The 288,358-nt window shown below is 38.3% G+C and overlaps 5 protein-coding genes across 9 annotated transcripts; 3 read left to right on the top strand and 2 right to left on the bottom strand.

Annotated features, from left to right (window-relative positions):
* The first annotated feature begins 27,792 nt into the window (after positions 1-27,792).
* Positions 27,793-47,097, top strand: PTCHD3 (patched domain containing 3). Its single transcript, XM_030322207.1, is given in 5 exon segments — positions 27,793-28,560; positions 29,451-29,478; positions 29,481-29,571; positions 43,119-43,264; positions 45,880-47,097. Coding segments are annotated over 5 exon segments (1,602 nt in total). The 3' UTR covers positions 46,449-47,097.
* A 42,277-nt stretch (positions 47,098-89,374) lies between these two features.
* Positions 89,375-94,162, top strand: LOC115518618. The gene is given in 5 exon segments (XM_032593716.1): positions 89,375-90,612; positions 90,614-90,997; positions 90,999-92,058; positions 92,061-92,953; positions 93,052-94,162. Coding segments are annotated over 5 exon segments (4,626 nt in total). The 5' UTR covers positions 89,375-89,376; the 3' UTR covers positions 94,105-94,162.
* Positions 94,163-103,399: 9,237 nt separating this feature from the next.
* Positions 103,400-216,965, bottom strand: ANKRD26 (ankyrin repeat domain 26). 4 transcript variants are annotated; one of them, XM_030321159.1, is made up of 34 exons: positions 216,577-216,963; positions 211,598-211,712; positions 211,263-211,436; positions 205,898-206,004; positions 201,676-201,746; positions 192,645-192,681; positions 180,783-180,855; positions 177,599-177,659; positions 177,288-177,490; positions 170,765-170,891; positions 170,395-170,456; positions 166,710-166,800; positions 164,523-164,621; positions 163,864-163,892; positions 163,698-163,770; positions 161,804-162,061; positions 158,855-158,928; positions 153,045-153,211; positions 142,919-143,089; positions 140,692-140,725; positions 139,987-140,122; positions 136,334-136,547; positions 134,359-134,542; positions 131,313-132,269; positions 129,621-129,773; positions 127,702-127,772; positions 127,278-127,371; positions 123,057-123,109; positions 122,615-122,708; positions 111,755-112,045; positions 111,013-111,230; positions 109,567-109,795; positions 105,492-105,537; positions 103,400-104,026 (listed from the first exon to the last, which is right to left on the bottom strand). In XM_030321159.1, the coding sequence occupies exons 1-34, from the start codon at positions 216,801-216,803 to the stop codon at positions 103,893-103,895; spliced, it is 5,127 nt and encodes a 1,708-aa protein (XP_030177019.1). In that variant the 5' UTR covers positions 216,804-216,963; the 3' UTR covers positions 103,400-103,892. The 4 variants fall into 4 exon arrangements, with proteins under 4 accessions (XP_030177019.1, XP_030177020.1, XP_030177021.1 ...); XM_030321160.1 differs by lacking the exon at positions 164,523-164,621 and having other exon boundaries at positions 216,577-216,962; XM_030321161.1 differs by lacking the exons at positions 123,057-123,109; positions 127,278-127,371.
* Positions 216,966-234,645: 17,680 nt separating this feature from the next.
* YME1L1 (YME1 like 1 ATPase) lies at positions 234,646-287,809 on the bottom strand. 2 transcript variants are annotated; one of them, XM_030321151.2, is made up of 19 exons: positions 287,581-287,809; positions 278,187-278,318; positions 271,261-271,423; positions 268,740-268,838; positions 263,570-263,679; positions 261,659-261,809; positions 261,178-261,261; positions 258,787-258,869; positions 251,937-252,027; positions 248,281-248,433; positions 247,581-247,713; positions 246,775-246,837; positions 244,817-244,929; positions 243,773-243,928; positions 242,854-243,005; positions 242,146-242,272; positions 241,979-242,052; positions 241,038-241,124; positions 234,646-238,784 (listed from the first exon to the last, which is right to left on the bottom strand). In XM_030321151.2, exons 1-19 carry the CDS (start codon positions 287,611-287,613, stop codon positions 238,641-238,643), a joined length of 2,148 nt encoding a protein of 715 aa, XP_030177011.1. In that variant the 5' UTR covers positions 287,614-287,809; the 3' UTR covers positions 234,646-238,640. The 2 variants fall into 2 exon arrangements, with proteins under 2 accessions (XP_030177011.1, XP_030177012.1); XM_030321152.2 differs by lacking the exon at positions 246,775-246,837 and having other exon boundaries at positions 287,581-287,787.
* On the top strand, positions 264,096-265,411 carry LOC115518017 (peptidyl-prolyl cis-trans isomerase D-like). Its single transcript, XM_032593711.1, has 2 exons — positions 264,096-264,167; positions 264,348-265,411. The coding sequence occupies exons 1-2, from the start codon at positions 264,096-264,098 to the stop codon at positions 265,209-265,211; spliced, it is 936 nt and encodes a 311-aa protein (XP_032449602.1). The 3' UTR covers positions 265,212-265,411.
* Positions 287,810-288,358: the final 549 nt, after the last annotated feature.

Genomic DNA, 288,358 nt, shown 5'->3' with positions numbered 1-288,358 from the left:
TGTCCTCAACTCCTGATTAAATTGGGCATATCCCAATTAGAGGAGCAGGGCATTTTTTGGTCCTTGGATAATCTGTCTTCCATCTAGGCTGTATCCTGGGGAAATGAATTTTTAAATAATTTATCTCTTCTCAGTATCTAAGATAATCACAGGAGACAAGCTAATTTACCTCACCAAAGGAAAAAACAGTTCAGAGGGTTCTTTCAACCATATTCTATAGGGTTTGTTCGTTTGTTTTTTAATAGCAATACACAGACTACACTCCACTTATAAATTTCAAACTACATAGAATTAAAATGTAGAAATTTGCCAATTCTACATTATCCATTCATTCTTCAAGGGCAACTACTATCTGCAGTTTGGGGTGAATCCTGGACATTTTCTATGTATATTACACAGACACACACACACACAGACACGCACACACACACACATAATTACTTCCTTCATTCTATGATGCCATCAAATGTAAAACCCAGGACTAAACTGGAACCATTCCCTGAGGCTACAGTCCTTTCCTACTGACCCTCTGCCCCAAGGGTAGGCACAGGCAATCCTTCAATTCTCTATAGTAAGAGTGATTTTAGGTCCTTTATCTCTGCAGCAAGGGTTTCTCTAGGGTCTTTTATGCTTTTCTCAAGCCCAGCCAGTAGTCTTATGACTGTTGTTCTAAATTCTTGTTCCAATATATTGCTTATATCTGTTTTGAGCAAGTCCCCGGCTGTGATTTCTTCTTGACCTTTCTTTTGGGGAGAATTCAACAAAAACAGGTCAACACCAGTTTCATAGTGAAACTTGCAAAATACAAAGAAAAAGAGAGAATTCTGAGAGGAGCTAGGAGCAAAAGGTCCTTAATCTACAGTAAGACTGAGAGACCCAGGAGGCAACTGTTTACAGAGCACTACCAATGTTCCAAGGGAAACTGGCAGGAATTACATAACAGTCAAGAAATGAAACTAAACTAGATATTGCACATTATTGCTCTGGGATTACACAGCTCAGCTTCATATCCTAGTTTTTCTACTCGTTAATGGTACGACACTAGGCAAATTACCTAAGTGTCTCAATTTCCCATTGGTAAAAGGGGGATAATAACAGTACCTACCTTTAGTGTTATTCACAGGATTATATTAAATACATGTGAAGAGCTTTGAGCTACACTGGGCAAAAGTGCTGAGCATGTATTAAATTTTAGCATCTCTTCCTAAAACCCACAGCTTATACCATAAGGCAGGAATCAGCAAACTTTTTCAGTAAAAGGCTACATAGTAAATATTTTTGGCTTTGGGATCCATATGGTCTCTGTCACAACTACCCAGCTCTGCCATGAGGGAAAGGAGTCATAGGCACTATGCAAATGAATGGGCATGACACGTTCCAATAGAATGTGATCTGTGGACACTGAAATTGAAATTTCATGTAATCTTCACGTCAGGAAATATTATTTCTAAAAATGTATTTCTCAGCCATTTTTAGGTAAAAAAAAAAAAAAACATTCTTAGCTCCTGGGCTATACAAAACTAGGTGGTGGGCTGGGTTTGGACTATGGGCTGCAGTTTACTAACATTTTGCATCCCCCCCCCCCCACTACCACAGGATCTCCTTATTGGCTGCTTCACTCACACCTTGACTCTGCCAGGCCAATGACCATGCATATCAAGGCTCCCTGAGTCTTCTCTTTTCATGTCCCCAGTTTCCTGTTTGCCCATTTTTCTTCCATAGGAAAAACGCAAAATTCAGTAATACGCATGGACCCTCTGTCTCAGTCTCCAAGCTCTGAGTTTTGAGCCCTAGCCCCGCCATTGCAAATTAGAGGGGCCAGGGAAATAGCCACATAAGTTGTAGAAGAAACCCTGCCTTCTGTTAGGGAAATATCTACACCTATAGCTATAGTATACCTATATGATAATTATTGCACTATACTTAATTGTTTGAGTCTACCAATTTGTTTTTCTTTTGTTAATGAATATTTGTATTATATTGTTTCCAGTTCCAGGTTTTCATTATTACAAAAAATGCTGCATTTCTCATATAATCCTCAAATTCTGGGAGATGGGAACTTTTCTCTTTTTTTAACAGATGAAGAATGGAGAGAGGCACAAGGAAATGAAGTAACTTGCTAAGCTTATTTATGCAGGTAGGAAGTGGAAAAGGCAGAATTCTAATCCAGAGCCTATATTGTTTACTACCTTCTGTTGTCTTTCTGCCAAAAAAGGGGAAATATATATTAACCTTTATTTAATAGATTAAGTAAGATATTGGAGGGGTTCTACAGAGAGTGCATACCAGGGGTTTTGGTACCATACTATTTCCTCAGCTTAAGTCATGGATTCATAGGTGTTTATTTTTGTGCTTCTTAATTTACATTGGTGTTGCATATGCTTTTTCATATGTATCATCCATTGCACAATGAAAACTATAAAAAAAAAATCCTGGTACCAGGGCACTTGGGTGGCTCAGGCAGTTGAGCATCCAACTCTTGATTTTGGCTCAAGTTATGATCCCAGGGTTGTAGGATTAGCCCTGCAGGGAGCTCAACGCTGAGCATGGAGCCTGCTTGGGATTCTTTCTCCTTCTCCCTCTACCCGTTCCTGGCCTGTGTGTGCAAGCAGGCACATGTGTGCTTATTCTCTCTCTAAAAAAAAATAATAATAAATAAAATAAAAAATAAAAAATACTGGCACCAGTATAAAGATGTGTGGGTAAAATCTAAAGACAAGTTCTTTAGATTGGTTCAAGGTTTTTAATCTATTCCAACATGGCTGGGGAAAGGAGAGATTGGAATGGTGATTTAGGAACCCATGAAGAGCAAATCTCGTTTGGTCACATAGTGGCCTCCATGAGAATTGTTTATCTGGCAGCCTTTCCAAGAACTGCCCTTTTCCCAAAATACATGGTTATAGTGAGAGGCACTGTGACCCCAATTTTGAGACATAGTTGGTTGGACCAAGAGTGGTTACTTGAGCCAAGACGTTGTTTCTGTGAACACTCATTTCCTGACCTCAGACAATTAGCCTGTAAGTAGGCACATGACTCAGGCTAAGCGAATTAGTGTCCTTTCCCAGAATCTTAGAACTGGAATTGGGAATCTATGGAGATTTAAACGTAGACCTGCTAGTAGATTTTTCAAGAAAAATTCATTTGCATTAGAAGAAGGAAGCCAAGGCAGACAGAAAAACAGGTAAACCACAGGAGTTTTGATGGCATTCAAGGCTTGGTCCCAGATGTTCCCAAGGCGAAGCTAAACCCCAGACCTTACAAGCTAAGTTGTTTTGTAAGAGTCCACAGTATATATTTAACAAATTCTTTTTTAAGTACTTAAAAAAAAAAAGTTTCTTTCACTTATACCTAACAAAGACGTAATTTCTTTGTCAATGAATCGACAGTGCTGTAAAAGTTACAAAACAGCAATCAAGGTAATGAGTACTGTTTCTTTGATGACCACTGAAAATGTAATAGGTTATAGACCCAGGACAAGTATTTCTACTCAACAGTCAAAGGAAAGTACAGTTAGCAAACCAAGAAGTATAATCTATTTAGTTATGACGTAAAAACAAAGGTCAAGTCACCAGAGTTGCAGAACTTCCTTTGCTTAAAAAAAAAGGAAAAGAAAAGAAAGAAAAAATTGAGAAGGAAAGTAGGACTAATGGATCCCAATTAGTAGGAATAAACCACTTAAACTCTCCTTTGTATAACTTCTCATTTTATGTAAAATAAAAGAGGTAGACCAGATAACTCCCTAGCTCTTCACTAGCTCTAAAATCTTTTAGCTCTGTTAAAAACATCAGTGGTAACTGATAAATGTTTGAAAGTCCTGAAAATATTATTTCCATATTGAACATAACTGTCAAAAATGGAGGTCTTAGCTGACTTAGTTTCAGTGGCAAAATCAGACCAAGTGCTTCAAAATATTCTTTACAGGTTAGCTAACAAATTTGTGTTAATGACAAATTGATACTAGCTCTCAGATGTGATTTGTGAAGTATAAGTTGTAGTTTATGCTTTTTAGGTACTAAAAATTCATAGAAATACTGCACAAAGATCCAAGAAAGAAAGCAAAATCAAATCCCTATCATCTCATTTCTGTATGGCTTTTAATTTAAAAGTGCTACACAGCTCAAGATCTAATTCATATTTATTTTCATTTTAAAGTTTGTCTATTTTTCATTTCACACCAGTGGTTCACTTTATCATGAATACTTTCTTCATTAGTACAATATGTGTATATATATAATTAGAATAAAGATCACCAAACATTTTGACAAGTGTGGAAAATAGTAGTTAATGTTTTCCATCTGCTACAGGGTATGTCACCAAAAGAACCATTGATCCTACAGAATAAGGAAACACCTACACAAGTACATGACAGAAATATAAATGTCTAATGAATTAATTTTGATCATTTGCTTATACATTTTTGTAAATGTTACCATATGTTGTTTAAATTACCTGTTATGAAAATCAGCGCCTGAATTTTGTCACTTCCAGAGCTTCAGTCTGGAAAATATTTTAAAACTGAAATTATTTTAATTTACTTCTGTAAGGTGTATTGTCATTTATTTCTAAATATCTCATTTCTAAAATTAAAGGTAAGAGTTCCGAAATCTCTTCCTTATAACAGCTTTAGTAGTGTTTCTGCAAAATTTTTTGTTTGGTAGACTTAAGTTCTCTCAAGAGTCAAAACCAAGAACTATACCTAATGACCTCAAATTCAGACTACAAACTGCAGAAAGGGAATGCAGAATGCTTCCTACCCTTAGTCTGCAGACCTGAAAAGCACCGCAGATTACCCAAGTTCTAGGAGCTTGCCAGCATGGCTGCATGTGGGGACCCATCTGTCCTTACTGTACCCCATCTTTCCCAGGGATTGTGCTGGAGGCGGATGGCTCAGTCAGGACACCACAGGAAAGTCTAAGAAACTCTTTCTAGATGAGTCCCTTTCACTGAACTAGCACGAAAGTAGAGATCAGAAAGGCATAACCAAAACAATTGCTTTCTATATATTATAAATACTGGCATAGTTATCTTGTGGTGTACTGGGCATTTATTGAGTTTGTACAAGGTGCTAGCACTATTTTACACTCCTTAGAAGCAAGGACTCTGGTTAGTCCCCACGTAACTTGCCCAAAGTTACACACTCAAGATGTCACCCAGATGGGAGGTGAACACAGGTGCCTGACTACGGAGCCCATGCCACTAACTGGTGCACGATGCTACCCCCAGGTAACTGAATGTAAGGGCTGGATGTATTGCTACCAATGACACAAACATAACTTCCTGTCTTCTTGTCCTAGGTTATATTATCAGGGATTGAACTAAGCAGCCTCATTTTCTTTTAGTCTTACATTACTGCTTACAGACTCTGGTTTATCACAATTAGTATTACATGTGCAAATTCCACACAGTAAATTTTTTTTAATAGGGGTTTGGGGCACCAGGGTGGCTTAGTTGGTGGAGTGTCTGACTTTGTTTCAGGCATGATCTCACGGTTCGTGGTTTCAAGCCCCACGTCGGGCTGTGTGCTGACAGCTCAGAGCCTGGAGCCTGCTTTGGATTCTGTGTCTCCCTCTCTCTCCCTCTGTTTCTCGCCCATTCATGCTGTCTCTCTCTCAAAAATAAATAAACATTAAAAAAATTTAAAAATAGGGATTTAATCACAACACTGTCCCATTTGCAGTACTGGCAAAGTGACTATCAAAGAATCTATTCTGCTCTGAAACTACTAAGTCAAAAATGAAACCCAGGGAGTCATGAGCTCCTAAAAACAGGCAAAACCATGAACATATGTGCACATGCACGTTTTCCCTGTGAAGAGGTCACAAGGCTTTCATCAGATAATTCACATCCCAAAACATGAAGAACCACTGCACTGAAATCTCTTAAAATGTAAAACTGTGACTTCCCACATAACTTTATTACATAGGAAGAAGGTTAGTCCACAAAAGAAAACTGTGTCTGCTTTATATAACTCCCAGGGTAAAGTAATAAATTGGTATTGCAATTTATTCAAAAGCAAAGTTAGAGAAAAATTGAAAATTTTTGCAGTAAGGTTTACCATGAACAACTATGTTAAAATACAACTGTGTTAAAAGAAGCAACGCTGGGGCGCCTGGGTAGCTCAGTCGGTTAAGCGTCTGACTTCAGCTCAGATCATGATCTCACGGTTCATGAGTTTGAGCCCATGTCAGGCTCCGCACTGACAGCTCAGAGCCTGGAACTGCTTCTAATCCCTCTCTCTCTGCACCCCCCCTCCCGCTCGTGTGTGTGTGTGTGTGTGTGTGTGTGTGTGCGCGCGCGCTCTCTCTCACAAAAATAAATAAAACATTTAAAAAATTAAAAAAAAAAAGAAGCAGCGCTAAGTTGATACAGTGTTAACTGTTTCATCAATAATATGTGGGCTAGAGTCTCTGAGAAACCTTTCCTTCCCTCATTCCCGAAGGGAAAAGAAATCTTAGAGATTATTCTTCTTTAGCATCTACGTTTGAGCTCAAACGCATTGTTACAACAGGAATTAAAAATGTCAACTGTACATTGATAATATGATGCAATCACTTGAAGTCTTTGATAAAAAGCACTTAATGTGCATTTATTGCTGAAAAATATCGTATTTTGGAAATTCAACTACAAATGTCCTGACTCCTCGATACCATGTTGCAGAATGGAGCAGGGAATGTGAGAAAGAAGTAAACTGATGTAAGATGTGATCAATTAGAGAAAACTAAAGCTCACATGTCACATATTTCTCCTTGGTATAAAAACACGTTACAGCAAAGAAAGATAATAATCTTACCCAATCCTGATATCTCTTCTCTTTTATGCAGCAAATGAGTACACATCACCTAAAGTGTAATAAGGAAATTGGTTTTGAACCATACAGAATGTGCTTTTGTTAAATTTTGTGTTACAGAGAGTTAAGAATTTAATCTGTCCTAACAGTTAACAAATATAAGGACTTCACCCTTCAAGTTGCAAGAAACAAAATAGAATTCATATTCTTGTTATATATTATCACTATGCAGTTGAAGTGTCTGAATCTGTCAATATACTCTAGTAAGTTGAAAGATGTCCATTGTGGTAGCCAGTAATTGTTGGGCTTGCTTTTGTAAAGTGTGCTCTAATCTTAATGATGGATGGAAGACAAAAAGAAAGAAACTTTATGTCAGCCTATACAAGGAAAGGTTTTTTTCCAAGCTGGACTACAATATTTGGTCCCGAATATACATTTAATATTTGTTAAACATCAGCATAAAAAGAGAATTATACATAGAAATACTTATGATGTATCCCTGAGACATCATTGATGAGCTTGTTTTGGACACTTATTCCACATGTCCAGAAACATTCTTAGGGTACCAAAATGACATTGATGAACAATCCAAGACTTCTTTTTCTTTACTATGCTGTTAGCACAACAACACAAAGCTCACAATTTAAAGATTCAGGTGCAAAGCCAAATGCCTAGCAAATCAAACAAGCCACTATTATAGTGATCACGTACAGTAGAAATATCAGCCTTAATCCAAAACCAAAAGCAAAGACAAAGAGAGGGAGGAAAGAAGAAATCTAATCCACAAACAAAAGTGGTTGATCGGAAAAACATGCAGAGCATCAATATGAACCCAGAGCCAATTAAATCTTGGGCCAAGAGTCAACTGAGGCTCATGATAAAGCAGCCAAAGAATTACCTTTTCTTTTTTGTAGAAACTCGTTTGAATTAGGGCTCTCCTGACCAAGAAAACACAATCACGCATCTTCTTTTAAGAATTTAAGCTCAGTGGGTACATGCAGTTTTTAAATATAGCTCCTATTATCAATGGAAATCACAGCAGAAATATACCTGCTGTTTTCATACTCCCAAACTAGATTTCCTCATTGATTAATGCTTTGAAATTTTATACTCCATTTTCTGTGATGGTGGTTTTGCATTCCAAATCACCTCTCCAGAAACTCTTTCTCTTAATGAGGCATCCTAATAAAAGTGTGTGAACACATATACATGAACACACATCTTATTCTTCCTTGGCTTTTCCCTTAGCCTCTGATCTTACAATATTTAACCATTTCCTTAGAGCTTTCTTTTATTACATTGTCCATAACAAGACACCTGATAGTCTTTCCTTTGTAACTTTCAGCAAATTTAATGGTGCTATGTGCGAACTTGGTTGACAAAAGGGAATAGGGTATTGTAAAAAAAAATTAATTTCTAGATTATTAATCATTTATTTTTAATTCTCAAATAATTACTATTATTTTTTTAAAAGGTATGGTTTTTTCCAAAGTAATTGGCAAATTAACTTAAATCCTCCCAAATATTTAATGGCAATACGGTGAAGAGATAAAATCAAGATTACAAAGCAGAGGAGGGGCAAAGGGAGAGGGAGAGAATCTCCCATTCAGAGTGGAGCCCAACACAGGGCTCGATCCCACAACTGTAAGATCATGATCCGACCTGAAATCAAGAGTCAAAAGCTTAACCTACTGAGCCACCCAGGCACCCCTACAAACACTCTTCCATCTTCCCTCTTACCCCAAATCCCTAGAAATGACAAGGAAAAAACCCAAAATCTATAACAATGCTGGAGAGCAAGAGAGAACAAAAATTTCTGAGGCATTTCTAAGAGACAGAAAGGAGATGACTGACTGAGGGATAAGCCATGGCAAAAATACACACAGGAAAGAACTGCTGTGACACTGGATGCTCTGTAAGTTTCTAAACTCAGAGAAGATGGATGCAAGATAGATGCTAGACGCATGGACCCATTTCCTCCTACTGCAAAGACCTTCTTACTCATTGTCAAGGAGCAAGCAGCTGAGGCATCTGCTCCAGGTTGGAGAAGTGAGTGTGGACAGGTAAGCTGGGGGGTGGAGGGTGGGGGAATGCAGGGAAGTGCCCCTTGTGAATGGTGTCACTCAAGCAGAACAAAGCATTCCTCTCTAAGGTTATGGAATGAATGCCTAGCGTTCCTCATCCAGTAACATATCCTGTTCCTTCTCCCCATCATTGGAGACAGAGCTTGACAAATAAAGTACCCAAACCAAAAATTGCCAGATATATGAGGAAAATCAGTATCATAATAGAGATGTACCAAACTTCATTAATGGAACTAATACTGGAGGGGGAAAATGCTTAATAGAGCAAACAAATTGAGGCTTTAATAAAAATGAAATCAATATACATGGAAGAACATCATAACTATGAAAAGATAACAGGTATTATAAAACTGCAATTTTAGATCTTAAAAATAAAAAATATATTATTATTAAAATAAAAAGTATGTCAGCTGAATGATAGAATGGACACAACTAAAGAACCTGTTAGTGAGCAGGAAGATCAAACTGATTACCTGGCCCTAAATGCAGTCCAACAGAATGAGTGGGTAGAAAATATGAAATAAAAGTTAAGGCTTGGAAGAACGTCCCAGAAAGTCTTGCATCCATCGAATTGGAGTTCCAAGGAGAGAAGATGGAGAAAGAGGGCTGCACACAAATAATAAAAGTAATGACAGGAGACCATCAAAAGAAGTCAGTCTCCAGATTTAAAGGGACTATTAAAAATGAAGCAAGATGAAAAATGACCATAGATATTAAAAGGGTTCAAAACAAGTCTCCCCAAAGTATGTCACTTTGTCACATGGACAATTTTAAGCTGAAAACAACCAAGACCCAGAAAACTCAGGAAAAGCTTTTAGTGCTCCCTTAACTACCTAAAAGAATTTAGATGGGAATCTGTCCCAGAAAAACAGCTGTTATCAGAGATATTTTTTTTTTATCTGAATGCTATATCTGTATGGTAGGGCAAACACCTAATTACCAAACATCTGCTCTCCTTATTGTGCTGCGAATCACCTCCTCCCCTCTGAAACCCCAGGCTCCTATCCCATTCCTTAGCTCAGGATGGTCTATAGGCAGCAATTCCTCAGCTTGCCCCCGAGTATCCTATTTTCATGGTGCTCCTCATACATATGTAATTAAATTTGTTTTTTCCTGCTGATCTGTCATATGGTAATTTAATTATTAGACCAGCCAAGTAATGTTGAAGGGAAGAAGGAAATTTTTTTCCTCCCCAATAACATGTTCTTATGAAATATTACAGGAAAAGAATAATATCTTAAAGGCCTTCCAAGGAGAAAAATAATTATCAGCAAAGGAGCAGAACCTGATTTGTATTAGATTTTATTATAGCTATACGGGATACAAGAAGTCAATAAAATAAATTTCCAAAGTAGCAAATGAAAATAATTTTGAATCTGATTTAAATTTGAATCTAAACAACTAAAATACCCACCAATAACAGGATGATCAGATGAGACACATTATAGTCATATTACATGCTATTATTCAGCAGTTAAATATAATGCCATCTCTAAGACATTTTATTAGTGAAAAAGCAAGTTACAGAAATATATATGTCAATCATGGCTCAACTGGAGAAACAGAATCAGTAAGAAATGTATAATAAGAGATTTATTGCAAGGACTTGGCTTATGCAATTATCAGGGCTGGCTAGGCAAGCCGGAAAATCATAGGGCAGGCCATCAGGAAGGGAACAGTCTGCAACTGTCAGGCACAAACTGAAACTGCTTCCTCTAGACAGAATTTCTTCTTCAGGGAAGATGCAGGTCTTCTGTTCTCATGACCTTTCAAATAAGTGAATCAGGTCCACCCAGATTATCTAGGATAATCTTCCTTCCTTAAAATCAACTGGTTATGGACTTTAATCACATCTACAAAACACCCTCAAAGCAACACCTAGGTAAGTGTTGATGGAATAACTTGGAACTATATAGCCTAGCCAAATTAATCCATAGAACTGACTATCACAATCACATATATATGAATGTGTATTTACATTTGTATTATTATATAGATGCACTGTTACACTGTGTGTGTGTGTGTGTGTGTGTGTGTGTGTGTGTAGATAGAGAGTTCAGGAAGGATGCACACCAAACTGATAACAATAAAACAGAGTAAAAACTGGCAAGTTGAAAAGGGGAATGGTGTAGGGAAAAGAGGAGATTCACTTTTTACTCTTTATAGTTCTAGTGGGGAGGGTATTGATAATGAGGGAGACACATGTGTATAGGGGCAGGAGGCATATGAGAAATTGCTGTACATTCTGTTTAATTTTTCTGTGGACCCAAAATTACTCTAAAAAATAAATTCTATTCTTTCTTTTTAAGATTTTGTTTTTAAGCAATCTCTATACCCACATTGGGCTCAAACTTACAGCCCTGAGATCAAAAGTCACATGCTCCACCAACTGAGCCAGCCAGATGCCCCTCTACTTTTTTTTTTTAAATGGCAGATTACCTACAAAAAACAAAAAAACAAAAAAAAACAACCAGCAATCAGCTTAGTAGCAGAGATCTCATCAGCAAAAATAAATGCCAAAAGGTAGTGGGAAAATATCTCTTATGTACCTAAAGAACTCATAACCTAGAATTCTATACATAATAAAGTATCATTCAAGAAGAAAGAAAATTCAACATGTATTCAATTATGAAAAAATAAGAGTTTACTCCTCACTGACATTTGTGAAGAAATGTCACTACTGAAGAATATACATCAGCCATAAAACTGATTCAAAGAAGGAAGGAAGGAAATTCACATTTGAAAACCACAGTTAAACTAAATGAAGTACTGAGTGTGAAAAAAATAACCACAATAATTTCCATGGATGTATTTAGAAAAATCAGAATTAAAATTCTAGATAATAATACGAGGAAAGCTGATGGCAAGGTGTTTCAACTTGAAATAAAAAATTATTTGGGGCAACTGGTTGACTCAGTCTGTTAAGCATCTGACTCTGGGTTTTGGCTCAGGTCATGATCTTGCAATTTGTGAGATCAACCCACGTTGGGCTCTGTGTTGACAGAGAGGAGCCTGCTTGGGATTCTCTCTCTCCCTCCCTCTCTGCCCCTCCCTAACTCATGCTCACTCGTGTGCACTCTCTCTCTCCCTCTCTCTCTCTCTCTCTCTCTCTCTCTCAAAATAAATACACTTTAAAAATTATAAATATTTTTGTTGCTTTTGGAAAAGAACAGAATTAATAATTAACCTTAGAACTTGATGGAGAAATGTAAAACTAAGTTACATGTTAAAAATTCAAGAGCACATTTTAAAGGAAACCATGAGAATTAAGAAAAACAAAAGGAGCAAAGAATAAAAGTAGAAAAAGCAAGTGGGGATAAAAGCCTGGTAAACAGATAACGTAATGGGCACCTGGGTGGCTCAGTCAGTTAAGCCTCCGACTTCGGTTCAGGTCATGATCTCACGGTTTGTGGGTTGGAGCCCTGCATTGGGCTCTGAGCTGACAGCGCAGAGCCTGGAGCCTGCTTCCGATTCTGTGTCTCCTTCTCTCTCTGCCCCTCCTCCACTTGTGCTCTGTCTCTCTCTATCAAAAATAAATGTATATAAAATTTTTTTTAAAAAACTGATGACATAAAATAGGATAAGTTCTAAGGAAATTAATAAACTTTTGAAAATTTATCTTTAGAACACTATCTATCAAAACCTATAGAGTCATTAATCAAGTACTTAAGTGAAAACTCATAGTTTCAAATGCATTTATTATAAAACAAAAAGCAGTCAACTTAAGAAGTCAGAAAAAGAATTTAAAAAGTTGGAAGAAGGAAATAAAGGCAATGGAGGAATTAAATAAACAATGATCAAAGAATTTTAAAATAGAGTTAAACTGAAAAATCAAAACCTGCTTCTCTTAAAAGAGTGGCAAATAGAAAAAAGCTTCAAAAGCCTTCCTAAGGAAAAAAGAGAGTAGGCACAAATTAATATTAGGAATGGAAAAGGGCCATAAGTACAGATAAAGAACAGATTTTTTTAATTTAAAAAAAACACATGAAAATGTTATGACATTTTAAAAATTAATAATATAAACATATTTTTAGAAAAATTTTCAAGTTGGCTGAAGAAGAAATTTAAAACCTGATTCACCTGATAGTATCAATAAAATTGAACTGGTTGTTAAACATGTCAATCTCTTAAAGGCACTAGGACCCAGATAAGTCACAGGAGAGATTCAGCAATCTTTCATGAAACAGGTTATTTCTGGTTGGTTGTGAAGAGGGAGTAGGAGGACCCTAAGCTTGCCTCCCCCCATGGATACAACTAGACAATACTCACAGCAGGACAACTAACCCAGATAATGACCTGAAGACTGGCAGAAAAACTCCACAACTACAGGTAGAGAAGAGGCCACACTGAAGAAGGTTGGAAGAGTGAAGACATGGTCTAGGAGCAAAACAGACCAAAGCCATCCTTGGTGGAGAGGAAGCTGGTGGTGCAGAGAAGGGTGTAAAACAGACTCTCACACTGGGGAGCCAACCGACGAGGAGGAAAAATCCCCATAACATTGCCTTTGAAAGAGAGAGGGGCCGAATTTCATGAGTTCTTACAACCAGGAGGGTCTTAAAACCTGGAATTTTAAAAATTAGCAGGCTCCTGGCTTGGGCTCAGGGAGAGACAACACAATAAACAGCCCATGCAGATACAGCATAGAACCAGCAGTTTGAAAAACGTAGGGTGCAGACAGGAGGAAGAGTGATTTGCTCATATCAGAGTGTGGCCCAGAGAGACAAGGATCATGGAAAGACCCCTCCAAGAACAAAGGAGCAGGCAGGTGCCATTTCCCTCCCCTGCCCCAGCATAAACAACGGCCATCTGTGGGGAACAGTGCTATGCATATACTACATAACTTGTCTGCACCAAGCCCCCAACCCCTCAGTTCTCCAGATCTTCCCTTCCCAGTCATGCAGGACCCCTCCCCTAGAAGACCGGCCCAAACCCTGTCTACCCCATCTCTGGACCCACAGGTCTTGCAGGGCCTCAGTTCCTGCAGCAGCAGGGGCAGGTCTCATTTTGCAAGGAGACAACTGCACACCTTGTTAAAATGCATCCCACTCCTGCTGGGGACCAAATACTGCCCACAATAGGCAAAGACAGACTTTGCAGACGACTGGACTGAAGAAAAAAAGAGGCCAAGACCCAACAGAAGAGCACATAGGCAACACACATAGGAGGCATTCCCTGAAGCCCCAGGCCCTAGGGAAGAAGGGACACTGCACTGCAGGGCACTTCAGTACCTCTTCTTCATAAGGCTATTATTGTTAAGAGTAAGAGAAGTCGCTGATTTTCCTAACACAGAAGAACAGACACAATGAGGAGAAAAAATGAGAAGGCAAAGAAATATCTCCCAAATGAAAGGACAGAACAAAACCACAGTAAGATATCTAAGCAAACTGGATATAAATAATATGTCTGATAGAGAATTTAATGATTGTAAAGATACTCCCTGGACTTGAGAAAAGAGCATAGGACATCAGTAAGACCCCTTAACACAGAGATAAACAGCCAATCAGAAGGCAAGAACACAATAAATGAAAATAAAAATACACTTGGTAGAATAAATAGCAGGGTAGGTGAAGCAGAGGAATTAATTAATGACCTAGAAGGCAGAAGTAATGGAAAGTAATGAACGAAGGAGAGGAAAGAAAATTATGCAAATTGAGGACAGTCTTAGGGAAGTCAGCGATTCCATTAAGCATAAAAACATTTGCATTATAGTGTTCTCAGAAGAAGAAAAGGGGGCAGAATTTTGTTTGAAGAATAGCTGAAAACTTCCCTAATCTGGGTAAGGAAATAGATATCCAGATTCAGAAGGCATAAAGATCCTCCTCACAAATTCAACCCAAGGATGTCCACACCAAGACACATAGTAATTAAAATGTCAACAATCTGGGTCACCTGGGTGGTTCAGTCAGTTAAGCATCTAACTTCAGCTCAGGTCATAATCTCATGGTTTGTGAGTTCAAGCCCCATATTTGGCTCTTTGTTGACAGCTCAGAGCCTAGAGCCTGCTTCAGATTCTGTATCTCCCTCTCTCTGCCCCTCCCCCACCCATGCTCGCTCTCTCTCTCTCTCTCTCTCTCTCTCTGTGAAAAATAAGTAAACTTAAAAAAAAATTAAACAAATAATCAGTAAAAAATTTTTAATAAAAAATTCTAAAACAGAATGAAATTTCGCCATATGCAACAATGCGGATACATGGATGAAGCTAGAGTGTATTATGCTAAGCAAATCAAATCAGAGAAAAACAAATATTGTATGATTTCACTCGTATGTGGAAGTTAAGAAACAAAAACGCTGAACATAGGGGAAGGGGGTGGGGAAAGAGGCAAACCATAAGAGACTCTCAACTATAGAGAAAAAATTGAAGGTTGATGGAGGGAGGTGGGTGGCAGATAGGCTAAATGGGTGATGGGTATTAAGGAGGGCACCTGTGATGAATACTGGATATTGTATGTAAGTGATGAATCACTAAATTCTACCCCTGGGGGAAAAAAAAGAATGGGTTTAAACTTTAGTGACCATCAACTTAATATAGACTGCTATATACAGAAGATGTTATATACAAACCAAGAATCAAAACCCAGTAATAGATATGCAAATAAAGAGAAAGGAATCCAAATATATCACTAAAGAAAGCCAACAAACCATGAAAGAGAGGAAGAGAAGAAAAGATCGGAGAAAATCTATGGAAACAACCACAAAACACTTAACAAAATGGCAATCAATACATATCTATCAATAATTACTTTGAATGTAAATGGACTAAATGGTCCAATCAAACGACATAGGGTGACAGAGATCCATCTATACGCTGCCTACAAGAGACTCATTTCAGACCAAAAGGCATCTGCAGATCCAAAGTGAGGGGATGGAGAAACATTTGTCATGCAAACGGAGGTCAAAAGAAAGCTGGAGTAGTAATACTTACATCAGACAAAATTCACTTTAAAATAAAAACTGTAACAAGAGACAAAAACACTGTATAATAAAGGGGACAATCCAACAAGAGGATATAACAATTGTAAGTATTTATGCATTCAAATACATACATCAGCTAATAAAAAACATAAAGGAAATAATTGATAGTAATACAGTAATTGTAAGGAAATTTAACACCCCCCACTTACATCGATGGACGGATAATCCAAACAGAAAATCAACAAGGAAACAGTGGCTTTGAATGACACACTGGACCAGATGGATTTAACAGACATATTCAGAACATTCCATCCTAAAACAGCAGAATACACGTACTTTTCAAGTGCACACAGAACATCCTCCAGTATAGAACACATATTAGGCCACAAAACAAGCCTCAACAAATTCAAAAATATCAGGCATCTTTTCTGACTACAAAGCTATAAAACTAGAAATCAACCACAAGAAAAAATCCGGAAAGAGCACAAATACATGGAGGTTAAATAACATGCTACTAAATAAGAAATGGGTCTACCAAGAAATCAAAGAAGAAATAAAACATGACAGGGGCGCCTGGGTGGCGCAGTCGGTTAAGCGTCCGACTTCAGCCAGGTCACGATCTCGCGGTCCGTGAGTTCGAGCCCCGCGTCGGGCTCTGGGCTGATGGCTCAGAGCCTGGAGCCTGTTTCCGATTCTGTGTCTCCCTCTCTCTCTGCCCCTCCCCCGTTCATGCTCTGTCTCTCTCTGTCCCAAAAAATAAATAAACGTTGAAAAAAAAAATTAAAAAAAAAATTAAAAAAAATTTAAAAAAAAAAAGAAATAAAACATGACATAGAAACAAATGAAAATCAAAATGCAATGGTCTGATATCTTTGGAATACAGCAAAAATGGCTTTAAAAGGGAAGTTTACAACAAATATAGGTCTATATCAAGAAGCAAGAAATATCTCAAATAAACAGCCTAAACTTGCACCTAAAGGGGCTAGAAAAAGAAGAACAAACAAAACCCAAAGCCAGGTAAAGGAAGGGAATAATAAAGATTAGAGCAGAAATAAATATTAAAGTGGTGCCTCGCTGGCTGAGTCAGAAAAGTGTGTGACTCTTGATCTTAGGGTTGTGAGTTCAAGCCCCAAGATGGGTATAGAGATTACTTAAAATATAAAATCTTTAAAAAAAAATTTTAAGAAATAAATGATAAAGAAACTAAAAAAAAAACAGAAGTGATCAATGAAACCAGGAGCTGTTTTTTTTAAAGATCAACAAAATCGATATACCTCTAGCCAGACTCATAAAAAAAGAATAAAATAAAATTTAAAAAAAGTGAGGACCCAAATAAACAAAATCATTAATGAAAGAGGAGAAATAACAACCAACACCATAGGAATATAAATAATTGTAACAAAATATTATGAAAACCTATATGCCAACAAATTGGACAACCTAGAAGAAATGGATAAATTCCTAGAAACATATAAATTACTAAAACTGAAACAAGAAGAAAGAGATAATTTGAACAGACCAATTACCAGCAATGAAACTGAATCAGTAATCAAAAAAAAAAAAAAAATCCCCCAAAACAAAAGTCCAGGACCAGACAGCTTCAGAGGCGAATTCTATCAAACATGTAAAGAAGGTCAATACCTATTCTTCTCAAACTATTCCAAAAAATAGAAAAGGAAGGAAAACTTCCAAATTCATTTTGATGAGGCCAGTATCACTCTGATACAAAACAAGGTAAAGACACTACAGAAAAAGAGAACTACAGGCCAGTATCTCTCATGAATATGGATGTAAAAACCCTCAACAAAATATTAGCAAACCAAATCCAACAATACATTTAAATAAATCATACACCATGATCAAAGAGATTTTATTCCCAGGATAAAAGGAACAATCAATGTGGTATGTCAGATCAGCAAGAGAAAAGATAAAAACCATATGATCATTTCAATAGATGCAGAAAAACCATTCAAAAAAGTATAGTATCCATTCATGATAAAAATCTTTTGCAAAGCAAGTCTACAGGGAACATACCTTAACATAATAAAGCCCTGATCTGAAATCTCCACAGCCAAAATCATACTCAATGGTCAAACACTGAAAGCTTTTCTCCTAAGGTCAGGAACAAGACAAGGAAGTCCACTCTCACTACTTCTATTCAAAATAGTACTGGAAGTTCGAGCATAGCAATTAGACAACACAGAGAAATAAAAGGCATCCCAACTGGTAAGGAAGAAGTAAAACTCTCACTATTTATAGATGACATGATAATATATATAGAAAACCCTAAAGACTACACGAAAAAACTTACTAAAACTGATAAATGAATTCAGTAAATTTGCAGGATTCAAAATCAATGTACAGAAATCCATTGCATTCCTATACACTAATAATGGAGCGGGAGAAAGTGAAATTAAGAAACAATCCCAGGGGCGCCTGGGTAGCTCAGTCAGTTGAGCGTCCGACTTCAGCTCAGGTCATGATCTCACACTCCGTGAGTTCGAGCCCCGCATCAGGCTCTGTGCTGACAGCTGAGAGCCTGGAGCCTGCTTCGGACTCTGTGTCTCCCTCTCTCTCTGCCCCTAACCCACTCACATCCTATCTCTGTCTCTCTAAAAAGTAAATAAACATTTAAAAAAAATTTTTAAAAATAAACAATCCCATTTACATTTGTACCAAAAATAATACCTAAGAATAAACCTAACCAAACAGGTGAAAAGCCTGTATTCTGAAAACTATAAAACACCGATGAAAGAAATTCAAGATGACACAAAGAAATGGAAAGACATTCCATGCTTATGTGTTGGAAGAAAAAAATATTGTTAAAATGTCTAAACTACCCGAAGAAATCTACAGATTTAATGCAATCCCTATCAAAATACCAATAGCATTTTTCACAGCACTACATCAAACAATCCTAAAATTTGTAAGGAACCACAAAGACCCCGAATAGTCAAAGCAATCTTGAAAAAGAAAAACAAGACTAGAGGTATCACAATTCCAGATTTCCAGTTATATTCCAAAGTGGTAGTAATTAAAAAGTATGGTTCTGTCATATAAAGAGACATGGAGATCAATGGAGTAGAATAGAAAATTCAAAAATAAATCCACAATTATATGGTCAATCAATCTTCGACAAAGGAGGAATGACTAGATAATGGGGAAAAGACAGTATCTTCAATAAATAGTGCTGGGGAAACTGGACACCTACATACAAAAAAATGAAACTGGACTATTTAATACACAAAAATAAACCCAAAATGGATTAAAGATCTAAATGTGATGAAAAAATGCTCAACATCATTCATTATCGGGAAAATATAAACCAAACCCACAATGAGATACTACCTCACACCTGTCAGAATGACTAACATTAACAACTCAGGCAACAACAGAGGCTGGCGAGGATGCAGAGAGAGAGGATTTCTTTTGCACTGCAGACAAATGCAAACTGGTGCAGCCGCTCTGGAAAACAGTATGGAGGTTCCTCAAAAAATTAAAAATAGAACTACCCTACAACCCAGCAGTTGCACTACTATGTATTTATCCAAGGGATACAGGTATGCTGTTTCAAAGGGGCACATGCACCCCAATGTTTATAGCAGCACTATCGACAATAGCCAAAGTATGGAAAGAGCCCAAATGTCCATCAACAGATGAGTGGATAAAGAAGATGTGGTATATATATGTACAACGGAGTATTACTCGTCAATCAAAAAGAGTAAAATCTTGCCATTTGCAACAATGTGGATGGAACTAGAAGGTATTATGCTAAGTGAAATTAGTCAGCTGGAGAAAGACAAAAATCATCTGACTTCACTCATATGAGGACTTTAAGAGACAAAACAGATGAACACAAGGGAAGGGAAGCAAAAGTAATATAAAAACAGGGAGGAGGACAATACAGAAGAGACTCTTAAATATGGAGAACAAATAGAGGGTTACTGGAGGGGTTGTGGGGGGGGGATGTGCTAAAAGGGTAAGGGGCATTAAGGAATCTACTCCTGAAATCATTGTTGCACTGTATGCTAACTAACTTGCATGTAAATTAAAAAAAAAAAAAAAAGCTTTCCAGAATACTTAAAATACCTCTAATGGTTCTAATAAATTAAACCTAGAAATAAAATTAAATATAAATAAATAAATAAATAAATAAATAAATAAATAAATAAGACCTACATATGAGACCCAAAATCATAAAAATCCTTGGAAAGATCTGAAAGGCAGTACTTTCTCTGACATTAGCTGTAGCAACATTTTTCTAGGTATGTCTCCTGAGGCAAGGAAACTAAAAGTAAAAATAAACTACTGGGACTACATCAACATAAAAAAGTTTCTGCACGATGAAGGAAACAATCAACAAAACTAAAAGGCAACCTATGGAATGAGAGAAGATATTTGCAAATGACATATCTGATAAAGGGTTAGTATCCAAAATGTATAAGGAACTGATACAACTCAATACCCCAAAAATGAATAATCCAACTTAAAAATGGACAGAAGACATGAACAGACATTTCTCCAAAGAAGGCATCCAGATGGCCAACAGGCACAGGAAAAGATGCTCAATATCACTCATTATCAGGAAAATGCAAATCAAACCACAATGAGATATCACCACACACCTGTCAGAATGGCTAAAATCCCAAACACAAGTAACAAGTGTTGGTGATGATGTGGAGAAAAAGGAACACTCTTGTATGGCTGGTGAGAATGCAAACTGGTGCAGCCACTGTGCAAAACAGTATGGAGCTTCCTCAACAAACTAAAAATAGAACTACCATATGATCCAGTAATTGTACTGCTGGGTATTTACCCAAAAAATATAAAACACTAATTCAAAGGGATGCATGCATCCAAATGTTTATTGTAACATTATTTACAATAGCCAAACTATGGACGCAGCCCAAGTGTCCATCAATAGATTAATGGATAAAGAAGATGTGGTGTGTGTGTATGAAATATTATTCAGTTATAAAAAAATGAAATCTTGCCATTTGCAATGACATAGATGAAGCTAGAGAATATAATGCTAAGCAAAATAAGTAAGTCAGAGAAAGATAAATACCATATGATTTAATTCATATGTGGAATTTTAGACACAAAATAAACCAGCAAAGGAAAAAAAGAGAGAGAGAAACCAAGAAACAGACTCTTAACTAGAGAGAACAAACTAATGGTTACTAAAGGGGAGGTGGCTGGATGAGGGATGGCAGGAATGGGTGATGGGAATCAAAGAGTACACTTACCATGATGGGAAAATATAATAAAATAAAGAAAAGGAGAAAAAAGAAAAGATCATTTCTATCTTACATAAACTCTTGCAGAGAAGAGAAAAAGAAAGCTACCCTTATAAGGCTGGTATAACATTGTTATCCAGATCAGACAATATAAGAAAATTATAGGCCAATCTCACCTATAAACATGAATGCAACCATGCTATATATAAACTTTAGTTAATTGAATCCACATTATATTCTTTTTTTTTTTTACAGAGCAACCATTCACTCTATTCATTACTGAAAAATCTTTTTACCATGTGGCTTAATTACACTTTACTTAATGCAACTTTAATTAATTATGAGAAACCATTTTACACATATGTGAAATATCTACACAATCCTCATCAACTAGAACACTGGGTGACATAGACAATTAGATGTTAATGTTGAAAAGAAGGTAAAATATTCGCAGGAGACAAAGCCATTTTAAGGAAGAGAGTATTTTATATTCCATAATTATTTGCAGCATCCAGGAGAGCGAGGCTTCTTTTTTTCCGTAAGTATGTATGGGCCTCTTCCTTTGCTTGGCAATATTCTCGATATTCTTCCTGAATGAGGTTTACTCTGGCTTCTTGGGCAAGCTGACCTTCTGCCACAGATCTAATTACTTCTTTCACTAACTCACTCTAGCAGGAGAGAATTCAGATGAAAAAGTTCTGTATTTGGTGTATGTATGCTTTACTGCTTCTTATTTCAAGCCTGATTGTATTAGAATGGCAACGTGATGTCTGTGCCGATAGTCTTACTATTATGAATCCACATTATATGCTGACACTCAGGGTTTTAAAGCATTTTTTGGGATTAAAGAATAATAATACTATTTGCCACATACATAAAGGAAGGAGAGACTCCACATGATCTTCCCAATAGATTAACACACATGATTTGATAAAAAAAAAAATTAACTCATTGGGGCACCTGGGTGGCTCAGTCGGTTGAGAGTCTAACTTCAGCTCAGGTCATGATCTCACAGCTCGTGGGTTCGAGCCCCACGTTGGGCTCTGTGCTGACAGCTCAGAGCCTGGAGCCTGCTTCGGATTCTGTGTCTCCCTCTCTCTCTGCCCCTAACCCACTCGCATTCTGTCTCTGTCTCTCTCAAAAATAAATAAACATTAAAAAAGTTTTAAAAAAATTTTAACTCATTCATGATAAAAATTTAAAAAACCCACTTGATAGCAAACTCTCCTTACCTTCATAAAGGTATAAAACTAAAACAAACAAATAAAAAATCCCACTCGGGGTGCCTGGGTGGCTCAGTCGGTTAAGCGTCTGACTTTAGCTCAGGTCATGATCTCATGGTTCGTGGGTTTAAGCCCCACATAGGGCTCTTTGCTGACAGCTCAGAATCTGGAGCCTGCTTCGGATTCTGTGTCCCCCCCACCCCACCTCTGCTTCTCACCCACTAACGCTTTGTCTCTCTCTCAAAAGTAAACATTAAAAAAAATTTTTTTTTAATCTAACAGAGGAAACTAGAGTAATGTTCCCAGAGGGAGCAAAAGCCCAGGAGATAACTGAGTAACTGCAGGTGCTCTTGGAGATATTCCCTTTAAGGACAGGAAAGCTAGTCAAAGTGGTTACAGAAAAACTGAATAGACTTTTAAGTCAAGAACTTGGGCAATTAGAATAGATGCCTTCACGTATTATTAAGTCAGTGTCCAGGTAACGATTTTTGTATCTTCTGAGCCCTAGGGAACCAAGAGTTTCTAGAGTTAAATCTCAGAAGAGAAGCACAGAAAAAGGAGAAACACTAAAATGAATGAGGGAGGACCAAAGTGATTGACCCTGGTCCCTAAGTCCATGTGGGGTAATGGGAGAGAATGAATTCATCCAATGGAGGTGAAGGTGGACAAGGTAAGGTGAACAGTTGGTGGTTTGATAATTCAATAACTCCTTGGCTTCATATTTCTGCCTGTGGGAGCCTTCCCAAAATAAAAATAGAGTCTGTTAGGGAAAAAAAAACAATGTCTGAGCCCTAAATCAAAGGGAAGTAATAAAGAGAGAGCAGTCAGTCCCACCAAACAGGGCTGCTTATAGGTTTTTGAGAAGGAAAGGAATCACTGTGAGGGTCAGGATAGGATTTATAAAACTAAGGGAATCTTCCTGAAAAGAGTAGAAGAAATGTAGCCTGGAAGAGTGGGTAGTTTTGCCATGATCTCCACCACAGAAATCGGTGTGACAGAGGAAAGATTTCCATCCCATTCACGTGAAGTAAGTTCTTAGAGTATAGAAAATCCAAAAGCTGAAAAGGGTTAGTTTTTTGTGAGAGAGAACATGGCAGTAGGATTGGTCCTCACTAGGCCCAAGCGGTAAAGACTTCAGTAGTCTTTACTGAGTAACAGAATAACAGATTCTGTTCAGAAATCTGTTGAGGATGATTCTACAACTGAAACGGATGTGGGGGCTTCAGGGTAAAGCGTCCCTAGGACGTAGATTCTAGGGCCTACACAGATTCTGCTCAAATAGGACTAGACAGAATCCACACTCAATCCAGGAGTACATGGTCTACACAGGCAATGGAAGTTCAGCGGTATTGGATATTTTTCAAGGCATTATGGCATGCTAGTTACAAGTATGGACTTTGAGGCCATTGTGCCTGGGTTCCTATCCCAGCTCTACCTCTTACTACCTGTGTGATTTGGGGCAAGTTACTTAGCTTCTCTCTGTCACATTTTCCACTTCTCAAAGGGAGAAGATAGTACTTCGCTCGTGGAGTTCTTAGGATTAAATTATTTAATACGTGTGAAATTATTTAAAACACGTTGAAATTCAATAAGGGCTATTATTATTAGAAATATTTTCATCATTGAATGGGACTTAAAAAATGTTTTTAATGTTTACTTATGTTTATTTAATGTTTTTTTTTTATGTTTATCATGACCTGAGCTGAAGTCAGATGCTTAACCAGCTGAGCCACCCAGGCACCCCACCTGTTAGATTGTTTTTAAGACTCTAGTCACTCTCTCCAGCCAATTAGTTACTAAATTATTTCCCACCTTTTAAAGTCCTACTCCATAAGCTGTCCAGTCTGGTTGTTGTTGCTGTTTTATCCTTTCCATATGTTGAGCGTGACCTTCAAGATCTCCTTTTTCCTCTTCTGTTTAATGCGTTCTCCCAAATTCCAACACTTCCATTAAGGAAATCTCTATTTTTCTTTTCTCAAGCATTTTCCAATTTGTCTTCTGCTGTTTCCTGAGCCATCTCTTTAGGTATTGCTATACTTCAGAAAAGGAGATTCACCTTATAATATAAAAAGGAATTTAGGGGCACCTGAATGGCTCAGTCCGGTGAGCATCTAACTCTTGATTTCTGCTCAGGTCATGATCCCAGGGTCGTGGGATTGAGCCCCACATCAGGCTCCACACTGAGCAAAGAGACTGCTTAAGATTCTCTCTCTCTCTCTCTCTCTCTCTCTCTCTCTCTCTCTATCTCTCTCTCTTCCGCTTTCTCTCTCTCTAAAATAAAATTAAAATTTTTTTAGAAACTTAATGAAAGCCAATGATAAAGTAACTACTTCAAAGAGTTTTACCATCAGCATTATGAACCCCAAATCCATAAAAACCTGAGCTCTCTTGCTTCCAAGCCACTCCCAATGTACAAGAACTTATCAACCTTCTGGTGTGCCACAGTTGCTAATGTCCCATTGGACCAAGTAAGTCACATAGCCAAACCCAGAGTCAATGTGGGAGGGAACCATGACAAATCATAAATTCTGGGAGCCATGATTCATTGGAGACCATCAATATAAGAGCCTACCATATATGTACATGCATCTTAACAATATGTTTCTTCTGCAACACTATATTCATGGTCAGTTCTTTCTGCTGCCCTTTCTTCAGTTTCTTTCTTAATTACTCGTGTTTCAGTTTTAGAGCTTCTTCTCAATGACCAATCAATTTATTAAATCTTTACATTTCAGTTTAGAAAAGGAAAACTGAGTGACTCCATAATGCTCTGTGACAGATTATTATACAAGTTAGGAGAAACAGCTATACTGTGTTAATTTTAACAAGGAAAAAAGGAAATGGGAAAAAGCTTAATATAGGGCAGGGGAAAAGATGCAAAAAGATACCTCATGTCTCAGTGAGAACGCAGGCATCTGAGCAGACCCTATGGGATCTACAGAATACATTTCAGCCATGATGTCTGCCATATTTGAATTAGATAATTTCTAGAGCTATGGAAAGATAAACAGGACCACCTAAGTTATGACTAACATTTGAGTGTCCTCTGAGTACCTCTGAGTAGGCAGTGATGAATGAGACAGAGCTTCTCTGAGGAGCTCATGGTCAAGTGTAGGAAACAGATTATCATGTAACTAAAATACACAGTTAAAACAGAAACATCTTATAAATATCAATGGGCAAATTTTTTTAATAAAAAAATAAAATTCCCTTTATTAATATCAAACTCAGTTTGGCTAATGTGAGAGAATAGGTATTAGAAAAGGAGAAGGGGTGGTTGGGCACCGGGGTGGGAGCGGGAAGCAAAAGAGAAGGGAGGAGAAGAGAAAAAAAATGGAGCGCAGGGGCTGCTTGAGAAGGACTGGGGAACAGAAGGAAATGGAATCTATATGATGATAGAAGATAAAAGGAATGCTTTGTCTGCTTCATTTTATCTAGACTGAAGGTGGATAAGAAATAGACTAGATAAAATTTTAAGTTCTAAACTATATTCTTGAATTCCCAATTCCCGTCCCCTCCTCATACAAAAGGCATTTTCTGAAGTATGGAGAATCCTATCCTGACACAGTAGACACCATTCTCAAATTGAAGGCCAGAGGGTCTTCCTGAATTGAAAGGAAGAGTCTTTAGAGACTTCCTTAATTAGAAGCCATGTCACTTCTAGGCCATGTGACAGCTTCGCCTGGAGAAGTGTAGAGTTCTGAAACCAATCTTTCAGAGCCTTTCAGGCTTTTATAACTCAAAAACAGGCGATGAGCTCATTTTGGAAATGCTACATTCCTTTTATGAAATGATACAGAAAAACTGGTGGAAAATAACAAATAGTGGTATTTTTGATTGACATTCTAGACCCGCACAAACATTAGTAATCGAGATAACGAGATTAATAAAATAATCTGGAATCAATAATCTATAATGAAGAAACTAGATAAAATCAAATCCCAGGGTACATATTTTACTATAGAATTTATTTGCACTTCACAGTGCCTGATTTAGGAGCAATTGTAGAAATTTACTTGTGTTTTGAGATGAAAAACACACATTGATGTTGTGCTAGAGAAATACTTTATAAAGATGGGCAGGAAGAGGCCCTGTGTTTGGATGTGTACATTATAGAGTACTCGTGAACACCTTCACCCTACCATTTCCTCTTAAATGTTTAGAACAGCTGAGCCATTCTCTCCATAACGTAGACATGGTTCAACAAATGGAATTCTCAGATCAGTTCCTCTATCTACAGACTTTAAATGTGATACAGAAGCCACTAGGTTTATAGCACACCAGCGATGAACTCAAGATGTAGCTATAATTAGGACTTGGAAACACAGATGAAAGAGAGAAGGAATCTTCAGTTTCCTTTACCATGACTTTTAAAATAGAAAACGGGTGCCATCTTGTGGTTATTTTAATAAGGTCGCTCAAACAATGACTTTCTGGTGACGCAACTTAACAAAATCTCCTATTTCTTTCTCCTTGAAAATACTGTTAAACATATCTTTCTTAAACTCTTGGACTTGGTACAATCTGGAGATTTCATTAAAATGCTAGACCTACCCACATAAAAACACAATCACAATAATATTAGGTGACTACCAGCCATGAAAAACATGGCAAGCAATTTTCATAATTCTTAAGAACCGCTCAAGACCTGCTTCTCGGTTGTGTGCATGTTAAAAGGTAGGTAAAGGTTTTCGTAAAAACGATGACATGAACACAGGGGTCCCTCCATCCTGGGAACTGTGGGCGGAATAGACCCAAGATAAATACCCACTTTTCAGCCCACTTATTTACTTCTAACTTTTTACAAGAAGAATATATGTTACGTTTGTAGTTAACAAAAAGAATCACTAAACCAGGTGTACAAGGTTCACCTTACCCGAGAACTGTGTTACTGGATGCTCCCCGGAAAGGTAACACCACATTTGTGTGTGTGTGTGTGTGTGTGTGTGAGTCTTGTAGAAGAGGCACGCATCTTACCGTTAAGTAGTGTTTGTGTACTAACTAACTTCCTGGGAGCATCCGGTACGCCACAGACAAATTTGGGGCTAGTTGGGCTATGAGTCAAAACACGTGCTTCCCAACGAACCTTCCGGATCCGGGCGCTAGCAGCCGGAACTCAAACAGACTACCGTAGAATTTCTCCAGGAAACCATCGTGTGGGGCGGAGATGGGCGCTCGGTCCAGTGGCTGCTTTCTAATCTGCTGTCACATTTGAGACCCTGGCGTTTCCTTCCCGGAAATGAGCCTTAGTCCCTCTGAGGTGGCGCCAGAGGCCTGGCAGGAGGCGGAGGCGCCTGCGCCGGCGGAGCCCGCAGCGGAGGAGCCGGGGGCCCAGGTCAGAGGCGAAGCGGCAACCCGAGGCAGGGCTGGGCTCAGAGCCGCTGCCGGCCTCCAAGCACGAGTCAGAGTAGTTCTTCGGTCGAAGACAGGAACCCGAGATGACCTGGGCTTCGGGGCAGTTGCCAGAGCCCTCTGGGGCGCCCCATTCACATCTGGTGTCAGTGAGGGGGGATTCCTTGCTGCCTGCATATCCGTCAGAAAACCGGATGTCTGAGAGACCCCCTTGCCACACCGACTGTCTGGAGGCGCCCCTCTCCTGCGTCTTCCGAAGGCTGGGATGCGAAGTGGGCGCGCACCCCTGGATCTTCCTGCTGGTGCCCATGGTGCTGATGGCCGCTCTGGGCACCGGTTTGATTTACCTGCCCAAGGATGTAGAAGAAAACTTCGAGGAGCAGTACACCCCAATAGGGAGCCCGGCCAAGGCTGAGAGGCGTTTTGTGCAGAAACACTTCACCGCCAACGACTCTTATGGCTTCTCCATCTCCAGGAAGAGCACCGAGGTCAATTTCGCTTGTATTCTAGCGGTCTCCAACACCACCTCCCTGCTAGAACCAGCAATCTTATCAGAAGACAGTAAAGTGGATGACGTGATCCAGGATCTGTATGCGATGGGGGAAAACGGAACCCAGATCCACTACAATCAGGTGTGTGCCAAGCACCAGGGTCTCTGCCTGCCTTCCAACCCACTCCTGTATGCCTGGCGGATGAACAGGGACCTCGACCTGAGAAATGTCACTTTCCCAATCTACAACCACACCGGTCAGCCCGCCTACCTGGCTGGCACCATTGGAGGAACCTTCTTAGGCGAGAGGATGGGAATGAACCAGTTACTCCTGGAAGCCAAAGCCGTGAGGCTGCTCTACTACCTGAAAACTGAGGATGGAGAGGACAACGAGCGTAGTAAGAAATGGTTGACCCGTTTTCTGAACCAATCTAGCAACATTGAAAAGAGTCTGGCCTCGAAGACGATCCAGGTATCTGGTGGCTGAGTTTTATAGGGAGACCAGGAGAAGGTGGGAGGGGTAAGAACACGTTTTCCAAGTAGTAGCACTCCTGGATTATTTGTTGGAGTCCTTGACTTGCAGCTGGGAGTGCTCATTCTGTTTGGCACTTAATCCAACTTCCTTAATCTCACACACCAAAGGATGCCACACAGCATAAATCCTTAATAATATTCTGGTGGAAAACACAAATCCTACATCCCTAAGGTAGGTCTGCTCAGTGCAGACATTGATCATCAGGTTTTCCAGTCAAATTACTTTAAAATCCTTCCTCTTAAAGTCTTTGCTATTTGGCGGAACCCTCTGAAATGTGTTTGGGGTTCATTGGAATAAAAGCAACAAACTTTTAAGAAGTTCCATGGTATTATTGAAAAGAGAATTAGCTCACCGTTTACCAAGTAAGTTATATAGCCTAGTGCCAGGCACATGCTAGCTATTCTGTAACTAATAGTTGTGAATAAGCCTGGTCAAAGTGAGACAACTATTGGAAAAATACCAGATCCTTCTGAAATATCGATGAAATTAAAATAGTAAAAGACAACGACCTACTAAAATTCTACAAAAAGCCACAATTTCTGTAATTATGAATGGTTTCACAATCTTAGGTAGATCTCAGATTTTGTGTATTCAGGAGGTTTAAACCTTGGGTTTCTGAAAGAAACTATGGAAAGCGTGCCACAGATTTGTGGGAAGAAGCACACCTATGTTAATCTTCTTTATTCTAAAATCACGATTCACATATTTTGATCTTTTACTAAATCTTAACATGTTTCAATCAGTAAGCTATAGTGTTTCAATAGGGTTTGTAACTCACACAAATATTGGAATGAAAAGTTATTTACTTGACTAAACTTTTGTGGCAGGTGGTCTACTTTACATCAATTTCTACACAACGGAACTTGAAGCAACTTTGATGACAGTGATCCGTTTGTTTCACTTGGCATACCTTCTAATCATATTATTTGCAATCCTATCATGCTACAGGTAAAATGGTTTCATTGTTTCTTAACTCTTTTTAACAGATATTTTTGGGTGGCAAAATACATATAATTGATATAAAATATGCCATTCTAATCATTTTTAAGTGTATATTTCAGTGGCATTAATTACATTCACACTGTTGTGCAACCATCACAACTATCTGTTTTTTTTTTTCATTTTTATGTTCCTACGTTTATTTATTTTTGATAGACAGAGAGAGACAGAGCACAAGTGGGGGAGGGGCAGAGAGAGAAGGAGACAGGATTGGAAGCAGGCTCCAGGCTCTGAGCTGTCAGCACATAGCCTGCCGCGGGGCTCGAACCCACAAACCGGGAGATCATGACCTGAGCCGGTCGGACGCTTAATGAGCCACCCAGGCGCCCCACAACTGTCTGTCTCTAAATCTTTCCATCCCCCCAAACAGAAACTGTATAACCCTTAGGCAGTAACTCTCCACGGCCTCCTCCCAGTCCCGGCTAACCTTCATCTACTTTCTATCTCTATGAATTTGCTTATTCTAGAGATTTCATATAAGTGGAATCACACAATATTTGTACTTTTGTGACTGGTTTATTTCACTTGGCATAATGTTTTCAAGGTTCCTCTATATCCAGGCATGTATCAAACCTTCATTCATTTTTATGACTGGTATTTCACCGTATACATACAGCACTGTTTGTTTATACACTTAACTGTTGATGGGCACTTGGAATGTCTCCACTTTTTGGCTTTTGTGAATAATGCTGCAACGAACATTGATGTACAAATATTTTCTTGAGCTCCTGTTTTCAATCATTTTCAGTATATACCTGGGAATGGAATTGGTGGGTGGAGTGATAATTCTATGTTCAGTTCTTTGAAGAACCGCTAAATCCTACCAGCAATGCATAAAGGTTCCAATTTCTCCACATCCTCACCAACACTTGTTTTTTGTTTTATTGATAATAGTCAACTTAATAGTGACAAAGTGTGGTTTGATTTACATTTCCCTAATTACTAATGATCTTAAGTATCTTTTCATGTGTTTATTAGCCATATGTACATCTTTGGAGAAATGTCTATGCAAGTCCTTTGCCCATTTTTTAATGTGGTTGTCTTTTTGTTTTTGAGTCCTATTGTTGGTGAGTACTTTGTATATTTGGTTTTAAGTTTATTCTTTTTTATTTCGAGAGAGAAGAAGTATGAATGGGGCAGGGTCAGAAAGAGAGGAGAGAGAGAGAATCCCAATCAGGCTCCACACTGCCAGCACAGAGCCTGATGCGGAGCGTGAACCCACAAACCATGAGATCATGACCTGAGCTGAAGTCGGATACTCAACTGACTGAACCACCCAGACACCTCAGTATTTTGTATGTTTTAAATAGTAAACCTTTGTCAGATATATGATTTATAAATATTTTCTCCCACTCTGTGTATTGTCTCTTCACTTTCTTGATAATGTCTTTAATGCACAAGAGTTTTTAATTTTGATGAAATCCACTTTATCTTATTTTGTTCTTTTGCTACTTATATCTAAGAATCCATTGACAAGTTCAATGTCATGCACATTTGCCCTGTGTTTCCTTCTAAGAGTTTTATGGTTTTAGCCCTCATATTTAGGTTGTTGATCAATTTTTAGTTCACTTTTGTATATGTAGTGTGAGTAGGGGTTTAACTTCATTCTTGTGCATGGAAATCCATGTGGAAATCCATGTTTCCATGTTGATTGCTGGAAATCCAGTTTTCCAAGTCCCATGTGATGAACAGACTATTCTTTCCCAGTTGATTGGACTTGGCATCCTTGTAAACAATCAATTGGTTGTAGATGTATGGGTTTATTTCTGGACTCTAAATTATATGCCATGAGCCTACATGTCTGTTGATGTGCCAGGACCACACTGTTTTGATTCCTGTAGCTTTGTTATGAGTTTTGAAATCTGGAAATCTCAGCCCTCCAATTTTTATCGTCTTTTTCATGATTATTTTGGATATCTAGGACCCTTGCAATTCCATATGAATTTGAGGGTTGGCTTTTCCATTTCTGGGGTGGGGGGAAGGTCATTGAAATTTTGATAAAGATTGTGTTGAATCTGTAGGTTGTTTTAAGTGAGATTAACATTTTAACAATACTGTCTTCCTCCCCGTGAACTAAGGTTGCATTTCCATTAACTTAGGTCTTCTTTAGTTTCTTTCACTAGATTTTTGTAGCTTTCTGTCTTTCACCTTTATTTCTAAACTTATTTCTAACTATTTTATTCTTTCAGACACTAAATGGAATTGCTTTTTTCATTTCATTTTTGGATTGTTCATTGCACGTATATAGAAACACAACTGGCATTTGTGTGTTGAGCTTGTATCCTGCAGCTTTGCTCAATTTGTTTATTAACTCTATTAGTTTTATTGTGGTTTCTTGGGAATTTTCATATATAGAATCATGTAATCTGTGCAAAGGGATCGTTATACTTCTTCATTTCCAATTTGGATTCCTTTTATTTCCATTTCTTATTTAATTCCTCTGGGTAGCACTTCCACTTCAATGTCAAGTGTCATTGGTGAAAGTGGGCATCTTTATCTTGTTCCTGATTTTGAAGGGAAATCTTTCAGCTTTCACTGTGGATTATATTGTTAGATATTCAGTTCTTATAATGGTCCCTATCATTTTGAGGAAGTTCCTTTCTATTCCTTGTTTTAGAGGTTTGTTTTTTTTTTTTAATCATAATTGGGTGTTGGATTTTGTCAAATGCCTTTTTTTGCATCTATTGAGATGATCATGTAGATTTTATCCTTTGTTCTATTAGTGTGATCTGTTACTTGATTGATTTTTCCCATGTTGAACCACTCTTGCATTCCTGGGATAAATCCTAGTTGGTAATGATGTATAATCTTTTTAACGTGCTATTGAATTGGGTTTGCAGAATATTATTAAGCACATTTGAATCTACATTCATAAGATATTGATCTGTAGTTTTCTTCTTGTAACCTTTGTCTGGGATTGGTATCAGTGTAATGTTGGTCTCATAGCATGAGTTAGAGAGTGTTTCTTCCTTTTCAACTTTTTGGAAGGACTTGAGAAGGATTGGTGTTACTTCTTCTTTACATGTTTAGTAAAATTTACCAGTGAAGCCATCTGGTCTTGGACTTTTCTTTTTGGGTGGTTTTTGATTACTGATTCAGTCTTTTTACTTATTCAATGTCTGTTGAGGTTTTCTATTTCATCTTGAGTCAGTTTAGGTCATTTAGGTGTTTCTAGAAATTTGTGCATTTCATATAGTTTGTTGGCATAAGTTGTTTATAGCATTATTTATTTTTTTAATGTTTATTTATTTTTGAGAGAGAGTGCACGAGAGGGAGAGAGGTGGTGGGGGGTGGGGGCAGAGGATCCAAAGTGGGCTCTGCACTGACAGCAGTGAGCCCCATGCAGGGCTCAAAACCATCAATCGTGAGATCATGACCTGAGACAAAGTCGGAGCTCAACCAACTGAGCCACCCAGACAACCCTATAGTGTTCTTTTATACTCCTTCATATTTCTCTAAGGTTAGTAGTAATGTCTTCAATTTCATATCTGATTTAGTTATTTCTGTCTTCTTTTTTCTTTGTCACTGTAGATAAGAGTTTATCAATTTGTTGATCTTTTTAAATAATCAATTTCTGGCTTTGTTGGTTCTCTCCATTGTTTTTCTACTCTCAATTGCATATATCTCTATTCTAATCTTTTCATTTCCTTCCTTGTTAGCTTTGGGTTTTGTTTTGTTTTATTTTGTTTCTATTTCTGCGATATGTCTAGTACCGTAAGGTGATTGAAGACCTTTTTTTTTTTTTTTAATGTAGTATAAATTTACCTATGAGCACTGGTGTTGCTATATCCTGTAAGTTATGTTTTGCTGTGTCTTTATTTTCATTTGTTGCTAACTATTTTCTAATTTCCTTGTGATTTATTCTTTGACCCATTGGTTATTTGATAGTGAGTTGCTTAATTTCCATACATTTTGAATTATCCAGTTTTCCCTCTATTACTCATTTGTAGCTCCATTCCATTGTTGGTTAAAAAGATACATTGGGTAATTTCAATATTTTTACATTTTCAGACTTGTTTTGTGACCTAACGTATGCTGTATTCCAGAGAATGTTTCATGTTCACTTGAGAATAATGTATATTCTTCTATCATTGGGTTGAGTGTTGTATATATCTCTGTAAGGTCTAATTTATTTAGTGTTGTCCATTTCTTCTGTTGCCTCATAGATTATTGGCCTAGATGTTTTATGCATTATTGAAAGTGGCATATTGAATTCTCCGTCTATTTCTGTCTACAAGTCTGTTAATATTTGTTTCATTTTTGGGTCTCTATTGGCAGTGCATGTATGTTTGTAGATGAATCTTCTTGATGAATTGTTCTTTTCATCACTATATAATGCCCTTCTTTGTCTCTTTTAACTGTTTTTAAAATAAAATCTATTTCATCTTATAGAAGTATATTCAATCCTGCCCTCCTTTGGTTATATTTATATGGAATATCTTTCTCCATCCTTTAGCTTTCAATCTATTTATGTCTTTGGATCTATAATGAGTCTCTTGTAGACAGCATATAGTTGAATCATGTTATGTTATCCCTTCCGTCAATTTCTACCCTTTTATTCAAGAGTTTAATCCATTTACATTTAAAATAACTGCTGACAAGAAGGACTTCTGCTATTTTGCTATTTGTATTCTGTGTATCATACAGTTTTTTTGTCCCTCAATTCATCCATTATCCCTTTTTCTATGTTTAGTTTCTATTTTTCTAATGAGTTGTTTGATTCTCTTCTCATTTCCTTTTGCCATGATTTTGTGAGATTTTCTTTATGGTTACCATGGAGATTCATATAATTCTAAGTTTAAAACAATCTACATTAAACTGATACCAACTTAACTTCAAAAACACAAATCTGCTGCTTCTATACACCTCTGTCCCCCACTCTTTATGTTGTTGTTGTCACAAATTATGTCTTTATACACTCTATGCACAATAACAGAGTTATAATTATTTTTATGTTCTAAATTCTGTAGGTAATAAAATGTAGGATTATAAACCAAAAATATAATAATACTTGCTGTTATATTTGACCAAGACCTATGTTTCCTCATATGACTTAGCATTACTTTTTATTGTTCTTTCTATCCAGCCTGAAGGATTCCTTTTACCATCTCATATAGGGCAGGTCTAATTAACAAGCCCGCTTAGCTCTTGTTTATCTGGAATGTCTTAATTTCTCCTTCATTTTTGAAGGACAGTTTTGCTGAATACAGAATTTTAGTTGATTTTTTTTTCTTTAAGCACTATAAATATCCCATTGTCTCCTTGCCTCCATGGCTTCTAATAAGCAATCAGCTTTTACACTTATTAAGGGTCCCTTATATTTGGTGAGTTGCTCCTCTCTCAGTGCTTCCAAGACTCTCTTTGCCTTTGGCTTTCAATGATTTGATTATCATGTTCTCAGTCTGGGTCTTTTTGAGTTCATCCTATTTGAACTTCATTAAGCTTCTTGGATTTGTAGCTTCATATCTTCTACCAAATTTGGGAAGTTTTCAGCCATTATTTCTTTAAATATTCTTCCTGCCTCCTTTTCTCTCTCTCCTGGAACTCCCGTAATGTGTATCTTGATCTACTGGCTGGTAGGCCCACAGATCTCTGAGGTTCTTCTCACTTTTCTTCATCCTTTTTTCTTTATGTCTCTTAGACTCCATACATTTCAATTGTCCTATTTTCAGTTCACTGATTCTTCTGCTATTAGACCTGCTGTTGAATGCGTCTAGTGTTTTTGGGTTTGTGTTCTGTCATTTCAGTTATTGTATTTTTCAGTTCCAGAATTTCTGTTTGGTTCCTTTAAAAAATTTCTACCTCTTTATGTTATTATTTTGCTCATACATTGTTTTTCTTATTTCCTTGTCAGAGCTCTTCTTTAGCTCTGTAAGCATATTTAGAAAAGTGTTTATAGTCTTTGTCTAGTAAGTCCTAGCTCTGTCTTTCCTCAAGGATGATTTCTGTCTATTTATTTTGTTTCACACATAGTTTGAACCACACTCTCCTCTATCTTTATATACCTTGTGATTTGTTATTGGTGGTGGTGGTGGTTGTGTAGAAAACTGGACATTTGGCTAACTGGAAATCAGATACCACCTTCCCCAGGGTTTTCGGTTGTTTTCCTATGTGTTTATTTAAAATTAGTGGTCATTTTCTTTGTGATTTTCTGAAACTATTATCGAAAGACTGTAATTATTGTTTTTTGTGTTCACTGAAGTTTCTGTACCTTAGCTAGTGTTTTGACATAGATTTCCTTGGATGCCAGCAGCTCTCCCAGTGTTTGCAAAATGGTTCTGTGCCTGGAACCTCCGACACTTACCAAGGCTTACACTGTACCTAGGGATCAGCCCTAGGTGAAAGCTTAGGGTCTTCTTAGGTCTTTTCTGAGCATACATCTTGCCCTGGGTAATTTTCTAAATTCCCCAGTATAACTGAGAGCTTTTTAATCTCCTAAATTCCCAGAGAAATGCTGCTCATCTTTTTCCATAGGCAGTCTTTTGTATTTTTGAGCTATAATCTTTTGCTCTATGCACATGAGGCTTGTTCATTCAACTTGTGGTGTTTCCAGCTTTCTCAACCTGAGTTTTGAGTTAGACAAAACAGAGGAGTGCCTTGCATCAGTCCTTCAGGTAGCCCCCAAATAGGTTAGAACAGACATATAAACTATTTTAGGAATAATCTCTGCTCTGCTTCCTCCAAAAACAGGGAAATGGCTCCATCATGGTAACATGAGCTGTTACCACTTGAAGATCCCTGCTGTCTGAGGGACAGTTTGGGACTGGGGCCACTTTAACACATCTGCCACATTATGATCACTGCCACTTTAAGACGACTCTCACACTGCAGAGGGAGACAGGGCATGTAAAATCACTATAAAACATTCCTACTATTTTGAAGTACTCCCCTGATTTTCTTTCATTTAGCACTTGCTTAGTTGCTGTAAGCTTTTGACTGCTTTCCAGAGTTCACAGAATTCTGAAAATATATGCCCGTTTTTCTATATTTCTTTGTCGGGATGAGACTTGGGAAATTCCTACGCCATGTTTTGCTGATATCCAGCACTAAACTCTTATTTTTTAAACTTTCTTTTCTTCCCAACCCCCATTAGCAATAGTGTGCAATCAGATGGAATCGTAAAAACAAATAAAGAAATTATGGCCAGTTTTGTTTGATTTGGCATATGGTTTTTACTTTACATATTGTGCCAATTGTGATTAATTCTTCCATTTGGAAGCAGATATGCTGATAGAATTAAACAAGTCCTTATTTCTGTATAAATTTGAACGAGTACTTTTAACTATATAAAAAATCAATCTCTAATTTAATTGACTTGGGTGTCCCCATTGTTCGGATGTGGGGTTTACCTTGTTAAGCACTTAAAAATTGTTATCTAGGCATTAGGGTTAGTTTGAGCTCTTGTAATCAGAAAGCTAAAATACTGAAAATATCAGCAAACACCAGTATTTAGTTGTAGAAGTAACCCCATAGAATATATTAATTGAGTGATTCTCACAGCAGAGTTCCAGAGAGGACTGTAAACCTACTTATTCTGAAGCCACCTATTGAATCAAGTCTCTGGGGTTTCAGTCTGAAAATCTATATTTCAAAAATGTCTTTAATTGATTCTCCTGTATAGGTAGGCTTGGGAACAAATGATATAATTCAACTCTCTAGATTTTCAGGTAGAGAAACATAAGGCCCCAGTAGGTAGAGGGAGTTAACCATGATGGGTATCTCGTTAGAGTTAATAAACTACCTCGCAACTTTGTTATTTTGGAAAGAAAGACCACATTCCCTAGAAAACAAACAAAATCAAAAAACTAAGAAGGAAGGGTGAGAGGGAGGGAGGGAGAAAATAGGGGAGGAAGGATGGGAAGGAAAAAAGACCAAATTCAGTCTTGTTAAAGTCATTAGAGTATAAAAATAATGTTAACCTAGTGTGGAATCTCCAAGGTACCAACAATTGGCTTGACAAAACTTTCCTACTAGGTAGTTGGTTCACACATTTATATCAATTCTTGCTTATCTCTACTAATAATTATGGACAGTGGTACAGAAAATCTTATACTGAAGGCAATTAGAAAATGATTTTTTTTAATATTTATTTAATTTGAAAGAGAGAGCATGGTTGAGTGAGCAGAGGAGAGGCAGAGAGACAGGGAGAGAAAGAATCCCAAGCAGGCTCTGCGCTGTCAGAGCAGAGCCCGACACAGGGCTTGAACTCACAAACCAGGAGATCATGACCTGAGCCAAAACCAAGAGTTGGATGCTTAACCGACTGAGCCAGCCACACACCCCTAGAAAATGATTTATATTTATTTGTCTTTGAAGACTTTATGTTTATGTAACCAGCATATGAAACATATAGGACTCATGAGGTATAAACATAATGCAACTTTATTTTTGTCTCCCTTTGTTCCCTTTAAGTTTTGTGGGTAAGAGCAAGATCTTCCTCTGCCCCATGAAAACTCAGACAAGCTATGTGACTTTTGTGGTCATTAGCAGGTAGGACAAAATCCTCCAGTCAGAATTAAAATGTCCATGTCCGTGTCCATGTAATAAACAATATTGGTGACTTGATTTAAAGTTAAGGTGCCCTCCAGCACCCTTTGCTAGAGCATGCTGCATGGGATAGCCCTTAATGGGGAGAAAGGAGCTTACCAGTTCTCTTCTTTTTTTTTTTTTTCCCTGAATATAATTTATTGTCAAGTTAGCTAACATACAGAGGACACAGTGTGCTCTTGGTTTCAGGGTAGATTCCCGTGATTCTTCGCTGACATATAACACCCAGTGCTCATCCCAACCAGTGCCCTCCTCAATGCCCATTACCAATTTTCCCCTCACCTCACTCCCCCAAATCAAGCCTCAGTTCTCTGTATTTAAGAGTCTCTTATGGCTTGCCTCCCTCTCTGTTTGAAATGATTTTTTACCCTTCCCTTCCCTCATGGACTTCTGTTAAGTTTCTCAGATTCGACATATGAGTGAAAACATATGATATCTGTCTTTCTCTGACTGACTTATTTCACTTAGCATAATACCCTCCAGTTCTATCCACGTTGTTTCAAATGGCAAGATTTCATTCTTTCTCATTGCCAAGTAGTATTCCATTGTATATATAAACCACATCTTCTTTTTTAAATTTTTTAAGTTTATTTTTTAAAATTTACATCCAAGTTAGTTAGCATATAGTGCAACAATGATTTCAGAAGTAGATTCTTTTTTTTTTTTTTCAACATTTTTTATTTATTTTTGGGACAGAGAGAGACAGAGCATGAACGGGGGAGGGGCAGAGAGAGAGGGAGACACAGAATCGGAAACAGGCTCCAGGCTCTGAGCCATCAGCCCAGAGCCCGACGCGGGGCTCGAACTCACGGACCGCGAGATGGTGACCTGGCTGAAGTCGGACGCTTAACCGACTGCGCCACCCAGGCGCCCCAGAAGTAGATTCTTTAATGCCCTTACCCATTTAGCCCATTCCCCCTCCCACAACTCCTCCTACAACAGTAACCCTCTGTTTGTTCTCCATATTTAAGAGTCTCTTATGTTTCGTCCCTCTCCGTTTTTGTATTATTTTTGCTTCCCTTCCCTTATGTTCATCTGTTTTGTATATTAAAGTCCTCATATGAGTGAAGTCACATGATATTTGTCTTTCTCTGACTAATTTTCTTAGCATAATACCCTCTAGTTCCATCCACGTAGTTGCAAATGGCAAGATTTCATTCTTTCTCATTTCCAAGTAGTGTTCCATTGTATATGTAAACCACATCCTCTTTTTTTTTTGTAATTTTTTAACGTTTATTTATTTATTTTTGAGACAGAGAGAGACAGAGCATGGACGGGGTAGGGTTAGAGAGAGGGAGACACAGAATCTGAAACAGACTCCAGGCTCTGACCTGTCAGCACAGAGCCTGACGCGGGGCTCGAACTCACGGACTGCGAGATCATGACCTGAGCTGAAGTCGGCCGCTTAACCGACTGAGCCACCCAGGCGCCCCATAAACCACATCTTCTTTATCCATTCATCAGTTGATGGACATTTGGGCTCTTTCTGTATTTTGGCTATTGTTGATAGCACTGCTATAAACATTGGGGTTCATGTGCCCCCATGAATCAGCACTCCTGTATCCTTTGGATACATTGTTTTCCAGAGCAGCTGCACCAATTGTGCATTCCCACCCACAGTGCAAGAGGGTTTGCCTTCCCACCACAGTGCAAGAGGGTTCCCATTTCTCCAAATCCTTGCCAACATCTGTCGTTTCCTGAGTTGTTAATTTTAGCCACTCTGGTGCGAGGTGGTATCTCACTGTGGTTTTGATTTGTATTTCCCTGATGTTGAGTGACGTTGAGTATCTTTTCATTTGTCTGTTGGCCATCTGGATGCCTTCTTTGGTCTAATCGTGTCTTCTGGCTATTTCTTCACTGGATTATTTCAGGTGTTGAGTTTGGTAATTTCTTTATAGGTTTTGGATAATAAGCCTTTATGTTATATGTCATTTGCAAATATCTTCTGCCATTCTGTTGGTTCGCCAGCCCTCTTCTATCCCTTCTCTTCCTGCTTCCCATCTTGCTAAGTTAGTTGGAGCATGTCCAAGGAGAAAAAGAAAGGGAGGAGGGAAATCCTTAAGGCACAGCTGCTGCCACGATGCTTCAATACATGCCTTCTCTAGGCTTTAAAATAAAACCAATTCTCCTTTGAGTGTGTTTGTAAATTCCTAGGACATCTCCCACTCCTACCTCTGTTATCACTGAGAATCTCTTATCTCTGGTCTGGACAACAGCCTCCTAGACAGTCCCTAAGACATTGCCCATCCTGCCTGACTCATTTACACTTACATATGAAGGTTATCCTTGCACATATGCATTTACCTCACACAGAACCCTTATTTGCACCTATTTTAGGGTTCCGTATTTATTGTCTGATTGTGAAGCCATACGAACAAACTTTTTCAAGTATATGCTCTAACCTGAACCTCATTCTACAGCAAGTAGTGGTATATTGATCTTCTTGTCTCCTTCAAAATTGTCTCACATTTTGGACATGACAACATTTACACCAAATATTAGATCCGTTTCTGAAACAAGCTGGAAAATCTTTCCCTTCTCAAATACACTGTAAACTGTTGTTTACTTATGAGAAACATCACTACCTTTGAAGGAAGATGTGGATCTCTTAGCAAACATATAGATTGTTGTCTAAGAATAATAAGTTCTAATTTAGCCCTTCCCTGTCAGGTAAATAAAACATTCAGAAGGTTGGCCATCTTGCTGCCTGCACTGGAGTCATCTGGGGAAGGTTTTAGACATAAAGATTCTGCAGCTTCTCTACCAACCTACTGAATCAGGATCTGCATAGCCAGGCTCCAGGAGATCTAAAGTTCTAAGACTTCCCTAGGTCATTCTGATAAACTGCCTGAAACAAAATCCTTCTCAGGGGTGCCTGGGTGGCTCTGTCAGCCAAGCGTCTTGACTCTAGGCTTCGGCTCAGGTCATGATCTCGTGGTTCATGGGTTTGAGCCCCACTTCGTGTTCTGCGCTGACAGTGTGGAGCCTGCTTGCCATTCTCTCTCTCTGTCTCTCTCTGTCAGCCTCTCTCTCTCGAGAAATGAACTTAAAAAAAAAAAAAAAAACTTTCTTGGAGACCGGAATATCTGCAAGTGTATTCACCAAACTCCTGCAGCGTTCCATCTTAAAATGTTTCCTTCCATTGTCTATTGCACATCAAAGTAAAGATCATTTAGACAAAGTCAACTCAGCACGTAGTCAAAATAAAGTCACTATAGGCAATAATATACTTCACTGCCTCCCTTACATCATCTGAAAATTTTATACCAAAAAATCCAGAAACTTGAAAGATGGAATGTCATCTGTAACTCATTCATCTTTCTGATTTCAAAGTTCATCTTTGTTACTTTCTTATTTCAAACTGCTATAAACCAACATTGTTGTTTTAAGAAAGTATTCATTATAATCAAATTTTATTCTAACAAGGAATTTTACTTTTGCTCTGGAGTTTTGCACATGTGGTTGGTTTGGGGCCCTGAGTTTAACTCATAGCACTGGTGTGTTGAAAAAATAAATAAATAAAACCATGGTGTAGAAATTTTTTTGCAGAATAAGAAAGTTTAGCTATTTTACTGTTGTCTTGCCTAAAGGTCATGGTCATGTTGCTGTATTGGAATCAGTGCTTCTATTTCCATAGTTGACTCTCCTAGTCTTCAATCCAAACTTAGTTTCTCTCTCCTCCTAAAAATATCTAGAGACAAGTATCAGTCATTTGTTTTGAAGCAGTTAACAAAAAAGCAAAATATAAAACCAGAGGTGGTTGTCAATATTTTCAAATGTAATATTGTGGTTATTGGGTAGGTAAAGTGCTGAATCCATACTTTAAAATGCTGCCTATATATTCCCATTTTTGTTGGTCCAGCAAAGAAAAAGGCACAGGCTGTGTTATTAAAAATGGACTAGAGGGGCGCCTGGGTGGCTCAGATGGTTAAGTGTCTGACTTTGGCTCAGGTCATGATCTCATTGTTTGTGGGTTCAAGCCCCACATCAGGCTCTGCACTGGTAGTGTGGAGCCTGCTTGGTAGTCTCTCTCTCTCTCTCTCTCTCTCTCCCCCACTTGTGCTCTCTCTCAAAAATAAATGTTTAAAAAATGTTAAGTTAACTTATTTATTTTTGAGAGAGGGAGAGAGAGAGAGAGAGAGAGAGAGAGAGAGAAAATGAACAGGGGAGGGGCAGAGAGAGGGGAGACAAGTCCAAAGCAGGCTCCCAGCTCCAAACCATCAGCACAGAGCTGAACATGGGGCTCAAACCCACAAACCATGAGATCATGACCTGAGCCAAAGTCAGTTGTTTAACTGACTGAGCCACCCAGGCGCCCCATAAATAAACTTTTCTTTTTTTAATGGACTACATTTCTAATTCTTTTGTAATAGTAGCAACTTTCCTAGAGCCCTCTTCACCAGTAGACAAGAATCCTGAAAACGTTTTAGGTGGAGACTTTCATACATTTTGTTAATCACAATACATATTGAACTGGTTTTGAAATACAAGAGCTGTTTAGAATTGCGTCTATGGCTACTTGGAGTCAAGGGTGGGTGAAAAGAGCACTGAATATGGGTACTTTCTCTGCTAGAACTTGCCCTCCCTTTGCTGTTGTATTCCCTTTACACCCTTTGAAGATCAGGGTGTAATTAACCATCTGAAGTATTTGGTATATCTTTATGGCTCTGAACTGGTGGTGAGTGAATTTGTGCTTGTCCAGCTGCAGAAGAATTGCTCAGGAAGTTTGGTAAAAGTACTGATTCACAGCTTTTCTGTTCCCCCCGCCCTTTTTCCCACTTCATCTGGGACAGTGCCTGGGAATGAAAGGTCTTCAGCAGACAGGTATGGGAATGATTGCCCAAGAGCTTTCTGAACAGATGTCCAAGTAGAGAATGTTATAAACTGATGGAATTTCAGTGTGGAAGCTACCACCACAAATTCCATGATTTTTCCCTCCAAATGTACAGGTGTGACTGTGTACGAAACAAAATGTGGGCTGCAACCTTTGGAGTGATTTCTGCTGCCTTGGCAGTGGTGAGCGGCTTTGGCCTGATGTTGTACATTGGGGTGCCGTTTGTGATCATAGTTGCAAATTCACCATTTCTTATTCTAGGTGAGTAAAACCAAATGTGAAGCTACACATTGTGTATGTGGGGGTATGGGGTAGATAAGGGAAGGAATTTATGTTAGATTAAGCAAAATAATTATATTCAGGTGTCTCCACAGATCCAAAATGAGGTGACAGGAGAGAAGAAAATCAAATTGAAGTGTGTGTGTTTAGAGGCAGAAAAATCTAGCACCCCGGATGGAAAAACACAGACAAGAGACATGAACAGGCAGTTCACACACACACACACACACACACACACACACACACACACACACACACACCTCACTGGAAGTAGAGGGAAAAACTAATTTGACTTCTCAATTAATGAATGGATGCAAATTAAACCAAAAGTGAGATACCTTATCTTCTTATTAAATTAATAAATATTAGCAAGATTGAAGATATGAGGAAGGTTGTATATAAATGAATACTCATTCTGCTGGGAGAAAATTATAAATTGTTACACGTTTTTTTTAAATCCAATTTTGCAGCAAATCAAAAGATTTAAACATCAAACAGCAAATATCTTTGGCTTAGCAATTCCATTTTTAGAAATTTGTCTTAACAATTAGACAAGTACTCAAAGAGCAGAACGAGTATGTTCACTTCAGCATTATTTAGAACAGAAAAGTTTTGAAAACCTAATTCCATATCAACATGGGATTGGTCAACTCAAACACAGCATACTAATACTTTTGAATCATATTCAGTCTTCAAAAGGAGGTAGATACATAATGTTAAATGGAAAATGCTGGCTATGAAACCAGGTGTTTGAAATAGAGAGATACAGTTATATGTGCATATTTGTATAGAGCAAATTCTGGATGGATATACATAAAAATGCAGGGTGGAATTACTATTGTTTATACTTTTTCTCTGCATTTTCATGTACTTCCAGAATTTATTTTACAATAAGCATGAAAAACAAAGGTGTTTATATTATATTTTATTTTTTTAATTTAAAGAGATACCAATTATTTATTTTTTGTTAAATTTATTGTCAAATTGGTTTCCATACAACACCCCGTGCTCATTCCAACAGGTGCTCTCCTCAATGCCCATCACCCGCTTTCCCCTCTCCCCACCCCCCATCAACCTTCAGTTTGTTCTCAGTATTTAAGAGTCTCTTATGGTTTGCCTCCCTCCCTCTCTGTAACTTTTTTCCCCTCCCCCCTCCCCCATCGTCTTCTCTGAAATTACTCAGGATCCACATAGGAGTGAAAACATATGGTATCTGTCCTTCTCTGCCTGACTTACTTCACTTAGCATAATACCCTCCAGTTCCATCCACGCTGCTGCAAACGGCCAGATTTCATTCGTTCTCATTGCCAAGTAGTATTCCACTGTATATATAAACCACATCTTCTTTATCCATTCTATATTTTAGAAAGTAAGGAACTTGGAAGGAATAGTATTTGGTTTCCATGGGGAGACCGTGGAAAAGCTGTTTGCTGGATGTCAACTTATTTACTCTAACTCTTCAGGACCCACCTACCTAGTACACACCCACGCTTAGTCACTCAGTATTCCCCACAGCCATAAATAACTATAGTTAAAGTGTACATAATTGATTTAATATAAACCAGTACTGAATAGTCCGTGTGTACATAGGAGTGTGTGTGTGTGTGTGTGTGTGTGTGTGTGTGTGTGATTTAAGCAACTCAAGAAGTGTTCAAGGACAATTTCTGAATAAGTTTCTATAAATCACAAAACTAGTTTTTCAATACCTAATACATATCAAGAGTTCATTCCTGGTCCCTAGTACTTCTGATTCTTCCCTTTTGTGCTGCTGAGCCCAAGTGAAATCCTCAAAGCTGGTAAGCCATGGGATGTCAGGATGCAGTTTATGACAGAATGTTTAGACTTGTGTCAATACAGATTCTTCTGTCTTCTTGATCATACCCGTAAAACATCAGAGGCAAAGTTGCAATTCCCAGTACCCTCCCATGTAATCCATGCACAAGATCCCCCCAAATTGAAATTAGATCAGCATTTTATTGCAGTTAATTTCCTTATTTATTTTATTGAGTTTGCATCAATATACATGGAAACAAAGGTATACATGAGTGAAAGTAGTGTCAACTCTAGTAGAAATCTTGAGAGAGGTGAAAACATTGCTGGTTAGATGCTAACTGTACAATAGATAAGTCCAGTTTATATTTTAAGCAACAGAATGTTGGCTTCGTGTGTTTGTGCATTCATTAAGATGGTTTATGAGAGAAAATGGTCTTTCAAGTCATCCAGTAGAATCAAAGATACAATGCTAATCCTGCTTCGACTAACACCTACAATAGGTTTCCTGACTCATCATTACAACACCCTAAATGAAGAGTAGGGGTAGAGTATCCTGTGCTATGTACAAATAGTAAGAGTATGAATAAAGCACAGAGTTATTACAGAGGAAGGGGTGAATTCTGTTGTGGATTCAGAAGCAACCAGAGAAAGTGACAGAGAAAGTAATAGTATCAAAGCGTAGATCAGGCAAGATAAATAAGACCTAAGAGATGGAAAAAGAAGATGCTTCGAGTTTATGTGTTTAATTTTTCATAGATATTCATATTTTAATATTAATATTAAATATTAAAGCTAATATTTAATATTCTTTGTTTTTTTAACAGGTGTTGGGGTTGATGGTATGTTTATAATGATTTCTGCCTGGTAGAAGACCAGCCTCATGGATAATATCAAACAGCGGCTGTCCAGTGTCTATTCCAAAGTGGCAGTGTCCATTACAATCACCACTATCGCCAACGTCCTGGCCTTCTATACAGGGATGATGACCTCTTTCAGGTCCGTACAATACTTTTGCATTTATACTGGAACAACCCTGTTCTTTTGTTATTTTTATAACATCACCTGTTTTGGAGCGTTTATGGCCCTGGATGGTAAAAGAGAAGTAGTCTGTCTACGCTGGTTGAAAAAGCCAGAAACTCCTGACCAAAAGTGTTCCTCATTTAAAAAGTCCTGCTGTGTCCCATGTGATTCTCTCCCAGATGAACAAGAAACTGATGTCCATCCAATGAATTTGTTCTTCAGAGACTATTTGGGCCCTTTTCTCACAAGCACTGAGTCCAAGTTTTTTGTAGTGCTTCTATACATTTTGTACATCATTAGTAGTATATATGGGTGTTTCCAAGTGCAGGAAGATGATGTTATTCCAGTTACGAAGCATAGCCAAAAAGTGTGAAATTCCCCTAATGGTGTACAACCCGGCATTCATATATTTTGATCAGTACACTGCAATATTAGAAAACACTGTTCGAAATGTCATTGTTGCATCCTCAACATGAACATAGGTTCATTGTTTCCTTATTGCTAATTCCTCACCCACTATGTTCCTTGTGGGTAACTTTTGCTATTGCTTCTGTGATTGTGGGAGTAACAGGGTTCATGGCATTCTGGAATGTCAATCTTGATTCCATATCCATGATTAATCTTGTCATTTGTATAGGGTTTTCTTTCGATTTTTCTGCACACATTTCTTAAACATTTGTTTCCAGTTCTAAGCCCTCAGTAAACCAAAAAATAATTGAGGCATTGTATCTGCTAGGCTACCCAGTGTTACAAAGTGCAGTTTCAACAGTAATAGGGGTGTGTGTTTTATCTGCAGCTAAAGCATACATCTTCAGGACATTTTTTTAAGATTATGTTTCTTGTTATGGTATTTGGGGCTGCTCATGGCCTAATTTTTATTCCAGTATTCTTAACCTTTTTTTGAAGGTTTGTTTGAATATCCACTAACAAATCAAAGACCAATTATAGAATTCCTGCTTGCCACAATCCAATCTGGTAAAAACACACTATTTGAAATAGTCAATAAACTAAAAACAAAGGCATGTTTCCTTGGCTTGGAAATCCATTTAAAAATGTTATTTAAAATATCCTAAGAAAAACTAATTAGTCTTACATTAAAATATCTTTACTAGGGGCGCCTGGGTGGCTCAGTCAGTTAAGCATCCGACTTCAGCTCAGGTCATGATCTCGCAGTCCATGAGTTCGAGCCCCGCGTCGGGCTCTGTGCTGACAGCTTTTGTTTCATTGTTAGAAGTTTATGCCTGGAGTTCAAGTATTTTATATACTATAATATAAATGGAATATTAATTTCATTATACTTCCTATATCATTATTATGTAAAAGTACAACTTATTATTAATCCTCCCAGTCTGGGGCTTTGTATGCCTTTTCTTTTTTTTTAATTTTTTTTTTAACGTTTATTTATTTTTGAGACAGAGAGAGACAGAGCATGAACGGGGGAGGGTCAAAAAAAAGAGAGGGAGACACAGAATCTGAAACAGGCTCCAAGCTCTGAGCCATCAGCGCAGAGCCTGACGCGGGGCTTGAACTCATGAACCACGAGATCATGACCTGAGCTGAAGTCAGACGCTTAACTGACTGAGCCACCCAGGCGCCCCTGTATGCCTTTTCTTAATGGTGTATTTTGACAAACTGAAGTTTTTGAAGTTTTGAAATCAAATTTACCTTTTTTTTTTTTTTTTTTTGGCTAGTGTTTTCTGTGTCCTCCCTAAGAAGTCATTGCCTATTCTAAGATCACAAAAAAATCCATCCATGTTTTCTTCTCAAGGCTAACAGTTTAATTTTACATTTGGGTCTATGATCCATAGATCTATATTTGTTGAGAAGTGTGGATAAAAGTTCATTATGTTCCCATAATAATTATCCATCCAGTTGTCCCAGCATCATTAGTAAAAAGACTACATTTTCAGCATAGGATTAATTTGGGACCTCTGTCAAAGAATCAATTGACAATTTGTGTGTGGCTCTGTTTCTGTGCATTGATCTGTTTGTCTGTTCTAAAGCCAATGCCACAGTGCCTTGATTACTGAAGCTATATATTAACTCTTGAAGTCAGGTTGTATAATTTATCCAGCATTTTTCTTCTTTTCCAAATTGCTTTGGCTATTCTAGGTTCTTCCCATTTAGATACTCATTTTAGAATCACTTGTCAATTTACCAGAAAGCCTTCTGGGTTCATGATTGGGTTATGGTGAATCTACAGATCAATTTGGGGAAAATAGGTATCTTAGCCATTTGGAGTATTCTAATCTGTGAACATGGTTTATCTCTCCATTTATTTATGTCTTCTTTAATTTCTCTCAGGAATATCTTACAGATTTAGGTAGATTTACTTCCAAATATTTTTATCTTTATGGCATTGTAAATAAATTTAAATTCCTTTTCCATTTTGCTTTTACTACTACATAAAAATACAATAGATTTTGGTATACCTACCTTATATGTGTAACCTCATTAGGTTCATTTATTAGTTTGTGTGGATCTTTGTAGTTTCTGTAGTAGTTTTTATCTGTGCAATTATGTAAAGGTCACAGAAAGGCCATTTTATTTCTTCCAATATAATCTTTATCTCTTACTTGGCTTACTGCTTAAAACATCCAGTAAAATGTGGGAAAACATTCTAAAGGCCACATCTCACTGCCTTGTTCCCAACTCTACAGGAAATGTTCAATATTTCATCATTAAATATGATGATTACCTGGAGATATTTCATAGTTATTTCTATCAGTTTGAGGAAGGTCCTTTCTAGTCCTAGTTTGCTGAGATGTTTTACCATGAATGGGTATTGAATTTTGTCAAATAATTTTTGTCCATCTATGAAGATTATCATATCATTTTTTTATTTTAATCTGTGAAGGTGGCAATTTATGTTGAATGACATTTTAATATTACACCATTTTGCATTCCTAAGATGACTTACATTTGGTCATGGCATATTATTATTTTCATATGTTGCTGTCTTTGTTTTGTTCATATTTTGTCAATGATATTTGTTCCTATGATCATGAGGGATATCGGTCTACAATTCCCTTTTCTTGTAATGTCTTCCTCAGGTTTTGATATTAGGGTTATGCTGCCTTCAGGAAATGAGATGGAAAATATTCCTCTTCTATTTTCTGAAATATATGACATATGGTTGATGCAATGTCTTACTTAAATGTTTGGTAGAATTCACCAGTGAAATCATCTGGGCACAGAGTTTTCCTAGAAATGTTTCCTATTTAAAATTTACTTTTTTGGGGGTGGCTAGCTGGCTTAGTCAGTTGAGTGTCCAACTTTGGCTCAGGTCATGATCTCTCAGTTCGTGAGCTCGAGCCCTGCATGGGCTTGCTGCTGTCAGCATGGAGTCTCCTTTGGATCTTCTGTCCCTGTCTCTCTCTGTCCCTCCCCCACTCCTACTCACTCTCTCTCTCTCAAAAATAAAACATTTTAAAAAGTTAAAAAAAAAAAAAGATTCTTAGTTTAATCATCCAGTCAGCGTCTTTTCTAGGTTTCATGATACCCCATGGAACAGTGCCTCTCAACTTTTTGCTGCCACAGAGCAGGGATTTTCTTTTCACCAGTCTCCAGTAATATTCTTCTCACTTACCTTATGGCCTCTGTGGCAACCTCCTTGAGGGCCACAGGGTTGTTAATAGCAATTCCAAGGCCTTTTGCCTTTCACTAGAAGTCTCCTTAACACGTTCTACCTTATGAGGCGCCTGGGTGGCTCAGTCAGTTAAGTGTCCAACTCTTGATTTCAGCTCAGGTCATGATCTTATGGTTTGTGGGTTAAAGCCCCACATTGGACTCTGTGGTGACAGTGCAGAACCTGCTTGGGATTCTCTCTCCCTCTCTCTCTCTCTGTCCCTCCCCTGCTCACTTTCTCTCTCAAAACAAATAAACTTAAAAAAAATTTTTTTGTAATATTAATGAAAGTTTTTTTTTAAAAAAGATGTTCTAGTTTTTCCCTACTTGCTCAGTCCCAAAGTTACCTCTACATTTTTGGGGTTCTGTTATACCAGCAGTACCAATGTCTATTCTAGTCCTCTATTATCCCCTAACAAATTACCCCCAAACTTAGTGGCATAAAATATAATCACATTTATTGTCTTTCATATTTTCTGTGGTTAAAAATTGGGGAATGGCTTTGATTAGATGTACTATCTTGCAGTTCTCATGAGATTTAGTCAGAAGTCATCTGGGGACACGTATATCTGAAGGCTTGACTGGAAATTCAAGGTGGCTAACTCATGTGGCTGGCAAGTTGGGTTGTCTATTTGGGAGAGGCCTCAGTTCCTCTACATGTGGGCCTCATCACAGGGCTGCTTGTGATGTAGCAGCTGGCTTCTCCCAGAACAAGTGATCCAATTATCCTAGCCTAGAATGTCACACAAGAGCACCTCCAATGCACCCTACTGGTCATAACAACTAATTCTTTTTTTTTTATTTTTATTTTTTTAACGTTTATTTATTTTTGAGACAGAGAGAGACAGAGCATGAACAGGGGAAGGGCAGAGAGAAAGGGAGACACAGAATCTGAAACAGGCTCCAGGCTCTGAGCTGTCAGCACAGAGCCCGACGCAGGGCTTGAACTCACGGACCGTGAGATCATGACCTGAGCCAAAGTCCGACGCTTAACCGACCAAGCCACCCAGGCGCCCCCATAACAACTAATTCTAACTCAATGTGCAAGGAGACTAAAGAGTATGAATATCAGGAGGTGATGATACTTGAGAGCCATCATTGATTCTGGCTACTATTTACTATTTGTTGATTTTTACCATAGCTATGGGTCATATTTTCCTTCTTTGCATGCCTAGTAATTTTTTATTGGATGCCGGACCTTGGGAGAGTATATATGTTGAGTACTAGATTTTTTGGCTTCCTTTAAATAGTACTGGACTTTGATCTGACAGGAAGTAATTTATATACCAGGTTGATCCTTTCAAGACTTGTTTTTAAGCCTTGTTATGGCAAGTCTAGAGTAGTCTTTAGTCCAGGGCTAATTTTGCCATAGTATTAGGCAAAACTCTCTGGAATTCCTACTGAAAGCCCCAAGGGGTCAATGGGGACTCTGCAGTCTGGCTGGCCAAAACTTAAACATCCCCCAGCTCTGAATGAGCTCTGGCAACTTTTTGGCATATATTTCTCTAATTCTGTTTTGCTCATGGAGTTTTATCCCATGCATGTGTGATTAAGTATTTAATAAAGGACTCCAGACAGGCTTTGCCTGACTGCATGGAAGTTCCTCCTCCAAATCTATGACTGAGTATTTAAAGACAAACTGAAGGGAGCCCTGTGCACATTTCTGAAGCACTTTATTTACATAGTTTCCTCCTCTCTGGCACTCAGCTTCACATCTTCCGGCCACCTCATTCCCCCTTAATTCAGCTTGGTCTCCTCAGCTTAGAGAAAATGCTGTGCTTTGCCTAGTTTCTCCTTCCTGAGCTGCAGTCTGGGAAATGTCCCCAAGAAGAAGGTCAGAATGGTTCTATGGTTCACCTCATAGTTGTTTTCTTCCAGAGATCACAGTTCTCCACTATTTGTTGTCCAGTTTCTGAAAATAGTGGCTCAACACATTTTGTCCCATCATTTAGAATAAGAAGACCATCTTTCTCTCAATTATCTCATTGGAGCTGGAAATAGAAGCCTCCTATTCTTTTTCCTATTTATGTCATTCATTTCGCTATCTAAGTTTCCAGTTTGGGCTCACTCTAGTTCGTCTCCTTGAAGTAAGCTTTGAAGTAATATGGGACTTCAACATATCTGGGAAATCCCTTTTCTCTCTCTTCATAAATTAATAGCAATGTAATGTTTAAAAAAAGATCTTATAATCCCCTTGATTGGCTCTTACACCTTCTAAAATAACAACAGAAAGACTCTGCTTTAACAAATAGGTTTCCAAGGAAATTGCAAGAGAGACTGATGTATATACTATGCCAATTGCCTGGAAAGTTCAGAAAAGTTCTTCCATACAACATTTTTGTCTTCAAATTTCAAAGAATAAGTTACCACTGTAAATAATATCCTTTTATGCTGCAAATCTGCAAAATAGTATGACTCTCACCCTCTATTCTTGCCTCCCCCACCCTACTTTTTTCCTTTTCTTTTTGGAGAAAGATCTTGGGGGTGATATAGGTATAGCTTTGTTAGTTAGTGTTCGTCAAAGTACATGGTCATACCATCTAAAGTTAAAGAATTTGTTCACCATATAAAAAACTACAGGGGCACTTGACTGGCACTTTACTTTACCATGCTTGGTAAAGCATATGATTAGTTGACTCAGGTTGTGAGTTCAAGTCCCACATTGGGTGCAGAGGTTACTTAAAAATTAAAAAAAAAAAAAAAATAGGCGCCTGAGTGGCTCAGTTGGTTGAGCGTTTGACTTTAGCTTAGGTCATGATTTCACAGCTCATGGGTTTGAGCCCCTCATTGAGCTCTGTGCTGACAGTTCAGAGCCTGGAGCCTGCTTCAGATTCTGTGTATCTCTCTCTTTGTTCCTCTGCCACTCGTGCTCTCTCTCTCTCTCTCTCAAAAGTACATAAACATTTAAAAAATTAAAAAAAAAATTTTAAGTATCAGCTGAGAGTATCTAAAAAGAGAGAGAATAAATCACAACACAACTATACTTATAATGAAGAACATATAAGCATTTATAATTATTTTGATTTGATATTCAATTCATAACTGATATCTGTTATTGTTTTATATATGTGTATATGTATGTATACACATGTATATATATATATTTATACATGTGTATATGTATGTATACACATGTATATATATATACACATACTTTGAAAATACCATGCAATAAAAGATTTATTATCTGATGCTGTGCAGAGCTGATATTCCTGGCAATTGTAGGTTTAAAATGATTTTACTGTTTTTCTAATATCAATAGAGAATCTCAGCATTCTTTTCCTCTTTTGCATAAATAATTGAAAAGAATATATGATGTTCTATGAAAATAAAAAGGCTTTAAGAATTCTAAAGTTCAAGATTTTCTCGAGGGCATCTGACCTGAATCACACACTGGAATTATTGTAGGTCTCATCATCTTCACACTTCCTGGATGATGCCTTGAGACACAATCCTTCAGCCCAGAATTTCTTCAAGAGGCAGGGCAGGGATTGGCAAAAGGAGTCAGAATCCAGGAAGAGCCATTAATACCACATTTCTTGTTAGCCATTTTGGTCCTGATAGGAAGAACAGTCTCACAGATCACCTTACGAAAAGAGGGAGGGTAGAAAAGAGGTAGATGTTAACACTTCTTTCTTTTTGACAACAGTAATAATAAGCCTCCATTCTGGTGTTAAAAGTGTGCCATCAGTTCTCTCACTTCACAAGTACTTTTTGAGCATTTGCATTGTGGCACACACTCCTCTGGGCACAGACTGTAAAGCAAGGTACGAAATAAACAGAAGTCGCTAGCCCCATGGAATTTACATACTAGTGGCTGAGGAAGAAAACATACAAGACAGTAAGTTAGGAGGTGATCATCATCATGGAGAAACCTCACAGCAATTACCATGAAGTCCAGCAAAATAACGTGAGACCTCATCACTAAATAAGAATTTGTGTGTACTTGCACCCACAAGTTAGTGTCCACGCATGTATACACATGTGTTGGTGGGCGGGGCAGGAAATTGCCACAGTGGTACATAACCAAACTAGGCTGATTCTTATAAGTGTATTAACATACATTAACCTGGAAAGTAAATTTAGGTAAAGGAAGTGCAGTACTCCTACATAGTATCAATCATGATTATTGTTTTATTCCTTTTTCTAAGATGGCTTGGGATCAGCGTCAACTTTCTGGATATCAACAAGGAAATTGATTTTGAATTACAAAGTATGTACTTTATTTTAGCAGAATTTATTAGATTTAAGAGTTCACTCTAAGGTTTTTAGTAAGTAGAAAAACAATCAAATGGAACTGACATTCCAGGGGGACTCCATAATAAAAAGCCCACACCTCATTATTTTGCCATAACAAAATTCTTCACTCACTGGACACTCCAGCCAAGCCCTCAAGATCTTCAACACACTCTGGTGTGTAGAATACTCTTGTAAATGCAGGAATTGTTACATTCGTTTTATGGACGGCTACCTTTTTGAAAGTAGAAGAGAAAAGGGAATGCCATAATGTGACACAACAAAATCCAACCAAAGGTACATTTTTCTGAAGTCCAGTGCAATATCTGTCCCCTAAACTTTTGTGGCAAATCAGCATGTCAGACACAACAAAGCATGTGGAGGTAGACTGACTTCAGAGATATACAAAATCCAGTATCTAGCAAGACAGAAATATAGCGAAAAAGCACTGACGTATGCTTTCAGGCAAAATAGATTATGTTTTGTACAGACATGTCAAATGTCCAGGGCCTTTCTTAAGGCATTCAGAATGGTACTTTTTTTTCATCCTCTGTTCTAATGTTGGTCCAACAAAATAAAACACACACTTAAAATTTCAGGTCGGCGGAGCCCATATGACGGTCAGTTCATTCAAATAATAACTGTCATCAAGAAAATGATGAGGAAAATCATTAAGGTCATGATGTTAAAAGATCTTGAAAAAAATTAATAAAATGAAATAAATAAGTTTTCTTCCTCCAAAATAAAAACTATATTCCAGGTGTTAAACTGCTATGGAAATCATAAAAGAAATGTTAATAGGAAAAACACACAACTCATCAATAAAAACCTAAAGCCAACAAAATCTCGAGCCAAGAATCAATTGCAAGCCATGATAGAGCTATTGAGGTTTTTTTTAGGTCATTTATTGAAGAAGCAGATATTTGGCATAGAGCTGGTCGAGCCTAAAACACCCTTAGTAGGTATGCGTAGTTTTTGAATAGATGTTACCAAGAGAGGTAGCAGCCATTACTTTTTCTCTCTGTCTTTCAGTCACACACACACACACACACAGACACGGGATTGCAAACCAGATTCCCAAATATATTAATCCTTTAAGGTTTTACTTTCCATTTTTCTCTTTGTATTGAGCTATTTTCCCCACGATTATTTTCTCAATAGGTAATCTCTGAGCTAGACAACTAATGAAATCATACAAATATACACCTACATAGACAAACACAGACTTTTTTCTCAGTTTTTGTCTTCTGCACATACTGCTTATATCTCTAAAGCAGTCTTTTACAATGTTATTTATATAACAGGCCACCAGTTATCGTTCCCTCTAAAAGCGCACCTGTATCTTTCATCAACTCTAATGGAAATTCTGTGAGCACACTACTGCTTCTGGGTTCAAGAGTCAAAGAGGGGACAAGGTTTTATGAATTTTTCAGACTGCTGACCAAGAAATATAGTTCATTTCCTCCATTATCAATACTATTTCAAATGAAGGTCATAATATTTCTGGAACGGAAATTTGGTACCTTTAAAAATAAACAACAACTTCCTTTTATTTCAATACTCTCTCTGGTGCTTAAAAGGAAATACGTTATTGATGCCTTTTGCCAACAATTTGTTAGTAATAAAATGAATAAAAAGCTAGTGCGTCACCCAGTTCCTTCACCAGTAATGAATAAATCTAATCTATAATTTCAATACCCTTTGTAATAACATTTACAGATTTTCCACACAACTGATGGCTTCTCTCATCCTCACACAGACAAATATGTGCAAGACAGGCCACTGTCCCCACAGCTCTCTTATTTTCTTGCTGAAACGTGGTGAAATGCAGACAGTTTCAGGTGACTTCAGGAATGTTGAGAAATACTTTGTCCGTTCCCTGAGAAAAGGCTTCATTATTTCTCATACGAATTCTGCTTCCAGTTGATTCACTCCTGTAATAGCGTTTTGAGACCAAAAACTTTTCAGCAGATTGTTTTTCTGGGGTAAATCTCTCCTTATCACATGCTGTGTTTTCCTCACTTTGTCCTCATTGCCATTCATTAGAAGGAATAGGTGATTTTGAAAGTCTCTAATCAACAATGGCTACTTGCCTCAGTTTGGCCAAGCCATCCTCATCTGACCAAAGGAAGAATCTTCAAATCACTGATGGTTGGCAGCATAAAAGCATGCGTATGTAAGATCCAAGCTCAACTTAGGATATGTTGTACTGTATATTACTTTACATTCATTCTGGAATCTGTTGTGCTGGGAAAGCAGTTGCCTTTTTACTCTTACAAATGAAGTTTAGAGATCCTAGATTTGCATGTACCTGTTCAGAAATGCAAAGATGATAGCCCTGTCTGTGCCTTTTGAAAAGAGCAGAGGTAGTCATCCTACATAAGGGTGATCGTAAGGGTTTTCCTCCCTTTATCACCCCCTCGCCTGGCCATTTCCAGCCATGGATCTCAACAGACCAATGCCACTGTAGACAGAGACAGTGCCCATCACTAAGAGAAGAAATTGTTTTATCTACTGTGACACCTCGTTTTATTTCCTAAAGATCAGAGACCAGCTCTGCTTTGGGCCTGACTCTGCAACAAATCCCCAAAGCAAAATGGCAAAACCCAAAGTGTAGGATCATGCTATGTCTATTCACAATTATAAGACACAGATCTTGACATACTTCTGTCAAGGTACGAGTCTCCCCAAGTCAGGGTTATTTATTTCAACCTATAGATGTGACATCTTGTGGTTTTTTAAATGCCAATGGACATAGCCTTTTAAATACAAATTATTATACTGAAAGTAATATCGTGAAGAAATGAGGAATCACGTGAATAACAAAGTTTCTAAGGCAGGAGCCTGACCTCTAAGGTACAATTTGAGCCTAATTTACACTTAGAAACCCACAGACCTGAGTTTGAGAAACACTGCATTTAAAATGCAAAGTTGTCCTTTAGATGACCATTTAGCACAAAGTTGGTCATGAAGACAAAAGAAAATGCTGGCACTGAAATTGGAGAGGGCAGTGCGGTAGAGGGTTGTGGCTGGTCTTTCTTTTCTCCTCTCCTCTGCTCCTCCCCCACCCCCATCCTGCTGCTGGCTCCAAGAAGGGGCAAAATCACATTAATTGTCAGCTTTCCCTTGGATCTCATTGGTGGGGTGTTTGTATCCCCCCAACGCAGATACTCTTCCAGCTGGCTGCTTTTAAAATCCCTTTTGTGGTTCACTCCACACAAACTCCTACTGAGGTCCCCTGCCCTCCAGGGAGGGACCTGTCTAGCACACTCAAGCGTAGCTCCTCTGTTCAATAGCCACTGATCCATGAAATCGCATATCCTTCCTTCCCAAATGGTATGTTTTTCTGCTGCCCTTCCTCTTTACCGTTTTAACAGATAACCGCTGGCAAAGTCCTGCCTTTAGAATTCTTTTTTCTTCTGCTATAGAAATTCTTAAGACAAAAGTCATGCGCTGGTCTCTCCACCCAGAGAAGAAGAGGCCGCTCACATACTCATATACACTCATATGTACGTATTCCCAAGGCATGTCAAAGAAGACTTGAGAAATCTTTATGCTCTTTAGACTGTTGGAAATGACAGTCACTGAACGTTGTGGATGCAGTAAAGATTCAGTCACCTACTGTTCTCAGCTGAAATTCTGTGAGAACAGGAAAAGCCCCACTCCTATTTTGTTTTACGTGTCTGTAAGTGATTGTTAAACAAAAACGAGACCTGGATTCTCCATGCATAAAGCATTCACTGATATAGAGGAAAAACCATTGGACAAGCAAGAAAATCACAGCTCACATACTGTCTCCATTTCTCTCCAGCTGTGCAGCTGGATAAAGGAGCTTTACCTCGGTACACTTCCAGTTACTTTGCTATAAAATGAAAACCATACATACACATACACCTAGAATATCTGGAACAGAACATCCAGACTTTTTAGAACAATTCCTCCCTTATCATTAAATCCAGTGCTAAGAATTATAACATTTTCTGAGAAAGCAATCACTAAATGATCACCTCCTTAAACGCAGGGACCCTGTCTCGTTTACATTTCTATAACAAGTGCTCAAATGTTAATCAAATGGATATATTTTTGAATAAACTCAAAATGGAAGAAATCTTTAAGATGACAAGGATGTGAGTGACACCCAAATAGGTCTATGTCCTAATCCCCAGAACTTGCCAATATGTTTGTTATGTTATGTACAAAAAGGGAATTAACGTGGCAGATGGAATTAAGATTGCTAATCAGATGACCTTAAAATGGGGACAGTAACCTGGATTATCCAAGTGGGCCCAATGTAACTTCCAAGTTCTCTTTTTTTCCTTCATTTTTTTCTAAAGTTTGTTTCTTTATTTTGAGAGAGAGGGAGGGAGAGAGTGCACACACAACTAGCGGGCATGCTGTGGGGGAGGGGGTTAGGGGCAGGGAGGGACAGAGAGAGAGGCAGAGAGAGAATTCCAAGCAAGCTCTGCACTGCCAGTGCAGAGCCCGATGTGGGTCTCGACCCCTCAAACCGTGAGATCCTGACCTGAGCCACAATCAAGAGTCAGATGCTTAACCGAATGAACTGCCCAGGCTCCCCACCAATGTCATCTCCAAGTTCTTAACAGTGGAGAGACCATGACAGGCTGGGACATGTTTCAGCATTTGGCATTCCACAATTTTTCTTTCATCTGTAAGTGAAATTGATGAAAATGGTTGATTTTCACTTTTATTCCTGAAGCCCGGCACTATCAGATTCTGTTCCATGATGGGGACAGTTTGTACATATATGCACGCAGCAGTAGAAGGAAACTGAAGCGCAAGCTGCTTTACCAAGTTCTTGGCTTCACATATACAAACGTGATCGTGTGTGTGTGCGTGTCCAGCAAAATGTGTGTCTACCCAGTCGACCTGTCTACCTAGTCAACCACTAGCCTGCGGCCCCGTGTTTCTATCTTTCCTGTCTGCCATACTTGACATGCCTCTCGTCCACAGACTAGTTCTCATGTCACAAGCTGGCTGCAGCCTTCTCAGGAACACATTCAGACACAACTGCATTCAGAAGGAAAGCAACTGCTTATCCGTGTGCCTCTTATAACGGGTATAGAGCCTTTTCCCCAAGAACCGAAGACTTCTCACATCTCACTGGGCACAAATGCAGTGGCATGCCCACATCTGATTCAATAACTGACCAGCAAAATTGGATCGCAACAACTGGCTTAGATCAATTAGAATTTATTCCCCGGGACGTGGATAGTATGATCTTTCTCAAGTCACATGAGTTAGGACCACACACTGCAATGCAAGGGCTCTACATCAAGAGAAAAGGTAGGAATGGCTTTTAGGTAGGCAAACAAGATTTTTTTTTTTTTTTTCTGGTAACACTCCTTGAAACTTCAACATGCTTCCCAATGTGTAGGGAAGAAAACCAACTGCTCATATCCATAGCCGATCTTAGATCATGTTAACTATCCCATAATGGTAGCCCATCCCAGGAATAGTGTGAGACTTCATCTGAAAGTGTCTAAATTTGGGGCGCCTGGGTGGCGCAGTCGGTTAAGCGTCGGACTTCAGCCAGGTCACGATCTCGCGGTCCGTGAGTTCGAGCCCCGCGTCAGGCTCTGGGCTGATGGCTCGGAGCCTGGAGCCTGTTTCCGATTCTGTGTCTCCCTCTCTCTCTGCCCCTCCCCCGTTCATGCTCTGTCTCTCTCTGTCCCAAAAATAAATAAACGTTCAAAAAAAAAAAAATTTAAAAAAAAAAAAAAAAGTGTCTAAATTAACTTATTCCATTTAGTCTGGTTTTTCTTTGGCTATACAGAAAAGAAAGTGGAAGCAACAATCGATACTTGAGAAATTGGGCTATTATATCCACGAACTCCTCTAAAAGAACATTCACAGTAGCCGGCCACACTCCCTTTCGTGTTTGCCCATCAAAATTTCTGCTGGTCACTTCACAGTGACACTCAAGACAGCCCAAACTGAACAATAATGACACGCAGCTTTCTTTTAGATAGAAAAAATATGTTGTAAAGTAATATAAGCCATCTTTCATCTAATAAATACTGAGCTCCTTTTATATTCTCTTGTTTGGGACTACAGTAATAATAATTGGCAAAAAACAGACCTAAAGCACGACCTCGTGGAGCTGGAGTCCAGTAGGGAAGACAGGCATTACTGGCTAACAACAGTAATAAAAACAAACGTCAAATTGTCAGTGATAAAGGCCAAGAAAGAGAGATGCAGTGAGGTCCAGGAAGGCAGACTCAAGGAGGTGAAGCTTAAGCCTGTACTGTGGGTAGAGAGAAGCCACCTTGGTAAGCAGTGTTGGGGTAGAAGAGTGACCCAGAAAGAAGGAACAGCATGTGAGAAGGCTCTGTGGCAAGAGAGACACTGGCTAGAGAGGTTGTGCAGGGGAATTTCTGAAATGTCTTATCTAAGGAGTGGTATCAGATTTATATTTGAAAGGGTTATTCTGCCAGGGTAAAGGTCAGATGGCATGCAAGAAGGCCACTTTTAAGGCCAAGGTAATACACCACATAAAAAAAAAATGGTACTCTCTCAGATTAGGGTAGAAACTGACAGAAGAATTCAAAACATTTTCAGGAGGTAAAAATTTCAGAATTCAGTGATACATAGGATGAGAGATAAGCTAGCACGTTCAATGATCGGTGGTACCAGTCAGTGAAAAGGGAACGTACAAATAGGACTTGGGGCAGTCAGGGGGGATATCCAAAATACATAAAGATCTCATATAACTCAATAATAAAACAAAACAAGAAATAGTCTGATTTTAAAATGAACAGAGGCACTGAATAGATATTTTTCCAAAGAAGACATACAGATGACCAACAGGTACATGAAAAGAAGTTCAACACCACTTATCACTAGGGAAATGCAAGTCAAAGCCACAGTGAGAAACCTATCATCTCACATCTGTTAGAATGGCTATGAACAAGAAGATAAGAGACAACAAATGTTAGGGAGGATGTGGAGAAAAGGGAACCCCTGGGTACCATTGGTGGGAATGTACATTGGTGCAGTCACTGTGGAAAACAGTATGCATTTGTCATTCCGCATTAAAATAACATTAAAAATTAAAAATAGAACTACCATATGACCCAGTAATTCCACTTCTGGGTATTTATCTGAAGAAAACAAGAACAGTAATTTGAAAAGATAGATGCACCCCCTTATTTATTGAAGCATTATTTATAATAGCTGAGATATGGAAACAACCTAAGTATCCATTAATGGATGAGTGGATGAAGAAAATGTGGTATAAGTATAAAATGGAAAATTATTCAGCCATAAAAAGGAACAAACCTTTCCCTCTGCCATGACAGATGAGACTTGAGGGCACTATGTTAAGTGAAATAAGTCAGAGAAAGACAAATACTGCATGATCTCACTTATATGTGAAATCTAAAAACTGGTGACTTCAGCAACAAGTGTTGAGAATACTTCTGTTGAGGCAGAGGCTAAATGGGAATGGATTGGGCAGTACGTGGAAGGTGATAAAATGGATGCTGTGACTTCAAATCATCTCTGAAGGAGTTTGAGTGTGGAGGAGAGAGATACAGAAGGATAGCTGGAACGGTGTATGAGAACCAAATATAGTTATTTTAATGAGGGAGTCTTTAACATATTTAAAATGCTACCAGGAGGATTCCGTGAGTAGAGACTGAAGTTACAAGATAGAGAAGGAGTTATTAATACCATAAAGAACTGGAGAAAAGAACAGGAAGATGGAATCCAAAATACAAGTGGAGGGATTGGCCACTGACAAGAGAGAAATCGAAGCTTGGAATGGTTAAAGGAGAGGCTGGTGCACTGGGAGGAACAGAGCATGAGGAACCTGTCAGAGCCATTGAGGTTCAAAGTGCTGGAAAGTGATGACCCATGTGATCTGGAATTATGGGTGGTTGTGGTCAGAGGGTAAAATGCTGTCACTTCTGACTCTGGAGGTGAGGTTAATGGAATACGCTCTATCTCATTTCCTTAAGACCCATAAGGGGATTTACAGGCTTAAAAAATTATGTTTAAAAGCCAGGCTTCTTCCTCTGCTTTTTGGTTCATAACCACTCAATCAGAACCTTTCTTTCCACCGTTTTGCTGTCAAAGTAAATGTTAAATATTCTGAGGATGCTGTCCAAAATAGCGTAGAAAATGTCAGTGTGAGACTTGCAATAAACCAGATTCGATTCTCTCAGAACTAAAGCGATCTAGTTTTCATAGTAGGTGGAAAAATGTATTATTAGTCTGTTTCCAAGATTTCCACAAGAAAAGCACAGTCATTATGTTAATATAGTGGGTTGAGCTTTTACAAAATAGACTTGGAAAGCCTAAAATATACGAGTATATAATTAATCTTTGCATTATGCTGTTGAGCTCTACAGAAGTTTCCAACACCTGGCACCAGGAATCTTCTACCCAGAACTCTCCTCTTCACGTATTCATTTCCAGATTTGGTGAGAGCCATCCTCCCAGGCACTCACTACAGAACACTCATTATACTTTGTGAGATGGAACTTAATGAAAGTCAACACTAGTAGCTATATCTAGAGCTTTTGTTATCAGCATAATCATGTGACCACACGTCAGTCCAAGGCAGCATCCCCAGGCCCCACTTTGAGCACAAAGATTTTAGACTGAAGATTTCTGTTGAATGCCTCCATTCCAGGCTTCTGAGAAAGTACCATATACAGTGGGTCAAAGGAAATCCAGTCACATTTGGTGACTGGGTGGAAGAGGTACGGAGGGAGAGACAGAGAAAGGGAGAAGGAGAGGGAGAGCTATCGATTTTAGGTTAGGAGGCTCTGAGTCCAGAAATTTTTCTGAATTCAACCTGCCCACCATTAGGCTCACCCATAGAGGTAAACAGCTAAAAGGAACAGGAAATACTGGAGAGTAACAACAGGTCACATATGTAATTCTCTCCATGAGACATTCCTCCTAAGATGAAGATCTCCAGACTTAGATTTAGTCCTCAACCATAATTACAAGCTGTGCATTTTCACTGCATTTAGTAATGTAGTTCCTACTGCATTGGGAACATGGGCCTGGGGCCATGCTGTAGTCTTGATACTTTCCTAGGAAGATCTAGTGGACACAGGTTACATTTAAAATCTGCCCATAAACCTTTTCTTTTGGTAATTCCACCTTATATGGTCCATATAATTCTTACGCAGCTGCCAGTCAAGTGGGCACATAACCCAGATCAATCAATGAGGGTCCTTTATAGGAATACCAGGAGAGAGACTAATGGCTTCTGGTTTGAGGGCTGTGTATATCATGAAAATCTAGTGCTGCTGGGGCAAGCTTTCCTGGAACATGGACAGATGTGGAGGAGGATGAGGACAATACAAAGAAAAACAGAGCCAACAGTGGAGCATCTATATGTAACTGTTTGAAGTCATTCAAGTCCTGAACTTTTAAGTTTCATGAGTTGATAAAATTCCCTTTTGCTTAAGATAGTTTGCACTGGGCTTCTATTACTTACAACCAAAAGGGATCAGACTGACGAAGAGGAGGAAAACTCATGGTAAAGGGAAGGAGAGGAGAGGAAGTTCTCAGAACTAGAGCTAGACAACAACTTTACAACAGCATTTAGAACGGGAAGATAGCTGATTCCCCACTGGGATCCCTTCCTTTGTCTTCCATAGGCCCAGGATGGTATGCTAAACCAGAATATGTTAACAGTCAGGTGGGAGCGGAGATCTCTTCCTTCTCCTTCCTCAAACACCTTCAGTATGCCTCTCACTTACAAATAGCATTGCTAGGAGAGCTTAACTCTAAGCACAGCTGACATTCTTACCCTCCTTCTCATCCTGCCTGTATTCTCAGCCAACTCGTACCCTTGGGTCAGAAAGGGAACTCCTGGCCAAGATCACTTTATATCTGACTTCTCCTCACATAACCCAAATTACGTTACTCAATGCCCGTTCACTTGCAAAATGCCCAGAGACACTCCTTTCCCTCCCACTGCAATTCCAACCATGTATATTCCACCCCTGTAACCAAAGAGGCTTCCATACACCATCGTAGCATTTGCCTTGACAGCATTTGTGAATTCTCATTATGCACACACTTAAGTGGATCACAGCATTTGTATACTAAGGAAAATATAATTTAAAAATGACATGGCCCTTGTATATATTTGGGCAACATTATCTCCTCTGTAAACCTTTTGAGTAAATTATAGACCATATCTGATACTATGTATTATTCTCAATTAGATACGTTTGGACACTTTCTCATTAATCTAACCTTACTTAAATAGAACCAATCACACTTCACTCCCTCTCCTCTCTTTACCAGGACTGGACCATTCAATACCCACAATTGACAGTAATCGCACGTAATCACATTTCACCTATGCAGCCCTTTCTCTTTCTCTGGCACAAGCTATTAGTTCATCCTCTGATCCAGAAAAAAAGGAAAACTCAGAGAACACATACTGTTCTGCCCCAAATTATTTTGAGAGTGTAGTAAATAGCTAATATTGTCCCCAACTACCTCTAAAGAATGAACAAAATAACTGAGAAGGTTTAACATGGCCCAGATAAGGAAATACAGTTTGACAAGCACCAAAACAATACTTCAGTAGTGACTTTTACATATGGGCTACAGTATTGGCCTTAACCACCACACGCTATAATATTTGAAGATCTATAATTAGGCAGCAAGATTAGGGATTCTTTGTCAGAAGAGGCAGATGTTTCCAAGCTCTGAAAAGCACAAACTGCTGGTCCCATCTCCCTTAAGTTTTAAATCTTTATTATTCCTTCATTCATTTTACCGACATATATTGAGAGCTAACATCAGTCCCAGAGATGGATAAAACACATTCCACATAATAAGTTCACAAAATAATAAGTCATACAGGTATGCACAGAAGTATTTAATATTATTGGTCATTTTTTGAATTAAAGCATTAAAAGTCCAGGAGGTAATATCTAGCACTTAAATTATACCAAACACAGAATGGTATTCTGGAAAGGTGAGGGTTTTTTTGGCAGGAGGTAAGCAAGTTTGGGGACACACAGGTATGCAGAAGTCTGATACCTCCACAAAATATATTCAGAAGCATATAGATCTCCTCTGCACCCAGTACTGCTTTTCCTTAGGCTCAGGGCCGTGCAAGACTGTTTGAGAGTAAGATCCTGTCACCGCACCCATTCTTATAACAGCCCCCTATTTCAGTCTGGAGATTACTCCTCCCTCAATCTAGTCCACGTACTCTGGGTGGGTTCTACCACTGCTCCACTGGTGGACCATATGTCTCAGATCCACATTCCCCTACCCATGGAGCTTGGTTCTTGGGTGGGCATATGTGTGATTCCCAGATCTCTCAGTAAAGGGTCTTGTGTTCCCGCTAGGCTTAAATCTTGAACTCATCTGAGTCTAGAACTGATGTAGTCATTTTGCCACGAAGAGGGAGACTCTAAGTCCCAGTGGCCATGACGGGGAAGCTTGCATATAAAGCCAGCCCAGTGCAAGGCAGAGAAGAGGCATGGAGGGGCTGGATGTCAAGCCCTAATGATATTGAGCCCAGAATCCAACTGTCCTGGAAGCCAGGTTATCTGTGGACTTTTCAGTTGAATGAGAAAATTTCATTTCTGCTTTATGTCCTTTGGAACAGTTCTAACACTTGTAAACTAATGTGGAAAACAATTATAACAGACTTGCTTTGTCAATGCCTTCTCACCATTTTCTGGGCCTTATCCAAAGTCGCCAGGGCTTAGAGTCTAACAAGTATGTCACAACTTCAAGTTGCTTTAAAAGCAACATCATAGAAAATGTGATTGTGGAATGTTTAGCCAAAATCTATTTTGTAGGCATTTTGAGAAATCCCAATTTTATTTATTGGATAATCTACAAAAGTTAGCAGGAAGCAATTAGATACAATATACTTTGATTATTGGTCTTGGCCATCCAAACTCTTAAATGCATTAGAATTATGGTAACAAAGACAAGACATATAGCCAGATCCTGAAGCGTGTAAATAGATTTCTAGTATTTATTGCTTTTTAGTAGCTGGTTTGTAGTCATAGATATGAGTTTGTATGAGAAAATGCTAATAAAATTGCCAATATGAAGCTTTAAGTTTGAAACTTACTCTGTAATTTAACATTTGTGAGCAAAATTACTGCAGTGTTCCACCTTATTCATTAGTCACCCCCTCCACATTGAAGCTTTGTTGCAAGCAATGAAAATTACAAATCTTATTCTACCTACAAATTCTTATTTAATGCAGGAACTCTAAGTCTTATAATCTATGAGCCCATATTTGAGGGAAAGTTATAACCAAACATCACCCAACAGCTTGTAATCTTAGAAAAAAATGTAAAAAATGAAAAACAGCAGTGTCAAACTTTAAAAAATGGGAAAATGGTGCCATCTTGTGGTTATAAAGGAGTAAAAATAAAAATTTTATCTTCCTTTTTTCAATATTTTAAACAATCATTGCCAAAATCTGGCCCACCTTAAACAATTTCCCTCAGTGTTCTGAAATACCCGGATAAAGACTCTTTATTCCTCCTTTAGAATATTGTTAATGTGTAGACTTTTCCTTGACAATCAGATTCATTCATTGCTATCTCAGCCAGGAAAATCTAATTTCCTGAAAAAATAGTTCCCATGATTATACTTTGATCTTTGAATCGGAGACAGATCTAAATCCCAAATGCTAAGGTAACGCACTCATAGAAAAAAGCTCTAAAACGTTTTTTAGGCATTAACATGGTAATCAGCAAATGTCTTTGAGAGATGCTTCCAAACACAGAAACAGCATGTGATTTGATTTTTAAGAGTCCATGAAAGTGCACATTGACTTCCAGAAAACACAGTGCCGTAAGAAGCGTTAAAATACTTCTTCCCAGAAATATTTGGATTGACCAAAGAAATAAGATGAGCATGAGCCAAAATACCCCAAATGCCCCACATCTTATATACCAGACTGAAGGAAAATGCCAAGAGCTGACTCATATGCATCCTTACTTTGAATACAAAATGGTGCCAGGAGAAACAGAAGCAGACCTTCCTCCACATTATAAATGCAATCTGGTACATCCATGGACACATCAGTCCATGAAGACTAAAGGAATCTCCTCATAAGTGATAATATTTGGGTGATATGCATTTGTGCTAGCATAAAGGACCTCCTAGTCTAAGTTGATATAGTAATTTAAATAGTTATGCTCAAACTTAATAATATACTTCAATTGGAAAGACATTTGTACTTTATAGGACTAGGAAGTAAATACACAAATTTGCACTACTTGCCTGGTACAATTATTGATGGGAACAGTGAGAATAGAAATAGCAACAGACTCAGAGCACCTGGGTGGTAAGCATCTGGCTCTTGGTGTCAGCGCAGGTCAGGATCTCAAGTTTTGTGGGTTGGGTTCAAGTCCTACAATGGGCTCTGAACTAACAACAGACAGGACAGAGCTTGCTTGGGGTTCTCTCTCCCTCTCTGCCCCTCCCCATCTGTTTCTCTCTCTCTCTCTCTCTCTCTCTCTCTCTCTCTCTCTCTCCTTCTCTCTGCCCCTCCCCATCTGTTTCTCTCTCTCTCTCTCTCTCCTTCTCTCTCTCTCTCAAAAATAAAAAAGTTTACTTACATGTTAGTTCTTAGGCTCACACACATAATTTAATTGCACTAAATTCTTGGCCTTGAGACCTGGTTGAAAGTCAACTTGTAAAAACAGTAAATAATTATCCCCAGTCCAGGTGCTCTTGTCCTTTTGAATGAATCCCTTGCTTCAGAAGCACTTGTTATTGAGACGCCAATGGCCCACTGTCTGCAGAGACCCTGTAAGGCTATTAAACACCAGTGTCATTCAGAATAAAACTGTAATAATCCAAATTCTAAAGCCAATCTCTGCTAGGTACCAGGACCAACCACTATTAGCTTAAGACCAACATCTGTAACATGGGCTATATAAATAGCCACTTCCCTGTGGTCAAAGTGGCCATAATTACAGTGACTCACCAACATCAAAATCTCACATTGCCCAAGACTTTAAGTGTTTTCCAGGGGTCATGAGAAGTTAGAAGAAAAAAAAAAATTATCACAATCACATCGCACACAATAGGCCACTGCAAACCTCTAAAGACGTGAATCCTCATGCCTGGCTCTACAAAAGCCAAGCCTGAATATTATTTTCTTCCTGATACATAAACAGAAATGGATTAAATACCTGTAACTTCCTATATAACCCAAAGCCCTCAAACCTTAACTAAATACAAAGCTGTCTATATACAATGATCTCAATGGCTTTAAAAATATGCATCAAAACCCTACACTCCAAAACAGAATATACAAAAATGGTAATACAACTGTCTTTAAGTGATTGCATGATGAATGATTTTTATTTTCTATTTTTAACCTCCAAAACTTTTCTATAAAAATTATAATTATTTACACAATCAGAAAACTGAATAACTGCCTTTATAAAGTCAAGGGAGAGACAAACTTCCTGCTCTCACCTCCAGAAGAAAAGAGATGGTTATAATTCTGACACGTTCTAGAAAGTGTCTAGAAAATGCAGCCTCCAGATATTGGAATGAGTCTGGATCTCACAGGTGTATCACTGCTAGCCTAGCAGCCTCTATTTTGTCCCATAAAATTATGGAGTTTAACATTGAATTCCTGAAATTATAAGCAAAACAAACATAAAGTGGCCAATTATTTGGTTTTTATCTCCAAGTACCAGATACGCAGGAAGTTCAGGAAAGCCTTGACTGTCTTCCAGAGAGAGTCTTAAGAGAATAGAGAACACGCCCTGGTTGCACCTTCACTAGCTGAACAAGTCCACAAGGTAGGGTTGTGATGATTTTCAACTTCAAACATTAGTGGTACAAGGAGAAGAAATCTGAAGCAGGCATTAAACAACCGCAATGGTAAAGTCTGTAAAGATACATTTTAAAGTTAAAAGAACATATGGCCAAAGTAAATCAACTGCTAGTGTGATGAAAAACATGCCTGTGTATGCAAGTACACAGTCCCCATCCCTGGAACCAAAACTTGGCAATGATTCTCAATGTATGGGTTAAAAAAAAAAGTGGGCACCTGGGTGGTTCAGTAGGTTAAGCATCCAACTCTTGGTTTCTACTCAGAATTTAATGATCTCATGATTCCTGATCTCATGATTCCTGATTTCAAACCCCACATTGGGCTCCGCCCCTGATTTTTTTTTCCTGCTTCTTTCTTACCTCAGATCTCTGCACTTTCTCCATTTACTTCAAAAACTACTTCTCAGGCTCTTTGGCCCTTTTTCAGGCTGGCTGTCAGGACTCTGACAAGAGGGGGGAAAGGCAGTCTAGCTGCAGGGTTCCTAAGCCCTATCAGTGCAGAACCCGATGAGGGGCTTGAACTCACAAAATTCTGAGATCATGACCTGAGCCAAAACCAAGAATCAGATGCTTAATAGACTGAGCCACCCAGGTGCACTTCTGAGTAATTATTTTTGACGTAAATGGATCAAGCACCCCAATCAAAAAAACAAATTGGAAAAACGGATAAAAGGAAAAAAATAGGATTCAAGTATAATCTGTTTACAAAAGATTCATTTTGGATCTAAGGACATACCTGAGATGAAAATAAAAGGATGGAAAAGATATTGCCTGCAAATAGTAACCAAAGAGAGATTAAAGGGAGCTATCATAAATCAGTGATTTGAAGAGATATTTGCACATTCACATTCATAGCAATGTTAGTCACTAATAACCCAAAAGTGGAAGCAACCCAACTTCCAATGGATGAATGGAAAGGTAAAAGATGTTATACACCTACAATGCAATATTATTTATCCTTAAAGAGAAAGGAAATGCTGATATATGCTATAACATGGATGAGTCTTAAAAACATTATGCTAAGTGATATAAGCCCATCACAAAAGGACAAATATAGGATTCCAATTGTATAAGTACTTATAAATGTTACCCAGAAATGTCAAATTCATAGGGCTAGAAATGAGAAGGATGCCTACCAGGAGATGGGGGAGGAGGAAAGGAGAAGTTATTATTTGGTGTATATGGAGTTTCAGTCTGAGAAGATGAAAAAGTTCTGGAGATTCACAGTGGGTAGAATGTTTTCCTCACCCTGAAAGGAAACACCTGTTGCCCCCAGCCTCAGGCAACCACCAGTCTACTACTTGGTCTCTCAGTGGAGTTGCCTCTTGTGAATATTTCATATAAATGGAGTCACACAATGTGTGGTCCCTTGGGACTAGCTAGCTTCACTTAATGTTTTCCGGGTTCATCTGTGTTGGTTACAGCTTATATCAGTGCTTCATTTCTTTTTATTGTCAAACAGTACTCCATTGTGGGCTAAGGCCCTTGTTCATTCATCAGTGGATGGACCTTTGGGTTGTGTCCACTATGATTTCAAATATTCACATGGGTGAATGACATTGCCATTCTCATGATTATAAAACTGAACATGCTGTTTTCAGTGACAACAAGATATTTCATGGAACAGTTTGAGAAGCAGTATCTTAGTAGGAGCCAGTATGCCTGGATCTAAATTCCCAATTCTGCTGGTGATGAGCTATATGACCTTGAGCAAACTACCTAAAACTTCCGTGTCTCAGTCTTTGCATCTGTAAAATGAAGGTAATAACAGCACCTACTGGGGCACCTGGGTGGCTCAGTCGGTTCAGCGTCTGGCTCTTGATTTCGGCTCAGGACATGATCTCAGGATCATGTGATTGAGCCCCACATCAGGCTCTGCATGGACAGCGAGGAGCCCACTTGGGATTCTCTCTCTTTCCCTCTCTCTCTCTCTCTCTCTCTCCCCCTCTCTCTCTCCCTACCTGACCTTCCCCACAATCTCTCTCTCTCTCAAAACAAAGAACCTTAAAAAAGTGATCTCCAAATAAATAATAATAGTATCTACCTGGGATGTTGGGAAGATTAAATTAGGTAGATAATAATAGTATCTACCTGGGATGTTGGGAAGATTAAATTAGGAAATAATACATGAACAACTTAGAAGGGTACACGGCACATAGTCAGCTCTAAATGTCTGCATTTAGCATGATTACTGTTGCTGTATTTTGCGTTCCAATACAACGTGATAGTTTAGGCAGGTGGCATGCCAGTAGAAGTGGTCCCCTATACAAATTACACTGAAGTTATTCTTCACTCCACCGCAAGTGGCAGCAAATGGGGAGCATGAGGCCCAGAATCTCTCCTCAGTACTTCACACAACTTTCGCCAATGCCACTAGCCAACAGTACTTTTTTTTCCACTTATAATACTTTTAACTAACTTCCTTTCTATACTACTCAGTGGACAATGCTCACAGACTACAGTACAAACAGCACCTCCTAGATTGAGTAATAAATCCTTTACATGACGATCAGAGGCAAGGGAAAGCCACTGACATGGAAATAATGGAGTCTTGCTAAACCAAAGTTCCTCAATCATTTCATGTCCATACTGTTTATGTTAGGCTGCTTTAGCAGGTACTCTGATGAAGAGATTAAGGCTTTGTGGTAAAAGCATATCAGAAAAGCTGTCCCCAGAGCTTTGCAGTTGGTAAAGTGCTATAAATCTACAAATCCCAGTTCTGGCTGCGTAAGGAAGAAAGACAAATTTAGAGTGCCAAACACTAAGATCAAGGTCTAAGGAAGCAACATAGACAGTCAGTTTTGCTATTGGGTGGGCAGGGATCACAGCAGAGAAAATGACTGCAGATTAAGATTCTAAAATTCTCAGGGCAAATTTTAGAAAGGTCCAGCTGTTGATCTGAGAATCCATTGTATCATGGAGAGAAAGGTCAACATGTTTATTAGTCTTTACCTTCTACAGCCTTGTTTTATAAACTGTGGAACTTGATCCATTCAAAGGTTATGTAATCAGGTTAGTGTTTTCCCCCTCTGCTGTAGTCAGTTTTGCTATTGTGGTGGTTGGTTTAGGTTTTATAGTCTGTAGGTTAAACATCACAGTCTAGCTTCCATTAATGTTATACCACATCGTATATAGTTTAGGAAAATTACAATAGTTTACTTCCATTTCTTCTTTCCTAGACAGATCCTTCCTGGGTCGGTGGGATTATAGTTTTCATTAAGTTTAGGAAGATTTTGGCCATTTTTTTTTCCTGTCCCTTTCCCCTGCCTCTTTGGGCAATTGTGTATTTCCCCCTTCAAGTTTTCTCCCAGGTTTCCAATATTAAACTTCAGTCTTTTGTTTTGTGATGTCTAATATGTGTTTATTCCTGTCCATCGTATTGTTCATGTCTAACATAATTTACATCTCTGTAAGTGCTATTTGGTTTTTAAAACAATAGCTTCTATGCCTCTAGTTATCTTTTCATGCTTTGTTGGGAGATATAGTTAAGTTACTTACAAACAGTTGGATCCTTTAATCTTGCTCTTATGAATTATTGGATGAATCCAGAGTGGTGATCAGCCTAAGGCAAATTATGAGTTTTTCTATCCTAGCTAATGTGAATAGATACTGTCCCTCGTGCTGTGGGAGCACCAGGCAGTGTTTCCTCTACTCTTTTCAGATTTTTTTCCCTTGATGACTTCCTTCCACGTATGCATTGGTTGTTACTCTGCTGAATAGCCAAAGGGGACCCTCTGCAGAGGTCCAGGGTTCTTCCTCTGTTCTGCTTTCTCCTCTCCTATATGCTGACCTGTCATCTCTATCTGCCTTGAATTCACCAGACTCAGTTTTGTCACCTTGACTCAAGGAGTCTGGTGGAGTCTATCTAAATAATTGATGTCTCCTGTGTCGTAGCCTGAAAACTCTCTCAAGGCAGTGAGCTTGGGCATGTGTAGGCTAATGTGTTTTGTTTTCAGGGATCATTGTCCTTCATTGTCTGAAGTTCTGTGTCTTGAAAATCATGTTAAAATTGTAATTTGTCTGTTTTGTTTTTGCTTGCTTTAGGTAGGAAGATCAATCAGTACTGCAAACTCGTTTGAAAGTTGCTGCTTCAACAGCTGGTATCTGGAAAGTGTAAGCATCCTTCAGTCTAGTTAAAATTACACACAGCAGAACGTTTATTATGCACCCCAAAAGGAGGTTTCCAATGTTGAAGTTACAGCACTTTGAAAAGTCTGGAATAGTCAGCAAAACACTTCTTGGTAGTTGGAAAATTTTCCCATAATCATATTTGTTCTCTTTCTCGTTTTACAAATCTTACAATCACAGATTTGAAGACTGTTAGAGAGATACCACCCTCAACCTGGTTCATTCATGTCACCTAATTCTTTGAACCTAGCTTGCATCTAGATTAAGTAAATAACGTGCCCATGCTTAACCTTAGCATTCTTATCTAACATTATTTAGCATTTACAGAATAAATGAAGAGTCAACTGGTCAGAGAGCCTGCCTGGGATTCTCTCTCTGCCGCTCTCTCTCCCTCACTCTCCCTTTTCACACACCCTCTCTCTTTCTCTCAAAATAAATAAAGTTCAAAAAAGCCAGAGGCCTCAGATTTTGACTGATGAACTGTATGGAAGGAGAGACCCTTCCCTAAGATGGGTGACACTGAACAAGGATCAAGTGAGGGCAGTGACCAGGCACTTGATTTTCATCTTGCTGAGTGCTTTTGAAACATGCAAATGTTGAAACCAAAGCAGATGGATATATAGATCTGGAACTTGATGGTAATTACTGGACTAGAGATGTAGATTTGTGAGTCAACTGTGGATAGTGGACAGTTGAAACTGTGGACTTGAATGAAATTACCTAGGGAAATATATTAACGGATACAGATACATGTAAATCAAATATTAACAGTAATTGTTTCTCGGTTGCCAGAAGTATTCTATGTACCTTTTTCTTTACCTGTGTCAATTTTATTTATTTATTTATTTATTTATTTATTTATTTATTTATTTATTGTGTGTGTGTGTGTGTGTGTGTGTGTGTGTGTGTGTCAAGTTTTCATTTAAATTCTGGTTAACACACAGTGCGATATTGGTTTCAGGAGTAGAATTTAGTGATTCATCAGTTACATACTACACCCAGTGCTCATCACAAGTGCCCTCCTTAATACCCATCCCTCATTTAGTCCATCCCTTGGTTTGCCTCCCCTAGTTTTTAAAAAATAATCAGCATATCAGTGTGCTTGGGTGGCTCAGTTGGTTAAGCGTCTGACTCTTGATTTCGGCTCAGGTCACATTCTCATGGTTTGTGGGATCAAGCCCCATGTTGGAGTTTGTGGTGACAGTATGGAGCCTGCTTGGGATTCTCTCTCCCCCTCTCCCTCTGCCCCTCCCCCACTTGTGCATGCTCTCTCTCAAAATAAGTTTTAAAAATAAGTAACTAAACATTTAAAAGCGAAATCATAGAGATTTTTAAAAGAACGGATTTTTATCAAAAATATCCATTGTATATATAAACCACATCTTCTTTACCCATTCATCAGTTGATGGACATTTGGGCTCTTTCCATAATATGGCAATTGTTGATAGTGCTGCTATACACGTTGGGGTACATGTGCCCCTATGAATCAGCACTCCTGTATCCCTTGGATAAATGCCTAGTAGTGCAATTCCTGGGTTGTAGGATAATTCTGTTTTTAATTTTTTGAGGAACTTCCACACTGTTTTCCAGAGCAGCTGTACCAACTGTGCATTCCCACCGACAGTGCAAGAGAGTTCCCATTTCTGCACATCCTCACCAACATCTGTTGTTTCCTGAGTTGTTAATTTTATCTACTCTGACCGGTGTGAGGTGGTATCTCAATGTGGTTTTGATTTGTATTTCCCTGATGATGAGCGACGTTGAACATCCTTTCATGTGCCTATTGGCCATCTGGATGTCTTCTTTGGAAAAGTGTCTATTCATGTCTTCTGCCCATTTCCTCCCTGGATTGTTTTTCAGGTGTTGAGTTTGGTAAATTCTTTATAGAATATGGATACTAATCCTTTATCCCTCCCCGCTACCCACCCCGCCGCCGCCCCCCCTGCTACCTACCCCCGCCCCCACCTCCCCATACCCCCTCCCCTGCCTCCCCGATACCCCCCTGATACCCTCCCCTCGGGTCATGTTTTGGTTGCATGACAAGGAGTTAGAAATGAGCCAGAGACCATTTGCAGGTAAGAAGACTTAGACATTTAGGATTAAAGGAAGAAAGGAGAAACAGAATGTTAAGAAGGTTAGATTTCTCAAAGTATTTTGATATTTTTTGTGATCTGAGGAAGTGGAGATTACTGACCTTACACAGACTGACATTTTGGGAGAAAATTTCATGATGCTTGATTCGCTCTTGGAGTAACGTGAACAGAAGTTCTCAAACCTGCATATTCTCTCAGTTGGAACCAGCTGTATATCTTAATGTTCACTTCCATCAGAACTTGTATAAGAGAAAGAATGGGAGTCTGGTTAAACAAAACTACGTCCAGGACCTGAAAAGGGTCATTCTGTTTCCTAATAGTGTAGCACTCTAAAACTACAGGAATAGGGGGGAAGGAAGCCCTATTGTGCCTATTCTGCCCTAATGTCAGAAAACATTAACACTTTGATTTTGTGAAGACTTCAGTGCAGCAGAGAGTTTTGAAGCAATAAAAGAAGTATATATAGGGGATAAAATAAAAGAGAAGAGTTGAGTTTTTGGATGGTTAGTATGGTTGTACTGAGAGCCAAGCTAAGAATCACTGTATTTAATACTAATACTCTAAGGCTGAAAATCGAAGTTCTCCTTTTCAAATAGCAATAAAGATATTTTAAAGAATCTTCCCTGTGGTCCTCAGAAAGTAGACATGTGGTAGAAGAAAATCTATCTGTATTAAAACACACCGACATCTAATCTACAGACATAATTCAATATTCTGATTCTCCCTTTGAATCTTTCTGTAAATGTTACCACTTTTTGAGACTATCATAATCTGGAGGAATATTTCTTCTCATGGTGCTTATGGCAATGAATACATTGTAGTTGTCTAAGGGAAAGGACAAGTGGAATAGTATAAGTTTAAAAAGGCCTTCAAATTTTTCTTATTCTTTACTTTTTCCAGAAGATAGGATCGCTTTGGCTTTCCCCCCTTATTTTGCAAATGAAATGACACATAAATTTTGTATGTTTTTTCGTGTATGATTCCCAGCACTTTTTTCTCTGCACTTGAACAAATATGCATTTTGATTTAGGTCAACCATGCATTTAGTGGACAAACTTGTCGTATAAGCTCAACTGTTCTCTGGAAGGTGATGAGTAGATAGGCTGCCGATATAACGTGAATAGCTAGGTTACAGATCCAGGTCCTTTCTAGTACCAACTTGTCTCTTGACGGTCACAGCACTGAATATTATCTGCAATTGGACAAAAATGTTTCAACTGATGCATCTGTCCCCTGGAGAACTAATTTACAAAAGCAGCTCCTATATGGATTATTACATGTTTGTCCTTATATCTTTGAAGGTACCCTCAAACCTATTCTGTGAATATGATTTCCAACACGGACTCTGTCCTGCCTCCAGAGCATCCAAATGACCTCATTGCCAACTCCTTAACATGTTTTCTCGGGTGGCTACACGGCACCATACCTGTTCTGTGGGCCTGGCAAGTGCACTTAATTGGTTTCAGGTGTCGGCTTGTAGAAAGTCACCGAAAAGCAAAGCCAGTGAGGACCACTTCCCATGGCAATAGAAATGATTAAGTTTGCTGAAGAAGTTAACTTGAAGGTTGGCAACTGCATTTTAGAAAGCTAGCGTCAGATAAATCAGGCTAAAAGTAATCTCAGTCAAATTAATCTTTAGCAAGTAGCTACATTTTAAAAGTTTGCTATTAATGTATATTTACCTAATGACACTGTATCTCTATCCCCCTTTGGGTTTCCATTTATACCACTTGATTAAGTGGGCAATTATTTCCTAAGCATCTGTTAAGAGAACCAGACATTAGTCAGCGGTTTGAGAAATCTGAAGTTGTCTAAGATGTCATTCTTTAAGTAGACAGTAGCTTTGACAGGGATATGATGGCTTTTTACATACGGCTTTAAGCATTATCATCAGAACCACCACCACTACCATCATCATTATCTTTATCATAGCTGCTATCATTCATTCATTTGTTTTAGAATTATCTATGGCATACCTAGTATGTGCCAAACACTTCTCACAATGCTAGGGATATAGCAAAGAACAAGATGCACTATATTAATGACACCATGATGTTTCTATTCTGGAGGGCTGAGAAGGATAGAATAAACATTTAAACACATTATATATTCTTAAATAGCTTGATATATTACTATAGATAGATGATTAAATATGACTTGTGATATACCTAAAATGATAGTGCTGTGAAGAAAAAGAAAGGGGAGGGAATGGATAGAGGCGATATGTAATGTTATTTGAGTGAGTGGTCAGGAAGGATCATTTGAGATAAGACTTGAAGGTAGACACAGAGTGACCTAGGTTAAGTGTGTTGAGGAGGAACATTCCAAGTAGTTCATTTCATGTGAATTTTATTGTCAGTAAGAGTTTTGTTGGAAGAATTGGTTTTAATTCTTACATTTAAAAATTACATTATTACTCCATTTGTTCAGAGAAAACAAAAAAAGGCTCAGAAAGATGCATCTTTGCAATCTCACAGCTATTCAGTGGTAGAGGTGGATTCAGCCTATTAGTACAATGTATTTTAGGCATTTTTTTTCCAGAGGAAGGGAAATCATATTTGGCTTGCATAATTAGGTGAAATTCCCAAAAGAAGAGACATTAGAGCTGGATGTTGAATGATGGACAGTGCCTATAAGCGGAGGCATGCGAAAGGGATTGGATGGGAAAGAATCAGGATGGAAGGTGATGTGAAGGTTGAAGCATATGAAGCGTCTGTGCCAAATGGTTATCAGAGCAGTATGGGGTTGTGTTCTTTCTCAAAAGGGATCAAGCTGGCTGAGGAAACTGGAGCTTGGCAAGAGACAAGTGTTATGCTCAATTTTGATTTGCATTTTGATTATTTGGATAGTACTAGGACACTAAAGGACTTTGTGTAATAAAGTGACAGAAGTAAAACCATGTTTTATAAATATTGCCTCGGTAAGAGAATCTAAGGTGGATGGAAAGGGGAGAATTCTATTAGGAGCTCATTAAGTCTGCAGTTCCTAAACAGACTAGTAGATGCCGTGGGCATTGATGAGTCATCTTAAAGGAGCCACACATTCTTATGTGAATCACTTTATGAACAGAAAAAAAATTTTTATTTTTACTCAAATGTGTTTTACCATTTTAAAAATGGTATATTTAAAATTTTTTTAATGTTTATTTATTTATACACCCACTTCTTAACAATAAAGTAGGCTTGCAAAAATAAAAAGTTATTAAGAAAATCATAAGGGAGAAAAAATGCATTTACAGTACTAAACTAAAAAAAATCTGTGTATAAGTGGACTTGCACAGTTCAAATATGAATGGAGATTCTAACCAAAATGCAAGAGAGATAGGGGTGTTGGATAACAAACATTAAGAAGCATAGAAAAGAGGTATAGAGTGAGTCATTAAAAAATAGAGCACCTGGTTGAGTGTCCGACTTTGGTTCAGGTCATAATCTCAGAGTTCATGGGTTAGAGCTGACAGTGGGGACCCTGCTTTGGATTCTCTGTTTCTCTCTCTCACCGCCCCTCCCTTGCTCATTCGTTCTCTTTCTCTCTCTCTCTCTCTCCCCTCAAAAATAAATAATAAATAAATAAATAAATAAATAATAGAATTGACCTCTGCTGGATTTGGTTCTGAAAGACAAAGCAGTTAAGCAGTTGCTCTGAGAAAGGGAAAAACAAGAACAAAATACCTTTCACACACGTTCTCTTCTTACATTTATTTAGGGTGTAGTTCTTTACATCCAAAGTATTTATGGCAGAATTGGAAGCCAATATCACTATATGAAAATGTGCTCAATGTTTTAATCTGTGAGTCACAGGAACCCATTTATAATTTACTAAATGTTTGCTATCCTATTTATCTTTGTTTAAAGCAGAGCTGCTCTGAAGCTTGTTGAGTGATCTGTGCACAACTAGTGAGCTGGATACCTTTACATTTTGTTTCATTTGTCTTAAAAAAAAAAACTTATTGAGTTTTGAATAAAGAAGTCTTGGTTGGGAAGGAGGAAGGGAAGCTGGGAGATGGCATAGGAAGAAAGAAATGAGAGATTCAGTGTTTTATAAACTTCATTGCAAAGAAAATCTGGCGTTCATTTCAAGCCAGTGTGGTGTTTGCTTTGCTTTGGTGAGTTATGCTCACACATTTCTAGTCAACAGGGTAGAACACACATCATCTGAAAAATGAAAAGCTTTATTGGATGTATTGTGAGAGATGCTCAAGTTTATCCTTCTGCATCCATCTTCCCTCCTTGCCAATATTAGGCCTGCTGCCTAGGGAGAGGATGCTATCAACCATTGATATCGAAGCACTCATTTAATTTAGTTACTGCATCCTGTTAACTTTTATGAGTGGTGGGGGAGCCGTTTAAAAAAGACCTGCTGTGTTGACAGATGTGCCCTGCTCTGCAGCATGGGGCATTTTGAATGATTTCCCATCTCTACTCTTTTCCCCCCACTATCCAGTGAGAAAAGTAGTCCACAGTGCTTGGGAAATATTTGTATCTAAATCTTTATTGTAGGTTCCATTGTAGTAAGAAAAAAAATGTAAGTGGGTGTGTTTATTTCCATAATTATTTTGTAGAGTACTTTGGCTATTGTCCTAGGGTTTATAGTCGATGCATTTTAATGCCATCTACATTTTGGACAGCAGGCATCAGGCTCTGTTGGTTTAGCTCTTAGAGAAATAAGATTCCCCCCCCAAAAGATAGCCATTTATAATATATAAATGAGCTACTGAGGAGGAAAAGGATCCTAATAAGCTTTCAAACTGTGTGCCATGCAGTGAATCATTCCTTTATGAATACATTTCTTTTGGAGCATGTATAATTATGAAACTTTTTTAATTTTTTCTATCTCAGTAGGAACTGGGAAGTAACAGCCCTCCACAGAGAAACTGGAAGGGAATTGCTATTGCCCTGCTGGTGATTTTAGTTGTATGCTTACTCATCGAGTATGTCAGTCATCCTCTTAACCCCAGGTAATCTGTCTTTATTCCTCTCTTATGATGGTATTGTGGATGATAATTTCACATTCAAATGCCTTAAGAGGGTAGCCGTATGTGGTATCTTAAGACACGTTAGCACTGGTTGGAATAAAAAAAATGCATAACCAGACATTTTGCAAATGGCACAGTAATTTTGTGGCTCAAATATCATGTAAGGTATTTTTGGGAAACTGAAATGTAAAACATACGTTGAGAATGCCAAGGAGATTTTTGGTCTCCATCACTACTTAGAGACTTATGTTTGTCAGTTAATAAATGCGGGGGACATTTGACTTCTATTGTGGGCCGAAGATGAGGGAGTGGAGCCTGGAGGTGCCCATATGTAGGTGATACCTCAACTATAATGATGGCGGTGAGGGAGGACTTGAGAGACAATGAGGGTTTGATGAAAAGAAAATGAGCTAAGCCTCTAAGTGCTTCTTTCTTCTGTTCCTTTCTTTCCTTGTAGTTTTATATTCCCAGTTTCCCCTTGTCTAAAGAACATTGCCAAATTGCCCTTGCAGTGATCTTTAAATTGTGTCCTTTACATTAAAGAGCTTAACACTAATATATAAATTATCAGAAGGCTTAATTCCTCTTTGGGGATTATTTCAGTACCCAGAAGTTTTACTGCTCTTTAGCAGGTGCTGATATTGGAAGACAGAGACAGGCTGCTGACTTCTAAAACTCCCCAAAATGTCTTCCAGGAGCAAATCCATTTGGTATGCTACTACAACCGGCCCGCCTAGCTTCCTCAAAGACCAAACACCCATATATTGCTCCAGATGATAAAAAAAATAGTCATTTTCTGGGGGTAGGATTGAACTAGTCCAAAAATCAACTTATAGAATGAAGTTACAGCCTGTTGTTGAATATTATGTATTTACACTTCAGTTCTTGCCCCAGTTGTGTTATTTACAAGCCCTTAAACATATTGGACTTATTTTCTCATGTACAAAATGTGATTAACAGTAACAGCTCTCGGGGCGCCTGGGTGGCTTGTCAGTTAAGCGTCAGACTTCGGCTCAGCTCATGATCTCACAGTTTGTGGGTTCGAGCCCCGCATCGGGCTATGTGCTGACAGCTCAGAGCCTGGAGCCTGCTTCGGATTCTGTGTCTCTCTCTGCGCCTGCCCCACTTGCACTTTGTATCTCTCTCTCTCTCAAAACTAAAAACATTAAAAAAAAAAAAAAACACCCTGATAGATTCCTTTAAAAAGAAAAGAAAAAGATAATTATGCACGTCAATTCTGTATGAATTATTTTTCAGCTATTGTATTTTATTAGAACCTCAAATATCCATGATAAAATATAAGTGCCCACTTTCTTTTCTAAACTACATTGTATAACAATTATTTAGATGTCACTGTATGACTTTAAATATTTTGTTATATTTTCTCTTTGAAATATAAATTTTGGAAATATGATAGCCTGGCCTCTAAAAATGGGGGGCAGCTCATCACATTCTGATCCTTCAGAAGCAAAGTTTCTTTAAAAGAGGGAGTTGCAAAAAAAAAAAAGAAAAGGGGCACCTGGGTGGCTCAGTCGGTTAAGCGTCCGACTTCAGCTCAGGTCACCATCTCGCGGTCCGTGAGTTCAAGCCCCGCGTCAGGCTCTGGGCTGATGGCTCAGAGCCTGGAGCCTGCTTCCGATTCTGTGTCTCCCTCTCTCTCTGCCCCTCCCCCATTCATGCTCTGTTTCTCTCTGTCCCAAAAATAAATAAACGTTAAAAAAAAAAATTAAAAGAGGGAGTTGCATTCAACTGCTTATCCAACTGGGGGGAAAAAAGAAGAAAGAGTTCAGCATACATTTGCCCCCTGTGTTTGTAGAAGTGAGTATTTTAATATGCAATTATTTGCCAGGGACTTTATCATCCAGTTCTTTGTGTTTGAACAGTAACTTAAGATCTCCCATTCTAGAGTTCACTCACTATGTGTAAGAGGAGACTCTGTCAAAACAAATGAACAAAACAAACAAATAAAAATCTTAACTAAATAGCCTTTTAAACTAAATAATATCCCAATTTATGCCTTTGTTCATAAAAATGAAAATTTAGTTGGAACAATTTCAGTGAATATTCATTGCTTTGGCCTGTTTTCACCAATATTTCTCTTGTTCTAAGCTTGTTCTGGTAAGTGTAAGGTCTAGTTGAATAAACGCTAGAAAAACTGGCATCCTTAAAATGAGACTTGGGAAACATCGTTATTTATACGGAAGACTTCCTTAAATCTGTGCATTACAGTTTGCACTTTGCATATGGCATAGAAGATCTGTGATCCTAGATTCACAGCTCACCTTGCTTCTGCTGGGACATCATCTGTAATTATGTAACCTTAGGGGAACAAGGCCAGTAAGAATACTTTTTTACATAGGTTATGATTCAACATTTAGGAATTCTAGTTGCTCCAATTACCTTTTCTCTCCCAATCACATTCACTATCTTTATTCTCTGACCTAAAGCCTGGTGTTAAGAACAATTTTAATTTTATTACAATGTAATTCTTGGGGCGCCTGGCTGACTCAGTCAACAGAACGTGTGATTCTTGATCTCAGGATTGTGAGTTCAAGCCCCATGTTGGGCATGAGCCTGCTGAGAAAAAAAAATGAAATTCACGTTTGAAACTATCAATTTTAAAGTGAACAATCCAGGTCACCTGGGTGGCTCAGTTGGTGTCTGACTCTTGGTTTCGGCTCAGGTCATGATCTCACAGTTCGTGGGATCAAGCCCCGCGTTGGGCCCTGCACTGACAGCATGGAGCCTTTTGGGAATCTCTCTCTCTCCTCTCTCTGCCCCATCCCCGCTCACTCTTTCTCTCTCAAAATAAACAAACATTAAAAAAAATAATAAAGTGAATGATCCATTTACTGTGAAAGGCATTTAATACATTCACAGTGTGTGCAACCACTGCTTCTATCAAAGTGCAAAATATTTGTATCAGCCCAAAAGGAAACCTTATGCCTGCTAAACAGTTACTCCCCATTTTCCTCTTCTATCTCCTGGCAGTCGCCAATTTCCTCTTGGTCTCTACAGATTTACCTATTGTGAACATTTCATGTAAGTGTGACCAAAAAATAATGTGATGTTTTGACTTAACATAATGTTTTAGAGATTCACCCACATTGTCAGATATTAGTAATTCATTCTTTTTTATGGCTGAATAGTATTTCATTGTACGTGTGAACCACAATTTGTTCATCTGTGTGTCCACTGATGGAAATTTGGGTTATTTTCGCCTTTTGGCTACTGGGAATAGTGCAGCCATCAACGCATGTGTACATGTATTTTTTGAGTCCTATTTTTCCATTTTTAGGGGTATATAACTAAGAATAGAATTACAGGATCATATGGTAATTCTCTGTTTAATTATTCGAGGGAGGAACTACCAAACTGGATTTGGATCATGATAATTCTAACTTTATAGAGTGAATCAATAAGTGTTCTCTCCTCTTCTGGAAGAAAGAGAAGAGAAACTCTTTTGGAAGAGTTTGAGAAGCATTGATGTTAATTTTTTTAATGTTTTGTAGAATTCACAAGTGAAGCCATCTGCTCCTGTATATTATTGCGAAGTTTTTCATTGCTGATTCAATTTCTTTACTTGTTTTAAATCCATACAGAGTTTCTATTTCCTTTTGAGTCAGTATGGTAGTTTGTGTGTTTCTAGTAATGTGCTCATTTTATCAGGTTATCTGTTGGCATACAATCAATTGTTCACTGTATTCTGTCACAGTCCTTTTCATTTTTGTAAAATTGGTAGTAATGCTCCCAGTTTCCTATCTGACATTATTTGCATGTTATTTTTTTCTTTGTCATACAAATGTTTGTCAGTTTTGTTCATCTTTTTTTATTTTGTTGGTTCTCTCCATTGTTTCGCGTTTTGTTTTTTGTTTTTGTGGGTTTTTTTTTTTTTTTGCCACTTCTTTATGTGTAAAGTTAGGTCACTGATTTAAATTTCTCTTTTAATGGAGATGTTTATAGCTATAAATATCCTTTTGAGAAGTGTTTTCACTGCATCCCATTAAGTATTGGTATATTGCATTCTCATTTTCATTTGTTCCAAAGTATTTCCTAATTTCCCTTGTGATTTCTTCCTTAAATATTTCTTCTCAAGAATGTGTTAATTTCCTTATATAGGTTATTTTTCCAGTTTTCTTTCTGCTATAGATTTCTAGTTTAATTCTACTGCACTCCGAGAAGACACTTTGAATGATTTCAATACTTTTAAACTTATTGAGACTTGTTTTGTGGTCTAAAATATGGCATATCTTGGAGAGTATTCCATGTACTTGAAAATAATGTATTGAAAGAATGTATGTTTATATATATATATATATATATATATATAATTTATGTAACACACACATAGATATAAAATATCTCCTAATTAATAGTGTTGTTCAAGTCCTGTATTTTCTTATTAATCTTCAGTCTAAACATTGTATACATTCTTGAAAGTGGGCTATTGAAATCTCTACCTTTGAAGACCTATTTCTTCATTCATTTCTGCTGACATTTGATTCGTATAATTTGCAATTCTGTTATTTGGTTCAGGTATCATAATTCTTGTTATAACTTTTGGGTACAACAGTTTCCAATATATAACGTCTTTATTTGCCTCAACAATTTTTGACTTAGTTTATTTTTTGTGATAATAGCAGGGTCACCTCTGTTCTCTTTCGTTTACTATTTCTATGGAATATCTTTATCCATCCATTCACCCTCAACCTATTTGTGTCTTTGGATCTAAAAGAAGTATAAAAAAATTTTTTTAATTCAATTCTGCTGTTCTCTGCCTTTTGTGTAGAGAATTTAATTCATTTACATTTAAAGCAATTGCAGTAAAGGAATTACTTCTCCCATTTTACCATTTATTTTCTCCATGTATTTTATTTTTTGTGTTTCTCAGGTCCTCCAATACTGCCTTCTTTTGTCTTTAATTGATTTTTGTGCTTTACTCTTTTGAATTTTTTTTTTTTTTTTTTAGATTTTCTAATGGTTACCTTGGGTATTACTATAAATATGTTAAATTTCTAAGAATTATTTTCAATTGATGCCAACTCAACATCAATAGCTTTCATAAACTCTACTTTTATATGGCTTTGCCCTTATATTGGTTTTGTTGCAGATTACATCTTTTATAAATTGTGCACCCTTTAACGTAAAGTTTAGTTATTTCTTCATGCATTTGTCTTTTAAATAATATAAGAAATATAGAGAGACATTCCAAACCAAACATACAATAATTTTGGCTTTTATATTTAACTATGTAGTTACCTTTACTAGAGTTATTTTTTAACCTGACTTCAAGTTACTGCTGTCCTTTTTTACTTCATCCTAAAGGAATCCCTTTAACATTTCCTGGAGGCCAAATATACTTGTCATGATCTCTCAGATTTTGTTAATCTTGGGAGATTTTAGTCTCTCTCACAATTTTGAAGGATAGTTTTGTAGGATATAGAATCTTTGGTTGACAGCTTTTTTTCTTTCAGCACTTTCATAATGCTGTTTCATTCCTTTCTGGTGACATAGTTTTTGATAGGAAATCTGCTGTTAAACCCATTGAAGATCCCCTACGTGTAATTTGATTCTCTCTTGCTGCTCCCAAGATTGTATATTTGTCCTTAATTTTGGCAATTTGACTAATATGTCTCAGCCTGGATCTCTCTGTGTTTATCCTTTTTGGAGTTTTTTAAACTTCGAGCATATCAATGCATGTATTTTGTCAAGTTTGGCAGATATTTGGCCATTATTTCTTCAAGTATTCTTTCTGTTCTTTTTTCCTCTCCCTTCTGGACTCCCTTTGCTCATAGGTTGACATGCTTAATGGAATTCCACATGTCTCTTAGGTTTTATTTTTATATTTCCTTCTTTGTGTTCCTCAGGCTAGATTATTTCAATGAACCTAAATTCCAGTTCACTGATTCTTTATTTTGTTTCCTCATATCTACTATTTGAACCCTCTAGTAAGTTTAATTTCCATTGTGGTACATTTCAGCTTTAGAATGTCTGTGGATTAAAAAGTTCTTTCTGTTGGGGCACCTGGGTGGCTCAGTCAGTTGGGCATCCGACTTTGGCTCAGATCATGATCTCATGGCTTGTGAGTTTGAGCCCCGTGTCGGGCTCTGTGCTGACAGCTCAGAGCCTGGAGCCTGCTTCAGATTCTGTGTCTCCCTCTCTCTCTGCCCTTCCCCAGCTCATGGTCTCTCTCTCAAAAATAAACATTAACAAAATTTTTTTAAATTTCTCTTTAATAATATTCATATATATATATATATATATATATATACACACATACACACACACACACACACACACATACACACATTGTTCTCTTGGTTTCATTTAGCTCTTTGTCCATAGTTTCCTTTAGTTCTGTGAGTATTTTTAAGATAATTGATTTAAAGTCTGTCTAATAAGTAACTTGTCTGTGCTTTTCGGAGGCAGTTTCTGTTAATCTCGTCTGTGAGATGACCATAATATCTTGATTCTTTTCATGATTTAAATTTTGTATCAAAAACTGTACATTTTGTTTTCAATAATGTGGAGCACTGTTTTTTTAAGTTTATTCATTTTTGAGAGAGAGAGAGAGACAGAGCATGAGTGGGGGAGGGCAAAGAGAGAGGGAGACACAAATCTGAAGCAGGCTCCAGGCTCTGAGCTGTCAGCATAGAGCCCAACATGGGGCTTGACCCACAACCTGTGAGATCAGGACCTGAACTGAAGCCTGAAGGTTAACTAACTTAGCCACCCAGCCACCCCTGGAACACTAGAGATATGATTCTTTCCACTCTTCAGAGTTATATTTTTGTTATGTTCTATAGCTATTTTTGTGGTTGTTTAATTGACTTTTCTTATGTATTTTGAAAAGTCAGTATTCTCTATCATACGTGGTCTCTGAGGTTTCTATTCCTTTAGCTTGTGTTCAGCTAGTGTTTTTACAAAGGATTCCTTGAATGCTAGGAGCCAAATACACTCTCCCATTCTTTTCAGATTACTTCTGTAATCTGGGGCAATTATTCAGTACTTATTTATAGCTCTGCATTCGCCTTCATTTCCTATTTGTATTAAGCCTAGAGTTTAGCTGGAGGCAAAAACTTAGGGTCTTCTCAGGTCTTTTTTTGAACATGCATCCTGCTCTGGGCACGCATGTGGTTTTCTGAATTTCCCAGTATATGTAGACACTTCGAATGCCTAATTTCTCAAAGGAAAGCTCTTCCCAGCTTTCCTTCTCAAGACTGAATGCTATATTTTAGGCCTTAACTGTATCTCTTTTCCCAGGCAGCTGGGTTTGTTCATTTGCCTTATAATGTTTTTGAGAATATCCACTGATTTTCTGTGCTGAGTTTTCTGGGTCAGGTAAGAAAAATAAATACCCCAGGTCAGTCAGTCCTTTAGGTAACCCCAGGCAGGTCAGAGCAGACTAAAAGAGTTTTGAGAAAAGATCTACTCGGCTTCCTCCAGAAGCCAGAGACCAGGGTCCCATACTCTATATTCAGACTGTTAAAAATCACCACTGAGCCGGGGAGGGGATTGGAGTAATGCCAAATAAAAATGCCACAACATTTTTCTACCGTTTTTAAGTTACCTTTTTCTTTTTTTTTTTTTTTTTTTTTTAATTTTTTTTTTTTCAACGTTTATTTATTTTTGGGACAGAGAGAGACAGAGCATGAACGGGGGAGGGGCAGAGAGAGAGGGAGACACAGAATCGGAAACAGGCTCCAGGCTCTGAGCCATCAGCCCAGAGCCTGACGCGGGGCTCGAACTCCCGGACCGCGAGATCGTGACCTGGCTGAAGTCGGACGCTTAACCGACTGCGCCACCCAGGCGCCCCAAGTTACCTTTTTCTTGATTCAGTATTTGCTAGATTGTTGTGAACCTTTGACTCTTTTCCCGTGTTCTGACATAGCTTATTCTGACAGTTTTGCTTGTTGTTTTTTTTTTTTTGTTTTGTTTTGTTTTAATGTTTTTGTAAGGAAACAGCCTCTTAGAGCTGCCTACTCCTCCATGTTTGCTGATATCACTTTGATGACAAATTCTGCTGGTGCAGTTTTCATGTGCATTGGCCTCTGCTGATTAACCTGAGTCCCTTAGTATAGTTGAAGCCTTCAAGCATAGGGTTTCCATCTTTACCACCTACACAATTCCCTACACTTATTATACCAGGAAATGTTGACCAGTGACAAGTTTATCTGGTTATTCCCTCTTGCATTACATATTAGAGAACATAAGAGAAGTATTTTGTGAAAGTTCAAGAAGACAAGATACGATAGAGCACAGTCATTAGGTCTAATGATATCACCAAATTAAAAAGAAAATCCACAACAGTAGAGACCTAGAATATTATTTTACTATAAACTTAGCAGTTTGAAATGTAGGTTAAAATAAATTTAATAAAATCCATAATGAAGTATACACAGTAGAGTTTAGTGTAGGACATTCTAACAGATTATTGTGGACCCAAAAAATACTTTTTGGGCTTTTGAATTCTGTCAACATTTACTGGATTAGATAATAAAATTTAATTGCTGAGATTTTTTTCTAAAATGTTGGTTAATTCACTTAAAATGGCAATGATAAAACTATACATGTAAATATACATGTTATAAAAATAGCTATGTTTTTCAGAACAAACCAAAAATACAACAGCATTATTTTATATTTTTTGCAAATTTGTTTAATGCCTGGATGAAAGACATCAGGATTTTCAGATGTGCCCTTTGTTAATTCTTTTGTAGGAGGTTGTTTTGGTTGACATATATGAAGAATCGGGTCGCTCCCGCTGGTCGGCATGAGGCTGTCGTCTTTGGAGGGACGTGGAATCCCCTCATCGGTTTTGGAGGGACGTGGAATCCCCTCAAAGGTCTAAGCTAGCTTTCAGTTTTGCTTCCATGGAGTTGGAAGACTTTCTAGGGGCCCTCTGTTTGTCTGTTTTTGTGTTTCTCTGTTTTGTTCTGTGGACTTACTGGACAGACGTTATGGGACAGACTCAGACTACTCCTCTAAGTATTATGATTGATCACTTTAAGGATGTGAGGGGAAGAGCCAACAACCTCAGTGTGGAAGTCCGAAAGGGTCGGTGGCAGTTTTTTTGTTCTAGCGAGTGGCCAACTTTCAATGTCGGATGGCCACCAGAGGGGACCTTCGACCTCCCTACCATCCACCAAGTCAGGAGTATCATCTCTCGGCCTAAGACGGGCCATCTTGATCAGCTCCCTTACATTATCACTTGGCAGGACCTTGTAGAAGACCCACCCTCTTGGCTTAAGCCCTTCCTAGCCCCGCTCCCTCCGGAGCCAAAACCCATTCTTGCTTTGCAGGGGACAAAGAAGAAGAAAAGTCTTACCCAGCCTTCAGCACCCCTCTACCCTGTCCTACAGGGGGGTACTGAAGAAGAATTAATTTTTCCTCCTCCATATAACCCCTCTAGGATGCCGGAAGAACACCATCCTCCCCCTCTGGGGGAGGCAGACGCTGTTCCGAGAGCAGCGGGAGGCGGAAACGCTCCAGTGGGAAGCCCGCCCTTTACCAGACAAAGGGCTCAGAGGGAGCAATCCGCCTCCGCCGCCGACTCCACTCTTCTGCCCCTGCGAGCCACCGGACCCCCAGACGCGGAGGGGAATCAGCCCCATCACTATTGGCCTTTCGCCACTAGTGACCTCTACAATTGGAAAGCTCAGAATCCTAAGTTTTCCGAGAAACCGGCAGGGCTTATTGATTTATTAGACTCTGTTCTTTTTACCCATCAGCCCACGTGGGACGATTGCCAGCAGCTTTTGCAGGTCCTGTTCATGACTGAAGAAAGAGAAAGAATCCTCAATGAGGCCCGAAAACTAGTTCCGGGCGCAGACAGGAATCCCACCACCAACCAGGCTCAGATAGATGCCTCCTTCCCCTTAACTCGGCCCCAGTGGGATTTCAACACGGCAGAAGGTAAGGAGAGGCTCTGGGTCTACTGCCAGACTCTAATGGGGGGTCTCCGAATGGCTGCTAGAAAGCCAACCAATTTGGCCAAGGTAGGAAATGTACAACAGGGAAAAGATGAATCTCCGGCTGCCTTTTTAGAACGGATCATGGAGGCATTCCGTACCTATACCCCCATGGATCCAGAGGCTCCGGAAAGCAAGGCAGCTGTTATCATGGCCTTTGTAAACCAATCGGCCACAGACATTAGGAGAAAATTACAGAAAATAGATAGACTAGGGGAAAAAAGTCTGCAGGACTTACTGGTGGTAGCCGAAAAGGTATATAATAACCGGGAGCCTCCTGAGGACAAGCAGGCTCGCGCCATGGCGGCTGCCAGCAGTAAGCAGATTCGAGACCTGGCCAGAATACTACTAGCTACCACTGCTGACTTCCCCGGGGAACGAGACCGCCGTCTCCGGCAGCTGGCAGACGACGCAAGAAAAGGTAAAGGAACCACCAAGGGGGGGAAGCAGAGGCTGCAGAAGGATCAGTGCGCATACTGCAAGGAGATAGGGCATTGGGCCGGAGATTGTCCAAAAGGGGCCGGCAGGAAGGGAAGCAAGACTGATCGAGTAAAAGTCCTAGAGCTAGATGAACTAAGTGATTAGGGGAGTCAGGGTTCGGACCCTCTCCCCAAACCCAGGGTAACTCTTAAAGTGGAGGGGACCCCTGTTGACTTCCTTGTCGACACCGGAGCACAAACATTCGGTCCTCTGCACGCCACAAGGAAAACTAGACAGCAAGAAGTCCTGGGTACAAGGGGCAACTGGTATGAGCCAGTATTCATGGACTACCCGAAGAATGGTAGATTTGGGAACGGGCCGGGTATCCCACTCCTTTATGGTAATACCAGAATGCCCCTACCCGCTGTTAGGATGGGACTTACTGACCAAGATTGGAGCTCAGATAACTTTCAGACAAGGGGGGCCTCAGGTTACCGATGGCAAGGGCCACCCCATCCAGGTACTGACCATGAAACTGGAGGATGAATACCGCCTCCACCAGGAGGCGCTCCTGAGAGAGGATAATACAGACAGATGGCTACAAGAATTCCCCTCGATTTGGGCAGATACCGGTGGTGGTGGAGGGGATAGGACTAGCTGCTCACAGGACCCCGGTCCTGGTAGAGCTCAAGCCAGGAGAGAGTCCGGTAAGGATCAAACAATGCCCCATGTCTCAGGAGGCCCGGAAGGGGATCCAGCCACACATCCGGAGACTACGAAGCCTAGGGGTACTAGTTCCTTGCCAGTGTCCCTGGAACACCCCCCTACTGCCGGTCAAAAAGCCTCACACAAATGACTACCGACCGGTACAAGACCTCCGGGAAGTAAATAAGAGGGTCGCGGACATACACCCAACTGTTCCCAACCCGTATACTCTCTTGAGCTCCTTGGCGCCCTCCAGGGTCTGGTATACTGTACTAGACTTAAAGGATGCCTTCTTCAGTCTGCCGCTGGCACCCCAGAGCCAACACTTGTTCGCCTTCGAGTGGCATGATCCGGAGGAGGGCTACAGTGGGCAACTCACCTGGACACGGCTACCTCAGGGATTCAAAAATTCACCCACCATCTTCGACGAGGCACTACACGAGGACCTGGGTGAGTACAGAAGGGAGCACCCTGGCCTCACCCTTCTACAGTACGTAGATGACATTCTGATTGCTGCCAAAGACTGTGAGCGAGGGACCCAGGACCTGCTGGCTACCCTGGGGGCCTTAGGGTACCGGGCATCCGTGAAGAAGGCTCAGATATGCAGGGAGAGGGTAAGTTACCTGGGATATATCCTGGAGGGCGGACAGCGGCGGTTATCAGATGCCAGAAAAGAAACTGTCCTAAAGATCCCTACTCCCACCTCCCGAAGAGAAGTGAGGGAATTCCTAGGATCAGCCGGCTACTGCCGCCTCTGGGTTCCAGGTTTTGCTGAGATTGCCAGGCCCCTATATGAAGCTACCAAAGAGGGGAAAACATTTAAATGGACTGAAAAAGAAGAAATTGCCTTTAATCAGTTAAAAAAGGCCCTCCTAAGTGCCCGAGCCCTGGGCCTACCAGACATTACGAAACCCTTCCACCTCTTTGTAGACGAACATAAGGGAAAAGCAAAAGGGGTTCTAACTCAAGCCTTAGGCCCCTGGAACTGCCCAGTGGCTTACCTAAGAAATTAAACCCAGTGGCTGCCGGCTGGCCGCCATGCCTAAGAATTACTGCGGCAACAGCACTCCTAGTCAAGGATGCAGACAAGCTGACCCTAGGACAGGAGATCTGGATCACGACCCCACACGCCATTGAAGGGGTCCTGGAACAGCCTCCGGATAGATGGATGAGCAACACACGTGTGACTCATTACCAGAGCCTCCTATTCAACCCTCCAAGAGTGCGGTTCCACCCCAGTGCAGCCCTCAATCCTGCAACCCTGCTGCCCGACCCTGACCTAGGTGTTCCATTACATGACTGTGCGGGAATCCTGGAACAAGTACATGGATTCCAGACGGACCTGACCGACCGGCCCCTCCCCGATGCCGAGGCTACTTGGTTCACTGATGGCAGCAGCTTTGTGCGAGACGGACACAGGTATGCGAGTGCAGCGGTGGTCACCGAAATGGACACCGTATGGGCGGAGGCTCTACCCTCCGGAACGTCAGCCCAGCGAGCAGAACTCATAGCCCTCACCAAGGCGCTGATGCTGGGAGCTGGAAAACGGCTTAACATCTACACAGACAGCCATTATGCATTTGCCACAGCTCATATTCATGGGGCAATTTATCAGGAGAGGGGATTCCTGACGGCAGAAGGACGGACTATAAAAAATAAGCAGGAGATACTTAACCTGCTTACGGCCTTATGGCTTCCTGCCAAGCTAGCCATTATCCACTGCCAAGGGCACCAAAAAGCTGATAACCCAGTAGCTAGAGGTAATCGAAAGGCTGACCAGGCAGCCAAGGCAGTCACCCTTACTCCAGTCCCCACCATGACCATACAACTACCGGACCCGGGAGACCCAGTTTTACCAGACCAGCCCAAATACTCCCAGGAGGAGTTACAGCGGATCAAGAAACTCCCCATGGCCCAGGAGATAAAGGGATGGTGGTATACACCTAACAAGGAGCTCGTGCTGCCAGACCGGCTCGGAGTCTCAATATGCACATGCATCGGTCTACTCACATGGGGGCCCGAAAATTAAAAGACTTAATCCGACATGCCGGAATCAAGATTCACCAACAGGACACCAAAATAGAGCAAGTTGTATCTGCCTGCAAGACCTGCCAACTCACCAACGCGAGAGCCACATCAAATAAAAAAGGAACCAGGCTCAGAGGCACCAGACCGGGAGCCCAATGGGAAGTGGACTTCACTGAAGTCAAACCAGGAAAGTATGGTTATAAATATCTTTTAGTATTTACAGACACCTTCTCTGGCTGGGTGGAGGCATACCCAACCAAGCATGAAACGGCTCAGACGGTGGCTAAGAAGCTACTAGAAGACATTTTACCCAGGTATGGTTTTCCTGCCATGGTAGGATCAGACAATGGACCAGCTTTTATCTCGCAGGTGACACAGGCAGTAGCCAAGGCGGTGGGGGCAAACTGGAAATTACATTGTGCTTATAGGCCCCAGAGCTCAGGACAGGTAGAAAGAATGAATAGAACCCTAAAAGAGACCCTTACCAAATTAACCATGGAGACTGGCGGGGACTGGGTGACTCTCCTACCGTACGCCCTTTACCGGGTTAGAAACACTCCTTACACTCTGGGTTTTACTCCCTACGAGATCATGTTTGGCAGGCCACCCCCTGTTATTCCCAGCCTTCGAGCTGAATTTATTGCTGAGTTTAAAGATCAAGAACTTTTTCTTTCCTTGAGAGGGCTCCAGAGGGTGCACGAGGACATTTGGCCACGCCTCCGTACCATCTACGAGGCTGGCCCGACCCCGACACCTCAGTACAGGCTGGGAGACTGGGTCTACGTCAAGAGACACCACCAAGAGACCCTCGAGCTGCGCTGGAAGGGACCCTACATCGTGGTGCTGACAACCCCCACCGCTCTCAAAGTAGACGGCATCGCGACCTGGGTCCATCACACCCACGTTCGGCCAGCGGACCCCTCCTCGATCCGGAAGCACTTCGTCACGCAATGGGCCATCAGTCGGGACCAACACAACCCGCTCAAGTTCAAGCTACAGCGCATTCGACCCACCTAATATTGGTAACTCTGTTAACTCTGCTTGTCATTGCTCATGCTGCCGGGAGTCCCTACACCCCCCAAAACATCACCTGGCAGATCATAGACACCAGCTCGGGGACAATACTTAATCAGACCTCCCAGACCCACCCCAGGGACACTTGCTTCCCAGAACTTGCGTAAACCTCCAAACTCTGTTCCCCTTGTCACCATAAATGCAGCCGGTCCCATGATTGGGTCTGTAAGCTACATGACAAGGGGGGAATGAAAGGGCGGGCCTACGCTGGCCAACTCCATCTTGTTCTATGTCCTTCACCTTGACCACACCTCCTCCCCTTGAGCCACCCCCTCCCCCACCTGCCTAACAGAACTGGGACCCTTCCCCAGCCAATCAGCTGAGGCCATAGCCATTACCTCACCAACTGCCCCTAGTGGAGTTGGTGCTCTCCTTGAGCAACCCCCTCCCCCACCTGCCTAACAGAACTCGGACCCTTCCCCAGCCAATCGGCTGAGGCCATAGCTATTACCTCACCAACTGCCCCTAGGCCCCAATAAAACCTTTGTGCTTTGGAAACTCTCTCCCTGGTATCTCACCGCTGCGTCGGTGCAGGTAGGGGATTGAGCTCGAGCTAGCTCGAATAAAGGCTCTTTTGCTTTTACATCAGACTCGGCTCCCTGGCGGTATTTGGGGATCACGAATTCTGGGCATAACACAGCCACTTGTGTTTGTGTGTGTGTGTGTGTGTGTGTGCATATTTTATACGAAAGGTTCATTTCATTCCTTTTGAGGGCAAACATTTCCCAGAGGTATCCTTTGCTCTCTGAAAGTTTGCATTATGTGACTTTGTTTTTGTGAAAAATGTACATTAGTACAGTGTAAAAATGAAACACCCCCCCCCTTGGATTTCTTTTGGTTAGCAAAAACAGGTAGTGATGTAGGACTTCCATAAAAACAGAAGTGGTATAATGTGATCTCTCAGAAGGCAGGGGATGCTCTTTGCTTTACACCGTTTCAGCTTACAGAAGTTTTCATAGGGATGTTCCAACATTCAGACAGTGAATGAAACCTATACTTAAATCTGAAGTCATTTTTGTTATTCATTCCTTCCGTTAAATTCAAGTTACATGAAAACAAGAAAGAATAGTTGAGTTTATAGCACAGCCAGCTGCTGCCAAGGTGTTTTTCCTGGAGACAACTATCATGTTGATGTACAGTGGAAGTCTTTTTGTTTTTATTGTTTTTATTTATTTGTAGAGAGAGAGTGTGAGAGAGAGCAGGGGAGAGGCAGACACAGAAGGGAAAGAGAGAATCCCAGCAGGCTCTGCACTGTCAGCACAGAGCCCAATGCGGGGCTCCAACCCACAAACCACCAGATCATGACCAGAGCGGAAATCAAGAGTCAGACAAGCGACTGAGTCACCCAAGTACCCCTATTTTTGTTTTGGGTACTCCAGATTTACCACACAGATACTAAAAAGATCTTAAGTATTGATATTGAATGCAGTTATTTTTATAACTGTATCAAGGAAATTCTCAAGTGAAACTGTGTTTTTAAATGAGCACATGTATAATAGTGTTGGCTAACAATAAAGTGCACATAATTGCAGCCCCTATTGGTTTTGTACCAAGGGTGAAAATTTCAATCCAGTGTAAAGGGAACACAATGCTGTAGTAGTATCATAAATATAATTTGAGTTTAGGACTCATTTTCACTAGTTGTTGACAAATTATACTCTGCAAACCTGTGATGCAGGTAAAGATAGGAAACCCAAAGGTGCTCCTGGTAATGTAACTGAAACCAACAGCGAGGCTGAGGGAGAAACTGACACGTGCAGGTGGTAACGTAACGGAAAGCAACCGCGAGCCTGAGGGAGACACTGACATGTGCTCGTGGTAATGTAACTGAAATCAACCGCGAGCCTGAGGGAGAAACTGACACGTGCGCGAGGCGATATAACTGAAACAGCGAGCCTGAGGGAGGTACTGAAACACAGCCATAGAGGAGCTCAGAGGCTCACAGGAGAACCATAGCACTTTAGGGTTTAAAAAAAAAAAAAAGACATTATTTCAGAGAGAGAGAGTGTGTGTGTGCATCATTGCATAATTTTCTCGAATGTCAAAAGCCTTTGTGCAAGTGTATTTCTCATATTTAGCTTTTCTCCTCAAATTCAGGAGATGTTAATTTGAAAAAGGTCTCAAAAAGAGATTTGAGAATGATTATTAGCATTTTGAACAATTGACTAAACCTATGAGTAAATCCTAAAGCTCTTGATTTATTTATTCAAGAGATTTAAGGTAGCATTTATTTAATAAGTCTCTCAGAACCCGGAAATACATTATTTGATGAGCACTTAGAGTCTGCTAAAACTAGAGAAAGTTGAATAAAATATCACAAACTAGGGGATCTTAGAGATGCAAGCTACTTCATAGGGCATTGTGTGTGTATGTGCATGCCAGTGTGTGTGCATAGTATTTCCAATTAAATTTTATATGAAGAAGTCAAAAATAATGCTAAAGCAGAGCTGTTCTGATGGTAGAGCTCTGACCATGTAACCTCTGTCCTTCCCCTTCCAATCTCTGTCCAGAGAGAGCTTATAGGAGTTTCTAGAATACAACTGACAATGGTGTCATTTGGTCCAACCTTTTCTCTTCACAAAGAGGAAACTGATACCTAAGTAGACTGAGTGCTAGTGCCATCGGCATACATGCTACTCTAAGGGTTAACTAGATTACAATCTCCTAGCTCTAATGACTGTTCTTACACCTTGCTGCTTACTCTTGAGAAAGAAAATGGAAGAATAGGTCCAAAAGTGTTGGGAACCTTAGAGAAGGTGAATGCATCATAGTAGGCAAACTTTTTGCAATCCATACTTCAGTATTTCATATTTAATATAAAATTCCTAAAATCCCCTACATGTATGGTAAAAAGGGGCAGAGTGGGGAAGGGGAAGAAGGAGACACATAAATAAATAAGGAATATCTTATTTGTCAGCTTTCCTCTTCATTCTATTCAGTATAGACACGTTGGTAACTTCTCACATAGCATATTTTTAATATGTATTTTTAAAATACTATGGCTTTCTGGGGCACCTAGGTGGCTCAGTCAGTTGAGCCTCTGACTTTGGCTCACGTCATGATCTCGTGGTCTGTGAGGTTGAGTCCCGTGTCGGGCTCTGTGCTGATAGCTCAGAGCCTGGAGCCTGCTTCAGATACTATGTCTCCCTCTCTCTCTACAACCATCTCCCCCACCCCGCAACCCAGCTTGCACTCTGTCTCCCTCTATCAAAAGTGATAAACATTAAAAATGATAATAATAATTAGAATTAGCTTGCCATTATGGAAAGTGCTTTGACTCAGAAGTCCTAGCTCTATAACCAATAGCTATTTGTTCTTGGATAAGCCACTTCTCTTTGGCTCAAAATCTTCCTCTATAAAACAAGTATTTTTCTGCCTTATTTTACAAGGTTGATAAGAGGATTTAATGAGATATTACACCCAAAACATGGCCTCTCAGGCCAGGTGATGCTCATGACTCTGGGAAGGGCAAGATGACACCTTCCATGACCTCAGAAAAGGTGCTCCACAGGATTTAAAGCGGGGGTCCAGGGGCACCTGGGTGGCTCAATCAGTTGGGCTTCCAACTCTTGATCTCAGCTTGGGTCTTGATCTCAGGGTCATGAGTTTGAGCCCCAACTCAAAAAAAAAAAAAAAAAAAAAAAGGCAAGGGTACAGATCTTTAAAAAAAAAAAAATGCAGGGGTACAGATCTACTAACAAAGGAGAAAGGGAAGCCCGATCTCTTCCTGCAGCATTATTTGAACATCTCTGACAGCTTAGAATGGTCCCAACTAACATCTTCTGGCAAAAAAAAAAAAAAGAGAAACAAGATCCTCAGAGGGTAACTCATAATGAAAGTCTAGGCTAAGATATGGGTTCCACATAAGGTTTTTGAGTGTGTAGGGAAAGGGGTGTATGATTAAAGCCAGGAGGCCCAGCTGCCAGAACAGGGTGCTGGTGCTTTGGGATAGCTGCTGAGCATACGTGCTGCATGTGCAGTGAACAAAAGAAACTTTGTAACTTTGAAATCTAAGTGTGGATCACCATGAAGACTGGAAACTCTGGATCAGCAAGGGAATCCTGGGAGCAAAGGTCAATCACGACCGCGACCAGACTGCAGCACCAGTTTCAACAGCAATGCCGCAGCAACAGAATCAAAGGAAACAGCAGAATGATCAGGATGTTCTTTTTTCTCCTCCCTACGACTTGTGAAAGAGGACTGTCTCTTTGGTCTTAGGGTGCTCCTTTGGTTCTTGGAAAATTCAAGGGAGAGAGTACAGGAGATAGCTCTCAAAGGAAAGTACAGGGTTTTCCACACAACTGAACATTTCAAGACCCAAGTTACTAGTTAGAAAACACAGAGATGTAACATTATTTGTACCCCATGCATAGGGGTTATACTTGAAACGAAAGGGGCAAGGTTAGGATCCTTAAGGATAAAGGTCTCAAAAGTCCTGAGGTAAAGAATCCTGCACACATTTCTACTTCCAACTAGTCTAGTCCTTTGCTTGATTTCTGGCTAATGTTGTGGACTAACCAACTGCCATTCCAAAACTGCCTGACCAAACTACGAAATCCCATTTGTTACGTACGAAGTTAACCGTTAAATTATTTTAAACCTCAGTTTAGTAATAACTAGCATTTTAATGCAAACACAGATTAAAACCCTTAATATAAGCATATTCAGCTGCAGTCCATGCATATACATCTTGAGGAAAGGGATCAATACCTTGCTGAAGAAGAAGCCTGACTACATTTGTTGATTCATAATTTACAGCAAGCATGAGGGCTGTTCTAAAATAACAGAGATAACTTCACTCTTAGGAATTTAGAGTTATTTAAACAACTAATTTCGATATACTTTATCAGGTTAATATCTTGCCTGTCTGTTCAGAATCAACCATTTACACGTTCAAGTGTTCATCTTTGTAAATTATCTCCAAGACTAAAATGAAGGGACAAAAGGGAGCTTCTTGTCCCACTTGGGTAATGTATTATAGAGTTGCTAATTTAAAGTCCTTTGATAAACAAGAAACTATGTGGAGGTCACTTATCTGAATAGGTAAAGATTTTAAAAAAGAATTCCCCATGTCTTCCTTAATCTGATACAGTGCACTTCAAAGCCATCTACAGGTCAAGTAAGTATAAAAACTATCTGCAGGCTTAAAATGATAATATTTTAATGTGAATGCTAATAAAACAGGCATAATTATAGTTAACGATGCTGATAAGCATATGGTAGGCACTAAATTAAATGCTATGTATATAAAATATAATTTACGCACAACCACCCTTGAAGGATGTATTATTATCCTCCTTTTCATATCAGGAAACATATTTAGTGATGATACGTAATGCTCCCAAGGTCACAACACCTAGCAAGTAGGAAAGCTATGAATAAAAACCTAGTCTTGTATGAATCTAAGGCACGTCTCTTTCTTCTTTATCACCCACCTGTAACTTATCCTCATTAAAGGAAAAGTCTATTCAGTTAAAGTTACCTTTCATCTTTCTACTCCTACCAATTAAAAATAAAATCAAAAATATATATACTGGACATGAAAAAGGGTAAAACCTGATGAGCCTATAGTACCTGGTAATAGTAATTAATCATTACTTAAAGATCACCTAAGGACATCAGTATTCCTCAAAAAAGAAAAAAAAAGCAATTTAAAGCAAAGTGTCATCCAAAAGACAAAACAACTCCTGTTTTTGTCTAATATGCATCTTAATTTTTTACATTTATTTGCTTTTGAGAGAGTACAAGTTTGTCCTCTATGTCACAGATTCTCTGTTCTGCCTCGTCCATCCTTGCCGCCTCTGCATCCATCCGTGATTGCAGCTCAGTTATAGCACTTTTTATTTCATTCTGGCTATTTTTTACTTCTTTTATCTCTGCAGAAGGGGATTCTAATCTATTTTCGGCTCCAGCTAATATTCTTATTATCGTGATTCCAAATTCTGGTTCAGACATCTTGCTAGTATCTGTGTTGGTTAAATCCCTGGCTGTCGTTTCTTTATGCTCTTTCTTTTGGGGTAAATTCCTGCTGGATTCTGTGGTTCAGGTTGTGCAGATTGTTGTGCTAGTAGTCCTCCAATCAGTTTTCTAGGTGTGCAGGATGGTCTAGTGTTGGTCTGGCTGTATTTCATGGATGCGAGACACACAGAAAACTTCCATGCTGTTCTGCCATCTTGGCCCCTCCCCCCATTCACAAATATTTTAAAAACTTATCTCAGGTGCTTGGGTAGCTCAGTCGGTTAAGCATCCAACTTAGGCTCAGGTCATGATCTCACAGTGTGTGAATTTGAGCCCGTGGGGCTCGCGTTGGGCTCACCACTGTTAGCGTGAGCTTGCTTCCGAGCCTGTCTCCCTCTCTCTGCCCCTCCCCTGCTGGCTTGCTTGGTCTCTCTCAAAAATAAACACTTAAAAAAATTATCTCAATAGATGTGAAGTAAACATCTATTAACGCTCAATATCCATTCATGACAAAACTTAGAAACTAGTATCATAAGGGAACTTCCTTAATATACTTGTAGCAGAAAAACCCTAAGTGACCCCATAATATCTGCCCTTTAGTGTTGTCACCTTTTCTTTATAATTCTTTTCTCTTAAGATCTGTGATTTGACTCTAGCTAATTAGAATATGGACAATGTAAAGGAATTGTGCAGACATAATTAATTCAGTTACTTCAGAGTCCATCAAAAGGGGGATCATGCTAGGCAAACCTGATCTAATCACATGAACACCCTTCAAGGAGGACTGAGCCTTCTCTGAAGTGACATTCTCCTTGCTGGCCTCCTAAACTAAGCGGCCGTATTGAGGAAGTCTACATGGCCAAGAACAAGGAACAGCCTTGCTCTAGACTGAATATTTGTGTCCCCACTCGCCCAAATTCATGTGTTAAATCTTAATGTTCAACGTGATAGTATTTAGAAGTGGGGGGTTTGGGAAATGATTAAGTCATGAAGGTGGAGCCCTCATGAATGGGATTAGTGCCCTTATAAAGGAGGGCTGTGAGAGCTCCCTTGGCCCTGCGCCAAGCAGGAAGACCAGCGTCCATGAACCAGGAAGCAGGCCGTCGCTGGACACTGAATCTGCCAGTGCCTTCATTTTGGACTTCCCAGCCTCCGGAACTGTGAAAAATAAAACTTTTTTTCATAAGCCTATGGTCTTTTGTTAGAGCAGCCCAAAAGGACTAAGACAAGCGTCTGGGAACCGTGGGCAACCACTAGGACCTAAGCCTCCAACTAGCAAAGAGCTGTGGAAATGAGTCCAGTCATACAGTCACAAGGAAATTCTCTTAAAAACAAACTCAGTGGGCTTGGAAGCAGATTCTTCCCCATCGAAGCACCCAAATGGGGAAGCGCAGTCTAGCGGACACCTTGAGTACAGCCTCGTGAGAACCTGAGCAAAGGACCCAGCTAAGTCATTGCTCAGCTTCTGACCCATAAAAATGTGAGATAAATGTGTATGGCTTTAAGACACTGTGTTGATGGTGATCTGTTATAAACGGCAAGAGCAAACTAAGAGACTAATAAAAGATCTATACTTTTCAAAACCCCACTGTCTAGTTATAGAAAAATACTTTTACATGTTGCAATTTCAAGAAGACATAAACACTCATTATCCTCACATTTATTCAACGTCATTCTTGTAGTAGGAAAGAAAAAAAAATTAAAGCTCTAGGAATTGGAAAGAAACGAAAATGCCACTATTTAGATTCTATGTCACTGCATGAACCAAATCCAAAGGAATCTGCAGATAAAATACTCGAGTAATAAACAATATATTGTGGGGAATAAGCTTAGGCAATTAAAATACTAGTTGTTTGGGAAAATCAGTATGAGAAATGTCTTTCCTTACACACTATTGCCAGATTCGATGCAATTCCAATCAGAAACTTGGCTTTGGAGAGCTTGCCAAGTTGATTATAAAAGACCTGTGGAGCCCTTCCTTCCTTTCTTCTTTCCCATCCCCAACATTTTAGTTCCCAGTCCTAGAAACAGAGGCATGGAGTTGTGGGGGTCCAGAGTGAGGTGTTGGAGCTTAGACAGAATGGGGAAGGCATTACATGTGGGACAGTCACCCTGCACAGTGTTGGAGCTCAAGTGAGAGCATCCCTGAAAAGTGCATGATATAGAATAATGAAGTAACACAGACTGAACAGGGTGGGGAAGCATCTACACAGGGGAAAAATAGCCCAGTGTGGGCTTTCAGAACCTGCAGGGGGGCACATCATCTGCAGAAGAGGTGGCCTGGCACAGGGTGTCTGAGAAAGGAGATAATACATGTCTCAAAGTACTTCCCCATAAAATACTAAATAATTATAAAGTGGAAAGTTAACATTCCAGGGGAGAAACCTGGCAGATCCTACCTCCAGTGGCCAACATTAACATCACCAGTATTGGGACAAATCCAAATTGTAGGTCATGTGTGATAGGATGCAATGAAAAGAGTAGACTGTAGTGATACTCTTGCTAAAAACGTATGATCTGAATTTTATCATAAGGAAACCTAAGAAAAATCCACATTGAAAGACATTCCACATTACTGGAATTTACTCGTCAAAAGGTTAAAAATCATGAAAGTCAAGGAAAGACAAAGGAACTGTTCTAGACTGAAAGAGACTAAGACACACAACTGAATTCAATACATGGCTCTGAACAGGACCCTCCTTGGTATAACGTATACTACAGATAAGTGACCAAACTTAAAAAGAATTACGAGGAATAAATGATAAAATATACTTAACCCTTGAACAAAAGAGTTTTAATGGGTGCACTGATTACACACACATTTTCTTCAGTACTGTAAATATATTTTATAATTTTCTTCATATTATTTTTTTTCTTTAGCTTACTTTATTGTAACAGTATAGTATGATACATATAATATACAAAAGATTATTGGTAGTAGTAGTGGTTAAGTCTTTGGGAGTCAAAAGTTGTTCATGGCTTTTTGACTATGGGGCATAGGGGTCAGAGTCCTTAACCCCATTATTCAAGCGTTGAGTGTATTAGAGTTAATGTTCTGATTGTAAAGGTTGTATGGTAGTTATGTGGAATGTACTGACTTGTAGGATTTAAATGCTACAGGAATCAGGCATCACATTAGCAATTTACTTGCAAATGACTCTGGGCGGGGGGGAGTGAGTTCTTTTTTTTTCTCTATTTTTTCTTTTCTCTAACTTTGTTTCCAAAAAGCAAATAAAAAATACACACATACATACATACATACATACATAAATAGAAAAGGTGAAAAGCCTTAGACAAATTTTATTTCTCCATGTGGAAAGAGCTATGAATCAGTGTTTACAATTATACATAGGTTTTATGGCATTATAAAAAATTGTAATACATACAAACATCGGCAATAGCCATAGCAGGAATACATCAAAATAATGTCTAAATCTTTAGGTCCACATATAGTAACAAATTGGAAAATACAAAAGCCATCCATTAACACTACTGAAGTATTAATGGCAACTTGGTTGTTTGGGTGCTGTTCAAACAGCTGGTAGTGGAGCGGTCTGAAGTAGGTAAAACCCTCTAGTGCTGGTTTCCACGTACAAAATGTGCTTAAAAGTTAATGAGATGCCAAGAAGCATAGTTTAAAATACTATACAGATTTTCATCACACACATATGATACAAAAACATTTTCCTTTAATCAAGATTTTGCCATATAGTGTGTTCAATTGGGAAACACTGAAAATGTTTTGTAAACATCCAGTAAATTTTTTCTATTTTTCAAATCATATAATTTTTGTTCAAAATCTGTACATATTCTTGTGACGCTTTCCATACCAGGTCTTGATTTAGAATTGAATCATCAGTAGATACTAAAGGAGTTCTACAGGATCCTGATTCAAATTCAGTAGCAGCTGAAAAGGAAAAGAAAGAATTATATTCCTTATACAAAATACTTTTAACTACAAGTTAGAAAGAAAGGAAAGCAGAGGGGAGGGGAGGGGAGGGGAGGGGAAGGGAGGGGAGGGGAGGGGAGGGGAGGGGAAGGGCAAGGGGAAGGGCAAGGGGAAGGGGAAGGGCAAGGGGAAGGGCAAGGGGAAGGAAAGGAAAGTTGGGGCCTTCATGAATAAGTGTTAAGAAAAATGAAAAATACCTACATACAACTGCAATATGAAACCCAAGATTACTATTAAATATATTTTGCTCAGGGTTGCACACTGAATTAATTGCTATTGTGGATAAATATCAGAGTTTCTGGTTTTTTCATTACAAGGTGAAATTACAAGATGAGGACACAGTCCACCCTGAACAATCATCAACTATAAACTGAAAAATCAAACAGGCATTTCCAAACAGAGCCAAGTATACAGGTATAAGTGACAGGTATAAAACACAGCACTACTGGTATACAGAAGGGATATCCCAGTTTTGTGTCAATATTGTCTGCTCTTTGGTGAAGGTGATATGTAAGCTGATACCTGAAGGACAAGGAAAAAGTATGCTAGGTAGAGGGAAGAAGCACATACAAAGAGCTAGAAGTGAGGAAGAACACTTGTGCAATTATGAGTAATTTAGTTTGACAAGGTGCTAGAGCAAAGCAGCAGGGTAGGGCAAATAGTGAGAGACAAGGCTGAATAATCTGGCAAGAAGCAAACTGATTTGGGTGTTTTCATTCCATGCTAAGGAACTTGAAGTTTGACTCAAGGGCAAAAGCAATGATGACAAAGTCAATGAGCGAAGATTTAAACCCATTACCTATCAAGTGAGAGCTATATGACCTATAATTACTTAACCAAGCATTACTAAAACGACTTTGGCTTTTGGGGTCTTCTATTACTAGCAGAAACAACAATTTGATAAAGCACACATTTTCTGAGACTTGTGCAGGTTGACAGTTTCATAGGGATGGCACCAGTGAAGGAAGATTATCGCCAGAAATAATAACAGACATATAGACTTAGGAGATTGAAAAAACTTTAACGTTCATTTATTTTTGAGAGAGAGAGAAAACACAAGCGGGCAGGGACACAGAGAGAGGGAGACACAGAATCTGAAGCAGGCTCCAGGCTCCGAGGTTTCAGCACAGAGCCCACCGTGGGGCCTGAACCCACCTGAGCTGAAATCAGTCGGCCAACCAACTGAGCCACCTGGGTGCACTAGACTTTTGGGAGATTTTAAAAGAGCTATGAAACATGATGACTAAATGAGGAAGAAGTATGTTCTTCATTATGCTCATACTTTTACATTTTTTATTAGATATGTACAAAAAAATGTGAATGTAGTATCTATCATCCAAACAATGGAAAGGGATGCCATTTACTATTTAGAGTTTATTTCAGAAATCAATGATATCTAAATTCATACATATTGGCAACATACCTTCTTCCAGTGCTCTGGTTATACTTTTTTCCAACTCCCACTGCATCTGAAATAAGTCAAATATTATTTAGAATGTGTAAGGTAAACAAAAGACATTGTAGGAATTATATATAGCTTATGACATGTGGTCTTGAAATAATACTTGTAGAGACTAAACCAAAGTTAGGGATTGCTTAAATAGAAGGACAATCACATAAATAAAATAAATTCCTATTTTAGTTTTAGATAATTGAGGATATATATAATATATATATGTATCCTCAATTATCTAATAATATATATATATCTAATAATATATACATACATATATATGTATGTATATATAATCCTCAATTATATAATAATATATATATACACACACACACACACGTATATATGTATATATATGTGTGTATATATATGTGTATATTATATATATATATATATATATATATATATATATATAATGCTACTTAAGTGAATCTGATAAAAAGCACAATTAACATTGGTCTATTGAATGTGTATCATCTCTGAAAGGTGATGTTTGATCTTACTGGTACAAAAAAGTTTAAACAAGAATCATATTGTATACTGAATTATTACTTGGAAATTATTAGAAAAACTGCCATTTATGAAAGTTTAAGCAGTTTTTTACCTTAATGTATTGTTCCTTAAAATGGGCTTTCCATTTTTTTACTTTTAGAAAAACAAAATTCGAAGGAATGCTTTTTGCTATTAATTTTTCAGGACTGACTCTTAAATACATATAAAATGAAGAAAGTGGGACTGTCATACTGTCATGTGGAAATTCTACTGGCAAAAAATTGAGTTAAAATATTTTGCTATCAGTATTATGACTAAAACACTTATTTCTTTTCATATGCACACAAAGATTTCAGAAAATCTATTTGAAGAAAGGAAAAATAATAGGGTTACAACAGTTTTCAAACAGCTTCTGATTTATAACTTTCTCAATTAGAGATAAGGAAAACAATATACAATTTTCAATTGTAACTTTAGCACCAAATTTTGAAACACTTGACTTATTAAAGTTATGGTTATCTACTTACTTATCAAATGTGTATGAATATTTCAAACTACAGGTGACCCTTGAATAACACAGGGGTTGGGGTGCAGTCAAAGACCTGCATATAATTTTTCATCCCCCCAAAACTTAATTACTAATAGCCTACTGTTGACCAGAAGCCTTACCGGTAACATAAACAGTTGATTAATACATGTTTTGTACAGTAGAATAAGCCAGGGCAAAAAAATGACATTGAGAAAAACAGAAGGAAGAGGAAATACACTTACAGTACTATACAGTATCCAAAAATAATCCATGTGTAAGTAAAGTAGACCTGCACAGTTTGAAACCATGTTGGTCAAGGGTCAACTGTATATTACAACTGTTCCTATCTAGAATGTTCTTATTGAGATCTTTCTTATAAAAGTAGCCTCTCCCTGAATGCCCCAAACGGGCTCCAAAATAGTGTACTGAACATAATCAACACTGTGGTGATAAGGATTCCAATGTCTTTACAAATTTAGGTGTGAGGACAAATATTTTGGCTGACATGTTTCCCAATATTTTCAGAGACTGTTTTCCCTAATACCTTTTTTTAATTGAAGTATAGCTGACATACAATGTTACACTAGTTTCAATATACAAATTCAGATTGGACAATTGTATACACTATGCTATGCTCACTACCGTATGTGTAGTTACCCTCTGTCACCATACAACATTAATACAATATTATTGATGATATTCCATATGCTGTGTTCTTCATTCCTGTGACTTATTTATAACTGAATTTGTACCTCCTACTCCTCTTCACCTATTTTGTCCATACCTCTCTACCCACCTCCCCTCTAGCAACCACCAGTGTGTCCTCTGTATTTATGATTCTGTTTGTTGACTTGTTTTTTTATATTCCACATGTAAGTGAAATCAGATGGTATTTATTTGTCTTTCTCCGATTTATTTCACCTAGCATAATACCCTCTAGGTCTATCAATGTTGTCACAAATGGCAAGATGTCATTCTTTTTGATAGCTGAGGTATATTTCATTGTATACATATTACACATCTTCTTTATCCATTCATCTATCAATGGACACTTAGGTTGCTTCCGTATTTTGGTTATTGTAAACAATGTTTCAATAAACATAGGGATGCACACAACTGTTCAAATTAGTGTTTTCATTTTCTTTGGGTAAATACGCAGTAGTGGAATTAATGAATATCTATTTTTAAGTTTTTGAGGAACCATAACACTTTTTTGACAATAGCATTATATTCAGGCCTTATAAAATGAATGGGACATTACTATACCAGACTTACAAAATTAATAACTCAATACCAGATGATGGGGGAAGGCTTTATTCAAACAATTTTATATCACCATTAATAAATACTATGTAAAATATAGACCACGTTTTTTATATGACATGACTTAAGGAACTACCAAGGTAATGTTGCATCTTTCCCCCAAAAGCTCTTTTCCTAAATACTTACCTCTGTGACCTTTATGTTTATTTCTAGGTAAAATCTGTGTTTCAATGGTGAAAATAGCTTTGAAGTCCATGAGTAAGAACACATGTGTGATTTTATTTATACCTTTCCACTTATCAAAAAAATAAGAGGGTGAGAAAAGTATACACAGAAAAACTATATATCGGCAAATTTTAATTCAAAGAAAAATTCTGAAGAATTTTTAATTAAAAGGATTTTCTCATTAACTGTTAGTATTCAAAAAAAAAAAATTCAAAAAAAAAAAAAAAGGGGGCGCCTGGGTGGCTCAGTCGGTTAAGCGTCCGACTTCAGCCAGGTCACGATCTCGCGGTCCGTGAGTTCGAGCCCCGCGTCGGGCTCTGGGCTGATGGCTCAGAGCCTGGAGCCTGTTTCCGATTCTGTGTCTCCCTCTCTCTCTGCCCCTCGCCCGTTCATGCTCTGTCTCTCTCTGTCCCAAAAATAAATTAACGTTGAAAAAAAAGAAAAAATTTAACTGTTAGTATTCAAATAATGGCTTGATTCAAATATTTGCTTGATTTAGCTATTTAGAAAATGCTTTACAATTGCTCAGCAAGACATTTTATAAAAATTGAAACAAGGTGCTATAAGTCAAAAAAAAAAAAAAGGAAAAAGAAAAAAGAGTGTCATAAGTAAGAAAGCAATTAAGGATGTATTCTCATGTAAGAAAATACCAATATTGTAACTTAAAAGAGAAATTAACCTTTTTAGTGTTGCAAGTTGATTTAATTCATAAAAAGGACTTATCATGGATTCTTTTTTTTTTTTTTTTAAGTAGCCTCCATGCCCAGCGTAGAGCCCAATGACCCTGAGATCAAATCCTGAGCTGAGATCAAGAGTTGGACGCTGAACTGACTGGGTCACCCAGGCACCCCCATGGATTCTTTTAAATAGTAAACATTCATTATGTCGTTAAGTGTTTGGAGACCGATCATTCACTTATGTACAGGGGTGCAAAAACTGGATTATAGCAAAACTTTCAAATGTTTATGAACCACTGCCAACTGAAAGTAAGTCCAAGCATCTAAGTGTACCTGTGGTTAGCAGGCAATAACATTTACTTTCTAAAATCAAATTTAAATGAAAGCTTTTCAAGAAATTTAAAATGGGTCAGTTTAGTTATATTTATTGAATACAGTTAATACTAGGTGTCTCTCGTGGCACACCTGGGTGGCTCAGTTGTTTTAAGCGCCCAAATCTTGATTTTGACTCAGGTCATGATCTCATGGTTTTTGAGACTGAGCCCCACATTGGGCTCCGTGCTGAGCATGAAACCTGCTTGGGATTCTCTTTCTCCCTCTCCTTTTGCCCCTCCCCTGAATGCACTCACTCACTCTCTCAATAAAATAAAATAAAAATAAGTATCCCTTGAAAATGAGAGATCCGGGGACTAAAAAACAAAAAATTATAAAATTTACCTCAGTTCTTTCTTAGCACATATAATTATGATTTTTACTTCGTATGTATTAGTTACTTAAACAACTCAGAATTTCACCAAATTAAAAGCAACAATTATATCAGATATCTGAAACCCAAAGTAAAATAGATAATATAACTAACCTTCCACAAGGAAGTCTCCCTGTAGTCATATGACGGCCGTGGGTTTGAGGTAGGAATCACTAAGTTTCCTCTTGGAGTAAGATTTCTATTAAGCACTAAATTATTTTCAAAATGTCCACAATAAGGTGGTTCCAGGCCTGACCTCAGAGTAAGAGTGCCGAGTAAAGTTTGGTGCTGCTGTCTCTCTACCAGAAGTTTTGTATTGATCTCTGATAGTCTCTCATTAGTCCTGTGAAGATTAGAAAACACAAATACATTTTCTCTTTCCCTAAATCATTCCTAAATGACTTACATCTTTTTAAGTTTCCATAATAGTAAATAGCATTTGCCATTGAACAGTGTTTTAACACTGAACATGTGACAGAGCACACCCACTATCTAAAACTATACTTTTAAAATTGTTCTAAAGAAATACTTATGTTTCCAGGGGGATCCCTAACAATTCAAATGAGGGAAGGGAGAGAAGTGGCTATCAGTGATGTACATGGCTTAACGAATAATACTTGCTGTCTTCTGGAATGGCTGTACTGACAAGATCCTTCAGGATGCCAGTATATATACATACTTATATTTAGTAAACCTGTTTACAGATATAAAAATAAACCATCCCTCAAAGACATTTTCAAGCATTTGCTTTCACCACTCTTGTACATTTCACTTATTATCTCAAAGAAACTGAGCATTTGACACCGAGGAATCACTGAGACCAACAATCTTTAGGGGAGATAGTAGATGGCAGAGGTGTGATCAGAAAGAACTAAAACAGCTATAGAGGCAATTAGCTTATAACAGTTACCAAGGCACTGGAGGCAGAATCTGCCCTTTCTGTCTTCAGTCTTCCACACACCTCCCTCCCACCATGGTGCTCTTTTTAGCCACTTTGGGAATTATACTCCCCTTCAGCCCTGTGTGAGTCTTTCTGTATTTCACCTGTATGCCTTTATGTAAAGTAGAAAAAGCATAAAGGATAGTTTGTCTCAAGGCCCACTCTAGTAATAATACCAAAGATCACAATCAAGAGAAAAAATGTACCAAGCTGCCAGGATGAGTAGTAGTAGTACTTGACCTTTTAGGTTAAAGGTGTAATCTTCCAAAAAGAAACTCATTGACATTTCTATTTAGGGTAATTCTGACAAGCAATTTTATAATAATATGATTCTAAATGAGAAAGCTTCAAACAATTCACTTAAAGACTAGCAGATCCGATCAATGGAAAACGTACGGGGGAGGAGAAGTCCGGTAAAACCAAAAAAAAGAGGAGGGATGCAAACCGTCCTGGACTAACATTTCAAAAGTAAGTTCACTTAGAAACATCATTTTCCAAAATTACACGATCTAGTTGGCTTTCACTTCCTACTCATCTCATGATCTTGGCTCCACAGAAATCATGCTTTAGAGGCAAATTAATAAGCTAAATTTCTTGTCTATGATTCTGTTTTGACTTACCTGTTCAGCTTATTTCTCAAGGACTTTCTAGCTTTTAATTCTTCTAGGTAGAGTTGCCTGTATGTTTCCAACTCAGTTTTAGTAGAATCTTCTTGAGAAGTTTTCATTGTAGAGACCTGAGATTCCAGATCTTTAATTCTAAGTTCCATTTGACTTCTCATTGAAGCATGAGCATTTTCTCTTAACTGGTCTAAGTTTTCTTGAGCTGCTGCTTGTGCCTAAAGCAAATTAACAGAATAGTTTTAAAATAGCTATAATCTGAATAATTATACCTGTTTCCTTTAGTTCTGAGTCAATTATTCAGAGAGCAATTTTAAATGAAAAAAAGCTCGTGTAAAATATTTATCATCAATGTCAACTGAATTAAATTATGATTTATAAAATTAAAGTTCAATCATTCTTGTATTAGTATTCATGCAATCTGATAATTCAAATAGAATCAATGACAAAATTTTAAAAGTCAAAAATAAACAAGAATAATCCAAGTACAGTATAATTTTTAAATCATAATTTTTTCTTTCCTCTTAATAGTGAGAATAGTTGTTTAAATCATAATTTTTTCTTATCCTCTCAATTTAGTGAGAATAATGATGAAAACTGAAATCTTTAAAGGGAGGAACAAATGCCTCTAGAAATCTACAAATTACCATAAAACAAGTAGAGGAAACCTATGTAATACATCTATCCAAAATGTAATTTGCAGTGCAATGAGTTAAAGCACATTACAGATCAATAAATTAACCTGTAAAAACAGATTGACTTCCTTTAATTTTTCTACTATCTCCAGTCGTGCTCTTTCTTCAATCTCCCGTTTATACTGTTCCACTTGACTGCGTTCTACCATATTCATTTCCATAAAACTTTTCAATTTTACGACTTCTTGTTGTAACTTCTTGCTATTGCTCTCTAGTTTTTCACATTTTTTTCCTAAAGCTTTCATTGACAATAACTCCTGTTGAAGAACTTGATTTTTTGCATCCAGGTGTAGACATTTTGAAGATGTAGTTTCCAGTTTTGTTGTAAGGTCATCAGCCTGCATGAATAAAATAATATAGTTTGGAAGTGGAGTGAAAGGGTCTAACTCAAAACTACTATCAAAATTTTTTTTTCAAATTTTAAGTAATCTCTACACCCAGTGTGAGGCTTGAACTCACAGCCTCAAGATCAAGAGTAACTGAGCCAGCCAGGCACTCAAATTTTTAAATAAATTCATTTGCAATAAAATGTTCCCTGTCTTAGAATGTGGAACCTTAACAACTCAGAAAATCAAGAGCAAAGTTAAAGCCATCAGGTGTTACTGAAATAGATCTTTGCTATCATTGTGTTTACTATACAACATTTGCACTTGATTCTATACTTTTTCTATGATTCTTTCCTATCTTTCATAAAATAACTCCCCTCTTAGTAGAAAGTCTCTTAGCCCTTCCCCCATCTTAACACTCCATAATTTTTAAAGAAGTTTTAGCAATATCATATTGACTTATGTATGCCCGAGTCAAAAAATACCAAGACTCTGAAAACAAGACTCTAATTCATGAATCTATAAGTAATGATTCTAATGCCACAGCCTTTTTCTGAACTGCAAATGCTTTATGCTAATTTGAACTGCATTCCCAGGAGAAATGATTCTCCAGGTTAAGAAATCATATCTCCCAGTATAAAAATTTAATTGGATGATCCACATATTTTTTTGAGGCAAAAAAAAATTTAATTCAATACTGTTATCTTGTAATCTTTTGTTACTTTCTACAAAATAGAGATCATACTAAATAACAACAACAAAACTGGCTGGAGTTTCAGTGATGCTGAGTTGGGAAGGACTTCCTTCCATTATATATGATTGGTAAGACAAAGTGAGTGGATGTAGTGGTTTTATAAATTCGTTGATACTTCTCCTGTGAAAATTCCTCCCCTTAAATATATGCTGGCTTCAGTAACTGGTTTCTAGTGAACAGAATATGCAGAACTGCTGTGATTTTTAAGGCCAGGTTAGAAAATGTGATATAGCTTCCATCTGACTTTCTTTCTCTAGGGAAGCTCACCCTTAGAACCCAGCCACCACGCTGTGAGGAATCCCAGGCTACCTAGTGAGTCTTCATGTAGATAATCCAGCTGAGACTAGCCAACATCCTAGGCAAAGGCCAGCCTCAACAGCCAAACAAACACATGCATGAACAAGCCTTTAGATGATTCTAGTCTCCAGCTTCCAGTTATCCCAGCTGATGCCAAATGAAGAAGAAATGAGTTGTCCTACTCTGCTTTGCCTAAACTAAAGATTAGTGAACAAGATAAATGCTGTTTTGAACTACTAGGCTTTGAGGTGGCTTATTATGCAGCAGTAAATTACTACCACAGATACTGATACTAAAAATGGTGTGCTGCTATTTAAAAAAACCTAAAACTAAACTTCCTTTGAACCAGGAGGTAGGTGGAACCTGAAAAGATGTAGAAAAGCGTAAGAATGAGACCCAAAAAGGGCCTCCACGAGACTCTTAGTGGAAACCTGATGGCCTGTGAAGAGGCTGACAGCAAGGGTTTCTAATCAAGTGAAGAAAATGACACTGGAGGAAAGGGAAGTCATGCTACAAAATACCTGAAAATAAAATGGATAGGAAAGAGAAACTAAAGAAAGGCTATGCAATTGAAAGGAACCAGGATGGGGCGCCTGGGTGGCTCAGTCGGTTGGGCGGCCGACTTCGGCTCAGGTCATGATCTCACGGTCAGTGAGTTCAAGCCCCGAGTCGGGCTCTGTGCTGACGGCTCGGAGCCTGGAGCCTGTTTCAGATTCTGTGTCTCCCTCTCTCTGACCCTCCCCCGTTCATGGTCTGTCTCTCTCTGTCTCAAAAATAAATAAATGTTAAAAAAAATTTTTTAAAAAAAGAAAGGAACCAGGACTTACTGGGTTCAAGTATCTGTTTCTCATTTACAGCCTCTCTACATGTTGAACTGTCAAATACTGCCAAAATGAAGAAATGGCTTTTGGGTTAAGAGAAAATCCAGGGTGCTACCAGGAAAACAGAAAGATTTAAGGTGTGCCTCAAATTTCTTTAAGGATCTTAAGAGTATAAGATTTTTTTTTTTTTAAGTAGGTTCCACACCCGACATGGGGCTTAAACTCAGGTCCCAGAGATCAAGTGTCACATGCTCTACCAACTGAGCCAGCCAGGAGCCCCAAGAGTAGACGAATTTTAAAGGCATTGTCATATAAGAGCTTCACAGGAAACCTGAAGAGAAAAGCTTATCTCAAAAGGACTTGCAAGGTTGGCTTTGTTAAAACACGGCATGAAATCCAGTAATATTTACAGAAAACCAAAAAAGGTAAGAGAATTACAGTAGCAAACATACTATTTGCTAGCTTGGACTAAAAGAGACCAAATCGTGCAAAATGAAAAGAGGCCTTTGGGTCTTAGAAGTCCCACAGGGAGGAAGCAGGATGAGAAAACAGCTGCAAATACAGGTCATTCCTTATGAAAAGGAAGGAACCAAGAGCTCAAAGAGTAAAGAAAGGGAAGACACATGGAGAAAGTATTCCGTGGTTAGGACTAAGTCCTAACTTAAGAACTGACAGCATGCATCAGGCTATATTTCAAAACTCTTATAGACTAGGGTGCTTCCCATCTTTTTCTGAACGGGAGAGTCTTCAGCAGTTGACTAGAATGTTGCATTTGTGAGTGGTAAATAACTGCCTCTTTAGTTCTCAAGTCCTCATATTGAGAGCACTTGCACTCAAGGGGCTATACTTTAGATACCATAACCCAGGCACCTTATCCCCACTGCACCTGATTAAGATGGTAACATCTTTTTTTACTTTTTTTTTTTTTAATTTTTTTTAACGTTTATTTATTTTTGAGACAGAGAGAGACAGAGTATGAACAGGGGAGGGGCAGAGAGAGAGGGAGACACAGAATCTGAAACGGGCTCCAGGCTCTGAGCTGTCAGCACACAGCCCGACGCGGGGCTCGAACTCACGGACCGTGAGATCATGACCTGAGCCGAAGTCGGATGCTTAACTGACTGAGCCACCCAGGTGCCCCAATACCTGTGCTTTTCAAATTGTTCCAGAAAAACATAAAAGGAAGGGAAACTTCCAAATTCATTCTATGATGCCAGCATTACCCTGATACCAAAACCAGATAAAGACACCACAAAGAGAATTACAGGCCAGCATGTCTGATGAACATGCAAAAATCTTCAACAAAATAAGCAAACTGAATCCAACAATACATTAAAAAATCATTCACCAGGGGCAGCCGGGTGGCTTAGTCAGTTAAGCATCCAACTTCAGCTCAGGTTACGATCTCATGGTTCGTCGGTTCAAGCCCAGTGTCAGGCTCTGTTGACAGCTCGGACCCTGGAACCTATTTCAGATTCTGTGTTTCCCTCTCTTCTGTCCCTCCCCCGCTCGTGCTCTTTCTCAAAAATAAACATTAAAAAAAAATCATTCACTGTAACAAATGGGATTTATCCCTGGTTTGCAGGGGTGGTTCAGTATTTGCAAATCAATGAATGTGATACCTCATATTTTTAAAAAAGCATAAAATCATATTGCAATAGATGCAGAAAAACAATTTGACAAACTATAACATCCATTCATGATACAAAACTCAACAAAGTAGGCTTGGAGGAACTATACCTCAACATAATAAAGGCCATATATGAAAAATGAACAGCTAATATCCTAACTGGGGAAAAAACTTCTTAGATCTTGCTTCTAGTTATCTGCTTCTTCTCATTAGCACTGTTGGTTGTTAATAAATTAATCTTAACATTTATTACATCCTACTTTAATGGAGACCAATTCTCCTATACAAGTTTATGTGTCTTATCTCTTTTTTTTCATCCACTTTTCAATTTATCATTTTTGTTTTTTCTTAACAAACTCCCCAAAGTTTAGATTTCTTTTGTTCACAAATCTGTTAGGAAAAGTGTGGCCAGGACAGCTAGTCTCTGCCCCGCTCAGCTTCAGGTGGGGCAACTGAAAGGTTTGGGGCTGGATCCATTTGAAGATTTGTTCACTAACGTCTGGTTGTTGATGCTGGCTGTTGCCTGGGACTTCAGTTCAGGAGGCAGCAGAAACACTTAAACTGACACACCTAGACCCTCTTTGTGGCCTAGACTTCCTCACTAGATGGGGAGCTAGATTCCAAGTAAGCAACCTGAGATACAGAGCAAGGCAGAAGCTGTATCGCCTTTTGTCACCTAGGCTTGGAATACACACAGCATCATATTCACATATTCTGTTCATTAGGAGCAAATCACTAAGGTTGTTCCATGGTCTTTTTTTTTTTTTTAATGGAATTAATATTTAAAACCTATGGACACATTTAAAAAGCAGTATAATTTACCCACTGGCCACAAATGTTTGTATTCCTCCCACCTGAAAAATACACTCACTACCCCCCACCTCCCCAGTACCTCCTGCAAGTCTCAGTTATCATGGCATCAGGTTCAGGGCTTGAGTTCAAGATGTTACCATCTTGGGGCACCTGGGTGGCTCAGTCGCTTAAGCATCCGACTTCGGCTCAGGTCATGATCTCACGGTCTGTGAGTTCGAGCCCCGCGTCGGGCTGTGTGCTGACAGCTCAGAGCCTGGAGCCCGTTTCAGATTCTGTGTCTCCCTCTCTCTCGGCCCCTCCCAGGCCACTCTGTCATTCAAAGCCACTGTTTCTTTGGTGATTTTCTGTTAAGATGTATTTTTTCATGATTTTTTGTTAAGATCTATTGGTGTAAATGGGGTGTTAAAGTACCGTATTACTGTATTATTATCAATTAGTTCCTTTATGTTTGTTATTGTTTTATGTACTTGAGTGCTCTCATGGTGGGTGCATAAATATTTACAATTGTTAGATCTTCCTATTGGATTGTACCCTTTATTATGATATAGTAGCATTCTTTGGCTCTTGCTACAGTCTTTGTTTTTTGTTAAGTTTACTTATTTTGAGCGAGAAAGGGTTGGGGAGGGACATAGAAAGGGGGAGAGAAAATTTCAAGCAGGCTCCAGGCTGTCAGCCTGGAGCCCAACATGGGGCTCAAACCCACCAGCCATAAGACCATGACCTGAGCCAAGACCTAGTCGGTTGCTCAAATGACTGAGGCACCCAGGTGCCCCACAGTCTTTGTTTTAAGGACTCTTCTGTCTGACAAAAGTATCGCTACTTTTTCTTTTAACATGATAAATTTTTCTCCATCCCCTCGCTTTCATTTCTTTTTTTAAATAGAATTTATTGTCAAATTTGCTAACATACAGCGTGTACAGTGTGCTCTTGGTTTTGGGGGTAGATTCCTGTGGTTCATCACTTATAGACAACACCCAGGGCTCATTCCAACAAGTGCCTTCCTCAATGCCCACCACCCACTTTCCCTTCTCACCCACCGCCCCCCCCCCCCACAACCCTCTATTTGTTCTCTGCATTCAAGAGTCTCCTATGGTTTGCCCCTCTCCTTCTCTGTAACTATTTTTCCCTTTCCCTTTCCCTTCCCCCATGGTCTTCTGTTAAGTTTCTCAAGTTCCACATATGAGCGAAAACATATGATATCTGTTTTTCTGTGACCTATTTCACGTAGCATAATACCTTCCAGTTCCATCCACATTGCAACAGATAGCATGATTTCACTCTTTCTCCTTGCCAGGTAGTATTCCAGTGTATATATAAATCACATCTCTTTATCCATTCATCAGTTGATGGGCATTAGGCTCTTTCCACAATTTGGCTATTGTTGAAAGCACTGCTATAAACATTGGAGTACATGTGCCCCTATGAATCAGCACTCCTGTATCCTTTGCATAAATTCCCAGTAGTGCTATTGAGGGGTCATAGGGTAGTTCTATTTTCAATTGTTTTGAGGAACCTACGCACTGTTTTCCAGAGCAGCTGCACCAGTTTGCATTACCACTAGCCCAGAGTTAATCTTTTCCTTCCTAGATGGTGAAAACTATGGATTAGTCCATGCATTATGAGATAATAAAATATAATGAAGTAAATGGTAGACTGAGTCAAGAGATTCTATGACCAAGATTTGATGGAAATGAAAGTGGGTGGCACTGACTGAGAAACTAAAAGTTTGAACAGGAGGGGAACCTGTGTGGCTCAGTCAGTTGAGCCTCAAACTCTCAGGTCATGATCCCAGGGTCATGGGATCAAGACCCCTGTCAGCCTCCACACAAGTGCAAAGCCTGCTAAAAATTCTCTTTCTCCAACCCCCCAGGCCCCCTCTTTCTGCTTGTGCATGCTCTAAAAAAAAATTTAAAAAATAAAATATAAATAAATAAATAAATAAATAAATAAATAAATGTCTGAACAGACTAAAGAAAGAGCATTTTATCTTTTTGAGCCTGACTTCACATCGAGTCATGGGGTCAGCAAGGCATAGGCTGGCGAAAGGGTCCTTCCAGAAGCAAAAATCTCTATAGGAGCAAAGTTAAGTTCTACTACATTGACTTTTTATTATTACATAAGTGACTGGTAATTGTCAAGATAACTAGGAAAGAGTTTTCATAAAATTTGATATGGTACTGGCATAAAGATAGACTATAGATCAATGTATTAACACTGAGAATCTAAAAATAAACTCTCACATTATAGTGAACTGATTTTCAACAAGGGTGTCAGACAATTAAATGGAACAAGAATAGTCTTTGTAACAAATGGTACTGGGACAAATGGATATCCACATGCAAAGTAATAAAATCAGACCTCTACCCCATAGCATATATACAAAATTAACTTAAAATCTAAGAGCTAAAATGATAAAACTCTTAGAAAAAAGCATACGTGTATATGTTTGTGACTGGATTTGGCAATGATTTCTTAGACATGACACCAAAAGACAAAAGCAGATTAAGTTTACTTCATCAAAATTAAAAACTTCTATGCTTCAAATATCACCATCAAGAAAGTGAAAAGGCAAGCGACTAAATATGAGAAAATATCTGAAAATCCCATATCTGCTAAGGGATTTGTATGTGGGATATTTAAATAACTCTTCCAATAATGAAAAGACAATCCAGTATAAAAATGGGGAAAAGAATGGATAAAAATCACATTAAAAGGGAGATGTTCGGGGTGCCTGGGTGGCTCAGTCAGTTGGGCGTCAGACTTTGGCGCAGGTCACGATCTCATGGTTTGTGGGTTCGAGCCCCACATCGGGCTCTGTGCTGACAGCTGGGAGCCTGGAGCCTGCTTCAGATTCTGTGTCTCCCTCTCTCTCTGCCCCTCCCCTGCTCACACTGTCTCTCTCAAAAATAAAAGAGAGATGTTCAACATCATTAGTTATAAGAAAAATGCAAACCAAAAACCGCAAGATGCCATTTCATACCCACTAGAATTGTTATAATAAAAACAACAGATAATGACAAACATTGGCAAGAGTCAGGAAAAATGGGAACTCTCAAAAACTGCTGATGAAAATGTAATGTTGCTGCCACTTTGGAAAACAGTCTGGCAGTTCCTCAAAAGGTTAAACTAGAAAAACATTTTTTCTAAACTTATTTTAGAGAGAGTGCACAAGTGGGGTAGAGGGACAGAAGGAGAGGGAGGGAGAGAATCCCACGCAGGCTCCATGCTCAGAGCAAAGCCCAATGTAGGGCTCGATTTCACAACCCTGAGATCATGACCTGAGCTGAAATCAAGAGCCGGCCACTCAACCAGCTGAGCCATCCAAGTGCCTGCCCCTCCTCAAAAGGTTGAAAAAACAAAAACAAACAAACAAACAAAAAGGTTTAACAGAGTTACCATATGAACCAGAAATTGTATTTATAGGTATATACCCAAGAGAAATGAAAACATGTTCACATAAAAAGTTGTACATTACACAAAAATAACCTCAAAATGGATGAAAGACCTCAATGTGAGACAGGAAGCCATCAAAATCCTTGAGGAGAAAGCAGGCAAAACCCTCTTTGATCTTGCCAGCAGCAACTTCTTATTCTAAACATCTCTGGAGGCAAGGGAAACAAAAGCAAAAATGAACTACTGGGACCTCATCAAAATGAAAAGCTTCTGCACAGTGAAGGAAACAATCAGCAAAACTAAAAGGCAACTGACAGAATGGGAGAAGGTATTTGCAAATGACATATCAGATAGAGTGGGAGAGAGCCAAAGCATAAGAGACTCTTATAAACTGAGGGCTGATGGGGGGTGGGAGGGAGGGGAGGGTGGGTGATGGGTATTGAAGGGGGCATCTTTTGGGATGAGCACTGGGTGTTTATGGAAACCAATTTGACAATAAATTTCATATATTTAAAAAAACAAATGGTTAGTATCCAAAATCTACAAAGAACATACCAAACACAACACCCAAAAAAACAAGTAATCCAGTGAAGTAATGGGCAAAAGACATGAGCAGACACTGCTCCAAAGAAGACATCCATATGGCCAACTGACACAGGCAAAAATGCTCCACGTCACTCATCATCGGGGAAATCAAAACCACACTGAGATACCACCTTACACCTGTCAGAATGGCTAACATTAAGAACTCAGGCAACAACATATGTTGGCGAGGATGCAGAGAAGAGGATCTCTTTTGCTGGTGCAGTCACTCTGGAAAATGGTATGGAGTTTCCTCAAAAAACTAAAAACAGAACTACACTACGACCCAGCAATTGCACTACTAGGCATTTATCCAAGGGATAAAGGTGTGCTGTTTCAAAGGGACACATGCACCCCCATGTTTATAGCAGCACTATCAACAATAGCCAAAGTATGCAAAGAGTCCAATTGTCCACCGATGGATGAATGGATAAAGAAGATGTGGTATATATATTCAATGGAGTATTACTTGGCAATCAAAAAGAATGAAATCCTGCCATTTGCAACTACGTGGATGGAATTGGGAGGGTATTAATGCTAAGTGAAATAAGTAAGTCAGAGAAAGACAAATTCATATGATTTCACTCGTATGAGGACTTCAAGAGACAAAACAGATGAACATAAGAGAAGGGAAACAAAAATAATATAAAAACAGGGACGGGACAGAGGAGACTCATAAATATGGAGAACAAACTGAGGGTTGCTGGAGGGGTTGTGGGAGGGGGGATGGTCTTAATGAGTAAGGGGCATTAAGGAATCTACTCCTGAAATCATTGCTTCAGTATATGCTAACTAATTTGGATGTAAATTTTTAAAAATGAAATATAAAGTTAATAAAAAAGAACACCCCCCCCCCCCAAAAAAAAAAAACCCTTAACCCAGGTAGTCTCTGGCTTGGGGATTCAGGAGATAAGCGCCTTCTAGAGAAGTCAGAGCTATGAGTTGGCTGAAAGCTATCTAAATTTTTGTTTCACAGGGAAGACCTTAAAGTGGCAGCTAATTTCATGCCATAACCCTAATTCCTTTCTATAGGCATCTACAGAAAATCCCTCGTTATTCTTTAATAAAAGCTTAATCAGTTTCGGATATTCTTACAAATTTTAGTTTTTGAGACCTTAAAGATTGCTTTAGGACACAGTAGCAGGACAACGCCTCGCACTCTCATTCATAGAAGACTGATCAACATAGTGTCATGTTACTCGCATGAAAAGTACCCTAAAACAATGTGACTCATTTATAAGAGGTCTAGAAAAGAAAATAATTTTCAGTGTCTCTTCAGCCACAAAAAGGGCCAGTCAACAGAATGTTCTAGTTCCCCTGACGGGTATAGCTGTCTAATGAAACCTGCATGTATATTATATAGCTTTTGTGACTGAAAGAAACTAGTGGGTCAGTGTATCTACCTCATTGCTCCCACTTAGGATGTACAGTGTAAATCCTACAAAGGAGGGTGAGAGTGGGATGACATTAAGGGTTCTGCTTGGAAAACAGTTGGGGTTTCACTACATATCAATAAATGAGAATCCTGAATGGCACATTAGTCTTTTCTGAGATTGAATTGTGAAATCTCTGAAAGGCTGATTAACTCAAGTGAATGGAGAAAAATGAGTTTCTGAACTTGCAATGGTAGGAGCACTATGTTACTAGGTAAGACCCTGACAGAGCAGCCATTTCTCCTTTTTCACTGGCGTTTCTTTTCCTTTACAAAATCCAACAAAGAGAAAAGTCCATTCCCTTGAGAAGGACGTTTGCATAACGACCTGCTAGTCATTCTTGATGAAGAGAATAAATTGCACACTTGTAATTACAAATTACAACAAATCATCGTTAAAATAACCCGTTCTCAAACTCTCACTGAAGGGTTAAGACTACAAGAGAAAGTCAGATTTCAAGATGACATGATCACTCAAAGCATGCGGAAGTTTGAAACACGCTGAAAAATATTAGCAGGGACTCTCACACATCCGTATGCCAACGTACACAGCAGCATCATCCACAATAGCCAAAAGGTGGACTAAACCAAACGCTCACTGTGGTGTATATAAAATGTTGCTTTTCTTAGACTCTCACAATGTTTTTATTAAAAATCTCACTACAAACATCATTACTTTATGAATTCAATCCACTTCATCTATATACAAGAATTACATCACTAGTAGCAAGCAGGAACAATATGAACCTAATATTTCGATCTGTGAGATTTTTCATATGATCCAAAACATTCTTATGTACTACCACTAGTGAAATAAGGATTCCTTTTCAGTAGGGCAGACATTAAGAGACTGACTTACCAAACTTGTCCTTAACAAGTTGCTCTGAAGATCTTGAATTTGGGCCGCTTGCTGTTTGATGGTTTCTTCTTGCCTGGTATTTTTAACCTCTAGCCTAAAATGCAGATCTTAAGATAATTATTCTCACACATAAATTTAAAAAAAAACCCGTATAATTTCTGAACAAATGAGGGCATTACATAAATCCTTAAAATTTTATCAAGAGGAGGATTTGGCAATTGTGCCATTTTTCTCGTTGTGTTTTGTGGGTAAGGTGCAACATTGAGAGAGAATATGCCACAATCTGCATTTCAAAATAGCTCAAAGCTGGAATTTGTATCCAGCTTAACAATGATATACTGGCATAACTAATACTTTTCTCATACTACACTGCTTATCTGCTTTATAAATAATCAAGCTATTTTCTGTGAGGTTTAAATTATACTTTCGCATATGATCTTACGTCTTCTCAGCATATCTTACGGCCTCTGCATGTCGATCCTGTGCTTCTTGCAACTAGAATAAAGAAAAAAAATAATTTTAACTACTGGCAATCTAGTAGAACACCAATACCTGTTTCTGTAACTAAATGTTTTTTTTTTTTACTTGAGAGACAGAGACACAGAGAGAGAGAGAGCGAGAGCGAGAGAGAGAGAGAGAGAGAGACAGCACAGCACACACAAGTGGGGAAGAGAGGCAGAGGGAGAGACAGAGAAAATCGTAAGCAGGCTGCAAGCTCAGGGAGAAGCCTGATGAGGGGCTCGGTCTCATGATGGGTCTCATGATGTGGGGTTTGGGATCATGACCTGAGTGGAAATTAAGAGTCAGGACGCTCAACCAACTAAGCCGCCCAAGTGCCCCTGTAACTAAAATCTTATTGGACCCAGCCACACTCTCCTCTACATGCTGACTGATGGCTACTTTTAGGTCATAACAGCAGAGCTGAGCTGCTACAACAGAGACTATGGCCTAAAATCCAAAAATGTTTCAATACTCTTACAGAAGAGTTTACCAACCATACTCTACTACAAAAACATAATGTTTTTAATGTTTTTAAATTATACATGATCAGATAAACATACAAATGTATGTACCGGTCAAATAGAGGGAATATAGGAAATTACCTTATGGTAAACATTTCTGTTTTCATACTCCAAGCACCGCATCAACTATGATTTCAAATATTCACATAGGTGAATGACATTGCCATTCTCATGATTATAAAACTGAACATGCTGTTTTCAGTGACAACAAGATATTTCATGGAACAGTTTGAGAAGCAGTATCTTAGTAGGAGCCAGTATGCCTGGATCTAAATTCCCAATTCTGCTGGTGATGAGCTATATGACCTTGAGCAAACTACCTAAAACTTCCGTGTCTCAGTCTTTGCATCTGTAAAATGAAGGTAATAACAGCACCTACTGGGGCACCTGGGTGGCTCAGTCGGTTCAGCGTCCGGCTCTTGATTTCGGCTCAGGACATGATCTCAGGGTCATGTGATTGAGCCCCACATCAGGCTCTGCGTGGACAGCGAGAAGCCCGCTTGGAATTCTCTCTCTCTCTCTCTCTCTCTCTCTCTCTCTCTCCCCCCCCCCCCCCTGACCTTCCCCACAATCTCTCTCTCTCTCAAAACAAAGAACCTTAAAAAAGTGATCTCCAAATAAATAATAATAGTATCTACCTGGGATGTTGGGAAGATTAAATTAGGTAGATAATAATAGTATCTACCTGGGATGTTGGGAAGATTAAATTAGGAAATAATACATGAACAACTTAGAAGGGTACACGGCACATAGTCAGCTCTAAATGTCTGCATTTAGCATGATTACTGTTGCTGTATTTTGCGTTCCAATACAACGTGATAGTTTAGGCAGGTGGCATGCCAGTAGAAGTGGTCCCCTATACAAATTATACTGAAGTTATTCTTCACTCCACCGCAAGTGGCAGCAAATGGGGAGCATGAGGCCCAGAATCTCTCCTCAGTACTTCACACAACTTTCGCCAATGCCACTAGCCAACAGTACTTTTTTTCCACTTATAATACTTTTAACTAACTTCCTTTCTATACTACTCAGTGGACAATGCTCACAGACTACAGTACAAACAGCACCTCCTAGATTGAGTAATAAATCCTTTACATGACCATCAGAGGCAAGGGAAAGCCACTGACATGGAAATAATGGAGTCTTGCTAAACCAAAGTTCCTCAATCATTTCATGTCCGTACTGTTTATGTTAGGCTGCTTTAGCAGGTACTCTGATGAAGAGATTAAGGCTTTGTGGTAAAAGCATATCAGAAAAGCTGTCCCCAGAGCTTTGCAGTTGGTAAAGTGCTATAAATCCGTAAATCCCAGTTCTGGCTGCATAAGGAAGAAAGATTTCAATTTCTCCTCTTCTATTAACCATTTGCTTAAGTTTTGAAGCTTTGTCCATCTATCACCCTGCTTCTCCCCTTGCAGTGGACTCGAACATTTTTTAATGTATCGTCTCATCCACAGATGCAACTTTTCTTCACTTCTTTCCTTCTTTTACACTAAAACCTACCTTTCACTCCTATCATTCCACTAAGAAAGTTTGAGGGTCATCAAGGACCTTTTTTTTTTTTGTAATTTTTTTAAAGTCTTTATCCTGTTTCACTTCTCAGCAGCAGCTGATAACAATGACCATACTCTCCCTCTGCTCTTCTAACCCCACCTTATTTCTAAAGGACGGCAACCCCAGACATTGAGTCCTTGCCCCTTGCTATCTGTCTTTTCAAACGCTCTTAAGGCTTCAAAACCAGATTCTCTAATTCACATTTTGAGCTTTGACCCCTTTACCTAGGCCATCTGTACTTTGCACTCTTCCGTCTAGGTCCTGATAGACAACGTCCTCAACCACAGACTCAAAAATCATTACTTGACACGGATTACCTTTGTAGACAGCTAATCGCGTACATTTTATTTGGATTCTTTTCCGTGTTACTCTGAGTGTGTTTTTCTTATTGACTCTTAGGGGGCACTCTTACCCTTAGGATGCTGACCAGCACACTTTGTCTCGCTTTTCTTTATAACACGACATTTATCACAAGGGCTGGATGATCACTGGTTTGCCTTTGTTTCCTTTCGAGTAATTTCTTAGTCCATAGAGATCTCACCTTATGAAACTCTTCTGAAGTTCCTTTCAGACGCATACTTGACTATATTGTCAGGAAGGTTAAGTCGGCTAGAGCTTAACCTTCTTCCCAATCCAGATTCTTCACCTCAAAATTGTGTGCATCAAATATCTAAACCCAGGTAGCCTCTGATTTGGGGATTCAAGAGATAAGCTATGCCTTCTAGAGAAGTCAGAGCTATGAGTTGGCTGAAAGCTATCTAAATTTTTGTTTCACAGGGAAGACCTTAAAGTGGCAGCTAATTTCATGCCATAACCCTAATTCCTTTCTATAGGCATCTACAGAAAATCCCTCGTTATTCTTTAATAAAAGCTTAATCAGTTTCGGATATTCTTACAAATTTTAGTTTTTGAGACCTTAAAGATTGCTTTAGGACACAGTAGCAGGACAACGCCTCGCACTCTCATTCATAGAAGACTGATCAACATAGTGTCATGTTACTCGCATGAAAAGTACCCTAAAACAATGTGACTCATTTATAAGAGGTCTAGAAAAGAAAATAATTTTCAGTGTCTCTTCAGCCACAAAAAGGGCCAGTCAACAGAATGTTCTAGTTCCCCTGACGGGTATAGCTGTCTAATGAAACCTGCATGTATATTATATAGCTTTTGTGACTGAAAGAAACTAGTGGGTCAGTGTATCTACCTCATTGCTCCCACTTAGGATGTACAGTGTAAATCCTACAAAGGAGGGTGAGAGTGGGATGACATTAAGGGTTCTGCTTGGAAAACAGTTGGGGTTTCACTACATATCAATAAATGAGAATCCTTAATGGCACATTAGTCTTTTCTGAGATTGAATTGTGAAATCTCTGAAAGGCTGATTAACTCAAGTGAATGGAGAAAAATGAGTTTCTGAACTTGCAATGGTAGGAGCACTATGTTACTAGGTAAGACCCTGACAGAGCAGCCATTTCTCCTTTTTCACTGGCGTTTCTTTTCCTTTACAAAATCCAACAAAGAGAAAAGTCCATTCCTTTGAGAAGGACGTTTGCATAACGACCTGCTAGTCATTGTTGATGAAGAGAATAAGTTGCAAACTTGTAATTACAAATTACAACAAATCATCATTAAAATAACCCGTTCTCAAACTCTCACTGAAGGGTTGAGACTACAAGAGAAAGTCAGATTTCAAGATGACATGATCACTCAAAGCATGCGGAAGTTTGAAACACGCTGAAAAATATTAGCAGGGACTCACACATCTGTATGCCAACGTACACAGCAGCATCATCCACAATAGCCAAAAGGTGGACTAAACCAAACGCTCACTGTGGTGTATATAAAATGTTGCTTTTCTTAGACTCTCACAATGTTTTTATTAAAAATCTCACTACAAACATCATTACTTTATGAATTCAATCCACTTCATCTATATACAAGAATTACATCACTAGTAGCAAGCAGGAACAATATGAACCTAATATTTCGATCTGTGAGATTTTTCATATGATCCAAAACATTCTTATGTACTACCACTAGTGAAATACGGATTCCTTTTCAGTAGGACAGACATTAAGAGACCGACTTACCAAACTTGTCTTTAACAAGTTGCTCTGAAGATCTTGAATTTGGGCCGCTTGTTGTTTGATGGTTTCTTCCTGTCTGGTATTTTTAACCTCTAGCCTAAAATGCAGATCTTAAGATAATTATTCTCACACATAAATTTAAAAAAAAACCCGTATAATTTCTGAACAAATGAGGGCATTACATAAATCCTTAAAATTTTATCAAGAGGAGGATTTGGCAATTGTGCCATTTTTCTCGTTGTGTTTTGTGGGTAAGGTGCAACACTGAGAGAGAATATGCCACAATCTGCATTTCAAAATAGCTCAAAGCTGGAATTTGTATCCAGCTTAACAATGATATACTGGCATAACTAATACTTTTCTCATACTACACTGCTTATCTGCTTTATAAATAATCAAGCTATTTTCTGTGAGGTTTAAATTATACTTTTGCATATGATCTTTCGTCTTCTCAGCATATCTTACGGCCTCTGCATGTCGATCCTGTGCTGCTTGCAACTAGAATAAAGAAAAAGTAATAATTTTAACTACTGGCAATCTAGTAGAACACCATCACCTGTTCTTGTAACTACATTTTTTTTTTTACTTGAGAGAGAGAGAGAGAGAGAGAGAGAGAGAGAGAGACAGCACAGCACACACAAGTGGGGAAGAGAGGCAGAGGGAGAGACAGAGAAAATCGTAAGCAGGCTGCAAGCTCAGGGAGAAGCCTGATGAGGGGCTCGGTCTCATGACGGGTCTCATGATGTGGGGTTTGGGATCATGACCTGAGTGGAAATTAAGAGTCAGGACGCTCAACCAACTAAGCCGCCCAAGTGCCCCTATAACTAAAATCTTATTGGACCCAGCCACACTCTCCTCTACATGCTGACTGATGGCTACTTTTAGGTCATAACAGCAGAGCTGAGCTGCTACAACAGACTATGGCCTACGAAGCCGAAAATGTTTAAATACTCTTACAGAATAGCTTACCAACCTTACTCTACTACAAAAACATAACATTTTTAATGTTTTTAAATTATATATGATCAGATAAACATACAAATTTATCTACTGGTCAAACGGAGGAAATATAGGGAATTACCTTATGGTAAACATTTCTGTTTTCATACTCCAAGCACCGCATCAACTATGATTTCAAATATTCACATAGGTGAATGACATTGCTATTCTAGTGATTATATAACTTAACATGTTGTTTTCAATGGCAACAAGATATTTCATGGAATAGTTTGAGAAGCAGTATCTTAGTAGGAGCCAAAATGCCTGGGTCTGAATTCCCAATTCTGCTGGTTATTACCTATATGACCTTGAGCAAATTACTTAAAACTTCTGTGTCTCGGGGCGCCTGGATGGCGCAGTCGGTTGAGCGTCCGACTTCAGCCAGGTCACGATCTCGCGGTCCGTGATTTTGAGCCCCGCGTCAGGCTCTGGGCTGATGGCTCAGAGCCTGGAGCCTGTTTCCGATTCTGTGTCTCCCTCTCTCTCTGCCCCTGCCCCGTTCATGCTCTGTCTCTCTTTGTCCCCAAAATAAATAAACGTTGAAACAAAAAATTTTAAAACTTCTGTGTCTCAGTTTCTGCATCTATAAAATGAAGATAATAGCATCTACTGGGGCGCCTGGGTGGCTCAGTCAGTTCAGCATCTGACTTCGACTCAGGTCATGATCTCGCAGTTTGTGAGTTTGAGCCCCGCATCAGGTTCTGTGCTCACAGCTCAGAGCCTGGATCCTGCTTCAGATTCTGTGTCTCCTCCTCTCTCTGCCCTCCCCATGCCCATGCTGTCTCTGTTTCTCAATAATGAATAAACGTTAAAAATAATAAGAAGAATAATAGCATCTACTGGGGCATCTGGGTGGCTAAGTCAGTTAAGTATCCAATTCTTGCTTCCAGCTCAGGTCATGATCTCATGGTTCATGAAACTGAGCCCTACGTTGGCTCTGCACTGACAGCATGGACCCTGCTTGGGATTCTCTCTCTCCTCTCTCTGCCCCTCCCCTGTTAACATGCATGCACACACTCTCTCTTGCTCTTTCTCTCTCAAAATAAATAAACTTTAAAAAAAAATTTTTAATTAAACAAAGAAAAAAAAGTGTCTCAATTCCTGTGAGGAAGGATACAAAAGCCTCAACTTTCCTAAGAGTAAATATTATAAGAAAAAATATATAACACAAATAGTAGAATAAAAGAGTTTAAGAAATAAATGCATTGTAAAGATACTAAAATCATAATGAATTAATTATAATGAAAATACAAAAGGAAGTGGTCTATGGAAATTAGTATCCTAAAATACTTTATATTATTTAACCAGCTATAAGTTAGCTGTTGACAGATTACATTTAATACATGCCTGACTTCTGACTTGACCTAATTTCTTCTTTAGATCCCGTGTCTCATCTTCTAAACTAAGACGATAACGTGATGTAACCTCCAGGGAAGCCTCTGACATAGACTGTTTCTTCAGAGTATCAGCCAGTTCTTGTTGAAGTTGTCTCATAACTACCTAATAAGACATTTCTGTTACTGATTTTATAAATCATCCTATTATTAAATTATGTTAATAATATACAACTCTAACATACGTACTTTGAGAAATATCAACACATACATCAATTAACCGTCTTTTCCTAACACGTACACATTCCTACTTACTGAATTCAGTTAAAGAACAAAAGGTGTTATATCTCCCTGCCTAGTCAGGATGATGTCACTTAGATAATGAATCCAGCCTATCTGTTCTCCACTGGTGAATTTGCAAAGCTTTATAACCTACAGAAGTCTCAAAAAGAAATGGGGACATAGTGGGCACAGCAGTCGTAAATTCTACATTATGAAAGGTTTTCCCTCTTTTTTTATTACAGGCTTAAGTTACCGTCAGAGTTCCTCACATATCCAATCCTCTGCTCTTATCCTTCTAACAGAGTCCTATCTCAGAACCAAAGTAAAGTCATTCCAATGGCCCCTGCTTCCACCCCCCTCCCTGACCTCAGCTCCTACAGCTCTCTCCCCTACTCACTCCATTTCTGCTAAACAAGAATCCTGCAACCCCTCCTTGGTTTGAAAATGGAGATCCAATGCCAAATTAATAAATCACAGAGAGATACAATTCTCTTTGTACTGGACAAACTTATGCCCACATGACAGCAACTGAGCTTCGAAATGAGCAAATTATTTGTAAAAATATTTAAAATAAGTTATAAATGGCAGTGGGAAGATTACTCAAAGATAGCTTTCCTGACACTCACCACAGTTGTCCCAAATTATGATTTAGTGAAAAGTAGATGCCTTTAAAGAATTAAGAGGTTGTAGGAACACATGATTTGAGACTGAAAATTGAAATTTATGTGAATAAAAATAAAATCATACCAACTTAAAATGTATAAAAAGCTACCAAAGGAAAAGTACTACCAGAAAGAGCACCTATACTTCATTTCATCTGGGAAATCTGAAGTGACTGTCCAGTTAACTCAATTAATTGGATCTAAGTTTCAAAATACTCATTTTACCTTTGAGCATTTTCATTTACCAGCTCACCACAGTAATAAAATGCGGTGGCAAAGATTACAATTATTATTGTGGGGGGGGGCCTGGGTGGCTTTCTCGGTTAAGCAAGCAACACTTGATTTCGGCTCAGGTCATGAATCTCACAGCTCCTGACTTTGAGAGTCCTGTGTCGGGCTCCACGCTGGCAGTGCAGAGCCTCCTTGGCATTCTCTCTCTCTGCCCCTCCCCAGCTCATGTTCTCTCTCCGACTCTCTCTCAAAACAAACTTAAAAAAATATTATTATAGCAGTATAAGACTATCATCTAGTAACAGTTTATAACTTAACCTCTTAAAGTTTCATAGGTGACATAGTATCTGTACTCAAATCAAAACACCTCTCAGGTCTAATTTTTATTTGCTGCATACGAGTTATGCTTTTTGTTGATTTATAGTCTTTTTTTTTAATATTCAACTAGATTCAAAATTCAGCCATAATCAAGTATTACCAGAATTTTCTTTCTGGAAATCTGAAAAATTGTTATCTTTCTGGATACTTACTTCTAATTTTCCTTTCTCATTTTCATAATGATACATTCTTTCTTTTAAATGTTTACATTCATTGATTAACTCTTTATTTCTTTCTCCCAGCATAAGACCTTGTTCTTCACTTTTAGCTTCAAGTTTTTTTTGGATATTCTGAAACTGGTCTTGGATATTAATTACTAGCTTTTCTTTACTGTCCGCTTTGTTGTGAGCATCATCTAGTTGCTGTCTAAGCAACATATTTTCACTTTGTAGTTGAGATAACCTTTCCTCTAAGGATTCCTGCTTTGCAATGTATTTATTCACTTTACTTTGTTCGTTCTGATACATGTGTTCAATTTCCGTCTTCTGGCATTGTGTTTGGCTTAGGTCCCTTTGTACACATTCTAAAACTAAAGTCTTTTCTCTGAGAGCATCTTTTGTGTGATGGAGCTCAATTTCCAGGGCATTGAGTTTACTTTCAACTTGAGAAAGTTGCTGAGAAAGAACTTCATTGTTATCTTGTAGATTAGACACATCAAAATTCATTTTGTCCTGTAAATGAAACCATTCATCTCTTGCTCTCTGGAAAGCAAGTTCTAGGTCTCTTCTTGATGTCTGACTCTGATCATGATCGTGTACAGCAGTAGCCAGTCTAGCACGGTATGATTCAACTTCTGCTTCCAGGCTCTCTTTATTTTGTTTTTCATTTTCCAGTTTAGAGTTTAGCAACGTAATCTCAGCAGTCAGAACATTAAGCTGTCCACTATATTGGAATATTGTTTTCGATAATGTTTCCTCATTCTGTTTTATGGTCTTTTGAAGATTGTCATTCTCTTCTTTTACAATTTCAATGTCTTCACAATATTTCGTTTCCTTTCCCTGGTTCTGATTTTTTATGGTGTCTATTTCCAGTCTTAGCATGGCAATTTCATCCTGCAACATGTGGTTTTTATGCAACAGATCTTGTTGTTTCTCATGACTATCAGAAAGCTAAGTAAAACAAAGGAAATTTTCAGATAGCACTCAATAAAATGACATTATATCATGATTTTCTTTCCAATTACAGTATAATCTGTTTATACAATGAAAAGGTTGCAAGGGGTGCAAGGGGTGCCAGGGTGGCTCAGTTGGTTAAGCCTCTGACTCTCGATTTTGGCTCAGGGAATGATCTCAGATTCTGTGGGTTTAAGCCCCGCATCAGGCTCTGTGCTGACAGTACGGAACCTGCTCGGGATTCTCACTCTCCCTCTCCCTGCCCCTCCTCTGCTTGTGTTCTCTCTCTCTCTAATGAATAAAGAAACATAGAAAGAAGAAAGAGAGAAAGAAAGAAAGAAAGAAAGAAAGAAAGAAAGAAAGAAAGATTACAGTAAGTGAATATCCAACTGGAAAAAAATGAAGCTGGCTCCAAATCTCAAATTTTATGCAAGCATAAGTTCCCAAAAGTTCAGAACTTTAACTGAAGATAACGAAGGCATGAAAGTAAAAAAGAATTCGTGAGAAGTTTTCAGAATCTCAGAATTGGAAAAGCCTTTCTCTGATTTACAACAAACCAGAAGGCCTGAAATAAAAGATTAATAAATCTGACTACACTTAAAAATTGAGTTTACAGTAGATATCGAACACAGCTACCCCACAGTAAAATCGTTAGCTCTGCATCTACTTGGACAGATTAAATTTCCTAAAATGCTTTTCTTTCTGAGAATATTTCATAGATATCTACTTTGCTAACATTTCTATAGTCAGTTATAAGAATAGATCTATTGATAACTGAGAAATCTAGGCAATGTATTATAATATAAACACTTCTCCATATATCAAAGAACTCATTTGGTTATCACAATTCTAGAATGCAGAGATTAAAACTGTGAGCTGCAGGACTCTCCCCAGGTCTTCTCTCTCCACAACTAGTGCTCCTGCACCAACCACTGCTACTTCTCTAGTGTAAATACACAAATATGAAAGAAGTCTTGGATTTCAAACTGCTGATAGGAAATAAGGTGAAATTTATACATCTCTTAGAAAATCATGAAATTACTGCTGCAATACCTTGTATTTCCTCTTCATGTTGCAAATAGTAATAAATATAAAAGAGGGGAAAGACACTCCACTATTTTATTAGAAATAAAATACCTATCAATAAATTGTCATTAAGTGTATACCGTAGCATACCATTGTTTTCAAAAGTTCCTTGTAATGAAATAGGACGCTACTTGAAGCAAACTGTTACTTTTCTCAAAAGTAGCAGACTTGATACCGAAAATATGATCTGTGAACTGGCTATACTCGTCCTCCTGTCCATTAGCAGAAGTGTTCAACTAACCTAGTAATATATCAAGGCAGTGAAGTAACTGTTCAAAACCAAAACACATGTTGCTAGTAGCAATAGTTTTGAGATTAGGGAAAGCTCATCGATTCCTACAGAAAGTAATACAAGCCTCTCCTTTGGATGAGAACATTATGAATGTCACTAGTTGTTGCAGACAAATGCATTTAATCAAGAATATTATTTTATCGAATGAAGCAAAAATGCCACCGCCCCCCCATACCCCTCCCCAAAAATATATGTGCTTTTAAAATCCTGTATAGTTTCCATGATGTACAGTGTTCGGTTTTTAAAATATATATATATATACATACATGGAGAAAAAGTAGTAATAATTAAAAAAATAAAATATATACAAATACATACACACATGTACTTCAAAATGACTAAAGAAGATATTTCAGAATTCGTTTTCTTATGAGCCATTTCTAGCACCTTTTGCTTGTAAAAGTGATTGTTTAGACTTCCATCTTGTAATACTCTGGCCTTCTGTTCTGGAGAAAGTTGCCACTGTCACTGCACTTTTCTACAACCCGGAGATACATTTCATCACGATTCTGGTCTCATACCGTTAAAAAAAAGGTCAAAAGCTGAAGAGAACTTTAAAAAAATGTTCAAAGGACCATGATCCCATGTTTTAATTTATTTTAAACCTAAATAATATATATTGAATCAAAGGGATACCATAAAATATATGTATAATACACTATATAATATTGATGGAAATACACAATTTTTTATCAAAAAGTAATTTACCTGATTCAAATGATTTTTTGCGGCCTTCAATTCCATGTTCAGTGTTCTAAGAGCGAGTTCAAATTGTTGTTTTGTTTCAACTTCTTTATTATATTGGTCTTCTTTTCTTCTTAACCTCTCCCTAATTTTTTCATATAACATATCAGCATTTCTTCTTTTTTCTTCTTCTTGTTTTAAAGTAAATCTGCAATTAAATATGCTTATTTTAAAATTTGTTTTGTTAGAAATAAAAAGTTCCTCCTATGATCTGGTTCCATATGTTGGCTTATGGTCCAAATGAAATTTCTATGTTCTCAAATTTTTTTCCTTTCTGGGGCTGTTTTTAATTTCTCACTTGAATCTCTTCCAAAAGATATATACAATTGAAAAGAAGCAATGAGAAAGCATTTTGCAACTTAGTTTTAGTCAGTAATAACTCTGGTAGATGTTGTAAGAAAGGAAGTGTGAAATTATTCAGAAAAGTTAGAGTTGAAAATTACCCCTTTTCCTACAGGTGTAATTATTCCTCCATAGGACAGATAATTCAGTTACTCATTAAAAAGAGAAGTTACTGTTTATAAACAATTTTATCAATTCACTAGAAATAAATTTCCACTTGACAAAACATTACAGGTACCTCCAAAAATGATGTGCAGTGTAAGAGAGCATCTGCGGATGTTGTTTAGACAACATACACGTGCAGATTACTGTCATCCAAGACTAGGCTAGCGAGTCTAATATCTGTTGCCCTATACTTTTTGTTTCTTCTTCCACCACACTTGCAACTTACCTTGTTGATCACTTAAGAATCCCTTCTAGAACAACACAGGATACATATTAAGTAAACAATAAAGAGTAATATGTGATTTCAGCATACACGTTTGAATTAATTTTATCTACCTATGACAGAGATGTTAAAAAACTTATCAGTAATCACTTTCCATATTACTTTTTTTTTAATGTTTATTCATTTTTGAGAGAGAAAGGGAGAGCCCATGCAAACAAAGGAGGGGCAGAGAGAGAGAGAGGGAGACAGAAAATCCGAAGTGGGCTCTGCACTGACAGCAGAGACCTCAATGCGGGGCTCGAACTCACGAACTCTGAGATCATGACCTGAGCCAAAGTCAGATGCTTGAATGACTGAGCCACCCAGGCACCCCCATTTTCCTTTGTTTAAATTTTTTATTGAGGGAGAGATGACACAAGTGAATGAGGGCGGAGAGAGAGAAAGAGAGACAGAATCCCACGAGGGGCAGAGAGCGAGGAAGAGACAGAGACAGAGAGAAGAGGGGCTCACCCGAAGTGGGGCTCGTGCTCACCCAAAGCAGGGCTCGAGCCCACCCGAAGCGGGGCTCAAACTCATGAGATCATCACCTGAGCTGAAGTCAGATGCTTAACCAACTGAGCCACCCAGGCACCCCCACTTTACTTTTTTAACCCTGAATGTTGAGAATAAAACAGAATCAATTTTTGGGAATTTTTCTGTCTTGAGAAAAATGACCATTTTATACTCTGTTGCTGGGTATAGAGATTAATATAAACTTTCCCGAGAACAATTGAACAATGTGGATCAAAGACCTTTTTAAAAATTTTTATACTTTAATCAAATAATATTATATTGAAGAATGTATTCCAAGTAACCAGAAATGTAGAAACAGATTTATATAAAAGACATTCCTTACAGCATTCATTAAAATACAGAAAAATGAAAAACAAGCAAAATTCAATCTGTTAAATAATGATGTTTCTTGGACTATGGTGGACTTTTCCATGGCCATTGAAATTGCGATTTGGAATAGACATTAAATTATTAGAAGTATTCACTGTTAAGAACGTGCTGTGTTATTTCCAAGAATCTCACACTTTACAGCACTAAAGAAGTTTTCTTTCCCGGAAAATCCTATAAGGTTAAGTTTGCAGTTATAAAACTGCCCCTACACATCTGTCATACAAAAGTAAAGAGTTCAAATATTTCTTTAAAACCAAGATGCTATACCTCAAACTGCATACTTCATGTTCCCATTCCACTTTTTGATGCTCTAACCGTGATTTCATGTCTTTTGCTTCTCGTAGCTCGTTTTGTAGTGCACTAACTGTTTTTTCCATTTTTTTAATTTTTCCTGTAAGTAGTTTACAGTGACTTTTGTTAAGTTTCATTAATCTTTCATAGGAAAGAACTATATTTTGGATTTTTAAGAAGCCAGCAGAATCTGCATCAGAGAAGAAACAGAAACAGAAATAAAATATATGAGTACTTCTTGCATATACAGGATGGTGCATCTTCAATTCACTCATCCACACATTGAATAAATATATACCTTCAATGTAAGACATTATACTCAGCTCTACAGATACACTAGAGAAGACCCCTGGTTCGCGATTAGCTTAAAGTTTGGTGAAGGAGAAAGACAACTCAAATGATAATTCTAAATTCAGATAGTTCCTATTAGAAAACAGAGTTCTGTGATCATAACTTGATCTAGATTGGGCCCAAGGAAGATAGATTTCCCTGAGGAAGAGATAACTATACTGAGGAATGAAGGATAAGCAGGAGGCAATTAAGCAAATGAGGAAGACAAGCACTCTCGACAGTCTAGAGTACGTGCCAAAGTTCCACTGTAATCTGCTTCTGGCCAAGATGGAGTAACACGTACTGATTGATCTTCCTACCTGAAGCAAGCAAAAACAAAACAGACAAAATACAATTTGAACATGATTTTCAAGACACAGAACTTCAGACAATGAAGGACAATGATCCCTGAAAACAAAACACGTTAGCCTAACACATGCCCAAGCTCACTGCCTTGAGAGAATGTTCAGGCTACGACACAGGAGAAAAGCATTATTTAAATAGCCTCCACCAGACTCCTTGAGTTGAGATGATGAAACTGAGAGTCTGGCAAATTCAAGGCAGATAGAGATGACAGGTCAGCATATAGGAGAGGAGAAAGCAGAACAGAGAAAAAATGCTGGAGATCGGCAAAGGGCCCCCTTTGGGTATTCAGCAGAGTAACAACCAATGCATACATGGAAGGAAGTCATCAAGGGAAAAAAATCTGAAAAGAGTAGAGGAAACACTCCCTGGTGCTCTCACAGAACAAGGGACAGTATCTATTCACATTAGCTAGGATAGAAAAACTCATAATTTGCCTTAGGCTGATCACCATTCTGGATTCATCTAATAATTGGCAAGAGCAAGAGACTAAAGGATAAAACTGTTCGTAAGTAACATAACTATATCTCCAAACAAAGCATGAAAAGATAAGTAGAGGCATAGAAGCTATTGTTTTAAAAACTGAATGACACTCACAGAGATGTAAACTATGTTAGACATGAAAAATACAATGGAGGGGCACCTGGGTGGCGCAGTCGGTTAAGCGTCCGACTTCAGCCAGGTCACGACCTCGCAGTCCGTGAGTTCGAGCCCCGCGTCAGGCTCTGGGCTGATGGCTCAGAGCCTGGAGCCTGTTTCCGATTCTGTGTCTCCCTCTCTCTCTGCCCCTCCCCCGTTCATGCTCTGTCTCTCTCTCTGTCCCAAAAATAAATAAACGTTGAAAAAAAAAAAAAATTAAAAAAAAAAAAAGAAAAATACAATGGATAGGAATAAACACATATTAGACATCACAAGATGTCTAATCACAAGAAAAAATGGCCAAAATCTTTCTAAACTGAATGAAAACTATAATCCCACAGATCCAGGAAGGATCTGTCTGGGAAGGAAGAAATTTAAGTAAACTATTGTAATTTTCTTAAACTATATATGATGTGGTATAACATTAATGGAAGCTAGACTGTGATGTTTAACCCACAGACTATAAAACCTAAACCAACCACTACAATAGCAAAACTACAAAGTTCTAGCTAGTATCCAAAATCTGTAAAAAACTCACCAAACTCCACACCCAAAAAACAAATAATCTGGGGAAGAAATGGGTAGAAGACATGAACAGACACTTTTCCAAAGAAGACATCCAGATGGCCAACAGACACATGAAAAGCTGCTCAATGTCACTCCTCATCAGGGAAATACAAATCAAAACCACACTGAGATATCACCTCATGCCAGTCAGAGTGGCTAAAATGAACAAATCAGGAGGCTATAGATGCTGGGGAGGATGTGGAAAAACAGGAACCCTCTTGCACTGTTGGTGCGAATGCAAAATGGTGCTGCCACTCTGGAAAACAGTGTGGAGGTTCCTCAAAAAATTAAAAATAGATCTACCCTATGACCCAGAAATAGCACTGCTAGGAATTTACCCAAGGGATATAGGAGTGCTGATGTGTAGGGGCACCTGTACCCCAATGTTTATAACAGCACTTTCAACAATCGGCAAATTATGGAAAGAGCCTAAATGTCCATCAACTGACGAATGGATAAAGAAATTGTGGTTTTTATACATAATGGAATACTACGTGGAAATGAGAAAGAATGAAATATGGCCTTTTGTAGCAATGTGGATGAACTGGAGAAGTGTTATGCTAAGTGAAATAAGTCATACAGAGAAAGACAGATACCATATGTTTTCACACTTCTGTGGATCCTGAGAAACTTAACAGAAGACCATGGGGGAGGGGAAGGAAAAAAAACGTTAGAGAGCCAAACCATAAGAGACTCTTAAAAACTGAGAATAAACTGAGGGATGATGGGGAGTTGGGGGGGGTGGTGATGGACATTGAGGAGGGCACCTGTTGGAATGAGCACTGGGTGTTGTATGGAAACCAATTTGACAATAAATTTCATATTAAAAAAAACAAGGAAGATATACAGATGTCAAACAAGCACATGAAAATATGCCCAACACCATCAGTTATTAGGGAGATATATATTAAAACCATAATGATATATATACTAAATATACATCCAAATGTCTAGGATTTAAAAAGCTGACAATACTAAGTGTTCATGAATATGTATGTAGGAATTGGTGCTCTCACAGACTGCTGGTGGGAATGGAAAACGGTGCAACTCCTTTAGAAAACGATTTGGCAGCTTCATAATAAGGGAATATAGAGGGACATGAGATTTTTAAGGGTGATGAATATGTTAACTGTCTGGATTATGGTTATCGTTTCATACGTGTAAACATATGTCAAAACTATCAAATGACACACTTCATATATGTGCAGTTTACCTAACTAAAGCTGTTGGAAACAAAAAGATCTTTCACAGGAAGAAATGTCTAAAACAGTGGATAAGACACAGATGGAAAGAAGGATGTAAAACAATGCAAGATGAAGCCAGAGGACTGTGGCCTTTAACCTAATAGCAATGAGAAGTAATAGCTAAGCTTTAAGCAAGGAGGTAACATGATGAAATACACATTTTTAAAAATACATAATAATTATGGTTGCAGTGCAGACCAAGGTCCTGGGAGGCTGAATGGCAGGGAAAACAGTCCTGAGGTTATTTCAGTAATCTAGGAGAAAAATAATGACCTGACCTGGGTGAAGGCACAGAAGAGAAGCAGAGTTAACAAACATTAGATGTGCCATTCCCACTAAGAAAGGTACAGTAGAAATGATGACTCTTTGGCTGACAGGATACAATAGTTCTCCTTTAATATAAAACATATTTCTGAGATGAGCAGCTCTACACTATAGCAGGTGTGCACATATTACTACAGCAATATACATAAAAAGGCTTCCTACCTTTACAATCCATGCCAAGTTTTTCAATTAGCAACATGAAATTCTTAGAGTAAGGCAACTCACAATCCTCTGAAGCTGTTTCAGATGACTGAATTAAGTCGACAAGGTCATCCATAGACGTAACTTGCTTTTTGACCTATAAATAATTAATATTATTTCAAAATGTCCCCCAAATATTTATAAAATATACTAGGTATAGAGAAGTGATAAATACCCATCTTTTTATAAAAGCAAAAACAGGGGCACCTCGGTGGCTCAGTCGGTTGAGCATCCGACTCCATTTTGGTTCAGGTCATGACCTCAGGGTTCCTGAGTTTGAGTCCCATGTTGACCTCCACAATGACAGCATGGAGCCTGCTTGGGATTCTCTCTCCCCCTCTCCCTCTGCCCCTCCCCTACTTGTGCGTGCTCTCTCTCAAAATAAATTTTAAAAATAAGTAAATAAACATTTAAAAGCAAAACCACAGAGACATTTTAAAAGAACGGATTTTTATCAAAAAGACACCGTTATCAATAGCTAGTATTTCTAAATAAATTTTTCATAGAAAATGTCTCCACAGCAAAGGAAGATTTTCTATTTTTTCACTACATCTTTCATAAAGTATTTTTTAACCACTGAATAATATTTCTAATAAATATTTATCAAAATAATATAATAAAATAAAAATAAATAACAAATAAAATTATATTGTATATTTTTCTTACCTTGTTCTTTTTCTTAGAAATTTTCTTTGCAGGTCTGAAAAAACCCAACAATTCTTTTCAGGCAAATATTAAATACTTAAAATACAAAGGATATTTAAACCTATTGTTTTGGATATAAAATCTCTGCATTTGAAACTAATTTTCTACAAAGGGGATTAAACAACAGAGTAACATTAAACAACATAGAAAATATACTACTGCTAATATTAACAAAGGATTAGGTGTATCCAGTTGTAGTATATGTGCTGCTGAAGCGAGCACAACAAAGTACTAAATTTAGATAAAAACGAACAAAAGCAAAGGAAAATCCTAATGCTACTTGCATTATTTGATAGGAATGATACCATTGTTTTTGTTGTTGTCATTTTTACTAAAAATAAGCTTTTACTGGCACTAAAACCTACTTGGAAAGTGCAAGTTAAGTCCTTATATGAAAGAACCCCTTTTTAACAATCATGATATTAACGTGTTGAAGACTCACTATGCAACTACTATCTAGGTATTATTATGAGCACTTTACATGTCTTAAAGGTATTTTAAGCCTCACAACAATCCTATGAAGTAGGTTATTATATTAGTATTTTACACAGGAAGAAAATGAGGCACAGAAAGTCGAAGTGACTTGCCCAAGAAGCCCTAATAGCTGGCCGAGAACAGACCCTGAATTCAAACCCTGGAATGTGCCTTCAAAGCATGTGTTTTAGAATATGTGGTTAAAGCAATACTTAAGTGTTTCTAACTAATATAATAGCAAATGAATCTACATTATTATTCTATTTCTAGCTATAGCTATACATAACAATTTCTGACTCTTACACATTCTTTTAAGAGACTTTATACCTAGGCAATATTGGAAACCTACTTTCAATAAACTAAAGATTTGCTTCTTCTAGAGAAGTTCATCAACAGGCATTCATTCATTCATTCAACTGTTTATTCCCACGTTCAACACATACTTATTGAACATATAATCTGTGTCAATGACACTGCTGGTACAGGAAGCATGGTTTTTGTAATTTAGAGCTTTCTAGTCCAAAAGGAATAATCTGTTATGGATTACTAGTTTATTTTCCAATTGTAAATAAGCAAAATCTTCCCCTTTCCCCAGAATGTAAATAAATATTAACTTGATATAACCAGATACTTTAAAGTCCCTAACAAAATCATAACTATTTGTGATACTATCAAAGGCACTGAATATCTAAAATCATCCAGGAAGGATTAGTTCTATTCAGAATGGCCTCAGTGTTTGTGTATTTTTTATTATATATATGTACATAATAAGACATTATATGTATTATTATATATTATATATACATTATATTTATTTTATATATATTTACTTACATAATATAAAACAAATATAATATATAATATAAATATAATATAAATATAAATTCTATATTTTATATAAATATATTTTACATATTTATATAAATATAAAATAAATATAATAAATACAGTAAATAATATAATATATAGTATAATAAATGTATAATATATCATACATTATATATAATTAGTATATATAATATAATATATATATACACTATATAACAATACATAATACATAGAAATAATATATACTGTAATATATATTAAAGTTATATATATAACATAATATAATATATATAATTATATATATATAATACATACACATACATATATATTTTTAAATCTGTACATTCAATTATATGAGAATACCCCATCATGGAATCAATTCTGAATAAACCAACTTTTCCACAAAATTACATGAATAGTAGTACTAAGGACAATTACTATAATCTTTAAAAGATAATGTAATACAATCAACAAACTTCCTAATGTTTGGAAACACAAACAATTTTAAATTAACTAACCATGTCTATCTCTATTGATCATTTCCAACAGAATACATACTCTAAAAGTTCCCATCTCAAAAAGAGAAAGAAAATGCCTTTGCAATTCACATTCTTTTTCAGTTATCATCCATTTCTCTATTACCTTTCCCAATTAAAATGCTCTAAGGAGTTATTTACACTTACCTTCCATACTTCCATGGTGACTACTGAAACTGCTCCTTGACAAAGTCACTTAACCTCATCATAACTTTTCAAGCAGTGTATTTGATATGTTGAGTATTTCTTGCTTTAGCTTGGACCAACCTACACTACAGCATTTTATTTTCACAAAAGGTAACCACTGCTAAAATTCCTTCACAGGGAAATAAAGAATTGATAGACTTTACCTGCTTTCATGCTGATCCTTTTCACTTAAACTGCTGCCCTCATTCATTTGTAGTAGACCACCAGTTAGGGAATCGGCCTTCTTCAACACTGGTGTGATCACAGATTCTTCTGATGTCCCTTCTTCATCTTCACCTTTCTTTAACTTCTTCATATGTAAACCAGGTTCACTACTTTAAAAACAATCCATTAAAAAGCCATATAAAAAGCCAACGTTTTCTAATAATTTTACTGATAAAGAATAAAACGACAATTTTCATAAAGTTCTGAATTTTACCCATCTGACTTAATTTATTAATTCACAGAACAGTGATGAAGTACCAACCATATACAAGGAAATACTCATTTGTTGCTTCAAACACAGATAAATATATAATTATAATACAATGTGATTTGTAAGAATTGACATATGAAAAGCTGTGAGTGAGGACCAGAAAGGTTTTATTGAAGAGGGAAAATAAACAGGAGAGGTCACCAGGAAAAGAAACAGGAAAAAACCATTTTCTTAAGCGATTAGAATGTGAGCACAAAGATTACATAGATTGCATCTAGGTGCCTTGAAAGGAAAAGTACAAACTTTTAGGAACTTGAGGAAAAAAAGCATAAAATACATGGAAGCAAGTAGTAGTAAGAGATAAGTCAGGAAAGAAATTCTGAAGAACCTTGAAGGTTACACTAAAAAGTTAGAGTTCACTGCCTAAAGGCAGTGACTCTTAGACAAGGGAGTAATAATTAGATTTGCGCTATATTTTTGGTTTTGCTTTTAAATCTGAAAATGCTTAATTTAAACAAAGTTTTAAAATAGTATGAGGTCCATATAACATGAAAGAAGAAATCAGGGAAATATCTTAGGGGAAAAACTACTTTTAAAATACCCATATGTCAGAGTGATATCAGTATCATAGCTGAATGAGATGTACCTTGTTACAACAAACACCTACGACAAACTGGCATCTATCTACCCACGGACAAAACTGCCTTTGCAGGAGCTGTGGGGACCTAGCACCATATTCCAAGGGACTGAGGAAAAGTCTTGCCTACCTGTGCATCAGGTAACAGGCATACATACTATAGTCTATCTGTGGACCTAGCAATAGCCCATAAACTGCCTCCAGTCCCTCCCTCTCAGCCACATCTGGGAGTCCCTCCCTAGAAAACACTAAGATAATCACCCGCGGATGAGAGAGCCTTTTTGGAAAATGAGGTGTCCTGCAGAGAATTTCCAGCACACCACTGGAGCAAAAAAATCAGGTTTGGACATACTGAAGAGGTAGTCATTAAAGACTGGAGGAGGTGACTGCTACTTCAAATGCAAAGACAGCAATGCAAAATTGCAAAGAATGTAAAATATCAAGGAAATATGATACCACCAAAGGATCACAATAATCTTCCAGTAATCAATCTGAAACACATGGAGATCTGTTATTTATTCAAAAGAGAATTCAAAATAGCAATTTTAAGGAAAATGAGTTACAAGAAAACACAAAAAGCCAATTCAGTAAAATCAGAAAAATACTATATGAATAAAATGAGATGTTTAACAAAGAGCAGGAAATAGTAAAAAATAACTAAACAAAAATCCTGGAGCTGAAGAGTATAATGAATGAGATGAAAAAAGCAAGAGTGATCACTGACAGGAAAATGGATCAAGCAAAAAAAAAAAAAAAATCTGTGAATTTAAAGACAGGAACTTTCAAATAATGCAATCAGCAGAGAACAAAGTAAAAGAATGAAAAAGAGAGAGGAAAGACTATCTGATTACAAGTGAACCCTCATACGGCTATTAGCAATTTCTCAACAGAAACCTTACAGGCCAGGAGAGAGTGGGATTGTATGTTCAAAGTGCTAAGAGAAAAAGACTACCAATCAAGAATACTTTACTCAGCAAAATTATCCTTCAGAAATCAAATAAATATATTTGATATATACCACATTAACAGAATAAAAAAATCATATGATCATCACAATAGGTAAGGAAAAAGCATTTGACAAAATTCAACATCTTTTCATGATAATAACTCTCAATAAAGTGGGTACTTTCTGAAAAATATAGTAAAAATTACAAGACTTTGATAAAAGAACAGCAGAGACACAAGCAAATGGAAATATACCCCATTGTTTAGGGATTAGAAAAATCAGCATTGTTAAATATCCACATTACCTGAAACCACCTACAGATTCAATGCAATCCTTGTCAAAATTCCAATGACCTTTTTCACAGAAATAAAAACATTCCTCACATTTGTAAGGAACAAAAAAGACCCCAAATAGCCAAAGCAATCCTAAGAAAGAAGAACAAAGCTGGAAGCATCACACTTCCTGGTGTCAAACTATTACAAAGTTATGGTACTAAAAACCGTATGAACTTGCATAAAAACAAACACAAAGATGAACGAAACAGAATCAAGAACCCAGAAATAAACCCATGCATAAAGTCAACTAAAATTTGTTAAGAGACCCAAGAATACTCAGAAGAGAAAGGATAATCTCTTCAATAAATGATGCTGAGAAAACTATATTAACATCCAAAAGAATAAAACTGTACCGCTACCTTACACCACTCACAAAAATTAATACAAACCCAGGGGCGCCTGGGTGGCGCAGTCGGTTAAGCGTCCGACTTCAGCCAGGTCACAATCTCGCGGTCAGTGAGTTCGAGCCCCGCATCGGGCTCTGGGCTGATGACTCAGAGCCTGGAGCCTGTTTCCGATTCTGTGTCTCCCTCTCTCTCTGCCCCTCCCCCGTTCATGCTCTGTCTCTCTCTGTCCCAAAAATAAATAAACGTTGAAAAAAAAAATTAAAAAAAAAAAAAATTAATACAAACCCAAATAAAGACTTCTATGTAAAACCTTCAATCATAAAACTCCTAGAAGAAAACAGGATAAAAGCTCCTTGACATTGATCTTACATATGATTTAGGATATGACATCCAAAGTACAAGCAATAAAAGCAAAAACAGTGCAATAAACAATGTTTCTGCACAGCAAAAGAAACAAGCAACATGACGGAAAGGCAACCTATGGAAAGGATGAAAACATTTGCAAACTACAAATATGAAAAACATCAATATCTAAAATGTGTAAGGAATTCATACAATTCAATAGCAAAAAACAAATATAATTAAAAACCGGGCAAGGCACCTTAATAGACGTCTCTCCTCAGAACATATTCAAATGGCCAGCGGTACATAAGAAGGTGCTCGATATCACTATTCACCATGGAAATGCAAATCAAAACTGCAGTATATAGATATCACTTTGACCTATTAAAATGGCTATTGCCAAAAAGACAAGAGATATCACTGGCAATGATGTACAGGAAAGGAATTCCTTGTACTGCTGTGGGACTGTAAATTGGTACAGCCACTATGTAAAACAGTATGGTGGTTCCTCAAAAAACTAAAAATAGAACCTCCATATGATCCAATAATTCCATTTCTGGGTATATATCTTAAAGACATGAAATCATTACCTCGAAGAGATATCTGCAGCCCTATGTTTATTGCAGCATTATTTACAATAGTCAAGAGACAACCTAAGCATCCATCAATGGATCCATGGATTAAAAAATATGGTATATATTTACAATGGAATATTTTCAGCCACAAACAAGAAGGAAATCCTACCATTTGTGACAACATGAGTGAAACTTGAGGGCATTATGCTCAGTGAAAATAAATCAGAAACAGGTAGATAAATACTGTATGATCTGACTTATATGTGGAATCGTAAAAAAAAAAAAAAATTCACAGAAACAGAACAGACTGGTGGTTGCCAGGGTTAGGAGGCTGTGAGAAATGGGTAGATATTGGTCAAAGGGTGCAAACTGCCTGTTACAAGATTAATAAATTCTGGGGATTTAATGTGCAGGATGGTGATTACAGTTAACAATACTGTATTATAGGGGCGCCTGGGTGGCGCAGTCGGTTAAGCGTCCGACTTCAGCCAGGTCACGATCTCGCGGTCCGTGGGTTCGAGCCCCGCGTCGGGCTCTGGGCTGATGGCTCAGAGCCTGGAGCCTGTTTCCGATTCTGTGTCTCCCTCTCTCTCTGCCCCTCCCCCGTTCATGCTCTGTCTCTCTCTGTCCCAAAAAATAAATAAATAAATAAACGTTGAAAAAAAAAAAAACAATACTGTATTATATATTTGAAAGTTGCTACAAGAGTAGATCATCACAAACAAGAAATGATAATTATGTGAGGTCATGGAAGTATTAACACTATTGTGGTAATCATTTTACAATATAAAAGTGTATCAAATTAATAGAGGTATACCTTATAGTTACACAGTTGTATGTTAATTATGTCAATAAATCTAGAAAAACTTCAAAAATTCTGAAGTACTCATATGTCATTATCTATCACTCAAAAATAGCAACAATCTGATTAGCTATGCTTTTGTTTGGAAAAAAAAAAATGGTTTGCGGCGCCTGGATGGCTCAGTCTGTTAAGTGTATGACTTCGGCTCAGTTTGTGATCTAATGGTTTGTGGGTTCCAGTCCCACATCAGGCTGTGTACTGACAGCCCAGAGCCTGGAACCTACTTCCGAATCTTTGTCTCCCTCGCTCTCTGCCCGTCCCCCACTCTCACTTTGTCTCTCCAAAAATGAATAAACGTTAAAAAAAAAAAATTAAAAACAAATGATTTGGATACTCTTAGCCTCATAACTAATCCTGATAGAAAAAACTAGGGGATTCGCCAAAAAGAAAATTATAATTACTTTTTCATGGACTAAATGCATGCAAGAGAATATTATTACCATGCAGCTACATACATTTCCAAAAACAATGAAATTTCCCACAGATTATTTAGGACTTAAACATGAGCCCCGAAGAGCACCAAAAACAAAAACAAAACTAGCAATTGTTTTCTCAAAAAACTGTTGTACAGATAACTTTTCTAGTTGAAATAACATCCAAGAAAAGAAGAATCTTTCTGAAAGCAATTATCAAACAATTCCTCTTGACCCAAACTTCAAAAATGAATCTGTAATTATAGAATTTGAAATAGCTTTCATTTTGAACACAGTGAATAGAAGCAGCTTTTAAATAGAAACCATCTGGTGAAAGCCACCTCAAACTTAGAAACACAAAAACAAAAAACAAAAACAAAAACAAAACCCTAACATGTAGCCATGGTAACAAGAAGCCACCAGAATCAGTTTTAAATGTGTTAATCAATGCCCACCAGCCTTACTCACCAACCAATCCATTTCAGCCCCTTCCTTCTGAAAGACAGCCAATAAAGGACAAAATCACTCCAACACATATGCCTCAGCATGCCAACCAATCCACAACAGTCTCACCCAAATAACCATGGTACTTCAGATGATGACAAACCATTTAATTCTCTGAAAGTCCCCCAATCCTTAAACTCCACTCTTCCCCAAACCCTGTATAAGAATAGCAGACTGCTCTGTTAGAAAAGACTATACCTAACCAGCATAGCTCGCTCTTATTTGTAAGTGATAAATTCCAACTTCATCTTTTTATTTCAGGTATTGAGGGCTCATAATCCCTTGGCAAGAATTTTTAAAGTCCTATAATAATTTGGCACCATGTTTTAGTTTCCTTAATAAATATAAAGGAAGTTTGCTATCCCTTTGATACATTTTACCATAATTAAAACTAACATAAATATAACTAAAAGAAAAGTAGCAAGTAAACACAATATTGGGCCCCCCAAAATCCAAAAAATGTATATAACTGGCAGGTTTAATTGTCAGAATGAACCCACGCCAAACTTTGTAAAAGTGAGAACTAGTATTACGTTAAACACAATATACACAGGTTAAACTCCGTTCACTCAATAAACATTATTGAATAAGCACTATATATACTAGAACATTTTCTAGGTACTGAGGACATGGCAACGAACAGATAACAATCCTACTCATGAGTGAAGTAAACATACAATAACAATAAACTACATAGGCAAAATATACAGTATTAGAGGAGAAAAACTAAAGCAGAGAAATCAAATTTTGATGTGTTATAGGAAAAAGGTAGTTGAAATACTAGTCAGGATGGCCAAGAAAGGCCTTGCTGAGAAAGTGACATTTAAGCAAAAAACTGAAAGAAAAAACAAACAAAAAGGGAAAAAGCAAGCCATGAGGTATCAGAGGGAAAGCATTCCAGATAGAGTCAACAGCAAGTACAGAAGTATGTCCGAAGTACTTAAAGAGTAGTGAGAAATTCAGTATGGCTGGACAGAATGAAAGGGGTAGAAAATAGTTCAAATCAGACAGAAGGAGACACCTGAGAAGAAAAGATCCTATATAGGACTTGTCGGTATTAGGAAGAGTTTTGGCATGTACTCTGAGTGAAATGGGAGGCAATTAGGTTTTGAGCAGAGGAAGGACACAATCTGACTTACATTTTAATAGATCCAATGTGTTCAGAATTAAAGGAAACAGAGTAAAAACAAAAGAAGAAACAAACAAACAAGAAGACCAATTAGTTACCTATTACACCAATATAAATAACAGATGACAGTCTCTTGGTCATGGAAGATATGTTTGGATTCTGGATATATTTGAAGGAAGACCCGACAAGATTTGCTGACAGATTAGATGTGATGTGTATGAAAAAGAGAAAGAAAAAGACAAAGAAAAAGAAAAAGAAAAAAAAAAAGACAGGACTCAAAGATGATACCAAGTTTTCTAGCAGAGCAACTCATGGAACTGTTATTAACTCAATTAGGAAAGACATGAAAGGCAAATATTAAGAAAGAATATCAGTAGTTCAATTTTGGACATGTTAAGTTTGCAATACCTATCCAGAAAGAGATATCAAGTAGGCAGTTTGATATGTGGGTCTGGAATTATGGAGAGAGATCCAGGCTGAAGATATAAACTTGAGGATCATTAGAATATACAAGATAGTAAAAGTCAAGAGAAGGAAAATCAAAGGCAAATTCCTGGAAGACATCAATGGGTTAAAAGGTGGAGGACGAGGAGAAACAAGCAAATCAGGCTGAGGTGTACAGACTACAAAGGCAGCGGGAAAATCAGGTGAGTGAGTGATATCCTAAAAGCAACATGGAGACAGAATTTTGGAGGAGAGAGTTTTCCATTGGGTCAAATATTGCTGAAAGGTTAAATAAAATGAGATGTATGAAATTATGTTCAGACTCATTAAAGTGAAAATCAGTGGTAACCTTGAAAAAACAATTCTGGAGTAGTGAAGATCGGAAAGGGAAAATTGCTACAATGAATTCAAGAGTGGATGGGAGAGAAATCAGGATCAAAGAGTGAAGAAGGCTCTTTAAGGATTTATAGCTAAGTGGAATGATCATCATTGATCTAATTTTCTATTATTGCTGTAGTTTTCAATTGTTACATAAGGATTATGTAGTATTTTTGTAATATTTTGAAGTCTTAAAAATTGCATACATGTAACACTAGTTTTTTTTTTTTTAATGCCAGACCAAGGTACTAAATAACTCACGAAATTATACAATGAGAAGACTCCTTAAAATTTTCTAGATATATAATATTATATAAGCTGATTACCATTTTTCTCATGCTTAGAAAGACCACAGAAAAACTAAATTTCAAGGGCAGTATTTCATGCTTGATAAAAATTATTGACCTCTAAGGGCACCTGGGTGGCCCAGTCCATGAAGTATCCAACTCTTGATGTCGGCTCAGGTCATGATCTCTAGGGTCATGAGATGGAGCACTGCATCGAGTTCTGCACTGACAGCATGGAGCCTCCTTGGGATTCTCTCTCTCCCTCTCTCTCTGCCCCTCCCCCACTCATGTGCGCATGCTCTCTCTCTCTCAAAATAAACATTTTTAAAAAGTCACCTAACTCTAGGATATTTTATACTATCCAAAGTAATTAGCATATTAAAATTTTATACACAGAACTAAAAGGGGGTGAGAATGCAGAAAATATTCCTACTTTGTAAACTGAATTGTCATAATTGCATAACATGAAGGCACTGTGGAAAAATTTGGTGTGGTGCATGTTGAAATATGTTCTCTTTAAAAAGGAAGGATAGGGGCGCCTGGGTGGCGCAGTCGGTTAAGCGTCCGACTTCAGCCAGGTCACGATCTCACGGTCCGTGGGTTCGAGCCCCGCGTCAGGCTCTGGGCTGATGGCTCAGAGCCTGGAGCCTGCTTCCGATTCTGTGTCTCCCTCTCTCTCTGCCCCTCCCCCGTTCATGCTCTGTCTCTCTCTGTCCCAAAAATAAATAAACGTTGAAAAAAAAAAAAAAAAATTAAAAAGGAAGGATAATGGCATCCAAGCAAGGTACCTTTATAAAAACGATTCATTGCATTATCAGCATTTTTGTTTATAGCACAGGGGTCATCAAATGTTTATGTAGAATATGAGACAAGTTGCCATGTGAAACCTCTTGGCAATATTCAGATTAAGTTGAGGGTCCAACATTTGAGCACTCATGCACTGGGAAACAAAACCAAAAATCTAATAACTAGCAATTTTGTTGGTAATGAAGTAGACTGCCAGTGTAGCAGGGAACTTCCTTTTGCAATTCAGTAGATATTAAAAGTATTCTAACAAAATGTGCATAAGACATGACATCAAACCAAATGCTTTAAATATACTTTGTTAAACCATCAGTACACTGTAAACCAAATTTCATTTTTTAAAATGGTCACATACTCCATTATTTTATAGAAGTGAAAATTTACTTCCTTATTAATGGATATTTAGCCTGTCTCTGGGGCTCCTAGGTGGTTCAGTCCGGTGAGCATCCGACTATTGATATTGGCTCAGGTCATGATCTTGTGGTCGTGAGATCGAGCCCTGTGTTGGCCTCTGCACTGTTACCATGGTGTCTGCTTATGATTCTTGCTCTCCCTCTGTCTCTGCCCCTCCCCAATGCACACATTCTCTGTCTCTCTCTCAAAATAAGTAAATAAACATTTAGGCTATCTTCAATTTTTTGATATGGGAATGCTATAATAAATATCCTTAACATATACACGTAACATATTTATGTAAGTAACCTTAAAATATCTATCCTATTTTGTATACATAATAAATGTCCTTACAGTGTGTGTGTGTGTTTATAGAAGTCTTGTTTTCCTGGAGGATCCAGTCCTGGCAATGAAGCCACTGGAATAACGGGATGACCTATCTGAAAATTTTTTTCATGTTTTTTTTTTTTTTTAATTTTTTTTTTCAACGTTTATTTATTTTTGGGACAGAGAGAGACAGAGCATGAACGGGGGAGGGGCAGAGAGAGAGGGAGACACAGAATCGGAAACAGGCTCCAGACTCCGAGCCGTCAGCCCAGAGCCTGACGCGGGGCTCGAACTCCCGGACCGCGAGATCGTGACCTGGCTGAAGTTGGACGCTTAACCGACTGCGCCACCCAGGCGCCCCATCATGTTTTATCATTTATTTTTGACAGTGACAGAGACAGAGCACAAGCAGGGGAGTGGCAGAGAGAGAGGGAGAGACACATAATCTGAAGCAAGCTCCAGGCTCTGAGCTGTCAGCACAGAGCTTGACGCAAGGCTCAAACTCATGAAGTGCGAGATCACAACCTGAGCCGAAGTTGGACCCTTAACCAACTAAGCTGCCCAGGTGCAACGACATATCTGAAATTTTGAAACACACTGCTAAATGACCCTTCAGAAAGGATTTACCAACTTCATCTAGCCACAGTGAATAAGAATGTCATTTTCCTCACATTTCCTAACTTTGATTATTTTTTATTTTTTATTTTTTATTTTTTTAAATGTTTTTTATTTATTTTTGAGACAGAGAGAGACAGAGCATGAGCAGGGGAGGGGCAGAGAGAGAGGGAGACACAGAATCCAAAGCAGGCTCCAGGCTCTGAGCTGTCAGCACAGAGCCCGACGCAGGGCTCGAACTCACAGACTGTGAGATCATGACCTGAGCTGAAGTCGGACACTTAACCGACTGAGCCACCCAGGCGCCCCACTTTGATTATTTTTTAATAAAATATTTATCACTATGACTGCAAAAAATGGTATCTCATTATTTACATTTTTCTGATTACCACATAGGATGAAATATCTCCACGAAAAATACGAAACTTGTTCATCATGAACATCAGCTCAAACTATAAAAGTTTGTTGCATAGGAAAATAACAATTACCTACTATTTAAATATTGCTATGGCTTACCTATCAGAATCTTTATTTTCTGTAACAGGAAATTGATGGTTATCAGTTTTTCCATTCTTTCTTTGTTGAATTAATCCAGCAGCTGCAGCATCATGTATGTTTTCTGATACTTCCATGTCACTACTTCTGTGCTTCTTTTTTTCTTCAACCTTTAATGGAACTTGATACTAAAGGTAATTGTTACTTTAGTCAATAAAAAGAAGTTTTTTCATTAATTTTATCAGTTGACAGTTTGTCATAATTTTAATTGATAAACATTTTGTGTTTAGTTTATCATTACATGTAATTATAATTTTTATAAAGTCGGCTGCATTTCTGTTTGAATAAAAAAAGCAGAATTTTCCAAAATTTCTAAAAGGGCTTTCTTAATTTTGTACTCTTATTCATATCCACACTTTGCTACCGAAAATTCCCCACCCCACCCCCACCCCATCTGACCAAGAAATACAAAGAAATAAAAAGACAAAGACAAAATTTGTCCTTTCCTATCCTTACCACCTGGGTTTTACACAACAGCCAGATTTAAAACATGTGACATTGAGGTGCTCCAGTAACAAAAACAGGAAGCTTTCCTCTTTCTGCACGAAGCTATTCTTTCCCTGACTGCCTTTTATAATTCTTTTTAATTTGGATCCCAAGGTTCTCAAAAAAAGTAACAGTGTTCCCTAAAATTTACAAAGGAAGGTTTGCCACAACACAAAAGGAACAGAGTGAAAAGGATGTTAGGCTGGAATTCTGGGAAATTAGTAATGCTCCCTGAATTTCACATTCAACAACCATAAAATTTTATAGGGAGAGGGTATAAAAGTAATTATCAACTTTAAACCCATTTTCTACTGATAATTCGAGTAAAACTAAAAAAGGTTAAATTTGTCCAAAGTTCCTGAAGTGGCATTACCTAGCATTTTATGGCACCAAAAGAGATGATACAATTCTTTAATGCTGAATCAGATAAATGACCACAAATTCATTAAACTAATAGGATACCTTAAAAGTATGACTTTGGCACAGTAAATTAATACCTTCATAGGGGACGAGGACATTAGCTACTTTTTCTTTTAAAGAAGGATATCTCTAGATTTTGTCTATTTCTAAACTCCACACATCTCAAAACTCAGTTTTCTCCCTTGGAGTTAAATACCGAAGGTTTGCTGAAGGCTTATGCTACCTACATGGTAAAAATCATACATGTCAAAATGTGTCATACTTTATTAAACATAAAGTCAAAGTTTGACTCAACAGAAACATCTGAGAATGATGATTTAAAAAGTGTGAAAAAAAGTGGTGATAATACAAATATTTGTTATTAAAACTATCTCAAAGTGGTCATGTTGAAATCTAAGTTCCAAGGTTGTGAGTAAAGCAGAGAAGACTGCATGTATTTGTGGGGAGTAAGCTTAGGAATTCCCTGAGCCTGCACTGATGGGTTAACAAGACATAAAGAATTACAAAGCCATAGGATGCTCACACCCAAGTTTCGGTAAACAAGATTAGGCAAATAAGATGAGAGAAGTGGGGCAAAGGGCCCCAGAATAGAGAGGAGGGCAAAGGCCCCCATACAAAGGTGTATGAGGTAAGCAAGATTAGGTATTCAGGGCAAAAATGCCCCCCAATTTAGTATTATAGCAGAAAGCTGCTTTCACAGGAAGGAAGGACCAAATTAGGTAAACAGGTAAATAGGGCTATAGGCTACAGGCTGCAGGGTAAAGATGCCCAGAGGGGAGCTAATTAGCAAAAGAAAGGTGCCTTGTGGATCCTCAAGTAGCATCTGTCTTATCCCCTAGACTAGCTAAGATAAACAGATAAGGTGCTCAGGTGGGCTGTTAACAACCATCTGCCAGGCACCAGGATTTTGTTTTATATTGACCCAAACCCCTAACACCCTATATCTTCAAACCCCCTTTCCCTCATGCCCATGAATTCATGTTCACAGATTTACTGTCTCTTTGTGCACGTCAATCACCATGTTTGGAAGCCTTCTGATCCTAATAACAACAGAGCAAGGACCCTTAATTGGGGCTCTTGTGTTCTCCGGACATTAGCCATCTCTCCCATTTTAATCCTGCATCCCGCTGTCTTGCTAGACAAGAAAGAACCCTAGACCCAGGGTCTACTGACACATACTGAAGCAATTCTGGCTGGGAACATTTGTTTATATTCCTTCTCTTAGTTATTGCTTCCTTCCCCTTTTATTGTTTATGGAAATGCAATTTATATTTAAGCCAATAGATTAAAAAAAACCCTGGAGATTATGTTTTTTAAGCAGTGTCTTTATGATTATTCTGGTTCATGAGGTCACATGGTACTTATATAGCTAATTAGTTTCCCAGTTCATATGCTACTTGGAAGACTGACACAGAAACTTTAAGGAAAACAAATCATGTTTTCCTGAACTCCTATTTGTTAGATAGCAGAAATAATCTATTTCCAGACACAATTACTTATTTAGACAATTCCATTTTATACAAACTCCTTTTCCCTTAAGTGGAAAATCAGAATGGATCGATAATTGCTAAAAAGAAAAAAACAAGAGTAACAGCAAGGGGGACCTCTATCTCTTTTGGAAGTTGAACTTTCACTTTTTCCAAAGCCAGGAACTCTACTTGTGACATGCCTATCTCATTCTTAAACCTTTACATATCTGGATGTAATTCTTCACTTAAATATACTTTAGAGGGGCGCCTGGGTGGCGCAGTCGGTTAAGCGTCCGACTTCAGCCAGGTCACGATCTCTCGGTCCGTGAGTTCGAGCCCCGCATCGGGCTCTGGGTTGATGGCTCAGAGCCTGGAGCCTGTTTCCGATTCTGTGTCTCCCTCTCTCTCTGCCCCTCGCCCGTTCATGCTCTGTCTCTCTCTGTCCCAAAAATAAATAAACATTGAAAAAAAAAATTTTTTTAAATAAAAAAAAAAATATATACTTTAGATGCTGGAAAACTAGATGGTGAAGAACTCACAATTTCTAATTCAGACTTAACACTTTTATAGTTATGAGTACTGTCATTATCTGCATATAATGGCTTCTGGAAAAAGTCTTGTATTGGTTTTGTTTTGTGTTTGTGACAGCAGAAATATCATGCCTTTTTGTCTGAATCACATGTTTCATCACATCGGAGCAGGCAAGCCACAAACCAAAAAGGCTCTCTGAATCACTAGACTGAGGTATATGTCCAATGTCTAATTTACAGTCGGTGGTATTTTGGTCCATATTTTTTGCCATTTGCAAGTCAAACTCTTGGCCTTCTTTCACTTTAAATGTAACTAGTGGGTTCCTTGCTTTTTTATTTTCTATATCATTATAAAAATTCTCATTGTTGTTAAAAAGATGCTCAATGTCTGGTTTGTTCTCATCTTCATAGTCTGATTTACTTTTTTTTTTTAATATGAAATTTATTGTCAAATTGGTTTTCATACCACGCCCAGTGCTCATCCCAACAGGTGCCCTCCTCAATGCCCATCACCCACCCTCCCCTCCCTCCCACCCCCCATCAACCCTCAGTGTATTCTCAGTTTGTAAGAGTCTCTTATGGTTTGGCTCTCTCCCTAAGATTTTTTTTTTTTCCTTCCCCTCCCCCATGGGTTTCTGCTAAGTTTCTCAGGATCCACAGAAGTGTGAAAACATATGGTATCTGTCTTTCTCTGTATGACTTATTTCACTTAGCATAACACTCTCCAGTTCATCCACGTTGCTACAAAAGGCCATATTTCATTCTTTCTCATTGCCAAGTAGTATTCCATTGTGTATATAAACCACAATTTCTTTATCCATTCGTCAGTTGATGGACATTTAGGCTCTTACCATAATTTGGCGATTGTTGAAAGTGCTGCTATAAACACTGGGGTACACGTGCCCCTACGCATCAGCACTCCTATATCCCTTGGGTAAATTCCTAGCAGTGCTATTGCTGGGTCATGGGGTAGATCTATTTTTAATTTTTTGAGGAACCTCCACACTGTTTTCCAGAGTGGCTGCACCAGTTTGCATTCCCAACAGTGCAAGAGGGTTCTTGTTTCTCCACATCCTCCCCAGCATCTATAGTCTCCTGATTTGTTCATTTTAGCCACTCTGACTGGCGTAAGGTGATATCTCAGTGTGGTTTTGATTTGTATTTCCCTGATGATTTACTTTCATTTAAAGAAAGCGTAGAAGATGACTGGCAAGCATATTCTGGGGACCCAGAGTATGAATGAGAGAGAATGACATTTTCAAGACTAGGCTCTTTTTGTTCAGGAAATGCCTGAAATACTATTGAGACAGACACTCCAAATGCATCTTCTTCCTCACAATCAAGTAAATTCCTAGCAGTGCTATTGATGGGTTATAGGGTAGATCTATTTTTTTTTTTTTTTGAGGAACATTATTTGTCCAATTAGAAGGTGTTTCCTTTAAGTTGGCTCCTTCTTTAGAGTGACCATGTGGTGGTTCTTCTTCAAGATAAGTAGGAATTCTGTACTGTTAACAAATTTCACCAAACTTCTGCTTTAACTCACTGGTAATGAGTTTTTACCTATTTTTCCACTCTAATTTGCCTTGTTTGATCCACATTTCCTCCAAGTTTTGCATAGAAGCACGTCCTGAATATACAGATATATCATGCTCTCTATCACATTCCTTATTCATTTCTGGTTCTTGAGTCATTTTTTGCAGATGCAAAAACGGACAGTTAATTTCCTTGTTTTGATTTTCAGATGTCTTTTCTGCCGGGATACATGTTTGTAAAATAACCTTATCCTTAAGTAATCAAGTATGGACAAAGAAAAATTAGAAAATAATCAAAATTTAACCGTTAAATTTTTTAATCTATGTTTAGCTGTTCCCAAATCACTGGATTGTAACTTCCTGTAAGAAGTGAAAAATAACTTGCCTTAGCCTAAGACAGAAGAAAAACATGAACTCATAAACTTAATTTTGTCAGTTTTTTGAACTAAACAATTCATTACATGTTAAATCTACCAAAAAATAAATTAGATGACTTTTAATGTTGCAAACTTTAAAAACATTTTACCTTACCATCCCTTAAATAATGAGCCCTAAAGTGCATTTGAGTATTTTTTTAAAGACTAATAACTAGAGAATAGGCAAACTTAAAATTATTAGCAGCCAAAATCAATTAATATCAATGAGAAAGAAAATTCAAATTGTATACTATAATGGTGGTGTACATCAATACAGATTATCTACTTGTACCCAGCTCTGATATATTGTAATGTCCACTGAGAGTGGATAAGAAAACTGTTAATAATACTTACTGAGCTCCTATGCTGAAATGAAATAACTTAAAAACCTATTGTGTATAACCCATCCTATAGGGTGTGATTCTACAATAGGCAGTTGTGTTCATTTTATGACCCCATTCTCTGAAGTCAACTACAAAGAGACCAAAGTTGGAATATACATCTTTAATCTTGGCATTAGTGACTGGCAATATGAAACTGCACATTTTGAACCACTGAAAATAATTACTCCTTCTACATGAATCTAAGTCAGTGGTCATCATTGTTATATTGCTCATAATTTCAACTGCTTAAACATATGATTCAATATTTGATGTTAGTTACAATAATGGAAGAAGCAAACAAAATTCAGGAATTTTTTTTTTTGCCTCAATTCCAAGGATAAAGTTTAGCTATAAGTTACTATAAATTCTAACAATATTTTAAGTTTTGTAACTTATAAAATTTTATAAAAACTAAATACTAAGTTATAATCTATCAACTTCAAATGCTCATTCAAAAGATAATTTCACTTGAACTGTATCACATTATCAAAGCAAGGAAAACAATATAAAATCGGAAATTTAACGTTTTACATACCTGTGGGTGGTTATTTTCACTTCCATCAAGCCTTTCTCGCTCTTCCACTGATGTTAATTCTAAGTCTAGGTCTGCTGACAAATACATATACTTAGTTAAAATAGATTACTCAGAATGGTTAGATAAAAGCTATAACCTTCATAAAAATAGAAAATAACATTTTATCAATTGAAAGCTTAAATTAATCTTTACCTGAATATTTACTTCTTTTTTTTTTAATTTTTTTCTAATGTTTATTTATTTTTGAAGGAAAGAGAGACAGAGCATGAGCAGGGGAGGGGCAGAGAAAGAGGGAGACACAGAATCCGAAATGGGCTCCAGGCTCTGAGCTGTCAGCACAGATCCCGACGTGGGGCTTGCACTCACAAACCAAGAGATCATGACCTGAGCTGAAATCGGTCGCTTAACCGACTGAGCCACCCAGGTGGCCCCTGAATATTTACTTCTTTAAGAAATACTTATAATTATCTAAAACTTCAACAAACCATTTGGGAAATACTAGATGTCACCAGCTTAAATGCATACAAACATCTCAAAGATTCATTCACAAATCCATCCACTAACATCAATGAACAAAACAATCAGAAACAAAACAAAAATTTTAAAAAACAGTAGAAACATATAAAGTCACAACACACTTGTAACAGTACCTCTTTAATAACACACTAAGATTCAACTACAACATTATTCATGGTTTCCAAAATTACTATTACTTTTTATGCTTTTATCAGTGTATACCCTTTCTATAGGTGTATGTTCCTGATAAGTAAACATTCCTGAAATGTTTTCCTCCACTATTTGACAATTTTCTTCCCATCTTTTAGGACTCAGACTGCTTGCTATGTAGAGTCATCCTTGTTAATGGCTATCTTTCCCCAGATAAATAGGTGTCTCTTTCTCTGGGGCTACCTTAGTACTTTATAGATTTTTCTAGTGTATCTTCACCACCTGAACTGTAAATTATTTCTTTACGTATCTTCTACTTTTGCTCCTGGACTGTATGGGATAATCTCTTAAATCATCTTTGTGTCAACAGCCTTTATTTATTTTATGCAGTAATTATTTACGGAGTTCCCACTAAGTACTAAGCACCTAGGTTTAGAGAAACATGTAGATAAAAGGTGTCAGGAATGGCTTTTCAAGAGAGAATGACTGAGCTAAGACTCCAACATTGAGGTTAGCAAGATTCAAAGGTGTTAGAAGGCAGAAAAAGGGGAGAGCATGCAAGGCCTTAGCAAGACAGGGAGAGAAGCACATGCCAGGGTAACTATTTGTCCAAAATACAGGGATCAAAGAGGAAGACATCACCAGCAGTTCAGAATGCCAGAGAAAAAAGCAGACAGTAGAAAGGTGTAAAGATGGAGAGTTAGGCAGAAGTCTAGATTATGAGAGCCTTATATATAATTTTAAGATGCCTGGACATAAATATGTTTTCAACAGTAGCTCATGGTCCTCTTTGCATTTGAGACAAATCACTCTAAATACTGTGGGGAAGGATGAATTTGAATGGCATAGTAATAAAAGATGGGAGATGAATTAGAAGGCAGTAATATAAAATAAAGATGATGCACATCCAAATCAACAGAATGGTTCCAGAAATACTCAGGATATAAAATTATTAGGACCCAGCACAGACTAAATCTGTATTAAATGAATAAACACACAATCTTCAGTCCCTGGAGAACTCTGTTCATAACTTTATAAAAAGGCATAAGTAAGAAATGATCTATATGAACTGGTTTAAGCTGCTTGTATTTATTTTGTAATTTTTCTATTTCATATCCTTCTATGTGTTACAGAAGCCTGTGTAGGTGTTTTGTTTTGAAAGTCCTGCCTCTGGGATCTACCAAGCTCATGAAGAAGTAACAGCAAACAAGTCACTTGTATATTAAATAACTCTGGATTTATAGCCTATACTCACTACTCTAGGAAAGAGCTCAAAATCTTTTGAGAATACATGTTAATTTTAGAAATCAAGAAAGAAAAGAACATAAAACTACAGAGGTGAAAAAAATATTGTACAATTTATTAGTACAGACCTGATCAAATGACTGAAAAGGGGCACTGGTACATAAAGTAGAACACACATTAGATGTCATTAATCAATAGACTGAGTATCTTAGTAGAATTAAAATTGGTTTTCCAAGGGGAGCCTGGGTGGCTCAGTCGGTTGAGCATCCGACTTCGGCTCAGGTCATGATCTCAGTCTGTGAGGTCGAGCCCCGCCCGCATTAGGCTCTGTGCTGACAGCTCAAGGCCTGGAACCTGCTTCAGATTCTGTGTCTCCCTCTCTCTCTGCCCCTCCCCTGCTCATGCTCTCTCTCTCAAAAATAAATAAAAATATTTAAAAAAAAAATTTTAAAGATACTATTTAAAAAAAATTGGTTTTCCATATATTATTTTTAAATAATACAGCACTCTTTAAGACCAATATTCCTTGTGAACTATTTATTCATTAAAAATAATAAAACAAGGCGACAGACTATGTGTACATAGCTGAGAAGATGATACTATGTGATAAATTCTCAGTGATTCAATTTTAACATTTTGTTTGGGAAGGTGCTTTTTTTGTTACAGTGATTATAGTATGACCGATACTTGTGAATTTAGAGCTATAAAAATAAAGCTAAGAAACTATGTTTTGAGTAGTCAATCTTTAGATCCGTACATAGTTTTTCCAACTAGTCTGAAAGTTCTAAATATAATCCTGCTACCCATTCTCCAGTGTACACTAAATGCTAGCCTAAAATAAATTAATTTCTCCATGTCTCTTTGCTATCTGTATGTTGCTTTAGTCAAAGGAAGAATGCAAATGTATTGCTAAAAATACTCTGGTTGTAGGTTACCTAAAAAGAATAAACACAAATTAAATTTTGCCACAAAATTATTTTCAAAAAACCACAACTATGGTGAAGCCACGAAGAGGTTGAATTCTCTATGCTTCATTACCTTCTTTGCTCTCTCTGTTTTCTGGTAACTGTGATTCACTCAGGTCATGGAGTGTACAATTACCTAACAGCAGCACAGTTCCAATATTAATCTTTTCTTTATCTACTAAGGTTATCGGTCCAGAATCTGTGGATGCTGACTGATTTTTGATCATTGGTTGTGATACAAATGGGCATTTATCATCAACCTTCAAATTCTTGGATGTTTGACAAGTCTCATTACCGAAGTTCAAACTAGTAGACTCCCAATCCGAAAAATCTGAAAACAAAGTTTCATTTATTAGAATGCAAACAGTAATACATACTTGACTAATTTGTATCAATTCTTTCCTCAGAGAAGCAGTTCCATATCCTCCTCTCCCTCCAAACACACTACTACTCCTTCAGAGCTTATTGTATTTTACATGTCCTATATTTGACATTCACATAGATAAATTTAACTAGTCTCTCATTTTTTCTTTTTAATTCTCTACCATTATATACTTCGATTCATTCAAGCAACTCTATTACATATTCTGTATCTCATAAAAGCTTTATTTATTAATAATTAAGACTGCTCAAGGTTATGAATATTTTAGTAACAAAATCTATGTCTAACCATTTATTTTATGTTTAAATATGCACTGTGTGTTCTAAAGACATGGGTTTTTAAAAAAACTTTTAATGAATGGTACTACTTTAATCACAATGAAATGGTCTTTCCTCAATGTACCAATATCATCAGAATTCAATTTTTAAGCCTTGGCTAAACATAAATTTATACGGAAACAAAAGCCTTGAGTGACATAATTATTGCCATGTAAAAACAGGATAAGTCTCAGTCGACACTAGATCCAAAAAATAGTGCCATGAGACAGAAAATGAATATGTAACAAAAATATATATTTTTTTAAAAAAAGCAAGATTGTCTGATTTAAACCTCTTAAGACAAGTGAAAGAAAGAAAATCAGAAGTGGAACTTAAATGTCCATTTCATCACAAAGGCCCCTTTATCATTTCACATCCATGAACCCTGTATATGGTTTAAAACAGTTCTCCAGTGTCATCTGAAAATCCCTGGAGTCCCAGATCCATCCATTCAGGCAGTCCAAGAGGTCAAAACTATTTTCACAATAATATTAAATATTATTTGACATTTTCATTCTCATTTTCATATTAAGTGTACAATGGAGTCTTCTAAAGATATGATATGCAATAGTATCACAACTGTGGGTCATAGGTCTAATGGCTAACAGAATATATGACTGTGTATACCTGTATTTTAAATGTTTCTAATATTGTAAATACCCACATATGCAACCCACTTAAACAGAAGTTCTTTGGAATTCCCAATAATTTTTAAATGATATAAAAGGACTATAAAGCCAAAAAGCTTCAGAATTACTGTTTTAAAAGATTGTATCTACTAAATATAAAAAATAATTACTTCCCCCATTTTTAATAATCAAAGACATCATACATACATACACACATACACAAATACACACAGTCTGCTAAGCAGAACATATTTGGCTTAAACTGTTATTTAGATAACATGAAATCAAGTTAAAACACAATGGACATGTTAACAAGTGAAGCTTTACTCTAGGTAAAGGTCAGAATTCAAATAAGCATTTTGAACACTGGAAAAATCTAAGAGTCTAATAATTAATATTAGGAATATTTAGGATTCCAAAATAAAACAAGAAACATGAACTAAAGCTTATATTTTTTAAATCTCTTTTTCCTATGCTTGTAAATATCTTTTCTTCAAACATGGATACCAACAATGACATCTACCTTATTTATGTCAAATCCTTCAACTAAATGTGCCACCAAAAAAAATGAGGAATAAGAGCATTTCAAATATTTTAGTGTACTTCTTTCCACTGTTAAATTTGTATTGTAAAATTTACCTGATCTGGATGTCTGTATATCCTTCATTCCTACTGTTTTATCAGAAAAAGAATCTTCCACTTCAACGGTAGGCTGAATGGGTATTAAAACAATAAGATTAAGACATAATGTACATCTCACACAGTCTGTAGTTAAAAATTCAGGATAAAAATATAGAAGTTTTACCTTCAAGTGAGGATATTTGTCAGGAGGATCTAAAAAGCAAAAGGGACAAATAGTCAATTATATGTAAATATGAAAGCCAACTATACATTCATGCAGTTAGTACTGAGCTGAATCCTCATGCTTCGCTTTGAAAATGATTACATTAGGTTTTGGTGTTTTATTTTTGGGGGGCCAGGCAGGTGGGTTAAGACAGTGACAAGACAGAAAAATGAACGCATTATACATACTGAAGAAAAAATAGGAATATAGACTCCACAGAACATGCAGTTAGGATGTCAAAAGTTAAGATTATGTTTCAAATGACTAACTAAAATAGAAAAGTGCACATGTACCAATGTGAACATGCTGACTGATGTAAAGAAAAGCAATCTTGAATTAGAGGAACAATTCATGACCCTGAGAGGATAAATGTGAAAGCCGATGGCAGAATGCAACAGCATACCCTTAATGTGCAGTACAGCAAAATCATTTATACCATTATACTACAAGTATTTACCATGTTCTTCAATTTGTCCTATAATTTAGTCAGTACACAGTTGTGATGACGGTTCAGTTGAATGCATAATTTCTTTCTCATCAGAGCAAGTGTACTGAATTGATCAGCTTGGATATATACTTGTAGAATAACAGTTAATAAAAGTATTCATTTTTGTTCATACCCATGTGGGTTACTGGTATGCCTACATTTCTTGTATCCTCTAGTTTAGCCATCTTAAAGTTTCTTGATCCACTCATGCAAGAAGGTATATAAAACACATCTAAGAAATAATGTATAATAAGCTTTTAATATGGAAATATGATTACCAAAAGGGAAAAATAAAATTAATTGCCACAAAATTTTTAGATACCAAAAATCTTTTCTATTTCAAAATCAGCATCATATTTACTGAAAATAACCATTTTAGCATTTAGGGAATTAACCCTATCACTTCTTTTGTTTCCAAAATTAGTTTGATTTGGTAGATCATGTAAGCCTTTAAAAAAGGCTTTTACAAAATAGCTATCATATCATGGGGTACCTAGGTGACTCAGTCGGTGGAGCATCCAACTTCAACTCAGGTTATGATCTCATAGTTTGTGGGTTCAAGCCCTGCACTGGGCTCTGTGCTGACAGCTCAGAGCCTGGAGCCTGCTTCAGATTCTGTGTCTCCCTCCCTCTCTCTGCCCCTCCCCTGCTTGCCCTCTGTCTCACGCTCAAATAAACATTAAAAAATTTTTAAAAATAGCTATCATATAATAAATTAGCTGTCTTAAAAAAATAACAGCCAATGCTTCCATATTCAAATTAATCTCATTTGAATAATGAATACCAATGCAACATGTATCTTTGATGTCTAAGAGATCTGAGGAGGATAAATGAGTGGCTAGGTTTTACCCCAATTCTAGCACTCCACTTGCTTTTAGTATTCTTTGGAGTAGCTGTGATCTAATCTTCTGATTTAGTGCACATGTACTCCAGCCATCTAACGTGAATTCTCTCGAGTTTCCTCCTCAACTCCAAAGTTTCCTAGCTAACACACCATGCATTCCTCTCTCTTTCTGTTCACCAGTCCTCCTTCTCAACAGTAATTTCTGGATCTATGGTCTTGAATGTTCCACTTTTATATTCTTGTTATGGATTATCTCTACCACATTTTTCCCCTTTGTTTAGCAGGAGTATCTTACATCTATACCCTCTATACCCACTATCAACTCCCCCAAAATGTTTATTCATTTTTGAAAGACAGAGAGAGACAAAGCACAAGCAGGGGTGGGGCGGAGAGAGGGGTTGGGGACACAGAATCCGAAGCAGGCTCCAGGCTCCAAGCTGTCAGCACAGAGCCTGATGCAGGGCCCAAACTCACGAACCGCGAGATCACGACCTGAGCCCAGAGGCCGACGCTCAACCGACCAAGCCACTCAGGTGCCTCCAAAAAATTTTGTTTTTAATGTATATCTTTCACACAGATAGAGACAGAGTATGAGCGGGGGAGAGGCAGAGAGAGACAAACACACAGAATCTGAAGCAGGCTTCAGGCTCTGAGCTGTCAGCACAGAGCCTGACATGGGGCTTGAATCCACGAACTGAGATCATGACCTGAGCTGAAGTCGGACACTCAGCCAACTGAGCCACCCAGGCGCCCTAAAAGTCATAAACTTTCTAATGGAACTTTTTATCAGAGCTATAGCTTCCTTGATGTCTCCCTAACTGACCCTCTTTCCAATTCTCTTATTTTGCACTAAATGATAACTCTCTTATGAAGTACCTCCAATTTGATATGGCATTAAAGTATGTACATTTATCGCTGACTATAAATGCATAAGTTCATCCATGGTAGATAGGACATAACTCTGCATCATCAGCTGTCAGTCCTTAATGTCTTCCCAACAAAGAGGATAACAGTAAGAGTGGGAAAATTTTGGTATGCTACTCTGACAAATTCTAGTACTGGAAGCTCACCTTACAGTATTCCTACATTTCAAATAGCCTGCTATTCCTTTTAAAGAACTAGTGTATTTTACCACCTTCCAGTAGAAACACTATAAACACCTGCTTACTTTCCTTTATTTATTCCCTGTAGTCTCCACTGTTCTCATCATTCCCTCTTTGGCTCTTTTCTTATTTCCTGAGGTTCCTTAGGTCTTACAGTATCTTGAAAGGGAACTAGTCATTTAGCTCCTTTGGTGGCACTCTCAATTTAATCTGTTGCTGACACCACATAAGATACAACTTATCTCCTTTTCACATCTCTTTCTCTTTACTATGCATTTAATAGGTGATTTTCTTTAGATATTAGAATATATCAGTATTCCTGTTTTAAATCAACAATCTGTCCAATGACCTCTTAGTAAAATACAGTTCTTACCTTCTACTTGTCCATTTAATATACTTTGCCCTTTCTGATCCACAGCTCCAGATAAATGAGGAACATATTTGTTTGGACTCTCAGACATACTCTGTTAAAATTAGCATCAATAATGAGTTGTGTAAAGATTTCCTAATCCTTTTCTAAGAAAATATCTGAATTTCCGATTTTAATAACAATCAGACTTAAAAATAAGAAAAACATATTGAAAACCAAAACATTTAAATAGAAAACCTCATATATGCTCTCTTGATTAAGTGTACCTTTTAATCTTCATTTGGCTATTGACTCTGTACACTGAACATGGAAGGCCAGAATACTTTCATAGACAGAAGACTGACTTATATGCACGTTTCAAAAAGGAACTAACAAAACACCTTACTTTGCATTCCCAATCAAAATAAAAGGACATTTAAAATAAGTATTTAAATAAATTCTTTAGGGGCGCCTGGGTGGCTCAGTCGGTTAAGCGTCTGACTTCAGCTCAGGTCATGATCTCACAATGCGTGGGCTCGAGCCCCACGTCAGGCTCTGTGCTGACAGCTCAGAGCCTGGAGCCTGCTTTGGATTCTGTGTCTCCCTCTCTCTCTGCCCTTCCTCCACTCACGTGTTCTCTCTTTCAAAAATAAATAAACATTAAAAAAAAATTTTTAAACAAATTCTTTAAAAGTATACTTGCTATAAATTTAAACTGCTTCTAATAGAATGGCAGACATTTGTTTTAGTGTTAATTGATATCTCATATGATAAGAAACTTTGGAGTATATCATGTTGAGTATAAACATGTTGTAGCTGCTGCTTCATTTAGGTAAACAAAGGCTTGAAATTTTTATTGATGAAAGAAGGGTTGGATCGAATGGCAAAGTAGTAAGAAAAACTTTTCTTCAAATTATGGTTAACTAATAGTAAAAAAATTTTAGATATGGGTATGAAACTCTTCAAAAAGTGTTGTAAGCTTTTAAAAGGCAAATATAAGAACATTTATTTACTAATCACCTAAAATGTGCCAAGCACTTATCTCAGTATGCACATTTTCTTTTCTACACACAACAATGATTATGATGATGGAGTGGGTCTTCCTACTTCTTGGTCACTCTAAGACATTAGAGTAAAATGATGATCCGTGGTTCTCTCTGTCCAGAATGCCCCTCGCCAAGATCTTCACATGACTGGTCCTTCTCATCTTTCACTTGGCAGCTTTTGCCACACTCAGATCTTTTCTGACTACCAAAATTCCTACTCCCACTCTCATCCTCATCCTCACTACAAACTCCCCCAATACTCTCTAACCTAACATTCTCCATTTTCTTTCTAGGAAGCATTTATACTGACTTACAACGGATTGCTGTTTACTTACTTTTCTGCTCCGACCACCACAACCTAACCCCTCAACTTGTACACTCAGTATCTAACTGCTTGGTACGCAGTCAGTATATAAGGACAAATTTATTAAGGTCAAAACATTTGCAATAATCTCATTGAGAAGATCTCAAAAGTACCAAATCACTATACTGTTGACCCTTGAACAAACCAAGGGTTAAGGGCTCTGATGGCCATGCACTCGAAAATCCACAAATATCAAAAACGTAGCTACTAATCTACTGAATTTCCTACTTTAAAAGCAATTAGACGAGGCACCTGGGTGGCTCAGTCAGTTGAGTGTCCAACTTCGGCTCAGATCATGATCTCACGGTTCGTGAGTTCAAGCCCCGTGTCGAGCTCTGTGCTGACAGCTCAGAGCCTGGATCCTGCTTCCGATTCTGTGTCTCCCTCTCTCTCTGCCCCTCCCCCACTCACAATGTGTCTCTCTCTGTCACTCAAAAATGAATAAACGTTAAAAACTTTTTAAAAATAAATAAAAGCAAAAGCAATTAGACTTAAAAATCAAAAAGTATATATTAAAAACCAGAATATTAAAGCAGAAGCCCTCTAATCTACCTGTTAATCCTCATTCGGCCATTAACTCTGTAAATTGAGCATGGGAGGTCAGAGTTACTATAATGAAATGCTGACCTTACCAGTAATATAAACAGTCGATTAACACATGTTTTCTATGTTATATGTATTAAATACTGTATTCTTACACTATAAACCAAAGAAAAGGTTATTAAGAAAATCGTAAGGAAGCGATGCTGGCTGGTGCTGTCAGTTAAGGGTCAGGCTCTTGACTTTGGCTCAGGTCATGATCTTACAGGTCGTGGGTTCAAGCCCAATGTAAGGCTCTGTGCTGGCAGTGTGGAGCCTGCTTAAGATTCTCTATCCCTCTTCCTCTACTCGCATGCTCTGTCCTCTCTCTGTCTCTCAAAATGAATAATAAAAAAAGAAAAAGAAAATCATAAGGAAGAGAAAATACATTTACAGGATGGTACTGTATTTATAGAAAAAAAATCTGTATGTAAGTGGACTCCCACAGTTCAAGCCCATCTTGTTCAAGGGTCAACTGTATACACATATGATGTCTCTACCAATAGATTACTGAAACTTAACATAGCCCAAATTAGAAAATCAAAAACCCATTCTAACTTTCCCATTCTCTTCTGGACACTACTGCCATTTTATTGGCCTTCAGACATCTTCACATAAAAAAAGTATTCTTGGAGAGCCTGGGTGGCTTTGTCAATTAGGCGCCCAACTTTGGCTCAGGTCATGATTTCACAGTTCATGAGTTCAAGTCTTGCACTGGGCTCCCTGTTCTCAGTGCAGAGCCTGCATCGGATCTTCTTTCCCCTCACCCCCCCTCTCAAAAATAAACAAAGATTCAAAAAAAAAAAAAAGTATCCTCAATATTTAGTAAGTCACTAAATACCACTGTGATCATTTTGTCTTCTATTTCTATAGCCCCCTTTACAGTTTTCAAAGCGTTACCACATCTGTTCATTACACAAAACCAAGAGGCGAGTATTAGTACCATCTTTAGGAACGAGGTCATTGACATTCAAACAAGTTAAACAAGTTTTTCCAAGATCCCACAGCTAGGAAGTGATGGAACCAAGATGACAGCATGTCTTTTGACTTCAAATACAGTGCTTGCAGCATTATGCAGCAGCTGCCTGTGTCTAAGAGATCAGGCCCTTTTTACCTCTATCCTTAGTTATCACCTTAGAATAGGTCATCATTACTTTACTTATATTACTATACGTGTGCCACGATGTTATTTTAACTATCCAAAAAGGGTTTTATTATTAAAGCACCACCAAACCAAACTGTGGTTATCATAATCCCAACGCTCCTTGTAGATCTACTTGGCAATCAAATACAATATTTTCAAGTCCCAGGCATTATCTTTTGAAGGTTCAAGTTGTAAAACACCATAATCCAAACTCTTTCTGGATGTCATTAGGAGTCTGACACATCCATATACACCACAGAATCATACAGTTGGCCATAGGTTGAGTATTTCTTTAGTAATTCTTTAGTTTAGATAACTTAACTTCAAAACCCAAACTAATTCCCTCTAAGCCTTAGTTTTCTGTACTAATACTAAGCAACTTTCATTAAGTTTGCAAGAGAACTGTATTATACTGTATTGTCATAATTAACACAATTATTTTATCAATTATAGGTAAAAATATAAGGAAATGGTTTCTATGGGCAAATGCAGAGATGAGAGAATAAAGTCAAAGCATCTCTTTGATGTTTTAACATCACTCAATGCTTATATTTAAAAATCATAAGAAGACAGTACCTCAGGATCAGAAGGTGATTCTACATCTTCCTCTTCTCCTAATCCTAATGCTGACATCATATCTATAAAATACAGATAAATTAATGAAAACGTGTGTTACTATGAATTTTAAACACATAGTCTATCTCCATTCATGAATATTTCAATAAAATAAAAGCAATAGCAGAAAGCATGTTCAGGGAGTTGAAGATTTTCAGGAAGAAAAAGGTGGTAGTACTTGGGATACTTATAAAGAAAGTAACAGACACATAAAGATAGCAACAGAAAAATAACGAAAAATGAATAATATATTTGGATCTACATACTTTCAGATTTTTTCATACTAGCATTTAACCATAGAAAAACAACTCACAGAGATTCACTAGCTTACCACTTCTGTAATTTTTATGCACTCCACCAGAAGTCAAACTGTCATTAACTGTTTGCTCTGGTGGCACATTTTCAATAATACCAATACCATCTTCCTTTGCTTCCACTGCTGACTTTGCTGTTCCTTCCTATAAAAACAACACAAAACAAAAACCCAGCTTCAGAAAAACATCACATTAATTCATTTGGTCACGCACTCACCCACTCAGAAAGACAAACACATACTGTATCTGTCAAGTCATAGGCACTATCCGGGGAGGAGCTGGAAATATAAATAAAAGACAGAGTCTGTTCTATAGGCTAGTAGTGGTAGAGATGCATGAAAACAGGTAAGGACAGAAAAATATCCACTAGTTCTACGAGTGAAGTGAATAACGCACAGTGAACGCACAAAGGAGAAAACACATTTGGGAAGCTCAGCAAACTCTGGGAAGATAAGGCTGTATCTTAAAAGGCAGACAAGTGCACAGGGAGGGTGTGAAGGGCATTCTAGAATGAGCAAAAGGATCAAGTATGAAATAATATAGTAAGTGACAACACCTATGGAATATGGCAAAACTGGAACAGAGTTATTGGGAAGGGGATAGATAGATATTACTGGAACATCAGGACGAAACCAAAAAATAAAAAGAGCAAGTGTTATGCTAGAACATGAGTTTCCTCCTACAGGTAATGGGGATCCATTAAATAAGCAGAGGAATTAAATCGTCACAAATATATTTTAGAAAAGTCACTCTGACAGCAATGTAGGATGAACATAAAGGAAGCAAAACCAGAAGAGTATTGCAAAATTATAGGTGAGAGAGTGAATTACAGGAATAACATGAAAAATGGTAAGCAGGTACAAAATATCGAATGTGGTGAGTGACTGGATGCGGTCGTTTCAGGGAAGTTCGGAGTCCAGGACTTTTCCTGTTTCAGGGCTGCTATTTATTAGGCTAGGGAAAACAAATGACAGAGCAGATTACAAAGAGTCAGGAAAGAGGAAAGGGGAAGGGTCAGAAACAATGTCTTTAAACTAGGACATATTAAATTTGAAGTACCCAGGGGCCTTCCGAAGAAAATTTTAGGGCCGCTTGAATGCCTCAGTCAGTTAACACCTGACTCTTGATTTTAGCTCAGGTCATGATCTCGCAGTTCATGGGTTCAAGCCCCCCATCTGGTTCTGCACTGACAGTGCAGGGCCTGCTTGGGATTATCTCTCTCTCCCTGTCTCTCTGCTACTCCCCACTTGTGCTCTCTCTCTCTCTCCAAATAATAAATGAATAAACTTAAAAAAAAAAAAAAAGACAAAATTCAGATCAATAAATTTCGAGGAAGAAAAGCCCATAATAAATATCTATAAAACATATTAAACTGATATAATAATGCAAACCTACACAGAACTCTGCAATTGTGAAAAGGAAAATAAAAGGAGGAGGGAGGAGTTAAGATGGCAGAGGAAGGGGATCAGAATTTCCCTTGTCCCTCAAACACAGCAGTATTGAGGTCAGAGCACTTGGAATACCAGGAATACAGGCTGCACAGTGACAGAAAAATCTCCACAGGTGCAAAGAGACAGCTTGGTGGGACAGAAGTGTGTGTATGCGAATTAGGAGAAATAAAATGGGCAACACAGGCATGGAGTGGGGGAAGCCCTTCGGTGGAAAAACGAACGGAAGAGAAGGAGAGGCTGTGGGAAGTGTGGGATTGTATTTGGATAAGAGAAAACCTCTCCGGACCACGGACCAAGGAGAGGTCCAGAGAGTCAATTTCTACTTTGCAAAACTGCCTTAGAAGCTAAAAATCAGAATTTTCAAGGTTGCCAGACTTTCTCTAGACCAGAGCTGCCACCTCCCACGCCTGGAGGGGAGGGAGCCACCCCTAGGCTTGGTAGCAATCTCAGGGCTACACTGGTAGAGAACAGTCCCCTCCCTTGAGTACAGTGGAAAGAGGGTATATTACCCCCCAACCAAGGGAAAAAGACCCTGCAGGCATAAGCCAGAGGCCCTTTGTCCCCTGGACAGACTGGCGTTACCCCAGAACCAGGTCTGGGGGAACAGGGATCCTCTAAGGTTTTGAATCCCAGCGGAGTGCTCAGGAAGCATAGGAGACTGTGGAGCAAGGCAAGCCGCCCCCCCCCAGGCTATTCTGTGAGGACAGCCTAAAGAGTGAGGTTTGAGGCACCTCGTGTGGGGAGGAGAGATTAGAGTGTCGCCATTTTTCTCCCCACCAACATGGTGGGGTTTCAGGGAACGGACACGAGCCCCAATGGAGGCAGACCCATTACACCAAACCCCGCCCCTCTGGGCCTGGTAACTGCTTCTCTAAGGTAGTGAGACTGACACTGACGGAACCAGACAGCCCCTCCTCCAGACCAGCACAGCCTCTAGTCCCGGGCACTAGTAGACAACTGTCCTGTGGTTGTGTATGTTAGTTTGTTTTTTTTTTACTTTAATTACTTTTTTTTCTTTTCTTTCTTTTTATTTAATATTTATTTCCTTATTTTGAGAGGAGAGTGAGTGAACAAGCAGGAGAGGTGCCGAGAAAGGGAGAGAGAGAGAATTCCAAGCAGGATCCATGCTGTCAGTGCAGAGCCTGATGCGAGGCTCGAACCCGCAAACAGTGAGATCATGACCTGAGCCAAAATCAGGAGTCGGACATGTAACCACATGAGCCACCCAAGCACCCCTCTTTTCTTTTGGTTTCTTTCCTTCTCTTTTCCCTTTTCTTTCTCCTCTACTCTTTCCTCTCCTCCCTTTGGAATCAGCCTCATAGTCTCTGATTTGACTTTACGTCAAATCTTACTATATATATTTTTTCTTTTTTCCTGTTTTGGTTATTTGTTTGTTTAAAAGCGGGCATTTTACTCTATTCCTTTCACACCTTTTCTGTATCTCCTTCTTTATTTTCTTCTCTCTCTTTCTGGATTAAGCCCTATAGTTTCTTTGATTCTCTGCCTGGTCTTTTTTGCCACCCCTGTCATACCTCTCTTTGTTTGGGATAAGGTTTCTTCAACACCCCCTTCTCCTTTTTTCCAGGGTTACTTCAACAAACAAATCAAAACACACCGGGTGGAAGGTCCAAACCACTACTCCAAGTAGGGAGAAAAGCAGGCAAAGACACAACAAAAGAGTGCACACAACACACTCCAAAAACACTTCTTCAAGTGCCAGGCCCTGGACAGTGCATGACCATTTTTTAATATAGTAGTACTTGCAGGTGCGGGACACATAACAAGTTATTAAAACACATAAAGGACAGGAAACTAGCCAAAATGACAAAACAGAAGAATTCTCCTCAAAAAAATTCCAGGAAGAAAGGAGAGCCAGAGAATAGCTCAAAAGAAATATAAACAATGTATCTGATCAAGTATTTGGAATAACAGCCATAAGACTAATAGCTGGGCTTGAAAAAAAGCACAGAAGACAGCAGAGAATCTACTGCTTCAGAGATCAAGGACCTAAAGAATAGTCACGATGAATTAAGAAAGCTGTAAACAAGGGGCACCTGGGTGGCTCAGTCGGTTGAGCATCCGACTTTGGCTCAGGTCATGATCTCACTGTTGGTGAGTTCAAGCCCCGCATTGGGCTCTGTGCTGACAGCTCAGAGCCTGGAGCCTGCTTCGGATTCTGTGTCTCCCTCTCTCTGCTCCTCCCCTGCTCATGTTCTGTCTCTCTCTCTCCTTCAAAAATAAATAAAAACATTTAAAAAAATTAACAAAATAAAAATTAAAAAAAGAAATGCTGTAAACAAGATACAAAATAAACTAGATGCAGTGACAGCAAGGATGGGAGAAGCAGAAGAGAGAATAGGTGAAATAGAAGATACAATTATGGACAAAGATGAAGCAGAGAAGGGAAAGAAAGGAAATTACTAGACCATGAGGCAGGTATTAGAGACCTAAGTGATTCAGTGAGATGAAATAATATCCACATCATAGGAGTCCCAGAAGAAGAAGAGTGAGAGAAAGGGGCAGAAGGTTTATTTGAACAAGTTATAGCTGAGAACTTCCCCCACGTGGGGAAGGAAACAGGCATCCAAATCCTGGCGGCACAGAGAATTCCCTTCAAAATCAACAAAACTAGGTCAACACCATGACATGTCATAGCGAAACTGGAAAAATGCAAAGATAAAGAGAGAATTCTGAAAGCAGCTAGGGACCAACGGATCTTAATCTACAAGGGAAGACACATAAGGGTAGCAGCAGACCTGTCCAGTGAAACTTGGCAGGGCAGAAGGGAGGGGTAGGAAACAGTCAATACGCTGAATGGGAACATATGCAGCTAAGAATCCTTTCCCCAGCAAGGCTGTCATTTAGAATAGAAAGAGAGAGAAAGGCTTTCCCAGACAGACAAAACCTAATGGGGCTCATGACCACTAAACCAGCCCTGCAGGAGATCCTAAGGGGGACTCTGTGAGTGGAAAGCAGCACAGACTACAAAGGACCAGAGTCCTCACCACAAGCATGAAACCTATAGATAACACAATGACACTAAATCCATATCTTCCATACCTTAAAATAATCACTCTAAATATAAATGGACTAAATGCCCCAATCAAAAGACACAGGGTACCAGAAAGGATAAAAAAAAAAACCCAAGATCCATCTATATACAGTCTACAAGAGACAGATTTTAGACCTGAGGACACCTGCAGATTGAAAGTGAAGCTTTGGGGGGCAGCTGGGTGGCACAGTCGGTTAAGCGTTTGACTTTGGCCCAGGTCATGATCTCACAGTTCATGAGTTCGAGCCCCGCATCAGGCTCTGTGCTGACAGCTTGGAGCCTGGAGCCTGGAGCCTGCTTTGGATTCTGTGTCTCCCTCTCTCTCTCTCTCTCTCTCTCTCTCTCTCTCTGTCCCTCCCCAGCTCATGCTTGCACTCTGTCTCTGTCAAAAATAAATAAACTTAAAAAAAAAAATTTTTTTTTTTAAAGAAAAGACAGTGAAGCTTTGGAGAACCACCTATCATGCTACTAGAAGTCAAAAGAAAGATGGAGTAGCCATACTTACATCAGACAAACTTGATTTTAAAGCAAAAACTGTATGAACAGATTCAGAAGGGCATTATATCTATTGTTGAGATATTCGAATAAGTAAAAATCATCTTCTTGAAAGAATTTTGTATACTCTCATGGCAACCTTTCCTGCCTTATGATTCTATCATGACAAAGAGTTCACATTAGACAAAAATTTATACATTTTGAGTTCATTCATTTGGTATGTGTGTATGTGTCTATTCTATGCAGATACTATTAAAAAAAGAGTGGCACCTGGGTGGCTCAGCTGGTTAAGCGTCCAACTTGATTTTGGCTCAGGTTATTCAAGCTCTGTGTCAGGCTCGACACTGGCAGCACAAAGCCTGCTTAGGATTCTCTGTCTGTCTCTGTCTCTGTCTCTCTCTCTCTCTCTCTCTCTCTCAAATAAACATTTGAAAATTTAAAATTAAAAAAGGTAAATCAGAATGCAGAAAACATGTTTTATATTTTTTCCTTTAAGAGTTTGCAGCTTAAGTGGCACCTGGGTAGCTCAGGCAGTTCAGCATCTTGATTTGGGCTCAGGTCGACATCTCGCAGTTTGTGAGTCTGAGTTATGTGTCGAGCTCTGTGCTGACAATGAAGAGCCTGTTTGGGATTCTGTCTCTCCCCTCTCTCCCTGCCCCTACCCTGCTTGCTGTCTCTCTCAAAATAAATAAATAAGCTAAAAAACAAATTCAGTGTTGCAGCTTCAAATTTAGTTTTTCATTTCATGGATAAAGAACCTTATTTACATAACCAGAAATTTTATTTAATGAAAAGAATAAACGTTTATTTCCTCACTTTCTACTCAAAAAGACCTAAAATATACCAAGATTATACCACACAGTAAGTTAAGTTAGAAAACCCAAGAAAGACAATAGCCAAAAACTGAAAATTCGCAATAAATCTGGTATGGCCTAAAACAGATTTCACTTTGCATTCCTTAGAAACACAGGTTTTGCTAAACTAAATATAGGATATCACCTTTATTAAACTTAAATGTAAGGGCAAAAATTTCTTCCAGTTCCTCACAAACGTCAGCTATAAGTCATTCAGAAGAGTCTAAGCATTTTTTTTTTATTACCTGGCTTTTTTTTTTCTTAATTTGCACTTAAAATAATTTCTCCCATGCTTTATAATTTAAAGAGTATCTGCTCCCCCTTAATCCCACCATTGCTGGTGTGTTTTTATAATACTTTCTCTCAATTCTTCATACTTTAAATTCATCTCACACCTCTGAAATGAATTCTTCCCCTTCATCTCCCTCCTCATCTTCATATGCATCTAGCTGTTCTTTCCAGCTGCCTTCTACTTCTTTGCTTCCATAAAGGCATACCTGAGAATTGTTTACTCCCACCAACCTTTATAAATCTCAATCCTGTACCTTCCTCTCTGTTGTCATTACACTGTTTTCTATTATGATCTTGAGGACTTCCATTTCTTCCTAAGATCCTTTTCATCATTACAAGGAGCAAGAGGATGGTATGGGGCGGGGGGTGGGGGGAAGAATAAAACAAAACAACTCACCTTTGGAAGACCAAGGACAGCTAACGTCTTGAGAGAAGGTTTTAGAAGAGATTTAGCTGATGGAAAAATAGGAAGAGAATCGCCATAATCTCTGGTTGGTGGTTTGGAAAGAGTTTCACCCACATCTTCATTTTCAGAATCAGGATTATTGTCCTCAGATAAGGTTCCACCTTCTGCTTTCACAGAGCCACGTTTTGCTCTCACTTAGTAGAAAACAAAAGAGGACATGAAAATATCTGTAACTTCAAATTAGTGAATAACACAAGAATGGACAAGAATTAGTGAATAATACAAGTCTTCCAATAGCTTACTGTTTTTCATGAATTGCCCAGAAGAATGCAGTAGCTTTGCTACACTTGGTTTCGGGACATTCTAGAAAAGAATTAATAGCTTTAAGGATTACAAGAATCCAATTCGATAAAATGGTAATATTCACCATTACCAAATGAGCACCATTACACAAGGAACACAGGCTTTGGAATCATTCAAATGTAGATTCAATCTCAGTTATGCCATTTACTACAACCAGTCGACATTTTCTCATGTGATAAGGATTACGAGAGATCTCATAGGTAGTCTCAAAACGTTACTTTCCTTACCTCTGATTATTATACAAATACTTTCAAAGTAACCTAAAACAAAAACTTATCCCTAGGTAATTAAAAGTAAATTAAAAAACTAACACTAAGAAATTTAAATGTGTTACATTTTGAAATATTTGCATGATTTATATTTCCATGAATTATCTCTTGTAAAAGAAAATGTAAAAATTCACTTTTTAGTAGTATCTTATGTAGGTAAGTTGGAATTGCAAACAGTTTAAGTTGCTTCTGTTTGTCAAAACCCTAAAGATAAAAATGACTGTTTAAATTTAGCTCCTTCTGGGGCACCTGGGTGGCTCAGTAAGTAAAGTGACCAACTTTTGATTTCAGCTCAGGTCATGATCTCAACGGTTAGTGGGCTTCAAGCCACACGTCAGGCTCTGTGCTGACAGTGCGGAACCTGCTTGGGATTCTCTCCCTCCCTCTCTTTCTGCACCTCCCTACTAGCACGTGCTCATTCTCTCTCTCTCTCTCTCTCTCTCCAAAAACATAAAAACAATACCCCAAAATTTAGTTCAGCTCCTCCCAATAAAGAGAAAAAAAAGAATAATAAACCTTGTGGGGCAATGAGTCATGGATGAAAACCACACACAGACAATAGATGCCATAACCAAATATGTTGACAATGGAGACAGAAAGAGATGTACTAAAAGAACAGACACTAAAGAAATGTTTTCTGCAAAGAAATTTAGGGTAGGGGTAAACCATTAAAAGAAAGCATGGTGGGGGCGGGGGAGACACCTAGGTGGCTCAGTCAGTTAAGCATCCAGCTTCAGCTCAGGTCATGATCTCACGGTTTGTGTGTTTGAGCCCCACAATGAGCTCTGTGTTGACAGCTCCGAGCCTGGAGCCTGCTTTGGATTCTGTGTCTCCCTCTGTCTCTGCCCCTACCCTGCTTGCACTCTGTCTCTCTCTCTCTCTCCAAAATAAATAAACTTTAAAGAAATAAAAAATACATAAAAAGGCATGGGGGAGAAGAGGAAAAAAGGAAAAAAAATAAAATATGAGCAATCAATCAAGAATGAGATTAAGACAAGGAAAAAAAGGAAAAATGTGAGCAAAATAAGGTAAGTGGAAAACACATGTATTTTTCAACAGGTATATAAATACGATTACGAATATGCTATGAACAATAGTCTCTTTTAAACTTTTTAAGTTATATATATATAATATGTATATAAAACAGAGGCTTTTATTCATAGTATATCCCTAATAATACTGACTTTCATCACTACAGTTATCTGGTTGTAAATACTGTAATAAAGAATTTAATTTTTTCACTATAAAATAAATTGTTCAATTAGTGGTCATCTATCACTACCTAAAAGCTATAAATTATTACTAGACAAACAAAAAACAGAAAAAGAAAGGTGCCCAACACATAAATGTTCAATATGGAGAAAGAATTTGGAATGAGAATTCTAGGAAGAAATGTATACCTTCAAAGGATGTATCTAATGGGATAAAGATGGGGTTAAAAAAAAAAAAAAAAGCTGAGGAATTTTTATCTAAAATTCTAAGCTCACAATTGGAAGATACTAAAAAATATACTATAACCTTCTTTCTTATGTAACTCCTGATTTCCTCAATATAATTCATTTGAGTTTATAAATATTAAACACTAAAATGGAATATAAATTGAAGCCTTATTTATTAAATTCACATATTTAATTATTATATATTATGCATATTATGTTACTTTTCAAATTCCATTATACAGAATTCCATTTCCCTGCTCATTTATTCAACATTCAAAAATATTAAATTGCTTCTTCCAAGCAAGACTTTATTCTAGGAGCTCCAGGAGATACACAATTATGTTTCCTAACCTCCAGCAGCTTATAATGATTTAGGGGCCTCAAAATGAACATTTAAATAAATATCAAATGTCTGAAACTTTAAATTTTAGAATCTGACACAAGGACTAGGACTAGATATTTTTAAAAGCTGGAATATGAAAGATTTCTGAAATTAGAAATTTTACAACTTGGCTATGAAGAGCCTCTGCTCATAGAGCTACTATTTTAAGCAAAACATGTATTCTTCAGGTAGATGCAGAATTTTAACTTACTCTTCATGGAGTTATTTCAAAAATACAGGGAAACACCTTTGTAAGACAAATGTTGAGAAATAACTTAAACATCTAAATTTCTACATTTTCTAATATTATTTTAGTCTAAATGTAGAACAAAAGAGAGAGACAAAGGAAAATCCTGTATCTCACCAAAAAAAAAGTGCCCAGAGGGAGGTGTGGGGGGTAGGAAACCCACAATAGATAATTGGATCCAATAAGATTTCATTTAGGCATGAGTATTATCAGTCAGGTTAGTATCACAGTAAGAATCCTTATCCTTAACCAAATGTCATATTTTCTCCATTATGGGAAAGCTTTTCCCAATATAATTTTACGGTCATTATATATTTTCCAGCCCATTCTTTTTTTTTTTTTTTTAATTTTTTTTTTTCAACGTTTATTTATTTTTGGGACAGAGAGAGACAGAGCATGAACGGGGGAGGGGCAGAGAGAGAGGGAGACACAGAATCGGAAACAGGCTCCAGGCTCCGAGCCATCAGCCCAGATCCTGATGCGGGGCTCGAACTCACGGACCGCGAGATCGTGACCTGGCTGAAGTCGGACGCTTAACCGACTGCGCCACCCAGGCGCCCCATAGCCCATTCTTTTATCAGCCTCCACCTCTACTATTTACCAAAGTAAAACAAAACAAAACAAAAAATTCAACATGTCATATATCTGTAAAGTGGTTTGTTCTTGCTAACTTTCCATTACAAACATAAAATGATGACGAAAAGCCTACTGTTAAATTTTAAGAGTAAATAATGGAGAAAACTAAATTCAGAGCAGGGAAGTGAGTTTCACAAGAGAGTACTTTACCTTGGTACCAAAATCTAAGTCTTCGCTATCTGATGTAGGCCATGAATCATCAATACCAGGTTTGTCGGAAAGCCTTCAGAACAAAAATATACAACAAAAACATGTTCATTTATTTTTAAAAACTGAAGTGAAAGGTCAGCTGTTTATTAAACGATGTTTCTTGATATAATTAAAATTTGGCGTGTTTTTTCATTAAGTTTTATTTTAATTCCAGTAATATTAACATTCAGTGTTATATTAGTTTAAGTTGTACAATATAGTGATTCACCAATTCCATACTCACCCCGTGCTCATCATGACAAGGGCACTCCTTCATCCCCATCACCTATTTCACCCCTCCCACCACTCACCTCCTCTCTGGTAACCATCTGTTTGTTCTCTGCAGTTAAGAGCCTGTTTCTTGGTTTGTCTCTCCCTTTTTTTTCTCCCTTTGCTCATTTGTTGTTTTATAAATTCTACATGAGTAAAATCATATGGTATTTGTCTTTCTCTGATTTTGCTTAGCATACTACTCTCAAGCTCCATCCTGGTCATTGCAAATGGCAAGATTTCATTGTTTTGTGGTTGAGTAATATTCCATTGTGTGCGTGTGTGTGTATGTATATCTATATATATATATATATCTATACATATCTATATATGTATATATAGATATACATATATATGTATATGTGGTAACATATAGTTATATAATATCTATATATAGATATAAGATATAAGATCTATATAAGATCTATATAAGATATAAGATCTATATAAGATCTATATATATAGATATAGAAGATCTATAAGGTATAGATATATACCTTATATATATATATATATATATATATATAAGGTGTATATATATGGTATAATATATATTATATATATAAGATGTATAACTTATATATCTTATAAGTTATATATATAACTTATATATAACCTATATACATATAGGTATACATATATAGATATATATGTATATATCTATATATAGATATGTATAGATATATATAGATATACATACACCGACACACATGCACACACACACACACACACACACACACACACACACACACACAACTTCTTTATTCACTAATCTGTCAATGGACACTTGCGCTGGCTATTGTAAATAATGCCACAATAAATACAGGGGCACGAGTGTCCCACTGAATTCGTGTTTTTGTATTCTTTTGGTTAGTATCTAGTAGTGCAATTACTGGATCATAAGATAGTTCTGCTTTTAATTTTTGGAGGAACCTCCATACTGTTTTCCACAGGGGCCGCAGCCATTTGCATTTCCACCAACAGTGCAAGAGGTTTCCTTTGTCTCCACATCCTCGCAAACACTTGCTTCTTGTGTTTCGGAGTTTAGCCACTGGGACAGGTGTGAGGTGGTAACTCCTTGTAGTTTTGAGGAGCATCTCTTCATGTGTCTGTTGACCATCTGTGTGTTGTCTTTGGAAAAATGTCTCTTTATGTCTTCTGCTCATTTGTAAACTGGGCTTTTTTTGGGGGGAAGAATGTTGAGTTGCATGAATTCTTTATACATTTTGATAACTAACCCATTACTGGATAGGTCATTTGCAAATAGGTCATTACTGGATAGGTCACTAACCCATTACTGGATAGGTCCCATTCCATAGGGTACCTTTTAGTTTTGACTGTTTCCTTCACTGTGCAAAAGTTTTTTTCTTTAGATGTAGTCCCCATAGTTTATTGTTACTTTTCTTCCCTTGGCTCAGGAGACATAACTAGAAAAATGTTGCTACAGCCAAAGTCAGAGAAATGACGGCCTGTGCTCCCTTCAAGGATTTTTATGGTTTCAGGTCTCATATTAAGTCTTTAATTCATTTTGAGTTTATTTTTGTGTATGGTAAAGAAATTGGTCCAGTTTCATTCTTTGGCATGAGGCTTGTCCAGTTCTACCAACACTATTTATTGAAGAGACTGCCTTTTCCCCCACTAAATAGTCTTTCCTATTTGTTGAAGATTAACTGCCCATACAGTTGTGGATTTATTTCTGGGTTTTTGGTTCTATTCCATTGAGCTATGTGACTATTTTTATGCCAGTACCAACCATACTGTTTTAATTACTACAGCTTTGGAATAAAACTTGAAATCTGAGATTGTGATACCTCCAGTTTTTCTTTTTCAATATTGCTTTGGCCACTCAAGGTGTTTTGTGGTTCTATACAACATTTAGGATTGCTTGTCTACTTCTATGAAAAATGATATGGATTGCATTAAATCTTTAGATTGCTTTGGGTAGTGTAGACAGTTTAAAAATATGTATTCTTCCAATCTATGAGCATCAGATGTCTTTCTATTTCTTTCCATCATCTTCAATTTCTTTCATCAGTGTTTTATAGTTTCCAGGTTGTTCAAACAGGTTGTTCAAAATTTGGACCCTGTTTTAAAAAAGCTTTCACTCATCTATTTTGCCTCCACCTCTTCTAACCTGTGAAATATCCAGGAAAGGCCCAGTCTGAGTTTCTATAACCAAGTGTGACAGGGAGGGAATTCTCTGAAATGGTTGAAAATTAAATGTATAAAAGTTACCACAATGACTTATCACCTTACACATGTCAGAATGGGTAAAATTCAAAGTGCAAAAAACAAGTGTTGGTAAGGGTGTGGAGAAAAAAGAACCTTTGTGCACTGGTGATGGGATGTATATTGGGATAGCCACTGTGAAAACCAGTATGGAGGTTCCTCAAGATTAAAAATAGAAATACCATATGATCCAGTAATTCCACTACTGGGTATTTATTTACCCAAGGAAAATGAAAATACTTATTTGAAAAGATATATGCACCCCTATCTTTACTGCAGCATTATTTACAATAGACAAGATATGGAAGCAACCCAAGTGTCCACCAATACATGAACAGACCACACACACACACGCACATACACACACACACACACACACACACACACACACACACAAATGGAATATTACGCAGCTATAAAACAGAATGAGATCTTGCCATCTGCAACATCATGGATATACCTAGACGGAAATCCTATATGATTTCACTTATATGTAGGATCTAAAAAAGGGAACAAGTGAACAGAGAAAAAGCAGAAATAGACCCATAAATACAGAAAATTGACTTGCCAAAGGGAGGGGAGGTTAGGAGATGGACAAAATGGGTGAAGGGGAGAGGGAAGTTCAGGTTTCCAGTTATAGAAAGAGTAAATCACAAGCATCAAAGGTACAGCATAGGGAATATAGTCACTGGTATTGTAATAGCATTATACATTAACAGATGGGAGCTACACTTATGGCAAGCATAGTGTAACATACAGAGTTGTTGAATCACTTATTACATTGTGTGTCAAGTAGACCTCAGTTTAAGTAAATATACCAAAGTTAAAGAACAAGTTTCTATGTTATTAGTGGAAGTACTAACCAGAGATTAAAAGATTAAAAATTATCAAGTCCAACTTTTTTCCTACACTGGTCTTGCTTTATTTAAGTCCATATAACTAGCAAGACCTTAGAAACCTTCAGGGGCATTCAGATACCCAAGGAGAGAGACTGCTATAAAAATGGTCCTGGTAGTTGTGCCTCTATTTCTGTATACGCTGCCTGAATATTTTCTTCCCTATGAGCTCCCACTTCTACATCACTCTTCAGCACCGTTCAGTGGCATTCTCCAACCTTTAAATCATTAGCCTATGAAGGCACAGACTCCTAAAACAAGGATGGGCTCAAATGACCGAGGGTAGGAGCCATGTCCTGCTCCTGGAGAACAAGCTAATTGGGAGTCTCAGTCATCCACACAGTCACCTCAACATGGGCATGTTATCACCTATCCAGATGAAGCTCCCTTACTGATTTGACAAGTCAGTCCTACCCCTGCCCAGCCCTACAGGTACATGGGAAGGGCATCACAGACTTAGGAAAAGAGGTGGAGTGAGGAGACAGCTTGCCTTGGGCCATACATCTCTATAGTTCAGAATCTCCACCCCCCCCCCACCCTCAATTCCTTGAAAGGATCTAAGCCATCCTCCCTAAGTTGGGGTGGAGGTAGATGATATCATATTTCTATTTGCTGTAAACAGACTCTTCCCAGCAGCTCAAATGATTTTTAATCTCTCAACGGAAAATCTGAAGTATGCTCACACCTTCAATGAAACCAACACACACAAAAGCAGAAACCTGTTCAGGACCCTCTTGAACTCTCTATATGAATATGCCTTTCTAAACAACTCCCACAATCCTGGGACCTTCATTCCTGTCATTCACCTTTATCTAACTTGGCATAAACCCTAATATTCTGACATCTTATCTAAAACTCTTATTCCTATCCAACTCAGTGTTGTTCTTCTTGAAACCTGGTCTCCTCTGCTAATTCAATTCTTACCCTCCTTCGTTGTATTCATTGAATACAGCTTTCTATTATTAAAACATTTGCCTGTAAGCTTTCTATTATTAAAACATTTGCCTGTAAGATGAAAAAAAGAAAGAAAGAAAGAAACCTGAATTTAAATGTCATTTCTGTCACTTATCATATCCAAATAGGTCACTTCAATCTCTTTTGAATTTCAAATTCTCCATGTAAAACAAGCATTTGGCAAGGAGGTTAAACATGGGTTGAAATACCAGAGGGTATTTTTATGAATTAATCTCTGAGGTTCCCTAAATCTTGAGAGTCTATGTGCTTTTGATTTGGCCTCTGGAAAAATGGAGAGTCCTTAGTTGGCAGAAGTGGAAAAAATAATGGAAAAAAAAGAAATACCAAGAAAAGCAGAGAAGAAAGTAAAAAAGCAAAAACATAGTACAGAAAAGTCATGGGGAAAAGTCTACAAAATAAGAAAAAGCTTCCTAGAACTAGTCAAGGGTACTAGCCCAAAGGGAAAACCAGACTGGGAAGTTAGGAAACAGAGATCAGATAGAAATATCCTCGATGCAGTGGAAGATGGTGGCGTAGGAGGACGCTGGGCTCACCACACGTCCTGCTGATCACTGAGATTCCACCTACACCTGCCTAACTAACCCAGAAAAACACGAGAAGACTCGCAGAACGGAATCTCCGGAACCAAGCGCAGACGAGAGGCCCACGGAAGAGGGTAGGAAGGGGAGAGAGGCGGTGCGCGCTGCACGGACTGGCGGGAGGGAGCCTGGGCAGAGGGGCAGCCTGCCGGCCAAGCAGAGCCCCTGAGTCTGGCTTGCAAAAGCAGAGGGGCCGGACGGAGTGTGTTCCGACAGCAAGCGGGACTTAACAACTGGAAGGTTGTAAGTTAACAGCTCTGCACTGCTCGGAAAGCAGGAAGTCTGGAGGACAAAGGGAGGGAGAGTTGCTGAGCCCCCGGAAGACAGAGCTCAGTTTGTTGGGGAACAAAGACGCTCACCAGTGCCATCTCCCTCGCCCATCCCCCAGCCAATATCCCAAAGGGAACCAGTTCCTGCCAGGGAACTTGCTTGATCCGCGCAAACACCCAACGCTGTGCTTCTGCGGAGCCAACCCTCCGGCAGTGGGTCTGACTCCCTCCCGCTGCCACAGGGCCCCTCCTGAAGTGGATCACCTAAGGAGAAGCAAGCTAAGCCTGCCCCTCCTGCCCCCGTGCACCTTGCCTACCCACCCCAGCTAATACGCCAGATCCCCAGCACCACAAGCCTGGCAGTGTGCAAGTAGCCCAGACGGGCCACGCCACCCCACAGTGAATCCCGCCCCTAGGAGAGGGGAAGAGAAGGCGCACACCAGTCTGACTGTGGTCCCAGCGGTGGGCTGGGGGCAGACATCAGGTCTGACCACGGCCCCGCCCACCAACACAAGTTATTCAAACAGCACAGGGGAAGTGCCCCGCAGTTCCACACCACTCCAGGGACTATCCAAAATGACCAAACGGAAGAATTCCCCTCAAAAGAATCTCCAGGAAATAACAACAGCCAATGAACTGATCAAAAAGGATTTAAATAATATAACAGAAAGTGAATTTAGAATAATAGTCATAAAATTAATCATTGGGCTTGAAAACAGTATAGAGGACAGCAGAGAATCTCTTGCCACAGAGATCAAGGGACTCAGGAACAGCCAGGAGGAGCTGAAAAACGCTTTAAACAAGATGCAAAATAAAATGGAAACGACGACAGCTCAGATTGAAGAGGCAGAGGAGAGAATACGTGAACTAGAAGATAAAGTTATGGGAAAAGAGGAAGCTGAGAAAAAGAGAGATAAAAAAATCCAGGAGTATGAGGGGAAAATTAGAGAACTAAGTGATACACTAAAAAGAAATAAGATACGCATAATTGGTATCCCAGAGGAGGAAGAGAGAGGGAAAGGTGCTGAAGGTGTACTTGAAGAAATAAGAGCTGAGAACTTCCCTGAACTGGGGAAGGAAAAAGGCATTGAAATCCAAGAGGCACAGAGAACTCCCTTCGGACGTAACTTGAATCGATCTTCTGCACGACATATCATAGTGAAACTGGCAAAAAACAAGGATAAAGAGAAAATTCTGAAAGCAGCAAGGGATAAACGTGCCCTCACATATAAAGGGAGACCTATAAGACTCGTGACTGATCTCTCTTTTGAAACTTGGCAGGCCAGAAAGGATTGGCACGAGATCTTCAATGTGCTGAACAGAAAAAATATGCAGCCGAGAATCCTTTATCCAGCAAGTCTGTCATTGAGAATAGAAGGAGAGATAAAGGTCTTCCCAAATAAACAAAAACTGAAAGAATTTGTCACCACTAAACCAGCCCTACAAGAGATCCTAAGGGGGACCCTGTGAGACAAAGTACCAGAGACATCACTACAAGCATAAAACATACAGACACCACAATGACTCTAAACCCGTATCTTTCTATAATAACACTGAATGTAAATGGATTAAATGTGCCAACCAAAAGACATAGGGTATCAGAATGGATAAAAAAAACAAGACCCATCTATTTGCTGTCTACAAGAGACTCATTTTAGACCTGAGGACACCTTTAGATTCAGAGTGAGGGGATGGAGAACTATTTATCATGCTACTGGAAGCCAAAAGAAAGCTGGAGTAGCCATACTTATATCAGACAAACTAGACTTTAAATTAAAGGCTGTAACAAGAGATGAAGAAGGGCATTATATAATAATCACAGGGTCTATCCATCAGGAAGAGCTAACAATTATAAATGTCTATGCGCCGAATACCGGAGCCCCCAAATATATAAAACAATTACTCATAAACATAAGCAACCTTATTGATAAGAATGTGGTAATGCAGGAGACTTTAACACTCCACTTACAGAAATGGATAGATCATCTAGACACACGGTCAATAAAGAAACAAGGGCCCTGAATGATACATTGGATCAGATGGACTTGACAGATATATTTAGAACTCTGCATCCCAAAGCAACAGAATGTACTTTCTTCTCGAATGCACATGGAACATTCTCCAAGACAGATCATATACTGGGTCACAAAACAGCCCTTCATAAGTATACAAGAATTGAAATTATACCATGCACAATTTCAGACCACAATGCTATGAAGCTTGAAATCAACCACAGGAAAAAGTCTGGAAAACCTCCAAAAGCATGGAGGTTAAAGAACACCCTACTAACGAATGAGTGGGTCAACCAGGCAATTAGAGAAGGAATTTAAAAATATATGGAAACAAACGAAAATGAAAATACAACAATCCAAACGCTCTGGGATGCAGTGAAGGCAGTCCTGAGAGGAAAATACATTGCAATCCAGGCCTATCTCAAGAAACAAGAAAAATCCCAAATACAAAATCTAACAGCACACCTAAAGGAAATAGAAGCAGAACAGCAAAGGCAGCCTAAACCCAGCAGAAGAAGAGAAATAATAAAGATCAGAGCAGAAATAAACAACATAGAATCTAAAAAAACTGATCAACGAAACCAAGAGTTGGTTTTTTGAAAAAATAAACAAAATTGACAAACCTCTAGCCAGGCTTCTCAAAAAGAAAAGGGAGATGACCCAAATAGATAAAATCATGAATGAAAATGGAATTATTACAACCAATCCCTCAGAGATACAAAAATTATCAGGGAATACTATGAAAAATTATATGCCAACAAATTGGACAACCTGGAAGAAATGGACAAATTCCTAAACACCCAGACTCTTCCAAAAATCAGGAGGAAATAGAAAACTTGAACAGACCCATAACCAGCGAAAAAATTGAATCGGTTATCAAAAATCTCCCAACAAATAAGAGTCCAGGACCAGATGGCTTCCCAGGGGAGTTCGACCAGACGTTTAAAGCAGAGATAATACCTATCCTTCTCAAGCTATTCCAAGAAATAGAAAGGGAAGGAAAACTTCCAGACTCATTCTATGAAGCCAGTATTACTTTGATTCCTAAACCAGACAGAGACCCAATAAAAAAAGTGAACTACAGACCAATATCCCTGATGAATATGGATGCAAAAATTCTCAATAAGATACTAGCAAATCAAATTCAACAGCATATAAAAAGAATTATTCACCATGATCAAGTGGGATTCATTCCTGGGATGCAGGGCTGGTTCAACATTCACAAATCAATCAACGTGATACATCACATTAACAAAAGAAAAGATAAGAACCATATGATCCTGTCAATCGATGCAGAAAAGGCCTTTGACAAAATCCAGCACCCTTTCTTAATAAAAACCCTTGAGAAAGTCGGGATAGAAGGAACATACTTAAACATCATAAAAGCCATTTATGAAAAGCCCACTATGTTGTTTAACATAGTGTTGGAAGCTCTAGCATCAGCAATCAGACAACAAAAGGAATCAAAGGCATCAAAATTGGCAAAGATGAAGTCAAGCTTTCGCTTTTTGCAGATGACATGATATTATACATGGAAAATCCGATAGACTCCACCAAAAGTCTGCTACAACTGATACATGAATTCAGCAAAGTTGCAGGATACAAAATCAATGTACAGAAATCAGTTGCATTCTTATACACTAACAATGAAGCAACAGAAAGACAAATAAAGAAACTGATCCCATTCACAATTGCACCAAGAAGCATAAAATACCTAGGAATAAATCTAACCAAAGATGTAAAAGATCTATATGCTGAAAACTATAAGAAAACTTATGAAGGTAATTGAAGAAGATTTAAAGAAATGGAAAGACATTCCCTGCTCATGGATTGGAAGAATAAAAATTGTCAAAATGTCAATACTACCCAAAGCTATCTACACATTCAGTGCAATCCCAATCAAAATTGCACCAGCATTCTTCTCGAAACTAGAACAAGCAATCCTAAAATTCATATGGAACCACAAAAGGCCCCGAATAGCCAAAGTAATTTTGAAGAAGAAGACCAAAGCAGGAGGCATCACAATCCCAGACTTTAGCCTCTACTACAAAGCTGTAATCATCAAGACAGCATGGTATTGGCACAAAAACAGACACATAGACCAATGGAATAGAATAGAAACCCTAGAACTAGACCCACAAACGTATGGCCAACTCATCTTTGACAAAGCAGGAAAGAACATCCAATAGAAAAAAGACAGTCTCTTTAACAAATGGTGCTGGGAGAACTGGACAGCAACATGCAGAAGGTTGAAACTAGACCACTTTCTCACACCATTCACAAAAATAAACTCAAAATGGATAAAGGACCTGAATGTGAGACAGGAAACCATCAAAACCCTAGAGAAGAAAGCAGAAAAAGACTTCTCTGACCTTAGCCGTAGCAATCTCTTACTCGACACATCCCCAAAGGCAAGGGAATTAAAAGCAAAAATGAACTCCTGGGACCTTATGAAGATAAAAAGCTTCTGCACAGCAAAGGAAACAACCAACAAAACTAAAAGGCAACCAACGGAATGGGACAAGATATTTGCAAATGACATATCGGACAAAGGGCTAGTATCCAAAATCTATAAAGAGCTCACCAAACTCCACACCCGAAAAACAAATAACCCAGTGAAGAAATGGGCAGAAAACATTAACAGGCACTTCTCTAAAGAAGACATCCGGATGGCCAACAGGCACATGAAAAGATGCTCAACGTCGCTCCTTATCAGGGAAATACAAATCAAAACCACACTCAGATATCACCTCACGCCAGTCAGAGTGGCCAAAATGAACAAATCAGGAGACTATAGATGCTGCCGAGGATGTGGAGAAACAGGAACCCTCTTGCAAACTGGTGCAGCCACTCTGGAAAACAGTGTGGAGGTTCCTCAGAAAATTAAAAATAGACCTACCCTATGACCCAGCAATAGCACTGCTAGGAATTTATCCAAGGGATACAGGAGTACTGATGCATAGGGGCACTTGTACCCCAATGTTCATAGCAGCACTCTCAACAATAGCAAAATTATGGAAAGAGCCTAAATGTCCATCAACTGATATATGGATAAAGAAATTGTGGTTTATACACACAATGGAGTACTACATGGCAATGAGAAAGAACGAAATATGGCCCTTTGTAGCAATGTGGATGGAACTGGAGAGTGTGATGCTAAGTGAAATAAGCCATACAGAGAAAGACAGATACCATATGGTTTCACTCTTATGTGGATCCTGAGAAACTTAACAGAAACCCATGGGGGAGGGGAAGGAAAAAAAAAAAAAGAGGTTAGAGTGGGAGAGAGCCAAAGCATAAGAGACTCTTAAAAACTGAGAACAAACTGAGGGTTGATGGGGGGTGGGAGGGAGGGGAGGGTGGGGGATGGGTATTGAGGAGGGCACCTTTTGGGATGAGCACTGGGTGTTGTTTTTTTTTTTTTATTTTTTAAAAAAAAATTTTTTTTTTCAACGTTTATTTTTGGGACAGAGAGAGACAGAGCATGAACGGGGGAGGGGCAGAGAGAGAGGGAGACACAGAATCTGAGACAGGCTCCAGGCTCTGAGCCATCAGCCCAGAGCCTGACGCGGGGCTCGAACTCACGGACCGCGAGATCGTGACCTGGCTGAAGTCGGACGCTTAACCGACTGCGCCACCCAGGCGCCCCGAGCACTGGGTGTTGTATGGAAACCAATTTGACAATAAATTTCATATATTGAAAAAAAAAAGAAATATCCTCTAAATAGATGTTGATTTTAATTAATGTAACATGGTCTACACCTAGATATCCTTCACTTACAGAAAACTAATTCATCTCAAGAAGAGGAGATATCACTACATCTAAGAACCTGCCTGATTAGATCTTCCTTATGGAAAAGCTGTGATACCATGGCCATAGCTGAGATCCACCCTAAAATCTCTGATGGTAAAAACAAGAGACTAGTTACCACTACACTAATTACTTCTAGTTATCACTAGTGGTCAAATATATTAGGGCAAATCCTTGGACTCACCTGGTTTCTTAAGAACACTCTAAATTAGAGTTCATACATCATTAATTTTGACATTCTGAGTTGATCTGACTAGGATCTGTATCTTAATCCCAGTGGTGCTGAGGAACCCAAGAATGGATGTGGAAGCTACACAGGCTGACAGGCAAACCCCTGGGTCAGCTACTCATTAACAATGGAATCACGGGTCGAGTAATCAACCTCCCTGAACCACAGCTGCCAAAGTAATAAAAAGTAGGCTACAATAACACAGCTACTTTGCAAAGCTATACAATGACTATATAATTTAACAGATGTTAAGCATATGATACAGTGTCTAGTCCAGGATAGAACGCTCAACAAATGCTTTTTTCTCTGCATTCCCTTAGGCAACACATAATTTTCATCTCATTTCATTTATATTTTGAGAGAGAATACAGAGAGAGAGAGAGAGAGAGAGAGAGAGAGAGAGAGAGAATAACCCAACCAGGCTGTCAGCACAAAACCCAACATGGGGCTTGAACTCACAAACCTGAGCTGAAATCAAGAGTCAGACACTTAACCGACTGAGCCACCCAGGTGCCCCAACAAATGTCATTTTTAAAAATCCATAAAAATCCTACCTGGTTAAAGAGTCTTCCTCAGAATTCTTATCTTCTACTAAAGAAAAAGTAAAATACATTTTAAATCAACATTAGAAAAAATATAGGAAATTAAAAGTGTACAGCTAATGATTTGTTAAAAAGTATTCCTTTGGGACCACACCTGGAAACCACACTGCACTGAATGGTAATTATACGACTGATAGGCTTAATGCACTAAGAAATCTTACTTTCTCTTCTATACTGACCAAAAGTAAGAACGGTTTTTATCAGAATTTGATACCTACAAGTGAACTGATGTTTACAGTGACCATACCTGACGGACCCTATGACACTGGAGGAAAATGGTATCGTTAGGAGAATGATTATCATAAGCTGACAATGTGAAACTTAAACTAGCATGATTTTTCTGGACTTCCACTACTAGAGGAGTTAAAAGAGAGTATCTTTATTTTGCTGTAACATGGCAGAACTTCCCCAGCTCTTCAGCAGAGACTGTTCAATTTTAGGATGAAACACCCCCTCACAAAGCGTGGTCTATAGCTATTGCACTTTGCAGCATGGCAAAACCATAGCAAACAGACTCTCCCTGGCCTTATTTCCAATGGCAAGGTAAGTAAAGACTCGGTATTCCAGTTTTATAAAGTTCTAACCTCTTGAGACTGTCTCCTTCCATTGCTAGAGAGTCTATCTAGACCCACCGTGTATCACAGAGGAGGATGATCCCAATGTTAGTGCTATGTAGTGGTTCATGAGGTCATTTTTCTCAACCCTCCCCATTAGGTGACACACATCTAGAGAAATCATGCTTTTTTTCATGTAAGGCATATGTCATCAGATCCTCTACTGATGAGCAACAAAACAAAACAAAGGGCAAAGAATATCTTGAATGCCTACATTCAATTACCAGGGAATTTTAATTTTCTAAACATTCAAACATATCCACTGTATGATTCTAACTATATGACACTCTGGAAAGAGCAAGACTATGGAGGTAAGGGTTGGGGTGAATGTAGGGATAAAGGGGCACAGCACAGAGGACTTTTAAGGCAGTGAAACTCTTTCACACGATACCACAAAGGTGGATTCACATCATTATATGTTTGTTAAAACTCATAGAATGTATAACACCAAGGCTGAACACTAATGCAAATTAGAGACTGCCTGAAAATGATGAGTTAGTGTCAATATAAAATGCACCACTGTTCTCAGGGTGCCTGGGTGGCTCACTTGGTTAAGCGTCCAACTCTTGATCTGAGCTCAGGTTATGATCTCACAGTTCATGGGATCAAGTCCTGCATCAGGCTCTGTGCTGACAGCACAGGATTCTTTCTCCCCTCTTTCTCTGCCCCTTGGCTGCTCACACGCATGCATGCTCTCTCGCTCAAAACTAAACAAAGGAACTGAAAAAAAAATACTACTAAAAATGTACCACTGTCGTGCAAGATGTTGACAACAGGGGAGGCTAGGCGTGTAAGGGAGTGTGGTATGGTATATGGAGACTCTCTGTACTTTCTATTATATTTTGCTCTGAACTTAAAACTGCTGTAAAAAATAAGGCTTATTAAATGCAAAAAAAAAAAAAAAAAAGGTATCCATTGAAGCTACTCTTACCATATATTAAAGCATGATACAGTCACCTTGAAAATTAAGATAGAGATCAAAGTAACACAATATGGGTACTGTCTCCCAAATTGAAGTATATGAAAATACATAAAGCAAAATACAAAAATACAAAAGTTATTTGTATACTTAGGCAAGAAAACAATTGATGAATATGATCAAATATCTTATAACTATAAACAGGGATTCAGCACTATATGAATCAAACCTGGGTTATCCATATAATTAAGGATTTTATTCTAATTTTAAATAAAAAATCATTATGTTTATCGTATCTAAGAATCACAATGAAAGCTTAATCACATAAAAAAAGATTATAATGACCTAATATTGCCCTAGTAATTTCTGTACAAATACCTACTTCATATGGATGATGAAATTGAAACCAGTACCATGTTATACCATCATATTACTTGCGATTAAAATAAAATTTTAAGACACCACCAAAAATTAAGTTAGGGCTATAATTCCTATGCAGAAAAGATTTCATCCAAGAGGCCAAAGATTGCTACCCTCAGAACATCCTACTTGAATGACTAGCCCTTGGTTGTTACCTGGGATCTTGGATTTAAGGAGGGTTCCCACCATTCCCTAGCAGGTTAAGAGTGGCTCACTGTGCCTAAATGTGGTACAATCTTAAGGCCGTATACTTGATTTCCTTCTGGAAACCTGGAATTTTGGTACATGCTAAGGAGAAGATGCCTATGTGATTAGCATTTGAGGAAAACCTCGGGCACTGAGTATCCATAAGACTCCTACTGGCAGACAACATTTCACTTGTGCTGTCCTAATTTGATGCTGGAGGAATTAAGCACAGCCTGCTAACTCCACAGAGAAAGGATTCCTGGAAGCCTGTGCTTGGTCTCCTCTGGACTTCACCCCATGCACCTTTTCTCTGTGCTGATTTGCCTTTCTAGCCTGTCCCCATACCAAACTACAGGCATGGGTACAACTATATGCTGAGTTCTGTGAGCTCTTCTAGTGAATAATCAAATCTGGGTGTCGTTGGGGTGCCTCTAACACAACTGCGTTATACGAAATTTTTATTATTTAGGTTGATGTCTTATACATGGTTACAATCAGAAGGTTATTTCACAGAATACTTTTCCTGGAATCTCTTTTTCTTGGTACTTGCCTTGAAAATTCCTACATTCCTATATATCCATTTGAAGAAAGGTATAAAAGGAATAGATGAAATAATGATGTCAGAAAGTGTGAAACAAGCAACAATCCTATTTTACTCAGGGAAAAAAAAAAAAAGAGAATCCTGATGATTGCCACTATGTTCTACCATATAAAAGTTCCTCTCAAATATGAAAAATCAGTTAATTTTCTCCAACTAACTAGGACTTAGTTCATTTTTCTGGCAGCTAGGAATCAAAGAAGTAACAGGGATTGTTCTAGAAAAAACATAACTATCAGACAGAGTATGAAAACATACTACTGATTATAGTTTTTTTGTTTCTTTTCCTTGATTTCTTAGAAAATTAAAGATATAGTTCACCTATTAAAGGCAGTTATTGCCAAAATAATCAAAAAGTCAAAATTACTGCATCCAAATTGTCAGATGAATTATCCACTCCACCCTGAAAAGAGGAGATTTGAGAATTAAAGATCAATAGGACCCATTTGGGGGAAGGCAAAGTGAGTTATCTTATATATAACTGGTTCAAAACTTGGTATTCCACAGGAGTACTGATGCATAGGGGCACTTGTACCCCAATGTTTATAGCAGCACTCTCAACAATAGCAAAATTATGGAAAGAGCCTAAATGTCCATCAACTGATGAATGGATAAAGAAATTGTGGTTTATATACACAATGGAGTACTACATGGCAATGAGAAAGAATGAAATATGGCCCTTTGTAGCAACATGGATGGAACTGGAGAGTGTGATGCTAAGTGAAATAAGTCATACAGAGAAAGACAGATACCATATGGTTTCACTCTTATGTGGATCCTGAGAAACTTAACAGAAACCCATGGGGGAGGGGAAGGAAAAAAAAAAAAAGAGGTTAGAGTGGGAGAGAGCCAAAGCATAAAAGACTCTTAAAAACTGACAACAAACTGAGGGTTGATGGGGGGTGGGAGGGAGGGGAGGGTAGGTGATGGGTATTGAAGAGAGCATCTTTTGGGATGAGCACTGGGTGTTGTATGGAAACAAATTTGACAATAAATTTCATATATTAAAAAAGTAAAATAAAATAAAATAAAATAAATAAAAACTGATAGACTCAAAAAATAAATAAATAAACCAATGGATGCTTTGTTTAAAAAAAACCAAACACTTGGTATTCCAATTGGCCATATATTCTTGTTAAGTCACAGCTTACCAATTTCTGAAAAATATATTAAAGCAGTTCACATTAAAACTGTACCCAATAAAAATTTCTACCTGACAATCCAGAAAATGCTTTCAATCTTGACAGACCATCATCACTGACACTATCACTATCACTGTGTGTACAGGTAGAAAGTCGTTTCGCATAAGAAACTCATAAAATATGACACAAACTTTAGATTAGATAGCCCATTGCCTTAGAAGGAAATATACATATATGTTAAACATGCATATGGTAGAAATGTATTCTAATAGTAGATTCCAAGACAATTTTCCTTAGAGCTTTCTTTAGGGATGAAATTTAGAAAGGGAGACTAAAAGGAGAGATATCAGAAGAAGGCAAATCAAAAGAAAATAAAGAGAGACAGCACTAACAAAATACAGTCAGGTATTCAAACATAACAAAAAAGACACAAGCAAAAATAATCGCGTATTGACTTTTTTACTGACATCACTAGAATTCCCAAACTAATGAGAACTAGTAGATTCAGCGCATCACCTGACATTTTCTCCTTGTTATGATATTAGTTTTCTGCAATAACATATTGACACGAGGTCAGTTTCTCCAATCTGCTGCTCTGGAAACTATTTCTGATCAAAACTTAAAACTATTAAAAATACAGCTGTATCATGATTCCATTCCAGACAGGGCCTGACAGTGGCTTCCAGCTGTTGCTGCCAGATTTTTGTTTCAGTATTCATCCAGAAGAGTTCATCAAGGACTTGAGGAAAACCTCAAATACTCCCACAAGAAACAGGTAAGAACAACAACACTTTTCCTCACACTTGACTCCTAGGTTTTGACAATTATGGAAAATTGCTGGGCAAGTATACTCACCAGGCTAGATCATTTTCCCTTGACCCTGCCTGGGTAGGTGTTGCATTTACAAAAAGTTAGATAGGACCTTAGTTGATATGTTATTTTTCCATATTTGGCCACAGAAAGTACCAATCACATAAATAAAAGACCTTACAACTCAAAAATTCTTTTGAAAAGATTACCACCAGAGAACTTTTAAAAGTTAAATCCAACTTTCTTTGTAGCAATTTGATAAAAATATTCCTCCTTGAAATTTTAAAAAATTTTTTCAACATCACTTCCTCTAATTCCTTGCCTTTTTCCCTAGCACTCCTCAGTCTTCTTTACCAACTGCCATTCTTCCATCCATCCTCTCTAAAGTGGTATTCCCAGGGCTTGTTCACTGGCCTTCTCATTCTACATGTTCTCCATCACGGACAAGCTCAATCTTTATCCAAGCTATGACTGTGCCTAACAATTCTAAGCAGATTATTTCAAATGTGCACCTCCAATCTTGAAGGTCTATCTCCAACTGGAAACTCCTATTATTCAATTATCCAATTACTGAGAATATCCTACATGGATATTCCATCAAATTCAACATATACAGAAAATTACTGGTCTTCCTCATTCCTGCTGCTCTCCTCTGTTCATCTGATAAAGTCCTACTCATTCTTCATGTCCAATTTAAATGCTAGCGCACAACCTGGAAACCTCTGAATCTTCTGATAGTTCTCTCTCACCCCCTAACTTTTTATATTCAAGAATCACAAATTCGTATTAACTATACTCTTTCTGTCTCTGCTTTATCTTTCCCCTGCCACTGCCCTAGTCAAACGTGAGTTCTTAACTGACGATTTTCACAGGGAAAAAAAAAAAAAAGCCACCAAATATTACCGTTATTTCTTAAATGAATAAAAAAAATTTTAAGCAAAACAAATGAGAAAGACACAAAGCCCAGAAAAAAAAATTTTTTTAATGGAATAAATTGAACCCCCTGATGTTTTCAACATAGACAGCTGAAAGTTTCATAATGGACTAATACCAGGCTAAGAAAACAAGAGCTTCCTTTGCCTCCCAGTCTCTTTATGTGGTTTCCTATAATCTATCCTCCATATGAGGGTTCAGCAAACTACGGCCACAGGCCAAATCCAACCTGCCATCTGGTTCTGTAAATAATGTTTTATTGGAGCATAGTCCCATGTCTTCACTTACATATTGCTATGGCTGCTTTCACACTACAGTGGCAGAGCTGAGAGACCACATCACCTAAAATATTCACTGGCTCTTTAGGAAAAAGGCTTGGTGATCTGTATTTTATGCCATAACCAGAGTGTCCTAACTCAAATCTAATCTTATTAGTCTTCTGCTTCAAATTCTCCAAAACCCCTGCATCAAATACTGCTGGCTCCCTCCCTAAGATCCATTCCATATTCTTCATTCTTGCTAGAGAATCACAACTTTATTTGGATATTTATTGTCTCAATACACAAAGAAGGTGGCCTCACCCTGGTTTCAAAGAGAAAGGATTATTCTAAGCTAATCACAGTACCTGATTTACCAGGGACCAGTTTAGGAATGAGTGTGTGATGTAACCTAGTCTTTAAAATGTTAGAGGAAGTCTACTGCAAGCCTCTTCCTAGTTAAAAGAAACACATAAAGAAAAGCAGTCCTTCCCTCCCACTGGATGTTGCCATGTGAGAATATGATACCTGGAGCTGTTGCTAATTAGCCACCCCAGAAAGGAGAAATAAAAATACCACCAACTCCAAAACTGAACAAGAGACAACTGGGATCCTGATGACATCACTGAACCATCAAAACATTTCTGGTTCCTACTGTTTTAGTCACTGTTAGAAGTCACCTATTATTTGCCGCTAAAAGCATTCTACCGAAGAAACTTCCCAAGGCCTATCAGGTAAGATCTACTCCTTTCTATAGCACTGACAAACATCCATAAGCTTGTCTTACCTAGTTATTCACCTCATTCCCAACCATTCCCATAGCACACTTTTTATACCAGCAACACCCAACTGCTCATAAATCCTGCAAAGTTCACTCGTACACCCTTAGACTTTGCACTGCTGTGTACTCCACCAAACACGTAATCGTGATAGATGCTACTCCTGTGAAACAATGTCATTCTGCCTCTTTACCTGGCAAACTTACTACTCACTCTGCACGCTTACCTTAGATTCTACCCAGTTTTTTAAAACTCTAATCCCTCACCGTGAACTTACAGTAACTGGAACAAATGCCAATAAAAAATAACAATGATAATTATAAGCTCTATGAGACTCTGTCACCTAGTAAGCACTAAATAGACTAAATAATGAAATTGACAGTGATAATAACAAACTCCTGGAGTGTAGAGACTGTTTTTTGAGTGTTTGTATTCTACAACAACGGAAAACACTTAGAAGCTAAAAGGCACTTAATAGTTATTTGTTAACTGGACAAATGAAAATGAATAAAAATGTTTTCTTTGAAAACTATTTTTAAAAAAACCACAGAAATTTTTCTGTTTAAGAAACCACAGGGACAGCTCTATTCTATTATGACCACCTTAATGATCAAAACACTGTTCGGGGCGCCTGGGTGGCGCAGTCGGTTAAGCGTCCGACTTCAGCCAGGTCACGATCTCGCGGTCCGTGAGTTTGAGCCCCGCATCAGGCTCTGGGCTGATGGTTCGGAGCCTGGAGCCTGTTTCCGATCCTGTGTCTCCCTCTCTCTCTGCCCCTCCCCCGTTCATGCTCTGTCTCTCTCTGTCCCCAAAATAAATAAAAACGTTGAAAAAAAAAATTAAAAAAAAAAAAACAAAAACACTGTCTGTTCTATCTTTGCCTTTCCTGTAACTTCCAAAACTAACCTACAGAAGTTCTTTGGTAACAGTCTACCAAGTTAAAGCTTTCTTCATACTTTTCAGATTACACAATGCACTAGGTGCCACATCTGGGAGCAACAGTAGCATTTTTGGTATTGTGAAACATTTTTGTGATTTTATTACATTTCTTGAGCCCAAGTTACCCTATTTCAATACTTGCTAAGATAATCTTTTGAATAATGGCAACAGACTATCTTATAATAATAAAATGACAGCGTCATGACAATTATCCAACAAACTGACAAAAACATTGTTCTAATGAAGTCAACATATCTCACTCTGGATTTGTTGTTGTTGTTTTTAAATGTTTATTTTGAGAGAGACAGAGCATGCATGTACAGGGGAGGGGCAGAGAGAGAAGGAAAGGGAAAATCCCACGCAGGCTCTGAACTGTCAGTAAAGAGCCCAACAGAGAAGTCTGACACAGGACTCCAACTCACCAACTGTGAGATGATGACCTGAGCTGAAATCAAGAGTTGGACACTTAACCCACACAGCCACCCAAGCGCCCCTCTCATTGTTTTGATTTGCGGAATGAAGTTGATAATGGTGAGACCTTGATGACACAAAATGTGAAATAACCTATGCTTCTCAACAAGGCATTGCTTTTCTTCTGTACTATTGGCAGCTATCTGTAAAAAACAATTTCACTGGCATTGTTTCACACTAGCTAAGTTTTGCAGTTCTTATTATTTGCCATTTGTTTACAGTACCAGAAAAGTACTGTAGAATTCCCAGTTTTAAAGAATGGTTCATTTTTTAAAGAGACAAATCACTAGGTAATAATATTTACTAAATATAATCCATTTGTAAACATTATATAAAACATCCATTTTTATAGCAAGTGCCATTTGTTACAATATGTTTATGGAGGAGACATAAAAGATACTAACTTAAAAATCTTTTCTCTTTGGGCACCTGGGTGGCTCAGTTCGTTAAGCATCTGACCTTGGCTCAGGTCATGATCTCGCAGCTCATGAGCTCAAGCCCCACATCGGGCTCTCTGCTATCAGTGGTGGAGCCTGCTTTGGATCCTCTGTCTACCTCCCTCTGCCTCCCTCCTGCTCACTCTCTCTCTTTCTCTCTCAAAATTAAATAAATATTTTTTAAAAATATGTTTTTCTTATTTACACAAAGATATCATATGGTATTTTAGGGGTCATGACTAAAATAATGAATTTCTTTTCAGATAATACAGCCTCATATTTTCAATTACCTATAGTTAACTTCTTAAATAATTCTGAACATTAGACTATAAAGAAAGAAATTAAGAAAGAAAACAATACACATGCAATTTACACACTGGTGTTTTTTTCTTCATTGTTCTTTCATTATCAAAACTTCCTAATTCTGACTTTACCTATGTTAGGACCACCAAGAGCAATTCACTATGTAAAGTCTTACCTGGATTGCTATTTTGCAAAGAATTTTTAAGCATGATTTCTTCTTTATGTCTGCAAATTATTTCGTAATTGCTATGTATAAAAAAGGGTGATAAATAATATTACTATTGTAATACTGATATGAAAAACATTTACCAAATATATCAAATTCTTAGAGTATTTCAAATAATATCAGAGCAACTACCAAAACTTGGAATTACCCCATATACTTCAAATTTGTACGTTCTATACACTTTTCATTAAGTATGTACTTAAAGAAGAAAAAACAGTAAGATGAACGAGTCATGAATTCAGGGCATTATAGCTTAGTAAATTAGAATTAGTTTGCCAGGGGCACCTGGGTGGTTAAGCATCCAACTTCAGCTCAGGTTATGATCTCACGGTTTATGGGTTTGAGCCCTGCATCGGGCTCTGTGCTGATAGCTCAGAGTCTGGAGCCTGCTTCGGATTCTGTATCTCCTTCTCTCTCTGCAACCACCCCCAGCTCACACTCTGTCCCTCTCTATCAAAAGTAAATAAACCTTAAAAAAAATGATAATAATAATTAGAATTAGCTTGCCATTATGGAAAGTGTTTTGACTCAGAAGTCCTAGCTCTATAACCAATAGCTATTTGTTCTTGGATAAGCCACTTCTCTTTGGCTCAAAATCTTCCTCTATAAAACAAGTATCTTACTGCCTTATTTTACAAGGTTGATAAAAGGATTTAATAAGATATTACGCCCAAAACATGGCCTCTCAGGCAAGGTGATTGATGCTCATTACTCTGGGAAGGGCAATATGAGACCTTCCATGACCTCAGAAAAGATGCTCCACAGGATTTAAAGCAGGGGTACAGGGGCACCTGATGCACAGGATTTCAAGTGGGGGTACAGAGGGTGCAGGGACTCAGTCAGTTGAGCATCCAGCTCTTGATCTCAACTTGGGTCTTGATCTCAGGGTCATGAGTTTGAGCCCCATGTTAGGCTCCATGCTTTAAAAAAAAAAAAAAAAAGGCAGGGGTACAGATCTACTAACAAAGGAGAAAGGGAAGCCCGATCTCTTCCTGCAGCATTATTTGAACATCTCTGACAGCTTAGAATGGTCCCAACTAACATCTTCTGGCAAAAAAAAAAAAAAGAGAAACAAGATCCTCAGAGGGTAACTCATAATGAAAGTCTAGGCTAAGATATGGGTTCCACATAAGGTTTTTGAGTGTGTAGGGAAAGGGGTGTATGATTAAAGCCAGGAGGCCCAGCTGCCAGAACAGGGTGCTGGTGCTTTGGGATAGCTGCTGAGCATACGTGCTGCATGTGCAGTGAACAAAAGAAACTTTGTAACTTTGAAATCTAAGTGTGGATCACCATGAAGACTGGAAACTCTGGATCAGCAAGGGAATCCTGGGAGCAAAGGTCAATCACGACCGCGACCAGACTGCAGCACCAGTTTCAACAGCAATGCCGCAGCAACAGAATCAAAGGAAACAGCAGAATGATCAGGATGTTCTTTTTTCTCCTCCCTACGACTTGTGAAAGAGGACTGTCTCTTTGGTCTTAGGGTGCTCCTTTGGTTCTTGGAAAATTCAAGGGAGAGAGTACAGGAGATAGCTCTCAAAGGAAAGTACAGGGTTTTCCACACAACTGAACATTTCAAGACCCAAGTTACTAGTTAGAAAACACAGAGATGTAACATTATTTGTACCCCATGCATAGGGGTTATACTTGAAACGAAAGGGGCAAGGTTAGGATCCTTAAGGATAAAGGTCTCAAGGGGCGCCTGGGTGGCGCAGTCGGTTAAGCGTCCGACTTCAGCCAGGTCACGATCTCACGGTCCGTGAGTTCGAGCCCCGCGTCAGGCTCTGGGCTGATGGCCCAGAGCCTGGAGCCTGTTTCCGATTCTGTGTCTCCCTCTCTCTCTGCCCCTCCCCCGTTCATGCTCTGTCTCTCTCTGTCCCAAAAATAAATAAACGTTGAAAAAAAAAAAAAAAAAAAAAGGATAAAGGTCTCAAAAGTCCTGAGGTAAAGAATCCTGCACACATTTCTACTTCCAACTAGTCTAGTCCTTTGCTTGATTTCTGGCTAATGTTGTGGACTAACCAACTGCCATTCCAAAACTGCCTGACCAAACTACGAAATACCATTTGTTACGTACGAAGTTAACCGTTAAATTATTTTAAACCTCAGTTTAGTAATAACTAGCATTTTAATGCAAACACAGATTAAAACCCTTAATATAAGCATATTCAGCTGCAGTCCATGCATATACATCTTGAGGAAAGGGATCAATACCTTGCTGAAGAAGAAGCCTGACTACATTTGTTGATTCATAATTTACAGCAAGCATGAGGGCTGTTCTAAAATAACAGAGATAACTTCACTCTTAGGAATTTAGAGTTATTTAAACAACTAATTTCGATATACTTTATCAGGTTAATATCTTGCCTGTCTGTTCAGAATCAACCATTTACACGTTCAAGTGTTCATCTTTGTAAATTATCTCCAAGACTAAAATGAAGGGACAAAAGGGAGCTTCTTGTCCCACTTGGGTAATGTATTATAGAGTTGCTAATTTAAAGTCCTTTGATAAACAAGAAACTATGTGGAGGTCACTTATCTGAATAGGTAAAGATTTTAAAAAAGAATTCCCCATGTCTTCCTTAATCTGATACAGTGCACTTCAAAGCCATCTACAGGTCAAGTAAGTATAAAAACTATCTGCAGGCTTAAAATGATAATATTTTAATGTGAATGCTAATAAAACAGGCATAATTATAGTTAACGATGCTGATAAGCATATGGTAGGCACTAAATTAAATGCTATGTATATAAAATATAATTTACGCACAACCACCCTTGAAGGATGTGTTATTATCCTCCTTTTCATATCAGGAAACATTTAGTGATGATACGTAACGCTCCCAAGGTCACAACACCTAGCAAGTAGGAAAGCTATGAATAAACCTAGTCTTGTGTGAATCTAAGGCACATCTCTTTCTTCTTTATCACCCACCTGTAACTTATCCTCATTAAAGGAAAAGTCTATTCAGTTAAAGCTACCTTTCATCTTTCTATGCATACCAATTAAAAGTAAAATAAAAAAATACATACTGGACATGAAAAAGGATAAAAACTGATGAGCCTATAGTATCCAGTAATAGTAATTAATCATCACTTAGAGACCATCTAACGACAACAGTATTCCTCAAAAGAAAAAAAAAAAGGCAATTTAAAGCAAAGAGTGATCCAAAAGATAAAACTCCTATTTATGTTTAACATGCGTCTTTTTTTTTTTTTTTTTTTAACATTTATTTGCTTTTGAGAGACAGAGCACAAGCAGGGGAGAGGCAGAGAGAGACAGGGATACACAGAATCCAAAGCAGCTCCAGGTTCTGAGCTGTCAGCAGAGCCCAACATGGGGCTCAAACCCACGAACCATGAGATCATGACCTCAGCCAAAGTCACAGACTTCACCAACTGAGCCACCCAGGCACCACAATATACATCTCTGAAGGAAAAATATATATGAAGAAGTTCTTTTTTTTTTAGTTTATTTATTACTTATTTTGAGAAAGAGAGAGAGTGCACTCGAGAGTGTGGGCGAGGGCAGAGAGAGAGAGAGATGGAGAATCCTAAGCAGGCTCTACACTGTCAGCACAGAGCCTGATGTGGGGTTCAAACCCACGAACCATAAGATGATCACCTGAGCCGAAGTCAGATGCATAACCAATTGAGCCACCCAGGCACCTCTAAGAAGTAGAAGTTTATAAAATACCATAAAAAGATTAAGAAGTCCAATATTGTGTCATAAAGTAAACTAACAGCTGAGAGTACACCCTTTATAAAATTAATATGAAATCCCTTTAGTTAACACAAAATCATGTGGAAAAAAAAAAAACATTGCAGGGGCAACTGGGTTAAGCATCAGACTCTTGATCTCAGCTTGGGTCTTAATCTCAGAGTCATGAGTTCAGGCCCAGTATTGGACTCCATGCTGAGCATGGAACCTATTTAAAAATAAACACTGCAAATGACATTAGTCAACATTATCAAGGAATATGAATTCTGCTATACCCTGTTCTTCATGTTGCCCAGTCAGAATAATTGCTTTCTGCCTAACTGGTGATGTGTTGACATTTTTCACTATATAATTATAAATTAATATTTTTCTTCTTAAGTTAATCTTCCTGACTTGAATAATTATTACCACTCTAGAACAATACTAAGGTTTAAAAGAAAACTACTGCACCTTTTTAATTTATCAACTGCATGTATATTTGCTGCCTTTTCTATTAAAAATTCCACTATTTGCTGTTTGTTTTCATTTACAGCAACTAGAAGTGGTGTGAAGTTATCCTGTAAAAGAGCAAAAACAATTTATAATTTACAAAATTACATATTTCCATACCAAATTTTAAAACTTACAAAAGATCCTCTAAACTTAAACATATAATACAAAAAGTAAATCAAAATGGCCTCTTCCTTCCCACCCCTGTGCTTTCACCTGCTGCTGCTTCTCTTTAAAATAGCCCTCCTCCACTGGGGCACCTGGGTGGCTCAGTTGGTTAAGTGACCAACTGCGGCTTAGGTCATGATCTCAGGGTTTGTGAGTTCGATCCCTGCATTGTGCTCTATACTGACAGTGCACAGCCTAGAGCCTGTTGCAGATTCTGTCTCCCTCTCTTTCTCTCTGCCCTCCCTCCCTTGCTCGCACTCTGTCTCTCCCTCTCTCTCAAAAAGAAACAAACATTTAAAAAAATGTTTTTAATAAAATAGCCCTCCTCCACCTTCTTCAACAGATTATATGCAGTCATGCCCCCAAACTCACTTCAAACACTCACTGGTTCCAAGATCGTTGCTTCTATCACAGTACTTATCATGGTATACTGTAGTTATTGTTCCTATTATTGTGCTGTAGTTATTGTTAGGCAAAATATAAATCAGAAATAAAAATATAATGGCTTATCAATAAAAATTCAAACACTGGTTTATACAGATCATTTTTAGCATAATGAAAGTGACTACATTATTTGCATTTTTAGGGAACAATGCTGAGGAGAAAGAGAATATTGTCTGCAATAGGCATAACCTATTCAACTGTAACCATGATTAATCTAATACGGTTTGCAAATATTCCAATAGGAATATGATTATTTACAGTACACATAAGGAAAAAGTGTTTTTTTGAAACCAACTTATGGGGCACCTGGGGGGCTCAGTCAGTTAAGAGTCCAACTTTTGTTCAGGTCATGATCTCATGATTTGTGAGTTCAAGCCCTGCACTGGGCTCTATGCTAACAGCTCAGCCTGGAGGATTCTGTCTGCCTTTCTCTCTGCCCCTCCCCCACTCATGCACACGCTCTCTCTCCTTCATAAATAAATAAATAGAATACAAAAACAACTTCGAAAGTCTAACTTGGAAAATTCAATCCTATTCCGAAGACATTAACATAAAATACAAAATATATATTATAAATTAATATGGATTGCCTTGAAAACCTTGAAATCTTTATCAAAATAGACCATAAAACAGAGGCGCCTGGGTAGCTCAGTCAGTTAAGCATCTGACTCTTGACTTTGGCTCAAGTCATGGTCTCATGATTCATGAGTTCAAACCCAGTGCCTCCTAGGGATTCTCTCTCTCTTTCTCTTAATAAACTTTTAAAAAATTACCAAGGTTTCTTTGTGTCCAAAAAGAGATCTGATTAGCACAGTCTTCAAAATACATATATATATATGTATATATGTGTGTATATATATATATATATATATTTATATCATAAAACAGTAATTGTAAACGCAATGCTTATGGAGGCAAAGTAGGTGACTCGAGTAAGTGAAGAACCTAAGTGGGGACAGTAGCAAACTGGAGACACCCATACCTCATATAAAAAGGTCAGCCGCTGGAATGCATACCAAACAGTAGTATGGGCTCAAAGTACCAGGTATGATTCCGTAAGAAAAGTCTGAAATCCAGATTTCTGCATGAGTGTCATAATTTTAAATGTTGACTCAATTTATGGAGGAAACTAAACACATCCAGGGGCCAAATTTAGTCAATAGCCCACGGGTATTTTGGTTGTGCATAAAGCAAATATTTGTATGTAAATCTTTCCTGAAGTATCAGTATCACGTTTTACCAAAAACTTAGGCCCCAACATGTAATAAAAATTGCTATTAAGACTCATAAGAGGGGAGCCTCGGTGGCTTAGTCAGTTGAGCATCTGACGCTTGACTTCAGCTCAGGTCATGATCCCAGGGTTGTGAGACTGAGCCCCACATTGGCTTTGGCACTTAGCGTGGACCCTGCTTAACATTCTCTCTCTCCCCCTCTGCCCTTCTCCCCCACTCACACTCTCTCTAAAAGAATCACAACAAAAAGACTCGTAACACCCATCTTAAGAATTTTTCCAACGCTTATTAAAACTGCAATCTATCTGTGTTTAATTCTCCCAGACTGTTAATCAAATAGACAAATTAGTTCACAACTATGCTGAAACTAAATTATTAAAACAATTCCCAACTGTATTGTCACTAACTACATTTCCATGTTTAAAACTACCATTTGGATTATGCCAGGGCTATATGAATTTAACAGACATCATAAGACAGTTGGTCACATAGCTTCAACTAATAAAGAAGATTCAAGATTTTCTCCTATTGCAATCAGGAAAACACTGCTTGTAATAACCATTTGGTAACATAATGAATAGGTAACAAAAGATATAAAATCCTTAAAGGGTCAGACTCTACTTATTAAAAGACTACCCATAACACTATGGGTGCCAGTGAATAACTGTTGGTTAGATGAAAAATTATTCCTTAAGTCAACAGCTATAGCCAATAATATTCACTTTAACTTCTCACAGAGGTAGAGAAAGATGAAAGGATAATGCTTTTGGAGAGAGTTGAAGGAAGCAGCATGTATCAAACTGCAGGTCTTCCAGAGATTTCTTAGGTTTTGACATCTGTCAATTTATATACTATACTTCTCCATTCAGTAGTTCTTTGGGGTTTTTTTAATTAAATTATTTATTTTGAGGAAGAGAGAGAGCACGAGCAACTGGGGGAGGGGCAGGGAAAGAGAGAATCTCACGCATCTCTGCACCATCAGTGCAGGACCCAATGCAGGGCTCGAACTCACAAACCATGAGATCACAACCTGAGTGGAAGTCGGACGCTTAATCAACTGAAAAACCTGGGTACCCCTCCATTCAGTAGTTAGCTTCTTTTAAATTTTTTTTAAATGTCCACTTTTTGTGGAAGAGAGAGAAAGAGCACGAGCAGGGGAGGGGCAAAAAGAGAGGGAGACTACAGAATATGAAGCAGGCTCCAGGCTCTGTCTAAGCTGTCAGCACAGAGTCCAACACGGGGCTAGAACTTGTGAACTGTGAGATGATGACCTGAGCCTGAAGTCAGACGCTTAACCGACTGAGCCACCCACACACCCCAGTAGTTCTTAACCAAGAGTTGTAGCACAGTCTCAAAAAAAATATTTCTAAATATCCATGTCTATGTATACATGTTACTAGATTTACTCAAACTCTTCAGGAGAGAGTTTAGGCTTGTAAAAAAAAATTTGAAACTTCCCCAGGGCACTGGGATTCACCACCACAATTCTAGCTGAGAGCTGGTGCAGCAGACAATCACATCAGTCTCATCTATGTGGCCAACTCCCTCTATCATTTGAAGATTTAGCCAAAAGAATGACTTATCAAAACTGCATTTAATTTCCCTGAGCAGAGGTAGAACAGGGACTAAATGTAAAGTCAAAATGCAACTTGATTTCATTACTTTTAAACTTCTTACTTCCCATCAAGATATTCTAGATTTCAGAACAGAGTTTAGACTCTTATCTAAGTGGCTGTTTCTGCCAGAATAGGATTATATGACAGTTAATTATTTGTTCTTTCCTCTCCTTGCCCACTTAATCAACCACCTGTTCACTGCCAATCTGATTTCCTCTGAGTCCTCCTACACTTGGTCTCTAGGCAGGTTTGCAACTCACTGTTTCCCTAAGTAACAATTATTCCCCTCAAAAATTGAAGACTCCTTGACTAAACATATAAACTGAAGGGGAAAAAAAACAATAAAACAAACAGCCTCTTCTTGTTATTTTCTCTCACTTGCCAAATTTCCAAATTGGCCTACTTAGTTCTGACTGCTCCCTCCTTTCCCCTTTTTCCTCTTAAGCCTTGGCCAATAAAAGATAAATCCCATTTTTATAAATCACTTTTTTTATCAAATAGGAACTTGTCAACAGCAGCAATATTTTTTATTGTAAAATGCATTTGTTTTCTTTGAGTTTTAAGACAAAGACTAGGGCAAATTTTGCTTTCCTGTGTTGTTTTTCACTAAAAAAAAAATTGGATGGGAAAAATATTTGAAAACAAAATAAGTTTTACCTTTAACAAATATATTGTTTTCATAAATATTTGCCATAAATACATAAAACAAAGCAGTATTCTCTGTTTCTTTAGAAGTATCCTCATTTAAAACGAAATCTTAGGGGTGCCTAGGTGGCTCAGTTGGTAGAGCATCCAACTTCGGCTCAGGTCTTAATCTCATGGCTCATGAGTTCATGCCCTGCATTGGGCTCTGTGCTGACAGCTGGGAGCCTGGAGCCTGCTTCAGATTCTGTGTCTCCCTCTCTCTGCCCCTCTCCCCCTCTTGTTCTGTCTCTGTCTCTCTCTCTCTCTGTCTCTCTCAAAAATAAATAAAATATAAGAAGAAAGGAAGGAAGGAAGGAAGGAAGGAAGGAAGGAAGGAAGGAAGAAGAAATCTTAGATAAATAAGTTATTGCCAAATATTTTCATTCAGGGAATACTTGAACTTCCAAATACGTAAAATTGACCCTACCCGTGTCAACCAAGGGTGTTCCTTCAGGGGCTTCAGCAGTGAAAGGTAATGCATGTCAAGGAAAAGGCAGGTGGGCCAGCAAGTGTGGCCATCATCTACTCCCCATGTACAGCTACAACCCTGCTGAGGAGCTACACAAGGTTGAGCAGGAGCTACTCTCTGAAGTGGGACACCCCAACATGGTACATGGCTGGCCAAGTGGCTACCAACACAAGTAGATGCCTTTGCTGGATGTCAAGACATGACCTGACCCCAATGCCCTCATCTTCAGAGCACCGGGGCCTGCAGTGCCCAGCACCTACAACCTGCTGCTTTCTCCTCCCGCTTGCACACATCCAAGCTCTCCCTGCTGGGTCTGGGTCTCCATTCCTCCTCCCACCTATCCCCAGCAGCACCCCTTGCCTAAGCCCCTGCATAGCACCCAGCCTCCATCATCACCTCACTCCCCTCTAGACCTTTAGTCCTTTATGGGCTCTGAGACTACCATCCACTTGTAGGCACTAATGGAAACATTTTCTTTCTGGGGTGGAAGGGTGGCTGGGAGATACAACTTTGCCCTTTCTGTGGGCACTACCTTTTTCTAGCCCTCCCTGACTTGGCATTGGAGTTATTTCCATGATGACAGGGCCTGATGTATAGAATTCAGTGTGTGTGTGTGTGTGTGTGTGTGTGTGTGTGTGAAATAAAACATTTTGAGGCTAAAATATTCATGTATATATATAAAATTTCAAATAATGTATAAATTAGTTCTTTACCTTATTTCTTGCTTCAGTATTCGCATTGTATAGCAGCAGCTTCTCTATTATGGATATATTATCACCAAAGGCCGCATAGTGGAGAGCAGTGTTGCCACTCACATCCCTAATATTTGGATCGGCACCATTTTCCAATAGTATGTTTACACATTTCTCTTCCTGGCACTGTACGGCCTGTCAGTGATATGCCAAGAAACAGAGTGTAAATTCTGAGAATTTAAAGTAAGCATGCCACAGGTTTCACCGATTCGTTTTGTTTCAAGGCAATAACTTCATTTTCATTCTAAGTAATGACATCAAATCCATCTCAGGCAGACATAGCTGCTACTACATACCTTCATGAGAGCTGTCCTGTTTTCATGATCACAGAGGTTAAGATGGCATTTCCTCTCTACTAGGAGGGTCACCACTTCTGGATGGCCATTGGCACAGGCCAAATGGAGAGCAGTCCTAAAAAAGTGAGAGGACTTTTTAGGAAATGATAGTGCACTCTCTCAAAACATGCAGTTAATTCAGGAAATTGTAAACATTAAGTAGCATGTTATTCCTATGCCTCCAAAACAAAGATTCAGTTTTCCTCTGGAGAAAGTACAATATTTAGTAGTGATTACTCATCACACTAATAAAAGAGCAGCCTGTTTGAAGAGAAAGAGCATGACCTCGGGATTCAGCTCCACTTGGGTTTCAATCCTAGTTTAACTCTGTCACTCACTAGTTATTGCTTAGACTTATCCTCAATGTCCTCAACAAAAGGGGATAAAAATAGTAGTTGTCTCGGGTCACCTGGCTAGCTCAGTCTGAAGAGCATGTAACTCTTGATCTCAGGGTCGTGAGTTTGAAGCCCCACAGTAGGTGTAGAGATTACTAAAAAAATGATAGTAATAAAATAAAATGAAATGAAATAAAATACACAGTAGTTATCTCACAAGACCTCGTTGTGATGCTTAAATGAGGATCTATGCAAGTATTTAGAACACTTCCTAGCACAAATAACATCTCAATAGTTGTTGGGTAGTATAATTTTTACCATTACTACTGCTTTACATAGACAACACTTCAATTAGGTACCTTGATACAATTACACCTACTTTGCAGATATGTTTTAAGGATTAGCAAGAATACTGCATTCCAATGATTCTAAGATGCTCATTTTGTCACATTTTAATATCTCTGACATTGGAATGCAATTTATAACTCAAAATGTCTTACAACTACAACTGAAAAGACTTTAAAAAATTTTTTTATTGGGGGCGCCTGGGTGGTTCAGTCGGTTAAGCATCCGACTTCAGCTCAGGTCATGATCTCGCAGTCCGTGAGTTTGAGCCCCACGTTGGGCTCTGTGCTGACAGTTCAGAGACTGGAGCCTGTTTCAGATTCTTTGTCTCCCTCTCTCTCTGACCCTATCCCATTCATGCTCTGTCTCTCTCTGTCTCAAAAATAAATAAACATTAAAAAAAAAAATTTTTTTATTGGTACATAAAATAGTGGGACACCATAGAATCTTGGTGCCTTCCATTATGTGAAATGATGGTATATACAATAGGTCTATTGCAGTTCTAGTCATATGATTGGCATTTAAATAAATTTTAGTTCTGAAAAGCATTATAGGAAAAGAGGACTAAATTAACAAAAGGAAAACATTTTTAAGGACTTCTTACTTTGCCTCTCAAGAAAGTTTAAGCCAAAGGAAACTCAGGATTCCAATGACCAGGAACAAGGAACAGCTCATTTTTTTAAATATTGAGGTCTATAGATTTATGAAAATCAAGTATTTCCAATGATCAATATTAGTATTTAATACTATCATAAATTTCAAAAGGGCAGGTAAAGGTTATCTTTTACAATTTCCTATCTTCAGAAACATTGAAAGGAAGGAGGAAAACTTCAGTTGAGATCCTAATACGTGAATTTAAAATTTCTCATCTTAGGGATGCCTTGCCGGCTCAGTCAGTAGAGCATACGACCTTGATCTCAGAGTTGTAAATTTGAGCCCCATGATGGGTATAGAGATTACTTTACTTAAAAATAAAAACTGGTGCAGAGCCTGCTTTAGATGCTCTGTCCCTCCTCTCCCCTTCCCCCTCCCCCTGCTCATGCTCTCACCCTCAACAATAAATAACACTTAAAAAATAAAGTAAACAAGATAAAATCTGGGGCACCTGGGTGGCTCAGTCTGTTAAGTGTGCAACTCTTGATTTGGGCTCAAGTCACGATCTCATGTTCACTGGATCAAGCCCCGTGCTGAGACTCTTTGAAAAGTCTATTTGAAAAGTTCCTGCTTTCAGCACGGGGCCTGCTTGGGATTCTCTCTCTGCCCCTCCATCCCCCCACCTCCCACCCCACCCCTCTCAAAACATCAATAAACTTAAAAAAATAAAATCTTTAGAAAATAAATAAATAAAATGTCTCATCTTGCTCATACTGTGCAAAATGAAGTCTTTGAGAATGAAAGGATCTTGAGAATATGTCTGCTATATAATATACATGCAGGTTCTAGTTGATAAATAAATGGATGGAAAGTGGATAAATACAGTTGGAGAGTTCAATATTTTTAAAGAAAAGGTATATAAAGTAAAACAATACTTCTGAAACAGCAATAATCATTTATATTTGCTATTTATCTTGTTCATAAGCACAAAACTAATATATTTTGTTTTCATGATTAATATAAATCATTTACCTATTATATGTAATAAAGCTACATATAACAAAAAATATATGTATATGTTTAATGTATGCATAATAAAATCTACAAATGCAAATAAAAATATTCCCTTTACTTCTGAAGAGGCCAAAAGTTGTCAGAATATACCAATCCTCAAAAAAATTTTAATTAACTTGGTTTTCTTAATTTACATCCAAAAATATTTTTTAACACAAAGTGAGAAATTATTTTCATGTATATAAGATTCATATTCTTGCTTTTCTCCAGGATTTCTTCAACGATAACAAACCTTTTTTATTGATAATAAACTTTTAATAGGACTTTTATACACCTTTTCCTGTAGAAAGCACAGATTTTCTTTAAAGGAAAAGAAAAATGCATGTAAATTCAAAGGCTCAGAAATAACAAATTTAATCATATTTTGTGCATTTTGGGGCTTAATATAAAACCAAAGTCTGCTTGTGTGTACATATGATCAAACTGATTTTTGTTCTCACTTAATGATCAACTAAAGCACAGCTCTGCATCTCTGTGTATATCTATTACCTATGCCACCTTCAATGATCACATATCCATCTTATGGATATAATGGCATACTTATAAAAGCCATTATGAGTTCTTAATACATTGCTATTTTAAATAGTGCTGAGAAAAGCAAAATGTATGTCATTTATCTCTGGTAATTTCCTAAAGATATTTTAGTAGAAATAAAATTGATGGGTAAAAGGAATACATATTTTTTGTGGTACTTACACCAAATTGTCTATTGGAAAGTCGAAAACAACTTAAACTTTAAGCGGCAGTATAAGCACCATCATTCTATTTTCACAAAGGTTGTAGATGGAAAACTGTACTTCATTCCCTTTTTAACTTAAATTTCTTTTTTTACCAGGGACGCTATATTTTCCTATGTCCACTGGTCTCGTGTAGATATGCAAAGAAGTACTTTATGCAATTTCAAATTACAGATTTTTTTTTGTTTTGATTTCAAAGACTTCCCTGTAAAACGAAGATATATTTTTTTGTCTGATACAAATATGTTGTAAATATTTGCAAGTGCATGGTCTTTTATTTTAATAATATTATTTTCTGATGGAGGCTTTTAGTTTTTTATGTTGCTAAATCAATCTCCAGAATTCTTCATTTAAAAAAAAAATTTTTTTTTATATTTATTTATTTTTGGGAGACAGTGTGCAAGCAAGGGAGGGGCAGAGAGAGAGAGGGAGACACAGAATCTGAGCTGTCAGCACAGAGCCTGAAGCGGGGCTCGAACCCACGAAGCACAGGATCATGACCTGGGCCAAAGTTGGACTGCTTAACCAGCCACCCAGGGGCTCCCAATTTCTTTTTTTCTTTTCCTGAGAGAGAGAGAGAGAGAGAGAGAGAGAGAGAGAGAGAGAGAGAGGCGAGACAGAATCCCAAGCATGCTCCACATTGACAGCAGGGAGCCCCTCGCAGGGCTTGAACCCACGAACCCCTGAGATTATGACCTGAGTCGAAATCAAGAGTCATAGGTTTAACTGACTGAGCCACCCAGGCACCTCCAAAAGTCTTGCTTTTCAAGTCATTCTTAGGATGGGTAAATAAGCATTTGTGGGGGCTTTTTCTGTTACTTTTCTTATTTTGCATATTAAAATGTTTTAATTTATATCCCACCTGGAACTTATTTTAGGGAGATAAAATTCTAACAAGTTTTCTCCAAATCAGCTGTTTCTCCACTATTTACGAATAATTCACCTTTTCCTACTAATATGAAATGTCACCAGCATCAAATTTTAAAGTATTACATATATTTGAACTTTTGTTATTTTCTACTCTGGACCACTCCTTTATCTGTCTTTTCAGCTGTTCGTAAACGAATAATTTGTGGAAATCTCAGGTACATTTTGATATCTGGAAGGGCAAATCTACCTCCTATTATAAAAAAATAAGTTCTTATTTTAATTCCAGTTCGTTAACATAAAGTGTTATATCAGTTTCAGATGTACAAGACAGTGAGTCCAAAAATTTCCTTAATGACATCAGAAGAGCATGTGTAGCTCAAAATTCTTAAAACCATGATGCTTTCATTTGCTTTACCTAAAACTGACAAATACAGGAAGAGACTTTGAGAAAAAGGAGTCCTATTCAGAGCCATCTTCCACTTCAAAATGTCCTTCCAAGGTCCCTCAGTAAATAGCACACGTACATAAGTGTACACAGACATAAACTGGATACTGGATTTTATCCCAAGAATACTGGATTTTTAGCCCAGAAGTTGATTACAGGAATTATTTCTCCCATTATGCACTTTTCTATAACATTATGGCATGAAAATGAGTCCATTAAAAACAACATGTTGTCAACACTTAATTTCGTGTGTATTACTATTGAAATTTGGGTAAATCACGTCAAACTTGAGAGTAAAGTGCTCTATTCGGGAACTACGACTACGTGCCAAGGCAGCTGAAGATTTTGTTTTTGCCGCTCACACTGTCCGCCTGGGCGCTAGACCACGTTGGGTTCCCACCACCGAGGGGCAGCGGGACCTCAGGAGGGAAGAAAACCCAGCTCCCCCAGGGCTCCGATGCACAGGTAGAGCTAGACCAGGTGTGCGCTTCTCCCAGGTCGTTCCCGCCTCCTCCCTGCCAGCCTCCAAGTCCCTATTACCTGTTCATCTTGTCTCTATCATCCACGCCATTTTTCCCCAAGAACAGAATCTGCTGCACTTTCGCTACGTTGCCCACGCAGGCAGCCTTGTGGATCTTTCCGAGATCTCTGTCTCGGACGTGGTAACCCATCAGGAAGTTGTCAATCCTATTATTCTTCTGCCCAACAGAAGCGGAGCCCAAGGGCGACACGCCCTTCTTACTCCCGAACCCAAATATCCTCTTCATTGCTAAGCCTACGGGCTCCACAGAGACTTCACCTCGCCCTCAGCTTTTCACTACTTCCTGAGCCCAACACTAGCGCTACAGATAGGCCAAACACTCCTGGCCACAACACCCCAGCAGTGACGCTCCGCGGCTGTGTAGCTCTCACCTCACGGTAACCTTCAGGAAGCAATGCCGCTTAAAACAAGTGCGCTTGCGCACTTCGGAAATATGGAATCACTGCGCGTGCGCACAGAGGGCTAGCGGTCAAGGGTACCCAAAGCGCATGTGCGAGGCCCCAACCACTCAAATCTCAGTGATTGGGAGCAGGGCTGGGTGCCTTCAGGTGGGAGTTAGCTGAGCGTTTCTGGGCATTTGCAAAAGTTAGGATCGCGGTGTGGAAAAGCAGCCCGTGTATACGACTGAGGCTAGAGTGACGCCGAACTTCGGGATGCTGACTGAAGACGTCGTTCCCCAGAAAACTTCCCTTCGAAAAGCTCTCTAAATCTCTTTATCCCTCAGTTTATTCTTCTTCCGTATCCCTCTGGGCCCTAGCCGGTCTCCATAGAATTTAGCAGATGCAGCACCAGCAAACGTTTTCTTGGTCAGAGACTCTGGCAGCTAGTGACCTTAAATGCAAGTTGATGAGGCGGGGGGAAACAACGTATTCTCCAGATGAAATGAAACCGCATTTCTGCACGCCTCTGAATCCTCCCCTTGGCCCCAACCTTACGTTTACATTTTCTTTTATTTGTTGGTGTTAGTTCCCAATTAAATCTTTAATGAATCCAAGATTTATTTGGGAGCATGGTGTAACATTTAGGAATTTTTTTTTTAATGTTTATTTGCTTGACCTAAATAAGACATCTTTTCTCACCTAGTTTAAAATGCCACTTGATCGTAGATTAAATTTTCAGGTATTGTTTTTTTTTTTTTTTTCCTGTTCCTGGGTTTTACGTTGTGTTCCATTGACTAGTCTGCTTCTTGCATCAGTACACTACTATTTTAATGTCTGACAACAGCTAATACGAAACCAGCTACCCTAAACTCACCAGATTCCTATTACATTTGTTAATGATTTAAAGAATTAACCAAAGTAGGAGCCCCTGGCTGGCTCAGTAGAGCATGCAACTCTTGATCTTGGAGTTGTGAGTCCAAGCCCCACATTGGTCATAGACCTTGCTTAAAAAAAAAAAAAAAAAAAAAAAAAAGAAAGTATTAACCAAAATAAAAATTAACAGAAACCACTGTTTTGTTACAGAAACCACTGTGGTTTTGTGCATTTGCACAAAACACATGAGCAAAATTTGAAAATGTGGTGTCCATATTTTATAGCAAGACAAATGCATAGATATTAATTTAGGTACTTCTTCAGAAGACGTTGAATGTCATTTTGTGTTTGTTGGTGGAATGATTTGACAAAAAGTTGGTTGTAATTAGCAACTCAGAAAGCAAGTGTCTGCATCTTCAGCAGAATTTGCCTCTGGAATGACCTACAGAGTTCTGGAGAGTTCTAGAGTCCCTGCCGAGAAGGTGGATAACAAGAGTGTATCTTCATTGGTGAAAGACCAGTGAAAGAGAAGTCATGAAAGTCTTTTCCTTTTGTGTTTTTTTTTTAATTTCTGGTTTTTTTTGGTTTTTTTTTTTGTTTTTTTTTAGTTTAGTTTAGTTTTGAGAGAGAGAGAGACGGGGTGTGTGTGTGTGTGTGGTGTGTGTGTGTGCACGCACACATGTGCGTGTGAGCAGGAGAGGTACAGAGGGAGAGAGAGAATCCCAGGCAGGCTCTCGGCTGTCAATGCAGAACCCAATGCGGGGCCCAGCTCATGAACTGTGAGATCACGACCTCAGCTGAAATCGAAAGTCAGACGCTCAACTAACTGAACCACCCAGGCACCCGTTATCTCCTTTTTTTTTTTTTTAAATTTTTTTTCAACGTTTTTATTTATTTTTGGGACAGAGAGAGACAGAGCATGAACGGGGGAGGGGCAGAGAGAGAGGGAGACACAGAATCGGAAACAGGCTCCAGGCTCCGAGCCATCCACCCAGAGCCTGACGCGGGGCTCGAACTCACGGACCGCGAGATCGTGACCTGGCTGAAGTCGGACGCTTAACCGACTGCGCCACCCAGGCGCCCCACCGTTATCTCCTTTTAAGAGTTAGCAAGAGCAGGGCACCTCGGTGGCTCAGTCGGTTGAGTGTCTGACTTCAGCTCAGGTCACGATCTCATGGTTTGAGAGTTCAAACCCCACGTCGGGCTCTGTGCTGTCAGCTCAGAGCCTGGAGCCTGCTTCGGATTCTGTGTCTCCTTCTCTCTCTGCCCCTCCCCTTCTTGTGCTCTGTCTCTCAAAAATGAATAAATGTAAAAGAAAAAAGAATTACCAAGAGCATCTTTTCATGTGTCTGTTGGCCTGTTGGCCCGGCAGACATCTGGATGTCTTCTTTGGAAAGGTGTCTATTCATGTCTTCTCATTTCTTCACTGGATTATTTGTTTTTCGGGTGTTGAGTTTGGTAAGTTCTTTATACATTCTGGATACTAACCCTTTATCTGATATGTCATTTGAAAATATCTTCTCCCATTCTGTTGGTTGCCTTTTAGTTTTGTTGATTGTTTCCTTTGCAGTGCAGAAGTTTTTATCTTGATAATAAGGTCCCAGTAGTTCATTTTTGCATTTATTTCCCTCGCCTTCGGAGACCTGTCAAGCAAGAAATTTCTGTGGCTGAAGTCAAAGAAGTTGTTGCCTGTTTTCTCCTCTAGGATTTTCATGGTTTCCTATCTCACATTTAAGTTTCCCCACTGCTATGTCCCACTCTTGTCAGTCTTGAAGATGCACTATGAGGGGCCCCTGGGTGGCTCAGTTGGTTGAGCATCCGACCCTTAATTTCTCATGTTTCATGAGATTGAGCCCCACATCAGGCTTTGTATTGTCAGGGCAGAGCCTCCTTGGGATTCTCTGGGTCTCTCTGCCCCTCCCCCACTCATGCACTCTCTGTGTCTCTCTCAGAATAAATAAATAAACTTTAAACAAAAAAAACAGAAAGAAAGAAAGAAAGAAAGAAAGAAAGAAAGAAAGAAAGAAAAAAAGAACGAGTTACCAAGAAATTCATCAAATGCTTTTCCACAGCTGCTTCACTCAATCTTTTGGATGTGTCTTCCCTTGCATTCCACTGTATCTATGGAGGAAAACAAACTATATTGTAATTAAACCATGATTACAATATGAGGGCTTAAGTGTATTGAGGCTGATCTGCCAGTGTCACTGCAGATCCCTGACCAGGGAGAACCACATCAAGGGGGCCATAAAGTTAAAACAGAAACATGTATTGAGAACCTTCTTTATTCTAACATTGTGAGAGAAAATCAATGAAGAAATAACAAACATGGCATTCCTGTGTTCAGGGAGGGAGGTGAGTTATATTTAGTGCCACATTTAGGGTGAGTACAAAGGGCCAACAGAGTTATGTGAAGATGAGGATAGTGAGCCGGGGAATGATGCACAGGAAGAAGTACTATGAAAGTTAAGACTTAGGGGCACCTGGGTGGCTCAGTCGGTTAAGTGTCCAACTTTGGCTCAGGTCATGATCTCATGGTTCTTGACTTCCAGCTCCCCATCAGGCTCTGTGCCATCAGCACAGAGCCTGATTTGGATTCTCTGTCCCCCACTCTCTTTCTGCCCCTCCCCAACATGTTCTCTCTCTGTCTCTGTCTCTTTCAAAATAAATAAACTTAAAAAAAAAAAAGCTAAAACTTAAAGAATGAATAGGGGTTAGCCAGTAGAGCACATTCTAGAAGGAAGGGATAATGTATCAGTGAGGATCCAATCAGGAGAGAAACTACTTATTCGTAATTTGAACAGGCAAACAATTATTAATTAACAATTAATAAACAATTAATTAATATAAACAATTATTAACTATAACAGTAGATTGACTATAAAGGTGAGAGGTGTCTAAATACCCTTGGGTGCAAGATTATCCAAGAAAGATTACCCAAATGGGTGACCCAAACCCCAAGGTTGGGATTCAGACCTCATTGAAGAAGGTGTGGTTGCAGTTCACTGAGTTGCCTAGGCCAAAGCTGGTCCGTGCTAGTCATCAAGCAAGCAAGAAATGTTCTCCAGGAGTGCAGGGAGCCCAGTCTGACAGATGAATGTATAGAGAGTGTCAGGGCTCAAGAGCCCACCTACCAGCAGAGCAGTGCACGGCCTCCAGTGTATCATATCCATGTCCAGAAGGGTGCAGCAAACACCTTGGGATATAGCAGAGTTAAGGCTGAGGACTGGGTGCACAAAGAGAGTAGGGTATCAAGAGCATTTTCCCAGGGGCATGGTATCCAGGTTAGAAGGATCAGTGGCTGGGGTCGGGACCGCATGCTCTGGGAGTGCATAGCAAGGGCAGAGTCCTTCTGATGTTGGTGCAGAAGAACAGCAAGAAGGAAAACACAGCACACCAGAACATAGGCCAAGTCCACTTCTCAGTCTCCAGGGAAACAGTAACAACCTACCGGGACACAGAGGCGTTGAGGTTAGTAATTGGACGCACAGAGGAAGTCAGACATACAGGACTCAAACTTCTCTGCTATTCATCGTGTTGCAATCACACCTTCTTCGATAAATTTGAACACCCCCCCAAGTTAGCCCTTTTGCGGTACTGTCCTTCAGCCCTAGGATACCCTTCAGAGCTTTCTTTCGGTATTTTAATTACTATCCCATCATAGTTTTGTAATTCTTTATATTAAACTCCCACTTTTATTGTGTTTTTTTTTTTTTAATTTTGAGAGAAACAGAGAGTACATGAGCAGAAGAGGGACAGAGAGAGGGAGAAAGAGAATCCCAAGCAGGCTCCTCGCTGTGAGTGCAGGACTCGAACTCACAAACCATGAGATCAAACCCTGAGCCGAAGTCAGACACTTAACTGACTAAGCCACCCAGGAGCCCCATTAAACTTCCACTGTTTAAAATACTATGCCATATCTGTCTTCTATTGGACCCAGACTAATATAAAAGCTACAGAGTTGCACTGTTCAGGTTTGTCTTCAACAGGCTGTAACGTGGAGAGCACAGTTGAACTATAGTTCAAACTGTAGCCAGCTGCTACAGTTTCATAACCACCATAATACTCACACCAAGGCCTTGTGTCTGCCAGGCTGTGTCCAGCCAATGCCTGAGCATAGAATGAGTGATTAAAACCGAGTCATTTCTGTCTATCGTAGGACTGCTCTACAGGCAGCCTTCTGATGGGAGATTCAACATCAGGACGCCACGGGCCTGCACTGTGATTCTCCTACTGGGGCTTGCCCTAAGATCCAAGGACAACTTTCCCCCACCACTGTTACCACTAATACCATGGTATCTAGTGGATCCTAGGACCAAAGCAGCGGGGCTTCTTAACACACAGCCTGTGTCTACTGCACAACTCATCTGCTCTGGGCCAACTTAAGTCTTGCATTCTTCAGTGTCACCAAGGTATATGGACGAAAGGAATACTCAGTGTAAGACAGGGTACTATGGACATATTGGGTTGGATAATTCTTTGTGGTGGGGGTCTCTCTTGTGTATGGTAGGATGGTTAGTAGCATTCCCGAAGGCTGCCAACTAGATGCCAGGAGCATCCTTAGTTGTGACAATCGAAAATGTCTCCAGATGAATCTATTAGTAACATAGTGTCTATAGCTAATGATACTGCATTGTATCCTTAAAAATTTGCTTAGAGGGTAGATCTTGTGTTAAGTGTTCTTACAAAAAAATAAGTAATAATGAAAGAGGAGGAAACTTTGGGAGGTGATGGGTATGTCTATGGTCTATGGTGATGGTTTCACAGGTATATACTTATCCCCTAACTCATTGAATTCTATATATTACATATGCACAGCTTTTGACATGTCAAAAAAAATGTCCCCAGACATTGCCAAATATCCCCTGAGGAGAAGAATTCTTTTCCCACCCCACCCCCACCCCACACTCATTGAGAAATCAGTGGTGTAAACTATGCTGCGTCCAGACCGCAAAGAGGCCTACCAGTTTCTGTGTTTTCTTCTTTGTGAAAAGGTATTCAAAATGCAGCAATTTGTCTCTCACTCCTGATCTAATATCTTCCCATGCCCCTGACCACTAGATTCCCCCAAAACGTCGCTGAGATGACAATTCGTGTGGTCTTACCAAGGCCTAAAGCGTTTCAGCCACCATCATGTCCAATTAGCATGATGTCATCAATGAGATATTCTGGGGGTGTTCAAGTGGACCAGATCTTTTCAGAATATATGACAGAGAGTGGGAGAATTAATATAATCCCGAGGCAAAACAAAATGAATGCTTTGTCCATATATAAATACGGTACAAACTGCTTCTGATCCACTTTCACAACTGGAATCGAAAGGAATGCATTTGCCAAGTCAGTGGTGACATACCATGTACCTGAGGTCTTATTAATCTGTTCTGAAAGGAATACGAGGTCCAGAATAACAACTGTGGTTGGGGCTACTGTATGAGTGAGTTTACAGTAGTCTACATTTTCCATCTACAATCCATCTACAGATTGGATGGATTCCAACTGTAGATGGATTCCAACTACAATCCATCTAGTTTCTGAAGGGGCCAAGTGAGTGAATCAAACAGAAATATGATAGAGTTCACCATCCCTGCATCATTTAGATCCTGAGTGGTAGCACTATCCCTCTGCATCTCTCCTAGGATACAATATTGGTTTTGGTTTACTCTCTTCAATGAGGGATTGGAGACAGTTTCGGAGTTTCTGCTTGGACTTTTATACTATGATAGCTCTTATCCCTTATGCCAAGTATGTAATGTGGGGGTTATTCCTACTGCCATGTTATTAATTCCAATCATGGGGCACCTAGGTGGCTCAGTTGGTGAAGCATCCGACTCTTGATTTCAGCTCAGGTCATGATCTCATGGGTTTGTGAGATCTAGCCCCACATCAGGCTCCATGCTGAGTGTGGAGCCTGCTTGGGATTCTCTCTCTCGCCCTCTCTCTGTCCCTCCCTAGTTTGTGCTCTCTCTCTCTCTCTCTCAAAATAAATAAATAAACTTTAAAAATGTACTGAAAAGGAAAGTGTAATTCCAATCATACACTCTGAGACTTGGGAAATGACCACTGCTAAGTGTGCACACCTGTGAGCCAGATATTAAACTTATCACCTGGCCCTCTAAACTCCTACTGTAATGCTAGCTATGATGATGTTTTGGGGCTCCAGGTATCAGTGTCAACTCAGACTCTATGTCTGAAAGTCCTTGAATAATACACAGGAATTCCATTTTCCCCATTCAAGAAATGGCATTAGATCCATTGGAGAAAGATGGGGAAATATTGTAGGTATATTTTCCATGGCATTACACATCTTTAGTCAGTTGGCTCCAGATCTAGAAACTATCAAGGGATTATGAGTTTTGACTGGGGCAATTGCTCCCATCCCCCAACTCCTTTATTCTTGCCTTCTTCTGGTTGTAGATCTTAAGCAGCACCCTTGTTGTTCACCTGACAAATTTTCTCCAAGGGACACAATGCTCTTTTAACCATCTCTGCTTGTAACCACTTAACCTTGCTATGCTTGTGTTGGTCTTGATGTGTTCTCTCGGCCCTCCCATGAAATGTAGTCCTCTGTTGGGTCTTCTGGCCTTGCATAAAACATCCAGCCCAGCATGCACACTTCCCTTGGTCTCCTTTTTCCTTCATCTGTCACCTGTTAGGGTGTGGTATGAAAAATGTACTTTGTATTTGTGCCCAGTTCCTGGCACAGAACTCCTAAAACCCTTAGAATTTCCTGAGAGATAGGAATGTCTGTTTTCATGAACCCTGTTAATCACAACTGAGTTTATGCTAATGAGGTGACTCATTGCAGGAAGAAGGCCTAGAGAGCTTTAGGAAGGGGATTCATCTCCAGAGGAAACAATCACATGATTAGAAGGTTGGAACTTTCAGCCCTGCCTCCTTTGTCCCCCACAACCTCCAAGGAGGGGAGACTGGAGACTGAATTCAATCACACAGGCAATGATTTAACCAATCATGCTCACATGATGAGACCCCCACACAAAAACTCTGAAATGAGGTTCAGGGAGCTTCCTGGTTGGTGAAGATATCAATGTGCTGAGAGGGTGGCATGCTTCAAGAGGGCATGGAAACCTTGTGCTGACCTCCCCAGATCTTGCTGCCCTATGTACCTCTTCATCTGGTTGTTCATGTCTATCGTTTATAATAAACCAGGGATCATACATATAGCACTTTCCTGAAGCGTTCTAGTGAAATATCAAACCTGAAAGAGGATCATGGGAATTCCCAAGTTGTACAGAAGTGTAGGTAGCCTGGGAATTTGGGGGCTGTGGCTGGTATCTGAAGTGGGGGTAGTCATGTGAGACTGAAACCCTTAACCTGTGGGGTCTATCTAACTTTGGTAAGTTACTTGCTGTATTAAATTGAATTGTAGGACAGTTGGTGTTACAGTTTTATGTAGCTCAGGCATTTCTGCTTCACTCAGCATTGGCTATTGCTTTCTCCTGAGTTCTGATATACAACCTAACAGCAAATTGCCTCTATCCCCTAAGGCTCTTGCTTGTTAAGTCCTGTTTCCCTCCAAATGCCCCCCACATCAATGAGTTATTGCTTATCCGCTCTTACACAACATCTCACTTGATCAAGCCGCTTAAGATCCAGTCCCAAAGCTACTCACCCTAGCTTGTGCCTGTACATACTACTTATTACAGCTTGTTTGGTACTTAATCTCTTCGTCCTTTATGAAGCCCAGCACATCCCCCGCCTGGTTATGGTGGGATTTAACCCAAATTATTAGCCAGGCAGCTAAGAGAGGATGTGGGTGCAGCTCCTGAGGGGACACCTATTGCCTTGCCTGGGAGAAGCCTCTGCAAAGTCTTCCAGCATGGGGTACGTGCTAGTACTTATGAGGGAAGGCTGGGCCTACAGAGCTACACCCATGAGGATTTAGTGGGGTCTGCAGAATTGACATCCTCACGGGTATACAACCTGATGTCCCTATCTTATCTTAGTGTCTAGATATTCTCAGTGGCCCTGAACTTGGGATAGTATACTTGCCTTGGCTGAGCACTTAAACATCCCTGGCACTCTGCAACTCTATCAGATCTTCAATTTATTCTTTCAGTTTCTGCTCTTCCATTGCAGGTTAGGGCCTCTGTGTGAACTTCCAAAGAGGTCCTGTAGCACTTAACCTTTGCTGCTTGTTAACCTCTGCCACTTTCTCATTATCCCAATCCAGGATAAAGATACAACTTTGCAGTACCCAGATAGCTTTTTAAAACAGCATTATTGAAATACAATTTATATATAATGTGCCTGTTTAAAGTGGACAATTCAATTGTTTAGAAATTCACAGAATTGTGCGACTATCAGCACGATCAATTTTGACATTTTCATTACCCCAGAAAGGAACCCTATACCCACTAGCAGTTACTCTCCATTTCTTTCCAACCCTTTGGCCCTGGGTAACCACTAACCTATTTTTTGTCTTGATAGATTTTCCTCTTTTGGACATTTCATATACATGGAATTAAAGAGGGGCCTGGATTGTTCAGTCAGTGAAGTGTCCAACTTTGGCTTGGGTCACGATCTCATGGTTTGTGAGTTCGAGCCCCTCATTGGGCTCTCTGCTGTCTGCATGGAGCCCGCTTCTGATCCTCTGCCCCCCACCCCCACTCTGTCGCTGCCCTGCTTGCTCTCCTTCTCAAAAAAAAAAAAAAAGTCTTAAAAAAGTATAAGAAAATAAAAATTAAAAAATGAATCATATGTTGTCTTTTATGACTGGCTTTTTTCACTTAGCAAAATGTTTTCAGTTATATCCGTTATATTAGTTTCCTAGAGCTGCTGCAACTAATTATCATAAGTAACACAAACTTGGTGGCTTAAAAGAACAGAAATTTATTCTCACAGTTCTAGAAGCCAGTATTCTGAAATCATGGTGTCTGCAAGGCCATACTTTGTCCAAAACATCTAGTATAGAATCCTTCCTTGCCTCTTCCAGTTTCTGATGTGGGGCGTCAGTGTAACCTCTATCTGTCTTCACATGGTTTTCTCCTGTTTTCCCTGTCTTTCTTCTGTGTCTTTTGTAAGGATATGTCACTGAATTTATAGCCAACCAGATAATCCAGGATGATCTATCTCAAAATCCATAAGTACATCTACAAAGACCTTTTTTCCAAAGGTCACATTCACAGCTTCCAGGAGTGAGGACATGGACGTATCTTTTGGAGAGACACCTTTCAACCCACTATATCCATGCTGCAGCATTTATTAGTACTTGGTTCCTTTTACGACCAGATCACATTCTATTTTATGGATATGCCACATTTTGTTTATCCATTTTTCACTTGAACATTTAAGCTGTTTCCACTTTTTTTGCTATTATGAACAACGTAGCTGTGAACATTTGTGTGGATGCAAGTTTTCATTTCTCTTGGTATATATATACTTAGAGAAGTGGGTCTACCATTTTATAGATATGTTCCGTCCATATCTTTCAAAGTTCCTGTACCTGGAATTTTTTTTCAAGGTCACAACTGCTTTGTGCTAGGGAATACCCATGCCCCATGTGCCACTCACAATGGTGTTGTTTTTGGCTGTAAGGCAGCCTCAAAACCTGTTTCCTCAGACCACTCCCAGCACCACTTGTGTTCGTGGAGTCCTCAAATAAGCAGATGCTTAGGCAGGACTAGATGTGAAAGAGATTTACTAGGGAAATCTCTATGAAGGAAAAAGGGGAGTGTGGTTATAAGTAGAGTAATGGTTGCCGAAGATGTCCACATCCTAATTATTGGAGCCTGTGAATGTTGATACCATGGCAAGCAAGGCTACTAAGGTTGCAGATGGAATTAAGTTTGCTAATAAGTTGCTAAAATGATTACACTGGATTATCCAGGCAGGTCCAATGTAATCACAAGGGTCCTTTAAATGAGGAAGAGGGAGATGGAAGTGTCAGAGTGGTGTGAGAAAGACTCGACAGGCCATTACTGGCTCTGAAGATGGAAGGGGGCCATGAGCCTAGGAATCCTCTAGAAGTTGGAAAAGACAAGAACATGGATTCTTCTCTAGAACCTTCAGAAAGGAATGCGGCCTTGCCAACAGCTTGGCTTTAGTGGGATTTTCAGACCTCTGACCTCCAGAACTCAAGTGGGTTCTCCAGTGTGCTTAGGACTGGGGGATTCTTGGGCCACAGGGCTGTCAGTGCTAAGGCCAAGTCTTTGTGCCAGGGTGTACACAACATACCGCACATCTCTTTAATCCCTTCTAGGAAAATTTCTGCTTACGAAAGCAGTTTATGACTAGAGAATTTTTTCACCATCTTTGTACCCCCTCCAGCCATATTCCCCACCTATCCAGAGCAGACACCATCTGTGACTGAGATTCCTTAGGCAGAAGGGGATATTTGTAACTCTTCTTCTTCTTCTTTTTTTAATTTATTTTTTTGAGAGAGCATAAGCAGGGGAGGGACAGAGACAAAGGGAGACAGAGGATCCGAAACAGGCTCTGTGCTAACAGCACAGAGCCCAATGTGGGGCTTGAACTCACAAAACACAAGATCATGACCTGAGCTGAAGTCAGATGCTCAACCAACTGAGCCACCCAGGTGCCCCCGTTATCTTTTCTTTGTAACTTTCAAAGATTGAAACTCAGATTAGCGGGGGGCACCTGGTTTTCAGTCTGTTAAGTGTCTGACTCTTGATTTCGGTTTAGGTCACGATCTCATAGTTTATGAGTTCAAGTCGCATGCTGGGCTCTGCGCTGACAGCACAGAGACTGCTTGGAATTCCCTCTCTCCCTCTCTCTCCGCCGCTCCCCTGTGCTCTCTTTCTCTCAAAATAAATAAATAAAATAAACTTTAAAAATCTTAAAAAAAAAATCTCAGATTAGGAATGCAATTTAAATTTTCAGCTTGGTCTTGTTTTCTTTCCCCACACTTCTCCCCTATGGAATCTGTATAAATTCTGAAGTCTTTTTCTGCTATAACAGTATGAAACATGATTTTTCATCAAAATTAAGAATTTTAATTTTTTTAATGTTTATCTTTGAAAGAGAAAGAGCAAGAGCACAAGTGGGGTAGGGGCAGAGAGAGACAGGGAGACTTGGGATTTGAAGCAGGCCCCAGGCTCTGAGCTGTCAGCACAGAGCCCGACAGGGGGCTCAAACTCACCACAAGATCATGACCTGAGCTGAAGTCAGACGCTTAACCCACTGAGCCACTCAGCCACCCCCAAAATTAAAAATTTTCAAAATTGAACCTTTGTCATAGCAGAGCTAATACTGGCAACTTGCCATTCTACCTGGTGGGTGCTGTGCTCTCCCGATACGTGAAAATTTTATACCAGGCTTCACCTTGCTACAATCACAAATTTCTTATCACTGTCATTTCATAGTTTTGACTTACAACCGTGACAGCTTCTTGCAGATAACCAAAATTATTTCAAAATAACATAAAAAGAAGACTTTTTGTTCTTCCTGAAAAGCCTTTAGCAACCAACTTCTCCAGTTGCCTTTATATTTTGTCTCATTTTCTTCCATCTTCTTCCAACTCTCTTTGTCATCACCTAGTTCATAATTTCTAGGAGTTACACAGACATAACTAACATCTCAGGCTTAAGAACAGCCGGTCTTTAACATGCTTTCAGGACTGTGAAGAGTAGCAAAACTTAAGGGGAGGGCCTTAAATCCTTTCTGCTCTGCAGAAAAGATGAAAGGTGAATGATAAGCACATTTAAGTGAAATGTATCCACTTAAACATAGTAAGATGGCAGCTACAGAGAGACTAGCACTATACATCTGTTTCCTTCAGAGTCCAGGTGATATATTCTTTCTTTGAATTGTAACCGCTGCTATTTAAATCCGGGACCTACTTAGGAGATGCCCATCTTTTCACAAAAACATCCTGATTTGATCTGATCACTTGGTAAGTTCACAAGACAATATAAGAAGAGAAGCAAGGGATCTGGAAAATGGGAAAGAGATTTTTCACTGTTTTGCAACATCAAATAATCTATTTCATTATTTTTAACTCCAATAAAAGACTGCATCTGATTACTAATGGTAAAATTCAACTTAGAAACTCCATTAGAGGTGTGCAGTAAACAAGACACAGGTTTTTGTTTTTTTAATGTTTATTTATTTTTGAGAGAGACAGAACACGAGCAGGGGAGGGGCAGAGAGGGAGACACAGAATCTCAAGCAGGCTCCAGGCTCTAAGCTGTCAGCATGAAGCCTGACGCGGGGCTCAAACCCACGAACTGTGAGATCATGACCACAGCCTAAGTCAGATGCTTAACCGACTGAGCCACCCAGAAGCCCCACAAAACACAGCTTGAATACATTCTTCCTAAGGGAAAACACAGTCACCCACTTTACATGGTCCTAACACATAATTAATGGAAACTGTGGCTTTTACTTGTGAAAGTTTGGGGAGTAGAGAATTCGGCCTGGATCTGATTAATGATTACAGGAAGTCTTTAAATAGTTAAAGGCTTTTAAATATTTAATGTTAATACTTAATTTAAACATTTAATTTTAAATATTTAAAGTTTGATCCACCTGCCTCTCCATCTGCCCCATTCTCTATTAAGTCCATCTCTAATTTTAAAATTAAGTCTGGAATCTCCCAGCACTACAAATAGATATATGAAAATTTCACAAAATTGTCTCCTGAGGTTGAATTTTAAGAGACTTTCATTAATAGTAACAAATGTATGTAAGACATTTAATTTAGAACATGAATGGTAGCAATTAGTTGATCAAAGATAAAGCACATCTTCTATGAAACCAATCCAGAACACCTTAAAGAATTTCATGCTAGAGGTCTTAATCTTTTCATTTGATGGGTCCTTCTGTGCGTCAGACACTTTATAAGCCTGGCACACAATCCCACCTTGCATTCTTTATCTTCTAAGAAGAAATCAGATATTCCTCTATAATACATTCCAGTCACTTAAAAGGTATCTCCTTTACTGTTGTACTCACTAGGATATTTTCAGAAATGAAAATCACCGAATAGTCTCTATAGCATTATTTAACCTTCTAGGGAGAGTTTAATCCATCTATTCCAGTGCTCTGCCCAATGGTGAGATAATCAGGATAATAAACCTATGAGTGCCTATTATTCTTTCATTCACCGAAAACTTATTAGCTGACTACCTAAAAAGCACTTCTATTAGTCCTAGAGATAACATGTTCAAGATTGCTTCCTAGAACTCACCATCAGGTGGCAGGATGTCAACCGAGAAACAATTAGAGAACAGCTTGTTGCCAAAGTACACATGTAATGCCTGGAGAAACCACGAAAACAGCTGGACATAAACCTTAATAGAAGGGCTGGAGAGAAAGAAAGACTATGAAATCACCAGCATACAGATAGAAGAATATGGAGAGAAGATAAGAGAACCAAGGAAATAACCTTAGAGTTTACCAGTATGAAAGGGAGAGCAAAGAAGGACACAAGGTAATTCCTGAATTTTAACATAATCATAGAATGTTAGCAGCAGAGTAAAGGGGGAAATAAGAGCTGTGACCAACTAAAAGTGGTCATCAGAAAGGACTTTTCTTGCCTTATTAATTTAGCAATAAAATAAGTAAATAATTCTGGTAAATCCTTGGATTAGCTCTTTCAATATTGAAAAGTACTCATTTTGGGGCGCCTGGGTGTCTCAGTCGGTTGAGCGTCCAACTTTGGCTTAGGTCATGATCTCACAGTTCGTGAGTTCAAGCCCCACATGAGGCTCATTGCTGTTAGTGCAGAGCCCACTTCAGATACTCTGTCCCCTCTGTGCCTCTCCCCTACTCACTCATGTTTTCTCTCTCAAAAATAAACAAAATAAACCCAGTATTAATTTTTTAAGGTTTATTTATTTTTTAAGTTTATTTATTTATTTTGAGAGCGACTGAGCACATGGGAAAGAGGCAGAGAAAGAGACAGAAAGAGAGGGAGAGGGAGAGGGAGAGGGAGAGGGAGAGGGAGAGGGAGGGAGAGAGAGAGAGAGAGAGAGAGAGAGAGTATTTCAAGTAGGCTCCCAATTTGGGGCTTGAACTCATGAAGTGTGAGATCATGACCTGAGCCAAAGTCGGACATCAAACCAACTGAGCCACCCAGGCACCCCAAAACGATAGAATTTTGATAACGAATAGGGGGAAGTAACAACCAAATTAGGGGAATTCTAAATTAGGAATTTTAAGGGAAAAAAATAGTAAGCTATAAAAAGTACAATAGAAAAATCATATAAAAATACCAAGATAATACAAGTTTTGTTTAAAAAGTTAAAGGTGACTGGGGACTCCTGGGTGGCTCAGTCGGTTAAGCGTCCGACTTCATCTCAGGTCATGATCTCACAGTCTGTGAGTTCGAGCCCCGCGTCGGGCTCTGTGCTGACAGCTTAGAGTCTGGAGCCTGCTTCACATTCTGTGTCTCCCTCTCTCTGCCCCTCCCCTGCTCATGCTCTGTCTCTGTCTGTCTCAAAAATAAACAAAAACATTAAAAAAGTTAAAAATGACATATTCACATACATATTCTGCACACAATTGTGATAGAACTATTTCAGATTTTGAGAAATCACATGAATGGAATTGTAGCCACAAAAAAAGCGTTTAAACAAAAATCTTTTATCTTTAAAAATTTTTTTAGTAATTTCTATACCTAACGTGGGACTTGGAACTCATAACGCTGAGATCAAGAGTCACACACTCTTCCGACTGAGCCATGCAAGCGCCCCCGAAATCTTATTATATGTAACCACTACTTTGGACTCATGGGATATAATCAGATGGCAACATCACCTCCCACTAGCAAACATCCAGGTATTTTTCTCCCATTCCAGGTTGAAAAATCTTTCAAGTAATGAAACGTCCATAGAGTTGTTTTAACTCACAAAGCACTGAAACAGAATGTCCAGCCAGCCCTGTAAAATTAGAAAATCACCGCAAGTCAAAGTTAATCAGCCAGGCCAGGCTACAGGCTAACCACCTGCAGTAGGGGTAGAAGGCTGGCATGGTCCTTTTCTTCTTTCCTGCCTAATTCCATCCCTCCTCTCTCAGCTGGTTAACTATGGTCTGACCTTGCAGGGTCAACTGTTAGGGGTGGTTGAGTTATCTGGCTGACACTTCGTAAGATGGTTTTGAGCATGCTGGATTGGGCATGCCTGCATTCATTCATTCGTTTATTTTACGGTTTTGGTGTGTGTGTGTTTTGTTTGTTTGTTTTTAGTAACTCCATATCCAACGTGGGGCCCGAACTCATGACCCCTGAAATCAAATGTCACATGCTCTAGGAGCACCTGGGTGGCTCAGTTGACTGAGTGTCTGACTCTTGATTTTGCTTAGGTCATGATTTCATGGTCCATGGGATTGAACCCTGAGTAGGGCTCTCTGCTGACAGCACGGATAATCCCTGCTTGGGATTCTCTCTCCAGCTCTCTCTGCCCCTCCCTCACTCACACATATGTACACACTCTCTGTCTCTCAAAATAAATGAACATTAAAAAAAAAAGAGAGAGGGAGTCACATATCCTACCTGATAAGCCAGCCAGGCACCCAAGCAATTATTTAAAAAAATTTTTTTTAATGTTTACTTATTTTTGACAGAGAGAGAGAGAGAGAGAGAGAGAGACAGAGAGACAGAAAGAGCATGAGCAGGGGAAGGGCAGAGAGAGAGAGAGGGAGACACAGAATCCAAACCAGGCTCCAGGCTCTGAGCTGTCAGCACAGAGCCAGACGCGGAGCTCGAATTCGCAAGCTGTGAGATCATGACCTGAGCCAAAGTCGGACACTTAACCAACTGAGTCACCCAGGCATCCCCCGCCCTGCAATGATTTTAAAGCTGACTTTCTCTCAGGGGCATTCCTGTACTCATAGCTGTCTTCACCTGCAACTCCCCTGACCTGAGTTAATGCAATCCATTCTTGTGGGTTTTCTTTCTTCTTAGCTTTCAAGGAATCCAGAGATCCACTTTGGACTATCCTCTTCTGAGGCCTCTTTGTACCTCTAAGCAACCCTTTTGTATGGTAAATGGATCCCCCACAATGGTTCACTCTCCTTCATTCTTGACAAATATCTGGTCCTTCATAAGCACTCGAGCAGTTTTTGTCAAACCAAATGCTGAGAGTGCGGGATGGTCTCAACACATTAGGATTCTTCTCCCTTCATTAGGCAAAGCACCTTATCCACCCTCTCAGCTTTCCTGAGTATAAGTCAAAAACTTGTATTTCCAGAACTGCAAGAGACTCACATCAAGCCCTTCAAATTAGTTTTTTTTTAATTTTTCAGTTTATTTACTTATTTTGAGAAAGAGAGTGAGAGCAAGCAAGAGAGGGACAGAGAAAGAGAGGGAGAGAGAGAGAGAGAGAGAGAGAGAGAGAGAATCCCAAGCGGGCTCTGCACTGCCAGAGTAGACCCCGATGTGGAGCTCGAACTCACGAATTGTGAGATCACAACCTGAGTCAAAGTCAAGAGTCAGATGTTTAACCAACTGAGCCACCTAGGCGCCCCCCCCCCCCAATTAGGTTTTATGAGAAATGAGTACCTTCTCACCCTTCTCCTTTGGCAGCTTTAAAGTAGCTGTTTTCTTTCCTATTAAATGCATTCTCAAATTCAGAACAGATTACCTACTCATTGTATTACTGTATGATGCAACTGACAGCAACATAGCATTTATATAGAACTTTATAAAGGAAGTCTGTGGTCTAAGTGGGGTGGGGGATCCACATTCTTGCTTATAAGAACTGGGATTTACTTGTGAAAAACTAGGGGCAGGAAAATTTGCATAGAAATAAAATCCTCAGTTCAAATGTATCAACTCTCCAAATTCTTATGACCACTACTAGGTGTTATTTTTTCAGTCCAAAGATCAAGTCTACATTCCACCAACATATTTTATTAAAATACTGCATACTTACAGTAAGAAATATAACCAGCTGGATTGAAGTAACTCAGTATTTACTTTAAAATGAATATAAACAAATACAAATATCTAAAATAAAACATGTATCCATTACCAAAAGTACTCAACTTAATAGATAGAGGTTACATGTCAAACGGTGGCATTCTGGTAGCTTTGAATGGATAGCTCTGCAAAGTTTACCAGTCCTCCCTAAGTCCATTCTTATTAAACAGCTTTGGTTGGAGTATGATTCAAAATAAGTGAGGGAGATTCAGTATGATGAGGTGAGGAGGTTGACAAATCATTCCCACTTAAAAAAAAGACAAAACAAAGTATGAAGTGGAATAAAAACCATTACAGCACTCTGGAACTAACTAAAGACCTGTAATAAACTAAGAAGTGTTTATTCATGAAAATCACTGAAATTTGGTAAGAGCTGTGTGAGTCTGTGGTGCTGTGCTCTCACTTCCCATGTCAGAACTTGCTGCCACTGTCAGAAGGGACTTGCTTGACCTGATGCAGAGTGAGTCAAAGTGGTGATCTCCATGCTAAGCACACAGAGTTATCTAGACTGAGGGTGCAGTCCTGTCTGGGGCAAACAAGGTAAGAGTAGCAAGGTATTTCACTGGAAGTTATGGGAGGTAAGACAGCCATCTGGAGTTGATAAGCACTCCATATACTCCAGATTTACCAGAGGCATGCAGAGTAGAAACTGAAGCTGGTTCAAACCACCCACGTATCCATGGTTGCCAAGGCGTGCACATACACAAAAAAGGAGAAGCAAAAAGCCTGTTAGAAAGCAAAAACCAGAGCAGTCTTGAAAATGACCCAAATGTTGAATGGACTTGCAAGCCCACACAGATCCATCAGCAGAGTGGAAAGCCTGAATGATGCGGTTTGAACACAACTTCTGTCCAATCTTTGCCTAAATGCTAAGCTAGGCAGGCACAGCAGCAACCCTCAGGAAGCAAGATTTTAAAAATTTTAAAAATGAACAAGAGACATCAATGGATGCACACTGTAGTAGAGAGGGACTTCATAAATTAACTGGAGGCAAGTTACTGTTACTAAATCAGAATCCATAATTGCTACATTATCTGTAATTCAACAAGATTACAAAGCAAAGAAACAAGAAAGTATGACCCTCACTAAGGAAGAAAAGCATTACATAAAACTGCCTGAGTATTTCCAGATGGTAGATTTAGCAAAGATTTAAAAGCAGCTCTATGAACATGTTCAAAGAACGGAAGCCATGTTTAAACAATTAATGAAAACCATGATGAAAATGATGCAACGCAGGAAGAATCTCAATAAAAAGATACAAAGTAAATGAAAGAACTGAATGGAAACTTAGAGCAGAAAAATATAGTACCTGAAATGGAAAATTCAATTGATTTGAGATGGCAGAAGAATGAGTGAATTTAAGAATCAACAGAAATCATTCAATCTCAAAAGGACAGGGAGAAAAAACAATGAAGAAAACAAAGCCTCAGAGACCAGATTAACATTAAATGTACCAACAACACATAAAAGGAGAATCCCAGAAGGAATAGATAGAAAAGGACAGATACATGTATTTGAAGAAATAATTGCCAAAAATTGCTTAAATTTGATGAAAAATATTAATCTACACGTGAAGCTCAACAAATCCCAACTAGGAAAAACATAAGGAGATCCATACCTAAACACATCATCATAGTCAAACTGGTAAAAGACAAAGAGAAAACAAAACAAAACAAAACCTTGAGATCAGCAAGAGAAATAAACCTATCACAAAAGGAGACCAGAATTACAATTAACATATGACTTCTTAACAAAAAATAACAGAGGCCAGCAGTCTGTGGGATAACATATTCAAAACGAGTGAATAAAAAAAAAATGTCAACCACGTATTCTATAGCCAGCAAAACTATCCCCCCTCAAAAAACAAAGGCAAAATAAAAAACATTCTCAGCAAAGACTGAAGAAATAAAATTATATAAAGCACTAGTTACATCACTGTATTGTTGAGTTGCTGTAACATGCACAGATATAACATATGAAAATAAGGGCACAGAGAAGAAAATGAGATCTACTGAAATAAAGTTCCTCCATTTTACCAGAATTAACACAGACTGATAAGATGCACACAGTCATCCCTAGGTCAACCACTGATATGTAACTCAAAAAAGGAAGAACACAAGGATCTCTTCAGATATGAGAAACAGGAAACAAAAAGCACAACGGGAGATGTAAAGACAATTTATATCAATACTAAATTTGAATGAACTAAACACTCCATTCAAATAACAGAGACTGTCAGACTGGATCAAAAAAGCAAGATAAGGGAACTGTATTTAGAATATATATCTCTTACAACATGTAATAAGACAAACAACCCAAAAGTAATGGGGTGGTCTGAACGGACATTTCTCCAAAGAAAATATACAAATGGCCAATAAAAAAGGAGAGGATGCTCAATATCACTAGTGTAGATAAATGTAAATTAGATCCATGAGCTAATATTTCATTCACACTAGAATGGCTTTATCAAAAAGAGAGACTATAAGTACTGTAGAAGATGTACAGAATGATGTAGATGCAGTTCATCAGGTTCTCAAAAAGGTAAACAGAAATTTACTACATGACCTAGCAATTTCAATATTAGAAGTCTATCCAAGAAAAATAAAAACATGCGTCCACACAAAGACATGTGTACATACATACATATATACCAGAGAGGGGGAGAGGGAAGAAGAAAGGAGAAAAGAAAGGGAGAAAGGGAGGTGGGCAATTAACAAATGGGATGGTGTATCTGGACCAAGGGTATATAGGAGTTCCTTTTATTATTTTGGTAACATTTCTATAAATTTGAAATTAGATCAAAATTTAAAATTACATTAAAAAAAAGAGAAAAGGATATTGTATAGCAAACTCCCTCTATCAACTTCTTCAATGAAGACCATATACAGCTTAAAAGTTATTAGAAAACTGTAGATAATTTTAATAAAATCACTTCAAGAATATAATTTGGTTGTAAAACCAATACAATGAGCTCTAAAATAATTTTTCTATTGAGTTAAATAAAGTCATCTGTAAATCCTGTAACAACATGTTCATATTCACAAAATCTGAATGAAAAGCGAACACAACTTTCCATTTCTAACACAGGGTAATCCAAAGTTCACTTAGAAGGTACTGAGATTTGGGGTTAATTTTTCTTTCAATACCAAGCACAATTATATAGTTATTCAGAATTTGAAGTGAGTTACTTTTTATTTAACAAGATACTTGCTGCTTTGAAATAAATTTCATTAGTAAGAGTGATAATGATGTTAAAAAAAAAGACAATGAAAATGCAAGCTGCATTTCTAAAAGATTATAATCATTTAAATTCTGATGATAGCTATATGTTTACAATTCTCTACTCTTTGACAGACAAAAACAAAAACAGAACTATTTTCTATATGGACAATCTGGAGCATAATTAAGTGCTTCCTAATGAAGTTTCCACTGACCTATATAGAAATATGGTTCACCAACAGCCAAATGGTATCATTTCTTTATCAAAGGTAAGTGGGACCAGCTAAACACAAAGACAATCCTTCAACAATTTTACTCTGCCAAGTACAAAATACTTCCCAAGAGCCCAAGGCACAATTTTAATTCACATCTGGTAAAGGAACCACCCATAAAATCATTACTTATTTTCAACTTAATAACTGATTGACATTGCTCAAACCAGCTGTTTTCAATCCTAATAGTTCTTTATTTTCTTTAACATATTTGCTATGGGCTGATAATTTGCAATAGGTGTCATCATGAGAATAACCAAAATTAGATTAAATGTGACAAAAGACTAACATAGAGTTTCAGACCCTTAAGTGATGATACTAAGTCAAGAATGGGAGAAAAGCATTGCAAAAGGAGACTACTGAAATGCTACTTATATATTCTTGCAGTAAAACCAGCAATGCATCCATTTTAAGAGTTATCATCTCACTTCCAATTTCTTTCCCTCAAGAACAATTTGAATTTCTTTGGCATCCAGGGTCTCATAGGTTAGTAAAGCTTCTGCTAGATTCTTATGCTCTTTTGCATGAGTCTTCAAGATGTGTTTTGCTCGTTCGTATGAGTCCTGAAATGGAAAAAGCAGGTATCTAAGAGGCAGAAAGGATAAGCAAAAACCATAAATAAGAAACAAACATTCTATTCTTAACCTGAAAATCTATCACATGGATAACTGAGGACTATTTAGACAAGGAGCTACTTAAAGATATAAAAGTACACATTGTACTTACTTTTAAAATAAGGTCTGTGAACAAAGAAATCTACTTCTCTATTCAATATACATGTGTAAAAAGGAAAGGGAGGTTTTGTTCCTTTTACCTTGTGAGATTTCACCCATTTATACAATTGAAATGGCCAGAAAAGATCTACTTTTCTGTTCTTTTCCTTGGTAACAACTCACTGTCAGTCTGTGACAACATCAATTGACCAACACCAAAAAGCATAGGTAGGTCAAAGAAACATAACACAATTATTACAAATAGACATCATCAGACATTCTGAATAAAACTTTTATGTTCAAGTGAAATAATCCAAATCAAGGAAAGTATAAAGTAGTACAAATTATCATGGAATATTATAACTAATAATCAGGGATGAATTAGTAGTAACTTTAAAAATTCTGCTGGAATGAAACTCTTACATGGTAACATGTAAGACAACTATTAGGTTTTTATACTTTTAAGTTTCATATTATTTGAACTTAAAATGTTACAAACTAGTAATCACTTCCATTAATAACGACAAAAGTGTGCCATTTAGTGGAAAGAGTACCTTCTTGCCTTCCTAATCTTACCATTTCAGAAAAAGAATCCAACTTTTATTATGGTTTTTAAGTTTTCACAAATGTATTAGAGCAAAAAAGGAGTATTTCCAATGCTCTAGGAATACTAGAGTATAATTTACTCAAAATAACGTAAATAATAAAAGAAGGAGAATGAAGTTTCTGCGAAGGCAGAGGAACTTCCTGTTCTGAAACACCTTCTCAACTTTTCCATTATATAAACTTTTCGTATACTAAACTTCCTTAAAGCATTTCTTCTACCTTCTTGAGTGAATCAAAACCCGGCCATCCTAGAAGTGCCTGGGTGGCTCAGTTGGTTAAGCACCTGACTTTGGCTCAGGTCATAATCTTGCAGTTTGTGAGCCTGAGCCCCACATCAGGCTCTGTGCTGACAGCTCAGAGCCTAGATCCTGCTTCAGATTCTGTGTCTCCGTCTCCTTCTGCCCCTCCCCTGCTCATGCTCTGTCTCTCTCTGTCTCAAAGATAAATATTAAAAAAAAATTGTTTTTAAATAAATGCTGGCCCTCCTGGGGAGACTTCTAAGCCCTCAAGTGACAGTTATTAGTTCACTCTTATCCCAGACATTTCAGGGTAAAGAGCTGAGTTCTTTGTTCCCCTCACCATTGCCAGACCATTACATAAAGCAAGATTCCTTTGAAGTTTACACCATCTGACTATACAGCCCTATCCAATATCCTTCGTTTTGCTATCTCCTACCCTAATTATAGTTCTCATTCACTAGACACCTGGCATTAACTCAGTCTTGTCCATTCCAAAACGTGCCATCATGCATATCCAAATGGCATGCACATATCCAACCTCTACACTAAGCACCAGACCCATGTATCCTGCCCAACTTGAAATCTTCACATGAACAATGAAATGACATTGAATGTGAAAAGACATTTCACGTTCAACATGTATGAAACTGAGCTTGTGATCTACAAACTTCCCCCACCTTAGGCCATCATCTGCGTTTTCTCAGTAGCAGCACATACAACTATACAGCTACTGAGCATTTAAATAAAAAAGACTTCTGTTTTCAAAGACCTTTGTTCTTCATTCTCAGCACAGGCACACAGCTAACACAAAACAAATGATATTTGTTGAATAAAATATACATCAGAATGATACACCAATAAAGACTCAAATAACATCCCCCATTCTCACAGCACTATGGTTTCACAGCTAACGTAGAATATTTATAATTATTGATATAAACCATTCTTAGCCTATGGCCAGAATAAAACAAAGTTCCACTCTATGACCAGAGGATCCCAAATGACATATTAAAATCATAGTTGCAATGGTGCACTTATCTTTATTTTATATATATATATATATATACACGTACATATATATATATATATACACACACACACATATATATATACATATCTATATATGTGTGTGTGTATATATATATATATATATATATAGTGACATTTCTAAAGAATAGAGGACAACCAATATCCCTTGGAAGTACCTTACTATTTATGACTAGATAGATACATAAGCATAGAAAAATATGACTATTACCCTTAGAAGGATTCTAATTTCTTGTTCAATAGCAGATTGAGTTTCTGGACTCAGTTTCCCTGTATCACTGTAGGTCATAACTCCAAGCTAAAATAAGAAGAAAGAAATTGAACAGAAAAACCCTAAACCACTAATAAATGTAACAGAGGAAGTATTATCCTATACTTAAGGAAACATTATAGGGAAAAGGAAGAAATTCAATATAAACACACCTTGAAGGCAAAGAAATTTCTTTATTCTTCTGAAAGTTTAAGACTAAATTAAAAGTATGAGCAAGAGAAAAAAATTAAAATTATACATATGATTCTGAGTACCCTGTTAGAAAACCTTCACAGCTATTCCTAATCTAGAAATCCACAATGCAGTGTATTAGCAGCGCTTCATGAAGCCACAGTGATAATGTAGGAAAGTGAAATATGCGAAAACGGTAAAGTAAGAAAGCTGAGCAAGTAGGTGTTTTATGTCATACAAAGAGAAATAGAAGATCTCAACATCTGCTTAGCTCATGAAATACTACCTACTACTATCCAGGTAGCTAGAATGGAAGGAGAATACTAAACTTTATCACTCAGACAACGACATTCAGTTTAGAATAAGCTGAGATGGGAAAAGTAAATGTTATCAATTTATAATGAGAACCCTCTCTCACAAAGAGGCACTTGGCAAATTATCATTTGATCCATGAGGAAGGAAGAAAATGAAGTATTATAGGGGTGCCTGGGTGGCTCAGTCGGTTAAGCATCAGACTTCGGCTGAGGTCACGATCTCACAGTACATGAGTTCAAGCCCTGTGTCAGGATCTGTGCTGACAGCTCAGACCCTGGAGGCTGCTTCAGATTCTGTGTCTACCCTCTCTCTCTCTGCCCCTCCCCCGCTCACACTCTGTCTCTCTCTCTCAAAAATAAATAAACATTAAAAAAAAAGTTTAAAGTGGCTATTACCTTTTCACTCATTCCAAATTTGGTAACCATCCGCTTTGCTATTTTAGTTGCATTGTCAAAATCACTGGAAGCACCTAAATTTAAAAATATACAAAGAACTCAATTTTTTAAAAAAATCTTTAAATCAGCAAGCACAATTTGAACTAAAGCCATTTGTTACAGCCAACCTGTTGTAATATGGTCAGTTCCAAATATCAGCTCCTCAGCCACTCTTCCACCCATACTAACATCCATCTGTGCAAGCAGCTGGGCTCTAGTTTCATTCCATCTGTCATTCTCAGGCAACAGGGACACCTAGACAATCGGAAACAAAGAAAAACTTTAGATACCGCTTGAAATATTTATATTAATAATCAGAATTACCATTTGGCTCTCACTATTGTACTTAAAATCATGATGCTGACAGCTCTAACTGAGACAATCAGTAGAGACGGTCATTGGGTGACTGATGACAAAACTGGCAGTACAAAAAAATCAGAAAAATTATTAGAGAGCAAAAATTCATTTTATATATGTAATAGATATATAACGCTGCAATAGGACAAACTTATCCCCGGGTAGCGTAAGTGCTTAAAATGTCTATCATTAGAAAGAGATGAGAATGAAACGTGTACTCAATGAGAAAAACCTTAGAAAAACTCTTGAACCGCCAACACTTTCTCTGTGGAGGGAAGAGCACAAAGACATATATAAGAATGATCCTTTGCTGTCACTCCTTTGTTGTCAGAATGTTTCAGAAGAAAGTGATCCACAAACTTGGGAATTAGTTGAATTTTCTTTTAAATTATTTTCATCAACAATTCCCTTCATCAGCTTTTGGAGAGTGCTATGTGAAAGGAAAACAAACAAATAAACAAACGCCACAAGATACTTACGTGTCCAAGCGTTGGGCCTCGTGGCATGATTGTAGCTTTGTTTATTGGCATTGCATCTTTAGTGTAATATGCAATAATAGCATGACCAGATTCATGATATGCTGTGATGGTTTTGTTTTTGTTATCAATTTCCACGCTCCTACGTTCAGGCCCTAAGGATAAAATTTTAATTAATTCACTCCATTAGGAAGGTATAATTAGACAACTAAAACCCATTTGCCTTTAAGTAATTCTTAGTGTAACATGCCTTAATATAATTAATGAATATTTTAAACAACTTTCCAAGTGACAAACAAAATTGTAAGAGCTATCATCTTAATCCTTACTATCAACAAGGGAACTTTAATTCTAGAAAATAAATGTAAATTTTAACAGGAATGTCCTAACTAACCTGTTTTGAACTCAATCAAGATTTAAAATCAAATACTGAAAATTAGTAAAATTAGTATTTATTTAAAGGTTATTTACTTTGAGAGACAGAAAGATCAGGTCTGTGTGAGCAGGGTAGGGGCAGAGAGGGAGAGAGAGAATCCCAAGCAGGCTCTGTGCTCTCAGGGCAGAGCCCAACGCGGGGTTTCATTTCACAAACCGTGAGATCATGACCGGAGCCAAAATCAGGAGTTAGACACCTAACTGACTGAGCCAGGAAGGCGCCCCAGTTAACTTAATCTTTTAGCAGCACTATCAGATAAGAGAAAACACATGACACCCATGCCCTCAAACAGTATAATCATATAAACTGTATTTGTTCTTAAGAGGCCCAATTGTATGGCTATTTTTGAGTATATATTTTCTTGCTCCTGTACCTTTCTTTTTTATAACCTTTTTCTCAAAAAGAAGAATTTATTCTCTAACATAATGAACAGGGGGAGACAGGAAAAGAAAAAGAGAGAGGGAGAGAGAGACAGAGAAAACCTACCCATTAGAATTTTATCTTTGGAAAACTCTAGCTCCTTCATGGTAACCATTTCTTTTCCATCAACAGCTGCCTTTAATGCAGCCTGGTTCACAAGATTCTCCAACTCTGCTCCAGAAAAGCCAACAGTACCTCGAGCTATGATTTCTGGATCAACAGCTATGAAAATAGAAGACAACATTGAAATTCCAAAAGAGCTCTTCACAAATAACTCATATTCCAAAAGAAAAAAGCTATCCTCAACTAGAACTTAAAATATTTATCTCACTGCAACTACCAAATAAATTCACTTTATTAAATTCTAGAGGAAAAAAGCCCAAACTGCCACTAAATATACTATTAATATTGCCAACGGGACAAATCACAAAAGTTCTTAAATTTAAATAACTTTGTGAAAAACAAAGAAATGCAGAGTTGCCAGACATGATTTATAAACCTTCAAATTATGACCTAAATTGTTACTAGCCTAACCACAAACTGATAAAGTATACTCAAAGATAAAATATTGTTTTTATTTTCTGAATTTCATCTTTAAATACTTTATACGTATATAGTATTATATGTACATTTATAAATGCTCTCCTTATTATAGGAAACATATTTGGTTTAACAAATTTATTCAACTATCTTTGAAAATAGTACAGCATGACAGCTGTGTTTATTATTTGAGTCCATAATATTTTCATGTGTTTTGTTTTACAGTTTGCCTCTTTTAGCCCCAAAGTGATTATATATGCTTCCTAGTATTTCATATTTTACATTCATCCCCAAAGCATTTATACATACATTTATCTTCAAGTATTACGTATCTGAACACTTGGAAGAAAACTTCCCTTAGAATCAGGATTCAAATGATAGAATCTCTTGTATATACAATTAATAAATAAACTTTAAAAAGGACATATAAATGGAGAGGAAAAAGGACATGTAAAACAAACTGGTCTTTGGAGAGATCTATCAAGTAAGGACCACAAACAGGGTGGAATGAAATATTACCATTTTTTATAGAGATAATAATAAAGTTGGTGTTAATGGAATTAGACTTACACTGATCAAACTTTATTTTATTGAGATACCATTTCAAAATTTCTGTTCGACCTTTTACATCTGGTCTTGGAACTGTAACTTGCATGTCAAAACGACCAGGACGTATTAAGGCACTAAAAGGAGAATATAAAAAGAAAATATAAATTAATAATCTGACTATGATGAAGGTCCAATTAAATATGACTGACACTTTAAAGACAAGATGGAAAGATAATGGCAATTGAAGTTAGACTGGAGATTTGAGGTTTTTCATTTTAATTCCACCATACTTAATATGCAGTGTTACATTAGTTTCAGGTGTACAGTATAGTGATTGGACAATTCCATATTACCCAGTGTTCATCACGACAAATGTACTCCTTAATCCCCATCACCTATTTCACCTTAGATTGGCGTTTTGAGCATAAATATGCATACAACTCCTTTTAAAACACGGATCAAGGGACACCCGGGTGGCTCAGTCGGTTAAGCGTCTGACTTTGGCTCAGGTCATGATCTTGCGGTTCACGAGTCTGAGCACTCCGTTGGGAGCTATGCTGACAGCTTAGAACCTGGGGCCTGCTTCAGATTCTGTGTCTCCCTCTCTCTCTGCCCCTCCCCCACTCTCTCACACTCTCTCTCCCCCCTTCTCTCTCTCAAATAAACATTAAAAATTTTTTAACTAAATAAACAAATAAGTAAGTACATAAATAAATAAATAAATAAATAAATAAATAAATAAATAAATAAAACATTAGGGGTGCCTGGGCGGCTCAGTCAATTGAGCGTCCAACTTTGGCTCAAGTTGTGATCTCCCAGTTCTCAGGTTCAGGCCCCAGGTCAGGCTCTGTGCCGACAGCTCAGAGCCTGGAGCCTGCTTCAGATTCTGTGTGTGTGTGTATCTCTCTGTCCTTTCCCCACTTGTACTCTATCTCTCTCTCTCAAAACTAAATAAACAAAAAAAATTTAAAAATAAATAAAACATAAAAAAAATTTAGAAACATGCCTCCCAACAGTTTCAATAACCAGAAGGCAGAACAAAGTTTGATACAGATAGATAGCACACAACCCTCAAACAAAAACATGCAAGTCAGTCAACCAAGGAATCAGGTCATGATCTCCTGGTTTATGGGTTTGAGGCCCGTGTTGGGCTCTGCACTGACAGTTTCGAGCCTGGAGCCTGCTTTAGATTGTGTGTCTCCCTTTCTCTCTCTGCCCCTCTGCCAATTCTCCCCCCACCTCTGCTTCTCAAAAATCAGTAAACTTAAGAAAAATATGAGTAACTCAGGGGCACCTGGGTGTCTCAGTCCACTGAGCGTCCTACTATTGATTTCAGCTCAAGTAATGACCTCACTGTTCTTGAGGTCAAGCCCCACGTTGGGCTCTGAGCTGACAGTGCTGAGCCTGCTTGGAATTCTCTCTCTCCCTCTCTCTCTCTGCCCCTCCCCTGCGCTCACTCGCTCTCTCTCTCAAAAATCAACATATTAAGAAAGAAAACAAGAGTAACTTCTATGATAAGTACAACAAAAATTTAAAACTGTAAGTTTCATTTTACAATTTTCTGCACCAGCCTAAAATTTTGTGATACAAAGTTTGTCAAAAGATTCTTTAAAGCTCTACTGAGATATAATTAGCATATCACAGAATTTAAAGTAGATAATCCCATGGTTTTTCATATATTCAGAGTTGTGCAGCTATCAACACTCTCATTTGAGTTATTAAATAATAAATTAGTAAATAATAAATATTTTTATTCCCCTACCCCAAAAGAAACCCCACAGTCACCAACAGTCACTCCCCCTTCTTCCCACACTCTGGCAACCACTAATTTCCTTTCTGTTGCTATGGATTTGTCTATTTGAGACATTTCATACAAATGAAACCATATGTGATGTTTTGTGATGGGCTTCCCTCTCTTTTAAAGTTCCTCCATGTTCTAGTATGATCATTAGTTACCAAAGAAGTCTTTTCACACTTACTTATCTAATGCCTCTGGGAAATTTGTGGCTCCTATGATGATAACTCCTTCATTGGGCTTAAAACTATCAAAAAAGAAACAAAAGTACCTTTTCACTGAAAATTAAAAGAGTACACATATAGAAATGCTCTACACAAAACTGTTTATCATTAATTTTAGTAACAGCAAAGAAAAGGGAGTGATCTTGTTTATACCCAGGTGATAAGACATCTCTATTAAATAATTTTTGAAAAAAACAAATGTTATTGGGACAGAATACTTCAATAAAACTGCTAACAATAAATCACAAAGTCACCTACAATTACAGATCTTCACAAAGGCTTATTTGTGTACCTGACTTATTTGTGAAAAATTATTCTCAAGTTTACCAATTCAAATGATTTGCTCCTAGACTTCCTATTGGGTTCCAAACTGCCTTATATGGTTTTAAGACATTTTTACTTCTTTCAAAGCAACCCCACCTCTTGCTTTTTAGATTATACAAATTGATACAAACTTTTAATCTGCAACAACATTAGAAGCTAGTCACAAATTGTGTAGAAACCAGTCTACAATCCCTTTACATCTCCAAAGAGACTACTATTGTCAGTACTTTCCTGTCACACTACAATTAATGAAAAAGGTGTAGAGATCATTAATTAAGAACAGTTGATACATCAATTAGTTATGGACACAACACAATACAGAGAATGAAGCTTGTCTGGCCTTCTTGCACTAGGGACTACTGTGTTGTCTATATTTTTTCCAATTTCTTGAATGTTATCAAATATATCACCATATTCCAAAGACAGAGGAAGATTCAATTACCCATCCATTTCAGCAAGAAGTTGATTTATAGTCTGCCTTGAATATGGATGCATTGGCGACTCGATTCGCTTCCCACCAACAGAATCTAATTCATCAATAAATATAACACAGGGAGCATTTGCTTTTGCTTCCCCTAGGAAAACAAAAGAGATTCCAATAAGTTTAATGAAATCAATACTTTTTGAACAAAGTCATATAAATATGAAAAACCTGTAAGGTTGTCAAAAGCCAACAAAAGACATTCATTTGGGAGACACAACACAAAAGGAGGTCTCTTTCTTTCTTTCAAAACGGATTTAAGAACAGTAGCCTCAAAAAAACTGTATCATATACAATAATATACAACACAAACAACTGAGTATTCACTCTTCCAACTGCACAAACCATATACAATCAGATTTGAGGCTAATTATTCTTTAATTACATACTATCAGATTAACAAATAAAATGAATAGGACAACAACAAAAAACCCAGCTTTACAACAGCCCCCAACCTCGTCAAACACCTCTCCTGGCTCTTCTCTTTGGAGGAAAAGTACAGTTCTGTTTTAGCTCACACATTAAAGTACCTAAAACCTGACCCCCACAATGGCTAGGTTAGCTATCAATCATAATCACACAGCCAAGAAAGGGTTAAGAAGCCCTCTTCCCCTAAAAGTAAGAAAATTTGGTATTGTATGAAAGATACGTTAAAACGTACTAAATAGATTTCTTATACGGCTGGCTCCCACACCCACAAACATCTCATCAAATTCTGATCCAGAAGCATAATAAAAAGGAACATCAGCTTCTCCAGCCACAGCTCGAGCAAGAAGTGTCTTTCCTGTCCCTGGGGGTCCAACTAAAAGAATTCCTAAAAGAAAAAATAAGTGAGAATGATTCAAATTAAAAAAAACAAAACCAAAAACAAAACCCTGATGTGAACCTATAAAACAAATAGTTAATAATTAACGTATATAGTTTGGAGATTGAAGACACATGACCAGTATTTTGAAACAAAGCAAAACATGTCTTTAAATAATGATTCAACTTCAGGATCTTCTCCAAAACTAATTTCCTTCTATCATTTAAATACTGCTTATCTATCGGTCCTCAACAAGTCAGAATCTTGAGAGAAAGGAATATAAACTTATTTATCACTAAACAAAAGTCACATCAAAACAGATTAAGAGATTAAAACAACGAAACGTACTACATGAACCCTTGACTTGATGATCTTCCATAAAAAACATATTTAAGAAATTCTAGAGACATTTGAGGAAAATTTCATAAAACCTGGAGTACCAGATATCAAGGAAATAGTATTTAGTTTTATTTGGTAGGATAAATTACTCTCTTTATTTAGAATAATGTGCTTGGTCTTAGGTGATGCATACCAAAGGCTTTAGATGTAAAGTAGTTAATCTCTATAGCTTTGTAACTTTTTCATATGTTTGAAAATTTTCATAACAGCAGTAAGTTCTTCTAAGTTGAAATAACAGAATTCTTTAGGTTCCACAACTTTTCACTTTTCAGAATATATTTAAACAGGCAACAAAATTATATTACTGCTATATTTTATTTTATTTTTTTTTTAATTTTTTTTTTCAACGTTTATTTATTTATTTATTTTTTGGGGACAGAGAGAGACAGAGCATGAACGGGGGAAGGGCAGAGAGAGAGGGAGACACAGAATCGGAAGCAGGCTCCAGGCTCTGAGCCATCAGCCCAGAGCCCGACGCGGGGCTCGAACTCACGGACCGCGAGATCGTGACCTGGCTGAAGTCGGACGCTTAACCGACTGCGCCACCCAGGCGCCCCAATGCTATATTTTAACATAAAACACTCTTTAAAAAAATTTTTTTTTAATGTTTATTTATTTTTGACAGAGAGAGAGAGACAGAAATGAGCAGGGGAGGGGCAGAGAAAGAGGGAGACACAGAATCCAAAGTAGGCTCCAGGCTCTGGGCTGTCAGCTCAGAGCCCGACGCGGGGCTCGAACCCACAGACCGCGATATCATGACCTGAGCCGAAGTCGGACGCTCAACCGACTGAGCCACCCAGGCATCCCATAAAACACCCTTTTAAAGGAAAGCTGAAAAATACCCTTCGGACTGTCCCCCTGTGTTGCCATGTTATTCCTAACTGGTTTAACTCCTTACTGTATCAATTTCTTACAGAATACATTTTGGTACCTGAGAATTTTCCCACAATTTTATACAATATCCTTTGATATTGTATAAGAAAAGTGTCACTATTTTATGGTTTTAAACATGCTCTTTATGATGTTATAATATTGACTTAATAAATGAATCCTAAATTAGCAGACTCATGGAAACAGTTTTAGATACTTCTGAACATTCTCAGTAGAGACAGTGTGTAGCACAAAACCAAATGTAAATAGCAGTGTCTCCTTTAATTCACCAATTCCATTTCTAGAATTGGAATCTAGCATAATGAATAAATAACACATGAGTAAATCTCCAATGTATTCTAAGGATTTAATTAAGCATGTGGGCAAAGGCTTCAGACCTTAAGATGATCACCACAGCACTGATTTTATTATCATAATTAAAAATTTTTATGTGAGTAGAGCTGACACACAGTTACATTCGTTTCAGGTATACAACATAGTGATTTGGTAAGTTTACACATTATGCTATGCTCACCACAAGTGTAGTTACCTTCTGTTGCCATGCAACACTATTATTACAGTATCACTGAGTATATTTCCTATGCTGGGCCTTTTATTCCTCTGACTTATTTATTCTACAACTGGAAGCTCTCTCCCTTCCCCTTCACTGACTTTGCCCAGCCCCCAATGTGCTCATTTTAACAGCAAAACACCAGAACCATTTAAAAGTTCAATATAAATGATTATAGTACAACTGTATAATATAAGGACACCATTAAGTCATTACAATTTTGTACCCAATTTTAGCCTACGGTTTTTCCCTCACACAAACAAGCAATTCTCCAACACCACCTGGGTGTCCTACAATTCAACTCTATTCTGACACGAACTACCTGGACATAGCATCAAATACTGCAAGTTAAGGCCCTGGTGCCAAAAGACTGCCTCTACCTCTATCCCTTCCTATATCAACTGCAAGACCAGGCTGTTACCTAGGCTTCTGACCAACAGGCTCTAGATAGGAGGTTCCAATGATCTCTTCCTTGGATTTGATTAATTTGCTAAGATGGCTCACAGAACTCAGAGAAACAACACTGTACTTACTAGATTACTGGTTTCTTATAAAAGGATACAACTCAGGAACAGTCAGTCAGATGGAAGAGATGCATAGGGCAAGGAAAAGGAAAGGGATTGTTGAGCTTCTGTGCCCTCTCTAGATATGCCACTCTTCCCACATCTCCACATTTACCAACCTGGAAGCTCTCTGAACCCTATCCTTTTGGGTTTTTATGGAGGCCTCATTAGACACGCATGACTATTCAACCTCAAGCCACTCTCCCCTCCCAAGCAGTCAGGAGGGTGAGAGTGAGGTTTCAGCTGTGTAATCACATGGTTGATTCTATTGGCAACCAGCTCCTAACCTTAGGTGGGCTCTAAAAGTCACCTCACAGTGTTGCTCTCAACACTAGGAAATTGTAAGAAATGGGATTAAGACTAAATATGTATTTCTTATTAAAAATCACAACAGTCATTAAATCATATTAACTGTGGGAAAACATCAGAGGAACATTCTACAAAGTAGTGTGCACTATTTGTAAGGTCATAAAAGATCCATACCCACTCCTACAATAAAAGGCTGAAGAATTTTTTCATAGTAAAGAAAAATCTAAATGTTATGTGTAAACCTGGATCAGGTCCTAACTTGGGTCGGTGAGGGTGATGGGAGGACCTTACTACGAAGGATATTAGTAAGAGAAATGCTGAAATTTGAATATAACTGTGAATTTCATAATAGTTTTGGAACCAAGTTAAATTTCCTGATTTTAAGAACTATATTGGAGTTATATAATAGAATATCCTTATTTTAAAGAAATATGTAATAGGTATTTGGGGTTAAAGGAGCATGATATCTATAACTTACTCTCAAATAATTTAAAAAATACATTTATGTGAAGAAAGTGAATGAGCAAATGGGACAAAGTGCTAAAAAAACTGTTGAGTCTGGTTAAGAGTACAGGGAGTTCTCTGTACTGTTCTTACAACTTAAAGTTTGAAATTATAACAAAACTCAAAATCCCCTTCCTCCCAAAAAAGGTTATACAATGTTATGTTTAGAATGAAGACTTATTTCTGAAACAGCAATTAAGAATTAAACTTTAGGCATTTAAATCTGATAAAAATTAGATTAGCAATGGATGACAGTATTTTTGATGTCAAGTCATGGTAAAGGGAAGATATCTTACCTTTTGGAAGTTTACCTCCAAGCACAGTAAATTTTTGTGGATTTTTCAAGAATTCAACAACCTCCTGTAATTCTTGTTTAGCTTCTTCCACCTAAAGTGACACAATTTACCAAACAATTCTAAATAACGGATTATCAAGGCTGCCTCTTTGAAAGTAGTAAATGTAACTGGAAGTTAACTTGGCTTTCTCTTTTGTTTCAGGGAAAGAAGCACACAAGAAGGCCCCCTTATAAATGCAAACACAAAGGGGTTTTCACCTGACTCTTTTTGCCAATTATGCAGTCTCCTTTATAAGTTTGTATATCTGAGAGACAGCGTATGTGTGAGCGGGGAGGGGAAAGAGAGGAGAGAGAGAATCCCAAGTAGGCTCAGCACTGTTAGCACAGAGCCCAACGTAGGGCTCAATGCCAAGAACGGAGAGATCATGCCCTGAGCCAAAGTCAAGAGTCAGATGCTTACCCAACGGAGCCACCCAGGCACCCCCCATTATGCATTTCTTTACATATCCCAACAAAAGCATTCTCAACTTCCTAACTTTTCAAGAAATAGTGCTCCCTCCAGTTAACAAGCACTTATATTCAAAATTCTAGTTAAATGTGTCAGTGGCATTTGTTGTAAATAGAAAGGTTCCCCTAGCAAGTTTCAAATCCAGAACTTTGGAACTGATTACAAGCTTCCAGGGCAAACTATGTAAGTTAATGTACATCAATGACAAGGAAGCCTGTGTTTAAGTTATAACAATGATTTAGGATTCATTATGAGATTATTTTCATTATAAGGAGTTACTACTAGATTATAAATGATTTAGTTCCCAACAAATGCCAAAGGACAGTGACTAAAATTAAGCTATAGCATACGGATATTGTTTTGTAAATGGTTGTGGCCAAAAAAATTTAGAGTATTTCATCCTCAAAATATAAAAAATTATGTAAGAATTGAGATTCCTAGCAGGCGTAAAGCCCAATCTGGTCAACAAATATGTCAAGTAGAACATTAGCTCAACTTTAAAAAAACTGATATAAGGAAGCTGCCTATCAGAAATCAGGTAGCATACAACTATGAGTTAACAAATGCAAATACCTATGAGCCAGAATAATATTAAAGATGAGCACAGAAGACCAAATGAAAACAACAGTGGTGGCAATATACTGAGAAAGCAGTATACTGAAAAAGGGTCTGGAAAGAAACAGACCCTTACAGAGGGCAAATAATCACAACTTGGTTCTACAAAGGAGTACAGAACTCATGCTCCAGACTTTAATTTTTCAAGGAAAAATAAAAAAGACATCATTAAAGATATTAAATATCCATTTAAATGAAAAAATGTATTTGTGGGGCAGCAGGGTGGCTCAACCAGTTAAGCGTACAAGTCATTGATTTTGGCTCAGGTCAGGATCTCAGGGTTATGAAGTCGAGCCCCTATATCAGGGCTCCACCCGGAGCTTGGAGCCTGCTTGAGATTCTCTCTCTCTCCCTCTCCCCTGTACTCCACACCGCCTGTGCAACCTCTCTCTCTTAAAAAAACAAAAACAAATGAAAAAAACCCACAAAAAAACAATTTAAAAAAATGCAATTGTGTATGTACTCTTTTAGGTATTTTATTTTATTTTTTTAATTTTTATAAATTTTTTAATGTTTATTTATTTTGAGAAAGAAAGTGCAAGTGGGAGAAGGGCAGAGCAAGAGGGAGAGAGAGAATCCCAAGCAGACTCCACACTGTCAGCACAAGAACCCGGGGGAGGGCTCGATCTCACGAATTGTGAGGTCATGACCTGACCCAAAATCAAAAGTTGGATGCTTAACCAAATGAGCCACCCAGGCGCCCCTATATTTATTTTATTTTATTTTATTTTTTAATGTTTGTTTATTTTTGAGAGAGACAGACACAGAGTGCAAGCAGGGGAAGGGCAGTGAGAGAGGGAGACAGAACCTGAAGCAGGCTCCAGGCTCTGAGCCCTGAGCACAGAGCTCAACACGGGGCCAGAACTCACAAATCATGACATCATGAGCTAAGCCAAAGTCAGACACTTAACTGACTGAGCCACCCAGGTGCCACCCCCCCATATTTATTTTAAATTACACTGTCCAAATAATATATTCGCAGCCAATTTGCAACCCTACGTTAGACAACTTTAAATAATAGCTCTCAATGAGAAGAAAAAACTCAAGTACATTAGGGTTTAAAAGAAACTACCTGGCCAACAGACACATGAAAAGATGCTCAACATCGCTCCTCTTCAGGGAAATACAAATCAAAACCACACTCAGATATCACCTCATGCCAGTCAGAGTGGCCAAAATGAACAAATCAGGAGACTATAGATGCTGGGGAGGATGTGGAGAAACGGGAACCCTCTTGCACTGTTGGTGGGAATGCAAACTGGTGCAGCCACTCTGGAAAACAGTGTGGAGGTTCCTCAAAAAATTAAAAATAGACCTACCCTATGAGCCAGTAGTAGCACTGCTAGGAATTTACCCAAGGGATACAGGAGTACTGATGCATAGGGGCATTTGTACCCCAATGTTTATAGCAGCACTCTCAACAATAGCCAAATTGTGGAAAAAGCCTAAATGTCCATCAAACTGATGAATGGAGAAATTGTGGTTTATATACCCAATGGAGTACTACGTGGCAATGAGAAAGAATGAAATATGGCCCTTTGTAGCAACATGGATGGAACTGGAGAGTGTGATGCTAAGTGAAATAAGCCATACAGAGAAAGACAGATACCATATGTTTTCACTCTTATGTGGATCCTGAGAAACTTGACAGAAACCCATGGGGGAGGGGAAGAAAAAAAAAAAAAAAAGAGAGGTTAGGTTAGAGTGGGAGGGAGCCAAAGCATACGAGACTCTTATGAACTGAGAACAAACTGAGGGCTGATGGGTGGTGGGAGGGAGGGGAGGATGGGTGATGGGCATTGAGGAGGGCACCTTTTGGGATGAGCACTGGGTGTTGTATGGAAACCAATTTGACAAAAAATTTCATATATTAAAAAAAAAAACCAGGGGCGCCTGGGTGGCTCAGTCGGTTGAGCGGCCGACTTCAGCTCAGGTCATGATCTTGCGGTCTGTGAGTTCGAGCCCCGCGTCGGGCTCTGTGCTGACAGCTCAGAGCCTGGAGCCTGTTTCAGATTCTGTGTCTCCCTCTCTCTGACCCTCCCCCATTCATGCTCTGTCTCTCTCTGTCTCAAAAATAAATAAACGTTAAAAAAAAAAAAAAAAACCAGCAAAGGAACAATTAAATAAATAAAATAAAAGAAACTACCTGAAAAAAAGTGCACTAAAACATGAAATATCTCTGGGCCAAAGGGCATTATGAAAATCTAGAATTAAACTCATGATTATCTTAGATTTCTACATACTTTCCTAGGACTGTTTCTAGGAAGAAATAAAGAGCAAAGAGGTTTTTTTTTTTTTTTTTTTTTTAGGCTAAAAATGGTCTTTAAAAGTTATTTCAATTAAATTATGAAAATATACTGTTTATAAAGTTAACGGTTAAAAGCAAAGCTCTGTCTACTCCTAAGCCCAGGAGACACGTGTTATATATACTCACCAAGAAACATGCAGAGAATATTCATAATGGCACTATTTAGGTGAAAACTAGGCACAATTCAATGTCCACCTAATGTTGAATAAATAAACAGTACTGTGATATTCACAGGATACTATGCAATGGGGATGAAATGTACTACAACTCCATTTAAAAACATGGATGGATCTCATAAACATCATGGTGGGTGAAAAAAGCCATATACACTACACGTATTATACATGTCCATATGAAATTCAAAAGCAGGGGAAACTAATATATGTTATTAAACAGAACAATGATTATCCTTGGAGTGGTAAGAAAGGAACACTAGGAACTTTCTGCTAATATTCTATTTCTTGAGCTGGGTGCTGATAATTATGAGTTCACTGTATGGGAATTTATTAAGGTATAGATTTATGATTTGTGTAGGTCTGTGTGAATGCTAAGCTTCAATAAAATTTATGTTTAAAAAGAGATTTGGTTCTTTATTAAAATAAAATTTTTAAATATTCGAAGTTATTCATATACTAAAACAAGACCAAAATACATTTGGTCAAGGTAATGGATAACTTTGAATTGTAGGAAAAAAGAAAACAGATTAGATGTCACCTACTACTCAAATTAAAATTTCTCTCCCCAGACTCTGTGGCAAGAGAATTCTCAACTGAGGTATATAAAATCTATATAGGAAAATAGAGTTTAGGGGGATCAAGACAATGAATGAAGTTATAAAAGCTGCTATTAGTATTTTTATGGCAGCTATATATAATATTCTTCCTACACAAACAAATCTAAGCAAGGAAATGATATTCCTATACTAGCTCTTTAAGACTGGGTAAAACTGGGGCACCTAGGTGGCTCAGTCAGTTAAGCGTCCAGCTCTTGTTTCGGCTCAGGTCATGATGTCACGGTTCATGGGTTTGAGACCCTCATCTTGGGCAATGTGCTGGCAGTGTGGAGCCTGCTAGGGATTCTCTCCCTCTCTGCTCCTCCCCAGCTCGCACATTCACCCTCTCTTTCTCTCTCTCGAAATAAATACGTAAATCAATGTAAAAAAACAAAACAAAAAGACTTTGTAAAACTGACCACAGGTACCACCTAATGGTATACCTATTACGGTAAATGGTATAAATTATAACATATATATATGTAACATTTATAGATATCTATAAACAGTTATATGTATCTACATATGAATTTAGATTTGATAGCAATAACAGCAATATAACATTATAGCAATAACATATAACATATATGTAACATATAACAATAGCAATAATATATAATATATATATATAACATTTATAGATATCTTTAAACATTTATATATATCTACATATAAATTTAGATTTGATAGCAATGACAGCAATATAACATTATAGCAATAATTACAGTATTTGTTAATATTACCACGGAAAACTCTGTGACAATCTGAAAACTCTGTGATGTCCCCATTTTTTTTTAAATGTTATTTATTTTGGGAGAAAGTGTGAGCATAAGAGCAGGGGGAGAGGCAGAGAGAGACAGAGAGAGAGAGAGAGAGAGTGAGAGAGAGAGAGAGAGAGAGAGTGTCTCAAGAAGGCTTCACACTGTCAGCACAGAGCCCAGTGTGGGGCTTGAGCCCATGAACCCGTGAGATCATGACCTCAGCTGACATCACAGTTGGATGCTCAACGGACTGAGCCTCTCAGGAGCCCCTTGTGATGTTCCATTTCTAATACTATCAGCATGTCTTCTTTAGCTTTGTAATCAGAAATGGACTCATTCCAAAAGAAGTGTGGTATATTAAGTAACGAAGTATGTATAAAAAGAGATTTGGTATATGTATAAAAAGAGATTTGGTTCTTTATTAAAATAAAATTTTTAAATATTCAAAGTTATTCATATACTAAATGCCTTGCTGACCATAACCTCAACACAGGTTCAATGTCATGCAGGCTCTCAGCTCTCTACACACCTTAAACAAAATGAGAAGGGCCCTCTGCGCTAAGGAGTCAAGTTTTCAAATACTCACTGCCCCAGCCTCCTCCTCAATTATTCCCTTTCCACAATTCCAGCAGAGTTCACAGCTGTTTAAATTGCAAAGGGAAGGGAAGGACTACTTGGTATAAAGGCAGCATAGTGACTTCTGATACTTTATTCCCTAATATTTGAGTAGGTGAAAAATATTTATGCTTAAATGAGTATGGAAAGGGGAAGAGCTCTCATTCTATTGCATATCACAAGTGGCTTTTTCATTGGTCAACAACCAAGCCAGGCACATTAGCTCTTCAGGGTCCTTGCTCTCTATGTTCCTCTGGCTAGAAACGTTCTTTGCTCAAATATATGCATGGTTTAGGGGCACCTGGGTGGCTCAGTTGGTAGAGCATGCGACTCTTTTTTGTTGTTGTTGTTAATAAAGAATATTCCAAATATCACTGGAGGGGCTTAATGAATTTATGTTGTATTTTTATTTTTATTTTATTTTGGAAACAGAGAGAGAACACAAGAGGGGCAGAGGGAGAGAATCACAAGCAGGCTCCACGCTCAGTACGGAGCCTGACACAGGACTCAATCCCATGAGCCTGTGACATCATGACCTGAGCCAAACTCAAGAGTCAGATGCTCAACCAACTGAGCCACTCAGGAGCCCCGGAGGATGAGACTCCTGATCTCAGGGTTCTTAGTTCAAGCCCCACGTTGGGTGTAAAGATTACTTAATATCTTTAAAAAAAAAAAAAATCCATGGTTTACTTTATCTTCCTTAAATGTTCACTCAAGTGTCAACTTCTCAATCATACACTGAATATCACCATTTAAAATTGTGACTTTTCTCTCAGAACTCCCGATCTCCTTTACCCTGCTCTATATTTTCCCATAACACTTCACTTTTGAACATACTCTATTATAATTTCCTTATATGCCATATCATTGTCCAATTTCTGTTAGAATTAAAATCCATAAAGGGAAAGATCTGTTTTATTTCTTTTATCCCAATATCTAAGTTCTAATCATGGCTTGGTCTTTTCTAATAGCCAGTCCCCCACCCAGGAGCCCACCCAGAGTTGCCTCAGTACAAAAAAACAGTGCTATCACCCAAGAAATTCCTAGGGATTGAGAAGCCCTGTGTCAGAAATCGGGGTCAAAGACCAAACTGTAGAACCCAAAATGCACCTAGTACTCTTGTCACGCCGGAAATTGCGACAGTTTTAGTGCTTGGAACTGGAGGTAGAGACCCATATATATGTATTTTCTATTTTACACCTTTAAACTCAAATATTGGCCCTACATAATTAGATAATATTCAAAGAAAGCAAAGTAAACTTCTTAACTTACTCCTTTAACGTGTTCAAAGGTGACATTTTTCATCTGGACAGGATCTACTGCAGAATCAAGCCCTGTTGTTGTCCGGAAGCGGACTAAAGAGAAGAAAAGAAATGCTTATATCTCTGATAGATTTATAAAATTCCAACCACCTTGTTTTTCAGATTTAAGAAAGCCCAGAAAAATTACATCTAAATTCACATTCATTAATTCACAGTGAAGTACAGAAACTAGGTCTACTGGATTTCTAGGCCGTGTTCAAGGAATCAATGATCCTCATTAAACTATCTTTGTACCTTCTAATTAAAATGAAATAGTATTTCCCTCTTCTCCTATAATATCTCATAACAGAGATTTAAACCAATCATTTTCAAACTCCACTGTGCATAAAAGTCACTTGAGAAAGGTGTTAATGCAAGTTCCCAGACCATGGCCCAGAACTTCTGATTCGCAGATTTAGTAAAAGGCCCAAGAGTTTGCATTTTTAATATTAAATTATCCTGGGGCGCCTGTGGCGCAGTCGGTTAAGCGTCCGACTTCAGCCAGGTCACGATCTCGCGGTCCGTGAGTTTGAGCCCCGCGTCGGGCTCTGGGCTGATGGCTCGGAGCCTGGAGCCTGTTTCAGATTCTGTGTCTCCCTCTCTATGACCCTCCCCTGTTCATGTTCTGTCTCTCTCTGTCTCAAAAATAAACATTAAAAAAAAAATTTTTTTAAAAAGACAGAAATTTAGATGCAAAAAAGTCAGTAGGTAAAAAAACAGTTAATGAGAAAACACTTAACATATCAAGAATATACGAGTCGTAAGAGTAAATGTAATACAGAAACTCCAGAATGGACACTAATAGTTTTAGCCACTAAATTGTTTATTTAAGAATCTGTGGGGTCCGGGGCGCCTGTGTGGCTCAGTTGGTTAAGCATCTGACTTTGCCTCAGGCCATAATCTCACAGTTTCTGAGTTCAAGCCCCATGTTGTTGGGCTCTGTGATGACACTGAGGAGCCTGCTTCGGATTCTCTCTCCCTCTCTCTCTGCCCCTTCCCCACTCACTCACACTCTCTCTCTAAAATTAAAACATAAACATTGAAATAAAAAATCTATGGGGTGTCTGGGTGGCCCAGTCACTTCAGCATCCAACTCCTGGTTTCAACTTAGGTCGTAATCTCAAGGTTCACTGGTTCGAGCACTGGGTCTGGCTCTGTGCTGACAGCACAGGACCTGCTTGGGATTCTCTTTCACTCTCCCTGTCTCTCCCCCACATCCGCACGCCCGTGCGTGCATGCTCTCTAAGTAAATACAGTTTTTTAAAAAAAGAATCTATATAGATGGACTTAATAAATAAGGCAAATAAATTTGTAGTTGAACCCACTTGAACCTTGTAAGAAATTAATTACTCAACGGCAATGCACTTCATATTTTAATACATGTTTTACTTAACATAAGAAATTAAGGGAAAAAAAAGAAATTAAGAAACATAAAGGAATAATCAGATCTTTTCCTACTCTTCCGTTATCACCTAGTGTCCCTGTAATGGTACGTTTTGAAAATAAGGAGATAAGAGAAGGTGACTCTAGATATAAAAAGAATATTCCTGGATGTTAAAATCTCATCTCAGGTTTGATGCCACAAAAAACTTAAAATATCTGGGGTTACATGCAAGTCCTGGGATGAACTTCTTATCCAGGTCAACTAATATTCTTAACTGTACATCAGTTTTTTCTCTCAAGGTAATCAAACATAAAGAACACAGAGAACACAGGGTAAAAACTGAATAGTTGAAAAAGCAAGCAGAACCACTTACAACTGACCTTTCATTTTAGACTTGGCAACCCCAGAAAATATGGGACTCATTTAAACTGATGTTTAATAATATGTAATTTTTCATAAATTTATTGTGTCTTTGAAATAAAGAACTATTTCATTTGTATTGTGATTATAAAATTCTAATACACGTTTTTTAAATTTTACAATTGGACAGGTATAATTTTCTAAAAATGTGGAACACTAACCATTAATAGAAGTTAATCTAACATTTTTGATATAACATAAACCTTAAAATTTTAACAAAATATTCTTTTCCCAAAACAAGTCAAAGTTGAAATTTGTACAGTGTCTGAAGGAACTTTTCCTGTAATCCACAAAGCAATGTAAATATGGTAGGCCCTCTGACAATGCAAATGGCATATAATCATAACAGATTAAAACTTTTCTACTTCAACACAAAAGAAACAATCTCAAATTGACCCAATCTGTGAAGTGTTGACTCGTAGGAACGAGGGGCCTAGACACTAGAACTATACATGTTTTCTCACTCCTAAGTCTTAGGCATATTAACTACAAAAAAAAAAAAAAATTCAAGTATTTAAAAGATTAAAAAAAAGTCAGAAAAATTCAAAGAGCCATTACCAGATAAAAATGGGTTTTTTAAGAGTCCATAAATGCCAAATAGCAACAGAACGAAGAGAATCAGACGAGTTCGTCTTAGAGAATCTGGAAGGAGAAAAAAAAAAAAGCCTTAAATGACATCAATGAGAAAGGACAGCTTGACAAAAGGCAAATATTAGGTTACTGATGGAAACCATATTTCATCATATGAGGTTTTGGAACGTGGCATGCTGTTGTATAACTGCCATGATTTCCTTTTAGCACCCTGTCAGCAAAACCTCACGAAGCCACTCAGGCTTCTGTCCTTGACATAGGTTCTCAAAACAAGGCAAAGAGTCCACAGATATTTCCATTTTGACACAGCTTACATTACAAATACGACAGAATATAAGCAGTGAAAAAGTGGTAATTGTTAGAAAAAAGATTTATAATCACTTAAATACAGGAATATGACTTCCTTTTAGGTATCTACCCAAATATGAATGGGGTCAAATCAACTTACCGTTGGTTTTTTGTGTTAGTGCTTGCGCTTTCAGAAAACCCTCTGCAAAACCAGTTTTAAACGCATCTTGGTGAGCTTCGGGTATATTTTTGGTCTTCATGAGTTTGTCCAAACTCTCAACATCTGATCCTCTGTCCCGCAAAAGGAACCCCTAAATACACAAACAACAAATCAGTATTGATTGACTATATAGATAACACACTCCAAAAATATAATCACAACTCACAAAAATATTCATTCAAAGAGTCTAGAAATTCTAATTTTTACCGTCTGTGTGAAGAATTACAGTAATACTCAACAATAAATTACTTCATCAATGGCTAGAAAACTAACTTTGGACCTTACACTTGCATCAATCAATTCAGGTCAAGAAACTCTCTGTAAGAACACTATACTGAGGGGCACCTGGGTGGCTCAGTCAGTTAAACGTTCAACTTCGGCTCAGGTCATGATCTCACAGTTTGTGGGTTCAAACCCAGCCTCAGGCTCTGTGCTGACAGCTTGGAGCCTGGAGCCTGCTTCGGATTCTGTGTCTCCTTTTCTCTCTGCCCCTGCTCATACTCTCTTCACTCCCAAAAACAAACAAACAAACAAAAAAGGACACTATAGTGAAAACAACAAACAGGTCACAGGTGGACTTAGGGTTCTAATGGTTTGATGTTCACACTCCTTCATCTCTAGTAGAGGAAAAACCTCATCAATTTATTAAATGTTTACTGAGCATCTTTTATATACGTGGCCTTATAGAAGTTCTGAAAATGTAAAGATAAATAACGAATGATCTGAATGTTCTCAGACTAGTGGGGAGAGATACATAAATAATCAATTTTTTGAAATCATTTTGTTATTATGTTAGAAGCTCTAGGTCTGGTAAAATAAATGCTACCTCAGGAAGTCAGGAAAGGCATTACAGAGAACAGGATTTCTAAATTTTTTTTAACATTTTATTTTTACTTTTGAGAAACTGGGGACGGGGAGTAGAGAGAAAGAGGAACAGAGGATCTGAAGTGGGCTCTGCCCTGAGAGCAACGAGCCCGATGCAGGGCTCAAGGTCACGAACCAAGAGATCATGACCCAAGCCAAAGTTGGGCGCTTGACCAACTAAGCCACCCAACACCCCGAAAACAGGATTTCTAAACCACAGGCAACACAAAGCATAAACAAGTTGACAGAGTCATTAAATAACAGCCTTCAGTGCTCAAGAACTACACGCAACCTTGTGTAACAGGACTTAAAAATGCAAGAGAGGAGCAGGATAGAGGTTCAGAGGGGATGCCATAATGAAAGATGAGAACAGAAAAATAGTAGGCAGGGGCCAAAAGATGAAATGCCCTGTGTACTATGGCATGAATCTGACAATAAAGCAGAGGAATACAATTATTATATTAATACATTTTAGAAAGATTGGTGGGAGGGTGGCAGTCTGGAGTCTAAACTGAAGGTAGCAAAACTAAAGACAAGGAGATTAAATACGTGTATATTTGAGTCACTTGGGCAAAAATTGTTAAAGTCTATCTATGCAGTGGAATTGGGGATGAAAAGAAACAGACCTAAGAAGTATTTAAGAGGCTGGATCAATAGGACTTTAGTGATTAATGGGCGTGAGAGGAGAGAGATGAATAAATCAAAGTTGATCATCGGGTTTCTAGCTTGGGTGGATGCTATTCATGAACACAGAGAACACACAAGCAGGTGTAGGTGGGTAGGAAAAAGGACAAAGGGAGATGTCTAACAGGCCAATGGAGAGACATGACTGGCACTCAGAAAAGATGTAGGTATAATGACTTAACACAGGTTATTAATCCTTTAGAAAATCAGTTGGCCAATAAAAGAAATCAGATAATGAAGGTTCTCATTTTAATAATTTGAAATGTATTGCTTTTTCAAACAACAAAAAAGAGTTCTAATTACCTTTACAAATGATGGCGCTATATGCTGTGTTTCTGCCAATCTTTCAGAGGTGGACTGTAGACGCCGTGTTCTTGATTTCAAAGTTTTAAAACCCCGAGACTGTATGAAAACTGAACAGAATAGTATCACATTTAAATTTTTAAATAGTATCTCATTGTAAATTTTTATAAGGAAAATGCCTAAGATTTGAAACTAACACCAAGCCTGTATATCCTAGTTTACTATCTCATTTTTTAACATAGTTCTTTGCCTGACGCTTCACTATACTAGTAATCAAGGTCATCAAAATGGGTTTAATCTGTAAGTTAAGTTTACAACTTCTTGAGAGTTTTAAAATGTTAAAAAAAAAAAAAACCCACTGATGAGTATCAAATACAAGTCAGTGTCTAATTCCTCAAACCCCAATCCCAGTTCCCAGAAGTAACCACTCAACAATTTCATGACTACACTTGTATGTATTTTAACACATGCTCTTTCTATAAAAATAGTGGATAATTTTTTGTCTTCTTTCACTTAACACTATATCATGGACATTTTTCAGAACAGGTCAGACAATGCATTCAATTTAATGGCTGTTAACATTCTTCTAATTTTCAGTGTATAGCAATTTGAATATTCTACTACTTTTCTACTATGGACAGTTGTTTCCTGTTTTCTTATTGCTAAAAATGATGCAGTTATAATTCTTGTACATATCATCTTTCAGCAAATGTAGGCTAAATTCTTAATGTGAAGCTGTGAGGTGTGAATTATTTAACACTAAGAAATTGCTCTTCAGGGTGGAGACTTCTCAAATCAAAATGGGACAGGCGGAGAAAGTATTTATGGTGAAAAATTTGAAGATGAAAATTTCTATTATAAGCATGACCAGGAAGGTTTATTGAGCATGGCAAACGCAGGCTGCAATACAAATGGTTCTCAGTTCTTTATCACAACAGTTCCGACTCCTCATTTGGATGGGAAACATGTGGTATTTGGTCAAGTAATTAAAGGAATGGGTGTGGCAAGGATACTGGAAAATGTAGAAGTGAAAGGTGAAAAACCTGCCAAATTGTGCGTTATTGCAGAATGCGGAGAATTGAAGGAAGGGGATGATTGGGGCATATTCCCAAAAGATGGCTCTGGTGACAGTCATCCAGATTTCCCTGAGGATGCAGATATAGATTTAAAAGATGTAGATAAAATTTTACTAATAACAGAAGACTTAAAAAATATTGGAAATACTTTTTTCAAATCCCAGAATTGGGAGATGGCCATTAAAAAATATACAAAAGTTTTAAGATACGTGGAAGGTTCAAAGGCTGTTATTGAGAAAGCAGACAGATTGAAGCTGCAACCTATAGCTTTAAGCTGCGTGCTGAATATTGGTGCTTGTAAACTGAAGATGTCAAATTGGCAGGGAGCAATTGACAGTTGTTTGGAGGCTCTTGAAATAGACCCATCAAATACGAAAGCATTGTACCGTAGAGCCCAAGGATGGCAAGGATTAAAAGAATACGATCAAGCTTTGGCTGATCTTAAGAAAGCTCAGGAGATAGCACCAGAAGATAAAGCTATCCAGGCAGAATTGCTGAAAGTCAAACAAAAGATAAAGGCACAGAAAGATAAAGAGAAGGCAGCATATGCAAAAATGTTTGCCTAATAAGGAATTCAGTTTTACTTACATATGCATTGATTGTATAAAGGCAATAAGAAAATTTAAAGGTTTCTGTCTGTTATAGATGATCCCTGATGTGTTTCCTTTGATACTTCAGTTTCTCATTGTTTACAGTTTAGGAATACTGAAAAGGGTTCACTCTTAATAAAACGGTGTTACAAAAAAAAAAAAAAAAAAAAAAAAAAGAAATTGCTCTCTAGAAGGCTGTTATGGATTTATATACCCACCAATGAATAGGAGTATCCTTTTCTCCACATCCTGTGCAACCCAGGTTAATATAAATGTTTTTAATTTGATAAGCAAAAAGTAGGGTCTTGTTTTAATCTGCATTTAAGATTATGGGGGGAAAGTTAGAAACAATTTTTTTCTTTCATTGAATATTTTATTTCTTTAGCAAATTGATCACTCATGACCCTTCCCATTTTCATTTGTAAAAGAATGCATGTTATATTTAGTAACTTGAGGTCATGTATATTTGAAATATTTATTTTAATGTCTTTGTCTTTTGATGTAACACTTTATAAATTTAACGTAGCCTTATCTTTCAATTTTTTGTTTTCTGCACTGTGTTACTGTGTTTTGATTAGAGAGTCTCATCCCCGAACTATGATTTTAAAAGGAATCTACTGACTTTTAACTCTTTTGTTCAGACCTTTGCCTATTTGGAACTTATTTAAAAAAAAAGCAGGGGGGGATCCGATTCCCCTTTTGTTAAGGCCCACGTTTGTTTATTTTATTTATTTATAAGTGATCTCTTGAACTCATGACCCCAAGATCAAGAGTTGGATGTTCTACTGATTGAGCCAGCCAGGCACCCCATTTTACTAAGCCCAAGTTTAAAATCAACTTCTCGGTTTTCATAGCAAGTGTTTAGGGTTTTGATTGGGGTTGCACTGAATTAATAAATTCGGGCATACATTAAAACTGTCACAGTACAAAATCCTTTCAAAGAGGATTGTGGCATTCTTTATTTTATTTTACTCAGCTCTTTGATTCCTTCAGTAAAGTTTCACAGGCAACATATATACATATGTATGTGTACATCATGTTGAATATTTCTTGTCAGGATAAAAGATTTACTGGGTTTGAAGAAAACTATAAATAAAACCTACTGCTAGAATATAAGATCTTGATTTTGAGACATTTATCTCATATGATACCAGAGTAGCTTTTCAGGTGATTTTCTTAAGTTTCCTAGTAAGCAAGCATCTTACCTGGTAAGCAAAAACAATCAAAATTTTGCCCTTTCCTTAAACTTACTTTCTATTCTAGCTTTCTACAACATTCTAGAAGTGTAACAATTAAAATATATTACATGTCTTTTTCATACACTAAAATAATAGTTTTTCTTCTCTAATCAATTAACATGATAAATTAACATACTTCCTAATATTGAATCACTTTTGTATTCCTCAATCATATTGATAGCAATTTCTGTACTTGCTTTTCAGATTTTATTTAGGATTTCTGTATTTACATTATTAAGTGAAATCGATCTATTGGATTCTTTTTTATGCTAACATTTTAGTATCTGCGATCTTGTGGAATAAACAGGGAAGCCTATTCTACCTTTTTCTTTATTAGGAAAGTTATAAAGAATAGGAAACTGCTGATCCTGGAAAACAGAACACAACCATAAAACCATCTGAGCCTACCTCCTCTGGGGCAGTGGGATTATATTTGAAAAATACTCTTGCAAATTTTATAGTTATTGTCTTATCTTTCTTCTTGGGTCAATACTGCTAATTTATAACTTGGATATTTTTTCAACATATTTTTATTTATACACACTCTTAAAAGTTTAAAATCTTCATTATCTGTGGCTGTTACCACTTTTCACTTCTAACATTATTTCCTCATTGTTTTTAATCAGACCATTCTTTTTTTTTCCTCAAATTAAATTTGTTCTTCATTTAATTAAAACCCCCTGGATGTTGTATTCATTTCATGTTTTATACTTTTCAATTTCTCACATTCGTTTAAAGAAATTCTCAGAATGATTGTTTCATCAATTTAGTTTCCATCTTTCTTATTTCCTAATAAATTATACGATGCACTCAGCATCAATAGGTCTTCAACTCAAAGATTTTGATATGTTGATTTTCCTTGTGGCTCATTACTAATTGTCTATAATTTGTTTTTCTTTCCCTTTAGCCACAAGACATTTAGAAAAGTATTTTTAAATTTCCATAGTTAGGAAATTTTGTTTTAGGAACTTTTAAGGTATCCTGTTATATGATTTCCATTTTATCATATGATCAGAGAACCTGACTTGTGAGTTACTAACTTTTTGAAAATTTATTAAGATATTTTTTCATACTTTAATACATGCTCAGTTTTTAGAAGTCTTCCATGAATATTTAAAAATGTATCATCCTTCTTAAGTATTCTTCTGTCTTTTGCATTAACCATTTCTTCAGAGGATTACTGGTCTCTGTGCCCTACTTGGTATCTCTTTCATGCTATAAGTTTTCCTCAAACATGTGGACATTCTTGCTGATCCATTTGTAATTGTAAAGGGAATACAGCGATTGGTACTGATTGTAGATAGAGGTTTCCTTAAAACTACCAAGGTGGTAAATGCCTTTATACTATGAAACATGGACTTTTAATGAATGAGCAGGATACCCTTAGTGCATGACTCAAGTCCATTATTTCTCTCCTTGGCATCAATGCTCAAACACAATCTTCAGAGACAGATTTCTCTACACACACACACACACACACACACACACACACACACACACACACACACCCTTTATTGCAAAAGAGTCTTTTGCCAATTATAGCCTAAAAGTTGCAAGCCCTTTCTGGGACTGGCCCATTTTGGGGAATCTTTCGATTCAACTGTTTATGAATCATCCCAGAGCCCACAATTACTGACTTGGAAATTGGGGTTTTTCCTAAGTTCTACTAGAAATAACAGCACACACCTATTTCATGTCACTCTATTCTAAGTTCCATGAAGGTAGGTAACATATGTTGTTTTCATTTGTAATTATCACTGTCACCTGACACTTAACCACTAGTGTCTGGTATTAAATCAATACATGCATATTTGATTTTGCTATCAATGTGAGGTCATCTATTTTATACCCTATGGAAAGTCCTCAAATTTCTGGTCCACGGACGAAACCCCTCTGCTGCTGCCCTGACTTTTTCCTCATTAAATTTGTTTTTTGTCATTGTAATGGATTGAAACAATTTTGAAAATGAAAATTTGAAAATATGGAAGTAAACAAATGTGCTTATTAATTATTTTAAAGCTGTAGATAAGTTCCCTAGAGGTTGATTTATTGTGGCACTTATCACTCACATTAAAAATTCAGCTATTATGTATTTTCCAGATTAAAAATACTGGACATACCCAAATTAACTGATTCCAAATACTCTATCAGTTTATTGTGAGCTACAAATGAATGCTTACAAACATTAATATGATTAAGAAAGACAAATCAGAATCCATTGAATAAATTTACTATGTTTTTCAAAATAAATACAGGTGCTTCATACCTGGCCAGTACTGAAGATCTGAACAAATACTTTTAAGAGTTCTTGAATGTTGTCTATACAGGCAAGAGGAACGTAAAGTACTAAACATATCTAAGTAACCTGGAGGAAAATTGAAAAAAGCAAATTTTCTAGTTACCAAGCTAAAAGAAGTCATGAACTATAGTAATTTTACCAAATATTAGAAATATAAAAATATGAGTTTAGCCTTTTATTTGTTCATATGGCTCTGCTTGTATGAGTTTCTAAGAGCACTACTAATCTAATTACAGTTCTTCATCACTATCCTGTCTATCACTTGTCCCTTAGATTATCTTTTTTATCTGGTAGATGACCCTGGCTGCCAATAAAATTAAATTCAAACCAAAAGGGAAAAGGTATGTATGTTTAGCTAAAGTTACTGTTAGTCAAAAGCACATAGAGAAAAGAACTGCTATTTCCTAGAGACAATTTCAAACACTCAGATGAATAATGTGATGAGTAAACACTGTAAACCAGAAGCACGGTAATCTTTCTCTCTCAAAGCTTCAGGTCACTGGGTACAAAGACAGTTCCTTCCACAGCTGGAAGCCATAAACTCTGGCGATCCTGGAACTCCTACTGTTGACTAATGGGCCCCATCCTACTTAACATCCATGAGCCTAGGGAAAAAGTAAACAGCATCGATTGAAACAGATTCTTATCTATCCCAATATCCCAATTAAGAGTTCAGGGATTTTTCTAGGAATCCTATAGTCACATCAACAAACTCCTTCTTAATACCTCTGTCTGCCTAAGCCAAGAAACAGCTGGCAGGAAGAGGCACAACTTTAAAAGGAAATGTAAATACACAGGCCAAAAGAGCAATAGTAATAATACTACTACTACTATACATCAATGATAGTAACAAAAATTTAACTCTACTGGACACTTACTATGGGCCAAGGAATAAAGTAGTTTGGGCTAAATAAACTACTTTCATTATTTCATTTGATCCTACACAGTAGGAGTTTCCCCCCAGGCTTCACATGAGAAAACAGCAGTTTAGAGGAATAAGAGAAATGCCACAGCTCCTCAGTCTCAGGACTGAGTTTGATCCTGGTCTACTCCTCACCCTTAACCACTAAGCTTCAAGACTTCTCTCAGGAAGGAGGTAGGATAGATTGTTAGTCCAAGCCCCCAGGCTCCAAAACTTCACCTTTTTCTCACAACTCTTATATGAAATAAAGGCAAAACAACGAAAAATTAGTAAATGAATTAAGTGTATACAATGTACAGCTTCAAATCAATCCTTTATCACAAAACTATTTAAACCTGCACTTTTGTGCTATAATTTGTACTGAGTTTTAAAAATATGTTCTTTCATCAATATAAAACAAGTATTTTTTTTCAAGTTTTTAAAATTTATTTTGATAGAAAGTGGGAACAGAGCAGGGATGGGCAGAGAGGGGTGGGTGGGGAGGGAGGGAGGGAGGGAGGGAGGGAGGGAGGGAGAGAGAGAGAGAGAGAGAGAGAGAGAGAAGGAGAATATGAATACCAAGTAGGCTCCACGTTGTCAGCACAGAGCCCGACATGGGGCTCAATCTCATGAACACTGAGATCATGACCTGAGCTGAAGTCAAGAGTCAGATGCTTAACCAACTGAGCCATCCAGGTGACCCTAAAACAAGTATTTTGATAAGGTCTAACATTCACTGTTCAAGTATCAACGAAAAAGAAATTTATGAAGTGGAAATCCTTTTAACAAACTACCCACTCATTATAATAACAGATTGTTACAAGATTTAAATAAGAAAATATACAGACATTCTATAAAACAAAGAGACCAGGACTATTTCTTCAATGTATTCTCAGAAATTAGTACAGTACCTGGAATCCAGTAAAGGTTTGTCACCTAAAATTAAAACAATACTCCACTATTCTAAAATCTGTTTTGTATGCTATATTACATCTTGGGACAAATAAAGAACCCTAATGGAAAAACCAGTACTTTAGTAAAATTAAACTTTATTTGGTAAAGTCTAAATACAGTCTATAGTTAAAAGTACCGTACCAATGTTCATTTCTCAGTTTTGACAAATGCACCATGGTTAAGTAAGCAGTTAACATTAGGGGAAGGCAGTTGAAGGATATATAGAAACTCAGTACTGTTTTGCAGATTTTCTATAAATCTAAAATTATTCCAGTATGAAAAGTTATAAAAGAAAGAACAAACAAATGAACTCAGGAAAGAACTTGACACACAGTAAACATTAACAAATGCTATCTGTTGGGCGCTTGGGTGGCTTAGTCAGTTAAGTGTCCTACTCTCGGTTTCTGCTCAGGTCATGATCTCACGGTTTCGTGGGTTGGAGCCCTGCATAGGACTCTGCACTAACAGCGTGGAGTCTGCTTGGTATTCTCTCCCCCGCCCCTCCCCTGTTCACACTCTGACTCTCTCAAAATAAATAAACAAACAAACAACTTTAAAAATGAATAAATGCTACCTGTTAAATTATTAATAACTACGACCACTTAAATTGGAACAAAAAACAGACTAACTTACCATATTTATTTTCAAAGAAGGACTGTGCAGAGACATGAGATGTATGCCAATGGGAAGAAACGCTCTTGCCTTTACAAAATCCAGGAAGCAGATGGTCTACCAGTTGATCAATCTGTCCAATTTTTAATTCAGATAATCCAAGGTCTCTTAAATTAAGTACAGGCTGTAAAGGATTGAGTCAACCAAGACTGCATTATCATCAAGATATTTAACCAAAGAGTTCTTATCAGTTGAAATAATATGAATTTTTTAAATGTAACAAATATATTGATTCCTCTTTTCTCATATTTAAAAACTAAATTGGTACAAATATTTTTATAGTTCTAGCTTTATGGAGGTCAGTCACATGAAGTTTGACAAAGGTTAAAAATATCACATTTCCAATAGTATTGTGAAGTTATGGACATTTAAAGCCTCCTCCAGTCTCTAATAATCAAAAGCCCATTTGATTTAAAAAAAAAAAAAAAAAAAAAAAGAGTATGCCGTTACCAGAGGACATCTCACTCCTCTGGCCTCATTGCCGAGATCCTTCTTCAAACTGAGAAGTTCTATAGTTACCCATATCTAACTTCTAATAAGGAGGGACAATGAACAAAGTGAAAAATGTATGAAAACCAGGCAAGAAAATAAAGTCACATTACAACAGTTCTAAACTAACTACAGATTGGATAGGAGTTATTTTCTTGTCCATGGAAACTGTCAAGCAGACATTAAAGACAAGTAACAATTACAAGCCTCAGACACCTGAAAGTTCAAGCAAGGAAAGCAAAAATAAATAGCCCAAGTATCAGCTTCTGATGACCGAAGTGAAGTTAGATACATAAAGTTGCATGCACAAAAAATAAAGTTAGATCGATGGATTATATAGCTCTGGATTGATGTCCAGGGGTTTGTCACTTACTAGCTGTGTGACAAGTCATTCATATTCCTTTTTAATTTTTTTCATGTTTATTTTTGAGAGAGAGACAGCGCACGAGTGGGAGAGCGGCCAAGAGAGAGGAAGACACAGAAGCTGAAGCAGGCTTCAGGCTCTGAGCTGTCACAGAGCCCAAGTTGGGGCTTGAACTCACGAACTGAGAGATCATGACCTGAGCCAAGGTTGGATGCTTAACCAACTGAGCCAACCAGGCGCCCTGACAAGTCATTCATATTCTTAGAATCCATTTCCTCATTAGTAAAACGATGATGAAATATGCCTACTTCACAAGATGGTATGGATGAACAGAAAAGATCATGCCTTGGTCATCTGACATATCCTTACATAGGAAGATAGACAAAGGCATGATGAAGGAAAATATTTAAATGTGCTCTTTAAACTACTGGGGCCCCTGGGTGGCTCAGCCAGTTCAGCATCCAACTCTTTTTTTTTTTTTAATTGTTTAATTTACATCCAAGTTAGTTAGCATACAGGGCAACAATGATTTCAGGAGTAGATTCCTTAGTGCCCCTTACCCATTTAGCTCATCCCCCCTCCCACAAGCCAGCCAGCAACCCTCTGTTTGCTCTCTGTATTTAAGAGTCTCTTAGGTTTTGTCCCCCTCCCTGTTTTTATATTCTTTTTGCTTCCCTTCCCTTATGTTCATCTCTTTAGTATCTTAAATTCCTCATATGGGTGAAGTCATATATTTGTCTCTAATTTTGCTTAGCATAATAACCCTCCAGTTCTATCCACATAGTTGCAAATGGCAATATTTCATTCTTTTTGATTGCCAATACTCCAGTGTGTGTGTGTGTGTGTGTGTGTGTGTGTGTCTATACACACACACACACACACACACACACACATGTAACACATCTTCTTCATCTTCTTTATCCATTCATCCGTAAATGAACATTTGAGCTCTTTCCATAGTTTGGCTATTGTCAACAGCACAGCTATAAACATTAGGGTGTGTGTGCCCCTTTGAAACAGCACACCTGTATCTCTTGGTTAAATACCTAGTAGTGCAATTTCTGGGTCGTAGAGTAGTTCTATTTTTAATTTTTTGAGGAACCTCCATACTGTTTTCCAGAGTGGCTGCAACAGTTTGTATTCCCACCAGCAGGGCAAAAGAGATCCTTTTTCTCCACACCCTTGCCAACAATCTGTTGTTGCCTGAGTTGTTAATGTTAGCCATTCTGACAGGTGTAAGGTGGTATCTCATTGTGGTTTTGATTTGTATTTCCCTGATGATGAGTGATGTTGAGCATTTTCTTATGTGTCTGTTCTCCATCTGTTAAGCATCCAACTCTTGATTTAGCTCAGGTCATGATCTCATAGTTCGTGAGATCGAGCCCTGCATCAGGCTTTGCACTGACAGCATGGAGCCTGCTTGCAATTCTCTCTCTGCCCCTTCCCTGCTCACATGCCCACGCTTGCTCTCTCAAAAATTAACTTAAAAAAAAAGTGCTCTTGGGGCGCCTGGGTGGCGCAGTCGGTTCAGCGTCCGACTTCAGCCAGGTCACGATCTCGCGGTCCGTGAGTTTGAGCCCCGCGTCAGACTCTGGGCTGATGGCTCGGAGCCTGGAGCCTGTTTCCGATTCTGTGTCTCCCTCTCTCTCTGCCCCTCCCCCGTTCATGCTCTGTCTCTCTCTGTCCCAAAAATAAATAAATAAAAAAAAAACCAAAAAACAAAACGTTGAAAAAAAAGTGCTCTTTAAACTACTAAAAGCTATACAACATAAAGGATATTATTACAATGAAAACAAAAGGACTACAATACTCAAAAGCTACTTTTCAAAAGTCATCTTTTAAAAAAAACGGGAAGCCAAAAAGTCTATTTACAATACAAAGACTTCAAAAGGGAAGTGGAGATTCTTAACTTAAAATTATTTCCCTTACTTATTGGCTGTCAGGTCCCTGGAATGTAAAGAGAAATAAGATGCATATAAACATAGCAATTATCATGCAACATAGTAACTGCTTTACAGAGATTTTTAAAACAAAAAGTAGTAAGAGAACAGAGTAACCAATTTCCTAAGTCAGATAAGCCTCACTGAGGTTAACACCTAATTTGCAAAATGATGGTGAGTCTTGGGGTAAAGGGCAAACAAACTACCATAAAAGGGCCTGGATGTGTGAGGTGTAGTCCAAAGATCAGTGATGGAAGAATGAATTAGAAAGATGGGCTATGGGGCACCTGGCTGGCTCAGCTGGTGGAGCATGTAACTGTTGATCTCAGGGTTGTACTTAAAATCTTTTTAAGAAAAAAAAAAAGAAAACAGAAAAAGAGAAAGAGAAAGAAAGAGAGGAAGGAAGGAAGGAAGACAGGCAGGTTATGGTCAAGTTGTAAAGAGCCTTGTCTGAATTTAATTCTATAGCTAATATGATTAGTTTTGTTTTATACCAAGCAAATAGAAGATAAAGATAATAAACTGGGTAAGAAAAGGCTGATGGAGAAAAGAATTGAAGAAAGGCTGATGGAACAAGAGAAAAATGGTATGTGCCTGAACCAAGCTCTAACTAAAGATGGAAATAACAATCATAAGTAATAGATACTTGGAGAAACCAATGAAGTATAATGATTGAGAGGGAGAAGGGTTCTGGATGGATGTGCTAGTTATCATTTTACTGTCTCCGAACTCCTCTTCATCCTTTTTCGGCTGCATGAACAATGATCTGGGCTCTTTAAATATTTTTTCTTTGTCATCTGGGACAATGTGAAGCTTTGTCAGTAGAGACCACTGGAGACACTGTAGGAGTGTTTTTTGTCCCTGGTTCCGGTGTGCTCATTCAGCAGGCTCCTGTCTGTAACACCCATTGTTTCTCTAGCATCTGGTGGCCACTTATATAGCTTCTCCAAAACTTGGCTCCTACAGTAATCAGTGGCCAGCAGTACAGTACCTTGCAGCTTTTTCAGTAAGAGACATCCCCATGAACAGCTTTCCCTGCCTAGATGGCAACTTCCATCAAGTGCAGCTAGCATGACACCAGTGACTTCTCTGCCATTCAGTGAGCCAAGGCCATGCCCTCTTCCAACAAGGTCAGGACAGCAGCCTGTGGGTGGAGAACTCTTCCCATGATGCTCTATCTCAGTCCTAGGAGTATTAGCCACACCTTAAATCTGCTTGTCCTGTATATTTTAGAGTTTACTTATTATTAGCCAACCCCTAGTTACTCCCATCCCATATAAAAATAGGGTTTTAAAAATATTAAACTACAAAATTACACTAATTTTTCACATTAAACTTTTACTGCTCAATTGACTACGTGGTTTCTCTTTCCTGGTTGGAATCCCTGACAAAAAGGCGCTAAATCCACTGTAATCTCAAATATACTAGAATTTGAGAGTAGCTGAGTTCTGGACATCTTAATTTTGAGATCCCTGAAATTCTCCGGGGGGGGGGGGGGGGGGGGGGTTATTTTAACAAAGCACTAAATAAATTACTTCAAAGATTTAAAGAGAATTTGGGGTTGGAGATATATTTGGGAGTCATCAGCATATATGTAAGTATATAGATCTAGATGTTAGGTGAAGATATGAAAATGGGTAACATAACTTAGAAGAACGTGCATAACAAAAATTAGATCAAGGATAAATGCACGCCAAATATTTAAGGGGCTGGCAAAAAAAGACAAGTCAGCAAAACAGAAAGAGAAAACAGCATCATCAATGCAACATCACTCAATTCAAGGGAGTATTTCGAATCTCTGAGGGAAGGAGAATCCCAAGCAGCCTCTGCGTGACTCAGTCTCATGAATCCTGAGATCATGACCTGAGTGGAAATCAATAGTCGGGAGACTTAACTGACTGAGCCACCCAGGCGCCCCAGGAGTATTTTGAAAGCAGTAAATGTTCAGTAAGATCAAATGCTCAGGAAAAGTTGAATAAGATACAGATTTTTTTTAGAAGCCTACATTTAGCACAAAGGAAATCAACTGACTTTAGCAAAGTCTGTAAAATGGTACAAGTAGTAGCCAAACTATGATGAGATATAGTGTGAATAGAAGTTTAGCAAGTAGTTACATGTTCAGACTGCTATTTCAAGAAGTCTGAAAGCAAAGGGAAAATAAGTCAGTATCTTGAAGGAAGTTGAAAGGAAGGTTCTAATACCTGCATTGTAGAGTGTATATTTGGATGAGCAAGACTTGATGAAAGCAAAGCCAACTGCACAGCAAAGGTAGAGATGAAATTAGAGATGGTAGGATGCTTAAGGAGAAAGAAAACGGGTTCTGTACAGTAATAAAGTTCACTAAAGATGAACAATAGGATTAATGAGGGCATATCAGAGATTAACAAGCCAATTCTATATCTGAGACCATTACTCATAACCTCAACATTGGCTTCCAGAATTTAGCTACTTTTTAAGCCCCTGACCTAGCAATTTCACTTAATGAAATAGTCAAAGATTTAGCAACACAAACAGTAAAAGTTGTAATGTTTATAGCAACAAAAAATTGGGAACAATATCCAATAATGGGATATCATACAATGAACGTTCTGAAGTCATTTAAAAATACAAAAAATGTATGGCATAACAAGTTCATAATGACTATTAAATTAACAAAGCAGTATCTAAATCAGCATATGCAGTATGATCCAATTATAAAATAAAAAAGTACAAAAGAGACATGAGATATAAATACAAAATGTTAACAGCATTATCTCTGGGGAACACGATCATAGGTGAATTTTATTTCTTCTACCTACACAGTATTTTCCAAAATTTCTAAAATGAACATAATATTGCTATATGCAGCAATTTTGATACATGTGGTATTTTCATCAGGCAGGCTCTCTGGGACTGTAATTTAGGAGAAGGGTATCACCACAGTAGAAAAGACAATGGACTCCCTAGAAGAAGCAATAGGAATTAGGTAAATATTATAAAAGGAAAGCATAAAGATGAAGACAAATTTTTTCATCTAATTAAAATTTTATCTTAAGACTGATTCCCACCCTCCCCCCCCCCACCGCCCCTTCCAAGAGTGAACATTTTATCTGCCCTTTGCCAAAGCCTCTGATATCAGGACTAAGAACACAAGTTATTTACGGATTAAAAAGGTTTTTAGGAAATTTAACTACAGAGTATAATGTTTTCTGTGAAAAATGTATTCAGAACTACATGCACCTACCTTATTAATAAACCTTGTGAACACAAAGGTTTCTAGGCTGGGAATTCCCTGTATCCTAGGAAACACTGATTTTATAATTCTCTGAACACTGAAAAGTAGTTTCATAGCTTATACATTTCACTTTCAGGTCCCTGTATTCTAACCGTTCAATTACACTGAAATCTCCTGTAAGGCAGCAGATGGTAACTTCTTACTATTCTACCTTCGTTGAGACTTGGGAGGCAATTACGGTCAGTTAATTGTGGATTCACTACTACTGCTGGAGCAACACAAAATATCTAAATGGTATCACACAATTAGCAATCTAGGAAGTGAATACCAAATACACTTCCACATGAATTTTTTTTTTAATGTTTTATTTTATTTTTGAAAGACAGAGAGAGAGAGAGAAAGAGAGAGAGAGAGACAGAGATTTCAAAGCAGGCTCCAGGCTCAGCTGTCAGCACAGAGTCCAATGTGGGGCCCAAACCCACGAACCGTGAGATCATGACCTGAGATGAAGTTGGACCCTTAACTGACAGAGCCACCCAGGTGCCCCATGATTTTGTTTTTTTTAAAAGTAGGCTCCATGTCCAACACGGGACTCGAACTTACAACCCTAAGATTAAGAATCACATGCTCTTCCAACTAAGCAAGGTAGGTACCCCTGCCACATGAAATTTTTAATAAATTAAATTGTAAAGAATAGGACAACATAACTTTTCCATATGTACAATAAAACCAGAATTAGACATCTTTATTCATAAAGGAGATTAAGCTGAAGACAGAAATCACCTTGTTACAAATGCCTAAACGTAGACATTTTAGGCATGTTTACAACATACTAAATCAAAAAAGCTGTTTCTCATACAATCAGGGTAAAAACTATTACCTCATTGCCAGGAGACTCATGGTCAGGAACTACATCTCGATGCTGGTTTTGTGAAGCTGATGCACTGACAGAAATAGGTGTGTTTTTTGGTGAATGGAAGGCATTGATGAGATGACTCAGAGGAACTGTAACCTAAGAGAAGATAAAAGTTGAAATTGAGTAGTGTGCTTTTTAAAATTAAACAAGAAAAATTCTCCTTATTGTCAGAATCTGGGATTTGTAAAAAGTTAAACATACACTGTAGATCAGAACAATATATTAAAAGATGTAAATACTCAGATTATTGCTGGTGGAAAGAAAACTGGTAATTCTTCCAAGACAGCATTCTGGCTATATGAATCAAAAATATTTAAAAAACAAACACAGGGGCGCCTGGGTGGCGCAGTCGGTTAAGCGTCCGACTTCAGCCAGGTCACGATCTCGTGGTCCGGGAGTTCGAGCCCCGCGTCGGGCTCTGGGCTGATGGCTCAGAGCCTGGAGCCTGTTTCTGATTCTGTGTCTCCCTCTCTCTCTGCCCCTCCCCCGTTCATGCTCTGTCTCTCTCTGTCCCAAAAATAAATAAACGTTGAAAAAAAAAAATTAAAAAAAAAAAAAAACAAACACATATAATTTCCCATCAATCTAATTTCTAATAATTTATTCTAAGGAAATAATGTGAAAAGTGCTTGTTTGTGCACAGATGACAATTTTCATCAAAATGTTTAAAAAGCAGTGGAAAGGTAGAATTGTCCAGCATTAAGGGAATGGGCTAAATAAATGACACCACCATAAAATGAAATGTTTCAGACTTAGAAAAAAGTAAACCTATAGCAGGATTTTATTCTTAACTTCCTCACTGCACCATCCTGTTCTCATCCTGTTCTAAGTCATCTATATGTGGATTTTGCAATAGCCCTCCTACTCTCCCTGAATCTGCTCTATTAAAAACAAAGTTAGATCTCATCACTCCTCTGCTCAAACCCTCCAATGGCTTCTCTTCTCACTTACAATACAAGTAGAAGTCCTAAGCACTAGGATGTAGAAAGCCTCTGTGGTTCTTTATTACCTCTCCAAATTTATCTACCAGAATGTTCTCCTTGTCTTCTCTACTCGAGACATACTGGCCTCCTTGCTGTTTCTGGAACACACCTAGCAAAGCCCTCACTTCAAGGACTTTGCATTGCTTTTATTCTGTCTACCTTGCTCTCTGACTTCCTTCAGTTCTTAACCCAAAAGTCATCTTTTCTTGAGTCTTTTCCATAGCCAACCTACTTAAAATTTCAAGAACCCTGCCCTCAAAAATATTCCTTATTCTCTTTCACTGCTCCATTTTCTCTTGTTGACACTTTTAGTATCTAACACACTTTACACACAATCTACTTACTTATCTGTATGTTATTCCTCTGTTTCTCTCCAACCAATTCTGACAATATGGTAAGAACCCACTTAATTTATTCATTCACTCAAGAAATCTTTATTTGGCATCTGTGTGCATTATTGTTGCACTGGGATACAATATGAATAAAATAGAGAAAAAATATAAAGTATGTATACTAAGTATTGTGTAAACATTTTGTTACCCAGAACTGGGTTTGCCTCTTGGTAATGTTAAGCCAAAATACACAGCCATGCCAAAGAATAGGAAAAGGAAAGGTTTTACTTGGAACAAGTAAAGGAGCACACCAGGGATCTTTCCCAAAGCAGTGTCTCCCTGAATAACAAAATCGGGGCAGTTTTATGCTGGGGTTTCATACATATTCATGACAAGGCTTGTGCAGTGGGGAATACATCATGGAACTGGGGCAGTAGTCATCTTGAGGTGACTGAGTCCAGGTCAGAGTTACAAGGGCCAGCAAGGGGTCAGCATCATCAGTTCTCTCGCTCCAGGTGGTCCAGTATCCGAGTGCTCAAAGGAGTTGAGATCCTTCAAAAATAAGTCGGGTCAGTCCTGACTTTTGAACTAACACTGGGAGTTTTGCCACTGACTTGTCGTCCCTGATATGATTAGGCTATCTCCTGGCCTGATAGTGGCTGTTCTTAAATTCTTTCACAAGATGGCCAGGAAGCCTTACGTAAAGAAAGCTTTGTCTGTCTTTTTCCAGGGACCCCTACTTCCTTCTGTTTACAATTTTACATTAAATAATTATATAAATAAAGTAAAATAGAGAAAAGTCAAAGAATAAAATAGAGGAAAAAATCGCTTGCCACTTTGAACTTACATTTTAGTTCGCAGTGGTCTTTGTTCCCATTTCTTGGCCAGGAGCTCCTAAAACCCTTGGAATTTCCTGTGTGGTATAGTGTCTTACTATTTGTAAGGTAACCCTTTGGATCACTCCTGGATTTATGCTAATGAGGTGATTTAGGCTAGGGTCTTTAAATAGCCTCAGGGCTGGGCTGGCCACTTGAAAGACCTAGTAATTAGTAGAAGGTGGGAACTCTTAGCCCCACCCCCCTAGCTTCTGGGAGGGGAGGGCTGGGGATTGATCTCTATAAAAGCTCTTGAACAGTGAGATGGAGTGCAGAGATTCACCCTGAAGAAGAGTAATCCACTCCACATCTTTTGCTTGGGACCCTTCTGGCTGTACCCTTATGTACTTAATCAACTGGCTGTTCATTTCTCTTTCATAATGGACCAGTAAATGTGAAGTATGTTTCTTAGTTCTGTGAGCTATTTTAGCAGATTATCAAACCTGAGGAGGGGGTTGTGGGAAACCCTGATTTATAGCTGGGAGATCAGAAGTATGAATGGCCTGGGACTTGTGACTGGTATCTGAAATGGGACCAGTCTTGTGGGGCTGAGCCTTTAACTTTGGGGGTCTGCACTAACACTGTGTAAGTAGTTTCAGAATTGAATTGTTGGACACCCAGCTGGTGTCATATGCCATATAGGCATATCTCATTTTATTGTGCTTTAACTTAACATACTTCACAAACACTGTATTTTTTATAAATTAAGGTTTGTGACAGCACTGCATCAAGGAAGTCTTTTGGTGCCATTTTTCCAACAGCATTTGCTCGCTTCATGTCTGTGTCACATTTTGGTAATTCTCACAATACTTCAAACTTTTTCATTATATTTGTTACGGTGATCCATGATTAGTAATCTTTGATGTTAATGCCGTAATGGTTTTGGGATATCACAAATCCTACCCATATAAGACACTGAGCTTAATCAATAACTGTTGTGTGTGTTCTGATTACTCCACCAATGGGACCTTCCCATTTCTCTCTCCTTGGGCTTCCCCATTCCCTGAGACACAACAATACTGAAATTAGGACAATTAATAACCCTATAATGGCATCTTAGTGTTCAAGTGAAAGGAAAAGTCACGTATCTTTCAAGTTCAATCAAAATCTAGACATGATTGGGGCGCCTGGGTGGCGCAGTCGGTTAAGCGTCCGACTTCAGCCAGGTCACGATCTCGCGGTCCGTGAGTTCGGGCCCCGCGTCAGGCTCTGGGCTGATGGCTCAGAGCCTGGAGCCTGTTTCCGATTCTGTGTCTCCCTCTCTCTCTGCCCCTCCCCCGTTCATGCTCTGTCTCTCGCTGTCCCAAAAATAAATAAACGTTGAAAAAAAAATTTAAAAAATTAAAAAAAAAAATCTAGACATGATTAAGCTTGGTAAGGAAAGCATGTTGAAAGCCAAGATAGCCTAAAAGATAAGCCTTTTGCATCAGTTTGCCAAGTTGTGCGAGCAAAATAAAGTTGAGTGCTATTCAAGTGAACACACAAATGATAAAAAACCCAAACAGCCCATTGCTGAAAGTTTCAGTGGTCTAGATACAAAATCAAACCAACCACAACACTCCCCCTTCAGCCAAAGCCTAATCCAGAGTAAGGCCCTAAATGTACTTATTTGTATGAAGGCTGAAACAGGTGAGGAAACTGCAGCTAGCAGAGGTTAGTTCATGAGGTTTAAGAAGCCATTTTTGTTAACACGAAAGTGCAGAGTGAAGCAGCAAACACTGAGTAAAAGCTCCAGAAAATCTAAATAAGACAGATACCTAATGAAGGTGGCTACACTAAATAGATTTTAAACGTACAGGAAACAGCCTTCTATTCTAAGATGCCATTTAGGACTTTCACAGCTGGGGGGAAGTCAACACCTGGGTTCAAAGCTTTGAAGGACAGGCTGACTCTCTTGTTAGGAACTAATGTGGCGGACTTTAAGTTGAAGCCTGTGCTTACTTACCATTCTGAAAATCCTAGGCCCTTAAGAATAGTGCTAAACTCATGCTGCCTGGGCTCTATGAATGGAAGGAAGCCTGTTTGACAGTACATCTATTTACAGTAGGGTTTACTGAATACTCTAAGTCCCCTGTTAAGAGACCTACTGTTCATAAAACATGATTCCTTTAAAAATATTACTGCTCAGGTAATGTACTTGGTGACCTAAGAGCTCTGCTGGAAGTATACCATTTAGATTAATGCTGCTTTCATGTCTGCTAATACAACATCCATTCTGTGGCCCATGGGTCAGGAACAATTTGGGACTTTCAAGTCTTATTATTTAAGAAATGCATTTTGTGAAGACTATATAGCTTATAGATCACGACTCCTCTTACAGACCTGGGCAAAGTAAACTGAAAACCTTCACCATTTTAGATGCCACTCAGAACATTTTCATAGGAAGAGGTCAAAATATCAACATTAACCGGAGTTTGGAAGAAACTGATTCCAAGCTTCATGGCTGACTTTGAGGGGTTTAAGACTTCACCGGAGGAAGTGTAGATGTGGTGGAAATAACAAGAGAACTAGAAGTGGACCCTGAAGATGGCAGTGAAGGGCTGCAATCTCACGATCAAACTGACATAAATGAGCTGCTTCTTATGCATGACCAAAGAAAGTGGTTTCTTGAGATGGAAATCTTCACCTGGTGAAGATGCTATGAAGATACACTCAGCTGATAAAGCAGCAGCAGGGTTTGAGAGGATTCAGTCCAATATTGAAAGACGTTCTAAGTGGGTCAAATGCTATCAAATAGTATCATGTTACAGAAAAATCATTCATGAAAGAGTCCATCGATATAGCAAACATTACTTGTGTCTCATTTTAAGATTTGCCACAGCCATCTCCACCTTCAGCAGCCACTACTGTGATTAGTCAGCAGCAATCAACAGTGAAGCAAGACCCTCCAGCCAGCAAAAAGATTATGACTCATCGAAAGCACAGACGATGGTTAGCATTTTTTAACAATAAAGTATTTTTAATTAAGGTATTACACTGCTTTTAGACATAATACTATTATTGCACAACTAATAGGTTATAGTGTAAACATAACTTTTATGAAATCTTGCCATTTGCAACTACATGGATGGAACTGGAAGGTATTATGCTAAGTGAAATTAGTCTGAGAAAGACAAATATCATATGACTTCACTCACATGAGGATTTCAAGAGACAAAACAGATGAACATAAGGGAAGGGAGACAAAAATAATATAAAAACAGGGAGGAGGACAAAACATAAGAAACTCATAAATATGGAGAACAAACAGAGGGTTATTGGAGGGAGTGTGTGTGGGGGGGGGATGGGCTAAATGGGTAAGGGGCACTAAAGAATCTATTCCTGAAATCACTGTTGCACTATATGCTAACTAATTTGGATGTAAATTTTAAAAAATTTAAATTAAAAAAAAAATAACTTTTACATGCACTGGGAAACCCAAAAATTCATTTGACTTGTGTTATTGTGGTACTCCCTTTACTGTGATAGTATTGAACCAAACCCTCAGTATCTTCAATCTCATTTAATCCTTTAACAGATGTAAACACTATTATTATACGTCCTATTTAACTGATAAAGACATCCAGAATTTAAATAGGTTCAGTGGCATGTTCAAGTCACTCAGCAAGTATATGAGCAAATACTCTAACCAAGATAATTTGACTCTAGATTCTTGTTAGACTCTTTATCCCATAGTTACTGATACAGAAATGAATTAATAATATGTTAAATGAAAAAAACTGTTAAATGTAAAACTACATCTTGGGATGCCTCGGTGGCTCAGTCAGTTGAGCATCCAACTCTTGATCTTGGCTCAGGTCATGATCCCAGGGTCATGCCACTCAGCCCTGTGTCAGGCTCTGTGCTGAGCATGGAACCTGCTTAAGATTCTCTCTCTCTCTCTCTCTCTCTCTCTCTCTCTCTCTCAGCCCCTGTTTCTCGCTCACACTCTCTCTAAGGTAAAAAAAGTTAGAAAATTAAAAAACTACAACATACTTTTTAAAAAGCATGCATACACACGTATTTGTGTAGAAGTAAAAAGTACGAAAGAATGTATTCTAAAATATGTCTTTGCACAATGAGATTATGAAGGTTTTTCATTTTCTTATTTGTATTTTTCTTTTTGGCATTTTTGGCAATGAGCATGTATCCTTTTCAGGGTAGAAACAATAAGCTCTTTTAAAGCTACAGGAATCATGGGGCGCCTAGGTGGCTCAGTCGGTTAAGCATACAACTTCAGCTCAGGTCACAATCTCATGGTTCACCGGTTTGGGTTTGAGCCCCAGGTCTGAGCTGACAGCTCAGAGCCTGGAGCCTGCTTCAGAGTCTGCGTCTCCCTCTCTCTCTCTGCCCCTCCCCCACTCATGCTCTGTGCCTCTCTCAAAAATAGATAAACATTCAAAAAAAACTACAGGAATCAATTTTTTATATTTTTATTTTAGAGAAAGAAAGTGTAAGCAGAGGACAGGAGCAGAGGGGGAGGAAGGGGGAGGGAGGAAGGCGAGGGGGGGGAGAGAGAGAAAGAGAGAGAGAGAGAGAGAGAGAGAGAGAGAGAATCCCAAGCAGGCCCCACGCTCAGTGCAGAGCCAGACACAGGACTCGATCCCAAAACCCTGCTATCATGACCTGAGACGAAATTAAAAGTATGATGCTCAACGGAATGAGCCACCCAGACACCCCTGAAAGGCTTCATTCTAATTAGTTATATCTCTTATTCAAAAAAGGATTTAAATTGCTAAAAAATGGTTTGATCTCAATGAAAAAGTTTACCTTCCATATCTTTCCTGGCTTCACAGTTTATATTCAAGTGTATTCAATGATTAAGTAACCAGGAATTAGAAATATGTGTACTATCCTTCTTCAGAGCATAAAACACATATATGAGCCCAATTAAGCCTGCCTGCAGTACACAAAATGCCTTCACCATCTCTACCAACATCACGTACCACTAACTCTCCATCCAGCTGATGATAAACTCTCCTAAAATTCGGTCTTCTTGATATAAACTTCTTGAACTTCAGCTTTAAAAGGTTTAATACTGTATTCAACAGGCCAAGTCAGACTTGTTTTTCAAACAACTGGTAGGACCCCTCCAGGGCTGAAAGCTATCAGCAGAAGAGAGGAAGGGGAGGGACAAAAGCAAGCAAGGAATAGGTTTTGTTTTGTAGAACCCACACTTCAGCCAAGGAGACTAGCTGTTTCACGTGAGAGCCCCCTGCTGGGTGTGTCTCACCTGACAGCCACCCTATGTGAGCCAGTATGAGCTGGCTTTTTAAAAAAAAAAAATTTTTTTTTTTAATGTTTATTTTTGAGAGAGACAGACAGAGCACGAGCGGGGGAGGAGCAGAGCGGGAGACACAGAATCCGAAACAGACTCCAGGCTCTGAGCTGTCAGCACAGAGCCTGACACGGGGCTCGAACTTACAAACCGTGAGATCATGACTTGAGCCGAAGCCAGACGCTCAACCAACTGGGCCACCCAGGCGCCCCTCACCATTTTTTTTTTTTTTTTTTGAAAATACAACGTATGCACTAGCATGTTGACATGCTAGGAATGAGTAACTGAACTGAAGTGCTTATGCGAGCTCCCTACCCCGCCCCCTAATACACTGAATAAAACCTTCCTGTACTAACCCCACAGAGAGACAGGGCTTTGAGAGTCATCTGTTTCCTTACTTGTAACAAGTAATAAAGTTCTTTGTTTTCAACATTTTCTCGGGTTGTGTCCAATCTGATGTATCTCAAGTGGTGAACCCCTTGAGTTTGATCACACAGCTCGGCAAATAACATTTTCACCCATCCAGCTGACCAAAACAGAAACACTTCTTTCCATCATCCCTCATTAAATTCTAATCTTTGTTCAAAACAAACAAACTCCTCCTCTTCTTTCCATAACCACTGCCACCACATTAGTGGTGCATTATCCCTCTCCTGGGTTACTGCAATAGCATCCTTAACTGAAAACACTTCTGATCAGGTTATCCTATGTTTACACTTCAAATGAAATCCAAAGTCCCTTATAATTTCCTGTATGATCTGCCTCAAGGCTTCACCCTAACCTTAATTCTGTTATTATGCCCTTTAATCACTACATTGTAGCCACACTGACATTATTTTTGTTCCTCCAATCAGCTAAACTCTTCCCAATCTCAGGACCTCCAGATATCCTTGCATATACCTGGGATACTGGTTCACTTCTATTAACTCTTCATTTGACTAACTCCTATTCAACTTTTCTTCATATCACTATAAAGATTCCACATTTGCTTTGTCCACCTGGCCCATTACTGATGTCCAATAAATAACTAATCATTTTCGATTATCCAGCCAGTACTAGCAAAACAAAAACAAAAAACAAAAAACCAAGAGTGGGGGTTACAAAAGGAACGTAATTATATGCTGAAACTAAAGAGTGTTAAAAAATTATTTTTAAATCTGAATGTGTTCAAAAACTATTAGCAAAACTGAGAAGTCACCCCACCCCCGCCCCAGCAAGAAACTATCAGAATGTTGCCATCAAAAAAGATTTTTAAATGAAACAAGGACAAGACACTGTCACAAGTGGTTACTCCCAAAAGACAATTAAAAACCCTAGGAATGACTCTTTTCTGCCCTTTTGCTTGATGAAAAAAATGGGAGAATATGAATAAAAATAGTAACTGCAAGCAGTCAATAGCTTTAAAATATGTGTTTATTAGTCATTTCTGGCCAAAAAAGAAAGAAAGCACTCGTAGTATTCAAATAATTATAACATGTTTGGGTTAAATTCCATTTAAAAAGGAAAGAAAGAGTTGGGTATCAGGGTTGTGAACAGTAAAATCACTGGAGAGGTGATCAGATGGAAAGAAACATTATTTGCTTTCATCATATCTAAGGCAAAGGCGTTTCCCCCAGCCTCACTCTGCTCCCCCCACCCCAGAATGTCCGGGACTGAACAATGCCTAATGGATTCTCTAGTAAAAATTCCACGCTATCAACTCGATAAACCAAAGTCCTCATCATCTCATGCCTCTGCTTCAACGTCAGCCTTTTACTCTCAGCGTGATCGCTGATCCCTTCTCAAGACTAGGACTTGCTTTGCGCTGATCGCCCCCCTCCTACGATCCCAAACGCGAAATCGCTTCCTCGAAACGCAAACGGCAAAGAGCCGCGGGCAGGAGAGAAAAAAAGGACCGGATGCCAGACTCACCTGGGGCTGCACCGTACTCGAGAGGGAAAACATCTCCTCTGGGCCCTCAGCGACCTCACCCGCCTGCCGAAAGTGCCCCTCTGTCCACGGCTCGGCGGGGAGGCGCTGAGCCCTTTCTTCCCTTTCTTTTTCCTTCTCCCCTAGCCCTCAATCCTCCTAGAAACAGAAAATGGCCTCCCCTTGTTACAGCTGCTGCAACGACATACAACCTGCCCCGGAAGGCAAGCCTCCAACGCAACACTACTTCCGGGACAGGTGGGCTGCATCACCCGCGGGTGAACGCCAGCGCTAGAGCTCCACCTTTCTGGGTCTGACGTTTGTATCTACCACGGTAGCTGAGCAACCCTGGCCCCCAGGCTTGATGTTCACGGGAATAATACAGGTGCTGGATCCCCAAGCTCTCTGGCGCCGATACACACACACACACACACACACACATATACATATGTACATATATATACATATATATACATATATATACATATATATACATATATATATATCTCCCCCTTAAGAGGGGATGGCATTGACCCTGTTAAATCTTTTTGCATCTTCCTTACGAAATCTTCCAACATAGTCTCCTTTTCCGACTGGGACTTGAGTTATGATAAACTCTTTCGCTACAGTTGAGTGCTTTTTATCTTCCCCACAATAAATCGAAAATTGTTCCTATTGGTCCTCATCTGCTTCAGTCAGGCAAGTTACATCCTGTTAACATTGTCAGATGACAGGGCCAGCCACCTGCTTCCTGCTCATCCAGTTTCTCCACATTGTATGA

Source organism: Lynx canadensis, chromosome B4 (genome assembly GCF_007474595.2).
Source record: "Lynx canadensis isolate LIC74 chromosome B4, mLynCan4.pri.v2, whole genome shotgun sequence".
In the NCBI taxonomy this organism is placed as follows: domain Eukaryota; kingdom Metazoa; phylum Chordata; class Mammalia; order Carnivora; family Felidae; genus Lynx; species Lynx canadensis.
Note: the sequence above shows the minus strand (reverse complement) of the source record. Positions and strands in the feature narration are given on the sequence as shown.

Excerpts from the sequence above, each read along its gene's own strand:
- ANKRD26 (XM_030321159.1), bottom strand. The coding sequence starts at position 216,803 with ATGAAGAGGATATTTGGGTTCGGGAGTAAGAAGGGCGTGTCGCCCTTG. Across the intron at positions 211,713-216,576 it reads GATAGAGACAAGATGAACAG|GACTGCTCTCCATTTGGCCT; the intron begins GTAATAGGGACT and ends TCACTTTTTTAG. Across the intron at positions 164,622-166,709 it reads ATTAAATGGACAAGTAGAAG|ATGTGTTTTATATACCTTCT; the intron begins GTAAGAACTGTA and ends ATTATTTCTTAG.
- LOC115518017 (XM_032593711.1), top strand. The coding sequence starts at position 264,096 with ATGGACATTTTTCAGAACAGGTCAGACAATGCATTCAATTTAATGGCT. Across the intron at positions 264,168-264,347 it reads ACATTCTTCTAATTTTCAGT|GGTGGAGACTTCTCAAATCA; the intron begins GTATAGCAATTT and ends ATTGCTCTTCAG.
- YME1L1 (XM_030321151.2), bottom strand. The coding sequence starts at position 287,613 with ATGTTTTCCCTCTCGAGTACGGTGCAGCCCCAG. Across the intron at positions 261,262-261,658 it reads ACTAACACAAAAAACCAACG|ATTCTCTAAGACGAACTCGT; the intron begins GTAAGTTGATTT and ends TTCTCCTTCCAG. Across the intron at positions 243,006-243,772 it reads CAAAGATAAAATTCTAATGG|GGCCTGAACGTAGGAGCGTG; the intron begins GTAGGTTTTCTC and ends TTTTATCCTTAG.